Consider the following 288,358-nt stretch of genomic DNA (forward strand, 5'->3'; position numbering starts at 1 on the left):
GGGGCGCAGTGGAGGTGAGTGTGTGGGGGTGGGGGGTGGAAGTTTGTGGGGACAGTGGAGGTGAGTGTGTGGGTGGGAGTGGGGGTGGGTGGAAGTTTGTGGGGGCAGTGGAGGTGAGTGTGTGGGTGGGGGTGGGTGGAAGTTTGTGGGGGCAGTGGAGGTGAGTGTGGGGGTGGGGATGGGTGGAAGTTTGTGGGGGCAGTGGAGGTGAGTTTGGGGGTGGGGATGGGTGGAAGTTTGTGGGGGCAGTGGAGGTGAGTGTGGGGGTGGGTGGAAGTTTGTGGGGGCAGTGGAGGCGAGTGTGTGGGTGGAAGTTTGTGGGGGCAGTGGAGGTGAGTGTGTGGGTGGGGGTGGGCGTGGGTGGAAGTTTGTGGGGGGCAGTGGAGGTGAGTGTAGGGGTGGGGGTGTGTGGGTGGAAGTTTGTGGGGGCAGTGGAGGTGAGTGTGTGTGTGGGGGGGGGTGTGGAAGTTTGTAGGGGTAGTGGAGGTGAGTGTGTGGGTGGGGGTGGGTGGAAGTTTGTGCGGGCTGTGCAGGTGAGTGTGTGGGGGTGGGGGGGATGGAAGTTTGTGGGGGCAGTGGAGGTGAGTGTGAGTTGGGGGTGTGTGTGGGTGGAAGTTTGTGGGGGCAGTGGAGGTGAATGTGTGTGTGGGGGTGGGTGGAAGTTTGTGGGGGCAATGGAGGTGAGTGTGTGGGTGGGGGTGTGTGTGGGTGGAAGTTTGTGGGGGCAGTGGAGGTAAGTGTGTGGGTGTGTTTGGGTGGAAGTTTGTGGGGGCAGTAGAGGTGAGTGTGTGGGTGGGGGTGTGTATGGGTGGAAGTTTGTGGGGGCAGTGGAGGTGAGTGTGGGGGTGGGGGTGGGTGGAAGTTTGTGGGGGCAGTGGAGGTGAGTGTGTGGGTGGGGGTGGGTGGAAGTTTGTGGGGGCAGTGGAGGTGAGTGTGTGGGTGGGGGTGGGTGGAAGTTTGTGGGGGCAGTGGAGGTGAGTGGGTGGGGGTGGGTGGAAGTTTGTGGGGGGCAGTGGAGGTGAGTGTGTGGGCTGGGGGTGGGTGGAAGTTTGTGGGGGCAATGGAGGTGAGTGTGTGGGTGGGGGTGTGTGTGGGTGGAAGTTTGTGGGGGCAGTGAAGGTAAGTGTGTGGGTGTGTGTGGGTGGAAGTTTGTGGGGGCAGTAGAGGTGAGTGTGTGGGTGGGGGTGTGTGTGGGTGGAAGTTTGTGGGGGGCAGTGGAGGTGAGTGTGTGGGTGGGGGTGTGTGTGGGTGGAAGTTTGTGGGGGCAGTGGAGGTGAATGTGGGGGTGGGGGTGGGTGGAAGTTTGTGGGGGCAGTGGAGGTGAGTGTGTGGGTGGGGGTGGGTGGAAGTTTGTGGGGGCAGTGGAGGTGAGTGTGTGGGTGGGGGTGGGTGGAAGTTTGTGGGGGCAGTGGAGGTGAGTGTGGGGGTGGGGGTGGGTGGAAGTTTGTGGGGGCAGTGGAGGTGAGTGTGGGGGTGGGGGTGGGTGGAAGTTTGTGGGGGCAGTGGAGGTGAGTGTGACTGTGTGTGTTGGGGCAGTCAGGAGGCCGGGGGTCCCGTCCTCCGCGTGAGCTGGAGCTGCCTGAGCAGGGCTGAGCTGAGGGGAGAGGAGCAGCCCAGGGAGCCGCGCGGGGGGCAGAGCAGCAGCAGCCGTGTGGGGGCAGAGTGGGGCTGGGGCTGGAGCCCTCTCTGGGTGGGTGTCCAGGTGCGGGGAGCAGCTGGGCAGAGTGAGGGGGTCCCTGGGCAGCGGGCCCAGCTCAGGGAGACCCCACCAGTCAAGAGGCCTTGCAGGCCGCACTGGGAGGGGTATTGTAACCCCTGGGGGGGGGAGGGGCCCTGCCACATAGACCCTGAGGGCGTGTGGCCACCGCCAGAGCAAGTGTCCGACCCGCGGCGTCCCTGCAGCACAGCCAGGGCCTGGCCAGGGGCCTGGGACGTGTGAGGGACAGACTGTGAACTGCCCTGACATTCCAGCCACAGCTGTTTGGGGTCCCCCGTGCCACAGAGCGGGGTGACGGCTTTTCCTTTCACCTTCCCCAGTTTCTCCTTGTTTTTAATGACTTGCTGTTTAATAACTTGTGTTTGCTTTGAACTATATGCGATGATCAATGGGTCAGGGAAGCGTCCGGAGCAGAGAGAGTACCCCGGAGTGGAGACACCCGAGCCCTGTCCTAAGTGCAACAACCAGATTGGGGGTCGAGCCCCAGGAATCCTGGGCCCAGCCTTGTCTGGGTTACGAGGACTCTGCCACACGAGAGTAGAAGGGGTGTCCTGGAGTCAGGCGGGCCTCTGGGTGAAGGGAGTGGGAGCGAGGACTCAGATCCTTTTGCCAGCCAATTCCACAGGGGTAGTGTATGAGCCAGGAAAGGTCCCCACGATAGCGGGACCATTCCCCCGCTTACATAGGCCTGGACACAGAATGCCTTTAGCTGTGGATTGCACTGCAGATCTGATTGGCTGTAAATCCTGGATACTTCTGGCAACATGAGACCGCATGAACTCGTCCTTTCCTATGGTCTGGCTCTGGTGAGGTAAGACTAAAAGGTCTTTTCACGGTTGGACCAGGACAGACTCTGGGGAGTGCATTATTCTCCTCAACACTTCCATTGCCCTGACAGCAAGATCCCAGGTGAATGTGTGGGTTACTCTCCCTGGCAGGGTCAGGTTTTCTGTTCAGTTTTTAATGACTGAATGCTTTTCTCTTCTTTGTAACCTAGGCACATGGTTGGACTCCAATCGCAGAGCGGAAGCAGAAAATAGTCACCATTCCCCGGAGATGCCCAGCTAAAGAGGGAACTTTTCAGTAAGAGCTCCCTGCTGGTTCACACATGCATGTAGACAGCGTCCATGCGGGTGTCTGTCAGTGAGGTTTCTCTGTCTGTTCTGTCAAATGTTTGCCTACTTGTTTTCTGGCTGGTGCCGGCTGAAAGGATTTCGTATCCGAGGAAGGACGTATCCTCCTGGTTAGCAAACAAACAAAGCAGCACATTTCATGTCCAGATTATATTTAGTCGTAAATCGACATTGTGATGGTTCCCCACCAAGGAAAGTTACCCCGTCTTTAGGAAAATGACTGAAGTACGAATGCCAAACACAATTCCAATAGAGGATTCAAAGCAAGGTTTTCTGCATGGTGATTAAAGGCTTTAATTTAAATCAGTCCACCCTGAGGTGAGCAATTAAGAGTTGTTAACTTCACTGAAGGCAGTTGAGGTCTAGGCCCTTGGTTCTGTCTGAATGGAAATTCGTTCCATTTACTAATCCGGTTTCAGGAGCATTGTGTGGGGTGCAAGGAGAGGCCAGTGCCATGAGGAGAGATGGCTTTGGATGTAAAGGTCGCCGGCAGCACCTGTAACACCTCCCCCCCAACGTGCCCTCGCTTGTCCTGGCTCTGGAGCTGCGGCTGGAGCGGGGCTCGGGTCAAACCCTTTGGCGCTGAAGCCCAGTGTTGACATCTCGCTCTCGGGGGCCCAGACTGACCCAGCCACAATCCCCGCGCGGGCGGGGGGGCGAGCTCTGTCTCCCGTGGCTGTGGGGAGCGTCTCGGGGAGAAGCGGATGCTTGCATTGGGATTTTACACAAAGACCTTTCAGAAGAGCCCTAGACTGTGTCTGAGCTGGCTCGGATGAGGCAGCAAGGGGCAACGCAGCCTGAGCCAGTGAAACTGCCAATCCCCCAGGGAGCAGTGGAAGCAGGTCCAAGCCGTAGCAAAGAGCGGTTCCTGCCGGGAGACGAGAAGCAGGCAGATTGCAGCTCTGTGGGACAGAGAGTGTCTGTTTGTTCTGTATGTGGACAGCACCTGGCACAATGGGGCTGGTCCCTGAGTGGGGCCTATACACAATGCTAATAAAACAAGGGGATTTGTTGGATTACTGGCGAGCTCTGAATCCCCTGAGTGCAAAGGTGGCAGGTGACCGGGCAAGCCCTGGACAGACGGGATGTGCCCAGCCAGGGCAGCATGTGCAGGATGGGGAAGGGGAAAGGCCATTGGGAGTGTTTCCGCAGAAGCAAAGAAATCGGGGAACCAGCCCAACCATGGCGGAGTGAGGCTGTTCCCTGGGCTAGATCTCCACAGACAGCAGTCATGGGCAGGCTGGGAGGGATGGCCTGGATTCACTTTGGATTGGCTCCAGTGTAAATGAGACGAGAATTGTCCCAGAAGGGCCCAGGTACAAGAGTGACAGACACTGTAGGTGGAGCCTGTGAATAAAAAAAATTAGGTGCATTATAAAACAGTAGTAAAATAATCCCCTTTCTCCCCTTCTCCTGATGGGTGACCCCAAGTCTGACCTTGTACCTGTCTATGGGGCATCATCACTGAATGGGGGAGCTGTTAACGAGGCACCTCAGGGATTGGCTGTAGCCCCCTCACTATTCAACTTTGTAATTAACCATCTGGAAGTAAATATAAAATCACTGCTGATAAAGTCTGTGGCTAGCACAGCTTGGAGGAGTGGTAAATAATGCTAATGACGGGGAGTTGTACAGAGCAGCCTGGATAGTTTGGTAAACTGGGATTAGTAAAACAAATGCAGTTTAATACAGCCAAAAGCCAGGCCTTATAGCTGGGAACTGAGGCTGGTGGCCACACCTAGAGCCTAGGGAACCGTAGCCTGGAAAGCAGGGACTATGAAAAGGATTTAGGGTCATAAAGGACAAACAGCTGAACCTGAGCTTCTGTGAGCTGCTTTCAGGTTAAGCCTGCAGCTTTGGGTAAGTAATTCAGACCCTGGGTCTGTGTTGGAGCAGACGGGCGTGTCTGGCTCAACAAGACAGGGTTCTGGGGTCCTGAGCTGCCAGGGCAGGAAAGCAGGGGCAGAAGTAGTCTTGGCACATCGGTTGGCAGCTCCCAAGGGGCTTTCTGTGATCCAACCCGTCACAAGGGACAAAACACTCCAATCCCTCCTGGTGGGAGGAGCCAGGTTTGCTCTTCAAATTCTGTCGTTGGTGAATGTCCCACAACAGCATTTCTAATGGGAAGCTGGCTGCAGAACAATGAAACTGCTGAGAGCTCCTATGCAGGTGGGGTGGGAATTCAGCCTCTGTGTTCTGTCAGTGCAGCTAGAGCAATAGGAAAACCTCACCAGTCACTGTAGCAACTGTCTATTCCAAAGTACTATAGGAGCATTTTAAGTGTAGACAGCCTGAGAGTGAGACCATATCTACCTCCAGTTGGCACTAGGGATACGCCAGCACTGAGACTACAGCAATGACAACAATTCAATGTTTCCGGAGTTGGCACGGAGATTCAAATCTACGTGGGAAGGCCCCAAGGGATTTCTAGTCCAGCACCTTAACCCCTCAGCCACAGCTACCTGATGGCCACTGGCTTCCCTACACTATGATTCTCTTCTCAGTGAATTATCACTTCACATTGTTTGCTCAGACCAGCCTCCCCGGCCCACTCACTGCTGTGCGGGGCTGTAAGTGTGTCCATTGCTGGACAGCAGGAATTCCTGCCCATTTTCCTTCCGGATGGAGCAGGATTGGAGTGTGTTTGTGTTAATGACATTGCTGTAGATTGTTGTTCGTTCCCCATCTTGACAATTCAGACAGTCCCTTTCCCATTCAGATCTCCAGCATTTGTTCCAATAGCTGGGGTCCGGTTTTCTCTGGGGCACTGACATGTTTCAGGGGGTTGGCGAGTGAACTCAGCCTTGCATTCCATCCTTGATGGGGCGGGACAAGGGTGGTCAGTTTTGTTGGGCCAGCAAGTTGGCAACCCTAGATCCAGGGGAAACAAACACCCAACGAGGCTGGCCAGGGGCAGGACATCAGCTTGGAGGGGAGGGGTGGGGGTGGCAGTGACATCACAAAGGCCTGTTGCAGGAAGTCGGCCTATTGGGCAAAGGTGGTGGGGAGGGGGTGACCTCACAGAGAGACCCTGACATCAGCCGGGCAGGACAGAGGTGCAGGGCCAGGCCAGTCTCTGAGACCCCCCCGGCTTTGCTGCCGCAAATCTCCTTCGCGAGGTCTCTCCTCGAGGACTGAGAGAGAATTAGGATTCACGGATGTGAGCATGGGGAGGAACCTCTGTGGAGTTTTCTCCTTTCCTACCACTGATTGTGCCGAAAACAAACTTCCCTTTTCCAAGGTAAGAGGCCCAGAGAGGTTTGGAACCTGTTCAGTCTGATCCCCCTGGTGCAGGCAGCATTCTAGGCCCAGAAAACACTGGCTTAAGGTGGCCGAATTTGATTTCCTGCCTAGGACTTTGACGCTTAGAATCCCTGGGGACATTGGGGTTTATCCTTTTTGGTTTCCCTTTTCCTCTTTCCTCCCTCCTTTCTCCTCTTCTCTTGCTTTTTTCCCCCTTTCCCCGGCTTCCCTCCCTCTACCAAGAAGGGGGTGTGTGTGGAGTGTGGAGTGTGGATGGGGTGGGGGGTGCTCTCATTGCGGGAGGTCCTCACAAAGAGGTGAGGCTGGATCTGAGAGTGATCCCCTCTGATGGTGACCTGGGCCGTCCTTTGGGACATCTGGTGAGACCTCTCAGCCTTCCGCCCCTCAGAGTCTCAGTGCTGATTGGCCAGGCAGGGGGCTATCGCCAGCGAGGAGACGTGGGTCCTTTTGGCCTCTTTTCAAATCAGGCAAATAAGTCACAACCAATCCAATGTATGGGATTAATCTTGCTGCTTCTCGCCATTAATTGTCTCTTAGCAGATCAGGATTTCCTCTAGTGGTCGAGGTCTTCTAAAATACTTGCTGAATAATTCCTATGAACCACTGTTGGTCTGTAGCTCACTTGAGAGCACTTTATTCTGATCAGTCACTGTATGAAATTCAAGATGTCTCAGATAGGTTGAAAGTCAGGAGCAGTGTTTCCTCACATTTTTTATGTCCGTGTGCGGAATGAATTTTGTGATGTGCACCAATATGTGCAATTTTGTTATGTGACACATCACCTGTATATTGCTGCACATCACAAAATTCATTCTGTACATGGACGGTGTGTGGCAGGGGTGAGGCTGAAGGGTTCAGAGTGTGGGAGGGGGCTGAAGTGGGGCGGAGGTTTGGGGTGTGGGCTCTGGGGTGGGGCTGGGAATGAGGGGCTCAGGGCTAGGGGAGAGGGTTGGGGTGCAGGGGGCTGAGGGCTCCGGCTGGAGGTGTGGGCACTGCGGTGGGGCTAGGAATGAGGGGCTCAGGGCCAGGGCAGAGGGTTGTGGTGCAGGGGGGTGAGGGCTCCGGCTGGGGGTGTGGGCTCTGGGGTGGGGATGGGAATGAGGGGCTTAGGGCTAGGGCAGAGGGTTGGGGTGCAGGGGGGTGAGGGCTCTGGCTGGGGGTGCAGGCTCTGGGGTGGGGCTGGGAATGAGGGGCTCAGGGCTGGAGCTGAGGGTTGGGGTGCAGGGGGCTCAGGGCTCCAGCTGGGGGTGTGGGCTCTGGGGTGGGGCTGGGAATGAGGGGCTCAGGGCTAGGGCAGAGGGTTAGGGTTCAGGGGGGTGAGGGCTCCGGCTGGGGGTGTGGGCTCTGGGGTGGGGCTGGGAATGAGTGGCTCAGGGCTAGGGCAGAGGGTTGGGGTGCGGGGGGGGAAAGGGGTCTGGCTGGGGGTGTGGGCTCTGGGATGGGGCTGGGAATGAGGGGCTCAGGGCTAGGGCAGAGGGTTGGGGTGTAGGGGGCTGAGGGCTCTGGCTGGGGGTGTGGGCTCTGGGATGGGGCTGGGAATGAGGGGTTTGGGGAGCAGGTTGCCCCAGGGAGAGAGGACTCCCCCCAGCCCTCTCTCACCACAGCAGCTCAGGGCCAGGTGAGAGAGCACCTGTCTCCTGGCCGCAGCAGCTCTGGTGGGGCTGGGCTGGGGCTGGGGCTGGGGGAGGGGACAGGATTTATTTTTCCTAAGTCAAAACGGGGAAGGGAAGGAGTTATGCTTCTAATTTTCTAAATGTAACCAAAGCCTATTTCATGCCGTTACAGGATGAGTTTTGCTAATAGCAGATCTCACTGACTAAAAATCCAACACAAACGGTGACTCAATGGGAATGATGTCATAAAAGGATGACATATCCCCTCTGGCTTGGGTAACAAATGAAGTAGCTGCCCATTGGTTCTCAGACAACCAATCAGAAAGTATGTTTTCTCTGTCTGCACTGAGGTTATAAAAGGCTGCAGGCTCAGACAGGGTCAGCATACTACTGTGGTGATTTCAAGAGGTGGCATAGCCAAGCCACACTTTGTCAGGCCAGTCATAATCAGGCCAGACCAGGAAGAAATCAAAGAAGGCAAAATAAGAGAGAGAAAACCAAGTGAACAGAGCCAGGAACAGAAGGAAAGAGAGTCAGGCAAGCCAAGCAAAGAAAGACACAGGCAAGTGGAGCCAAGCAAGGAAACATCCACTGAAGCCAAGCAAGTCAAGAAAAAAGCTAGGCAGGCCAATTCCTGAGTAAAGACTCAGGTAAACCAAGCAGAGAAAACAAAAGAAAGCCAAGACAGTCAAGCCAAGTGTTGCTGGAACACTAGAAGTCTGCCACATGTCTGAGACTGAGTCTGAGTCTGAGTCTGAGTCTGAGCACTCTGGTGAGACCTCAACCGCAAAAGACCCTAAGGCCAAAATCACCCGTTCTTCCCGGGCTGGGCTGCAGTTCTCTGTCAGTCGCATAGACAGATTGCTCCGCAAAGGACAATTTGCAGACCGTATTGGAGCTGAAGCCCCAGAATATATGGCCGCGGTGCTTCAATAAGTGACTCATGAGATTGTGGCTATTGCTGGGGAAGTCGCTGCACGCAGCAAGAAGCGTCGGATTTCCCCACGGCACTTGCAGCTGGCCATTCACAGCGACTCAGAGCTCAAGAAACTGCTGGGAGGTGTCACCATCTCTCAGGGCGGAGTCCTGCACTTAAATCAGCCTGTGGTTTGACCTTCCAAGAAGAGGAATGGCAGGAGAGCCATCAAGAGAAGGATTGCCCCTGCTCCTGTCCCTGTTAAGTGAGAACAGAGCAAAGGGGAGACTGCCACCCCAGATTTGGGGGAAATGACATTCACTTGATTGCAAGGCTCTTTTCAAATGCATCAGTCTGGTCTAATAAAAGCAGTTAAAATGCCTGGTCTTCTTTTGTGAATTAATTTCCTCTTTTACTATCCTACAATTTTAAGGGATCATTCAGTTGGTCAGGTAGCTGCATTGATAATATGGTAGAAAAGCCTAGAAAGATAGAACTCAATCATTTCATTAAGAAATTTACATCAGAAATTGTCTAAATGGTGTCAAGTATCAGAGGGGTAGCCGTGTTAGTCTGGATCTGTAAAAAGCGACAAAGAGTCCTGTGGCACCTTATAGACCATTAGCATATTTTCATAAAATCATATAGAGTGCAACATCACACAATGGATTTGGCCTGATGTGAGGGGTTCTCTCCAGATGCGCAGACGGTGCAGTACGACTGCTAGCCGTCGTTGTCATCTCCTGGGTGCTCCTGGCCGACCTCGGTGAGGTTGGTCAGGAGCGCCTGGGCAGACATGGGTGCTCCTGGCAGACCTCGGTGAGGTCGGTCAGGGGCGCCTGGACATAAATGGGAGTGACTCCAGGTCATTGGCAGGTGTTAGTAATGGGAGAGGCAGGTGTTAGTAATGGGAGATTCGATTATTAGAAATGTAGATAGCTGGGTCTGTGATGACCGGGAGAACCGTATGGTGACTTGCCTGCCTGGTGCGAAGGTTGCGGATCTCTCGAGGCATCTAGATAGACTTATGTGTAGTGCTGGGGAGGAGCCGGTGGTCGTGGTACATGTAGGTACCAATGACATAGGGAAGGGTAGGAGAGATGTCCTGGAAGCCAAATTTAGGCTGCTAGGGAAGAGACTGAAATCCAGGACCTCTATGGTGGCATTTTCAGAAATGCTCCCAGTTCCACGCGCAGGGCCAGGTAGGCAGGCAGAGCTTCAGAGTCTCAATGCGTGGATGAGACGATGGTGTAGAGAGGAGGGGTTCACGTTCATTAGGAACTGGGGAAACTTCTGGGATGGGAGGAGCCTATACAGGAGAGATGGGCTCCACCTAAACCAAAGTGGAACCAGACTGCTGGCACTAAACATTAAAAAGGTTGTAGAGCAGTTTTTAAACTAGGAGATGGGGGAAAGCCGACTGCTGCAGAGGAGCGTGTGGATCGGACACAGACTTCTCTTAGGGGAGAGTCTGATATTAGAGAATCTCTAGGTTATAGTCAGGAGCAGAGGACTGAAAAGTATAATGTAAGGGCCGGATCAGATGATAAACAGCCACATAAAAAAGAATCTGGCACATCAGAAAAAGGCAGGCTAATAAACAGGGACAAGTTTTTAAAGTGCTTGTACACAAATGCCAGAAGTCTAAATAATAAGATGGGTGAACTAGAGTGCCTTGTGATAAAGGAGGATATAGATATAATAGGCATCACAGAAACCTGGTGGACTGAGAGCAATCAATGGGACACAATCATTCCGGGGTACAAAATATATCGGAAGGACAGAACAGGCCGTGCAGGGGGAGGAGTGGCACTATATGTTAAAGAAAGTGTAGATTCAAATGAAGTAAAAATCTTAAGCGAATCCACAGGTTCCATAGAGTCTCTATGGATAGAAATTTCATGCTCTAGTAAAAATATAACATTAGGGATCTATTATCGACCACCTGACCAGGACAGTAATAGTGATGATGAAATGCTAAGGGAAATTAGAGAGGCTATCAAAATTAAGAACCCAATAATAGTGGGGGATTTCAATTATCCCCATATTGACTGGGAACATTTCACTTCAGGACGAAATGCAGAGATAAAATTTCTCGATACTTTAAATGACTGCTTCATGGAGCAGCTGGTACGGGAACCCACAAGGGGAGAGGCGACTCTAGATTTAATCCTGAGTGGAGCGCAGGAGCTGGTCCAAGAGGTAACTATAGCGGGACCGCTTGGAAATAGTGACCATAATACAATAGCATTCAACATCCCTGTGGTGGGAAGAACACCTCAACTGCCCAGCACTGTGGCCTTTAATTTCAAAAGGGGGAACTATACAAAAATGAGGGGGTTAGTTAGACAAAAGTTAAAAGGTTCAGTGACTAAAGTGAAATCCCTGCAAGTTGCCTGGGCCCTTTTTAAAGACACCATAATAGAGGCTCAACTTCAATGTATACCCCAAATTAAGAAAAACAGTAAAAGAACTAAAAAAGAGCCACCGTGGCTTAACAACCATGTAAAAGAAGCAGTGAGAGATAAAAAGACTTCCTTTAAAAAGTGGAAGTCAAATCCTAGTGAGGCAAATAGAAAGGAGCACAAACACTGCCAACTTAAGTGCAAGAGTGTAATAAGAAAAGCCAAAGAGGAGTTTGAAGAACGGCTAGCCAAAAACTCCAAAGGTAATAACAAAATGTTTTTTAAGTACATCAGAAGCAGGAAGCCTGCTAAACAACCAGTGGGGCCCCTTGACGATGAAAATACAAAAGGAGCGCTTAAAGATGATAAAGTCATTGCGGAGAAACTAAATGGATTCTTTGCTTCAGTCTTCACGGCTGAGGATGTTAGGGAGATTCCCAAACCTGAGCTGGCTTTTGTAGGTGACAAATCTGAGGAACTGTCACAGATTGAAGTATCACTAGAGGAGGTTTTGGAATTAATTGATAAACTCAACATTAACAAGTCACCGGGACCAGATGGCATTCACCCAAGAGTTCTGAAAGAACTCAAATGTGAAGTTGCGGAACTATTAACTAAGGTTTGTAACCTGTCCTTTAAATCGGCTTGGGTACCCAATGACTGGAAGTTAGCTAATGTAACGCCAATATTTAAAAAGGGCTCTAGGGGTGATCCCGGCAATTACAGACCGGTAAGTCTAACGTCGGTACTGGGCAAATTAGTTGAAACAATAGTAAAGAACAAAATTGTCAGACACATAGAAAAACATAAACTCTTGAGCAATAGTCAACATGGTTTCTGTAAAGGGAAATCGTGTCTTACTAATCTATTAGAGTTCTTTGAAGGGGTCAACAAACATGTGGACAAGGGGGATCCGGTGGACATAGTGTACTTAGATTTCCAGAAAGCCTTTGACAAGGTCCCTCACCAAAGGCTCTTACGTAAATTAAGCTGTCATGGGATAAAAGGGAAGGTCCTTTCATGGATTGAGAACTGGTTAAAGGACAGGGAACAAAGGGTAGGAATTAATGGTAAATTCTCAGAATGGAGAGGGGTAACTAGTGGTGTTCCCCAAGGGTCAGTCCTAGGACCTATCCTATTCAATTTATTCATAAATGATCTGGAGAAAGGGGTAAACAGTGAGGTGGCAAAGTTTGCAGATGATACTAAACTACTCAAGATAGTTAAGACCAAAGCAGATTGTGAAGAACTTCAAAAAGATCTCACAAAACTAAGTGATTGGGCAACAAAATGGCAAATGAAATTTAATGTGGATAAATGTAAAGTAATGCACATTGGAAAAAATAACCCCAACTATACATACAACATGATGGGGGCTAATTTAGCTACAACGAGTCAGGAAAAAGATCTTGGCGTCATCGTGGATAGTTCTCTAAAGATGTCCACGCAGTGTGCAGAGGCGGTCAAAAAAGCAAACAGGATGTTAGGAATCATTAAAAAGGGGATAGAGAATAAGACTGAGAATATATTATTGCCCTTATATAAATCCATGGTTCGCCCACATCTCGAATACTGTGTACAGATGTGGTCTCCTCACCTCAAAAAAGATATTCTAGCACTAGAAAAGGTTCAGAAAAGAGCAACTAAAATGATTAAGGGTTTAGAGAGGGTCCCATATGAGGAAAGATTAAAGAGGCTAGGACTCTTCAGTTTGGAAAAGAGAAGACTAAGGGGGGACATGATAGAGGTATATAAAATCATGAGTGATGTTGAGAAAGTGGATAAGGAAAAGTTATTTACTTATTCCCATAATACAAGAACTAGGGGTCACCAAAAGAAATTAATAGGCAGCAGGTTTAAAACAAATAAAAGGAAGTTCTTCTTCACGCAGCGCACAGTCAACTTGTGGAACTCCTTACCTGAGGAGGTTGTGAAGGCTAGGACTATAACAATGTTTAAAAGGGGACTGGATAAATTCATGGTGGCTAAGTCCATAAATGGCTATTAGCCAGGATGGGTAAGAATGGTGTCCCTAGCCTCTGTTCGTCAGAGGATGGAGATGGATGGCAGGAGAGAGATCACTTGATCATTGCCTGTTAGGTTCACTCCCTCTGGGGCACCTGGCATTGGCCACTGTCGGTAGACAGATACTGGGCTAGATGGACCTTTGGTCTGACCCAGTACGGCCTTTCTTATGTTCTTATGTTCTTATGTTCTTATTCTCTTCTTTAAGTTTTGTCTCATGGAGATTCAGTCCTGCCTGGAATATCATGCGAGCTGGAGGCTTCTGCCTCAGGCTGCTCTCCCAGCCGGCAGCACCGCACGGTCGCACCTACCCCAGCCTACCCCTTGCTCCCATGACTCATGAAGCCTGGACAGTAGTAAGGAGCAGTTCAACTATAGGCTGAGCAAGTGCAGAATGGTGGTAGAATGTGCCTTTGGACGTTTAAAGGCTCTCTGGTGCTGTTTGCTAACTAGGCTGTTTGCGATTAGAAGAGCACAGCAAGGCGCGCTGCACATCACAGAGGCTTTGAAAACTAGTTTCATTACTGGCCAGGCTATGGTGTGACAGTTGTGTATGTTTCTCCTTGATGCGAACCCGCCCCCTTTGTTAATTTTAATTCCCGGTAAGCCAACCCTGTAAGCCATGTCATCAGTCGCTCCTCCCTCTCTGAGAGCAATGGCAGACAATCGTTTTGCACTCATGTTCTTATGTTCTGATGTTCTCATGCTTTTTTTCCGTGCAGATGCCATACCACGGCAAGTGTGCAGCCCACTCAGCTCAGCCGCCGCTGTTGTGTCCTGGGTGCTGCTGGCAGCAGACGGTGCAGTAGGACTGCAAACTGTCATCATCAAACGACCGCTTCCGCTGCCACTCTGCTCTCCTGCTCTGGCAGCAGATGGTGCAGTAGGGCTGCAAACCATCATCATCAAACGACCGCTTCCGCTGCCACTCTGCTCTCCTGCAGACACCATACCACATGGCAGATCACCGTGGCAGTTTTGAGCACTGTAAACACCACGCGCATTAGCCTGCAGTATATGCAGCATCAGAAACTTCAAAAGCTGGCGAGGAGGCGACGGCAACGCGGTGACGAGAGTGATGAGGACATGGACACAGACTTCTCTCAAAGCACATGCCCTGGCAATTTGGACATCGTGGTGGTAATGGGGCAGGTTCATGCCGTGGAACGCCGATTCTGGGCCTGGGAAACAAGCACAGACTGGTGGGACCGCATAGTGTTGCAGGTCTGGGATGATTCCCAGTGGCTGCGAAACTTTCGCATGCGTAAGGGCACTTTCATGGAACTTTGTGACTTGCTTTCCCCTGCCCTGAAGCACAAGAATACCAAGATGAGAGCAGCCCTCACAGTTGAGAAGCAAGTGGCGATAGCCCTCTGGAAGCTTGCAATGCCAGACAGCTACCGGTCAGTTGTGAATCAATTTGGAATGGGAAAATCTACTGTGGGAGCTGCTGTGATCCAAGTAGCCAACGCGATCACTGAGCTGCTGCTATCAAGGGTAGTGACTCTGGGAAATGTGCAGGTCATAGTGGATGGCTTTGATGCAATGGGATTCCCTAACTGTGGTGTGTTGATAGATGGAACGCATATCCCTATCTTGGGACCGGAGCACCTTGGCAGCCAGTACATAAACCACAAGGGGTACTTTTCAATGGTGCTGCAAGCACTGGTGGATCACAAGGGATGTTTCAGCAACATTAACATGGGATGGCCGGGAAAGGTACATGATGCTCGCATCTTTAGGAACTCTGGTCTGTGTGAACGGCTGCAGCAAGGGACTTACTTTCCAGACCAGAAAATAACCATTGGGGATGTTGAAATGCCTATAGTTATCCTTGGGGACCCAGCCTACCCCTTAATGCCATGGCTCATGAAGCCATACACAGGCATCCTGGACAGTAGTCAGGAGCTGTTCAACTATAGGCTGAGCAAGTGCAGAATGGTGGTAGAATGTGCATTTGAACATTTAAAAGTGCGCTGGTGCAGTTTACTGACTCAGTTAGACCTCAGCTAAACCAATATTCCCATATTGCAGACCTCACTGTCTGAAGAAGAACCTCACTTCTTCAGACTTGCATCTGAAGAAGTGAGGTTCTTACCCACGAAAGCTTATGCTCCCAATACTTCTGTTAGTCTTAAAGGTGCCACAGGACCCTCTGTTGCTTTTTACAGATTCAGACTAACACGGCTACCCCTCTGATACTTGAATATTCCCATAGTTATTACTGCTTGCTGTGTGCGCCACAATATCTGTGAGAGTAAGGGGGAGATGTTTATGGCGGGGTGGGAGGTTGAGGCAAATCGCCTGGCCGCTGATTACGCGCAGCCAGACACCAGGGCGGTTAGAAGAGCACAGCAGGGCGCGCTGCGCATCAGAGAAGCTTTGAAAACCAGTTTCATGACTGGCCAGGCTATGGTGTGACAGTTCTGTTTGTTTCTCCTTGATGAAAACCCGCCCCCTTGGTTCACTCTACTTCCCTTAAGCCAACCGCCCTCCCCTCCCCCCTTTGATCACTGCTTGCAGAGGCAATAAAGTCATTGTTGTTTCAAATTCATGCATTCTTTATTAATTTGTCACACAAATAGGGGGATAACTGCCAAGGTAGCCCGGGAGGGGTGGGGGAGGAGGAAAGCACCATGTGGGGTGTTGGAGGAGGGGAGGAGGGAAGGACAAGGCCACACTGCACTTCAAAACTTATTGAATGCCAGTTTTCTGTTGCTTGGGCAGTCCTCTGGGGTGGAGTGGTTGGGTGCCCGGAGGCCCCCCCACCACGTTCTTGGGCATCTGGGTGAGGAGGCTATGGAACTTGGGTAGGAGGGCGGTTGGTTACACAGGGGCTGCAGCCGCGGTCTGTGCTCCTGCTGCCTTTCCTGCACCTCAACAATACACCGGAGCATATGAGTTTGATCCTCCAGTAGCCTCAGCATTGCTTCCTGCCTCCTCTCATCACGCTGATGCCACCTATCAGCTTGATCCTGTCACCTCTCCTCTTGCTCCTGCCACCTGTCCTCTTGCGCATCCCTCCTGTCCTTGCGTTCATTTTCTGCTTTCCTGGACTCTGACATTGTTTGCCTCAACGCATTCTGCTGGGCTCTTTCAGTGTGGGAGGACTGCATGAGCTCAGAGAACATTTCATCGTGAGTGCATTTTTTTTTGCCTTCTAATCTTCGCTAGCCTCTGGGACAGAGATGATGGGGGAGCGTTGAAACATTTGCAGCTGCGGGAGGAAAAAAAGGGAGAGTAGTATTTAAAAAGACACATTTTAGAGAACAATGTGTACTCTTTCACGGTGAACCAAGCTGTTAACATTACATAGCACGTGTGCTTTCTTTACAAGGTCGCATTTTACCTCTTATATTGAGTGCCTGCCAGTTTGGTGTGAGAGATCACACATGCAGGGCCGGCAGGCAACAGAATTCGGCTTGCAGGCAGCCATGGTAAGCCACAGTCTTTTGGCTTCTTTAACCTTCATAACATGTGGGAATGGTTTCAAACAGCAGCGCCCTCATTTCCCATACCAAGCACCCGTTGGGTTGGCCATTTAAAATGGGTTGGCCATTTAAAAGGAGGGACTGCGGTTTTCGGGTTAACGTGCAGCACAAACCGAACTAAACCCCACACACACACCCAATTCTCTGGGATGATCGCTTCATCCCTCCCCCCACCACGTGGCTAACAGTGGGGATGATTTCTGTTCAGCCACAGGCAAACAGCCCAGCAGGAATGGCCACCTCTGAATGTCCCCTTAATAAAATTCCCCTATTTCAACCAGATGACCATGAATGATATCACTCTCCTGAGGATAACACAGAGAGATAAAGAACGGATGTTGCTTGAATGCCAGCAAACATCGGGACCATACGCTGCAATGCTTTGTTATGCAATGATTCCAGACTACGTGCTACTGGCCTGGCGTTGTAAAGTGTCCTACCATGGAAAACGGAATAAGGCAGTCCTCCCCAGAAACCTTCTGCAAAGGCTTTCAGAGTAGCTCCAGGACAGCTTTATTGAGATGTCCCTGGAGGATTTTTGCTCCATCCCCAGACACATTAACAGACTTTTCCAGTAGCTGTACTGGCCGCGAATGCATCCCAAGTCTTCAGGGCAAATTAATCATTAAACACGCTTGCTTTTAAACCATGTATTATATTTACAAAGGTACACTCACCAGAGGTCCCTTCTCCGCCTTCAAGGTTCGGGAGCCCGCCTTGGGTGGGTTGGGAGGGTACTGGCTCCAGGGTGATAAACAGTTCCTGGCTGTTGGAGAAAACAGTTTCTCCGCTTGCTTGCTGTGCGCTATCTTCAACCTCCTCCTCCTCCTCATCTTCCTCGTCCCGAAAATCCACATCCCTGTTGCCTGAGAATCCATTGACGGAGTCCATGCACAGGGGTGGGGTAGTTGTAGGGGCACCCCCTAAAATGGCATGCAGCTCATCATAGAAGCGGCATGTCTGAGGCTCTGACCCGGAGTGGCGTTTTGCCTCTCTGGTTCTTTGGTAGGCTTGCCGGCTTCTCCTTGGAGAGGGATTTTGATCAGTTAACGTTTCAGTGGACAAAGGCTCAAAGATCTGTTGACAAATAAGAACAAAAGAATGGCTATACTTTGTGTCAGACCATAGGTCTATCTAGCCCAGTATCCTGTCTTCCGACAGTGGCCAATGCCAAGTGCCCCAGTGGGAATGAACAGAATAGGTAATGATCAAGTGATCCATCCCCTGTCGCCCATTCCCAGCTTCTTGCAAAAGAGGCTAGGGACACCATCCCTGCCCATCCTGCCTAATAGCCATTGATGGACCTCTCCTCCATGAATTTTTCTAGTTCTTTTTTGAAACCTCTTATAGTCTTGGCCTTCACAACATCCTCTGGCAAGGAGTTCCACAGGTTGACTGTGCGTTGTGTGAAGAAATACTTCCTTTTGTTTGTTTTAAACCTGCTGCCTATTAATTTCATTTGGTAACCCCTAGTTCTTGTGTATGAGAAGGAGTAATTTATTTACTTTCTCCACAACAGTCATGATTTTATAGACCTCTATCATATCCCCCCTTAGTCATCTCTTTTCCAAGCTGAAAAGTCCAAGTCTTATTAATCTCTCCTCAAATGGCAGCCATTTCATATCCCTAATCATTTTTGTTGCCCTTTTCTGAACCTTTTCCAATTCCAATATAACTTTTTTGAGATGGGGCAACCACATCTGCACGCAATATTCAAGATGTGAGCGTACCATGGATTTATGTAGCGGCAATATGATATTTTCTGTCTTATTATCTATCCCTTTCTTAATGATTCCCAACATTCTGTTCGCTCTTTTGACTGTCGCTGCACATTGAGTGGATATTTTCAGAGAACTACCTACAATGACTCCAAGATCTCTTTCTTGAGTGGTAACAGCTAATTTAGACCCCATCATTTTATATGTATAGTTGAGATTATGTTTTCCAGTGTGCATTACCTTGCATTTATCAACACTGAATTTCATCTATCATTTTGTTGCCCAGTCACCCAGTTTTGAGAGATCCTTTTGTAGCTTTTTGCAGTCTGCCTGGGATTTAATTATCTTGAGTAGTTTTGTATCATCTGCAAATTTTTCCACCTCACTGTTTACCCCTTTTTCCAGGTGAGGGATCTTGTCAAAGCTTTCTGAAAATCTAAGTACACTATATCCACTGGATCCCCCTTGTCCACATGCTTGTTGATCCCCTCAAAGAATTCTAGTAGATTGCTGAGGCATGATTTCCCTTTACAAAAACCATGTTGACTATTTCCCAACAAATTATGTTCATCTATCTGTCTGACAATTTTGTTCTTTACTATAGCTTCAGCCAGTTTGCCTGATACAGAAGTCAGGCTTACCAGCCTGTAACTGCCGGCGTCAACTCTGGAGCCCTTTTTAATAATTGGTGTCACATTAGCTATCCTCCAGTCCTTTGGTACAGAAGCTGATTTAAATGATAGGTTACAGACTACAGTTAGTAGTCCTGCAATTTCACATTTGAGTTCCTTCAGAACTCTCGGGCGAATACCATCTGGTCCTGGTGACTTATTACTGTTTAGTTTATCAATTTGTTCGAAAACCTCTTTTAATGACACCTCAATCTGGGACAGTTCCTCAGATTTGTCACCTAAAAAGAATGGCTCCGGTTTGGGAATCTCCCTCACATCCTCAACCGTGAAGACCGATGCAAAGAATTCATTTAGTTTCTCCGCAGTGGCCTTATCGTCCTTGAGTGCTCCTTTAGCATCTCGATCGTCCAGTGGCCCCACTGGTTGTTTAGCAGCTTCCTGCTTCTGATGTACTTAAAAAAAATGTTGCTATTACTTTTTGAGTCTTTGGCTAGCTGTTCTTCACATTCTTTTTTGGTCTTCCTAATTATATTTTTACACTTCATTTGCTAGAGTGTATGCTCCTTTCTATTTTCCTCAATAAGATTTAACTTCCACTTTTTAAAGGATGCCTTTTTGCCTCTCACTGCTTCTCTTACTTTGTTGTTTAGCCACGGTGACTCTTTTTTGGTTCTCTTACTATGTTTTTTAATTTGGGGTATACATTTAAGTTGAGCCTCTTTTATGGTGTCTTTAAAAAGTTTCCATGCAGCTTGCAGGGATTTCACTTTTGGTGCTGTACCTTTTAATTTCTGTTTCACTAACTTCCTCATTTTTGTGTAGTTCCCCTTTCTGAAATTAGATGCTGCAGTGTTGGGCTGCTGTGGTGTTTTCAAGGGCCGCCCAGAGGATTCAGAGGGCCTGGGGTCTTCGGTGGCGGGGGGCCCCTGCTGCCGAATTGCCGCCGAAGACCCGGTGCTTCGGCGGCGGGTCCCGGGGCGGAAGGATCCCCCCACCACCAAATTGCCGCCAAAGACCCGGAGTGGAAGAAGCTCTGGGGGCCCGGGCCCCGCGAGAGTTTTCTGGGGCCCCCGGAGCAAGTGAAGGACCCTGCTCCAGGGGCCCCGAAAAACTCTCGTGGGGGCCCCTGCAGGGCCCAGGGCCTGGGGCAAATTGCCCCACTTGCCCCCCCCTCTGGGCGGCCCTGGTGTTTTCCCCGCCACAGGGATGTTACATTTAATTATATTATGCAAAAAGAACAGGAGTACTTGTGGCACCTTAGAGACTAACACATTTATTTCAGCATAAGCTTTCGTGGGCTACAGCTCACTTCTTCAGATGCATAGAGTGGAACACACAGACAGAAGATATTTATACATACAGAGAACATGAAAAGGTGGAAGTACACATACCAATTGTTAGAGGCCAATCAATTGAGATGAGCTATCAGTAGCAGCAGAAGAAAAAACTTTGAAGTGATAATCGAGATGACCCATAGAAGGTGTGAGGAGAAGTTAACATGGGGGGGAAAAAATTCAATTAGTGTAATGACCCAACCATTCCCAGTCTCTGTTTAGGCCTAAGTTAATCGTGTCTAATTTGCATATTAATTCGAGTTCAGCAGTCTCTTTTTGGAGTCTGTTTTTGAAGTTTTTTTGTTGCAAAACTGACACCTTCAAGCCTGTCACTGAGTGATTAGAGAGGTTGAAGTGTTCTCCCACTGGTTTTTGAATGTTAGGATTCCTGATGTCAGATTTGTGTCCATTTATTCTTTTGCATAGAGACTGTCCAGTTTGGCCAATGTACATGGCAGAGGGGCATTGCTGGCACATGATGGCATAGATCACGTTGATATATAAACCTGGAAATCCTGGACGCCCCATCATCTCAAGCATTGGCACCTTAACAGCAGGATTGTCTGGCTATGTGGACTCTCTCCTCAGGCCCTACACTACCAGCACTCCCAGCTATCTTCGAGACACCACTGACTTCCTGAGGAAACTACAATCCATCGGTGATCTTCCAGAAAACACCATCCTGGCCACTATGGATGTAGAAACCCTCTACACCAACATTCCACACAAAGATGGACTACAAGCCATCAGGAATAGCATCCCCGATACCATCATGGCAAACCTGGTGACTGAACTTTGTGACCTTGTCCTCACCCACAACTATTTCACATTTGGAGACAATATATACCTTCAAGTCAGCGGCACTGCTATGGGTACCCGCATGGCCTCACAGTATGCCAGCATCTTTATGGCTGACTTAGAACAACGCTTCCTTAGCTCTCGTTCCCTAACGCCCCTATTCTACTTGCGCTACATTGATGATATCTTCATCATCTGGACCCATGGAAAAGAAGCCCTCGATGAATTCCATCATGATTTTAACAATTTCCATCCCACCATCAACCTCAGCCTAGACCAATCCACACAAGCGGTCCATTTCCTAGACACTACTGTGCTAATAAGCAATGGTCACATAAACACCACCCTATACCGGAAACCCACTGACCGCTATACTTACCTACATGCCTCCAGCTTCCATCCAGGACACACCACACGATCCATTGTCTACAGCCAAGCTCTAAGATACAACCACATTTGCTCCAATCTCTCAGACAGAGATAAACACCTACAAGATCTCTATCAAGCATTCTTAAAACTACAATACCCACCTGCTGAAGTGAAAAAACAGATTGACAGAGCCAGAAGAGTACCCAGAAGCCACCTACTACAGGACAGGCCCAACAAAGAAAATAACAGAACACCACTAGCTGTCACCTTCAGCCCCCAACTGAAACCTCTCCAGCGCATCATCAAAGATCTACAACCTATCCTGAAAGATGATCCCTCACTCTCACAGATCTTGGGAGACAGACCAGTCCTTGCTTACAGACAGCCTCCCAACCTTAAGCAAATACTCACCAGCAACCGCACACCATACAACAAAAACACTAACCCAGGAACCTATCCTTGCAACAAAGCCCGATGCCAGCTCTGTCCACATATCTATTCAAGTGACATCATCATAGGACCTAACCACGTCATCCACACCATCAGGGGCTCATTCACCTGCACATCTACCAACGTGATATATGCCATCATGTGCCAGCAATGCCCCTCTGCCATGTACATTGGCCAAATCGGACAGTCTCTATGCAAAAGAATAAATGGACACAAATCTGACATCAGGAATCCTAACATTCAAAAACCAGTGGGAGAACACTTCAATCTCTCTTATCACTCAGTGACAGACTTGAAGGTGTCAGTTTTGCAACAAAAAAACTTCAAAAACAGACTCCAAAAAGAGACTGCTGAACTCGAATTAATATGCAAATTAGACACGATTAACTTAGGCCTAAACAGAGACTGGGAATGGTTGGGTCATTACACTAATTGAATTTCCCCCCCCCCATGTTAACTTCTCCTCACACCTTCTATGGGTCATCTCGATTATCACTTCAAAGTTTTTTCTTCTGCTGCTACAGATAGCTCATCTCAATTGATTGGCCTCTTACAATTGGTATGCGTACTTCCACCTTTTCATGTTCTCTGTATGTATAAATATCTTCTGTCTGTGTGTTCCACTCTATGCATCTGAAGAAGTGAGCTGTAGCCCACGAAAGCTTATGCTGAAATAAATGTGTTAGTCTCTAAGGTGCCACAAGTACTCCTGTTCTTTTTGCGGATACAGACTAACACGGCTGCTACTTTGTAACCTGTAATTATATTATGGTCACTATTACCAAGCGGTCCAGCTATATTCACCTCTTGGACCTGATTCTGTGCTCCACTTAGGACTAAATCAAGAATTGCCTCTCCTCTTGTGGGTTCCAGGACTAGCTGCTCCAAGAAGCAGTCATTTAGGTATCAAGAAACTTTATCTCTGCATCCTGTCCTGATGTGATATGTACAGTCAATATGGGGATAGTTGAAATCCCCCATTATTATTGAGTTTAATCTCCCTGACCATTTCGCAGTCACTATCACCATCCTGGTCAGGTGGTAGGCAGTATATCCCTACTGCTATATTCTTTAGAGCATGGAATTACTATCGATAGAGATTCTATGGTACAGTTTGGTTCATTTAAGATTTTTACTTCATTTGATTCTATGCTTTCTCTCACATATAGTGCCACTCCCCCACCAGCACGACCTGTTCTGTCTTTCTGATATATTTTGTACCCTGGTATTACTGTGTCCCATTGATTATCGTCATTCCACCAAGTTTCTGTGATGCCCATTATATCAATATCCTCATTTACTACGAGGCACTCTAGTCAACCCATCTTATTATTTAGACTTCTAGCATTGGTATATAAGCACTTTAAAAATGTGTCACTTTTTAGCTGTCTGCCATTACATGATGTAATTGAATGAGACTTTTGTTCATTTGACTGTTTCTCATCAGATCCTACTGTATTTTATCATCTTCCATACTCTCCTCCTTACTAGGACATAGATAATCTCCATTAGTAGATCTTCCCCTAAAGGATGTCTCTGTCCGAACCACGTGCTCCTCTGCACCTGTTGGCTTTCCCACAGCCCCAAGTTTAAAAACTGCTCTACGACCTTTTTAATTTTAGGGCCAGCAATCTGGTTCCATTTTGGTTTAGGTGGAGCCATCCTTCCTGTATAGGCTCCCCCTTTCCCAAAAGTTTCCCCAGTTCCTAATAAATCTAAACCCCCTCCTCCCTCATCCACGCATTGAGACCCTGCAGTTCTGCCTGTCTAACTGGCCCTGCATGTAGAACTGGAAGCATTTCAGAGAATGCGACCATGGAGGTCCTGGACTTCAATCTCTTTCCTAGCAGCCTAAATTTAGCCTCCAGGACCTCTCTCCTATCCTTCCCTATGTCATTGGTACCTACATGTACCACAACCACCGGCTCCTCCCCAGCACTACACATAAGTCTATCTAGATGTCTTGAGAGATCCGCAACCTTTGCACCAGGCAGGCAAGTCACCATGTGGTTCTCCCGGTCATCACAAACCCAGCTATCTATGTTTCTAATGATCGAATTACCCATTACTAATACCTGTCTCTTTCTAATAGCTGGAGTTCCATCTCCTGGAGAGGTATCCTCAGTGCGAGAGGATACCACAACATCATCTAGGGGACTGTTTCCCTCTGCTCTAGCTGGATGTTCTCCTTCCCTGAGACTTTCATCCTCTTCAACAGCACAGAGGTTGCCAGACCGGGGATGGGACCGTTCTACTGTATCCCGGAAAGTCTCATCTATGTACCTCTCTGTCTCCCTTAGCTCTTCCAGCTCAGCCACCCAGGTCTCCAAAGCCCATACATAGTCTCTGAGGGCTAGGAGCTCCTTGCACCGAATACACACATACGGCACCTGCCCACAGGGCAGGTAATCATACATGCTGCATTGGGTGCAATAAACTGGGTAACCCTCACTCTGTTGCTGGACTTCTGCCTGAATTCTCTTTTTACTCCTGCAGCTGGTTCCTTTGTTGTTGTTTTGTTTTTATCAGGGGGTGTTTTTTGCTTAAGTTTAAAGAAGTTTACAGAATATTAAGTGTATGTAGCCCCCCCACACACTCCCCCTGGAGATCTCCTTCACAAAACTCCCCTGTTAGCCGCTCCTGTTCGCTAGCTCCCAATGGTTTTTCCTGCATCACCCTCACCCAGGGAGTGGTGCCTGCCCTGGTCACTAATGGTTTTTACTAGGCAGAAGATCATAACTTTTCCCCTGAGGGGCAGTTGTATCCTCCCCTCTTCCAGCCTCCCCTCCCCATTAGATCTGGCTTTTCACCCCCTCCCTGCCACCAAAGAATCAAAATTGAGCCCCAGTTATGTGCTAAACATTTATTCTGCCACCAGGAGCTTGAGTCAAACCCTTCCTCCCATTCCCAGCCTCTCAGCCCAAGCCCTGGAATATGCATCCTTCCGAGGACATGCCCAAGTGAGACGTAATGACAGTGACTTGGTGCACTACAGAACGCAGTAAGAAGAGCATGGCATGGATTTTATTAACACTATTGTGCTGCTTGGGAATGATTTTTGTGACTATACAAATTGGCGACTTCTTTCTCTGTCACTGTAATCAGCAGTGAAAGTTGCTAGATTTGTTACTGGTCCCTTTGACACTTATTTCCTCACTAGGGAAACCAAAAAGTCACTAAATCTAGTGAAAAAATTGCTAAGTTGGCAACACTGTAGATCAGTGATAAAGACATTAAATAGCATTGGGTCAAAAACAGATCCCTGTGGGTCTCACTGGAAATGGTTCCATTAGATGACAATTCCCCATTTACAATTATTTTTGGAGATCTATCACTTAGCCAGATTTTAGTCCATTTAATGTGGGCCACATTGGTTTTGTATAGTGCCAGTTTTTTAATTAGAGTGTCATGCAGCAGTAAGAGAAGATGGGTGCGGTAATATCTTTTATTGGATCAACTTTTGTTGATGAGAGAGAGATAAGCTTTGGAGCCACACAGAGCTCTTCTTCAAGTCTGGGAAAGGTACATGATAGCATCACAGTTAAATGCAAAGTGGAACAGCTTGTTCAGCATAAGTAGTTAGCACATACCCATTAACACCTCTGCTGTCATAGTACAAAAAGAGGGTTACAGATTGTTGTAATAAACCATAAATCCAGTGTTTCTGTTCAGTCCATGATTTTTAGTGTTTATGAGTCATTAAAGGAGAAGGAGAATTTAAGCTCTTTTGAAAGTGTTGTGCAGGTTTCCTTTGAGGATGAGGACTGACAGGTCAGATATAGAGTGATCACTTTGTGAAAAGTGTTCACCCACAGGTGATAGGGCGTTTATCATTTTGAGTTCATTCGAGAGCCTAGTGTCTGGTTTCACCCACATAGTTGTTACTGGGGCATTTAGTGCACTGGCTGAGGTACACCACATGTTGTGACTGGCATGTTTGATTCATGGACCTTGAAAGGTTTGTGTCACAGGATCCTCAGGGTGCAGCCTGAGACTGTGGGACTGCTGTGTCCCCCTGAAGTCTCACCAGCCTGAGCTGTCTCTCATAATGCCTTGCTAATGACCAGCAGCAAACCCCTCCAGGAGCTGTCATCACTCAGCACAACAGCATGTGGAGCCCCACACCCAGCTGGATTGCATGAATTCTCCCAGAGCCACTCATGAATCACACAGGGAAAGGCACCAGCCAAATCCCCCCAGCTCCCAGGACTGTACCCCAGGAATGTACCATCTTGCGCTGCTCAAGACGAGCAATGCAAATTTATTAATTGGTTCACCACTTCATCAGTGGCAAGTGGATATACACCAGCCTTTGCAAACCTGAGCAGATTACCAAACACTTCAAGCAAACTCACTGGTAAAGATAAACAGTAAAACAAATTTATGGACTATAAAAGATAGATTTTAAGTTATTATAAGTGGTAGGAAAAAAGTCAGAGTTAGTTACCAAAATAAAATAAAATAAAATATAAGCATGCCATCTAAACTCTCAATCCTATTAGACTGGGCAACATTTAGATTAACCGGTTTTTCTCACCCCACTGGATATTGCAGTTCATAGTACACAGATTTCACCCTTGAAATCTGGGCCAGTCCCCTCAGTTGGAGTCTTCAGAGTGTCCTTGTTGCTTGCAGCGTAGGTGGGTGAAGGAGAAAGGTGAATCATGGGCCTGCTCTGTTCTGTTTTATACCCTCAATCCCGGGTGCTTGGGGAACACACACGTCCAGGCATGTCTAGGGCATTGCTGAGTCTCCAGGCAAGGTTGAGCAATTCCCCTGGTGTGGCCTTATGCAGGTGAGTCATTGAATTGGAGCTTCCTTGCTGGACAATGGCTGTTGATGGTTGTTTGACACCTGCCCGGGCATTGGTTACTTTCCTTGCTGTTGCCTCTGGGGAGCTAATATCTGGCTGATTCCCCAACTTACAGCATGTTTTAGTGACCACCATACAACACAATTCTCATAACTTCATATGCATTGATGATATACATATATGGATAGAGAAATGACTTTCAGCAGATCATAACCGTTCCCCTGATACCTCACATGGCCTGCTTTATATGCAATATCACCATTATATACAGATGAGGAATATGGGGGTTACAAGATGCTCCCCCAAGGTATAGTATGTCACAGTGTGTTGTCGGGGGTGTTGATTATTGTAGCAGTGGAGATGTGTCTGCAGGTTTTGCATCTGTTGTTGTGGCAGGGTCTGGTGCCACTTTGAGTTGGTGTGTCCTGGTCTGTTGGGAGCTTGCTCTGATGATGAGCTTGGAGACGTTGAGGGGTTGTTTGAAGGCCAGAAGAGGGGTTTCAGGAAAGATTTCTGGTCCCCACTGTATGAGTTGTAGTTGTTTGATGGTATGCCATATGGGTTCCAGTATGGGGTGGCAAGTGACAACTAGGTGTGTGCAGTCAGAGCTTTCACTCACAGGATACATGATGAGGACCCCATCCAGAAAGAAATCTTTCCTGAACTCCCACCTTTTATTTAGCTGTTCACCTTTCCCAGACCTGAAGCAGAGCTCTGTGTGGCCTGTCTCTCTCATCAACGAAAGTTGGTCCAATAAAAAATCACCCACCTTCTCTTTCTAATATCCTGGGACAGACACGATTCCAACTACACTGCATACATGCAGCAGTAAGTCATATGCCTTACAGAAGTGTACTTATATTCTGTTAACACAGTTATCATTAGCATTATTTGTGATCTCATCAATACCCTCTGTGTACTGCTGTATCGCCACACAGCTTTTCATCATTATTTTTCAAGGTCCACATTTCTCCACCCTCCAAGCCCCTTGTCTTATTTGGCTCCTGGCATTGTCAGTTTCTCTCCTCCTTTCTGCATCTTTATAGCACCCTTCCTTTAGCCTACTGGTGTTTCTCTCTGCCAATCTAGTGCTCTGCTTTCCCCTCCATTTCCATCTATCTTAGGTATTCCGATAGCCCCCATTATGGTAGTGTTTGACCACCTCACAATCTTTAAAATATTTACCCTCCTACATCCCTGTGAGTCAGAGTAGTGCTATTATCCCCATGAGGCAGCTGGGGGAACTGAGGCACAGGGATCTATGGGAGAGCAGAGAACCAAACGCAGATCTCCAGAGTCATTGGCTAGCACCAGAACCACTGGACCATCCTTCTTCTCTGGAAATATTCCCCCACTTGTCCTCCCATTTCCAGTAACAGCCCCAAGACTCCCTTCCTTCTCCACTAGTTTTGTCTTCTGCCTAATATTGCCTCCCAGTGTGCCCCTTCCTGTCTCTGTCTGAACCTCCCTCCCCTATTACTCCTTCTGCAGCATCTGTCACCTCACTCCCTCCTGGGCCTGATCGACAATAGCAAACTAGAATCAGGTTCAGTCCTTCACAAAGACACAGCCACACCCGGCGCAGCAGTGATGGAAGCTGTAGTGTAGAGAAGTCTTTAGATGATGTGATGGAAAAAATGTGTGAGTCCTGTCTACATTGCAGTATGCAATAGTGGGTCCCTTGGTGTGGTGGTGTGTGGACAAGGGGCACGCCCTTGCCCAGGCCTAAGGGCAGAAGTGTGGGAGAAGGGATCTCTCTGGACCCAATCTGATGGAGGAAAGGGAACTGCGCACTACGCCCATGTTTGATCTTTTCCCATTTGTGGTGGGATTCCCGCCAGAAGAGGAAGCAGGGCTTCTCCAGGGCACTACCTTTGAAAAGCAGGCCTAGGGCTCAGCCAGCTTCATTTGGGAGCTGGCCTGGCTGGCTCAGCAGTGGGGGAAGGGCAGGGGATTTCCCCCAGAATATTAGGTTCTCAGTGTGACTCCTTGGCATGCCTTGCAAGACAGAAGATGGAGTGCTAAAGTGGTTGACCAGGCCAGCTGTCACTGTGAGAAGGCTATGGGGAGAGTCCATCTTCCTGCCCCTAAAGGCCTACAGGATAAGTCTTGGGGTGACCCCGCGACAGAGATGGGAGTAATTTGGGGCAACACAAATGGGGCAGACAGGAAGCCGAGAGGGTAAGTGCAGCAGCAGTTAGGGGGGTAGTTAGGAGACCAGAGGGCACTAGGACAGAGTTGCCACCTGTCCTGATTTTTTTACACGATAGTCCCTGTATTCAAGATATTGTCCCACTACCAAGGAGAGCTCAGCTCTAGAAAAAGAGAGACCCTCTGTTGACTGGATTTTATACCTTGGCCGGGGGAACCAGTCTGAGGTTCGTCTCCCCACCCCGTGTCTATCAACGGGTTTGTTCACCCCAAAGAAAATTGACAAGGGATAAAGTACAAAACAGGAAATGGATTTATTAACAGGTCAACAATTAAACAAGTAGGTAAAACGCGGATAAGTGAACACATGTAAGCATATCAAATAAACACTAAAGGACTCCCAAATGGAACAGGAAAGGGGCTAAACACAAGACTAGGAAGGCTATAATATAGCTTAAAGCCCTGACCCAAGATCGATCCCCAGGTTAGGATTGCATACGGACATATGTTGCTCCTTTACCATACTCTTGCAGCTTGATGGGTAGCTCACACCGACACAACTGGCTGGGCTCCGGATCCAGGTGAGACTGGCAGGTACTAGAAACAGGACCTCAGGACAGTAAGATGACCACTCTGTCTTCTTCTCGTAGATCTTCTTTCCATGCGTCGTCGTGGGTGGATGTCAGTTGAACAATCAGAACAGCAGATGACGGGCCATCCTATGTGTGCAAGGTAAGAAACCCTCCCGACAACTCTGACGTGTCCTAGGCCTACCTATCAAGTAGACAGCAGCACTAGCAATTCCCTAGAACAGCAGCACACTCTGCCTCCAGGATGGGCAGCCCCGCCTGACTGGTGAACTGGCTTTATATACTGTCCCAGTAGCTGGGCAGACTCTCAGTCAGATGACCTGCCAGTTTCCCGCCTTTGGGTGGAAAAAAGCGTCAAAACCAAAAGGGGTGGGGATCCAACATGAATTCCAGGTTGTTGGAAATCCAAGAAGGCATATGGGGCAAATGTGAAAAATCCTCTTGCCCAAAGTGCCCTGGGAAAGATGGGCAGAGTGGGAAGCCAGGAGCTCTTGAGTTCTAGTGCTAGCTCATTTGCCAGCTGCTATTATTTCAGTCTGTTGCACAACCCTTCTTTTTGAGGTCTTGTTCATAGTCATCTGTAGAAGGCCAGCAAAAGTGTCATTCCCTTCCTTCACAAACATTGCTTTTGGTAGAGCTAGAACGCAGATCTCTGAAAGGGTGGATCAACTCTCAGCCATGCTGCCTTTCAGAAAGGCTGCCCGCCTGTCTGCAACCACTAGACCAAATTCCCCTTGCAGGGCCAGGCACAGAACCCAGAAATCCCAATACCCAGGGCCGTCCTTAGGCATACGCAGCACACGCAGCTGTGTAGGGCACCATGAAATTTGGAGCACCAAATTGCTCCAAATTTCATGGTGCCCTAGGCAGCTGCGTGCCCCGGCGACCAGCCCTATCCCTTGGCCAGCCCCCCTGCAAGGGGCAGGGTCGTCCCTAGGGGAGTGTGGGGCCCCAGACAACTCCCTCTGCCCTGCCTCTTACCCTTCCCCCCTGCTCCGCCCCCGGCCTGCCCCCATTCCACCTCTTCCCCCAGCAACCCCGCACTCACTGGCAGCTGTGGGAAGCAGAGTAACTCAGCCCCAGCCCCACTCTACTCTGCCAGCTCCCAGCCACGGCGCTCCGCTTCCCGCCGCTGGTGAGTGTGGGGAAAGGATCGCCCCCCACACTCACCAGCGATGGGAAGTGGAAAGACGCGGCCCCAGCCCACTCCACTTCCCTTGCCCCGGCCTCAGCCATGTCACTCGGGTTGGGGAAAGGACTGCCCCCAGCTCTCACCGGCGAGGGGAAGCGGAGCGCCGCGGCTGGGAACTGGCGGAGTAGAGTGGGCTGGGGCCGGGCTGCTCTGCTTCCCGCTGCTGCCGGTGAGTGAGGGGGGATCCCTTCCCCCAAGTCCCCTCTCCCAAGCGACATGGCTGGGGCCGGGGCGAGAGAAACAGAGCGGGCTGCTCCCGGCCCCCTGCTAATCCCTGTGGGGAAATAGAGCAGGGTGGCCTTCTTTCCGATAACCAAGATCCTGGGCCTGAAGACCCTGAAACATCTCCCCTAGAAATCTGCCATACTGAGGACTTTCGTGGGTAATGGGGTAGGCCTAAAAGCCTGAACCAAACTGCTCAAATCAGTTTGTGAGGCTAGGCCCAGTCAAAAGCAGCAACAGAGGAGGGAATGGGAGAATAACCCCCCCCCCTGCAGTAGTACTAATGAAATATGTTCATAACTGATGAAATATGATAACCGCAAGCTACGGAAATAACGTAAGAAGCTACGGAAATAACGTAAGATGCTCAATATTAAGAAATTGTTTTGCAGACAGTTAATCATCCTTGCTGCTATAACTATTTGCAAAATTTTCCATAGCCCAGCTATCTGCAAACTAGCCCCCCCTTAAGCCTTTGCTGAAATCCCCCGGAAAATGACATAGTCCAAGTCTTAAGAAATGTACCCAAGCTAGGGCTGAGCACCACCCCTGTGGAAACCAGCAAGCGCCCTTCTACCCAAACAAACACCCACTCCTCGGAAATTAGGTCAGAGGGTAGGGAGGGGGTGAGAAGATTGACCCCTACCCCTGCTTCCTAGCTCGTGATCAGCTCATGTGCAACCCCTGCTCAGCTTGTGATTTGCCCCCAATGATTTAATTCATGACGTATTGTTTGTACCCTGCTTGTGGTTTAATGGAATAAAAGCAGCCTGTGAGCTGCTGCTCGGGGTGTGTTGGTCTCCGGACTACACCCCAGTGCACTGGTTTGTATGTCAATAAACTGGCCTCAGGCATGAGTCTTTGAACTAAAATGACTGTGTGGGGGTCTTTGACCACGACAATTTGGGGGCTCGTCCGGGATCACTCGACTTCCCACCGGACCGGAGGACCGTGGACCGCTCTCACACCGATCCCAGGCGCCAGGTAAGAGACCCTTGTCTCTATTTGGGCTTCGGTGGGGAGCTGCCCATAGGCTCTGGGTTCAGGTAAGGGCGCGCTGTGATCCGAACCTTTTAAGGTTAGACTCATTTGCCTGACACCTGTTCGTTTTGTGTGTGTCTGTTCTGTAACTTGTCTGTTTAAATTCTTGCATCATGCTGCTCTCTCTCTATCATTGTTTCCTTAGGCTATAAGCTAGGGGGTGGGGCGTAGGTGACTGTCTGTTTTGTGGTGCGTACACGAGGTCTTAGACCCACCGGTTTCCTTGGAACAGCCTCGGTGAAATTACTGGGACATCCGTCTGGCAGTTAAACACTTTTAGAGTGCCAGCCCAGAATAAAAACAAGTTTCGGATGACAGGAGATTATTCAGGCAGGAACAGAGGCTGAATAGGCTGGGTGATCTCTCTGGGACATAAAGGAAACCACCACTGACTCAAGAAATGGGTGGCCCGAGGACTAGAGGTAAACAACTAAGAGGGTTTCTAATCTTAATAAGAACAAGAAGTACGCCAAAACTGTGCTTTTTTTAAGCTTTCTATATTGTTGCTTGCTTAGCTTTGTGGCATTATCCCTCTGGGCAGTGGTGACCTCAGAGGGAGGGGAAGGACCGGCTGTCTGTGCACCCCGGGAAAGTGGACCCCATAGTGAGTAGGGGCGTGATCCACCGGACCTATAAGACGCGGGTGGACCCCTTAAGTGAGGTGGGGTATAATCCCCTGAGTGGAAGGGGGGCGGAATCCACTGCCTGGACCCTAACAGGAGTTGGGGCGTGATCCAGGAAGTCCCAGTGCAGCCGAAGGGGCCGGAGTAGCTCCCACTAGCAATAGGCTGGTGGACCACACTAGCAATAGGCTGTGTGAATTTATGAGACCTGCGGCTCGGGGATTGGCAGGACTCCCACTAGCAATAGGCTGGTGGCTGGGTAGGACTGTTATAGCAAAGATCCCGGTTTAGGTGTGGTATGATTGAAGTCGTAAGGTGGTTCCGGGACCGGCTGTGGGCGGGGTAAGGGACCGTGAATCGGAGACCCCCGCTCTAGTAGGTCCCCACCCTTTTCTACCCGTTAAGTGACAATTGTGTCCCTTCTCACTCGGAGAGAGAGAAGGCCCCGGGAAACCGTCCACGTACTCCTAGGCAGTGGAGCAACCCATCCCGTTCTCTTGAAGGCGGGCCGGTGCTCTCTGCTGGGGGAGAGGTGTACGGGGACCACCTCCTTGCTCGGAGAGCGGGGAGGCCCCAAGGAATCCGTCCGTGTACTCCTAGGTAGCAGAGTATCCCATCCCGTTCTCTTGAAGGCGGGCCGGTGCTCTCTACTGGGGGAGAGGTGTACGGTGACCAAAGCTTTCCTAACTTTTGTGTGATTGGCCTACGACCAAACCCTTTCCCCAAATCTTCCTCTGGAGCATGGAGCGAGCTCCCTCCCCTTGCTGTGTTTGAAGGGGGGCCCCTGGAAATCGTTTGCCAAAACCTGGGGCAATCGGGCATCCTACCCCGTTCCCCTAAAGGGCGGATTGGTAACTCATTGCCGAACAGGGTGCATGCGAGGACCTCCCTTATAAATCCTTCCTATTGGTGTGTGAATGTTGAAAGGAGTGGACCTCGCCCAGAGAAACGGAGGTTGGGTGGACCTCACCTAGAGAAACGGAGGTTGAAAAAGAAAAAGATAGAAAACCAAAAAAAAAAAAAATGCTAATTGCAGTGTTCTAATTTGTGTAATATAGATTTTAGTGTTGTTTAACTATTCTTCCAGCATGATAGCAAGTGTTTTAGTGTTGTTGTGTTGTTTAACTACTCTTTAAGTATAATAGTAATTGCTTTGTTAAATAATTAATCCTCTTCTACAAGGAGGGTTGGTAAAAACAGCCCACCCTCCTTGCTGAATTGATAGTAAAACAATGCCTGTGCCCATAAGAAAAAAGGATTGGGCCCAAACCGGCAGGCAACCGCAGTTTGAGGAAGTTAAGAGGGGGGGGGTTGAGGGGTTAACTCTGTAGTTGCTGGTGGAAATTAAGTAATTGCAGGGTTGGCTTCTTGCTTTTTTCCTTTCATAATAGTAATTGCTTAAATAATGATGTGACGTTGTGCAGTCTATATGATTTTATAAAAACTTAATAATAAGTCAATATAATGTAACTGGAATAGTTTTAAAAAAATATAGTAATAAGTGAATATAACGTGACTGGGATATGCTTTATGCAAAGGGTCTCTTGTAAGGTATCATTACAGAGCCTATAATCTACTGAGTATAGTCATCTGATTTGTACCACTCTTGTATCTAAAACTAGAAATATAAAATGTATCTCTCTATCAGTGTTATAGAGGGCAAACAATTTATGAGTTTGCCCTGCATGGGCTTGTGCAGGGTAAAATGGATTTATTTGGGTTTAGACCCCATTGGGATTTGGGCATCTGAGTGCTAGAGACAAGCACACTACTGTGAGCTGTTTTCAGGTAAACTTGCAGCTTTGGGACAAGTGATTCAAACCCTGGGTCTGTGTTAGAGCAGACTGGAGTGTCTAGCTCGGCAAGACAGGGTGCTGGAGTCCTGGGCTGGCAGGGAAAGCAGGAGCAGAAGTAGTCTTGGTACATTGGGTGGCAGCTCCCAAGGGGGGTTTCTGTAATCCAACCCGTCACAAATGGCATAAGCGGTAAAACTATGAATAAATGTTAAAAAAAAAAAGAAATTCTTGGTTTCTTTGCAGCCATTCCTTTGGGAGTGTCTGTAAGTAATCCAGGCAAAAGGATATTAAGGTAAAATCATTTGACTATATAAAAAAAAAGGTTAGTTAAATTTGTTAAGAAACGCTCCTGGTGTGCATAATTTTTTTGTTTATAAGTTTAAGATGTTTTCTAGTGTTGTTTAATTTTGGTATTTAGCATTTGATCCTTAAAGTAACTTAATGCTTTACAAAATTTAAAGTGTTTAAAATAAAGACCAAAGTTGTGGCTGCAGCAAAATAGTCAAAGCCAAAAGAATAAAAAAATTTTAAATCTGTTTTGGTAACAAATAGCAAGTAAAGGCTAATATCAACTAAAAAGCCACAAATAGAAATCTTGAAGTGTTGCTGGGTACATCTTATACCCTGATCACCTTTGGCGCTCCCTGGACGGTTGCACCTCAGGTGCTCTGGCCCTATTTGCTCGCGTGCATCACCGGATGACTGTGCACCGTTGATTGCTGCAGTTAAATAAAACTTTTCCTCTGTGGCCCAGCACTACTGCCAGTGACGTGATGATTGGGCAAACAGCACTTTTCTCTCTTTAAAAACTTTTTCTAAATATTTGAATTAATTTTATTCAAATGTTTAAATGTTATAATTGTAAGTATGTGTTGGTCCCTCTTTAAAAACTCTTTCTAAATATTTGGATTAATTTATTCAGGTGTTTGAGTGTTGCAGGCATTTGCTTTTTTTACGGGAAAATACATTACTATGTGTTAGTTTTGGTAGTGTGTTTTCTTGTGGAGGAAGGGCAAATGCAGGATCTTGGACGGAGGTTTTGCGGCAGTTTTTGCATTGGTAAAGTATGTAATGCATGGGCTGTTGTGGAGCTTTTGCTTAAGGATTTTGTATCACGGTCTGGCATATCTGAACTGATTATAAAAGAGCTATGTGCAGCTTCACAGATCCAGTATGTGTGCAGCTTCACAGATCCAGTATGTGTGCAGCTTCACAGATCCAGTATGTGTGCGGCTTCACAGATCCAGTATGTGTGCGGCTTCACAGATCCAGTATGTGTGCGGCTTCACAGATCCAGTATGGCCAAATGCCCTTTGAAGGCCACTCCCAATCAAAGAACCAAATTCAGCCCTCATAAAATTTTTTACCAGGGCACCCAATGCAGCTACCAACAGTGCCCTGCTGGCCTAGCTCAAATAAACAGTCATTTAATAAATTACACAATAGTCAGGCACTAACGGAATGTGTTAGGTCTTTTTATATACAGCAGTCCTGCCACTCGCTGAAACCAGAGACTGGGTCTGCATAAGGGTCCATCAGCAAAGAACTGCCCTCGCCCCATGCTAAGGGACTCTTGTCCGCTGACAAATCCATTAAGCCTTCGGACCTTGCTAAGAAAACAGCTTCTCCACCTGAGGCCATAATAAAGCCTCCAACCAAGCAAGGTGATTGTGCTGGTAACCCCTCCCTTGCAGCCTCATTGCCGGACAGCTAAGTGAACTGAGACTACGAAATCTTGAAGAATAGCTTGCGGAAGCTAGCCAAAACTACCTGAAAATGAAACTTTTAATATTTCTCAGCCTCTCCTCCTTAACGAACTTGGGGTGGGGAGGGAAAAAGTAATCTTGGCCAATCAGTAGCCTCCGGTTTGGCCTGTGTCGTGTTGCAGTGTATTCCGGCTCTATATGGTTGCCCATTGTTGAAGTCCCCGCTCCCCAGCTACTCCCCCTCGTATCTTCTCCAATTCCCATATAAAACTGTCTGGCCGTAGCCTCAGGGAAATTCAAGTCTCGGAACAACAAATGTGGTATAGCACATCCTACCGATGGAATTGTTGTTTACAGTGGTGAATTGTGCTAAATGCTACTATAAGAACCACCACTTTCTCATTTCCCTCTCTGCTTTCCAAATAACTACCCAGTACCCTGATTGTTCTCAGAGAGCGGCCATTCAACTGGCCCAGCTTGTGCAGTGGGAAAGTTTTTATTGGGGAAAGGGAGGCGTAGTAGAAGGAATCTTACATAACCTAACTAGAGTAGCCGCTATTTGAACAATAAACAAAGCCCAAAACCATAAGAAACGCCTGGAAAATTTGGAAAAAGCATCAGGCCTCCTTACTGAGGCAAAATTAATAAACACCCTTGCCTTAGCAGGAAAGGACGCTGTCTGGGATTCAGCTTGTAGTCAAATGCAGGATTTCTTTAACGGTCCCTTTTAAATCAGCGGTGGCCTGAAACCCTTACCACTACTGTGGGAGTGCCACCCAAGCTGTGGAAGTGGAGAAATACGTGAACATTGTCAAAATAAAGCTGTGACTCTGTTGCATGTACCTTCCAAGCTTCGGAACCGGTAAATGGCACCTGGGCTCCAGTGCACTTACTTGTGCCAAAACCCTGGGCGAATTGTCTATGAGACTGGGTTATCCACCGGCAGGTATGGGAAGTTAAACCACCCCATGAACCTAGCCATTTCATCACCACTCCCTATGATTTCGCTGCTCAACATATCTGGGTGGGTATCGGAACCTTGTGGTCATTATGGCCCTTGGAACCCCCACAGCTATTTTGCCTCCGCAAATTGCATCCTGGGGAAATGATCAATGTATTGGACATGGCCTGTTGGGAAGGAGAAGCAATTGGAAAGGACCCAGAGGGAAAATTATTGTTTAGCAAAAAGGATGGGTGTGCCCTGCCATCTCAGCCCCAAATCCCCATTCCATACAATCTTAACTTAACCACTGCACAAGGCAGCCGCTTTATTACCTGGCCTGGTATGCCCCAAATCTATGTGTCTCTCAACCCAGCCATCCCTCTTACTTTTAATTGGACTCCTCTCCTCTCTAACCGTTTCTTAAATTTAACCTCTATTTAACCTCCTCTCCAACCTATCTCGCTTTCAAGCCCAAATACATGTAATAGAAGTAAAATATAACAAAACAGTTAAAGCCTTTCAGGCCATTTATAGATTAGGTGCCTTATGTTCTTATCATGATATTGCGTGTTTTGTCTCTAAAGAATTGGCTCAGCTTGCACCCATCCTTTCCACTTCTATAGTTGTAAAGATTTTGCTTGGTATTATTTTAGCTGCTTGTTGTGGATTGTTAATTGCCTTTTTGTGCTGCTTATGTAGAGTTTGTCCTATATCCCAGCCTCAGCCACAACCACCCCTCAGGGCCCTGTTCTTTTCCACCGATGTTAATAATCTTTCAGACCCAACTGTTGACCACCTTAGTATAAACTCGGAGTCTGAGTATTGCCCAATGACCTCCATTCTGAATAAGGATAGTGATGCCTATATGGCATCAGAGGAGGGAGATTGTGGGGAAATAGAGCAGGGTGGCCTTCTTTCCGATAACCAAGATCCTGGGCCTGAAGACCCTGAAACATCTCCCCTAGAAATCTGCCATACTGAGGACTTTCGTGGGTAATGGGGTAGGCCTAAAAGCCTGAACCAAACTGCTCAAATCAGTTTGTGAGGCTATGCCCAGTCAAAAGCAGCAACAGAGGAGGGAATGGGAGAATAAACACCCCCCCCCCGCAGTAGTACTAATGAAATATGTTCATAACTGATGAAATATGATAACCGCAAGCTACGGAAATAACGTAAGAAGCTACGGAAATAACGTAAGATGCTCGATATTAAGAAATTGTTTTGCAGACAGTTAATCATCCTTGCTGCTATAACTATTTGCAAAATTTTCCATAGCCCAGCTATCTGCAAACTAGCCCCCCCTTAAGCCTTTGCTGAAATCCCCCGGAAAATGACATAGTCCAAGTCTTAAGAAATGTACCCAAACTAGGGCCGAGCACCACCCCTGCGGAAACCAGCAAGCGCCCTTCTACCCAAACAAACACCCACTCCTCGGAAATTAGGTCAGAGGGTAGGGAGGGGGTGAGAAGATTGACCCCAACCCCTGCTTCCTAGCTCGTGATCAGCTCATGTGCAACCCCTGCTTGTGATTTGCCCCCAATGATTTAATTCATGACGTATTGTTTGTACCCTGCTTGTGGTTTAATGGAATAAAAGCAGCCTGTGAGCTGCTGCTCGGGGTGTGTTGGTCTCCGGACTACACCCCAGTGCACTGGTTTGTATGTCAATAAACTGGCCTCAGGCATGAGTCTTTGAACTAAAATGACTGCGTGGGGGTCTTTGACCACGACATCCCCTGGGCCACTCTGGGCCTGTGGGGCCCCCCAAAGCTCCTGCCTCCCAGACCCTGGGGGGGGGAGGCCTGGGGCCCCACACAGCCCCCTCAAATGACTAGGGACGGCCCTGCCAATACCCAACATTCTACTGTTGTCTAGCAAATATGTGTCACCATTGGCAAAAGACACTCCCCCATCCCCAGCAGTTGGGGTGCAGAGAAAGTGACAGCCTGATTCCACAACCCCCATGTGACAAAGTGGGGTTTTCCCCCTTGTTATGTTGCATGTAAGGCTTACTGTCCTGTATGAACACTGTGTGTACCTCAGTTTCCCTGTGTGTTGCACCAATGCCTAGGTGGTGGGAATTGGGTGTGTGACTATTGCTGAGGCCCTTGGGGCAGGTGAGACTGCTCCAGCTGTCTGCATGTAAGCTATGGGGTGGCCTTCGTAACCTGAGAACCAGGAGGGGGATGCGACCAGGTGACACTTTGCCGGGGAAGTAGGACAAAGAGCAGAGGAGGAGCAACAGGCATGTCAGAGGCCAGGCAGCAGGGTTCAGGGCAGTCTACCATGGGGGGCTCAAGGAGTGGGGAGTCCAGGGCATCTGGGGTTCTCCTAAGATGGACTTGGCTGAAAATCACTGATTTCTGTACTAAGAAGTTCTGTACTATGTTGTGTTCCTGTGGACTAATAAACCTTCTGTTTTACTCGCTGGCTGAGTGCGGAGTTGGGGTGCAGGGTCCTTTGGCTTCCTCAGAAGCCCTGCCCAGCCCAGGCGGACTCGCTGCGGGAAGCACATGGTGAAACAGGGATGCTGAATGCTCTGAGGTCAGACCCAGGAAGGCCAAAGCCGGATAGGCTCCTGCCCTGCAGACACTGTGCTCAGAGCGAGGAGGCCTGCTAAACCAGAGTCCTGACTGGCTTCATTCGGAGCAGTTCCAGAACATCGCCCCGTAACTCCCTGTAACTCAAGGGGACCAAGTCTGTGCTGTGAACCTAACAGCTTGGCTTCAAGCCCTGCCAAGGTCTAGGTGAGGAAATAGCAGTAGGTGGCGCTCTTTTGCAGGCAGTCTGGTCACGCCTGGGGGGGGGGTGGGGATGTGCCAGAGCTGGAGCAGCTGGGACGTAGGGGAGGTGGGGCGCCGGTCCCAGGCAATGGGGCGAAGGGCCGGTCAGGGTGCGGGACGCTGAGCCCAGGCAGAGGTGAAGGAAGCCGGAAGGGCGCCGTTCCCGGCGCTGGGGGCGGAGATTGGGGGCCGGTCTGTGTTCCACCCCTGGCAGGGGGGGCGGCCGGCCGGCTGGCTACGCACGGGGGCGGGCCGGCCTGGGCCCCTCCCCCGGCGGGGCGGTGCGGCGCTCCCCTCTCCCGGAGCCGGCCCGGCGCGGAGCATGGGGTTGGCGGCTGCCGGGGCGCCGGCGGGCTGGGGAGGTCCCGGCCTGGGGGCTGGAGGGGGCTGCGCCGAGCGCTCCGCGGCCAGGCCCGGCCGGTAGGGCAGCCCCACTCCCGCCCCCCGCGGCTATGGCCGAGCCCGAGCCCCCCGCGGCGGCCCGGCGCTGGCGAGACGCCGCCCTGCGCGCACGGAAGCTGCGGAGCAACCTGCGGCAGCTGAGCCTGGGCCCCCGCGAGGAGCCGGAGCCCGCCGGGCCGCCCGTGCTTCGCCGCCCGCCGCTGCCCGCTGGGCCGGGCGAGCCGGTGGCGCTGAGCCTGAGCGGGCGCGGCCTGGAGGAGCTGCCCGAGGGGCTGGGCGCCGCGCTGGGCGGCCTGCGCGTCCTCAGCCTGCGCAGGAACCGCCTGTCCCGGCTTCCCCCCGCGCTGCGCCACCTGGGCCGCCTGGCCGAGCTCGACCTCAGCCACAACCGGCTCGGCGGCCTGGGGGACGGCGAGGCGCTGGCGCCGCTGCGGGAGCTGCGCAAGCTGAGCCTGAGCCACAACCAGCTGGGCGCGGACGGCGCGGCGCTGCCCGGGCGGCTGGGCGCGCTGCGGCAGCTGGAGGAGCTGGACCTGAGCTTCAACCGCCTGCGCCGCCTGCCCGAGGCGCTGGGCCGCCTGCAGCGGCTGCGCTCGCTGGACGTGGACCACAACCAGCTGCCCGCCTTCCCGGCGCCGCTGCTGGAGCTGGGCGCGCTGGAGGAGCTGGACTGCTCTGGCAACCGGCAGCTGCGCGTCCTGCCCGAGGGCATCGCTGCCTTGCGCTGCCTTAAGATCCTGTGGCTGAGCGGCACGGGGCTGGGCACCCTGCCCGAGGGACTGTGCCAGCTGGGCGCCCTGGAGAGCCTCATGCTGGACGGGAACCAACTGCGGGTCCTGCCCCCCGGCTTCGGCCGCCTGCAGCGCCTCAAGATGCTGAACCTCTCCTCCAACTTGCTGGGTGAGTTCCCCGAGGCCGTGCTTGCCCTGCCCAGCCTGGAGGAGCTCTACCTGAGCCGCAACCAGCTCCCCCTGCTGCCTGCCCGCCTCTGCCAGCTGCATCAGCTCCGCACCCTCTGGTTGGACAACAACCGCATCCGCTACCTGCCCGACTCCATTGTGCAGCTCCACAGCCTGGAGGAACTCGTGCTGCAGGGCAACCAGATCGCCATCCTGCCCGAGGGCTTTGGGCAGCTCTCCCGGGTCACCCTCTGGAAGATCAAGGACAACCCGCTCATCCAGCCCCCTTACGAGGTTTGCATGAAGGGCATCCCCTACATTGCCGCTTACCAGCAGGAGTTGGCACACTCCCAACCTGCTCTCAAGCCCCGCCTCAAGCTGGTCCTCATGGGCCTGAAGGATGCTGGCAAGACCCTGCTGAGAAGGTGCCTGATGGAGGAGGAGAGGCAGAGAGACTCTACCCTGGCTGCAGCTGGCAAAGATGCTGGGAGAACCCAGCAGCAACGAGACATCACCCTGGGCCTGATTCCCGACGGTGTTGCGAAAATACAGCTAGGACATAGCGCCATTACTGAGCCCCGAGATGCTTCGTCTGCAAAAGGCTCCTCGCTAGGATATGCCTCCATTGAGCAGCAGGACCCACTGCTGTCCCCGTCCCTTAAAGTTGCTGGGAAAATCAAGTTAGAGCACCAGGACGGCTGCCTGTCTCCATCCCCAAAAGTTAATGGGGAAGCCCAGATAGGACACTTCCCCATGCTGCTGGAGCGAGACGCCCCCCTGACACCATTGGTTGCAGGACTTCCAGGCACCAGCCAGGGCATCGAGGTGACGGACTGGACGGCAGATGTAGAGAGGGGTCTGACCTTCATTGTATATGAGCTGGCGGGTGACCCTAGCTACGATGTGATCCAATCCTTCTTCCTTTCGCCAGGAGCCCTGTATGTGCTGGTGGTGAACCTGAGTGCCTACACCCCACATTGCTTCTACTCTGCAGTGGGCTACTTCCTGCACTGGCTAGGTGCCAAAGTGCCCCATGCTGTAGTGTGCATGGTGGGCACCCATGCTGACCTGTGTGCTGAGCGGGAACTGGAGGAGAAGTGCCTGGACATCCACCACCAAATTGCCCTGCAGGAGAAGCGGGATGCTGAGGGACTCCAGAGTTTGGCCCAGCAGGTGGACAATGCCCTAGGACAGGACTTTGACCTGCGTTGCTCCAGCCCCCACACTGCCTTCTATGGGGTTTCAGACAAGAACCTGCGGCGCAAGAAGGCCCAGTTCCAGTATCTGCTCAACCACCGGCCGCAGATCCTCTCGCCGGTGCTGCCCATCAGCTGCCAGGACCACTACCAGGTGCGCCGCCTGCGGGACAAGCTTCTGTCAGTAGCTGAGCATCGGGACATCTTCCCAAACCTGCACCGGGTGCTACCCAAGTCCTGGCAGGTGCTGGAAGAGCTGCACTTCCAGCCGCAGGCTCAGCAACTGTGGCTCAGCTGGTGGGATTCAGCGCGGCTGGGCTTGCAGGCAGGCCTGACCGAGGATCGACTCCAGAGCGCCCTGTCCTATCTGCATGAAAGTGGCAAGCTGCTGTACTTCGAGGAGCATCTGACTCTGCGGGAGTATGTATTTCACAATCTGCCCAGGCTCATTGACATCCTCAATGTCTTCTGCCAGCAGGACACCACGGTGCTGCTCCAGAAACTGCTCAGTGACACCCATATAGATGAACTGAGAACCACCCAGCTCCACCACTACGTGGAAGGGTTCCTGCTGCATGGGCTCCTTCCTGCCCATGTTATCCGCCTGCTTCTTAAGCCCCATATCCAGAGCCGGGAGGACCTGCAGCTTATCCTGGAGCTGCTGGAGAAAATGGGGCTCTGCTACTGCATCAATAAGCCCAAATGCAAACCCCTGAATGGGGCCACTGCCTGGTACAAGTTCCCCTGCTATGTGAAGAACGAGGTGCCCCATGCAGAGGCATGGATTAATGGTACAAACCTGAGTGGACAGTCTCTTGTCATTGAACAGTTGCAGATTGAATACACCTTCCCCTTCATTTTCCCACCTGGGTTATTTGCACGCTACAGTGTCCAGATTAACAGCCATGTGGTTCAGCGGTCTGATGGCAAATATCAGATTTATGCCTACAGGGGGAAGGTGCCTGTGGTGGTGAGTTACAGGCCTGCTAGGAGTACTCTGCAACCAGATACTCTGTCTATTGCTAGTCACGCATCTCTACCAAATATATGGACAGCCTGGCAAGCTATTACCCCCTTAGTGGAAGAATTGAATGTACTGCTTCAAGAATGGCCAGGTCTGTACTACACTGTGCACATCCTCTGTTCCAAGTGCCTTAAAAGAGGATTGCTGAACCCCTACGCTTTTCCAGGTAAGGGGTGATTCAGATTGGCTTTAGTAGCCTTTACGTGGTTTAAATATCACTCATTCTTCCAGAGCACTGGTTTTCAAAGCTGTTTGGTTTTGTGGGTAACTTTTTGGGGGATACTTCTCTTCCCAGCCAAATTCCATCCCTTCCCTACAACTACAGTACATAGTTACATGGGAGAACATTAGTATGGCCTGAAGGAGACAGGATCAAAATAAACTTAATCTGCTGCATGGTCATATTCCCTTTGTCCCCCCTTTTCTAGCTATGTGATCTATTTTTGTCCCTCAGGGTAGGGTCTTCACATAGAGTAAGACTTAACCCCCAAGTTGCCTGCACTCCCCACTCTGCATTTTTCTGTTCACATTTTATTGCTTACTCAAAAAAACAAAAAAGGAAGCTATGAAGCAGCTACTCTGAATGCAAAGAAGGTTTTTATTTAATTTTTTTGTCTAAAAAAAGCCTTCAGAAAACCTCAAATTCCTGTCTAGATCTAGAAGGAATAATCACTTCCTGAATACTGAAGGGTGCTTCATTATCCGGGTCTCAGACCTCAGTTTGAGAGCTATTGTTTGGAGAATAACTCTGAAACATTTTTTAAAACAAATTTTCGTCGATGCTTTAAGTATATGTGAAACTTTAAAGCCGGTGTTTGAAAGAGGTGGTAGTTATCACAATAGTACATGTTTAGGTAATGGAAATTTTCCGATGGCCTCTGGTTTGGATTCTGTTCAATTTAGTATGTATGCAGATGCTGCTATCTCACTTTATAAAACTGTTGCCACTTTTGCTGCTACAGCCTCAAAGAGAACCAGAAAAGGATGCGTTAGCAATCAGTGCCTATCAAATCAAAATAAACTCTCGACCTTAAGCAATGCTCTGAGCTTTCTACCCCCGCCCCCCCAATGAAAGTACTTTGAAATATATTTTATTTATAAAGATTTTTAATTGGAAAGGAGGTGGAATAGTACTTAAACTGAGGATAGTAGGACTCCTGCTTCAGCTCATGTGGTATAATGTGAACAATTTAAATATTTCTTAAGCTCTTTAAAGCAGAGAGCTGCTAGTTGTGCCCCAGCCTATGTCCTGGCTCAGTCAATTACGTCTCCGCCTCAGTGTATTAAGTTATGTAAGTGACTGAAGGGGGAGCGTGAGCTTCCATTTCTGTCAGCCATTGGTAGCTATTGAAATATGGGGTGCATACCTGGACTTCTCTTTTGTGGACACACAATACAGTTTTCCTTGACTGCTGACCAATCTGGTGTTTACGCTAAATGGAATTAATTAAAAGCAAAGCAAAAAAATTAACTGCAAAGAAAATAAGTAAAATGCACAAATAACAGCAATAAGCACTGCATGTGCCTGCTTCTCCGTCTGGTGGGTGTTTGCTAACCCCTCCCTCCCCATGATCCATCCTGGTCCCTGATTCGGCCAGCAGTGATCATTCCTAGGCTGTAACTGTAGCGTTGATAAATGGAGAACTCCACTTCCAGCGCTTATCAGGTGAACTAAATGCATCTAAAAATCGAGTACAAAGGAAAATCTCTCTCTTTCTCTCAACATTGGCAAAAGCTGTTCTACTAACCTGAGTGAGAGGCATAACATAATCCCCACTCAGACCTAAAAAATCCCTTTTCCTCTTTGTGTTTAGTCTCCTGAAATTATTGTACTCTGATTTTTCCCGACTTCTTTTTTTTTGGGTAGCTGTGTGAAAGAGTACATGAATTGAAATCTCAGTTGGAATCTGTATCTATATGCAAGAAATTCCCATCAGTAGTACTGATAAATTGTGCGTTACTCTTTTGTGTGAATGTTTTGACTAGTTAAAAGGATGCTTGGAATGGCTCCTATATGTTCATAGAATCTATTACAACTCTAAGAAGATTAGATCAGTGCTTCTCAAAGTCAGGCTGCGCTTGTTCGGGGAAAGCCCTTGGCGGTCCGAGCCGGTTTGTTTACCTGCCGCGTTCGCAGGTTCGGCCAATCTCGGCTCCCACTGGCCACAGTTCGCCATCCCAGGCCAATGGGGGCGGTGGGAAGCGGCGGCCAGCACATCCCTCGGCCCGCGTTGCTTCCCGCCGCCCCCATTGGCCTGGAGTGGCGAACCGCGGCCAGTAGTAGCCGTGATCGGCCGAACCTGTGGACGCGGCAGGTAAACAAATCGGCCCGGACCGCCAGGGGCTTTCCCTGAACAAGCGGGGGCCCGACTTTGAGAAGCACTGGATTAGATATTGTAATTGGAATACTTTCTACTTCTTTGAAAACTTTAACAGAATCAGTCTTCATTTTGAAATAGATTAAAAATATTTGAAATTTGTATCCTATTAACCAGAAAGACTGAGAGATATGTCAGCTTGTTGTTCAGTTAAGAATTATTACAAGGCAAAAGAGTTTTATACACTCTGTAGGTTAAAATGTAATTTTGGACACCCAAGAAAACACTATGTCCAGTTTTTCAAAATTGCCCAAAGCCAGGATCCAGGGTTATCTGATGTTCAAAAAGGCTGTGCACCCATCAGGTCCCGTTGACTCAAAGCTTCTACTTTTGTTTGTTTGTTTTTAAAGTTGCTCTCTGCATTTTACTAAAGAGGTTGAAATGTTCTTCTTTTTTATGATTGTGCTGTAGACAAAATTCAAGTATTGTTTTAATCAAAGTCAGCTGCATTGCTGTAGTGCATCTGGTGAAGACACTGCAATGGGAGAGAGCTCTCCCCTTGGCATAAACTCTGCCTCCATGGGAGGCAGTAGCTATGTTGGTCGGAGAAGCTCTCCTGCTGACACAGCACTGTCCACCACAGTGCTTAGGTTGGTGTAACTTCCATCTCTTGGGGGTGTGGATTATACCAAAGTAAGCTGTAGTGGAGACCAAGCCTTAGTTTGTGTCATTTGGGGGGGTTACTTAGTTTTAATTCTCTGATGTCTGACAAAGGTTAACAATCTGTTTGCTTTTGGAGAGTACTTGTTCCATTGTTCTCAGACAGTCTCTCAAAATCAAATCAGAAATAAGATGTTAAATCAAAGTGGGGAAGTCTTGTGCTGGTCTCGGTTGAATCTCAGCCAGCTAGCATTCATCCCAGCTGCAGTTTATGTGGGATACTTCTACATATTTTGGGGTGAGTTTCCAAACCCTTAATGAGGGTTTAAGTGGCATGGAGGAGCCTATGGGGAATCTCTAAGTTTCACTACTGGAAAGTAGACTGCGTTTGTGCATATTGAGCTGACGTTTCAAGTCCGCATTAATATGGCCCAAGACTGTCTCAGATTGGCAGTTATATCAGGTGCAGAGAACTGGTCAAACATGGTAGTGGTGGGACAGAAGTGGCCAAATTTTCATGGAGGGGGGAAAAAACCTAGGTAGGATACAGAAAGCAAAGAATAGGATGAAATGGTCAACTTTCATCATGGCCAAAGGCTTCTTCTGGATACTGTGTGCAGTATTGGTCATCTAATCTTGAAAAGGCTATTGTAGAACTGGAAGAGCTCAGAGAAGAGGGGTGAGAATGAATAAGGGCCTGGAAAAACTTTCCTATGAAGAGAGATTGAAAAGACTGGGATTGTTCTTAGACAAATGAATGAGAAGGGGACAGGATAAATGTACCTACAATAATGAATTGTCTTCTAGAAAAGGTAAATCAGGAACTTCTGCTCTTCCTGTCTCCGATCACAAGGGGAGGTGCCATGAGATTAAAAGGTGGGAAATTCAAAACTGACAAAAAGGAAATAGTTTTTCATGCAATCTGTGAGCTCACTGCCACCTGAAGTCATCTGGAATTGCCAGGCTGGATGAGACACATGTTTTCCAAGGTGCTAAGTGGCTAGGACAAGGGTAGGCAACCTATGGCATGCGTGCCGAAGGCGGCACGTGAGCTGATTTTCAGTGGCATTCACACTGTCCGGGTCCTGGCCACCGGTCCGGGGGGCTCTGCATTTTAATTTAATTTTAAATGCAGCTTAAACATGTTTTAAAAACCTTATTTACTTTACATACAATAAAGTTTAGTTATATATTATAGACTTATAGAAAGAGACCTTCTAAAAACGTTAAAATGTATTACTGGCACGCGAAACCTTAAGTTAGAGTGAATAAATGAAGACTCGGCACACCACTTCTGAAAGGTTGCCGACCCCTGGGCTAGGAGCTCCTGCTGTTCAGGTGGGTGAAGGGGAGAACGTCGTTCTCAGTGGGAGCTGCTGGACGCTGAGCTCTTCTGAAGATTTAGCACCAGCTGACTCATGTTGAAGTTCACTTTGAAAATTGGAGTTGGAAACCACAATATCAGGTGTCAACGTGCTCTCCTTTATTTATAATTAAATTCTAGGCTGCTGTTTTTCATAGACCCAGTTGCTGTGTAGCAACATCTCATTTAATAGAGATTGAGTCTAGCATCTGGCAGCATTTACATAGCCTGCCATGGGAGCTGGGTTTCTTTTTTCTTGCCTTATTTTAAAGGTAGCTGCTGTAGCTGTTTTGTTCTAGACTTAAATTCTTCTAAAGGATGATGTTTGTCTTATTGGAGCAAGAGGTCAATCTCATCTAAATCTGTGGGGCAAGGCTTACTTTTATATAACCACTGGGTGTTTAAAGGTTAGACTGTGGAAAGTCACAGATCAAGCTGAATCAGTTCTGTTGAGTTGGGTTAAGAGGATAGAAGATTAGCTGTAAAATGTAAGTAAACTGTAAAACTCTAAAACTCTAGCGCTGTTTGTTCAGTGTATCCAGGTTTTCCCTACTATTCAATGTTGGGTTTGGATAATGTAGTTTGCTATAAATAATGGGATCCAAACTACTCTGTTTTCCCCAAAGACTTAAATCAAATCTACAGGAAAAAGGCCAAAATGCCCACCTCAAACTGTACATACATACTATGAATTTCGTGTTTTGTTGAGGATGCCCAGCACCTGGGATGGCTGATGTATTTTTGTTCTATATTTAGTAAATCTAAATGAAATATTACAAAGAGGAGAAAATTGGGCAAGCCCACTTACTCTATGGGAGAGATTGTCAGAAACGCAGAGATCAGTTAGGTCCCCAGCTTTTGCAGGATGGATTGATTTAAATCAGCAAGCAGAAAAGCTTGATTTAGATCATTGATTTTAATCATGTTTTGCATTTGTACATTTTATTTTTTTCTAAAGAAAGGTTGATTCTCCTTGGTTACCATTAAAACACGTTATTTGCAACTAAATATAATCTTTACACTACATTTGGTGGTTCTTTTTGCTGATCAGGAGGATATGTTATATCTATCCACATTTATTTAAGCAAATAAATAGCCTAACTTACTATGATTCATCTTAGTGTTTATATTTTTATGTTAGAAAATGGTGAATGATGCATTTCTTATTTACTAGATTAATGTTTTTATTTATAATTTGTCAAGCCCTCTTTGGATGGAAAATAAAATTCAATTAAAAATACACAACTAGCATTTTATTTTTTTGTTAAATAAAACTACTCCAAAGTGCTAGATACATAAGGGAAAAAAACTGGATCAAAACATGTTTTGCATTTAAAACTAGCTGATTTATTAAGCAAGGGAAATATCTGTAGCTAATTAATTGAACTAATTTTTTCTGATCCCCATGTCCTTCAAGATTTTAGAGCTAGTAGAATTTATCCTCCTATAGTTTATTCAGATTACCTGCTTTTTCAACTCCAAGTTGGTTTCTTAACTTTGAATGAACTAGTAGTCATTGAACTGAACTAGCTGAATAAACTGAAATGAAGCAAATATTCTCTCTGCACTTGCAGAAGAGGCTACTGCTGTCAAAAGCTGGTTTAGCACTTCAGCAAGCTCTGGTTCTAGGCAGTGATGAGCTGCCAAAATATTAACAACCGGTTCCCTCCTCCTCACCCCACAAGGGGGTCGTGCCCCTCCCCCTGGGACTCCTGCCCCATCCAACCCCCCACGTTCCTTGACACCCTACCCCCGGGACCCCTGCCCCATCCACCCCCCTTCCCTGTCCCCTAACTGCCCCCTGCTGCCCCATCCAACCCCTCCTCTCATTCCTGATGGCCCTCCGGGACCCCTGCCCCATCCAACCACCCCTTCTCCCTGTCCCCTGACCACCCCCAGAACCCCTGCCCCTGACTGCCCCCCACCGCCCCTTCCAACACCCCTGCTCCTTTGTGACTGCCCCCCCCAGGACCCTTGCCCCCATTCAATTCCCCTGTTCCCTGCCCTCTGACTGCCCTGAGTCCCGACCCTAATCCACCCCCCCGCCCTCTATCCAACACTTCCTCCCTGCTCCCTGCCCCCCTTACCGCGCCGCCCGGAGTCGGGGGCCGCGCCGCCCGGAGTCGGGGGCTGTCCCAGAGTTTAAATTAAAAAATTAGATTTTTGATTGAAATCAGATTTTTTTTAATTTAAAAAAATCAGTATTCACCCTGACAGCTTGCACTGAAAGTCATTGGGAGGAAAAACTACCGTTTGCCACCTCTTCTCAGGATTGAGGACCAAATTATCCATGTTAAAGGCGTCTCTGTTAAGCTGCCACCACAGGGAATGGAAAATGCAGAGAAACTTGCTGCACATGTTGGCAGAAATTTACAAGTTATTTGTAAAAATACCGATACTTTTTAGAAAGTGACCCATGGGTTAAAGTTACTGTGCCAAGCACATCATTGATTCCTTGATACAGTGGAACCTCAGAGTTACGAACACTTCGGGAATGAAGGTTGTTTGTAGCTCTGAAATGTTCGTAACTCTGAACAAAACGTTATGGGTGTTCTTTCAAATGTTTACAACTGATCATTGACTTAATACAGCTTTGGAACTTTCCTATGCGAAGAAAAATGCTTTTTTTAACCATCTTAATTTAAATGAAATAAGCACAGAAACAGCTTCCTTACCTTTTCCATTTTTTTAAACTTTCCCTTTATTTTTGTAGTAGTTTATATTCAACACAGAACAGTACTGTGTTTGCTTTTTTTTATTTGACTCTGCTGCTGCTGACTGCATACTACCAGTTCCAAATGAAGTGTGTGGTTGACTGCTCAGTTCGTAACTCTGAGGTTCTATTGCAGTGGTGGGCAACCTGCGGCCTGTCAGGGTAATCCACTGGCGGGCCGCGAGACAGTTTGTTTACATTGACTGTCTGCAGGCATGGCTGCCTGCAGCTCCCACTGTCTGCGGTTTGCCGTTCCTGGCCAATGGGAGCTGCGGGAAGCAGCGCGGGCTGCAGGGACATGCTGGCTGCCGGTTCCTGCAGCTCCCATTGGCAGGGAATGGTGAACCGCGGACACTGGGAGCTGCGGGTGGCCGTGCCTGCGGACGGTCAATGTAAACAGACTGTCTCGCGGCCCGCCAGCGGATTACCCTGACGGGCTGCAGGTTGCTCACCATTGTTCTACTGTATTGTTTTTTTCTTCTTCGAGTGCTTGCTCATGTCCGTCCCATGTTAGGTGTGCGCACTCTCATGTGTATGGTGGTCGGAGATTTTTCCCTTAGCAGTATTGGTAGGGCCGGCTCTTGCGCCCTCTGGAGTCCTGCGCTCATGCGCTGGTATATGGAGCGCTGCCGGCCCCGCGCCCTCTCAGTTCCTTCTTACCACCAGTGATGGTGGCTGGAGCACTCCTTGCTCTTGCAAGTGCCCTTAGCGTTGTTTCTCGACTCTCAATTGTTTTCCTGTAAATAGTTGAATAGTTAGTTATCTGTTGTTTGACCTGCCCCCCCTGCTGTTGGAGCAAGAAGAAACTGAGAGGGTGTGGGGCCGATGGCGCCCCATATACTGGCACATGAGTGTGGGACTCCAGATAGTGCCAGAGCCAGCCCTATGGATATTGCTAAGGGAAAAACCTCCTGCTGCTATGCATGTGGGCACGCGCACACCTAGCATGGAATGGACATGAGCAACACATCTCGAAGAACAACCGTTACCGAAAGGTAGGTAACCGTCTTTGATAAAATGTTACTAAAGCAGTAGGAAACTTGCCAACATATTAGAAGTTCCCAGTGCAACAATTATTACATATTTAAGCTGTTTGGAGTTTCTGATAAGCTTAATACTATATACTAATGTTGATTATTGATTGGGTAAAAATTTTGTAACAACTGTGTAGAAAAGCAGTAGTTCAATTAAACTTTTCTTTAAAGGAAAGAAGATTGGTAGGCTGGAAATGTGGCCTATCCTTTTTCACGTTGGCGCAGAGTCTGTGCCTTTTTAATGCAAATAACACTTGATTTTTTTTTTTTTTTTAATTTTTAAAAATAAATGCTGTAAAACCCTTATTTCTCTCTCCTCCTTCCCGCCCCTTTTCTTAAAATGTTTGGGTAGCCCCAAACTCACAAATAACACTTCAGTAAGTAGTCAGCATGTCTGCGTGCGATGAAAGCAAATTGTCAAGGGACAATATTATAAATTACAGTTAGGAAAAAAGTTTTTAAACAATAAGGAAAGATTACAATTATTGTACTTCGTTAAGGAATCCTGGGTAAACAATATAAAATGGGTTTATTAATTCAGCAAAGTTTCCCTTAATCAGCTGGTGTCTTGGTGCCAGCGTGGCAGCACATTGCTTGAAGACAGTCATCTCTTGCTGTAGGCCCTTATGATGATTCCCCAGCTCAGCAACGAGAGTGTAATACTGTGTTCAGTTGAATGGATCTTTCAGTTTGGTTAGTGAAGCAAAACAGAATTCTGTGCCTTTATTGCATTACTTTTTAGACTTGCTGAAATTTGTTTGTGCAGGAAGTGACCTGTAAAAGGGATGCACTGCTTTGAATTGGTCTTTGTTTTGTATTATATAAATGTTAATTAACAGCCACTTTTCTGAGTTTGTTTATTTTGTTGATGTAAAGCTCATGTAGATTTTTGCTTTATGGATTAGATTGACTGCATTCATATTAAGGCTCGTTTCTGCTGTGTTTCATCACCTCTGCTAATGAGTCTTGTGAACTGGTTGGAGACACTGTTCTGTAGTGATCTCCTCCATCTCTGACCAGGTGTATCAGAATCTTGTATTGTCTGCTTCGTTTAAAAACTTGATAACTTGTAGTTCTAGTGGCGTTAACTTACATTGTTAGGATACAATTCAGTAGGCTTAGTGTGATTAGACTCTTATGTCTTCATTATGCGTGCCATTGACAGCAGTATGAGTGGAATTGCATTTAAGACTGGATGCTTTTTCTAAAAGGATCTGCTGTAGGAATTATTTTGGGAAAGGTGTGTGCCCTGTGTTTATGCAGGAAGTCACAATGGTCCCTTCTGGCCATGGAATCTATGAATAATCTGCTCGTGCAGAGCAAGAGTAACTTGTAAAGTAAGCTAGAGAGAAAAGGTTCAAATTTCTTTAAACATCACTGGTTTTGTGAAAATTTCTTTGAAGAGATGTTTCAGAGTAGCAGCCGTGTTAGTCTGTATCCGCAAAAAGAACAGGAGTACTTGTGGCACCTTAGAGACTAACAAATTTATTAGAGCATAAGCTTTCGTGGGCTACAACCCACCTCTTCGGATGCTTCGTGGGCTACAACCCACCTCTTCGGATGCATCCGAAGAAGTGGGTTGTAGCCCACGAAAGCTTATGCTCTAATAAATTTGTTAGTCTCTAAGGTGCCACAAGTACTCCTGTTCTTTTTGAAGAGATGTTTGTTTTTAGCATTAAAGATGATAACCTTGTATGTATCTCTTACAGCGGAAAATACTGTTAATAGACAATCTAGTGATCAGAATCATTGAGGAGAGTTACTTTAAATAGTGGGAGCAAAAGGAGAGGGAGAAGTGTGAGGGGAAAAAGAGACTAGAGAGAGTGAAGAGAGTGGTGAGGTGACGTGAGGAACACACAGTTGGTCAAATGACCTTGTATGGCAGCGACTCATTGGTATTGGAAATCCAATTCTCGCTGCCTATCCAAGCAAGAGCTGCTTTCCACCTAAGCCAAGACACATTGGGAACTGATCTGAGCTAGGTGTAAATCCACTTTCTGCTGTTTGTCAGATCTGAGCTTAGAAAGATGTTGAAATGCACTTAAGAAGCAGTGTGGCTTTGTGGATTTGAGCACCAGGTTGGGCATTGGATGCTCTCAAGTTCTAATCTGCCAGAGATATGTAGCCTTCATCTGTGTCTGATTCCCCATCTGTAAAGTGGGGAAGATCATTCTTACCTACCTCCCTGGAGGATAATCTAATGCATGTTTGTATGGTGCTTTGCAAATGTAAACCGCTGTGCAACAGTATGGACAATACAGGTCTAACCTTCAGGCAGTGTCTTATGCTCTGCAGTCTCCTTGATGCTGGAGTATTAAGCAGGTATCTGCTTACAGTAGCTTGGCCTGTACTCTAGTCAGGAACTCTGGTTAATGACAGCACAGACTAATTGGCTGTCACTTACCTCCCTCATGGCTCATTGCTGGGAAAAATTAAGAGAGCGTATTCAATGAAACAAGTTCTTGGTCATGTTCGAAGGCTAGAAAAACACTAAAGTAGGATTTTTTATTTGATATTTCTGTTAAGATTGGAGTCTGAATGCAGGAAAAAACTATATTTGTCTAATGAAAATAGCTTTTTGGATTAAATATAAGAAAATTACTTATTCCCCCCCTCCCCCCCCGAGAGAATTAAGAGAACTAGCTGAAGTCAAATAGCCATTTGAATGGGCTGTTGGCCCAGGTGAGCTTACAGGACACCGATTAAGGGCTATGCTATTTTCAGTCTGTCTTTGTCATCTGATTACAGAAAGGAGAGAGAGATCCTACCAAAAGCAGGGTGGATAAAAATCAATGATTAAAAAAAAAATTGGATTTTTTGATAGGTTTTTTTCCCCTCAAAAGCATTTTATATAAAGATAGTTTTAATTAAGATACATTATAGCTCAAAGATATCTCATCATGGAATAGGGATTATAAATTCTAATTCTATAGTATGAGACAATATTCATAGATTCATAGATTCTAGGACTGGAAGGGACCTCGAGAGGTCATTGAGTCCAGTCCCCTGCCCTCATGGCAGGTCCAAATACTGTCTAGACCATCCCTGATAGACATTTATCTAACCTACTCTTAAATATCTCCAGAGATGGAGATTCTACAACCTCCCTAGGCAATTTATTCCAGTGTTTAACCACCCTGACACTTAGGAACTTTTTTCTAATGTCCAATCTAAACCTCCCTTGCTGCAGTTTAAGCCCATTGCTTCTTGTTCTATCCTTAGGGGCTAAGATGAACAAGTTTTCTCCCTCCTCCTTATGACACCCTTTTAGATACCTGAAAACTGCTATCATGTCCCCCATATATTCATGTAATGTGTAAGAAAAATTTTGTAAATGAGTTCCAATAGTTCATGGATTAGGGACCCAATTTTATGGGGTTTCAGGGGCTTCTGTATAGATTATGTAGGTTAATCTTTCTATCTACCAAATGGTATTCAGTGCTCAGTCTAGAAGGTACCATCAGAGATGCTTAGTTTTGCAGTACTCAAACTGGATTTGTGTCTCTAGAGATAACATGCTTGTTAACAGCAAAAATGTTTTTAAATAAATAAATAATCAATATATAGAGGTGAGAAAGAACAGACCTCAACCCTATTGTCCCTCTGCAAATTTGTGTACACAGAGTCAATCCCTTACCCTTCTCTAAAAGTGAAAAGTTTCAAAAAGTTCAATGAATAGAATATTGTTGGGGGCGGAATAGATCTGGACGAGGAGAAGAAGTCTGGAGATAAATGTGAGAAGGGAGGGACAGGCAGTAGAAACAAAAGTGAAAGTGTTTGAGCAGCATATTCCAGAAGTCTTGAGGTCTTTCTGAGTGTAGCCTTCATTGATTTGAGATCTAGCATACCATTCTCTCACTAGAAGGGAAACCTATAATGGCAGCAGGCTGTAAAAGAGACCCAGTTTGGGAATAAGAACCATTCAAGAAATATGTTTGATTATGATGTTTTAAAGAAATTCACACCAGTGAACTGGTGGAAGTCTCTTAAGCACTTGGATTCAGGGACTGTTGAAGTGATAATCTCATTTTTAACAGCAGTAGCTTCTTCTGCTGGTGTAGAAAGAATATTTTCTTCCTTTGGACTAATTCATTCCAAATTGAGAAATCGTTTGTGACCTGAAAAAGCAGGAAAGCTTGTTTTTCTTTTCCAGATTATGAACAAACAGGGAAATGAAGGTAAAGGCAACTGAGTTAGCTGCAGAAGCCAATATTTTAAATTTCTCATGTTGACCTGGCTGACAGTTGATTTATTTATTTATTTATTAAAATTTCATTTAACTATTTTAGTTAAAAACAATTTTAACAAAAACAAACCTGATTTTAAAAAACTTGAATGTTTAACTGAATTCAAAAATTCATATGCTTGTTTTGTTAAAATATTGTTTGCTGTTGAAGAAAAAAATCCAGAATACGTAACATTGTTGTTTTAGTTAAATAAAACAATTTAAGTGTCTGTCTAGTGATGTTCTCCTCCTAATACAGCATGGCAAGAAAATCCTCCAAATATTAATGACAGTTCACCTCCCAATGACTTCATAAATATCTGCTTCAATTACCTTTGGTAAATGAAATAACCAAATACTCATTCATTTTCTGATATAGCTGTAAAACTCATCTGAAAAGTTTTCAAAATAAATCACTTAAAAATGTATAGTGTGTACCTTCTAAAAATGAAACATACATCTATCTCTGAGTTGTGAAGAATATGCATTAAGGTTATAACAACCAACAAGAATGCACTTTTATGTAGAAAACCATGATTAAATTGAGGCTTCCTGATTAGTGATTTAAATCAATTTGATTTAAATTAAATCCACCCTGACAAAAAGTTTAATGGATTCTTAAAAATATCATGTAAATGTACAAGCAAACCAACCACCGTGGTACCTTGGGGTTTGCGACTAGGTATGAATATTTCTCTTTTTAAGAAAATGATGTAACTGGTTTGAAGCACTTCAGACCATAGTGCATTTCACTATAAACAAAGGACCTGATTTTAATTTAAGGAGAGAGTCAGTCATTGGAATTTGATGGGATTGTAATATGGCAGATTAATGTGAATTTGCCAATGATCCTTCTTTGATTTAGAGGAGATTAAAGAGAATTGAATAAAACAGAGCTGATTCCTAGTTAATGCCTCCAATAAGAAATTAATGATCCAAAACATAGTCTTTAGCTTTACAACAAAGAGTAGGTGGAGAATTTCTAACAGAATGGGCATTTGGAAATGGGATATGGGAGACAACTCATGTCCTGCCTTCAGAAGGACTCCTGAAGTTGTTAAAGGTAGGGCATGCAAACCAGGATGCAATCACCATGATGCTTTAGGCTGATCAAGATGAAGGCAAGAACGGTGGGAATACAGGTGGGTCAATGAGCATACAGTGCTGCCATGTGTGTGAATTAGATTTTATTTTCTGTAGCTGAGCAGTAGTCTCTCTCCAGTGGGGTTATGTCCAATCAGACTCCGAGGGTGGCTGGCTGAGTTTCCATTGTATGGTAATTCTACATTGTGCCAGGAGTGCAAATCTTTTCTTGTATTTGTCTCTCGGATTGGTGATGAGACTGTAGTGGGGACATGCTCTTGGAATGAAAGGCTTGTTCAAACTTCCACACCTGTTTGTTTACTGTGCATTTCTAAAATGTTTGTGAACATGAGGAGACTTGGCATCCTTCAAAGGACTACCTTGAAGTACCACTAAGACCTAGCATTGGCACATACCTACTGCATCTGGTGCTGCTTGCTTTTTGAGGACTGGACTAAAACGTTATGTAGCTTACATTTCAGGGGTGTTGGGTGATGGGGGCACCTCAGCTGTGTGTCATATAAAGATACATACCCCAAAACTTTGGATTTCATAATTCCTTGACTCCACAGGCCAACTGTGAAAATGCAGTAGACTTAGGATCACAGCTCACAGATGTGGAAATGCTACCTAAAGCCCATCAGATACACTGCAGGTAAAATGCAGACTACGATTGGTACGCAAGGCTGGCCAGAGAGTGGCAGAGCCCCAAGGTTGTTCAGATGGTATTCTGCACATTTCTAGACTATTTAGGGTATAAGTGTAACCTTAACTTCAGACAGCCATTACAAAGCTGAAAGTCTGTTGACAGCTCCAGACTTCTCTAAAGCCTTAAGTAAATTATGATAATTAAGTTGGAGCTCAGGTTGTGAGTTTGACGAGGTGTTTCTTTTGGTCTGGAAGCAGACTTCATACGGTGTATTGTTACGTCTATTTGGAACTTTTTTTGTTAAGTAGGAGCTCTCACTATGCACACCAGTGAGCTGATAGTGCAAGTGTGAACATCTTCTCATTGTGAATTGATGAGGCTTCATAGATTTGATGCTAGGAGGGCATTATGATCATCTGGTCTGACCTTCTGCATAGCACAAGGCATGGAGTTTCACTTGGTGACTTCTGCATTAAGGCCAATAACTCCTGGGTGAGCTACAGAGTTTTTCTGAAAAAGCAACCAAATTTGATTGAGGTCCTAAGTGATAGAGAATCCGCCACATCTTTGGTAGATTGTTCCAGTGGTTAATTACTCTCACTGTGGAAAACAAACAAGTCAGTTTGAATTTGTCTAGCTTCAGCTTGCAGCCATTTGGATGTAATGCTGGCCTCACAATGTTCATTAATTCAGATAACTTGGCACTGTTGATTTAGTTTGAAGTAAATTGTTCAGTTCAGATGATGCAGTGCTTTGACAAAGCTCTACTTAATGGGATTTCACTATTAACTCACCCTATTATAGTACATCTGTCTAAACTTGCTTTGTAACTACCATCATGTAGCTTCTTGGTACCATTCACAAGATGGCACTTTCTAAGTTGCTGTCTGTTATAACTAAATGACCGTGCCGTGGATGAGGGACCCAAAGCTATCCTGACTTTTTTCCTTTCTTATTTTATTAAGAGGTTTCAGATTCCCACCAACTAAACTGTGTAATAGGAAGGAAATAATTATCAAGAACCACCATGGTGGGAGGGAGCCAAGGGGAAATTCCAGGAATATAAAAATTGCTTTGATTATAAAATTCATGCCAAATGTAACTAACACAAACTGGACATTGGGGGCATGTGAGCATTATTCTTATATAATTTCTCTTTAGGACTTTCACCGTGTAACTGGCAAGAGTCTGACTATTAAGGGAAACGTGGGCCTGAGCCAGTGTTTTAGACTTTCTATGCAGCCATGAGCCTTTGAACTCTGCAAATGCCAGGTCCCCATAGCTTGGGCTCCTGGGTGTTTGCAGGGACAGTCAGTTCCAAACAAACATTGCTACGAGAGCTGCAGACCTGAAATGTAGTCTGTCACAGCTCTGACGCTGCAGAGCCTTCTCCTGTGTCCCCCAGCGCAGAGAAGGGATAGCTCAGTGGTTTGAGCATTGGCCTGCTAAACCCAGGGTTGCGAGTTCAATCCTTGAGGGGGCCATTTAGGGATCTGGGGCAAAAATCTGACTGGGGATTGGTCCTGCTTTGAGCAGGGGGTTGGACTAGATGACCTCCTGAGGTCCCTTTCAACCCTGATAGTCTGATTCTATGATTCCCCCCTCCCCATTCCCATTTCTCATTTCCTCCTCCTTAGCAGGCCCAAATATACCTGCAATTCATGCCCTCAGTCCCACCCCTTACGGTCATGTTCCATTTTGGAGGGTCGTGAGCCTAGGGTCTTCGTTCCACCTCTTTTGTATCCTATGGGAAGGCTGAGGATTGAGGTCGTGCTACGGTCAGGGACAGACATTTCTTTGGCTTTTTAGTGTTTTATACCTTCCCCCCCAATCCGCCATTGTCCCTCCCGACTGGTTGCTTGACCTTGCCTCTAGAGAAGAGCCAGGCAGCCTTCCAGTGTATGCTCAAATATTAAACTCCTACCATACCCTGTAACACTTTAGTTCCATCTCTTATCTCTCTTCACCCCCATCTGCTTGTGGGCAGATGTAACACACAGTGTCTTTGTCCTTTGTTTACACATATTAGTACAAGATATAAGAGTATCAAAAAGTCAAACCCAAAATTCTATCTCAGGCTGACAAACAAGCCTAGATACTAACACTGCCCAGCACGAGGTGGCCTGGAGATACAGATAATAAGTGGGGAAATCTTCCTGCTTTCCCCTGTCACAGTTGAGCTGAGTGAGCACACTAGGAGAATGGTTTCAGAGTGGTAGCCGTGTTAGTCTGTATCAGCAAAAAGAATGAGGAGTCCTTGTGGCACCTTAGAGACTAACAAATTTAGGAGAATGTAACTGGGCTTAGGTGAATGGCGATGGGGGGAGACAGTTCGCCATGTGAGAACCAAATCTTCTATCCTGGTGCGTCCATGGTGCAGCCTTTTGGAGTTGAGTGCGGCAGATAGATTCTGCACCCAGATGCCTACCACCAACCCAGACCCAGAACACTGGTAATTTAGAGTGATTGTTGTACATGTTTACAAACCATTGACAGATTGCATGGTGGTTAATTGGTGTCAAACTATGGAGAGCCTTAAACTGTTAAAATATGAGAGGAGTCTGACAGATATGGCAGCTTCCTTCAGTGTTCTTGAAATACCCTGTTGTGTTAAGTTTATGTATTATTGTGGGCCCGGATTGCATATAACTTCTCTAAGGGGGAGATGTGACAAATGACCATATTGAAAATGTGCCAGATGAGTATGGACTTCGGGACAATAAGTATTAAGAGGATTCTCCATAGGAATTCCCCAGGAAAGTTAATGCAAATTCCCCCACTCCGGATATGTAAAAACCAAGCCTTTTGAAGCTCTGCTCTGAGGAGAGAGCCATTTTCTGCTGATCACTTGTCACACAATGCCAAGATCAAATTGTTCTGCCCAGCCTCGGTTCTGGTTCTGGATCGCAGATGGATGTGAACTTTGTAACCACGGGGAAAACCCACTTATGGTTGTGAGAGACTACAACATAGGGCACTGGTAGGTTTCAGTTTAGTGTGACCTCTGGTAAGCTTTTTAGCATGCATGTAGGTTCTTTTACAATTAAAATGTGTTTTCTGTGTAGTGTTTTCACCTTAAGAATATGTGTGCTTGCTCAGAAGGAGCTGTGTAGTAACTTTTAACTGCAGGCAATATAGTGTTTATGGTCCTCCGAGGGAAACCCAGTTTTGTTTAGGCCAGGGGTCTCAAACTCCTGGCCTGCGGGTCATCTGCGGCCCGCGAGCCTCCCCAGTGTGGCCTGCAGGGCTCCCAGCAGTTTTGGGGCCCGGTCTCTCCCTTGGCCCCACCTGCCGCCCCCGGGCGCTCCCCCTCAGGGGCCCCGGCAGCGCAGCGGAGCTGAGCGGCATCTGCCTGCTCGCTCCAGTGGCTGCCGGCCCCTCCCTGCGGTCCAGGGACGGAGATGGGCTGTGCCTCCATGTGCTGCCCCCCGTCCTAATCGCCCCTGTGGCCAATGGGATGCTGTGGGGGCAGTGCCTGGAGGCCACCCGCCCCACCTTGGAGTCCCAGGTAAGCACCGCACCCCTGACCCCCTCCCAGAGCCTGCAGCCCCTTCCCCTTCCCATACACCCCCTCCCACCCCCAAACTCCCTCCCAGAGCCTGCGCCCCAGAGCCCAACCTCTCACCCCTTCTGCACCCAAACTCCCTCCCAGAGCCTTCACCCCAATCCCCTACCCCAGACCTCCTCCCCCACCCAAACTCTGTCCAAGAGCCTTAGGTGGGGGGTGGAGTTTTTGGGGGGTGGGTTCTGGGCGACATGAGTGACATTGGCCCGCTGGGAGGATTTGAGGACTGGCACTGGACCTAAGGTAAATTGAGTTTGAGACCCCTGGTTTAGGCATTCTGACTTGCTGGGGATATCAGTGTAGATCAGGGAGCTGTGCAGCCTTAAAACCCCCAGTGGGGAGGGGGAGAGATGTGGGTCTCCCCACGGCAGAGGTGACGGCTGGCAGCTGGGAGGCTAGAGTGGGTGCCCTTGGTGGACCGTGGAGTGGGAATACAGGGGCAGTTGCCCTAACCTGTAACAGAGTCCTTCTCTCGTTCTCCCTCCTCACTGTGTGCCTGAGGTCTGGTGCCTACCCCACACAAGGCCTGAGCGGAAAAAGGGCCAACGGGTTGCCCTGGGAGGAGAAGACCTAGTGGATGATGAAACCCAACGGGCCAGGGGCAGGCGGAGCAAGTATAAAACCTGGAAGTGTAAGCAAGCTGGGGCTGCAGGGAGGAGATCTGCAGTCGTTCCATAGAGAGCAGGGAGTCGGCTAGATACAAGGAGGTCTGGGGAGAGTAACCCCTGGGATCCTACTTTGTACTATAGACTCTGGCAAGAACCCGAGTGGGGTGAAGTAGCCACAGGGAGCAGAGGAAACTCCAGTGGTGACCTGCAGGGAGGCCCAGAAGATAGGGAAGAAAGGTAGGAAAGAGTCTAGGGAAACAGCAACAAGGTTAGAGCTTGAGCAGATGGTGGTTTCTGGGTTTAGGGTTCCTGGGCTGGAACCTGGAGAAATGGGTGGGCCTGGGAAAGTGGCACAGACTGGCCAGTGGGTTGGAAGACTGTCTGAGTCTGCAGATATTGCTTGGCCAGTGGGCCTTTGTTATCCTGAAAGGGGGGGTGTAGTGACCTGGCTAGAAGGCAGTGTCACAGAGAGTAACCTGCGTGCATAGAGAGAGACGGACCACAGGGCGAGCAACCGAAGGAGGGGGCATAATCCCCATAATCTGGGGAGAGCTAATCCCCAGATGAGTCACACGGAGGTGCCCCAGGGGCAAATACTAAACCCCATGAGAGTGCCATTGTCTCTTGTGAATGATCCCATGTTGGTCTCTAGGTTATTCTTTAATGTAGCAAGTGATCAGTCAAAGATAGGAGTCAGATGATCACTACTGCACAAAGAGGTCACGGTCTGGAGAACCCAGTTTTTTATAGGAAGTACAGGATGATGTGTGGGAAATTTCAGTGACTTAATCTGAAGTGGGATTATACTTGCATACCCTGGTGAGCTGTGTTGCCTTTAGATTAAATATACCGCTCCAGGAAAGCTTCTAATTGGGAATGAAGGACAACTGGTCCAACCTGAACTAGCTTGAAGGATGAAATAGTTGTCTGGAAAAGTTTGCGTGTTACAGCAGGAAGCAAGAGCGTAATGTTCCATTTGAATTCCCTCTCCAAGCTGCATTGTGGTTTTCTCCATCTTACAGTGATGGAGTTTTAAAGCAGAGCAGCAGTGAAAGCTGAAGTACTGGACCACGGCATTCGGTGGCAAATATCCAAAGACAAGAGGCTGCAGAAAGCACCAGGACTAGTTAAAAAACATTCTAGAAGTGGACAGGTTTTCATGTCTCTCTCTTTTTTTTTTTTATTGCAAATCTCTGTTTTCCTTTAGCACAAGCTGAAGTTGTCCAGCTGAGAGAGATTTGAGACTCATTTCAGAAGCAGCATATATTCTAGCCACAGAAAACACCTAGAGAAACCCAGTCCATTGGGATACAGGTGGCTACAGTAGGAAAATGATGTAAAAGAACAAAACCACATTGCTGCTTCTGAGATTGTGTATTCTGATGGGTGCAGTATTTTGACACTTGGCAGCTGAATGTAGTTTGGGAAAGCACTAAAAGATAGCAACATCCTCTAGTAGCAAGCAATAACTAATTTCTGTCAGTGTGGGGGGGGAGAGGAGGAAGGGGTACAAGGGCTTCAGCTTATACCAGTGCTTGCGTTAGCATGGTACTGAGTTGTGTGGCAGTGCTGCTTTACTTTTAGAAGTGCTGGCATTCAAAGAATCATTAAACTAGAGTCTACCCTGCCTCCCACCAGGGGAATTTAAGGATCTTTAAAGAGCACTTAGAAAGAAATACCCTGGTGCCTTTGCCAACAGTTCATCTTCCAGTACCACAGGTTCTCAGGTCCAAGGTTCTGGGAGTGTTCGTACTGTGTGAAGGCAGAATAGCAACTATTTGCCTTCACGTTTTCTCTCGCTGCCAGACTCAAACTCCTGGGAAACCTGAGGAGATACATAGGAGTAGTAAAATACTGTATAAAATCAAATAGCCTTGTTTTAGTACAATAGGAACACACTCAAGCACCAGTCCAGGCTCCAATTCAGTTTGTGTCTTTCATCCACTAATTACTTCATTTAATGTATGAACATTATGTGAATTATTCTAATTTGCAGGATTGGCTATGAACCATCTGAGAGTTGGGAAAGCACTTGGCCCAGACATAGTGTTCATCTGGGAGTGACTTGGATTCTCAGTGTTTTAATGCTTGTGATTAATGGAAGCACTTCTGAATACAGGCTTCTTGAATCTTGTAGCTTAACAGTTACCTTATGGATCCCTGAGTGTTGGGAGTTCTCCATCTACTCCTGTGCTGTGTCTGTGTCTGAAGAACTTGTTCAGATCCGTGCTTTGGTCACCTGGGTACTTATGAGAATAGAGCGAACCTTTCAGGAGTTGGAGTAGTTTTAGCTGTTCTTGCTCACAGCAGCTATTGCTGGAAGGAGTGGGGGAGAGGTCACTAATGGCTCAGGGTGTGCCTCACTATGTATTTGTGGTTCCTTTGCAGTTGTGGGGAGCAGGCAAAGGGATTGAGAGAGACAGAGCTGAGAGAGGGAAGGAAATGGACAAAGTTGCAAAGGGAGAAAGACAGGGAGGTATGAAGGGCAGAAGTATGGACCAGAGTAGCCAGGAGTCTCTTCTCCTGCCCCTGAACTCCTGGGTGGCTGTTTTGGCTTTGTGCTGCCAGTCTCTGAGCTGCAGTGGTAGCAGAGATTAGACTGAGGGAATGATTTGTGGGGTTATTTTCTGGATGGGTGAGGAGGGATCGTTTGAATCTTGTGAATGAGGCAAATATAAACCTCTTTCAGATCAGTTCTGGTCTGTCTCTCCCTATGTATGAATGGAAACGTGTGAGGTTGTTAAACTCCTCCTCTTCCCTGCCTTGTATCACCAGTTGGAGTTCTGATCCAGTATGCCAAGCTGAACCACTTCTAGGCTGATGGATGATCTTACTTTGGTGAAACCTTGGAACACCATGCAGAAATAATCAGTGTATGATAAAAATGTATTTCGGGGGCCCTTGATTTTCAGTTCTGAAATAGGACTGTGTATTGAGCTCCAGGGAGTTGACTTTTCAACCTTATGATTCAGTTTTTTAGCCTATTTTCTGACTCTAGCAGTGCATGAGGAGAACAGCATTTGTGTTGTAATGGTGGTTCATCACTACTATATCCTTGCGGATAGGTAATGTGTGTGTATTGCAGCGTGTCTGGTGACAGGGGTATGTTAGATGCGGCAGATATTCTCACCAGAGAATTTCAATCAAGTCCTAGATCAAGAATTTGCGAACTTGTTGAATGGCCCCATTGACTTAGCATATTCAGACTACGTTAGAACTTTGTGGCAAGAACTGTGTGTTTCCTAAGTGCTACGGCTGTTTGGAAAATCAGCATAGATGTGACTGGAGGGAGATTCTGAGCCTTAGAGTTCCAGAAAAGGGAGATTCTTGATGAGCATCTTTGCCTGACCTCCTCTTTCCCCCCCCACCAAACCTGGCTTTGTGCATGGCTGAAGTGAAAGAACTTGCAGCTAGGGCGGCTCAGTACTGCAGGCTGTGCCTTCTTCGATACTGCCTTGCAGTGCAGGTTGTAGAGCGGTTGCTAGGGCGCCAAGCAATCTCTGATGAAAAGACGAAAGAGAAGGAGAAAACTCAGGAGTGAGAGAACGATTTCTTTAGATCAGTAATTGTTACAGAAAACACAGGTAGATACAGAAACACAGTTATTTTACAATAAAGAATTGTCTCAGCTCTTTCATGCCGCTTCTGTTCTAGCAGTTACTTTAGCTTTTTCACAACCACCATATAAAAAGGGAAAATAGTAATGCAAGACGTGGCCATTCTAAAGCCTATTGGGTCAAATTAATTTCTGGTTTAAATCTACTGATGGGCTGAAATTGGCTCTCATGTCTTTATAAAAACTGATGTTTTGCAAACATTATCCTTATTTGTACTTGTTCTCTTAACTAACTACGTCAAGGAAGCTGTGCTTGTGCGGGCAAAACATTCATTGCATATATGGTCCATTGCTGCTGGGTATGGACTTCAAAGGGCGCTGTGCCCATACACGCACTGAAGGATTTGGCCCTGAATTATTTTGTATATTTGATTAACTAAAATTTGGAAGTCTTCCTGTGGGAGAATAAAAAGTACATTTTTTTCTTTTTCTTCCAGAAATCTACCTAGAGCCCTTTCTTCTTTTGAAGATGCCTGTTATTCTTAACTTTTTCCTTGGCCTTTATAAAGTAAACTACTTGTTCCTCCCCCAGCAGAAGGCTGCCTTCTGGAGAGCCTAATGCATTATGTTTAGTTTCTCTGCAGACACTTGGAATATATCTAACATTAAGAACATTTTGCCAAACAAGGCAAGATCATGCAAGTGTTAGAAATTGAAACACAGCACTGTGATAAAGTTCTTTAGGCTGAAGAAGTAATGTTGAATAAACAGCCTTTGGTCAGAGCAGACATTTGCTGCTTTCGTTGTTCGTGTGATCTTTGATTTAGTGTTGTCTATTTGTCCTTTTAATGGAATAAATCAGTGTTGGGACAGAACGTTATCTCTTTGCATAACTCAAGTGTTCAGCATAGCACTGTTGAGGACTGGAGCATTGGCTTCGAAAAGCTTTACGTACTGTGGTAAACGTGAAGTGGAGTTGTCTGTACATTAGTTTCTCTCACTTTTAAAATACCCACACTCTCACCCCCGATGATGGATGCCAGGCCCCTCTCCCCAGCCTACATGCAGCTCTGGCAGCAGCAATACTGCAAGCGTTCCCTTCCTCCTGCGCCAAGGTGCCTGATGTGGGAGAACTCCCTCTAGAGCCTGTTATTACATGCTTTACATTAGTGCCATAGCTTCATAGATGTTCAGGTCAGAAGGGACCATTGTGATCATTATCTAGTCTGCATAGCACAGGCCAGAGAATCTTACCCAGGGATTCCTGCACCCTGGTCCCCACCAGGTTTGTGGTCCTATTGTGCCAGGCCCTCTACACACATGATCCTTTGCCTGAGAGTTTACAGTCTAGAGCAGTGGTTTTCAAACTGCAGGAATGTAAGGCACTGGGTCGTGGCAGCTCTGGTCAGCACCGCCGACCGGGCCCATTAAAAGTCCTGTTGGCGGTGCTGCAGAGCCAAGGCAGGTTCGTCCCTACCTGTTCCGGCGCCGCGCTGCACCCCGGAAGCGGCCAGCAGGTCCAGCTCCTAGGCCGGGGGTGGCCACGGGGCTCCACGCGCTGCCCCCACCCTGAGCACTGGCTCCGCACTCCCATTGACCAGAGCTGAGGGGGGCAGTGCCTGCGGGTGAGAGCCGCACAGAGCCACTTGCGTGCCTCCGCCTAGGAGAGGACCTGCTGCTGGCCGCATCTGGGGTGCGGCGCAGTCTGCGGTGCCAGGACAGGCAGGAAGCCTGCCTCTGCACCTTCGCTGCACCGCTGACTGGGAGCTGTCAGAGGTAAGCCTGTGCCCCAATCCCCTGCCCCAGCCCTGAGGCCCCCCCAAACTTGGAGCCCCTTCCTGCACCCCAAACCCCTCATCCCCAGCCCCACCCCAGAACCTGCACCGCCCCAGCCCAGAGCCCTGACCCCCTCCTGCACCCCAACCCCCTGCCCAAGCCCTCATCCCCAGTGCCGTTGGGTCACGGGCATCAACAATTTTCTTCAACTGGGTCGCCAGGAAAAAAGTTTGAAAGCCACTGGTCTAGAGGGCAGTTGGTTCTCCTTGGCTGCTCTTGACCCTGTCCTGTTGAGAATGCTGATGAGAATGTTGGGTGTTGGTGATAGGTTTTGGAAGCTTGTTGAGACCACAAACTCATTTCACATCGGCTGTCCGTCAGCAGCTGGATGGTGGCAGCAAGGTCATTACTAACTTGGGTAACTACACTGGCGTTCCGGAGGTGATGGGCTCTGTAATCCATTACCAATATGCTGGACCACCCACTGCTCCAGTGTGGCACCTAGCTCACATTCTTCACTACAGTCTTTAGACTCTTAAAAAAGAGGAGGGATCCAGAATCTATCTAGGGGATGTTCACCCAGCAAAAAAAACCCAGACCACCTGCGGCAGTGAGTCTCAGAGCCTGGGCTGACTTGGGCTCGCAGATCTCATGGTATGGAGCTAAAAACAGCAGTGTAGAAGTTCTGGCTCGGGCTGGAGCCTGGGCTCTGAGACTCTTCCCCTTCTGGGTTTCAGAGCCCGGGCTCCAGCCTGAGCCAAAACTTCTACACTGGTAGTTTTAGGCCTGTAGACTCGGTGCAATGGTTTGTTTAGTATAGACATACAGTGCAGCCAGACCCTTTACAGGGTAACAGAGTACTGGGTTGTACGTGGGTCTGCTCTTTGGAACACATCAGCACACAGAATCCCCTCTGAGCTTTCATGTAGACACTTGGATTGAGAATTGTCTGGAAAATTGTGGCTTAGATATCTGAGAACATGAACTTGTGTTTTTATTTTAGTCTCTGTTCTGCTTTATCCTTAGTTGTGTAATGCCGGAGTCCGTTACTACTCCTCAGTACCAAAAGATTTAAAACTCCTGTAATCAGAAATTATTTTAAAAAAATAAAGCGTTGCCTTACTTGGAACACTGCCCTCTCAGTCATGTAGTTAAAGAGAGCGTAGGCTGGCAGGCAGAGGCAGAGTGAGATCACTGGGGGAAAAGGTTACTATGCTTAGTACCTGGGCAAGCAGTGATGTAGTTATAAAACGTGTTATTAGCATAGGCATTGCCATCCCAGGTCAGATTTGAGGTCCATCTAGTCCTGTATCTAATGGGCCAAACGCATCAAAGAAGAGTGCAAAGGACCTGTCGATGCATGTGGGAATTAGGTGTCTTGGCTTTTCAAAATCTTCCCCTTAATAACCTGCCCATAGGAAGGGGTGGGTTGTTCCTAACCCGTCAGGTCGTGGCTGGCTCATGCTCTGAAGCATGAGGGCTTATATCTCTGTTTATTAAAATCCTGTCTAAAATAACATGGATAGTCTCATGAATTCCTTCCAGTGGGCGTTCCCATGAGTTTGGCAACATTGAATTTCATCTGACGTGCTGGCTGTTCACCTGCTGTGGTTAGGTCCCTCTGAAGTTCTTTGCAGTCTTACTAACCTAGAAAAACAACAAGGAGTCTGGTGGCACCTTAAAGACTAACAGATTTATTTGGGCATAAGCTTTCGTGGGTAAAAACCTCACTTCTTCGGATGCATAGAGTGAAAGTTACAGATGCCTGCCTGCATCTGTAACTTTCACTCTATGCATCCGAAGAAGTGAGGTTTTTACCCACGAGAGCTTATGCCCAAATAAATCTGTTAGTCTTTAAGGTGCCACCAGACTCCTTGTCGTTTTTGTAGATACAGACTAACACGGCTACCCCCTGATACCTTACTAACCTAGGTAATTGTCATCTGCAAACTTTGTCACATCCTTGCTTACACCTCTTTTTAAGATCATTACTATATTAAATGATTCCTGTTGACCATTTGATCACTTATTCCTACTTCCGATTTTCTCCCTGGGGCTGTTTCTGTTCAGTGACATTACTTTGCCTCTTAGCCCATGACTACTTGGTTTCTAGTAGTGGTACTGCTTTCCTTTGCAGTGGCTGGCTGGTTAGACCCTATCTTAGCCTGTCCATCTAGCTGTTTTATCATTTTAATTTGATTATTTCCACCGGTTTACTGGATCATGAAGTAAGATTAACTGGCCTATAATTCCTAGGGTCGTCCACAGAGTCTCCTACACAGATAGCAAATGTTGTCCCTTCCTGCGTATTTTTGTTGGTAGCTTAGCCCCTTTGTTAAGATTGTTCAGAATTCTTTGAACAGACTCCCCAGGACCGGGTGGCAATTAATCAGCTTGTTCAATCCCCTCTCTACATGTCAGTCTGACAGTATTTTATCAATACTGCTTGCAAAGAGTTGGCCCAGGTTCGGTATGTCTGTAACCTTCCTGTGGTGAAGACAGATTCAGAGATCTCATTCAGCCCCTTTGCAGTGGCCCGACCCCCTCAACTGCTCCTGTCACTCTGCAGTGGTCCAGCAGGCCCACAGTGCTTTCACAGGCTCCTGCTTCTGATACACTGATAGCATTGCTTGTTCATTTTTATGCCTTTGGCTCTTGGCTCTTCAAACTCTGAGTCTCCTAATTTCCATCTGACAGTTTACCTGCCTTTGCTAAGGCTTTTTTTCTTGACTTAATTTGGTCTGGATTTCTAGTTTCTGGAGGATTTTTGTTTGTGTCATAATCTTTTGATTCTAACCATTTAATCCTATTAGGGTTTTCCCCTTGCCTTTCAGTTTCCTCTCTTTGCTTAGGGTGTGCATACCTTCTGGGACTTGATCCCAGCATGCGTAGGGAGCCTCAGTGCTGAATCTAATGTCTGACACTAGGTGGTTTGACTTTTTTCTTTTTCTGTATTCACATCCTGCTTTCTAAAGTGTCATGTCTCTAATACCCAGTCAATAAACTGGGAGTTTCATGAGTTAGCCCAGGGGTCGGCAACGTTCGGCACGCGGCTCACCAGGGTAAGCACCCTGGCGGGCCGGGCCAGTTTTATTTACCTGCTGATGCGGCAGGTTCGGCCGATCGCGGCCCCCACTGGCCGCGGTTCGCCGGGCCAATGGGGGCGGCGGGAAGCGGCACGGGCGAGCGATGTGCTGGCCGTGGCTTCTCACCACCCCCATTGGCCCGGGACGGCGAACCGCGGCCAGTGGGGGCCGCAATCGGCCGAACCTGCCGCGTCAGCAGGTAAATAAAACTGGCCCGGCCCGCCAGGGTGCTTACCCTGGCGAGCCGCGTGCCGAACGTTGCCGACCCCTGAGTTAGCCCGTGTGCGGATTTTAATGATGATGTGTGTGAAAGGAGAAAGGAAGAACCTAACTCTATATAGCCAGCCAGACTAATTCTGACTGACTTCCATATGTCTGGTTGGGAAGGAATTTCTCCCCCGCCTCCCCGGTCACATTGGCAGTGATCTTAGGGGGGCGGGGGGGTTCGCCTTCCTCTGCAGCATAGATTGTCACTTGCCAGGCTGAACTGGGTACAACTCATTTAATCCTTTCCCTGGCGTTGTTGGGGCTTCAAGCATTGGTGACACCTTGGTCTCTTCTGTTCTCTGCTCATGGCACAGTTATGGGCTCTAGTCAGGGGTGAAAGTAACTTAAAGGACTTACCGGTACTCTGGAGTCCTCGGGAGGGGGAGGGGCCTCAACCAGAAGAGGCGTGGTCTCTTAACGGAAGAGGTGGGGCCTTTAAATCCCCCGGGCACTTTAAATCGCCATCGGAGGGGGCCCTGGCCTGGCGGAGCTTTAAAGGGCCCGGGGCTCTGCTGCAGTAGCCCTGCCAGAGCCCCGCCACCACTACCCCAGGGCTCCGACAGGCTCCGGGGATGATTTAAAGGGTCTGGGGTGGTAGCGGCTACCGGAGCCCCGGACCTTTTAAATCGTCCCTGGAGCCCTGCTGCCGGAGCCCTGGGGAGGCAGTGGCGGGGCTCCGGCGGCTATTTTAAGGGCCAGGGTGGTAGCGGCAGCTGGAGCCCTGGACCCTTTAAATCGTCCCTGGACCCCTGCTGCCGGAGCCCTGGGGAGGCAGTGGCGGGGCTCCGGCGGCTATTTTAAGGGCCAGGGTAGTAGCGGCAGCTGGAGCCCCGGACCCTTTAAATAGCTGCGGGAGCCCCGCCGCCGCTACCCCAGGGCTCTGGGGTTGATTTAAAGGGCCCGGGGTGGTAGCTGCGGCAGGCGACCTGAGCCCTTTAAATCACCGCCCGAGCCCCGCTGCCGCTTTCCTAGGGCTCCGGCAGCAGGGCTCTGGCAGCAATTTAAAGGGCCCGGGGCTCCAGCCACTGCTGGGAGCCCCAGGCCCTTTAAATTGCCGCCAGGGGAAGCCAGTCCACCCCGGTATGGCGCACCGGCTCTTGCCAGCTAGGCAGCCCATTTTATCCGGGTAACTTCACATGAGCATTGTGTTCTCTTCCATTTCCACCTGCTGGCAGGACTGTTGTATTTGCTCTCTGGGCTGCCACAGAGAGATTTAACGCAGGGGTTCTCAAACTGGGGGTCGGGACCCCTCAGGGGGTCACGAGCTGTCAGCCTCCACCCCAAACCCCGCTTTGCTTCCAGCATATATAATGGTGTTAAATATAAAAAAGTGTTTTTAATTTATAAGGGGGTCGCACTCAGAGGCTTGCTATGTGGAAAGGGTCACCAGTACAAAAGTTTGAGAACCACTGATTTAACGAGCAAGGAATTCTGCAGCGTAAGAGGAGAGACTCCTTGATTTAGTTCCGAATAGCCAACAGGAGTGAGTTCTGAAAGTCTATGTGATTGATCCACTACATAACACTGTCCCTGAATAATTCAGCTGCTTATCACCTTCCCAGGGTAATAGTCCTCTGCACTGGCACTTGGACGCTAAACCTCAAAGGAGGGGGAGGCTTTTAAAATGAGGAAGATAGAAACAGCTTGAAGGGAGAAGTTGGCAAGCAGAAATCCATACAATCAGCAGGGAGGCATTTTAAGAATACTGTGTTGGTGCTAAAGGGGAATGGGTAAAAGAAGCAAATCCAAACATGCCAGAATGAAAGTGCATGACTTTATTTAGCTACAAAAATGTCTCTCCTGTCTAAATGATGCTAATAAAACAGGCAGGCAAAACGTAAATCGAGGTTAAGAGACAGTTTGAAGAACAAATCATAGAGCTATAAAGACAAGCTAAGTTTTTTGAATAAATCCAAGAATCCCACAGGAGAGATGGGGACCCTTAAGCCAGGAGGGTGAAAGGGGCACAATGAGAAGATAAGGAGCTAAATGATTTTTTGGCATCAGATTTCACCTGCCTTGGAGGCTGATGAATTATTTACTGCTCTCAAGGTTATTCTTCTGGTAATGAGGTAGGAGACAGAGATCTTAAAGCAGAAAAAAATTTTTTTTGCATTAAGTGACCCAGAACAGATGGCCTTTATCTGAGAATTAATTCTGGAGGAACTAAAGAGCAAAGTAGCTTAGCTACTGTCTAAAATTATATAACTTATTGATGTAAAAACAGCTTCTGTTTCAGAGGACTGAAAAGTGGCCATAACTTTTAGGTTTTGTTGGGTTTTTTTTTAATAAGTCAAAAGTAAGTAAGATGTTACCTTGTAACGTCAAAGTAATAAAGAATAATGCAGGAAATATGAAAATGCCATTCTAAATGACTGCTACGTAATTGGCCTGACTACGGAGCTTGGTTTTAGTCACCTCCTCTTAAAAGAGACATCAGAAAAGGAAACGTCTAGAGAAGGACAATGGATTGATTGGAAACATTGGGGTTTAGGGATTCAGCACAAAAAGGGATTTAAAAGATTAGGTCTGTTCCCTTTTGGAAAGGGGACAAATAGGAGGAGATATTTTATAAGCTTTTCAAAATAAATGCTAGTATTAGAGAACTAATGAAATGAAGCGATTTACCCTTTCTTTCAATACAAGACCAGCAGCTTGTTTGTGAAATTAAAAGGCAACAAGTAAAAGAAGGAAATGCTTTTAAACAAAAGATACCAGGCCAGATTTTTAAAAGGGCTACTCTGTCTGGGAACTGCCTGGTACTGAGCTCTTGTGGAAATCTGCCACCTTAGCCCGTCTGTGAGGGGAGCAGGGCCACTCACTCCACTGTATAGCAGTAGTAGTGCACGGCTGATAGTGGAGTCTCACTGGTGTGAACAGGAGAGTTGCCCCATCTGGACTAAATCCTGTCCTGCATCATGATGTGGTACATCTAGTGTAACCCCATGTATTTCAGTGGTTATACTCTGCATCGACAACCATGTCACTGAGAGGAGAATGTGGGTGGATGTCTCAATTTGCACAGTCACAAAATGGGATGGTGATAGTTGCCTGTTCTTGGGAGTCAAGTATCAGGGGGTAGCCGTGTTAGTCTGTATCTACAAAAACAACAAGGAGTCTGGTGGCACCTTAAAAACTAACAGATTTATTTGGGCATAAGCTTTCGTGGGTAAAAACCTCACTTCTTCGGATGCATAGAGTGAAAGTTACAGATGCAGGCATTATATACTGACACATGGAGAGCAGGGAGTTACTTCGCAAGTGGAGAACCGGTGTTGACAGGGCCAATTCAATCAGGGTGGATGTCGTCCACTCCCAATAATAGATGAGGAGGTGTCAATTCCAGGAGAGGAAAAGCTGCTTCTGTAATGAGCCAGCCACTCCCAGTCCCTATTCAAGCCCAGATTAATGGTGTTAAATTTGCAAATGAATTTTAGTTCTGCTGTTTCTCTTTGAAGTCTGTTTCTGAAGTTTTTTTGTTCAATGATAGTGACTTTTAAATCTGTAATAGAATGACCAGGGAGATTGAAGTGTTCACTTACTGGCTTATGTATGTTACCATTCCTGATGTCCGATTTGTGTCCATTTATTCTTTTGCGGAGGGACTGTCCGGTTTGGCCAATGTACATGGCAGAGGGGCATTGCTGGCACATGATGGCATATATAACATTAGTGGATGTGTAGGTGAATGAGCCCTTGATGGTGTGGCTGATGTGGTTGGGTCCTCTGATGGTGTCGCCAGAGTAGATATGGGGACAGAGTAGGCAACGAGGTTTGCTACAGGGATTGGTTCCTGGGTTGGTGTTTCTGTGGTGTGGTGTGTAGTTGCTGGTGAGTATTTGCTTCAGGTTGGGGGGTTGTCTGTAAGCGAGGACTGGCCTGCCTCCCAAGGTCCGTGAGAGTGAGGGATCATTTTCCATGATAGGTTGTAGATCGTGGATAATGCGCTGGAGAGGTTTTAGCTGGGGGCTGTATGTGATGGCCAGTGGTGTTCTGTTATTGTCCTTGTTGGGCCTGTCCTGTAGTAGGTGATTTCTGGGTACCTGTCTTGCTCTGTCAATCTGTTTCCTCACTTCCCCAGGTGGGTATTGTAGTTTTACGAATGCTTGATAAAGATCTTGTAGGTGTTTGTCTCTGTCTGAGGGGTTGGAGCAAATTCGGTTGTATCTTAGGGCTTGGCTGTAGACAATGGATCGTGTGATGTGTCTTGGATGGAAGCTGGAGGCATGTAGGTACGTATAGCGGTCAGTAGGTTTCCGGTATAGGGTGGTGTTTATGTGACCATCACTTATTTGCACTGTAGTGTCCAGGAAGTGGATCTCTTGTGTGGACTGGTCCAGGCTGAGGTTGATGATGGGGTGGAAATTGTTGAAGTCCAGGTGGAATTCTTCAAGGGCCTCCTTTCCGTGGGTCCATATGATGAAGATGTCATCAATGTAGTGCAAGTAGAGGAGGTGCACTAGGGGACGAGAGCTGAGGAAGCGTTGTTCTAAGTCAGCCATAAAAATGTTGGCATACTGTGGGGCCATGCGGGTACCCATAGCAGTGCCACTGACTTGAAGGTATAAATTGTCCCCAAATCTGAAGTGGTTGTGGGTGAGGACAAAGTCACAAAGCTCAGCCACCAGGCGTGCTGTGGCCTCATCAGGGATACTGTTCCTGACAGCTTGTAGTCCATCCTCATGTGGAATATTGGTGTAAAGTGCTTCTACATCCATGGTGGCCAGGATGGTGTTTTCAGGAAGAACACCAATGCATTGTAGTTTCCTCAGGAAGTTGGTGGTGTCTCGAAGATAGCTGGGAGTGCTGGTAGCGTAGGGTCTGAGGAGAGAGTCCAAATAGCCAGATAATCCTGCTGTAAGAGTGCCAATGCCTGAGATGATGGAGCGTCCAGGGTTTCCGGGTTTATGGATCTTGGGTAGCAGATAGAATACCCCTGGTCGGGGTTCTGGGGGTGTGTCCATGTAGATTTGTTCCCGTACTGTAGCTGGGATTTCTTGAGCAGATGGTGTAGTTTCTTTTGGTATTCCTCAGTGGGATCAGAGGATAGTGGCCTGTAGAATGTGGTCTTGGAGAGTTGCCTGGCAGCCTCCTGTTCATAATCCGACCTGTTCGTTATGACTACAGCATCTCCTTTGTCAGCCCCTTTGATGATAATGTCAGAGTTGTTTCTGAGGCTGTGGATGGCATTGCGTTCTGTACGGCTGAGGTTATGGGACAAGTGATGTTGTTTGTCCACAATTTCAGCCTGTGCACGTCTGCGGAAGCACTCTATGTAGAGGTCCAGTCTGTCATTTCGACCGTCAGGAGGAGTCCACACAGAGTTCTTCTTCTTGTAGTGTTGGTAGGAGAGTTCCTGTGGGTCAGTGCACTGTTCAGTGGTGTGTTGAAAATATTCCTTGAGTCGGAGACGACGAAAGTAGGCTTCCAGATCACCGCAGAACTGTATCGTGTCCGTGGGGATGGTGGGACAGAAAGAGAGTCCCCGAGATAGGACAGACTCTTCTGCTGGGCTAAGTGTGTGGTTGGAAAGATTGACAATGTTATTAGATGAGTTGAGGGTACCATTGTTGTAGCCCCCTGTAATTGGCCGTAATTGGCAGGTAGGAGTTTAGATAGCTTACTGTCCTTTTTCCTCTGTAGAGAAGTGAAGTGTGCATTGTAAATGGCTTGTCTCATTTTTGTAAAGTCCAGCCACGTGGAAGTTTGTGTGGAAGGTTGGTATTGTATGAGAGTCTCCAGTTCTGAGAGCTCATTCTTGATCTTCTCCTGTCTGCTGTACAGGATGCTGATCAGGTGGTTCCTCAGTTTCTTTGAGAGTGTGGCACAGTCTCTCACCATAGTCCGTGTAGTATGTTGATTGCAATGTTCTTGGCAGTGTGTGTGTACAGTCCAACAGAATACATTCCACAGAGTGCTGTGTGGGTAAAGGGGTACTGCAGAGCCAGCTTCCATCTAGAAAAGAGAAAGCGACCTAGGAAAAAAGTGCAGGAGAGACTGTAGGCTTGACATAAGCATGGTACAGGAGTTCGGAAGGGACACGGAGCAAGATTCACCTCTCTGATTCTCTGCTGGCCCATCAGTGTAAGTAAGAGCAGCTTAGGGTATGTCTATACTGCGCGCTCTTTTCAGAGGAATGGAGACATGGGCAGCAGCTGGAGCCCCCCTTTGGGGAGGCTAGCCCCCGGCTCCACCCCTTCCGCCCATGCCCTTCCCATGGCTGGAGCCCTGAGACCCTTTTATCCCTAGCCCCGAGCTCTCCCCGCCCCCCCACGCCCGGAAGAGCAACCTCGCCTTTGGCTGGAGGAGCCCCGGACCAGCCTCAGCCCTGAGCCTGCCTCCCCCCTCCCCCCGAGGAGCCCAAGCCTCCCCCCTGCCCGGAGTCGCTCGGGGCTGGCCGAAGCCGTGCTGTGCCTCCCCTCCCCGGACCCAACCCACCCTGTTAGAAGATGCTTTTGATATGCCCCATGCAGGTTGCAGGGTGGCTGAGGAGGCACACACTGCCTCTTTAGCTGCCCTGGAACCTGCATGGGCAATAATAAAGCAAAAACTTCACTGCCAAACCCCGTAACTTGGGGTCCGGCAGCTGTGGCAGCACTCGGGGAGGCAGAGCCTCCCCATGCCTATTATACCTGCCGCCCATGAATGTATAGTACATACATTACATCCCTCTCCCCCTTTCCCCCCCCCCCCGAGTATAAATAGCAGTGTAGATGGTGAGGCACTGCTTAGGCAAGTAAAGACCCTTACAATATATGTAAGTACCCACAGGACTCTCTACTCGCCCAAGCCTTGCCTCCTCATCTACACTGGTATTTTTAGCAGTGTAGTGTCCTGCTGCTGGATTCTTTCCTCACTGCAGGGAAAGGCTCCTGCAATGGGGAGCTGCTGGAGCCTTTCACTGACATACGTAGCTATGCAACACAGGATGGATGTAGCCTGTTTCTCACTGCGGTGTGTAGCTATGCATACTCTACATGCTGCAGCAAGAGATTTTCAGCATAGATGTAGCCTTAGAGGCTGTGAAGTGGTGTGGTGTAATGTGGGCATGCCCTACCCAATCCCTATGCTGGGTTGGGAGAGGGGCAGCTGGCATAGAAGCCAGCTGTGCCCTACACTTGGACGAATTCTGTACATTTTTAATTCAGCTTGTTGGGAACAGTTATGGAGAGATGCCTCATTCTCTGCATATGCTGATTACTGTACAGGAGTGCCTTGTCTTGTCATAGATCTCTCTTTAAACCTGACTTGTCAAGGGACCCATGCTGCTATGCCCCACCCTCTCCACTTTAGAGGGGGGACCTTAATTCAGTACATTTAAGCTGAGGCAAAAGGGGTTCCTTTTGCACTGAAATTTGCCTGTTGAGAAGGTTCTGAGCAAGTGAAGAAGGCGAGTTAGAATTCCATTCTGTTTCTGTCGGGGTTGAGGTCCTGATCCAGCATGTTCCTTCTCTCTCTAAGTTGTTGGAGAACCAGACACTTGGCATGTAAACTTTTCAGGATAGGCTCTTGTTGTCACATGTCTACCCATGCACAATTCTGCTGCAGCAGAAATAACTAGAGAGTGCGCTACTCAGGTGTGGGGTTGCTGAGTAACTAGTTGAAATGTCAGAAGACTGGATAGAAAAATTGAAGGCATGCATTCAGGCTGAGTCATTCAACAGTAGGTTCTGTTGCTGCAGGTGCAAATAGGAAACTGGGAAACTGACTAGACAAAGTGATAACAAATGCACAAAATAAACTCAGTTTTTTTTCTCTACTCTTTCAGTTAAATGGTCATTTTAGGTGTCACTTCTAAAAAAATTAGACAGAAATCTGACTTCTACATTGATTCTGTTGTGTCTTTTTAAGTTGGGCAAAAAGATCAACTGATAATGAGGGGAAAGAATTTTCTCACTGTTATCAAGCAGACTGGCTGCTTATCCTATTGCCTAGTCTGTACAATCTTAATATATTTAGTTAAGACCCCAAATATAGCTTTATGATGGACCAAAATAGCTTTAAAGTGACATACATAATATACACCTCTACCTCAATATAACGCTGTCCTCAGGAGCCAAAAATTCTTACTGAGTTATAGGTGAAACCGCGTTATATCGAACTTGCTTTGATCCGCCAGAGTGCGCATCCCCGCCCCTCCGGAGCACTGCTTTACCGTGTTATAGCCGAATTCATGTTCTATCGGGTTGCATTATATCGGGGTAGAGGTGTAGGTATGTAAATTAGAGAAAAGTGAACACAATGCTATTCAGTTAAGCCAGGGCATAATGTGAATTTTAGGAAAAACCCAGTCTGATGGATCAATTGCTTATTAAACACATTTAAGCTTTGGAATGACCCTGCAGCCAAGGCCATTGCTATAGAGCCAAGTTATCTTAACTCAGGGAGCAGTTTATTTAGTCACAGGAAAAACTGTTCAAGTGTGCGTGTGTGTGCTCACCCACTCTGCTGAAAGCCAGGTAATTAAAAATTAAGGCAACATCACTGTGGAGAGAGAAAAGATTCTGACAAGCAAATTAATGAGAAACTGTTAGGCTTAAACTTAAGTATTCTGGTTTGTGTCATAGCCTTAGTGTGCCTTAAATGTGTGTAGGTAAAATAAATACATCGGAGCATTGTCACGCCGTCTGGAGTGGCTCACGACTGTGAGTGCCTATCTCCTGGCAGGCTGTCAAAAGCACGGCAGAGACCCCAAACTGGTGGTTGTGTTCTATAATTAGATTTCACTAAGCCAGTAATAGATGTGAGCTCCTAAAGTACCAGCATAGTCTTCTAGTGGAGCCTTAGACTGGATTGTCTATCTTGCCACCCAGGCAAGCTGGACTATGTGATCAGCGGTCACTTACACCAAAAATCACGAATATTCCAGGTTCCCAGTTCCAGGAGACCGGTCAGTTCCCAGGTCAATTTGCATCCTAGATCGCACGCAAAAGCCAATGCTGGTACTTAGTAAACTAACTAAAGGGTTGTTAGCTAAGAAAAAGGAATGAGAGTTATTGAGAGGTTAAATCAGGTAAAATTATATGTACAGGTGAGTCAGTCTATAATTCCAAATGGTAGCAGAGATACAGTAATCTGCCAGTTTCCCAAAAGTCTCTCAGGGCTACCCAGAATAACTCTGGGGATATCCATAATCTTGTTCAGTTATTCTGCCCTGTTAGTATCCAAACAGTCCAGAGATGAAGAATTTAGATGAACTATCTTTTGTTCATCATTTTTACAGTGCAGATATTTGTAATCAAAAGTAAATATAAAGTGAACACTGTACACTTCATATTCTGTGTTGTACAGTAACTCCTCGCTTAACGTTCCTGAAAAATGCGACTTTATGCAAAACGTTGTTAAGCGAATCCAATTTCCCCATAAGAATTAATGTAAATAGGTGGGGGATAGGTTCCAGGGAAATTTTTTTCGCCAGACAGAAGACGTTATATACATATACAGTATACGTTTTAAACAATTTTAAACAAACAGTTTAATATTGTACACAGCAATGAATATTGTGAAGCTTGGTTGAGGTGGTGGAGTAAGAGGGTGGAATATTTCCCAGGGAATGCCTTGCTGCTAAATGATGAACTAGCACTCGTCTGAGCCCACAAGGGTTAATCCGCTGTTGTTAATGTAGCCTCACACTCTACAAGGCAGCATGGACTAATGCAGGAGGGAGGAAACACAATAGATGCAGGGCAGTAGTTGCAAACACTTCCCTGCAAAAACTGAACATGATGAGCCCACGCTATCCAGCTTGAGCGCACCCCTTCCTCCTCCTGACAGCACATGCATGGCTGCACAGGTGCTGACTTTCCAAAGTGCGGGGGGTGCGTGCATATGAGAGAGAGAGAGATGTGCATTGCCCCTTGAGGTACGCTGACCCAACTTCAACTACGTTGCCCTTTTAAGCAGATCAGACAGGAAGCAACAGCTTCCAGCAAGCCCACTCCTTTCTGTCCCTGAGCCCTGTCCCCCTCCTCCACTTTGTGGAGAGGGGGTACAGAGCAGGGGGGGGCAGGAGCAGGTTGACATCCTGATATCAGCACCCCTCTCGCCCCCTCCCCCAGCAAGCAGGAAGCTCCAGGGAGCAGCTCTAAGGCAGAGGGCAGGGCAGGAGCAACACAGCAGTGGGGGGAGGGCCGCCTGAACTGCTTCTGGGCAGCTGCCGAGCCACATACCTTACAGCAGGGGTAGGCAACCTATGGCACGCGTGCCGAAGGTGGCACGCGAGCTGATTTTCAGTGGCACTCACGCTGCCCGGGTCCTGGCCGCCGGTCTGGGGGGCTCTGCATTTTAATTTAATTTTAAATGAAGCTTCTTAAACATTTTAAAAACCGTATTTACTTTATATACAACAATAGTTTAGTTATATATTATAAACTATTAAATTAAAAGAGACCTTCTAAAAACATTAAAATGTATTACTAGCATGCGAAACCTTAAATGAGAGTGAATAAATGAAGACTCGGCACACCACTTCTGAAAGGTTGCCGACCCCTGCCTTACAGGGAATTAGGGGAGCTGATGGGGGGTATATATTTGGACAAAACGTGTCCAAACCCAGTTGCCAAGAGTCAAGTTAGATGGCGAGCTGCTGACCCTGACTAACCCCTCTGCCTAGACCATGGCAAATAGTGTTGGTTAATTCAACTCATAATAATACAATAGCATTTTGTAACACAGACCATTTTCCACTAGTGGTAACTGTTGCAGCATTCCTACGGTCCCAAAGAAAGGCTAGGTACATGCACTAAGACATGAAGAGTGTTGTCTGGGGATTATGCATTGTTTGGAAAACCTGGATTCATTGTTTAACGTGAGTTAAGTATTTGGATTGGCTGCATGCAGAATTGTCCAACATGCAGGTGGCGGGTGTGTGTTTTGTGTTTTGTCTTTGGTGGGTGACTAAGTAGCAGTGTCGTGTGAGTCTGTCAGCTCATTCTCATGGGTTGGCCTTGGTTCTGATTCTTTGTCTTGGCAGACTCAGAGCTAATGGTGTCTAGGGTAGGGAAATAACCAAAATGCAGATTCTCGGCAAGGTTACTCTGTTATTGCCTGTTTCTATTTGGCGATGATTGTTTTCGCTGAGCCGGCTAGATTAGACTGTTTTTAATGCCTCTACAGTGCCCTTTTAACTTCAGCTAACATGGTTCTAAAATGTTAATGAATTCCATTATTGCACAACCAAGTGATGAAAAATGGATTGTAATGCAGCACTCTCCACTGTGCCAGCCGCAGGGATCTGTTTACGGCTGGACTGGTTGGTACACTGGATTCGCTTAACAACGTTTTGCATAAAGTCGCATTTTTCAGGAACGTTAAGCGAGGAGTTACTGTACAACACAGAATATAAAGTGTACAGTGTTCACTTTATATTTACTTTTGATTACAAATATCTGCACTGTAAAAATGATGAACAAAAGATAGTTCATCTAAATTCTTCATCTCTGGACTGTTTGGATATTAACAGGGCAGAATAACTGAACAAGATTATGGATATCCCCAGAGTTATTCTGGGTAGCCCTGAGAGACTTTTGGGAAACTGGCAGATTACTGTATCTCTGCTACCATTTGGAATTATAGACTGACTCAGCTGATGGGGGGTGGGGGGAGTGCTGCCGGCACCCCCTGGTTCTAATCCCCACAAGGAGAGGCTGCTCTTCCAGAGAATCCTGCAAGCAGTGGACAAAGCAGGCAGCTGCCAAACAACGTTATAAGGGAACATTGTGCAACTTTAAACTCGCTTGTTCCCTAATAGATCAGCAACATGACAACATTAACTGGGACAACACTAAGTGAGGAGTTACTGGAATTGAAAATCAATATATTTGAAAATGTAGACAACCTGGAGCACTCAAAGGCTTAACTCCCCATCCCCCCAGAAAAGCACCATCCATTATTTGTATTGCTGTAGCACCGAGGAGCCCCAGGCATGGACCGGGATCCCATTGCACTAGATGCTGCACAAACGGAGCAGAAATATGATCCCTGCCCTGAAGAGCTTAAAATCTGTCTCTTCCAGTGGTCCCCAAACTGTAGGGGTGCGTGGTGGGTCCCAGGCCAGCCCCCGCAAGGGACAGGGAGGGAGTGCCACCTAGACCCCCTCTGCCCTCCTTCCCTCTCCACCCCCAGGCCAGCTCTGCCTCTAGCCCCAGCTCCTCCTTCGGCCCAAGTGCCTTTGGTCAGTAATGGAGCGGGGGATGGACAGATTCCATTACTGGTAAGGGGGGGCGCTGAAAGGAAAAGTTTGGGCCCCACTGGTGTATTCACTACAGCCAGGTCTCCCAGTCATCTCTCTGACACAGTTGTGTACCCCAAGGGACAGTGTGTCATTTCCTGTAACACCTGGTTTCATAGACCGATGCCAATGTAAGTATATTGAACTTACTGCTCCACCCTCGGTGACTGGCCTTCTCCCCCTCGGGGCACTCACTCCCTTGTCTCTTTCCTCCTGTCTCTGCTTGCCGCTTTCCATCAGTCACCTGTGGGATTTTCAGCTCTCCTGATTTTTCCATCTGTTTAACTTAGGGTGACCAGACGTCCTGATTTTATCGGGACTGTCCCGATATTTCCTTGTTTGTCCCGCACATCGGTCGGGACACTGGACAAACAAGGAAATGTTCCGGAGCCCGGAAGTGCTCGCGCCCCCCCCCACCCCCGCCCCGACTCCGCCCCCTCCTCCCCCCATTGGCTCCCTCCCCGAATCCCCGCCTCTTCCCCAGGCTCACCATTCCTCCTCCCTCCACAAGCGCTGGAGGGAGGCCCCGGAGACGCAGGGGAAGCGCGGGGCCGGGGTGAGTGAGAGTCCGGCCTGGCCCCAGTGCAGGCAGGACTCAGTCGGGCAGTACCTGGAGGGAGAGTAGGGGGGCGGCCCGCAGGGCCAGGCAGTGGCTGTTCTCCTCACCTAGGCAGCGGGACTCGGGAGCAGCCGCTGCTGCAGCTCCCACTGCCGCGGGGGGAGGAAGCGGCCAATGGCCAAGCTCGGCGGCTGCGCCTCTGGTGCCGGGGCCCGAACCCCCCGAGCCCGGGCCTGCTGCGGGGACCCAGCAGCGCGCACACTGTGCCCAGCCCCTGGCCAGTCGCGTCTGGGCTGCTGCCCAGCTGGTGCTATCCCGCGGCGGCCCCAGAGTGGAGGCATCAGGCCCCAGCTCCCCCATCCCGCTCGGGTCCCGCAGGGGAACGAACGGGGCTGGGCTGCCGATGCCGCCGCCCCGGGATTGCACCAGCTGGGCAGCCAGCCAGCCCAGACGTGACTGGCCAGGGGCTGAGCGCAGCGTGTGCGCTGCTGGGTCCCCACAGCAGGCCCGGGCTCAGGGGGTTCGGGCCCCGGCGCCAGAGGCGCAGCCGCCGAGCTTGGCCATCGGCCGCTTCCTCCCCCCGCGGCAGTGGGAGCTGCAGCAGCGGCTGCTCCCGAGTCCCGCTGCCCAGGGGGGGAGAACAGCTGCCACCTGGCCCCGCGGGCCGCCCCCCTACTCTCCCTACCGCCCGACTGAATCCTGCCAGCTCGGGGCCAGGTCGGACTCTCACTCACCCCGGCCCCGCGCTTCCCCAGCGTCTCCTGGGCCTCCCTCCAGTGCTTGTGGAGGAAGGGTGTTTTTTGTTTTTGTTTTTTGCCCCCCCCCCCCCCCCGCGTCCCGATATTTGACTTGGGTGATCTGGTCACCCTAGTTTAACTCCCCTGCCACCTTATGCTGTGTGCTTCTTCCTCTCCAGTCATTCCCCTTTCCCCCTTGTTCCCTTCAGTCTTTCACCCCCAAATCTGGTTACCTCACAGTCATGCATTTCCTTGTGCCAGCAACTTGCTCTTCTTCAGGGGGGGGCCTGCAGGAGCTGCCCTGCTTGGGAGGAGGTGAATACAAGGGGGGGATGGGCAAAGGTTGGGATGCTCGCAGGATGGGGGAGAGGCCTAAGGACCCACTCTGCTGGGCTAGGAGACCCAAAGAGCCACTGCAGCCTTTGGGTGTGGGCTGCCTTGCTCAGAACAGTTCATGCAGGTGGCTTGGGGGCACGGGCCTAGCATAGTAGTGCCCCAGCAGGGAGCACTGCAGTCTGTGCTTACCTACAGCTGTGGGAGGGAAGCACACAGGGAGCGGTCCAAGGGGGTGTTGGGCAGCCTAGCCTGAGCCGGAATTGCATGATTCTGCTAGCCTGCTAGAGGTATCTTAAAAAGACACAGCTTTAATATCCATTAAATCTCCTAGAAACTAACACAAGCTCTTGTGGCTCACTGAGCCATCTTTGCGTAAAAGAAACGGCTGAGCTAAAACCGTTCTCAGCCGCGCTGCAAAGGAGTTGGAACTCCTGGATTTTCACTGAGGTTGGGGGCAGTTCTCATCTCTGGTCGGTCTGTGTGATTGGAAGGAATGAATGCGGATCATGGAATGGAGACGTGCAGCATGTGTTGGAGAGGCGCGTGCTCTAGATGTAGCTAATTCCACACACCAGCAGGAACTGGCTTTAATAGACTGGGTTTTAGCGAAGATGTGCTAGGAGAGAATATTGTCTGGAGCATCACAGATTTCAAGACTAAACCCGGCGTCTACATCCGAACTCCCTTCGTGAGGGAGGGTATTGCCCTAGGAATTTCCAAAGCAATCATGGCTGATACTGACTGTGTGGGAATAGCATGTTTTTGCCTTTGCAATCTTAATCTGGAGATAGTGTCCCTTGGAGGTGGGATCCAGAATATTCAGGGTGGGGGGCAGTCCAGCAGCAAAGAGTGAGGTAAGGAAAGTTGCATGACTTGAAGACCCCCAGTACAGATATGATCCTGTAACTTTGTGTAAAGTAGTGGGTCTGTGGAAACCACACACGCTCTGATACTGCTCTCAGAGGGGCTCTTAGTGAACCTGAGCACCATGGGAGACTGTATTGGCATCCAAGGGCATTAGCTAATGGTAACGTTCAGCTGGGGAGACTCTTGAGTTTTACAATCAGAATTGTTAGTTTTCATTATGGGCAGTCTGTTTCCCTCTCATGTGTGAAAAATATTCTTACAAGCCAATTACATATATTGTGTGTGTTGCATTTCATAAACACCCTTATTGCATTTTCAGGTTTTTACCTCCTTTCTTTTGTCTTGGGGGATGGGACAGGTGTGCAGTTTTTGTTTTTGTTTCCTCCCTCTTGCCCCTCCCCCGCAATTGGGGATGATTACAACCCCTTCCCCTGCACCAAACTCTGGAAAGTGAACTGCTGAGTCTGGGGACAGCACATAAATGCTCTTAACACTTAATGTTTCATGAGAAATGTGAAATAGCAAAGTAAACCTACTGGCAGTGCAGATAGCTGCATTTGGGTTAGTAAAAAGAAATTAAGTAGTGTTAGGGGGCTTATTTCTTCACCCTCTCACTTTTCTGGTCCTTCTTGCATGAACAGAGAGCAACAATACCCGAAGTCCAAAGGTGCAAACAATTCAATGTTTATTGGGGTGAACTTTCAGCAAGCATGATTCCAGTTTTCTTCCTTAGTGTCCCCTTTCCAGCTTTGACACCACAAAGCCTTGCCTATGTCCCTGTTCCCATTCCCTGTTCCCATTCCCCCCCCTTAGCAAAACATGATCCCAGTTCCCCCACCCCCTGTTCCCATTCCCCCCTTACTTTCTAATTAACTGCAAACTATATAGTAAAACTTAAGTTTTGCTTAGCTATACCTTAACCAATCATTTTACTAAAATTTTACTAACCAATCCTAACAAACTGTAACACGGTTATTTAACCAATTATATCCCACCACCTTAATTGGTTTACACCCAACAAAATTAATTATACAGCAAACAAAAACAATCACAAAACCATACAAAGACCATGCAAATAAACATACAAAACAATACAAAAGCAAGGATTTCACATCCCAGCTATTAATAAGTTCTTGCCAAACAGAATGCCATTAAACTAAATTTCCTTTTAAATCTTCTAGGCTCTTCCTTTTCTCTGGAGGTGATAGGAATACAATTTTGTCCTGATATTTTTAACAGCCCAATAGCACCTTATTTCAGTGTGACTGGTTTGGAATGTGAGGATGTGACTGTTCACTTCCCAGCTTATGGCTGCCTCTGCTGCTTAGCCAAAGGCCTTACTTAGCCTAAAAACAAAGCCTCAGGCCTGGTCTACACTACGAGTTTAGGTCGACTTTAGCCGCGTTAAATCGAATTAAGCCTGGACACGTTCACACAACGAAGCCCTTTCTTTCGACTTAAAGGGCCCTTTAAACCGGTTTCTTTACACCACCTCTGACGAGTGGATTAGCGATAAAATCGGCCTTAGGGGGTCGGAATTGGGTTAGTGTGGACGGAATTCGACGTTATTGGCCTCCGGGAGCTATCCCACAGTGCTTCATTGTGACCGCTCTGGACAGCACTCTCAACTCAGATGCACTGGCCAGGTAGACAGGAAAAGCCCCGCGAACGTTTGAATTTCATTTCCTGTTTGCTCAGCGTGGAGAGCACAGGTGACCACGCAGAGCTCATCAGCACAGGTAACCGTGATGGAGTCCCAGGACAAAAAGGCCCTTACACAGACAGAGAGTGATTTTAATTCTTTCTTTTATACCTCTATAACTAACTAAGTAATAACAATACACGTAAATTCTTAAAGTCTAGGCCTTTACAAACAGGCCTAAATATCTATATCCTAACAAGTAGATGTCTGTTACACTTCATGAAACAAGTGGCTCATACAGAGAAATATCAGGTTTGGCTGGTACTGGTCGCGTGATGCACAGGTAACGTAGACCTTCGTTACCACCACTGTATCGTGAGCGAAGTGGTCTGGGGACAGGGCGGAATCGCCAAGACTTGTTTTGCCCAGATTGAGTTGAAAGTCTGAGTGCCAGCGAGGAGGAGAGGCCTCAGGTGCCCAGCTGCCAGCTCAGATGACTCATGAATCCGGTGTGGAGAGCACTGCCACCTTTTGGGGTTTCTTTGCGCTGACCTGACTTAATAGCTCAATGCAGGCTTGGGGAATACTTTTAAATGTTGTCTTAAAGGTGAAAATTGTCTTTCTGAAAAAGCATTTTTGTCTGCATTGCTCATCACTCAGAGCAGGGCAGCTAAAGCCATCCCCACACTGCACTGCATAACATGAGCACCCGATACCAGCCCCAGTTAGAGGGAGACTGCTTTTCTTTTCCGCCATTTTCTTGTTTTGTTACTGGAAGATAGAGAAGAATTTCTTTTTCATCATCCTAACCTCTCCTGAAGGAAGGTAAATTACTATCCAGTTAAGACGTGGTTTGTTATAACTTAATTAAAATCTTGGATTCAAATGAGAACATCTAAGCTAAGTATGCAGAATGCTTTCCCATGTAATAGCAAAGTAATACAAGGTTTGCTCTGAGTTCTGGGCGCAATCTGAGGGCTAGTCTACACTGGCAACACTAAAGAAACACTAAAAAAACCACCTCCACGAGAGAGCAGCTTCCAGCGCTGGTGCACTGTTTACACTGGTGCTTTACAGTGCAGAAACTTGCTGCGCACAGGGGTGTGTTTTTTCACACCCCTGACTGAGAAAGTTGCAGCGCTGTAAATTGCCAGTGTAGACAAGCCCTGAGAGATTGCTGTTGTGGTTGTTTGGAGGACTTTCCACCGTGCTTTGCAAGTGTGAATAATGGAGAGCTTTCTCTGTAATTAAACAATGAGAGAATACAGTGTTTATGGAGTGCATTTAAAAAAAATCACATTGAGAGTCAGGACTAGTAGCATCTCTATATGCCATAGAAACAGATAAAGAATTAACCACTGCATCTTACGTGAACATATGGTTCTCCTAGTTACCTTTAAATAGGTGGCTTCTTATCACATAGCTTTCATTAGATGTTTACTCATCAAATTTTGTTCGTGAAAGTTAGTAGATGCAACCTAAGATCAGAATTAGTATTTTAAACATTTTCTCTAATTCAGCTGATTATTTTAGCACCAGTTTCAGCAGCTGATTCTAACATACAGTCATGCACATTTTCCTGAATTTCCTTAGTGTAAGGAGGGAGCATGGACTGTCCCAAATAATCCAGCTCAGGGATGCCCAGCATTGTGCCTGAGATTTCTCCAGTTTTAATGTTTGTGTTCCATTGCTCTTCAGGAGACTGGAAAAAACCTGCATTTACAGCTGTGAGGAATGCATAATCGACCAAAGCATAATGGATTGCATGCAAACCGCTGGGATCTGGCGATAAGGGGGAGAGAGCGAGATCAGTGATTTCAGGATTGGAGCCATTATCTTTGCAGCCCACCGAAAGTAGGGAAGGGGGGATGTTTAATTCCTAGCAAGAATGGAAAGGCCTTTAATTCACTCAGCAGCAACAGAGGCTATGCACTCAGCCCACCCCAAGGGGGTGAGTGGGGGAAGGGTGCATACTTTCTGAATGAAGGGCAGGGGGAGGGCTTTGTCAGCGTGGCTGAGAACACAGACTGCTGAGGTGGAGAGTTAAACTTTGTTCTTGGCCTCTAGGGGCATGGCTACACTTGCAGATGTAGAGCGCTGTGAGACCGCAGCAGGGAAAGCGCTGCCGTGTGTTCACATGGTCAGTTGCAAGCGCACTGGCGTGGCCACATTTGCAGCACTTGCAGCGACATTGGGAGCGGTGCACTATGGGCAGCTATCCCACAGAGCACCTCTTCCCATTCTGGTGCTGTGGCTTATGGGAAGGGGGAAGAGGGTGCGGGGCATTCTGGGTCCTGTCCCAATGCCCCGTGATGCATCGCTTCGCATCCCAGCAATTCCTGTGCTTCCGTCCACATTTGGCGCCATCTTTCAACATTTTTTGTACTGCGCGCTCTGTCTTCCCTTTCGGCCTGCGGGAATGAATCCTGAACTTGTGAGGAATATGCTGATGGGTCTCACCAGCACGTTACGAATTGCAGTCGAGTTACTCCTTAAGCTAGAAAGTGACAGTGAGGAGTCCGATTATGATGTTGACTCGCATCACGCATACGACATGAGATTACTTGTGGCATTCATGGACATGCTCACCATAGTCGAATGCTTTTGGGCTCGGGAAACAAGCACTGAGTAGTGGGATCACATCATCATGCAAGTCTGGGATGACGAGCAGTGGCTGCAGAACTTTCGGATGAGGAAAGCCACTTTCATGGCACTGTGTGCTGAGCTCGCCGCCACCCTGCAGCACAAGGACACGAGATTGAGAGCTGCTCTGCCAGTGGAGAAGTGGGTGGCTATTGTGATCTGGAAGCTGGCAACTCCAGACAGCTACCAATCGGTCACTAACCAGTTTGGAGTGTGAAAGTCGACAGTTGGAATCGTGTTGATGCAAGTTTGCAGAGCCATTAATCGCATCCTGCTCAGAAGAACTGTGCCTCTGGGCAATGTGCGTGACGTGGCTGGCTTTGCACAAATGGGTTTCCCTAAATGTGGAGGGGCAATAGATGGGACGCATATTGCAATTCTGGCACCAGCCCACCTAGCCTCCGAGTACATAAATTGGAAGGGGTATTTCTTGATGGTTCTCCAGGCGCTTGTGGATCACTGTGGGTGTTTCATGGACATTAACGCAGGCTGGTCCGGAAAGGTGCATGACGCACGCATCTTTCGGAACACTGGCCTGTTCAGGAAGCTGCAAGCTGGGACTTTCTTCCCAGACCAGAAGATCACCGTAGGGGAAGTTGAAATGCCCATTGTGATCCTTGGAGACCCCGCTTACTCTTTAATGCCATGGCTCATGAAACCCTACACAGGGAGCCTTGACAGCAGCAAGGAGCAGTTCAGAAACAGGCTGAGTCGGTGCAGAATGACTGTGGAGTGTGCTTTTGGCTGTTTAAAGGGCCGCTGGCGCTGTCTGTATGGGAAGCTGGACCTGGCCGATGACAGCATCTCCACGGCTATAGCCGTGTGCCATACCCTCCATAACATTTGTGAAGGGAAGGGTGAAAGCTTCACTCAGGCATGGACCACGGAAGTTCAACATCTGGAGACTGAATATGAACAGCCAGAGACCAGGGCTATTAGAGGGGCCCAGTGTGGGGCTGTAAGGATTAGGGATGCCTTTAGGGAGCAATTTGATGCTGAAAGCCATCAGTAATGTTTAGTGCCCTGAACAGGAGTGAAGTGCAGTGGTTCCAATGCTAGTAGGCATCTGTGTTTGCTACGTATGATGCACTGACTTGCAGTGCCTGTTGCTTTCCTGGGCTATGGTATCTTTTACTTAATGCAATAAAGAATGTTTTCAAAGCCAAAAAATTCATTTATTGAAATGAAACACAACTGCTGGGGAAACAGAAAGGGCATGGCACATCTGTGCTGTGTGGGAGGAGGGAAGGGGGCGGGGTGGGGAACGGGACAATCACAGATTTGCGCATGTCCTGTTATCATACTCAGCCTTCCTGTCTGGAGTGCCGTGCAATGAGTGCTGCACTTCAGGCTGGCTAAAATGCATGGTGATGGGGGTTGAGTGCAGTGGGTAAGGGTCGTAGTTTACAGGGCTGGGTGGTGAAGCTACAGGTATTGGAGGCAGCTGGTGGCAATAAGAACCCGGATGTTGGGGGAAGTGTTTTGGGACAAGGGCTGCAGGGGGGGCGGGTGTGGATCTGCTCCGTCTGCAGTGCTATGAGAACCTGGATCGAGTCCGCTTGGCACTCCATGATGCTTAGCAGCCTCTCCGTGCTTTGGTGCTGGCAATCCGCAATCTGCTGGTGGACCCTCCTTTCAGTCTCCCGCCACTCCTGCACTTTTTGATTTTCATTAAGGAACCTCTTTGGTTCTTCGCGGACGCTTCCTGATTCTTTGGAGTCTTTCGGCTGTTGATAACAAGGACAGCTGGGATCTGAAGATTGCATCTGTAAAGCCAAAATGCAACACTTAACAGAGGCAGACTTGTTCACACTAGACAGAGCAATGATTCGGCCGTACTTAAAGACAAATACTGTGTACGCAATAGCAGAAATTGCCAGTCCCAAAGCGAGCGCACATAACCCACAGGAGCCCCAAAATGGTGAGTAAGCACAGGGGCAAGCGGGACTGATTGTTTCAATTTGTACTGTCCTCTGGGGTTCTGTGCCTTGGGTGGAGAGCCAACAGCTGCAGGGGGCCTCTGTACTGAACACTGTCCCCACATTTTCCACAGGATGAGTTCGTCCTGGAAGATATCTTGCTGCTGAGGGTGACCTGGGTTAGTTAAACAGAAATTAAAAGGTACAGTGACTAGAGTGAAATCCCTGCAAGCTGCATAGACACTTTTCAAAGTCACCAGAATAGAGGCCCAACTTAAATGTATACCCCAAATTAAAAACACAGTAAAAGAACTAAAAAAGAGCCACCGTGGTTTAACAACCATGTAAAAGAAGCAGTGAGAGATAAAAAGGCATCTTTTAAAAAGTGGAAGTCAAATCCTAGTGAGGTAAATAAGAGCATAAACACTGCCAAATTAAGTGTAAAAATGTAATAAGAAAAGCCAAAAAGGAGTTTGAAGAACAGATAGCCAAAAACTCAAAAAAACCATTTTTTAAGTACGTCAGAATCAGGAAGCCTGCTAAACAACCAGTGGGGCCCCTGGACGATTGAGATACAAAAGGAGCACTTAAAGACGATAACGTCATTGCGGAGAAACTAAATGAATTCTTTGCTTCAGTCTTCACGGCTGAGGATGTTAGGGAGATTCCCAAATGTAAGTTGTCCTTTGTAGGTGACAAATCTGAGGAATTGTCACAGATTGAAGTGTGTCATTAGAGGAGGTTTTGGAATTAATTGATAAACTTAACAGTAACAAGTCACCGGAACCAGATGGCATTCACTCAAGAGTTCTGAAAGAACTCAAATGTGAAATTGCGGAACTATTAACTCTGGTTTGTAACCTGTCCTTTTAAATCAGCTTCTGTACCCAATGACTGGAAGATAGCTAATGTAACGCCAATATTTAAAAAGGGCTCTAGAGGTGATGCGGCAATTACAGACCGGTAAGTCTAACGTCAGTACCGGGCAAATTAGTTGAAACAATAGTAAAGAATAAAATTGTCAGACACATAGAAGAACATAAATTGTTGGGCAAAAGTCAACATGGTTTCTGTAAAGGGAAATCGTGTCTTACTAATCTATTAGAGTTCTTTGAAGGGGTCAACAAACATGTGGACAAGGGGGATCCAGTGGACATAGTGTACTTAGATTTCCAAAAAGCCTTTGACAAAGTCCCTCACCAAAGGCTCTTACGTAAATTAAGCTGTCATGGGATATGAGGGAAGATCCTTTCATGGATTGAGAACTGGTTAAAAGACAGGGAACAAAGGGTAGGAATAAATGGTAAATTTTCAGAATGGAGAGGTAACTAGTGGTGTTCCCCAAGGGTCAGTCCTAGGACAAATCCTATTCAACTTATTCATAAATGATCTGGAGAAAGGGGTAAACAGTGAGGTGGCAAAGTTTGCAGACGATATTAAACTGCTCAAGATAGTTAAGACCAAAGCAGACTGAAGAATTTCAAAAAGATCTCACAAAACTAAGTGATTGGGCAACAAAATGGCAAATGAAATTTAATGTGGATAAATGTAAAATAATGTATATTGGAAAAAATAACCCCAACTGTACATACAATATGATGGGAGCTAATTTAGCTACAACTAATCAGGAAAGAGATCTTGGAGTCATCGTGGATAGTTCTCTGAAGATGTCCATGCAGTGTACAGCGGCAGTCAAAAAAGCAAACAGGATGTTAAGAATCATTAAAAAGGGGCTAGAGAATAAGATGGAGAATATCTTATTGCCCTTGTATAAATCCGTGGTACGCCCAGATCTTGAATACTGCGTACAGATGTGGTCTCCTAATCTCAAAAAAGATATACTGGCATTAGAAAAGGTTCAGAGAAGGGCAACTAAAATGATTAGGGGTTTGGAGAGGGTCCCATATGAGGAGAGATTAAAGAGGCTAGGACTTTTCATCTTGGAAAAGAGGCGACTAAGGGGGGATATGATAGAGGTATATAAAATCATGAGTGGTGTGGAGAAAGTGAATAAGGAAAATTTATTTACTTGTTCCCATAATATAAGAACTAGGGGCCACCAAATGAAATTAATGGGCAGCAGGTTTAAAACAAATAAAAGGAAGTTCTTCTTCACACAGCACACAGTCAACCTGTGGAACTCCTTGCCTGAGGAGGTTCTGAAGGCTAGGACTATAACAGGGTTTAAAAGAGAACTAGATAAATTCTAATGGACTAGTTAAGTCCATTAATGGCTATTAGCCAGGATGGGTAAGGAATGGTGTCCCTAGCCTCTGTTTGTCAGAGGGTGGAGATGGATGGCAGGAGAGAGATCACTTGATCATTACCTGTTAGGTTCACTCCCTCTGGGGCACCTGGTGTTGGCCGCTGTCAGCAGACCGGATACTGGGCTGGATGGACCTTTGGCTATACTGGGTCAGACCATTCTTACGTTCTTATGGAAGGAAGGGAGGGTCTTCTACTACAATGTGGGTTCCGTCCTGGCCCTTACGCAGTTTGCCTGTGTGCAGCAATATTCCCCCCGCCCATCATGGCACAGTGGCGTGGACATGTTAGCCTTACTGGGACAAGGAGCACAGTAGCTCTGCCAAGGAACTTGCGCAAGTGGATTGTCCAGCTTCTGCCTTTGAAGAGATCACTGAGGCCGATTACCGCGATGTGAGAGAGCACATCAACGCCCTATTCTGCATCTAGGCATGCACGCAGCCCTAACCCTTCTTTCTGCAACCCTCCTCGCCCCAAGAGTCCACACTGAACAACTACTTTCCCAAAATAAAAGCCACTTTCCGGGCACCTCCTCTGCTGCTTGTTCTTCCCCAAGCACCGTCCGCTGCGACTGGCTACCTTCCTCCTGGCTTGAAAACAGCTCCTGGATGCATGCATCTAGGGATGCCGGGCCGTCCTCTGGCTCTGGGCCCCCCTCCTCCTCAGCACCCTCGCTCTTGCTTTCCTCCTCCTGCCTTGTTGAACTGTGGGCTGCTACGGCCTCTGAAGTGTCCATGGTGCTCTTCGAAGTAGAGGTGGGGTCGCCCCCAAGTATCGCATCCACCTCTTTGTAGAAATGGCAGGTCGTGGGGGCAGCACCGGAGCGGCGGTTTGCCTCCCGCCCTTTGTGGTAGGCATTCCGCAGCTCCTTCACTTGAACCCTGCACTGCTGTGCATCCCGGTCACGGCCCCTTTCCATCATGTCCTTTGATATCTGCCCGAAGGTATCGTAATTCCTGCGGCTGGAGCGCAGCTGGGACTGGACAGCTTCCTCCCTCCAAACACTGATGAAGTCCAGCACCTCGCGCATTGCTCCACACTGGGGATTGCCTGGTGCGTGGAGGCATGGTCACCTGGAAAGATGCGCTGAGAGCACGCCACGCCTGGCTGAGCAAACAGGAAGGGGAATTTCAGAATTCCCAGAGAATTTAAAGGGCGGGTCTGATGATTGGTCACCTGAGGGCAGGGCAGTAGAGTTCAAAGTGATGACCAGAGTGGCTAGAACAGGGATTGTGGGACACTTCTGGAGGCCGATCAGAGCGCATGAATAGACCAGGGCATCCACACTGGCACCGCGGCACTCCAGCTGGGGCGCAGCAAGCTTTATGCTTCTTGTGGAGGTGAATTACCAGAGGGTGCTCCAGACGTGGAGTCCAGGCACTGTACGTGCCTTGCAGGTGTGGACACCTCAGGAGTTAGGGCACCCGGGACTGATTTAATGCACTCTAACTTGCAAGTGTAGCCAAGACCTAGGTTTCACTCTTAGTCTGGAGATGGGGACTGACCTTTTGAATGCAGTTTAGACTCTGCTCTACCTGAATGTGGTAATAGCTGAGGGCTGACTCCAGCCCTGTATGAGGGTGGTGTGACTGGGGCTATACTTCTGGAGGTGTCCCAGGGAATGCAGGCCAACCCAGCCCATGTTCCTCCTGGGACTCCCAGCTCAGGCACTGCAGAGGGAGCCCCACCAGTTTGTGAATGTGCACCCCTCCTGCCCCTGCCACGTTCTGCTGGCTTTGCTGTTTGGTAGGGCATGTCCTCTCACCGTGCTCTCCTCCATGAGGCTAAAGCTGTCTTGTGCAGTGTGTGGGATCCCCACCTGCATTCTGCCACGCCCTTGTGCTGGGTGTGTTCTGGAGAAAACTTGGCTGGCGTTGCTGTTCTGTTTAATGCAGTACAGGCATAGGTGAGAATCTCCCATTCATGTGTCATTAGAAGATGCCTCCGAAAATGTGGTCAGTAGTGCTGGGGCATGATGTTTTTTTAAATGAATTTTAGCACTTGACTCAGACTCTTCTCTATCTCCCTATCCCAATTCGCAGAAAAATAACTTGCCAGTTGACCATTTAAAGACTTCATGGTTTTCTGTGTAAAAGGAATATGGGTGACTGCATTCTGCCTACCTAAATTACTCATGCAGTTTCAGTAGGACATGTTATTCTACTCGTCCTGTTCTGGGTGCTCCACACTGGAGGTGGCTGCATTTCCGTATTAGGTTATATAGAATCATAGAATATCAGGGTTGGAAGGGACCTCAGGAGGTATCTAGTCCAACCCCCTGCTCAAAGCAGGACCAATCCCCAACTAAATCATCCCCACCAGGGCTTTGTCAAGCCTGACCTTAAAAACCTCTAAGGAAGGAGATTCCACCAACTCTCTAGGTAACCCACTCCAGTGCTTCACCACCCTCCTAGTGAAAAAGTTTTTCCTAATATCCAACCTAAACTTCCCCCACTGCAACTTGAGACCATTACTCCTTGTTCGGTCGTCTGCTACCACTGAGAAGAGTCTAGATCCATCCTCTTTGGAACCCCCTTTCAGGTAGTTGAAAGCAGCTATCAAATCCCCCCTCATTCTTCTCTTCTGCAGACTAAACAATCCCAGTTCCCTCAGCCTTTCCTCATAAATCATGTAAAAAGCATGCTTTTTACAGATCCAGACTAACACGGCTACCCCCGATACTCATAAATCATGTGCTCCAGCCCCCTAATCATTTTTGTTGCTCTCTGCTGGACTCTTTCCAATTTTTCCACATCCTTCTTGTAGTGTGGGGCCCAAAACTGGACACACTACTCCAGGTGAGGCCTCACCAATGCTGAATAGAGGGTAATGATCACGTCCCTCAATCTGCTGGCAATGCCCCTACTTATACAGCCCAAAATGCCGTTAGTCTTCGTGGCCACAAGGGCACCCTGTTGACTCATATCCAGCTTCTTGTCCACTGTAACCCCTAGGTCCTTTTCTGCAGAACTGCTGCCTAGCCATTCGGTCCCTAGTCTGTAGCAGTGCATGGGATTCTTCCATCCTAAGTGCAGAATTCTGCACTTGTCCTTGTTGAACCTCATCAGGTTTCTTTTGGCCTAATCCTCTAACTTGTCTAGGTCCCTCTGTATCCTATCCCTACCCTCCAGCGTGTCTACCACTCCTCCCATATTAAATGATCCTTCTGTGTACTAATGAATCTGCAAAGCAGGGTGGATAAAAATCAATGTTTAAAAACAAATTAAATCATATTTTTTTATTTTTGTTTAAATTATAATATGTTTAAACACAATTATTTTTAAAGAAAAAATGAAATCTGAATTTAAAACAAAATTAAAGCTGAATTTATTATAATGTCTTAAAACATTTAAATAAAAAATAAACTTTGCTGAATCCGTGAGCCTCTGTCAGAAACTTGAGTTAAAAGGCTGCTTTTCTATATAATGAGAGAATTGGGGGAAAACATCTAACTTTGGAGGTCAAGCTTTATAAATATGGCAAAAAAGGTCATGTGCTGTGTTAAGGGTTTGATCCTGTGGCGGGGGACCCAGGGGCTGTGCTCTTCGGAGCAAGAGACTGGAAAAGTCATCACAGGTATTGGGACCTGGCTTCTGACTCCAGGAAACAGTCATATATCTCCTCAGAATCATCCGCTGAGCCCACCTGGGTGGTCTCGTACTCCTGTTTTATAGCTTCTCCCCACCTGAGCTCTGATTTTCTCAGTTCTGAAATTATGAATATTTATGACTCCACCCATCATTCACCATTTTCTGACCTACTAAAAATGTACAGTTAATAAGAATCTGAAAATGTTAAGCTATATAATTGCTTAAATAAATATATGTAGTTGTAGTGGACGCTCCTAGGTGGCAAAAAGATGTACCAAATCTAGTGTAAAGGCTCTATTTAGATCAACTAATGACAATGCACCATTCTTTAGACAATAACTGAAATACAAATGGAGAAGTTGATTTTAAATTGAAGCTTTTCACTTGGTGATTTAAATCAGTCCACCCAAAGTGCTTTCGGATAATTTTGAATGGAAGGCACTGTATAAAGGAGAGACCACTGTACTACTTACAAACTAAAAATATTAAGGAAAATTCAAGACGTGATTGTGTCAGTCAGTAATACCTGTAAAGTCAATTGTACAGCTTGCTAGAAAACGGACCCCAAACTTGTCAGCACTTAATAATCATCCAGCTCCTTTTAGCTATTATGGGCTGGTCACGTTCTTACATTTTGAGGGGTTTTTTGTTCCAGAGAGTTGGGGGTAGTTTGGCATTGTGGGCTGCAGTTAAATCAGTCTGTTGTGTGTTAGGGAAAGTGAGAACCATTTTAGGTCTGAATAGAATAGTGCTCTTTTAGGCATGTATAGTTTCCGGTAGCATGAAAGAAACACACTTTAGACTTGCATCTTGTGAAGAGGGCGTCTGTGGTAAGAATAGAAAAATCCTCAGTGTTCTTCTCTTAGCTTCTGGCAGTTCTCCAGATGTTCTGGAAAAGTACTGTTCATGCTGGCATTCCAGCCATGCAGTGTTCAAACTGTATCACCTTTTTGCGCAATAATGCAGTTGTCTCATCCTAGAGCAAGGAGGTAATAGTCCTTCCCCAGGTGGCTAAGAAAAGATCACACCTACCATGCTATAGTAAGAGAGAGATAGGGTAAATTTTTCAAAAGTCCCATCTCTGAGACGACTGGAGAGCCGAACTGTCTGCCTTTTAATGTGATCCTGGCCCTTAAAACACGTGCTTTTGAAAACTTTACCCATAGACAAATTGGAGGGAATTCTGAGAAGAGCAACAAGAGTAAGTTGGGCTGCAGGGAATGTGTGGTGAGTGAGGGATTGCAAGGACCAAATATGAAGACACAGGGTGGAAATGTAGGATTACTACTTGTTCTGGCATTACATAGGCAAGTTAATTCTTTCAGGCTGGCATTCGGGATGTCTTCTCTCAACTGGAGAGTGTTCTGTGCCTCGTTTCACAGATCGTCATGTGTCTGGTTTTGAGTTATTGTGACCCTGGATTAGCATCACCCGATTTAATAGCGGCACGTGTGCTGTGGAAACGGCAAAGGGAAATGTAGGATGCACATCTTTCCAGAGTAGGCACCATGATGCTGGCGTTCAGCACTAACATGGTGCTGCGTGTGCATGCTCTGGAGATGGCAGCTTTGAGCTTAGTGCCGAATGCACATGAACCAGCTGTGCTGCTCTTCCTGTGCCTCTGGCACTGGGAAAGCAGGACTAGCCAGAGCTCTGTAGTGTTGGCGCCAGGAGTAGTGCTGCAGTGCATGGTGGTACAGAGAGCAGTGAGGGGGATAAATAATAACATTGGGGCTCTTAACAGAGTTGGGAATTTTGTATTGAAAGCTTTTGTTCAAAAAAGGCCTGCATGTGATCAATTATTGATGATGTTGCAATTTTCCTCCATATTTCATAGAATCATAGAAGATTAGGGTTGGAAGGGACCTCAGGAGGTCATCTAGTCCAACCCCCTGCTCAGAGCAGGACCAATTCCCAACTAAATCATCCCAGCCAGGGCTTTGTCAAGCCGGGCCTTAAAAACCTCTAAGGATGGAGATTCCACCACCTCCCTAGGTAACCCATTCCAGTGCTTCACCACCTTCTGAATGAAATAGTGTTTTCTAATATCCAATCTAGACCTCCGCCACTGCAACTTGAGACCATTGCTCCTTGTTCTGTCATCTGCCACCACTGAGAACAGCCTCGCTCCATCCTCTTTGGAACCCCCCTTCAGGTTGTTGAAGGCTGCTATCAAATCCCCCCTCACTCTTCTCTTCTGCAGACTAAATAACCCCAGTTCCCTCAGCCTCTCCTTGTAAGTCATGTGCCCCAGCCCTCTAATCGTTTTCGTTGCCCTCCGCTGGACTCTCTCCAATTTGTCCACATCCCTTCTGTAGTGGGGGGGCCCAAAACTGGACGCAATACTCCAGGTGTGGCCTCACCAGTGCCGAATAGAGGGGAATAATCACTTCCCTCGATCTGCTGGCAATGCTCCTACTAGTACAGCCCAATATGCTGTTGGCCTTCTTGACAACGAGGGCACACTGCTGACTCATGTCCAGCTTCTCGTCCACTGTAATCCCCAGGTCCTTTTCTGCAGAATTGCTGCTTAGCCAGTCGGTCCCCAGCCTGCAGCGGTGCATGGGATTCTTCCTTCCTAAGTGCAGGACGCTGCTCTTGTCCTTGTTGAACTTCATCATTTTTACCAAAACTTTTACCCAAATCATTATAAAAACTCTTTGTTCACCAAAAACTGTTTTCTTACAGAGATTTGGATTTTTAGTAAACAAAACTTTTGTAAAAATTCACAATATTGTGCAAAATTTAATGAAAAATAGAAAATGGGTCTGTTTTGACCCTAGGGAAATGAGACCAATGTCAAAACCGCAGATCTTTGAGTGATTGTTCATGTCCATTCCAAGCAGGTGTGTGCGTGCCGTGTGCACGCCAGCTGGAAGATTTTCCCTTAGCAGCATCCATAGGGTCGGCCTGGGCGCCCCCTGGAGTGGCGCCTCCATGGCGTCCAATATAGGAGCCTGCCGACCCTCCACCCCCTCAGTTCCTTCTTACCGCCGGTGACGGCTGGCTGGAACTTTGCTGCGCTTTTGGAGCAAGCTTAGCAGTGTCTCAGTTCGTGTATATAGTTCTGATTCTCATAGTTTTATAATTAGTATTAGTTATAAGTTAGCTGTTGGGGGGTTCCCCCCCCCAACTTAACCCCTCTCCCCTCCTGGGGCATGCCCCAGGGTTTAAACTCTGCGGTCGGTGGGAAGTTTATGCCGAAGAATGACCCGCACTCTTCCTGCTTGAGGTGCCTCGGAGAGAGCCACCAGAGAGATTGGTGCCGTATCTGCAAAGGGCTGCGTCCCAGGACTCTCAAAGATAGAGAGCAGAGACTTAGAGTTCTCCTGATGGAGGCGGCCCTGTGGCCACACGCGGACCCCGAACCCGCCGACCCGGGACCTAGCACCTCGTCCTCGGTGCGCAGCGCTCCGGCACTGCTAGGAAGAGAGGAGGCCCAGTCTAAGGACTCCAGGCCCCGGCACCGGAGAGACTCGGGACATAGGAAGTCGGCCTCCATGCGGCACCGCTCATCATCCCCGGTGCCCGCGAAAAAGAAGAGGCCGGTGAGGGGTCACCCCACCAGGACCTTAAAAGACCGGCGGCGTCCACAAGTGTGGTGAGACAAGCTGCGCCACTGGCGACTCCTCCCATGGTCGTGCTGACTCCTGCCCCTGTTGGGGTCCAGTCGAGTCCGGAGCGGTCCAGGTCCCCGGACCATTGTGAGGATGTGCGCCTCCCATCGACGTTCGAGGCGGCTTCGGACCTGATGAGCCTACCAGTGCCGGCCTCCCTGTGCAGGAGGGAAGAGCCGCCAGTAGCTGCCCGACTCCCGATCCAATCAAGGGGCAAGCCGACCATGATGGCGCCACAGTCCCCACCTTGCGGTGTTCTAGCACCGCCGGCGCAGAGGGAAGTGCCTCCCCGGCCTCGCGGCACTGCTCGCCAGCGACTGTGGGTACTGCCTCGCCTTGGTCTTCATACTCGGAGACCTCGGAGTCGGAGGGGGAATCCTATCACTCCAGCAGATCAAGGAGCAGGAGGTCAGCTTCACAGAGAAGTCAGCAACCTTACCCGGCGCCGTAGCAGCAGCATTGGCAGCCGCCTTCCCAGTGGCCTTTCTGGACTCTCTGGGCTTATCATCAGACCCAGGGGCAGGTGCACGGTCTATGCTCCAGGTCCGTGTCGGTCTCCGTGATGTCGGTAGCTCCGGTGCAATTGCCTCTACCAGCGGCACTGCCATCCGAGAGGGGTGTGCCACCTATTCAACAGGACCCGGCACCGCCTCGTCCGACACCGGCACCGATGGGGGCTATGTCTTCGCCGCTGCAGGCACCGCCCAGCACTCCTCGTCGTTCGGCGTCGACCCCGGTACCGGTCGCGGTGCCACCCCCTCCGTCTGCACCGGCAACGCAACCCGAGTACTGTGTGCCGCGGGACCCTGTAGGAGCTGAGGGTAGCGAGGAAGGTCGTCTGCCAGCGGCTTCCTCCTCTTCCTCGCTGGACGAAGCGGTTGCGGGTACTTCGACGGCACCGGCTCTGGAGGACAACCGGGTGCTTCAGCAACTGCTCAGACGAGCCGCCCAGAGCCTGGCTATTCAGGCTGAGGAGCTCGAGGTGGATGTTGACCCGGTAGTGGACATCCTAACTCCCTCGGGCCCATCTAGGGTCGCTTTACCGTTAATCAAGATGATAGTAGACACTTTCCCGCACCCTATGGCAGACCCCGGCCTCTCTGGCCCCTACGGCCAAAAGGACAGAGAGACGTTACTTTGTACCCTCCAAGAGCCATGAGCACCTGCATGTCCACCCTCCCCCAGACTCTCTGGTCATCGACGCGGCCAACCGAAGGGAGAGTCAGGGGTCCCAGGGGTCTACTCCAAAGAATCGAGAGGCCAAGAAGCTAGACCTCTTTGGTAGGAAGGCCTACTCAAAGAGGGGCCTGCAACTGCGCATAGCCAACCAACAGGCTATAGTGAGCCGGTATGGACACAACACATGCTCGGCCTTGTCCAAGTTTGCTGAACTACTTCCCCAGGAATCGCAAACAGAATTCTCCACTCTGATGGTGCGGTCGAGGATGACCTACCAGTCAGGACCTTGGATCCTACCAACCTTACCTTCTCGACCCGTCTATCCCCCTTCTACCATGCTTGGTCCCGAATCATGTCGGACCACTGGGTGCTTCGCATGGTAGAGAGGGGATATTCTATCCAATTCTCCTCCCTACCGCCCCACCAGCCCCCCCCTCCCCGTCCCTCTTCAGGGATCCCTCTCATGAGCAACTTCTAATTCAGAAAGTTCAGTCCCTCCTCGCTGTAGGGCAGTGGAGGAAGTTCCTGAGGAGCTCAGGGGCAGGAGGTTCTATTCACGGTATTTCCTAATACCGAATGCGAAAGGGGGCCTCAGACCCATTCTGGACTTGCGGCATCTGAACAAGTTTGTGAAGAAACTCAAGTTCCGTATGGTCTCTGTCCTCCATCATTCCCTCCATGGATCCAGGAGACTGGTACGCCGCCCTCGACTTGAAGGACGTGTACTTCCATATCGTGATAATCCCTCAACACAGACGTTACCTCAGCTTTGTGGTGGGCAACACCCATCTTCAGTTTGCAGTCCTGCCGTTTGGTCTGTCGACGGCCCCCAGGGTCTTCACAAAGTGCATGGCAGTTGTGGCAGCCTTCCTGTGCAAGCACCAAATTCAGGTGTTTCCCTACCTCGACGACTGGCTCATCAAGGGCCGTTCCAAGGTACAAGTGGAGGCTCAGGTGGTCTTTATCAGACAGACCTTCCTCGAGCTTGGCCTCCTGCTAAACGAGGCCAAGTCTACCCTGTCCAGCGGATAGAGTTCATAGGGGCAGTCCTGGACTCGACTCAAGCCAGAGCGTACCTTGCAGAGTCCAGGTTCTGGTCCATGTGTCCGACGACATTCTCGGTCTCAGGTGTTTTCCAACCACTACAGCAAGGAACTGCCTGAAGTTGCTGGGGCACATGGCTGCGAGCACCTATGTGGTGAGTCACGCCAGGCTCAGGCTGCGCCCTCTCCAGTCCTGGTGACCGTGTACCGACCAACCAGGGATGCGCTGGACTCTGTGGTGACGCTGCCCCGTGCGGTGCTAGACTCCCTCCGGTGGTGGCTCGACCCGCAGGAGGTTTGTGCGGGAGTGCCCTTCGCCAGCCCTCAGCCCTCCCTATCCTTGGTAACCGACGCGTCTGACCTGGGGTGGGGGGCGCACCTGGGGGATCTCGGGACCCAGGGCCTTTGGTTCTCGGAGGACCTCACCTTGCACATCAACATCAGGGAGCTGCAGGCGGCGCATCTTGCCTGCCAGACTTTCAAATCCCGCTTGGCAGGCAGGTGTGTTGCGGTTCTCTCAGACAATAGCTCAGCAATGTTCTGTATCAACAAACGGGGGTGCACGCTCCTTGCCCCTGTGCCGGGAAGCCCTCGCGCTATGGGACTTTTGCATAGAGCATCAATTCACCTGTTGGCGTCTTACCTTCCGGGGGTGCAGAACGGCCTCAGTCGATCGTTTCACGGTCACGAGTGGTCTCTCTGCTAGGATGTGGTACATTCAATCTTCTGTCTCTGGGGCTCTCCCCAGATAGACCTGTTCGCCATGCGGGACAACAGGAAGTGTCAATGGTTCTGCTCCCTCATGGGGTGCAGTCCGGGGTCACTCGCGGATGCCTTCCTCCTCTCGTGAGAGGGGGGCCTGCTTTATGCTTTCCCACCGATCGCGATGGTCCACCGGGTACTCCTGAAGATTCGCAGGGATCGCGCTCAAGTCATACTGATAACACCAGCATTGGTTCACGTTGCTGCTGCAGATGTCCGTACAGCCGCCCATCGCGTTGCCCCTGCTCCCTGACCTGATCACCCAGGATCGAGGCCGCCTCCGGCACCTGAACCTGGAGTCACTCCACCTCACAGCCTGGATGCTCCGTGGCTGGACCCGGTAGAAATGGGATGCTCCCATCAAGTTAGGCAAGTCCTCCTTGGTAGCAGGAAACCCTCTACCAGGGCCACGTACATGGCCAAGTGGAAACGTTTTTCCATCTGGGCAGGGCAGCAGGGACAGGCTCCGTTGCTCACCTCAGTCCCGCTCATACTAGATTACTTCATCTAAAGCAGCAGGGACTTTCACTCTTCTCGGTTCAGGTCCACCTGGCCGCCATCTCCGCGTTTCACCCGGGGCTGATGGTTTCTTGCTCTTCGCAAACCCACTGGTCAGTTGCTTCCTCAAAGGCCTGGACAGACTCTTCCCGCATACGCATGAGCCTGTCCTGGCCTGGGACCTTAATTTGGTTCTCTCTGCCCTCACGGGCCCCCCCTTTGAGCCCTTGGCTACGTGCTCACTGCTGTATCTCTCCTATAAGGTCGCGTTCCTCGTGGCTATCACCTCAGCTAGGAGGGTCTCAGAGCTCAGAGCCCTAACATCTGAGCCTCCCTACACTGTCTTTCATAAGGACAAGGTCCAACTCAAGCCACACACGGCGTTCCTTCCTAAGGTGGTCTCCCAATTCCACATGGGCCAGGATGTTTTTCTCCCTTTGTTTTTATCCTAAGCCACACTCTTCCAGCAGAGAGCGTAGACTGCACTCCCTGGACGTTCGCAGGGCCCTGGCGTTCTATATCGAAAGAACCAAGCCGTTCAGGAAATCAGTCCAACTCTTTGTGGCTGAGGCCGACAGGATGAAGGGACTCCCTGTCTCGTCACAGCGTATCTCCTCATGGATCATATCCTGCATCCGTGAGTGCTACGATCGGGCGAAGGTGCTTGCCCCGCTGATTACAGCCCACCCCACCAGGGCGCAGGCCTCTTCTGCGGTGTTCCTGGCTCAGGTCCCGACCCAGGAGATATGCAGGGTGGCCACATGGTCCTCAATTCATACGTTCACATCGCACTACGCCATCACGCATCAGGCCAGAGATGACGCAGCCTTCGGTCGTGCAGTGCTTCAATCTGTAGCGAACTCTGACCCCACCGCCTGAACTCCGGCTTGGGAGTCACCTGCTTGGAATGGACATGAACAATCACTCGAAGAAGAAAAAATGGTTACTCACCTTCTCGTAACTTGTTCTTTGAGATGTGTTGTTCATGTCCATTCCAATACCCACCCTCCTACCCCTTTGTCGGAGTGCCGGCAAGAAGGAACTGAGGGGGTAGAGGGTCGGCAGGCTCCTATATTGGACGCCATGGAGGCGCCACTCCAGGGGGTGCCCAGGCCGACCCTACGGATGCTGCTAAGGGAAAATCTTCCGGCTGGCGTGCACGCTTGGAATGGACATGAACAGCAGTTACCAGAAGGCGAGTAACCGTGTTTTTTCCAGGACAGATTGTGGTTTTTTTCAACCAGCTCTAGTTCTTAACTTTCTGTTCTGTTCTTTCCCCGGTTTTTTTTGGTTTTGCTTTTATTTCAATCCTAGTAGCAGTGAAAATGGAAGTACAATAACTGACCCCTTTGGCTGGCGGGGTGGCTTTGTGGTTAGTTGGTAGCATCCCGGGTGTGTTGTAGCCCTTTGGGTCTTGTAGACTCCTCCGTGGTGGGTTGCCCAAGTAGCTCACACATAGCCAGCTAGAAGTAAGAGATGCAGAAAAGGGGGCAGATGCCCCCTTGATTTAATGGCTTAGTCAGATACAACAGAAGGGGCGAAGTAGAGCTTAAATCTCCCCGAGGCTGTAGCCCCATAGCGGGTACAGAGCTGAGTCAGTGCTTGGGGGTACCCTTCTAGCGCATCCCTGGTAATTACCTCTAAGTACAGATCTGTAAGTCCTCCTGGGTAGAGTCACACATAGTGGGTGCCCTATGTCTCCTGCTTGTGGTTGCTTATCATGTATGCTGCAGGCCCCTGCTAGCTGCAGCCTGGCTCTCTGCTTCCCAGCCAGTGTCCCTAGCCCAGCTTGTAGGATGCTGCCTGCTGTGCTGGATTGCAAGCGCGAGTGCGGGTTCTGCTGAGGGAGGGGAAGGAAAGCCAGCGTGCTTAGCTGATGTGCTGCACTGTCATGTATCTCTACGTAGCAAAGGGCAGATGAACACCCGAATGCTGCCAATAAAATAGGTTAGTAACCATGTTAATAATGTAAAGTTTGGTACCAGTGGGTTTAGGACAGTTGCTGCTCTGGTGCTTGGCACTGGTGCCCTGGAGTGATGGCTAACGCTCGCCCTCCAGCAGAGTTGTCATGGAGGAGTGCTGTGGCATGACTGTTCAGTGATGCAGTTAGGGTTGCCAACTTTCCAACTGCACAAAACCGAACAACCTTGTCCTGCCTCCTGCCCTGCCCCTTTTCTGAGGCCCAGTCCCCCTCCCTCTGTCGCTCACTCTCCCCCACCCTCACTCACTTTCACTGTGCTGGGGCAGCGGGGTGGGATACGGTAGGGAGTGCGGGGTCCAGCTAGGGTTGTAGGCTCTGGGGTGGGGCCGGGATGAGGGTTTTGGGGTGCAGGAGGGGCCTCTGGGCTGGGGCCAAGGGGTTTGGCATGAGGGTGGGGGCTCAGGGCTGGGGTAGAGGGGTGCAGAGTGTGGGAGGGGGCTCAGGGCTGGGACAGGGGTTTGGGGTGTGGGGCCTCGGAGGGAGTTGGGGTGCGGGAGGGGGTTCTGACCTGGGGCAGGGGGGTTGGGATGCTGGCTCCAGCCGGGCAGTGCTTACCTCAGGCTGCTCCCGGAAGCAACCAGCATGTGCGGCCCCGGCAGAGGCACGGCCAGGCAGCTCTGCACGGTGCATGCTGCCAGCGCCCACAGTTCCCTTTGGTCGCAGTTCCAGGCCAATGGGAGCTGCGGAGCCGGTGTTCAGGGTGGGGGCAGTGCGCGGAACCTCCCCGGCTGCCCCCGAGCCTAGGAGCCGGACATGCCGTCGGCTTCCGGGAGCCACGTGAAGTCAAGCAGACAGGGAGCCTGTCTTAGCCCCGCTGCGCTGCCAACTGGACTTTTAACGGCCCGGTCAGTGGTGCTAACCAGAGCTGCAAGGGTCCCTTTTCGACCAGGTGTTCTGGTTGAAAACCAGATGCCTGGCAACCCTAGATGCAGTCATAGAGGGGCAAACACACCCATGCACCTGGCTGGGACGAGCACTGTGCTCTGGGGTGGTACTGCTAGCGGCACAGCTGGTACCTTGGGCTCGTGGCTGGCACAAGGCCCCTGAGCAGGAGACTTAAAGGGAATTGGAGAGCAAATCACAGCACCATTCCTGTCTTGATTCCCTACCTTACAATATGTTCCAGAACCTTGAGGAAAGAGGGGCTGGGAACTGAAACCACACAGGGCTCGCTCGCATAGACGCCTCCTTCCTGCCGTCAGCTTGTGTGTTCCCCGGGGAAGTCATTACACCAGTCCCAGTGATGATAGCAATTGCCCTACACTGGTTAATGCAAGCCCTGGCGTGCGTACGCGCGTGTGGACACATGAGAGAGAACATTAAACAGGTTGGGGGCTCTTTTAATGTTTGCATAGGCAGGAGAGGGTGTCTGATAGGTAAGTACTTGGGTACACATCTTTCAGCTCTTGGTGTCTTGCACTCTAGGGCTTGCAAAGCAAAGGAGGCATTGCTTTTTAAACGGTTTGTTTTTTTAAACCTTTTCTGTCCACGCACACACTCTTACTGATGTAGGTGCTCAGGGTTTTTTTTTTTTTTTTTTTTAGAGGGGCTTTTCAGTTCAGTCCTTTGTTATAAAATATATAATGCTGAGAGACACAGCTCCTGTCGTACTCTGCGTTCTCAAAACAGCATCATGACATTTTTAAACATTGTATTGCTTTAACTATTTTGATTACGTGCGTGCAAATGGACCGGTGATTGTGTGTGCTTCTTGTGACAGACAAGTACCTTCCTTGACGTGCTTTATTCACAGCAATCCGTTGGGAATGATGCTAGGAAGTCCCAGCCTTGGGCTGCCTCATGTTAGAGGAAGAACCAGTGCTCTGTCTGAGGTGTTGGGAATCAAACAGTTCAATGGTAGAGCTTTCTTTCTGCTGTTTGTGTTCATGCTGACTTCTTTTAAGAGTCTTTGAATCAGGACTGTTGCACGCAATGTACCAATATGTCTGTTTGGTGCATATTTGCTGCTGTTGCTAGTCTGCTTGTGGTACTTGTTTTAGGTCTCTGTTTACCATGCAGTTGCACTAAGTCAGTGGTCTCCAACCTTTTTATGCCCAAGATCACTTTTTGAATTTAAGGGCAACCCAGGATCTGCCCCACCCCTTCCCCAAAGCCCCGTCCCACTTGCTCTCCCCCACCCTCACTCACTTTCACCAGGCTGGGGTAGGGGGTTGGGGCTCGGGAGGGGGTGCGGACTCTGGGCTGGGGCTGAGGGGTTCACAGTGTGGGAGGAGGCTCTGGGCTGAGCCTGGAGCAGGGGGTTGGGGTGCAGGAGGGGGCTCCGGGCTGGGGCACAGTGTTGGGGTGCAGGAGGGAGTACAGGGTGAGCTCTGGGGGAGGGGTCAGGGGTGGGGCTTGGAGTGCAGGAGGGGGTATGCGGTGCTGGGCTCCGGGAGGGGGCTGGGGGTTGGGGTGTGGCCTCCGGCCAGGCAGCACTTACCTCCGGCGGCTCCTGGTCCGTGGTGCAGTGTGGCTGTCAGTGTGGACAGACTGCAGCGCTTTCCCTACTGCGCTCTCCGAAGGCTGGTTTAACTCAAAGCTCTCTACATCTGCAAGTGCAGCCATGCCCGAAGTATACAGCCTCGGGACTTTAGTCATAGTGATCCTTCCATTGGAGAGACCAGGCACCTCATGCAGCCGGGAGCAGCTCTGCCCAGTACCCACAAGTTACTGTGACATTCCATTTGTGCTCAGAAATTCAGTTAGTTCAGTAGTGTAACTGTGAGCACGAAGTCACTGCTGTCTGAAACCCCTCTTTTTAAAAAAAGGAGCAAGTGTCTAGGTTCCCATTATGGAAAGCTTTAAAAATTGTCTGCAATTCTATAGTCATGCTCCGAAGTGCAAATAACTGACCTGCTTTTCAGAAGTGCTAAGCATCCAGCAGCGCTCATTGAGGTCAATGGGATTACTCGTGTGTCTGCCGGACTGGGGCCTCAATGAACAAGACTAGCAGTGGATAGGAGGAAGGAAATGGGATCACTGAGGCACAGACAGACATGGCAAAGTATTTTCTGTGGGGGGGAAAAAGGGGGAATTCTAGGTAACCTGGAAGGATCTGGAAGAGGTGTGGATGTGGGAAATAGGAAAAGAGAGTGATGGGGGAGGAGGGGGTTTGCAATAATTAGAGACCAGTAGGAAGAAGCAAAGGCAAAGCAATTAACCCCTTTTAAGGATTTCAGTGGTTACAAAAATTGATTTCTACAAATTTATGACCTTTTTGCCATCTTCAGTGTTCTCAATCAAAAAGAGGCAAAATATGTCAAGGATCATTTCTGTTAAATGCTAAATGCAATTGCATTTGAACTGACAGCTTGTGCTGCACCATTCATGGAATAGTAACAAGAAAAGGTCCAGTTTTCGTAATGGAAATATTGCCAAAAGTAATCACATTATAAACTGCCATATGTAAATGTAATAGTGTACTGTATCAAAGTGTGGTATTCCATGTACGGAATACTTAACAGCACTTAGGAGAGATCGCTTGACAGCAGAATATGTTTAAGAAAGAAGTGCGTGAATTAGACTTATTCCTAAGGGAATGAAATGATTGTTTCTCTAAAGATGCTACTAACGCCCGATAAGTTGATGTCTTTGATTACAGAATCTTTCAACCAATGGCTTGCTAGCCTATTTGGGGATTTCGGTTTCAGAACTAGTGGCAGAATTAACAGTTATAGCCAGTTCTACATGCAGTTTCCATGCAGTATACTGTATGCAGGTGCATAACATTGTGGGGGGGTGGCTGTGTGTATGTGATGTATATAATATAAATCTATGTGGCTGAAAAATGTGTTTAAAAATAGTCTTACTATAAACTCCTGAGTTGCATTGCTTTCAGATGCCATTTTGTTCTATATGGAAACTAAATGTCTGCAATTTTATTTACTCATAGACTCATAGACTTAAGGTCAGAAGGGACCATTATGATCATCTAGTCTGACCTCCTGCACAACGCAGGCCACAGAATCTCACCCACCCACTCCTGTAACAAACCCCTAACCTATGTCTGAGTTATTGAAGTCCTCAAATCATGGTTTAAAGACCTCAAGGTGCAGAGAATTCTCCAGCAAGTGACCTGTGCCCCATGCTGCAGAGGAAGGCGAAAAATCTTCAGGACCTCTGCCAATCTTTCCTGGAGGAAAATTCCTTCCCGACCCCAAATATGGCGATCAGCTAAACCCTGAGCATGTGGGCAAGACTCACCAGCCAGCACCCAGGAAAGAATTCTCTGTAGCAACTCAGATCCCACCCCATCTAACATCCTATCACAGACCATTGGGCCTAATTACCTGCTAATAATCAAAGATCAATTAATTACCAAAATTAGGCTATCCCATCATACCATCCCCTCCATAAACTTATCAAGCTTAGTCTTGAAGCCAGATATGTCTTTTGCCCCCACTGCTTCCCTTGGAAGGCTGTTCCAGAACTTCACTCCTCTGATGGTTAGAAACCTTCGTCTAATTTCAAGTCTAAACTTCCTAGTGTCCAGTTTATATCCATTTGTTCTTGTGTCCACATTAGTACTGAGCTTAAATAATTCCTCTCCCTCCCTGGTATTTATCCCTCTGATATATTTATAGAGAGCAATCATATCTCCCCCCAGCCTTCTTTTGGTTAAGCTGAACAAGCCACGCTCTTTCAGTCTATTTGACTTCATATTTTTTCTTTCTGCCACAGAAATTCACCTGAAAGTAGAACAGCTGTTTGTGAACTCTCAACCCATATATTATGCATGATATCACTATGTGGGTTGGAGCTGGAGCAAGCAGGCAGGGCTCTGATGTGGAAGGCCTTAATGACTTACTGATTTGTTTTCAGTATGCTGCTCACATCTCTAACACTGGGACTGGGTACAGCCATCATTTCTGTTTACTTTTTAGCAGCTGACTGCCTTTTCCGGTGATAAACTGATTGAAATAATTGGCTAGCATGAGGTGGATTTTTCTACTAGTGGGAGGTTTGTCTCTGAATAGGACAGTTCTTATTTTATCTTTACCTCCTCCCGTGCTTATGTTTGCATGGTTATAATGCTGTGCAGTGGGGGGATTCTCTGGGTTTTGTGCGCACTGTAATTTCTGTTAACACATGTGGAAGTTGATCTTGCATATTTGGGGGGTGGGGCTGTAAAAATCAACTCTTGTAGGCACGCTTCTACAACTGATGATAAGAAAACATAAATTTACATGGAACAACTACTTGTGTAGAATAGCACTCTTTGACCGATGTGAGCACATCCCACATCCTCTCCACATACATAGCTATAGAAACTTAAACCGGGTTAAGTGGAGTTAAAATCCAGGGTATTTGCTGGGAGGAGTAGTTCAGAAGTACTCCTCAAGTTGCCAAGATGAGAAAGGCATTCCACAGATTTCTAGCTTAAAACAACTTTTATGTGCATTTCTATCATGTCCTTCCCCACCCTGGTTCTCTGGGCCCTGCTCTGATTAATATCTTGGCATGCACTGTGCTGTGACGCACATCGGTCACCAAGTTCTGGCAGAGCCTTGGCTGCAGGGAGTAGGTGAAGGGCACTATTGTGCAGTTCCACAAATATTTTACATCCTATGAAATGATGCCAGCTCTAGAAAACTGTACAGTTTTGCTGGGAAGAGACCTCCATGTTAGGAGGAATTCGTTGACTGCCTCCATGCATTTCCAGAATTTGGTTGATATCACCTCATCAGAGTTGTCACTCACAGCAGGAACCAGCGGTCTGGCTTTAATGTGCTGAGTGCTTTGCTAACCTGGCTGTAAGGTGCCTGAAGTTAGATTTTTTTTTTTTTTTTTTTTTAATACAACCCCAGTTGGTGGTTGAGTCTAAAGGATGATAAGTGATGGCTTATCTCCTTTACTCCTAGAGTGCTGATGCCCTAAAAGCAAGATTCAAATCCATGCCACACAAATGCTTCAGTAACCAATGAAATTTTACAAAAACTGATTTCTACTCATTGAAGAACAAATCCTTCAGTTCAGTATTTTCCATGTTTACTCACAACCAAATATTACATAAATGATCTGGAGAAAGGGGTAAAAAGTGAGGTAGCAAAGTTTGCAGATGATACTAAACTGCTCAAGATAGTTAAGACCAAAGCAGACTGTGAAAAACTTCAAAAAGATCTCACAAAACTAAGTGATTGGGCAACAAAATGGCAAATGAAATTTAATGTGGATAAATGTAAAGTAATGCACATTGGGGAAAAATAACCCCAACTGTACATACAATATGATGGGGGCTAATTTAGCTACAACTGATCAGGAAAAAGATCTTGGAGTCATCGTGGATAGTTCTCTGAAGATGTCCACACAGTGTGCAGCGGCAGTCAAAAAAGCAAACAGGATGTTGGGAATCATTAAAAAGGGGCTAGAGAATAAGACGGAGAATATCTTAGTGCCCTTGTATAAATCCGTGGTATGTTCACATCTTGAATACTGCGTACAGATGTGGTCTCCTCATCTCAAAAAAGATATACTGGCATTAGAAAAGGTTCAGAAAAGGGCAACTAAAATGATTAAGGGTTTGGAACGGGTCCCATATGAGGAGAGATTAAAGAGGCCAGGACTTTTCATCTTGGAAAAGAGGAGACTAAGGGGGGATATGATAGAGCAGGGGTCGGCAACCTTTCAGAAGTGGTGTGCCAAGTCTTCATTTATTCACTTTAATATAAGGTTTCACGTGCCAGTAATACATTTTAATGTTTTTTTAGAAGGTCTCTCTCTATAAGTCTATATATTATATAACTAAACTATTTTTGTATTGTAAAATAAACAAGGTTTTCAAAATGTTTAAAAGCTTCATTTAAAATTAAATTAAAATGTTGATCTGATGCCACCGGCCCGCTCAGCCCACTGCTGGTCTGGGGTTCTATTCACCTAGGCCGGCAGCGGGCTGAGTGGGTCCTGCGCCCAGGACCCCGGCTGGCAAGGGTCCGGCAGCCAGAACCCCAGACTGGTAGCCAGAACCCCAGACCGGCTGCTGGCTGTGCGGGGCCGGCGGCCTGGACCTCAGACCAGCAATGGGCTGAGCGGCTCAGCCCACTGCCGCTCAGGGGTTCCATCCACCGGCTCCTGCCAGCTGGGATCCCGGCTGCCAGACCCACTCAGCCCGCTGCCGGTCTAGGGTCCCGGCCCTGCCCACATACAGTGGGTACCTACCTTCTCTCTGATTCTGGCCCATTTTCTTCCCCTCTCTCTGCACTGAGCTGAGGGTGGGAGTGCACTGAGCACAGGGCTGGGAGGTGAAGGAGCAGGCTGGGGGTTGGGGTGTAGGGTCTGGCCAGGAGCTAGAATGAGGGAGGGGGCTCAGGGTTGGGGCAGGAGGTTTGGATGTGGAGCGCTTACCTGGGCAGCTCCCATTTGGTGCGAGGGGTGCAGGTGGGAATGTGGGGGGGTGCAGGAGCTCCCATTTGGTGCTCAGGGTGGGGGTGGGTATGTGGGGGGTGCATGGGGTGTGGGGGGCTGGGTATGTGGGGGGGGTGCAAGAGTCAGGGCAGAGGGCTGGGTGTGTGTGAGTGGGGTACAGGGCTCAGGACAGGGGCCTGGGGTGTGTGCGGGGCGCAGGGCTCAGGACGGGAGGCTGGGATCTCAGGGCAGAGGGCTGGGTGTGTGTGTGGGGGGCTCAGGGCAGAGGGCTGGGGGTGTGGGCTGGGATCGTGGGGTGCTCATGGCAGGGGGCTGGAGGGGATATGCTCCTATTCCACCTCTCCCTGCCCCAAGGCCCTGCCTCCGCCGGGAGCAGCGAACACGCTGACTCCACTCCTTCCCCACCCCCTCCCTTGCAAGGGCCATCAGCTGATTGGCAGGGAGGGAGGGACGGAGAGGAGGAAGAGGGACAGGAACCCAGCACACTGCGGGAAGAGGCAGGGGAGCCATCAGGACCAAGCTTCTGCCCCCTGCCCTGGCGGGGAGGGGCGGAGGGCAGAGAAGAGCGGGGCCAGGCTGGGCAGGATTTTTAATGGCACGCTGCTGCCTGCTGGGACATTAAAAATCAGCTCGTGTGCTGTCTTTGGCGTGTGTGCCATAGGTTGCCGACCCCTGTGATAGTGGTATATATAAAATCATGAGTGATGTGGAGAAAGTGAATACTTGCTCCCATAATATAAGAACTAGGGGCCACCAAATGAAATCAGTGGGCAGCAGGTTTAAAACAAATAAAAGGAAGTTCTTCTTCACACAGTGCACAGTCAACCTGTGGAACTCCTTGCCTGAGGAGGTTGTGAAGGCTAGGACTATAACAGCGTTTAAAAGAGAACTGGATAAATTCATGGTGGTTAAGTCCATTAATGGCTATTAGCCAGGATGGGTGTCGGAGAAACACCCGGGGTTTCTGCTTCCACATGGGTAAGGAATGGTGTCCCTAGCCTCTGTTTGTCAGAGGGTGGAGATGAATGGCAGGAGAGAGATCACTTGATCATTGCCTGTTAGGTTCACTCCCTCTGGGGCACCTGGCATTGGCCACTGTGGGTAGACAGGATACTGGGCGAGATGGACCTTGGGTCTGACCCGGTACGGCCGTTCTTATGTACTCCAGGGAAGAGCAGGCAGCATTGGCTTTCTTGTGTAGAATCTATGCAAGTCTCACTCTTGTGCACAGCATTGTGAGGAGCGTATTAAAAATGCATAACCACCAGTGCAAAGGGAGTTCTCCTATGGGATGTTTGGAGGAACAAGCTTGCCTGCATAGAGACAGTCATTGAGGGTACGTCTGCACTGCACTGAGGCACAGAATCTCAGAGCTCTAGTGATTTGGGCTTGTGAGGCTTGGGCTGCGCTGTCAGCGGGAGAGCGTCTCCAACCGCCATTGCTGATGCTGCTCGCAGAGGTGGATTTATTATGACGACGGTGGAGCTGCACTGCTGTAGCACTTCTAGCATAGACTAGCCCTGAGATGCAAATCTTTTATAAGCAGCACCTGTCATGCTAGCCTTCCATGATCTCTGCTCTGATGAAACCTAAGATTCAAGTAGTCCAGACAGGAAAGAGTCTTGTGAGCATGAATCACACTTACCTCCCCATTCGCACCTCCTGAAAAGCCTTTGACCTTTTCCCAGGGAGGTCTTAAAAGTGCTGAGTAAGCTTTACCCAGAAGTCCTTTAATCCTACTGCAGAGTTCATTCTATTTACATCTGGCAGCTGCTTGCATTCATGCTGATGCTTCTTTCAAAGAACAGCCCCCTTGTACGGTGACAGATCTCTGCAGCACAGAGGTAGGTCCAAAGCCACTGCACGCCATGCTGTAACATGGGCTTACAGCTAGACAGCACTAGTGACTTCTCCCCAACCCAACACTTATTTGCAAGATGCAAAAGCGGGGGGGAAGGGGATTTTGTGTTCAAGAACAATGATCTCAGTGAAGTGCTGTGCATGGTCATGGCTTTGTTTTCAGTCACTTAGAACTCTTTAAGGACTTCTTCAAACCACTTGGACTCTTGCCCTCATTAGCGACTACATTAAATACACAGTCTAAGCCAGAGGTGGGCAAACTACGGCCTGAGGGCCGCATCCGCCCCTTCAGATGTTTTAATCCGTCCCTCAAGTTCTCACCAGGGTGCGGGGTTGGGGGCTTGCCCCGTTCCACGTGTGCCATGGCTCCCGGAAGCAGCGGCATGTCCCCCCTCCGGCTCCTATGCGTAGGGGCAGCCAAGCACCACCCCCACAGCTCCCATTCGCCGGGAACCATGGCCAATGGGAGCTGCAGGGGCGGTGCCTGAAATCACATGAAACATGAAATTACCAACTTTATTTTTGTGTATGGCTTTAATAAGATTTTTTTTTCTTTACACTGTGCTGTTAAACAGCCTCTTCTCACAGCCGCTAACCTGGTCAGAAAAGCATAAAGAACAATATAAGCTGCTAGGGTGTATAAAATTACTCATCCTAGCTCTTTAGGTTATTCTCCAAATACAGGAATATTTCCATGTTTATTGCTTGACTTGATCTGGTGCAAATCTCACAGGAAGCTTCTGCACACTGGCATGATATCAGCACTTGTCTGGTCATTGGTGTGGTGACTCCAATGCTTACCTCCTGTGTCCTGTTCATTGTCTTTAGCTAGGAGCAGCCACACTAAGGATTCTGGGACCTGGCCTCTCCAGTACATCCCATTCTCTGGGGCTGTTCTTGGGGTCCAAGCCTTAATGAGGTATGTAATGTGTAAATGGAGAGCTCAGAATGGGAGGAAAAGTGCTTCTCTAGTGCCATCTTCTTGCAGGGCTTTGGGGCGGGGGGCGAGAGAAAGAAAATGAGATGTGATGCCAGCGCTGCAGATCTTGCAGTCTGTGTCAAACACAGGAAATCAACAACAGGTAGTGGTGGGGGAGGGTCCGGAGGAGGGGGGGGGAACACAAGAGTTGGAACAAGCAAAGGTAGCATTGGCTGCATTATACTGTAAAAAATGCTCCTGAATTCTGATATTTGAAGAGCTGCAGTTTAAGGTGGGATGAGGGCGGCATGCTCTAACGCAGGAGTCAGCAACCTTTCAGAAGTGGTGTGCCGAGTCTTCATTTATTCACTCTGATTTAAGGTTTCGCGTGCCAGTCATACATTTTAATGTTTTTAGGAGGTCTGTTTCTATAAGTCTATAATATAGAACTAAACTATTGTTGTATGTAAAGTAAATAAGGTTTTTAAAATGTTTAAGAAGCTTCATTTAAAATTCAATTAAAATGTAGAGCCCCCCGGACCGGTGGCCAGGACCCGGGCAGTGTGAGTGCCACTGAAAATCAGATCGCGTGCTGCCTTTGGCACACGTGCCATTGCCTACCCCTGCTCTAACGGGGCAAGGGGGGAGAGGAGTGTGGAGGGTAGGAGTACGGGCAAAGGGGGGTTGTTCCAGACCTAGGGATCAGCATGTATAAAGCACAGAGGTGAATGTGGGTGGAGGAGCAGGAGAGCAGTGGGCAGAGGGAGGGATGGGATGGGATATAGGCAGGCAGAGGTGTGCAGAACAGTAAGTGGGGATGAGGTGGAACTTCATGCTGTTTTGGGGGGCCCATTGGCGTGTGCATGTGCACACGTGTGACATAGTTAGTGCGTCTGGAGGGTGACACTCCTCTAGCTGCAGAACGCTGTGTGGAGTGAAGAAAGGAGTCTGTGAGCTGTCCTGGCAAAAGAACCAGTGTGTCCCACATAGGCTTAGGCAATGGGTCTCCCTCTGTGCTTTGTGGGCTGCTCTCTCTCATTTTGAAGGCAGAAGAACTGGAGTTCCGAGTGCAGCATGCATTTGCCATGAAATCCTTTTGAAAGCTGTTCATTAGGATAGTATCAGAGGGGTAGCTGTGTTAGTCTGGATCTGTAAAAAGCAACAGAGAGTCCTATGGCAGTTTTAAGACTAACAGATTAGGATAATGTTGCTGCTGCTGAAGAGTAAAGGTTTTAAAACTGCCAACTTCTTTAAGCCATTTAATGGTGGTAGAAGAATATCATGTAAAGGGCAGCGTCTTACCTTGGCTTATCTGCTATTGCAAAATTAGAACAGCCCTGTACTATAAGTGTTAGCTGTTGAAGTTGTGTAGTGGTGGTTTGATGCTGGACATTAGCTGTTTGCAAGCCAGCTGTCATAGTGTAACCTGAATTCTGACTTCAGAAGAGTCCATATAATAGTTAGAAATAAGTGTGTCTGTTTTCCTGTGTGTTCTAAACAAAGCTACCGCTGTGTAGTACAGGTTTTAAGGCAAGCCATTTTCTAAGGTCAAATTTTTCCACCCTGGGTGCCTAAATGTAGGTTCCTGAATCCATATTTAGGCACCCCAATAGAGACTGCCAAATGGAGGCTTCTGGCTGGCTGGCTCACTTGTCAGGATGCAGTAATTTAATGTTCTTGTCAATACACAATTTTCATTGTTGCAACATGTTTTCCTCTTAGCCTTGGCCAATCAGAGGTTTATGTGGCATTTTATGGGTATCTTATTTGGCGCTGTGATATGCACTCTGCAGAAGGATGGCATAGCAGTTACAATGGGTCTAACCTTTTTTGTTTTTCATTTCTTTCCCTTAAGTTAGAAAAAGATAGCTTTCTTTGAGAGGGTAGCAAGCCTTGTGGATAGGGGGAAGCAGTAGACATGGTATATCTTGCCTTTAGGGAGGTGGTGAGCAGCCCTCAGTGGTGAAAGAACAGCTTAAGGACTATTTAGAAAAGCTGGACATGTACAAGTCCGTGGATCCAGATCTAATGCATCCGAGGGTGCTAAAGGAGTTGGCTGATGTGATTACAGAGCCATTGGCCATTATCTTTGAAAACTCGTGGCAATCGGGGGAGGTCCCGGATGATGGGAAAAAGGCAAATATAGTGCCCATCTTTTAAAAAGGGAAGAAGGAGAATCCGGGGAACTACAGACTGGCCAGCCTCACCTCAGTCCCTGGAAAAATCATGGAGCAGGTCCTCAAGGAATCCATTTTGAAGCACTTGGAGGAGAGGAAGGTGATGAGGAACAGTTAACATGGATTCACCAAGGGCAAGTCATGCCTGACCAACCTGATTGCCTTCTATGATGAGATAACTGGCTCTGTGGATATGGGGAAAGCGGTAGACGTGATATATCTTGACTTTAGCAAAGCTTTTGATATGGTCTCTGACGGTATTCCACAGGGATAGCTCAGTGGTTTGAGCATTGGCCTGCTAAACCCAGGGTTGTGAGTTCAATCCTTGAGGGGGCCATTTAGGGATCTGGGGCAAAAATCTCCCTGGGGATTGGTCCTGCTTTGAGCAGGGGGTTGGACTAGATGACCTCCTGAGATCCCGTCCAACCCTGATATTCTATGATTCTTGCCAGCAAGTTAAAAAAGTATGGACTGGATGAATGGACTATACGGTGGATAGAAAACTGGCTAGATCGCCGGGCTCAATGGGTAGTGATCAACGGCTCAATATCTAGTTGGCAGCTGTCAAGGCTGCTTCCCCACTCTGAACTTTAGGGCACAAATATGGGGGCCTGCATGAAAACTTCTAAGCTTAACTACCAGCTTAGATCTGGTCCGCTGCCACCACTCCCAAAGTGCTAATTCCCTTCCCTGGGTAGCCTTGAGAGACTCTTCACCAATTCCCTGGTGAATACAGATCCAAACCCCTTGGATCTTAAAACAAGGAGAAATTAACCATCCCCCCTCCTTTCTCCCACCAACTCCTGGTGGATCAAGATCCAACCCCCTTGGATCTAAAAACAAGGAAAAATCAATCAGGTTCTTAAAAAGAAGGCTTTTAATTAAAGAAAAAGGTAAAAATCATCTCTGTAAAATCAGGATGGGAAATAACTTTACAGGGTAATCAAACTTAAAGAGCCCAGACGACTCCCCTCTAGCCTTAGGTTCAAAGTTACAGCAAACAGAGATAAACACTCTAGCAAAAAGGTACATTTACAAGTTGAGAAAACAAAAATAAAAACTAACCCGCCTTGCCTGGCTGTTTACTTACAAGTTTGAAATATGAGAGACTTGTTCAGAAAGATTTGGAGAGCCTGGATTGATGTCTGGTCCCTCTCAGTCCCAAGAGCGAACCACCACCAAAACAAAGAGCACAAACAAAAGCCTTCCCCCCACCAAGATTTGAAAGTATCTTGTCTCCTTATTGGTCCTTTGGGTCAGATGTCAGCCAGGTTACCTGAGCTTCTTAACCCTTTACAGGTAAAAGGATTTTGGAGTCTCTGGCCAGGAGGGATTTTATAGTACTGTACACAGGAGGGCTGTTACCCTTCCCTTTATAGTTATGACAGCAGCTGGTATCAAACGGAGTGCCCCAGGGGTCGGTCCTGGCTCCGGTTTTGTTCCACATCTTCATTAATGGTCTAGATGATGGGATGGATTGCACCCTCAGCAAGTTCACAGATGACACTAAGCTGGAATGGGTTACCTAGGGAGGTGGTGGAATCTCTATCCTTAGAGGTTTTTAAGGCCCGGCTTGACGAAGCCCTGGCTGGGATGATTTAGTTCGTGTTGGTCCTGCTTTGAGCAGGAGGTTGGACTAAATGACCTCCTGAGGTCTCTTCCAACCCTAATCTATGATTTTGTAAATCTTTTAATACTGTCTGGCATGACCTTCTCATAAACAAACTAGGGAAATACAACCTAGATGGAGCTACTATAAGGTGGGTGCAAAACTGGTTGGAAAATGATTCCTAGAGAGTATTTATCAGTGGTTCACAGTCATGCTGGAAGGGCATATCGAGTGGGGTCCCGCAGGGATCAGTTCTGTGTCCAGTTCAGTTCAATATCTTCATCAATGATTTAGATAATGGGATAGAGAGTACACTTATAAAGTTTGCGGACGATACCAAGCTGGGAGGATAGGACTGGACAAACTGGAGAAATGGTCTCAAGTAAATAGGATGAAATTCAATAAGGACAAATGCAAAGTACTCCATTTAGGAAGGAACAATAGTTGCACGCATACAAAATGGGAAATGACTGCCTAGGAAGGAGTACTGCGGAAAAGGATCTGGGGGTCATAGTGGATCACAAGCTAAATGAGAGTCAACAATGTAACACTGTTGCCAAAAAAGCGAACATCATTCTGGGATGTGTTAGCAGGAGTGTTGTAAACAAGACATGAGAAGTAATTCTTCCGTTCTACTCTGCTCTGATTAGGCCTCAAATGGAGTATTATGTCCAGTTCTGGGCTCCACATTTCAGGAAGGATGTGAACAAATTGGAGAGAGTCCAGAGAATAGCGACAAAACTTATTAAAGGTCTAGAAAACATGATCTATGAGGGTAGATTGAAAAAAATGGGTTTGTTTAATCTGGAAAAAGGAAGATTGGGAGGGGACATGATGATAGTTTTCAAGTATGTAAAATATTGTTACAAGGAGGAAGTAGAAAAATTGTTTTTCTTAACCTCTGAGGATAGGACAAGAAGCAAATGGTCTTAAATTGCAGCAAGGGAGGTTTAGGCTGGGCATTAGGAAAAACATCCTAACTGTCAGGGTGGTTAAACACTGGAATAAATTGCCCAGGGAGGTTGTGGAATTTCTGTCATTGGAGATTTTTAAGAGCAGGTTAGACAAACACCTGTCAGGAATAGTCTAGATCAGGGGTGGGCAAACTTTTTGGCCTGAGGGCCACATCTGGGAATAGAAATTGTATGGCGGGCCATGGATGCTCACAAAATTGTGATTGGGGTGCGGGAGAGGGTGAGGGCTCTGATTGGGGGTGCGGGCTCCGGGGTGGGACCAGAAATGAGGAGTTCAGGGTGTGAGAGGGAGTTCCAGGCTTGGCCGGGGCGGTGGGGGGGGGTGGAGGCTCGGGCTGGGGATGAGGAGTTTGGGGTGTAGGAGGGTGCCCCGGGCTGGGACCAAGTGGTTCAGAGGGCAGAAAGGGGATCAGGGCTGGGGCAGGGGGATGGGATGCGGGAAGGGGTGCAGGCTCTGTGGGTGGGGCTGGGGATGAGAGGTTTGTGGTGCAGGAGGGTGCTCCGGGCTGGGATTGAGGGGTTTGGAGGGCAGGAGGGGGATCAGGACTGGGGTTGAGGGGTTTGGAGGGCAGGAGGGGGATCAGGACTGGGGTTGGGGTGTGGGGGGAGGCTCAGGGGTGCAGGCTCTGGGTGGCACTTACCTCAAGCGACTCACGGAAGCAGCAGCATGTCCCTTCTCCGACGCCTATGCAGAGGTGTGGCCAGGCGGCTCTGCACACTGCCGCATATGCATCGTAGGCACCGCCCCTGCAGCTCCCATTGGCCGCAGTTCCCAGCCAATGGGAGCTGCGCGTGCAGCGCTTGGGGTGGGGGCAGTGTGCAGAGTGGAGCCCCCTGGCTGCCCCTATGCGTAGGAGCCGGAGGGGGGCCAGGCAGCTGCTTCCCCTGGCCCTGCTCCCCGGCTGGAGCGCCGGAGGGGGGCCATGCCCCAGACCCCGGGTGTTCCCCAGGGGAACTCGAGGGCTGGATGTGACCCGTGGGCCGTAGTTTGCCCACCCCGATCTAGAGAATACTTAGTCCTGCCAGGAGTGCAGGGGACTGGACTAGATGACCTCTCGAGGTCCCTTCCAGTTCTAAGATTCTATGATTCTAAGTTGCAGGTATACAATCCCGAGTGAATTAAAGGAGTGGTGCTTGCCTGCAAGCTTTTTGTCAGGCTATTCACCAAGACCAAAAATTCTTAGTTAGTCCATATGGCAACACAGAAAACATGTTAAATTTATGACATGCCATTTTATTGCTTGTCAAATTGAATAGCATCAACTTCAGCAATTTAAATTTTTTAACATCCTACACTGTAGTTCCGGTTCATCAGGTAATGGGCTAAATCTGTAACAAGCAACATCTTTTAACCCATAGAGCGCTAGTATTTTCCAGACTGCCACCTATATAAATGGTTCTAGGGTCTGCAGTATATAGGACTGCAGTCTCCCACCAGCTTTCGCATGAACAGAGAAAACCGTTGCAGTGAGAGTTGTATTTCTGGGGCATACACTCAACAGTAACCGTAGGGATTCAGCTGCATGAGGCACACTAATGACAATGGGACTAATAGGCCTCATTATGCAGGGTATTAAAACTGTATTCCTAAATTTGTAACCATCAGAATCACATCGGCATTTATAGCATTCAAAATGTCTCCCTTTCTCCTGCTCCTTTGTTGTGTGTATTACTTACTGCGAGAATCTCCTCCGTGTGGTCTGTTCCCAGCAATTGTTTATGCTGTGCACAGGGCTGCACAGGGGGGAGGTCAGTGCCCTGACCAGAAGGGCTGGCAGTCTAAAAGCATGAGCAAAGACAGTACAGGCCATACACAGAGGGGGTGTGGCTGTGCTAATTTGCGTGCAGGAGTGGCTGGGTTTTTAGAAGTTTCCTGAAAGGTGAGTTGGAGGGCTGTTAGTGGCTGTTGTTCCAGAGGCTGTTCCAGGCACAGGGAGATGTAAGGAGAGCATCAGATGGGGGTGGGTCAAGGAGATGACTGGGGTTAGGGTGCCAAAGTGCACAAGATGTGGGTTCTGTCTCCAGGGCTGCCTTAGGATTGCAGTGTGATAACCGCTGTGTACCTCAGTGTCCCTTCTGTGAAATGCAAAACAATAAGGAGGCTCATTTCATTAATGCTGCCAAAACAGTAGTACTGGGTGTGAAGTACTGCACATCGTAGGCATGGGCTTTGAAGTGCCACACTCGTTCAGTCACCTAAGTAGCAGTAGTGGAGATTAAGGCACTTCTAGGGCTGCGTTCAGCGCTAGGAATGTGTGACTGTCGACCTTCAGTGTGATGGCTCACTAGCTTTCTCGGTGGTCTCTGGTCCATCTGTGGGTCTTCATTTTAAAGGAGTTGGGACAGAAAATTCTTCTTTGAGATGTTTTGTCTGTGTGGATCCTGCTCATGGTGTGCATACATCTTGTAAGTTCAAGGGATTTGCACACTGGAGGTGCACGTGCACCTTGAGTGGGATCCGCACAGGCAAAACATCTCAAAGAACTACAGTTACAGTAAAGCAAGTAACCATTCTTTGTACCACATCAACTCAGCAGAACCCACTCAAACCTCTCCCAAATAGATATCTGCTGCTTCTACAATATGCTGGGGGTGGTAAGGAAATGCCAAGCAGTATACTAATTATTAGGACTGTCGATTACTAGCAGTTAACTCACGCGATTAACTGAAAAAAATTAATCGTGATTTAAAAAATTAATCATGATTAATCGCACTGTTAAATAGAATACAAGTTGAAATTTATTAAATATTTTGGATCTTTTTCTGCATTTTCATAGATATTGTATTCTGTGTTGTAACTGAAATCAAAGTGTGTATTTTTGATTACAAATATTTGCACTGTAAAAATGATAAACGAAATATCATAAATATCTTGTAATGCCAGCTTCAACAGTGCCATGTGAACACCTGTTCTCACTTTCAGGTGATGTTGTAAACAAGAAGTGGGCAGCATTATCTTCTGCAAATGTAAACAAACTTGTTTGAATGATTGGCTGAACAAGAAGTAGGACTGGGTGGACTTGCAGGCTCTACATTTTTACATTGTTTTATTTTTGAATGAAGGTTTTTTTGTACATAATTCTACATTTGTAAGTTCAACTTTCATGAAGAGATTGCACTACAGTACTTGTATTAAGTGAATTGAAAAATACTATTTCTTTTGTTTTTTTTACAGTGCAAATACTTGTATTAAAACAAATATAAAGTGAGCACTGTACACTTTGTATTCTGTGTTGTAATTGAAATAAATATATTTGAAAATAGAAAACATCCAAAAATATTTAAATGGTATTCTATTTTGTTTAACAGTGCAATTGATCGCGATTAATTTTTTTAATCGCTTGACAGCCCTACTAATTATAAATGAAAATGAAACTTTTTCTTGGAAATATACTATTTGCACAAATGCATGGGTCTAGTGGAACAGCAAGCAGTGCATGCGTGGATTGATATATGTCTTATGTCAAAGCTGAAAATGAGTTCAGTGGTTTCATAGTCAGTTTTCATTTATATCACAGACACTGCTGTGCAATTGTGTGTGATTCAGTTTCCGCTTGAGAGGCTTGGGGCCAGGACAGCAGTGATAATGCATGGCAAAGTCCAGGTGCGTTAGCAGAGTTCTATGATGGTAGCCTTGTGTATTACGTGCTTGTGTATTACCCATTTTCTGTTTGCGAAGAGGAACATTTTCAAAAGCACCTAAATCCCATTTGCAAAAGTGATTTTGGCTTTCAGTGAGACTTAAGCTCCTAAATGCCTAAGTTGCATTTTAAAATGGGATGTAAGCTTCTAAGTCACTTGTGTGCTTTTGAAAACGTTACCTAAATCTCCTGTTACCTCTGCTCCTGTTAAGAAATTTAATTAATTTCTAGAAATTGATCATTTTAATTTTTATAAAGAATCTAATTAATCCTCACTGTTAAAGACAGCATTTTACTCAACAATTTTTAGGGTCAAAGCTCTCTATATATTAATGTTAAGAGGAAAGCTGTTCTGAGAATAGAAAAATATTTTGGTGAATGTTTTATGTATGTGCTGGTTGCGGTATGACTCTTAGGAGGGGAAGTTTCCAATAAAGAGTGTGTGACATGCTGCTGAAAGAATGCACCATCAAAATACAGAGTGATTGGCTAAACATTTCAGCCAGCAAAAGCCTGGATTTCTTTTTTCTTGTGCTTTGAGAGGGGAGGGGCATGTTCACGCTAAGTGACCCTCTCCTGACACTGCTGCCCCACAAAGCATGTCTAATCCGTCACCAAGTGACAGGAAATTTATGCCACAGAACAGGAAGATGGAGTATTTTCCTTTCTTAGGTGGGTTTATATTTATATAACTCTTGGCACCAAACAACTAGCCAAGTGGCAGACTCGGAACTGGAACGAGGGAGAGGGGAAAACCCTCATGGAAACGAATGAGAACAGAATAATCCCTCCAGGAAGAGGGGGCTGCTCAGACTGTGTAGGATTTTATGATTAAAAAACCCCAAATAAACGGGCATGCCAGTGGTCTGGTTTTACTGAATAGTAGCATGGTAAGTTACTTCGTCCCATCCCACCTGTCCTGCTTCCTACAGAAAGATGTCCAACTTAAAGAACACCACAAAGTAACTCTAAACAGAAATGGTAAGGAATTGAAATACTAAAGAGTTACACTCGAGTGGTGTCCTAAAATTATTTTAACATTAAATAGACCTTAAAAGTTCTTTGTCAGCAAAGAATTTGTGTCAAGCCTCCATTTTGGTATGACACAAACTTCCATTTTGGTTCAACACAAGCAGTCTTTCTCAACAGAGACGGGCTCTCATCAGAAAGACATACAAACAAAAAGGAAAGTAGTGCTTTGGTGGAAAAGCAGCAAAGTATGCTGTCGGATGTGAGTGTGTCCAGTCGGTATGGGGGGATATGGGGGAAAAATAAACTATAAATTAGTTAATAGTATAGGTGTGTAGTCTTTAAAAAATGAGTGTGTGAAGGTAGAGAGAATCGCTGCTGATGGGAGCACCGTAAGGGTGATATTTTGCATACACAATAATGAACATAACTGCTATTCTGCTGCTGATGATGTTGAAATCACACAATAGCCATTGGTCACAAGTGCTGGAGAGGGTAACTACTTCTTCAAGTGCTTGCTCATGTCGATTCCATTTTAGGTGTGTGCCCATGTGCACAGTTGTTGGAGATTTCTGCCTTAGTGGTATCCGTAGGGCCGGCTGTGGCGCCCTGTGGAGTGATGCACTCATGTGGCGGTATATCAAGTGCCGCCAGCCCTACGCCCTCTCAGTTCCTTTTTATCACCTGTGACGGTTGGTTGGCGCACCTGGTCTTGCATCGCAAGAGCATTAGTGGTTCTTCACGGTTCAGTTCGTTCTCCTTCGGTATTTAGTCAGTGGTTACTTAGCTGTTAAGTGTTTTAGTAGTAGTTTAGTACTTTGTTCCAGAGCGGAGCATGCCCCATTCCCCAGGCTTCAAACCATCTTCTGAGTGCAGCTGGCCGATGCCCATCAGTGACCCTCACGATAGCTGTTTAAAGTGTCTGGGGGAATCCCATTGAAAAGACAAGTGCCAGATCTGCAAAAACTTTCGTCCCCGGACTCAAAAAGAGCAGGACATTCGATTGAAAGCCCTCCTCATGGAGGCTGCTCTGCGACCAGCACTGGAGCCCTCGCACACAGACTCCATGCCTGGTACTTCGGCTTGCAGTGCACCGCCGGCACCGTTCCCCCTCACTGGTACCAAAGAAGCGGTCTAAGTCGACTGGTCTGTAGTACCGCACAAGAAGGGAACTTTGGGCAAAGGACCTGTGTTAGGCCTTGTGTCCGCCACGGAGACTCTCCGGGGTATTGCTGTGGTCGGACCCCCTAGCCCAGCCAGGGACCCAACTCTGACTCGGGGGAGCGGCAGGGGGTCCCAGCCCGTCACAAGACTATCCGCACTGAAAGCAGGCCCGGCGTCCAAAGAACAGTTAGGCCAACCAGCACCACAAGCACCTGGCTGCATGGTGGATCCTGCCAAGACACTGGTACCTACAATCTGGCCTGTTATTGGACCAACCCCCTAAGGCAATGGAGTGTCCCTGGACCGCAGGTATTGTTCCCCTTCACCGCAGCCCAGGATTCCAGCACCGCAGTCTTGGTCTCCGGTCAGGAGGCCCATTTCTCTGACTCCACAGCCCCCACCGACAAGGCATGGGGCTGCAGAGTCGCAACGCCAATCCCCGTACTCATGGTACCGTCAATCCTCCCACCAGAGATCGCCAAGATGCCAATCACCATAGCCTCACAAGTCTCCCAGGCGTCGATCCCCTACAGTACGGGACCACTCCTGGTTGCGGCACCAGTCACCGGGGCCCCGGTACCGTTGTGCGGGCAGGTGCCGGTCCTCGCCTTCTCCGCACTGGTTACCGAGGTGGGTCAGTCGACAGACTCAGGTTTCGACAGCCCTGCCTTGGTCACAAGAAGGGCAGTGGTCAGAGTCGGAGGGCCGGTTCGGCCCTTCCCCAGTAAAGGGCGAATTGCCTCCCAGATGGGAACTTGTCAAAGTGCCTGCGGCACTGGCATGGGGTCAAGGGCAATGGCCCACCCAGTGGCAATACTGGAACCTGTGGAACAGGGGTGGGCAAACTTTTTGGCCCAAGGGCCACATCTGGGTGGGGAAATTGCATGCAGGGCCATGCATGTAGGGCTGGGGCAGGGGGTTGGGGTGCGGGAGGGAGTGCGGTGTGCAGGAAGGGGCTCAGGGCAAGGAGTTGGGGCAGAGGAGGGGTGCAAGGTGTAGAAGGGGGCTCAGGGAAGGGGGCAGGGATGCAGGAGGGGTGCAAGGTGTAGAAGGGGGCTCAGGGAAGGGGGTAGGGGTGCAGGAGGGGTGCAAGGTGTAGAAGGGGGCTCAGGGAAGGGAGTAGGGGTGCAGGAGGGGTGCACAGTGTGGGAGGAGGCTCAGGGCAGTGGTGTAGGGAGGGGTGCGAGGTGCAGCAGGGGGCTCAGGGCAGGGGGTTGGGGTGCAGGAGGGGTGTGGGGTGCAGCAGGGGGCTCAGGGCAGGGGTGCAGGGAGGAATGCAGGGTGTGGCAGGGGGCTCAGGGCAGGGAGTTGGGGTGCAGGAGGGGGGTGCAGAGTGCGGGAGGGGGCTCAGGGAAGGGAGTTGGGGGGGCGGGGTGTAGGAGGGGTTTGGGCTCCGACCCGGCACCGCTTACCTGGAGCGGCTCCGGGGTGGCAGCAGTGCGCACCGGGGCCAGGGCAGGCTCCCGGTCCCGCGCTGCTCCAGGAAGTGGCCGGTACCACGTCCCTGCGGCCCCTAGGGCAGGGGAGGGCAGAGGGCTCTGCACGCCACCCTTGCCTGTGAGTACCTCCCCTGAAGCTCCCATTGGCCACGGTTCCCCATTCCCGGCCAATGGGAGCTTCAGGGGAGGTACCCACAGGCAAGAGCAGTGGTGATTCCTCTGTCCCCTCTCCCCCAGGGGCCACAGGGACGTGGTGCCGGCTGCTTCTGGCAGCGGCGCGGGGGCCCGCTGCTCCATGGGGATGGCAGTCCCGTGGGCCGGATCCTACCATGGGGTGTACCTGTTATGCCGGCACCGTACTCCCACCGCTCCTCCCAGGCTGCATCGGACAACCTACCGCCAGTGCAGCTGGAACCGGAACCGGAGTCGGAGCGTGGTGCCAGGTCCGATGCGGGAGCTTCGCAGCAGTCTCTGGCGGCCGCAGAGCGGTCCCCAATTGAGCAAGGGGATGCTCCCCACCCTCCAGCGGTGCAGATGTCCTCATCATCCCTGGATGAGGCGGTGGCAGGGCCCTCGCAAACCAATAGCCTCCCGATGATTTCAGTGAACACCAAGCCCTGCTCAAGAGGGTGGCTGCCAACCTGAATTTGGAGGTCAAGGAGCTAGCTGAGGAGTCCGATGACTTCTTCAGTGTCATCCCCTCCTCCGCCCCAGCCCAGGTCACATGGTCCGTCCACCCAGGGGTCCTAAAGATCGCCATGTCTGTATGTCAGACGCCATCTTCCATTCCGCCCACATCTAAGAAGTTGGAAAAGAAGTACTATGCCCCTGCAAAAGGGTTTGAATACCTGTACATGCACCCTCCTGCGGGGTCCCTGGTCATGTCCGCCATCAATGAGAGGGATAGGCGAGTGGTAGTCCCAAAAATAAAGACGCCAAGAGGCTGGACTTACTTGGCAGAAAGATATATTCAACAACCAGCCTCCAATTTAGGGTCTCTAACCATCAGGCCCTACTCGGCAGGTACAATTTAAACCTGTGGGACTCCATCAGCAAGTTCAAGAAGAACATCCCACAGGATCGGGCGCAGGAGTTCACCACTCTGGTGGAAGAGGGCAAGGCTGTGGCCAGAGGTGCCCTCCAGATGGCCTGGGATGCCATGGACTCTGTGTCCAGGATGGTCCCCTCTGCAGTAACCATGAGGCGCAGCTCCTGGTTACAGACCTCCAGGCTGTCCCTGGAGATGCAGTCCACCCTCCAGGACAGGGGCGGGCAAACTTTTTGGCCTGAGGGCCGCATCGGGTTTCGTAAATTGTATGGAGGGCCGGTGAGGGGAGGGGGTCATGGCCCGGTCCCCACTACTATCTGCTCCCCCCGCGGGATTCCTGCCCCATCCACACCCCCGTTCCCTGTCCCCTGACTGCCCCCGGACTCCCGCTGGCCCATCCAACCCCCTTCCCCCTCATTCCTGATGGCCCCCCTGGGACACCTGCCCCATCCAACCACCCCTTCTCCCTGTCCCCGGAACCCCGCCCCTGACTGCCCCTCGCCGGCCCATCCAACCCCTCCTCTTTCCTGACTGCCCCCATTCAACTCCCTGTTCCCCCCCCGACCCCTATCCACACCCCCGCCCCCTGACCACCACCCCGAACTCCCCTGCCCTTTATCCACCCCTCCTGCTCCCTGCCCCCTTACCGCGCTGCCTGGAGCACCGGTGCTGGAGCCGGGCCACACCGCCGCCGGCACCACCGCGCAGCACAGAGACCGGGTCAGGCCCGGCTCTGCAGCTGCGCTGCCCCAAGAGCTCGCAGCCCCGCCGCCCAAAGCATTGCGCCGTTGTGGAGCGAGCGAGCTGAGGCTGCGGGGAAGGGGGAACAGCAGGGGAGGGGCCGGGGGCTAGCCTCCCGGGCCAGGAGCTTGGGGGCCGGGCAGGACGGTCCCACGGGCCAGATGTGGCCCACGGGCCGTAGTTTGCCCACATCTGCTCCAGGACCTCCCTTTCGGGGGAACGGGGCTATTCTCAGAGCTCACTGATGCAAGGCTCCATGGCCTTAAGGAGTCCCAGGCCACCCTCCACACCTTGGGTCTCCATACTCCATGGCTAAACGTGCAGGAGCAGCAGTGCTTGGCCAAGGTCCAGCAAGTCCTGTTGGGAAGTAGAAAGCCCTCCACCAGAGTGACCTACCTGGTCAAATGGATGCGGTTCACCTACTGGACCATGGATAAAGGTGTCCATCCCGAGTGAGCTTTGCTGCAGCTCATTCTAGACTACCTCCTGCATCTCAAGCTCCAGGGCTTGTCCCTCTCATCAATCAATGTCCATTCAGTGGCTATCAGGCTTCCACACGCCGTTTGAGGAAAGGTCGGTTTTCACTCAAGATATCATGGCCAGATTCCTCAAGGGCCTGGAGCACCTCTACCCACATGTCAAGGATCCGGTTCCTCTGTGGGACTTGAATCTGGTGCTGTCACAACTCATGGGTCCCAACCTTCGAGCCTCTGGCTTCTTGCTCTCTCCTTCTCCTCTCCTGGAAGGTCGCATTCCTGGTCACTGTGACATCAGCCCGCTGAGTATCTGAGATTCAGGTGCTCACCTCAGAACCGCCTTTCACAGTCTTTTACAAGGACGTGGTCCAGCTCAGACCGCACCCGGCGTTCCTTCCCAAGGTAGTCTCTGTTTTATTCGAGCCAGGACATTTACTTACCAGGCTTCTTTCCAAAGCACAAGTCGGAAGAGGAGCACAGACTGCATGCCATGGATGTTAGGAGGGCTCTGGCCTTCTACATCGACAGGACCAAGCCATTCCGTGAGTCGACACAATTGTTTGTTGCTGTGGCCGACAGGATGAAGGGTTGCTCTGTATCCGCTCAAAGGATTTCCTCCTGGATTACTGCCTACATTCGCTTCTGCTATGATCAGGCAAAGGTGCTGCCCCAGCGATCGTCACCGCCCACTCTACAAGGGCGCAAGCCTCTTCGGCAGCCTTTATGGCCCAAGTGCCTATCCAGGACAGCTGTAGAGCAGCCACCTGGTTGTCCGTCCATATCTTTACGTCCCACTATGCACTTACCCAGCAGGCCTGGGACGATGTTGACTTTGGTAGGGCAGTACTGCAAGCCACTAAGCTGCGAACTCTGAGCCCAGCTCTGTGGATACTGCTTGTGAGTCACCTAGAATGGAAACGACATGAGCAAGCACTCGAAGAAGGAAAAAATGGTTACCTACCTTTTCGTAACTGTTGTTCTTGGAGATGTGTTGCTCACGTCCATTCCATGACCCGCCTCTGCCCCTCTGTCGGAGTTGCCGGCAAGAAGGAAGTGAGAGGGCATAGGGCCAGCAGCACCTGATATACCGCCGCATGAGCATGGCACTTCAGAGGGTGCCACAGCCAGCCGTACGGGTACTGCTAAGGCCGAAATCTCTGACTGCACGTGGGCATGCACACACCTACAGTGGAATGGACGTGAGCAACACATCTCGAAGAAGAACGGTTACGAAAAGATATGTAACCGTTTTTTGTCAGTTTTCCCTGTGACTGGTAGAGTCCTAGCCTGCTGTATGAGCTGTAACTGCGATTCACACTTCAATCTAAGGCCTGGTCTACACTGCCAAGTTTTTTTGCCAAAAGGCAGCTTTTGGCGCTGAAACAGCAGAGGTGTACCCATTGCAAAGGCACTTTTTGTGATGAAACTCCTCAGTTGCAGCAGTGTAGTAAAATCACCTCGAGGAGAGGGTCAGGCTTTTTGCACCGAGGCTTTAGTGCCGGAGTGCCAGTGTAAACACCTTGATTGCTTTTATTGCTGCAGTTGGCCTCTGGAGGTGTCCCACAATACCTGCAATGACCACTCTCCTCATTGTTTTGAACTCAGCAGGCATGCGCCCCTCCCCTTTCAAAGCTCTGTTCTGACAGCCGGTGTGCTGTGCTGCTCTGCAACGGGAAACAAAACATTAACATGGGTGGATGTGTGTGAGAGAGAGTGAGAAGGCGAGCGCCTCTCTGCTGTGCAGAGCCCGGGGGGGTGGTGGTGCCTGATGTCGGGGTTCCCCCGCCTCAGGACTGGTTGCTTCTGGCAGGGCAGCTGTCTGAACTTACAAGGCAGCATGCTGACACACTCTACCCCCCGCCCCCCACGCATGCTCCCTGTCTCTCTCACTTCAGTTGAAAAGCAGCTGGCAATCTAGTAGGAGGCCCATGGAACAATGGGATTGAGAAACCTGCATCATGTGATGCTCTACCTGCCCCATGAGGCATTGCAAACCCTTCACAAGCCCCCCACGGCCAGTTGCACAGTGGGATAGCTACCACAGTGCACTGCTCTCTGTCGATGCGAGAGCTGTTAGAGTGGATGCACTCCAGTGACACAAGGAGCACAGGGTGGACATGCAACAGAGGTTGAATTAAAGCACTTTAATAAAAGTGATATAACTTTTGGTGAAAAAATTTGCCAGTGTAGACATAGCCTAAGTATAATCAAAGAGAGGCTTAATATGTCTTGCTGTTAAATTACAGAGTCTGTCTCCCTCTGGGATTGTAGCAGAGGTTTTGTGGGCTCTCTTGTATGGAGCTGGGTGTGGGGCAGGAAGGGGCTGATGATGCAAGGCTTTTATCCTTAAGGACAGACTTCCTCTGGCAAGAATTAAAAAGGCCCTTGCGCCTTTTATCAACACTAACGTTAACTCATTCATGTCAGTGAGGTTTGTGACTGTGGAGTACAGGCACTTTATTACTTAGAATGGTGTCTTTTTTTTTCTGCTGTAATAGATATTTGTATCTTTAATGCAAATATTCCTGCTTGACACGGTTTTCTAGTGATCTGGCTGTGAACTCAATCTGTTGCAGTTTGTGCTGGTACAAAACACAGTTTTGGCATCATTGTGTATCAGTTCCAATGAGAAAAGACATTGAAGACAATTGTTTAAAGAGAATTCTGTTTCCCAGAGGTGCTAAGGGAGTCAGTGTAGGTACCAATTTTTACTTAACTGTAGTCTCCATTCAGAAAGTCCATCCTTAAGGGTTGTTAATATGGGAGAGTTACTTTTCAAACCAACAGGTTGAAAATTGGTCCTGAAGCTCAAGCACAGGGAGCAGTCATTCTGTGCTCAGCTGTGCTCTTCTTCGAGTGACCGCCCCGATTGTATTCCACAGAAGGTTATGCACATGCGCCCAAAGCCAGAACTTTTCAAAGTAGAAGTGTCCGTTGGGCCGTGCGTGCGCCCTTGTACTGCCTTATAGTTTTGACTGAGGGGACAAAGGATGGGGCAGATGAACCACGCCCTCAGTTCCTTCTCCCTGCCGCATGGACTGAGTCGCAGCTTCTTCTGTTCTCTTGTCCCTTGTGACACACTTTCCAAACTTAGTGAAAAAGACTGCTTTATTCTTGTATGTAGGTAGCATTTTATTGTTTTTGTAGTAGTTTTTCATGTTAGTAGTAGTTTTCTTAGGATTTAAAGACTTCTGGATGTCACTTTGGTGGTTTTCCCACTAAACTGCCCCCCAGCACCCACATCTGGGTACTGGATTATGCCGAAGATACTGGGGTTCACGATCTGTGCCTCCTGCCCTCACTCATTTTTGATCAGCAATGAGCACCAGCGCTGTCTGTACTGCTTGGGGGAAGCCCACATTGTGTCCCAGTGCAATATCTGCCTCTTGTATCTGGAAGCCTTGAGAAGCACCTCATGGATCCTGGCCAGAAACCCCCATGTACATCAGCTTAAGCAATCCAGGAGTGCACATCCTATCACGGAGCTCCAGTCCAGTTCCGCCAGTACCAGCACTATGGACCCTGTGCTAGGTCTAGACATGAGGCAAGGAAGCATGTGCATAAGCATGGCAGTAAGTCTTCCTCAAGGCCCAAGAAAGATGATGCATAATCCATGAGTTCCAGCCATGGAGAAGTGGTGCAATCCAAGGTCCACAAACACGACAAAAAGTCGCACCACACACCGGATCTGCTGGCCCTGGCTCCTGAGCAGCATACCCGTTTTGCACCAGTTCACCCGAAGTCCTGTGAATCGCCAGTTCCGAGGCAGCTTCCCATTGTGGTTCCCTCCATGGACTGTGTGCTGTTGACACAAATCTGCCCCTGAACCTCATGAATTGTTTCATGGACTCATAAACTGTTTGCCCTGGACAAGGTGAGGTCTCCATGGGCATCTTTGCTAATGCGGGAATGCTTGTCCGCAGTGTTAGATGTTCTCTCGAGTAGAAGGAAGGAATCCATGAGGCGATTCTATCAAGGCAACTGGAAATGTTTCACCTTCTGGGACCAAGAGAAGGGCCTTCCCCATAGGCCATAAGTCCATATTTTCTTGGACTATCTTGTGTCTCTGAAAGAGTTGGGGCTTGCTCCGAGCTCCATCAAGGTGCATGTAGTGGCCACGAGCGCTTTCCGCTCTCTTTTGAGTAGGGGGTTGGACTAGATGACCTCCTGAGGTCCCTTCCAACCCTGATATTCTATGATTCTATGCTTGTTGACCCCCTCAAAGAATTCTAGTAGATTGGTGAGGCATGATTTCCCTTTACAAAAACCATGTTGACTATTTCCCAACAAATTATGTTCATCTATGTGTCACAATTTTGTTCTTTACTATAGCTTCAACCAGTTTCCCTGGTACTGAAGTCAGGCTTACCGGCCTGCAATTGCCAGCGTCACCTCTGGAGACCTTTTTAAAAATTGGCATCACATTAGCTATCCTCCAGTCATTTGGTACAGAAGCTGATTTAAATGATAGGTTACAGACTACAGTTAATAGTCCTGCAATTTCACATTTGAGTTCCTTCAGAACTCTTGGGTGAATACCATCTGGTCCTGGTGGCTTATTACTGTTTAGTTTATCAATTTGTTCCAAAACCTCCTCTAATGACACCTCAATCTGGGACAGTTCCTCAGATTTGTCACCTAAAAAGAATGGCCCCGGTTTGGGAATCTCCCTCACATCCTCAACCGTGAAGACTGATGCAAAGAATTCATTTAGTTTCTCCGCAATGGCCTTATCATCCTTGAGTGCTCCTTTAGCATCTCGATCGTCCAGTGGCCCCACTGGTTGTTTAGCAGGCTTCCTGCTTCTGATGTACTTAAAAATTTTTTACTATTACTTTTTGAGTCTTTGGCTAGCTGTTCTTCAAATTCTTTTTTGGCCTTCCTAATTATATTTTTACACTTCATTTGCCAGAGTTTATGCTCCTTTCAATTTTCCTCAGTAGGATTTAACTTCCACTTTTTAAAGGATGCCATTTTGCTTCTCACTGCTTCTTACTTTGTTGTTTAGCCACAGTGGCACTTTTTTGGTTCTCTTACTATGTTTTTTTAATTTGGGGTATACATTTAAGTTGAGCGTCTATTATGGTGTCTTTAAAAATTTTCCATGCAGTTTGCAGGGATTTCATTTTTGGTGCTGTACCTTTTAATTTCTGTTTCATTAACCTCCTTGTTTTTGTGTAGTCCCCCTTTCTGAAATTAAATGCTGCAGTGTTGGGCCGCTGTGGTGTTTTCCCAGCCACAGGGATTTTAAATTTAATTATATTATGGTCACTATTACCAAGCAGTCCAGCTATATTCACCTCTTGGACCTGATCCTGTGCTCCACTTAGGACTAAATCAAAAATTGCCTCTTCTCTTGTGGGTTCCAGGACTAGCTGCTCCAAGAAGCAGTCATTTAAGGTATCAAGAAACTTTATCTCTGCATCCTGTCCTGAGGTGACATGTACCCAGTCAATATGGGGATAGTTGAAATCCCCCATTATTATTGAATTTTTACCCCCTGCCTGCACACAGCCCCTAGCTACCCCTCTCCCTGCACCCCGAGCTACCCCCCTGCCCTCACATAGCCCCTAGTTACCCCCTCTCTGCACCCTGAGCTACCCCCTGCCTGCACACAGCCCCTAGTTACCCCTCTCCCTGCACTCTGAGCTACCCCCTGCCTGCACACAGCCCCTAGCTACCCCCTCCCTGCACCCTGAGCTACCCCCTGCCCGCACACAGCCCCTAGCTACCCCCTCCCTGCACCCTGAGCTACCCCCTGCCCGCACACAGCCCCTAGTTTCCCTCTCCCTGCACCCTGAGCTAACCCCCTGCCCGAACACAGCCCCTAGTTTCCCTCTCCCTGCACCCTGAGCTACCCCCCTGCCCGAACACAGCCCCTAGTTACCCCTCTCCCTGCACCCTGAGCTACCCCCTGTCTGCACACAGCCCCTAGTTACCCCCTCTCTGCACCCTGTGCTACCCCCCTGCCCATGCACAGCCCCTAATACTCCTCTCCCTGCACCCTGTGCTACCCCCCTGCCCTCACATAGCCCCTAGTTACCCCCTCTCTGCACCCTGTGCTACCCCTTGCTTGCACACAGCCCCTAGCTACCTACTGCCTGCCCTGAGCTACCCCCTGTCTGCACATAGCCCCTAGCTACCCTCTCCCTGCACCCTGACCTCCCCCTACCTGCACACAGCCCCTAGCTATCCCCTCCCTGCACCCTGAGCTACCCCCCTGCCTGCACATAGTCCCTAGCTACCCTCTCTGCACCCTGACCTACCCCCTGCCTGCACACAACCCCTAGTATTCCTCTCTCTGCACCCTGACCTACCCCCTGCCTGCACACAGCCCCTAGTACTCCTTTCCCTGCACCCTGAGCTACCCCCCTGTCCTCACACAGCCCCTAGTTACCCCTCTCTCTGCACCCTGAGCTACCCCCTGCCTGCACACAGCCCCTAGTTACCTACTGCCTGGCCTGAGCTACCCCCCTGCCTGCACACGGCCCCTAGCTACCCTCTCCCTGCACCCTGAGCTATCCCCCTGCCTGCACACAGCCCCTAGTACTCCTCTCCCTGCACCCTGAGCTACCCCCTGCCTGCACACAGCCCCTAGCTACCCCCTCCCTGCACCCTGAGCTACCCCCTGCCCGAACACAGCCCCTAGCTACCCTCTCTCTGCACCCTGACCTACCCCCTGCCTGCACACAGCCCCTAGCTACCTGGCTGTTTTCAAACTTTTTGAGCTAAGCCCCCTTTTCAGTTATAATTTTTGGTTGCGGCCCCTCCCTTCCCCCAACCCAGACAGGCTGGGTGGCCTGCTGAGTTGAGTCAGGGGTGTATTTGGTGCTCCCTCCCTGGACCCCCCCCCCCCCATGCGGAGGTGGCTCGAGCCCCGCTGGCCCCTGCCCCTCCAAAATAGAAGTCAAACTACGCCTATGCTCTCTCTTCCCCCCCCCCCCCGCCCCTCCCGTTGGGCCCTGGAGATTTTATAGCATGTCGAGGGGGTCCTCTGAGAGAGAGGTTGAGAACTCCTGCTCTATACCTGACCTGATTTCCTGATGGCTTTGAGAACATCTACACTCTGTGTTAGAGCTTGTACTACTACTAACAGCATTGCAGCTGCCCTGGTCCTGGAAAATGGGTCTGGAATTGTGTAGTGTAGGTGCACTTTAGTATGTTGTTCTAGTTTATATCCTGGTTAACCTGGGACTTTTCATTCATGTAATTGACGGCACGTTTTTGTAATTAACTTCTAATTTCAAATACAAATAATATTCTTCTATTCCAGGAAAGTGAGTGGGCCTTAAAAGCAACTAACATTTTTGAAGATAAAATATGGTTGAGAGACTTACGTAAATACTGTATTAACTCAAATGTAACTGGTCACTATACAGACTATCAGGGAAACATTTGAACTAGTGGCTATTCATTAGGATGATCGAGGAGAAGGGAGGAGTCCCAATAGATCATATCAAACCCAGGGTGCACATGTGCGCTTTCTGCTGCTCTCGGCTGGCCAGGCTGCGTTTTTCAAGCAATGAACTGAAATTTACAAGAATCCTGCTTTGGTTGTTTTTTAAAGACCAAGTATTTGCTCACCAAAATGGAGAAGATAACCACAACGGGGGGGGGGGGGGGGGGAAGCGGCATTTGGATACTCCTGAAATAACAGCGCAAAATTTCACAGTGCTTATTATGGGGTCACTACCAGTGCAGTTGGTCTGTTTGGCTTTTATGGGGGGGGTATCTTTTGTAATAGGATTTTTTTTTTAAACTTAACAGTAAGATTTATCAGCAGAATGCTTTGAATAAATTGATTCTTGGGACCAGACAGCTTGGGGTTGGTAATGGGAACATGTCAGCACATGGTTACTGCTTAGCAAATGAGAATAGTTCATAACATCATGTGGACAATGTCAGTGTCACAGTCCAGAGCAACTGCACCTGTATTCCCCCTCTGTGGTCCAACCAGGCACCCACTCTAGGCTCCTGGCTCCTCAACAGGATGGAGAAAAAAATCAATGCTTGTTTTTTTTTTTAATTTAAATTATTTGTTTTTAATCTGTTTTGAAATAAAATCTGAATTTAATACAAAATTTGTTAAGGCCTAAACTACTTATACACTCTTAAAACATTTAAATTAAAAAATTACTGCTGAATTCATGAGTTTCTATCAAAATCTGTGACTTAAAGGCCACTTGTCTATATAAAGAATCAGAAAAAAATCTGACTTTTGAGGTCAAGCTTTATAAATATGGCACAGTAGATCATGTTGTGTGATACTGTGTGTGACAGACCCAGACCAGTGGGGTACAGGAGTCTGGTAGAGGGCAAATATACTGGTCACTGGATGAGTAGTTTTCTGTTCCCTGAGTGACCAGAGCAGGAGCTGCACTAGAGTAATCAGGAACCTGCTAGAACCAGTTAAGGCAGGCAGGCTAATTAGGACACCTGGAGCCAATTAAGAAGAAGCTGCTAGAATCAATTAAGGCAGGCTAATCAGGGCACCTGGGTTTTAAAAAGGAGCTCACTTCAGTTTGTGGTGCGAGTGTGAGGAGCTGGGAGCAAGAGGCGCAAGGAGCTGAGAGTGAGAGGGTGTGCTGCTGGAGGACTGAGGAGCACAAGCGTTATCAGACAGCAGGAGGAAGGTCCTGTGGTGAGCATAAGGAAGGTGTTTGGAGGAGGCCATGGGGAAGTAGCCCAGGGAGTTGTAGCTGTCATGCAGCTGTTACAGGAGGCACTATAGACAGCTGTAGTCCACAGGGCCCTGGGCTGGAACCCGGAGTAGAGGGCGAGCCCGGGTTCCCCCCAATCCTCCCAATTGACCTGGACTGTGGGTTCTTCCAGAGGGGAAGGTCTCTGGGCTGTTCCCCAACCCACATGGTGAATCTCTGAGGCAAGAAAATCTGCCAATAAGCGCAGGACCCACCAAGATAGAGGAGGAACTTTGTCACATGTGTTAATTGCTTTTTTTTTAGTAAAAATGAATTTGGTACGCCGTTTTGTGTGTATAATTAAAATTCCAGTTACCATGTTACTTCAGCTTGACCCAAATCATGAGCAAAAAGGTAATTATCTGGTAAATAAACAATATATCATTCACCATTTTCTAACATACTAAAATGTATGATTAGTAAGAATCTGGAAATATGAAGCTATATAATTGCTTAAATAAATGTATATAGTTGTAGTGGACCCTCCTAGGTAGCAAAAAGATGCACCAAATCTAGTGTAAAGGCTTTATTGTAAATCAGCATGTTTTAATGGCTAGATCAAGTAATGAGAATGCACCGTTTTTTAGAAACTGAAGTACAAATGGAAAGTTGATTAACATCAATGATTTCAATTGAGGCTTTCCAGTTGGGTATTTAAATCACCTTGATTTAAATTAATCCACCCTGCTCTCCTGCCATCACCTCTCTTACACAGAGACCTGCCTCTTTCTGCCTCCGGACTGGGGTTTTTCCAGGCTGCACAGTTCCCTGCCTATACTGTGAATTCTCCAGCAAGTCAGACTACCTAAGCAAGCCTGCTTTGCTTTCTCCTCGCAGGCTATCAAGGCGTAATTGCCCACAGTTAAGTTACAACACAGCTCTTTCTAAGGAAGCACATTTATGCTTAAGATGAAAGTGGAGTAATCCCTGGCATATTAGAAAATACCGGTTTGTGGCTTTGCAGCACAGTCGTTATTTCTGCCTTCTCAGTCTGTGTAGGCTCTTTGCATATCTCAGTGCTTTCAAATGATGAGTCATCCTGCCAACTCTGCCACTGTGAGGTTCTGTCTGGACACAACAGCCTGTCTGCCTTGGGACCCTGCCAGTCTAAACCTTGTCTTGCAGGTAGCCATCAGCAAATCCCAGTTCTCGAGTCCCTCAGATGTCTCCCTGCAGTGTCCCTTTCACTGGACAGTCACAGAAATTGTTTGCTGCCTCCAAGGAAACAGAGCACACATCAGCCTGTTAGGTTAGCTGACGACTCAGGCTTTCATTCAGAATGGCAGTACTGAGCTGGTTTGGTAATAAAACTAATAAATTTATTAACAAGGAACAGAGATTTAAGTGATATTAAGCAAGACAAAAAGAGATAGGTCTGGTTACAAACACTAAACCAGCTTTCTAGTGACTGAAACTTAATCTTAGCAAGTTACAATCTTTATCTGAGCAATTTTCTTATTTACCTCATGTTACCAGCATCTCCAGCCCTCCAGGTCAGAGGATCCAACGTTCACAGAATCAGGGAGTGCTGTTCCCTTTGTTCCCTAAGCGATGAGTAACTTATTCTCTGCCTCAAGAGCCAGAAACTCTCTGACCCCCAGCCTGATAGCTTGTTGGCTTTGTTTACCTATATGTAAATATACAGTGAAACCCTGCTATAACGCGATGGTTGGGGTCCAAAAAATTTGATCGGGGGTCGCGGTATAGCGGGGTTACAAAAATTTACCATTTCAAGCCGGTCAGTTTCAAGCCAGTCAATTTCTCTTGGGCAGAAAACGACTTGCGTTTGCGAACTGCTCATAACAGTAACTGAAAGGGTGCAGCTCCAGCAGCGGGGGCTCTCAGCCATGCAGCGAGAGGGGGAAACACTTGGGGAGAGCAGGGGAGACGTGCAAGGGGCAGAGGAAGAGCGAGGAGCAGCTGGGGAGGAGAATGGCTCCGGACGCTTTATTTTTATTTATTTTTTTTGCTTGAGGCGGCCGGAGCCACCTTATGATCGTGTTATATCCGAATTCGCATTATCGTGGGGCGTGTCATAGCGGGATTTCACTGTACTTTCATTGTTCTCTGCCAGTAACTAAGCCAAGAGGGGTGAGGTAATATTTTTTTATTGGACCAATTTCTGTTGGTGAAAGAAGCAAGCGTTCAAGCTACACAGAGCTCTTCTTCTTCGAGTGATTGCTCATGTGTATTCCACAATAGGTGTGCGTGCTCGCCACGTGCACCGGTGCCAGTTTTCCCCCTAGCAGTACTGTGACGGTGTACCCCATAAGGCTTTATGGGGAGGGGGTGCTTATAAATGTATGTATGACATAACTGGAATATGTTTTGTGCTGCCTGTGCCAGGTAACATATCTCCGTAAAGGTTATGGTCTACTATATCTATTCATCCTATTTGTACATATATATATCATTTTCTACTTGAGGTTAAGAATATGGGCTGTATGCTTGCTTGGTTTCTAAGTAAGCTTTGGGAGGCATTTGGTCAGCTTCTTTAGGAAGGAATTCGCCAGGTTAAGTACCTGATCAGGAAACACTTGGGGAACAATGCATCTTGGAATGCTCCAATCCACATGTGTCCACATGGTATCTTGCATGTCTCCAGGAAGACTTCTTATGTGGATTGGAGCATTCCAAGATGCATTGTTCCCCAAGTGTTTCCTGATCAGGTACTTAACCTGGCGAATTCCTTCCTAAAGAAGCTGACCAAATGCCTCCCAAAGCTTACTTAGAAACCAAGCAAGCATACAGCCCATATTCTTAACCTCAAGTAGAAAATGATATATATATGTACAAATAGGATGAATAGATATAGTAGACCATAACCTTTACGGAGATATGTTACCTGGCACAGGCAGCACAAAACATATTCCAGTTATGTCATACATACATTTATAAGCACCCCCTCCCCATAAAGCCTTATGGGGTACACCGTCACAAGTACCTGTAGGGGAGCGCCCCTACCGACCCCTAGAGTGTTGCCTCCATGGCGCGCTATAAGGGGAGCTGCGCACTCCCCCCCACCCTCAGTTCCTTCTTGCCACCAGTGAAGGTGCTTTGGAACTGCCCTGCTCCAGCTTTGCTGTAGCTCATCCCCAAAACTGCTTGTTCGTTCAGTGTATGGTACCTGTAGTTAGTTAGTTTAGTTTAGCTAGAGTGCCTGGGCCTGTCTCGTGCCCCGGGTTTTAAGTCGTGTGACACTTGTAGGCAATCTATGCCAGTGAGTGATCCGCACGCGGACTGTTTACGCTGTTTGGGGGAAATCCATCTCAGCGATCGCTGCAAGATTTGCAAGTCATTTAAGCCTCGAGAGAAAGGGACATTAGGCTCCGGGCTATTCTGATGGAGTCAGCGCTGATCCCGGCTCCGGCGCACCGCTCCGAGTCAGCACCAGGCACCGCAGTGTTGGTATGCGGCGACCCTTCGGCGCCATCGACTAGTCGGCACTGCTCCCCATCCACGGGGCACGCCAAGAAGGCTAGGAAGAGGCCTTCTTTGCCGCGGCACCGGAGTAAACCTGGGACAGAGGCTAGACCCATGTTGGGCAGTCCTTGGTCCCCACTGGCCTCTAGGCCTCCGACTCAAGTCGAGTGGAGTAGCCCAGCCCATTTGGAGCAGGCCTCCCCGGATGCCCTCCACACCAGAGGCCCTTCAGGCGGCCCGGGATGTTATGTCTATGCCGGTACCAGGAGCACCCCCAATGTCGGCGCTCCGCCTTGAGGAGCGAACACCGATGGGACCGAGGCAGACGACGCTAAAGGTCCTCATCTCGGAGGGGCTATCGCAACCGGTCATGGCACAAATGTTGACATTGTTCCAGTTCGTCGTCCCGCTCCAGGATCCCACCACAGCACCGCCTCTGCAGCCCCGGGCGTCGATCACCAGCGTCTCGCCGTCGCGGGTCCGCCCGCCAGAGCCGATCGCGGAGCATCTGTTACAGATGGTACCGGTCCTCCGTGTTGGGATCGCGGTCCCATGGTTGGCATCGCTCCCGGCGGCGCCGCCGCTCCTCCCGGTCCAGGGACAGCGGCAGGTCGTATGTCAGCCCTTCATAGTCTTCCATCGATGGGCCAGGCCAGCCAGGCCGAACAGCCGGCTCCACTGGTGCCACAGCAGGTGCAGTGGCAGGTGCAGTGGCACTGGGCCCTGTGGCTGGCCCAATGGTACCAGTGGGCACCGTGGCCCCCAACGCAGCCCCCGGTGGGGGCTCGCTCGGTGGCCAGAGCCTCAGAAGGACCATCAGCCTCCCTCTCCAGAACTCTGAGGAAGGAGTTGGTGGGACGTACATCCTCGGCACCGTGCCCGGAGACCGACCAAGTACCGCACCGGCCTCCTCACCCTCCCCGGATGAGGCAATTACGGCTTCTCCTCCCTCCGTCCTGCAGGAGGACTTTAGGGCCCACCAAGAACTCTTAAAAAGGGTGGTATCAAGCCTTCACCTCCAAGCAGAGGAGGTGGAGGAGCCCTCGGACTCCCTGTGTAATGTACTGTCCGTCTTGGCACCGGGCAGGGTGGCCTTGCCTCTCCATGACGGGGTGGCGAAAATTTCAAATGCCCTGTGGCAAACCCCGGCCTCATTGGCCCCCATCTCTGAGAGAGTGGAATGCAAGTATTTTGTACCCGCCAAGGGGCATGAATACTTATACACCCACCCTGCTCCTAACTCCCTGGTGGTCGAGTCGGACAACCACAGCGAACGGCAGAGCCAACCAGCCCCTACCCCAAAAAATAAAGATTCAAGGAGGCTGGACTCATGTGGAAGAAAAATTTCTTCGTCCTCGAGCTTCCAGTTATGGGTGGCGAACTACCAGGCTCTCCTGGGCCGGTACGAGTTCAGTCAGTGGCGCTCCCTGCCTAAGTTCGAGGACTCCCTCCAGGAGCATGACAGGAAGGAGTTCAAAGCACTGGTGGAGGAGGCCACAGCGGCTGCCAGGGCAACCCTGCAGGCAGTTTTGGATGCAGTGGACACGGCCACGCAGTCCATGGCCTCCGCGGTGTCTATGAGAAGGGCTCCTGCTCTCTGGGCTGTCCAGCGACGCGCAGACCTCCCTGTAGGACCTTCCATTTGACGGCAAAGCTCTGTTTGTGGAACAAACGGATACAAAGCTGCATGGCCTGAAAGACTCCAGCACGACTCTCCAGACTCTGGGTCTCTATGTTCCAGCTCTGGCTAAACCTAAGTTCAAGCTGCAGCAGACTCCCGCTCAGGCCACCCACTCAAAATACGAGACCGCTTATAAGAAGTCGCGGGACTATAAGAGGTGCCCACAGAGGCAGTCTTCTCCCCCAGCCTGGGTCCTCCAAGGGCAAGCAAGCGGGGAAAAGGCAGTTTTGATGGGATGCCTGGGGGCGCCCTGCCACTTCTCATCAGGGATCCACCCTCATTCCCTTCTTCAATCGGTTGTGTGCTTTCCTCCCGGAGTGGTCGCGGCTGCCTTCGGACCGATGGGTCCTCAACACCATCTCCTGGGGCTACACCCTCCAGTTTACTGCCACCTCACCCAACTACCCTCTGCCCCCGTCCCTGCTGGGGGACCCCTCACACGAGGCTCTGCTCGAGCAGGAGGTGGGGCGGCGGAAGCAGTACCGGGGGAGTTCAAAGGCAAGGGCTACTACTCCCGCTATTTCCTTATCCCAAAGGCCAAAGGGGGGCTCAGGCCCATCTTGGACCTGCAAGGCCTGAACCAGTATATGGTGAAGGTCAAGTTCTGCATGGTCTCCCTGGCCTCCATCATCCCCTCCCTGGAACCCCGGGACTGGTACGCCGCCCTTGATCTGTACTTCCACATTCATATATTCGAGGGGCACAGATGCTTCCTCTGTTTCACGGTAGGGCAGGAACACTACCAATTTACGGTCCTCCCATTTGGCCTGTCCCCTGCCCCCAGGGTATTCATGAAATGTATGTCGGTGATGGAGACCTACCTCAGGTGGTGGGGGGTCCAGATCTTCCCTATCTGGATGACTGGTTGGTCAAGGGCAGCTCCCTGTCGCAGGATCACGTGGCGCTCCTTCTGTCCATGTGCACCACTTTGCGCCTGTTGGTAAACAACACCAAGTCCATGTTAGTCCTGGTACAACGCATAGAGTTTATCTTGGCAGTCCTGGACGCCTCGTTGGCCAGAGCCTCCCTCCCACCGTACAGGTTTGATACTCTGAAGGGGCTCATTGACACGGTCACAAGTTTTCTGGTGACAACAGCCAGAGTGTGCCTCCAGCTCTTGGGTCCCATATCAGTGTGCACGTATGTGGTCCGTCACGCCAGACTCAGGATGAGGCCCCTCCAGCTCTGGTTGGCCTCGGAGTTCTCCCAGGCCAGGATGGACAAAGTCCTCACGGTGCCTGAGCCAGTGATCACCTCCCTACGATGGTCCTCCCCAAGAAACATGCTCCAAGGGGTCCCATTCAGGGGCAGGGCCCCGTCGCTGGAACTGGTGTCTGACGCGTCGGACCTGGGATGGGGTGCCCATGTGGGGAACGTTCAGACCCAAGGTCTGTGGTCGGCTCAGGATCTGACCCTCCACATAAACGTCAAGGGGCTCAGGGCGGTACGGCTGGCGTGCATAGCCTTCCGCTCGCACCTGGAGGGCCGGGTGGTCAGGGTATTTACGGACAACATGGCTTCGATGTTCTACATCAACAGGCAAGGCAGGGCCCGATCTTCTGCCCTCTGCCGCGAAGCCTTCATGCTGTGGGACTTTTGTATAGCCTACGACATTTCCATACAGGCCTTCCATCTGCCGGGTGCCCGGAACGCGTGGGCGGATTGCTTGAGCAGGGACTTCTCCTCTCAGCTCGAGTGGTCTCTCCACCCAGAGGTGGTGCACAGACTTTTCCAAGTGTGGGGAACTCCCCAGGTGGACCTGTTTGGGACTCGGCAGAACCATCGTTGTCCCCGGTTCTGCTCCTGGGGGGGCTGGGACGGGGCACTATCTCCAGTGCCTTCCTCCTGTCCTGGTCAAGCCAGTTTCTCTATGCCTTTCCCCCATTCCCACTGATCGGCCAGGTCCTGGAAAAGATAAAGACGGACAAGGCCAGGGCCCTCCTGATTGCGCCAGCATGGCCCAGGCAGCATTGGTACGGGGCCCTCATGGCCCTGGCGGTCGCCCCGCCATGGCCGTTGCCATCCCTCCTGGACCTGCTCTCCTAGGACCAGGGCCGCCTCCTCCACCCCAACCTAGCGGCACTCCACCTCACGGCGTGGCTGCTCAATGGTTAGGTAGGGAGGAAAGGACGTGCTTGGAAGGGGTTCAGCGCGTCCTCCTAGAAAGCAGGCGGCCCTCCACGCACCGAGCCTACTTGGCAAAGTTGGTCTCGGTTATCCAGATGGGCGGATGAGTGGGTCATTTTCCAGATGGGTGGCCGCCCTGATCCAGCTTATTCTGGACTACCTCCTTAACCGTAGAGCCCAGGGTCTCGCGCCCTCATTAGTCAAGGTACACCTGGCGGCCATATTGGCCTTCCATCCACCGGTGCAGGGCCACACGGTATTCTCCCATGCTATGATTGTCCGATTCCTTAAGGGGTTGGATCGTCTCTTCCTGTATGTTAGGCCCCCAGTCCCGCAGTGGGACCTAAACCTGGTGTTGGCCCGTCAAACAGGGGCTCTGTGAGAACTGCTAGCCACATGCTCCAGGTCACACCTCTCGTGGAAGGTGGCCTTCCTGGTTGCGATCACGTCAGCTAGGCGGGTTTCAGAACTCAGGACCCTGACCTCCGAGCCCCCGTATACAGTGTTTCATAAAATAAGGTCCAGCTCCGCTCACACCCTTCATTCCTCCCGAAGGTGGTCTCCGCCTATGACATGGGTCAGGACATTTTTCTGCCGGTCCTCTGTCCCAAGCCCCATGCGTCCAGTGAGGAGCACCGCCTCCACACGCTGGATGTGAGACGGGCTCTGGGTTTTTACCTGGAGCGGACCAGGCCGTTCAGAAAGTCCTCGCAACTGTTCATCGCCTTGACCGAGCACATGAAAGGCCGGCCGATCTCCACTCAGCGGCTCTCCAACGGGATCACCTCGTGCATCCGTACCTGTTAGGACCTGGCGGGAATCCCTCCGCCACCTATTGTGAAGGCACGTTCGACTAGGGCACAGGCCTCGTCCGTCGGCTGCCTTTTTGGCCCATGTCCCCATTCTGGACATTTGTAATGCTGCCATGTGGTCTTCAGTTCACATGTTCACCTCGCATTATGCGATTGTCTCCCAGACCAGGGAGGATGCCGGGTTTGGCAGGGCTGTGCTCCGTCCCGAGAGTTTGTGAACTCCTTCCTACCTCCAACAGATATAGCTTAGAATCACCTATTGTGGAATACACATGAGCAATCTTCCGTAACTGGTGTTCTTCGAGATGTGTTGCTCATGTCTATTTCACATCCCACTCTCCTTTCCCTCTGTCGGAGTTGTCTGGCAAGAAGGAACTGAGGGTGGGGGGAGTGTGCAGCGCCCCTTATACCATGCCATGGAGGTGCCACTCCAGGGGTCGCTGGGGCGCTCCCCTACGGGTACTGCTAGGGGAAAAACTTCCGACACCGGTGCACCTGGCGAGCACGCACACCTATTGTGCAATAGACATGAGCAACACATCTCGAAGAACACCAGTTACAGAAAAGGTAACTGTCTTTTCCTCAGGTCACGCCAGTCAGAGAGGTGAATCCAGACTCCTTTGTCAGGCTTGGTGTACGCGCTGCCTCCCAAACATAGTCTAAGGACGTATTTCCAGCCCACCCACAAGCTCTTGAATACCACCTGTACATACCTCACGCAGTGACTTCTGGGACCAGTGTGTTACCGGTTTACATGTGATACCTGACATGACAACAGATAGTTGGGGATAGTGAGTGCGTTGGGCCTGACAAGTTACAGTATGGTGGGCTCTCTGCCAGCTGGCACTGAGCGGCTCTGAGGGTCACAAGCGTTGCACACAACACACATTCAAGCCAATAAAAGAAACTACTCAACAAGCTGAGAGCTCTCCCTGAACTCCAGCAAGGGTTCTGGCTGGTGATTAGTCCCTCAGACCCCACCGAAAGATTTTTCTGTGGTTACAAGCACATAACCACTTGGCCCAGAACAAGCACCGCAGGAATCTGAGGTCACTTCTTTATACCATTTGGACCTTTGATCTTGTCCTCGTGTAACAGCTGATCAGCAGCCAATGGACCCTTCCTAAGGGCGAAGATTCAGAAGGCTGAGTTCTTGCATAGCCGTAAAGGGTCTGTGTGCATACACCTCTCCCTAGAGATTTCACTTCACTTTGAAAGTTCCTTCTAGCTTGGCCTTTTGTTTCAAGTAGCCCTTTCACGCTCTTAATGTTTCCCAGGGTTTACATCAGTCATGTCTCCCTAGAGATGTTATATCCCAGGGTGGCCAAACTGCGGCTTGGGAGCTGCATATGGCTCTTTTCCAGTTAAAGTGCGGCTCGCCGAGGGCCCCTCCCTCCCATTCTCTGCCTACCAGACTGGGGAGGGAGAGCTCAGGGGTGGTGGGGCTAGGGCTAACTTCTGCCCAGCAGGGAGGGGTGTCTCAGGGCTTCAGTCCCAAGACCCTCCTTCCCACAGAGCTGAAGCCCTGAGCCCTGGCAGGGGTGTCCTGGCTCTCCAACTTCTGAAGATTGTCGTATGTGGCTCAGAGGGTCAGTAAGTTTGGCCACCCCTGTTATGTACAAACCCATAAAAACACGGACATTTTTAATACAACGAACTCCTAAGATACTTGAACCCAATGCAGTTAGGTTTGTCCAGGATATGGCAGGAAATTGCCATCTTGGTCCATCAGTACTTCATATCTGATCTAGGTCAGTAGTAACTTGCTTGGTACAGTCTGACAGGTGGTCTTGTAAAATGAGCTGGTAGTCCCAGTCCTGTTGCTGGTGTACAGTTGTCTGACTTACACACACACACACACACACACACACACACACACACACACACACACACACACACACACACACACACACACACACACACACACACACCCCCTCAGCATTGGGGACAGTTGGCATCTTTGTCTGCAGTCTAAGCAAACCGGCAAAGTGTTTAGTGGACGCTGATATACCTTATCACTGGTAGAACTGTCACCTCCACATCACAGTGGAGACATTTTCAAGTGGGATGGGTACTTGCACTGCAGATGTCTGCAGGATATCTCTATAGCGCTCTCAGTCTAACATCTCTCATTACTGTGCAGCTGTTAATGGGGTATTGCATCTGTGGCCTGCAAGCTGTGACAATAGTGGTGCTTTGGATAATCATTACTGGGTGAGGGAAACCTGAATTAGTCATGACTATTCTGAAATATTTAATGCCAAGTTTTACCCTGGGCTGTGAATCGGACTTTTGTTGGTCAGGAGCAATGCCCAGGAAGAGAACACTACAGTAGGATGGCATGATGTGAACTTTTAGACTTGAAATGACTCAACTATCACTCCTAGTTTAGAGAGGTTACAATGAGAGCTGTGCTGTGAGAAGGCTACTTGCACAAGCTAAAGACTAAGGTGAGGCTTAGAAAATAAGTAAGAGTTCTCTTCTAATGGAGCTGGGGAAACCTCCAGAGATTTGACTTTTTATTCTATTTCTGATTTAGCCTTCCTGTCTCTCCCCCTCCCATCCCCCATTCCCAGCCTCTTGTTCTTAACCGGACATTAAGAGAGCCTGCTGTGGGCTCTTCTTGTTCTCTCTCTTCTCACTTGAATGATCATCAATGTCTGTGGTATTGTTTAATGGGCTGGTTACAAATGGTGAAACCCAGCTCACTGTCCCAGAGGCTGCTCCCAGAGATGGGAGTAGAGGGGTTAAACCCGGGGTTCCCAAAAACTTCCATACCACAGACCACATCTCTTGGCCAACTGCCCTCCCATTCACCATGGCATGGGCTGCTGCTGCTAGCAATCGGGTCAGGTTCCACAGGTGTCGGCAGCTGTTGCTTACATGGAAAAGTAAAATGAGGGACATTATTTAATGTATTTTTAGCTGTTTTTAACATGATTTAGCAGCTGAAATTGATTTTATACAGTCGATTGCGTATGTCCACACTAAGCGTATTAAGTCGGCGGAGTGCGTCCTCACTACCATGGCTAGCATTGACTTACGGAGCGGTGCACTGTGGGTAGCTATCCCACAGTTCCCGCAGTCTCCGCTGCCCATTGGAAATCTGGGTTAAGCTCCCAATGCCTGATGGGGCAAAAACATTGTTGCGGGTGGTTTTGGGTACATGTTGTCAGTCATCCCTCCCTCCGTGAAAGCAACGGCAGACAATTGTTTCACGCCAGACACCAGGGCGATTAAAAGAGCACAGCAAGGCGCACTGCGCATCAGAGAGGCTTTGAAAACCAGTTTCATGACTGTCCAGGCTTCGGTGTGACAGTTGTGTGTGTTTCTCCTTGATGCAAACCCGCCCCTTTGTTGATTTTAATTCCCTGTAAGCCAATCACCCTCCCCCCTTCAAAATAAAGTAACTATTGTTTTGAAACCATGCATTCTTTCTTTATTAATTAAAAAAAAATGAGATAACGGACAAGGTAGCCTGGGTGGGGTACAGGAGGAGGGAAGGACAAGGCCACATTGCGTATTGTAGCCTCACTAAAAGTCAAACTGTTTGAATGACAGCCTTCTGTTGCTTGGGCCATCCTCTGCAGTGGAGTGGCTGGGTGCCCGCAGCCTCCCCCCCTGCGTTCTTGGGCGTCTGGGTGAGGAGGCTATGGAACATGGGGAGGAGGGGAGGCGGTTATACAGTGGATGCAGCGGGGGTCTGTGCTCTTGTTGGTGTTCCTGCAGCTCCAACAGACGCTTCATCATGTCCGTTTGCTCCCCCATTAGCCTCAGCATTGCGTCCTGCCTCCGCTCTTCATGCTCACTTAATTCTTTCCTGGCCTCTGCCACTGAATTGCCTCCATGCATTAAGCTGTGCCCTATTAGTGCGGGAGGACTGCATGAGCTTGGAAAACATGTCATCATGATTGTGGTTTTTTCGCCTTCTAATCTGCGATAACTTCAGGGACGGAGATGATAGGGGGAGCATAGAAACATTCTACGCTCTACGATTCTGGGGGGACTGCGTGGTCACTTGTGCTGCTGAGTTCGCCACGCTGACCAAACAGGAAATGAAATTCAAAAGTTTTCCTGTGCACCTGGCTAGTGCATCGGAGTTAAAAGTGCTGTCAAGAGCGGTCACAATGGAGCACTCTGGGATAGCTCCTGGAGGCCAATACCGTTGATTTGTGTCCGCACTACCCCAAATTCGACCCAACAAAGTCGATTTTAGCGCCACTCCCCTCGCCGGGGAGGAGTACAGAATTCGATTTTAAGAGCCCTTTAGGTCGATGGAACAGGATTGGTTGTGTGGACGCATTCATTTTTAAATTGACCTAACGTGGCTAAATTCTACCTAACCCTGTAGTGTAGACCAGGCCTGAGAGTAAAGGGACATTGCTACGACAGCTCTTTATTCCAGGATCAAACACTCAGGGCTTGGTCCATTTGTTTCTTCACTTATGTCCTCTTCACATGACTGTAGCTGACGCAGGGCCCTCCCTTGACTTCTCTGATTTTGGGTGTCAGTAACTGGCTAATCAGGAGTAACTTTTTATCAAACAAATGAACTTGCCTGACTCATGGCATAGTTGCTGAAGTGAGCCCTGGCATATGGGTCAGCTGTAGCAATGCACCACCACTGCCACTCAGCAGGCAGCTGCAGAATGCTCTTGTATTTGCTCTGCTTAATTCCATAAGGGCCAATGCAGAAGATGGGCACGCTGTGCAAAAGGTCAAAATAAGAGGCCAACATTCTGCCGTGGAATGCGCACCCCTGGAACTCCCATCGACTGCATGGAGAGTTGTGCAGGAGCTTCTGAGAGCAGGATTTGACACAAAGCATTTTGCTCTAAATGGGAGCATAGGCCACGTACTCCAGCCAGCAAACAAAGAGCCAGCAGCCTGGTGCAGCATGAATCTCTGAGCTACAGAGCAGCAGCCCCTGGGAAAGTTGCATCCCAGAATCTAAATTTTTAATGATGCTCAAATTTGGTCACTTCTGATTAATGCAAAGGAATAGTCTCTCCACTGGGTAGTCCTAGAATCCCTCTAGCTAGATTTGTACTGACTTATTCCATGGTAGGGTATCAGAGGGGTAGCCGTGTTACCTCTGAAGAATCTGAAGAAGTGAGGTTCTTACCCACGAAAGCTTATGCTCCCAATACTTCTGTTAGTCTTAAAGGTGCCACAGGACCCTCTGTTGCTTATGGTAGGGTAATCTCTCGGGTGGGGGAGGGTGCCTATCACTGTACTGCATAGACACAAATAATAGGGGGATGTCTATAGCTGTCTCCACTGATCTGCCAGCTGCCTTACTGACACCTACAATTCATATTGTGTATGCAGAGCTTTGTTGGAAGGTGAATTTCAGATCCCATCTGCCCTTGAGTCCTAATTAGGAACACCTACTCTGCAGTCCTTGCCTCATTAGACTCTAGAGACCCACTCCAATTTGCAATGTCTAGCTAAAGATCTTTTGAGTCAGTCTGTGGTGATCAGGTTAGGGGAGCCGGGAGTAATGGCAGATGTTGTCTTTGTCTGGAGCAACGTTCTTCCAGCTATAATCACCACCAGGGTTATGCAGATGAGAATTTTGTTGGGTTGAAAAATAAAATTCCTTATAGAACATTTTGTGACATTGGTCTTAGATGTCTCCCTTATGGGTCTTTGTGAAATGAGCTGTCTTGTGAATATGGCTGTGATGCTCAATGTGTGTCTCTCTCTCTCTCTCTCTCTCTCTCCTCTCAGGAGAATTGCTGAGTCAGCCTAGACCAGAGGGAGTGACGGAGATAATCTGCCCCAGGAATGGCAGCGAGCGAGTCAATGTCGCCTTGGTTTACCCCCCAACCCCGACACTCATCAGCCCTTGTTCCAAGTGAGCTCTGAGAGACGCACGGACCCCCAATTTCAGTACACGCCAAAAACCCTACATAAGACAAGCCCTCGCTAAGCATTTTTGAAAACTAGCTGCCACAGAGCCCAGGGACTGTTCTAATTATTAGTGGGATGTGGACATCCCCTTCTCAGAATAAAGGTACAGTAAAGCAAAATTCTCCTCCGTTTGTTTTGCTGAATGAAGGAAATGTTTGACTAACTGGTGATTCTTCTTTGAGTGCTGGTCCGTGTGCATATTCCATGTGTGGGTACACAGGCACACCATGCTCCCACGCCCAGAGAATTTAATAAGCAGTGTCTGTTGGCGCAGTAGTTCTCCTCGTGTTCAAAGTTGAGGGTATCAGAGGCAGTGTGCGTAGACGCCACCTCAGTTCCTTCTAACCACCATGTGGCCTGAGTCCGAATTCAGTGTTCTCTCCTTTTTCAGCTTTTCAGAAAACCTGTAAATAAAATGGTTGGCGAATAATTATTCTTTTTAGCTTAGTACAGTTATAGTTCTAGTGTAGTTTGTTTCCCTAGACCAAGGACTTCTTCCCCATGGTCTGGGACTATGCCCAGAGTCCCAGGCTTCAAAAACTCCATCTCCCGCCCTAGGTCCTTTTCCATCAGTGACGAATAGCAATGCTCCCTCTACTGACATGCATATTTTGTCTCTTGTTTCCACTGAGAAATCACAAAGCCCGTCAGCTTTGCCTTAGGAATGCTTGATGAAGAAGGCCATGAGGCCCCTCTCCAATCCAGCTAGGGAGACATATGTGTACTTCAGCCTCAACAAATGAGCAGCGCCCTTATGAGCATATGCTTAGGAGTGGAGCCCTCCAAGACTTCCCACGAAAGTAAGGGGCACTCATGGGCACGAGGACAGACTCCGTCAGTGACTGTCCATAAGAGATGTGCTCCTTCCCCGAGCCCATTGAGGTCAGGCAAACCCTTACATGTCCTAAAGAACCAGTTCTGACAGACCAAAACAAAAACCCACAACAATTTAAAAAACCAAAAAAACAAACCACACACAACACTGGCTTGAGGGTAAAGCATGTAGGAAGAAGAAGAATGCACTGGTGATTCTGGAATTGAAGCATAAAGACAGCCGTCTGCTGGTCCTGTCCACAACAGTCCAGACTCTTTGGTACTGACTTACCTGCCCAAAGAACTCATCACGCTCAGGAATGCACCTATACCGTCGGTGCCGACCATCCGAACCTCCCGTGCATATATTCATATTCAGACCTACAAGGCACCAGAGGATACTTTTCTCCCCTTCCACAGTCTCCCCTCTTCTCTGGCCCAGCCCTCCTGAGGGACATTACTACACCAGAAGACGATAGTATGTTGTTGTCCCAGGAACCATCTCACTTACAATCATCAGGCAGCATTGACAGCTGCTGCCAGCTCCGCCATTCCAACAGGAGCAGTTTTCAGATTCAGATGAATTTGATGAGCTGGCTCCTTCTTCATCCCCCCCAGAGAGAGCCAAGCCCAAACAGGCAATCCAGGACTTACAGTTGCTACCTTTATAGTCATGACTTTCTTAGGGACTGACGGTTTCCCATGCCACGGGGTCCCCCTCAAACACAGTTGGCCCCTCTTTCAGGCCTTATTGGGGACTGTAGGATCCTGATAGCAGATGCCTGGGACTCACCCAGGAGACTTTTCACTCTTCTCCTTCTCACCCACAACCAGATTCATTGGTATATGAGAAGGAGGAGGATGTCGAACCAGAACCACAGGTACAGACAGTTCCAATGGGAATCTCCTCTTCCCCATCCCCGCTGGACAATCATCAGCAATACCATGACTTGTGCAAAGAGTGGCTAATTGTCTGTAGATACCTCTGGAGGAAACCCAAGGCCCACACCAACTGGTTGGACATTCTGCAGCCTCAGGGCCCAAGTAAGGTGGTCCTCCCAGTTAATGAGGCTGTATTGGAACTAGTAAGATTGGCACACCCCATCATCCTGTACTCCCACACCTCTGAGGGCCAACAGGCGCTTTTTGGTCCCACCAAAGGGAGCCAAATTTTTATTTTCCCACCCTGCTCCAGACTCTCTGCTGGTACAGGTTGCTACCGAGAGGACTAGGTCACTATACCTAAGGACCATCCCGTCAGACAAAGGCTTCAGGAGACTGGACCTCCTGGGGAGAAAGGTCGTCTTTGTGGGCTTGCAATTCCGCATCGCCAAAGTACAGCTTCAACAACTTCTCTAGGCTGGTGGCCTTTCAGGACAAACTTTCCCCTGGTGACAGAGCCCAATTCCTCTCCTTACTAGAGGAGGGCAAGTTGGTGGCAAAAATGGCTGTTCAGGCTGCAGTTGATGCAGTGGATCGAGCATCAACAAGCTTGGCCACTGGTATTGTTGTGAGGAGGGATTCTTGGTTGCAATCCTCGGAATTTCCCAGGGAAGTGCAGAATACTATCCAAGATCTTCCCTTTGACAAGTTGAACTTCTTCAATGAGAAAATTGATGACTCTCTTTATTCGTTAAAGGACTTGATGTCTGACCTTTGCTCCTTGGGGATCTGCTCACCAGTCCCGATAAGGAAGCACTAAAGGCAGACCACCTCCTCCTCCTCATGCTTTCTACTACCAGCATCCTGCTGAGCCTCCATGCAAGCAACAGACGACTGAGAGGCCCTGCTTTTAAGTCCCCTCTATCACCTCAACCACAACCCATTCCCAGCCCACTGCTAGGAGCCACTTTTGGCATCTTAGTTGAGACCTATGTGCCATCTCTGATGCCACCTATCCTTTTTTTCCATCACCTTTGGGGGCCATTTTACTCTTTTCGCCTGGAACTGGGAGCTAATCATGACAGTTGGGTCTTGGAGATTATCCATCAGGGATACTCCATAGAGTTCCTCCCCTTCCCTCTGCACAAGCCCCCTTCCCGGTCCCTCTTTGGGGACCAGTCTCACTAGATGACCCTTCAACAGGAAGTGGAATCCCTATTATACCGATGGGCAATAGAACACGTCCTGCCTCAGTATCAAGGAAGAGGGTTCCAGTGTCCATATTTCCTAGTCCCCAAAAACACTGAGGATGGAGACCCAATCTGGATCTTTAGCACCTCAACATCTTCATTTGAAAGTCAAAATTCAGGATGGTTACGTTGGCATCAATAGTCTCCTCTCAAAGAGGTAATATGGGTTGCAGCTCTCAACATGGATGCATATTTTCATATAGACATTCACCCTTCCCACAGGAGGCTCATACAGTTCATGGTGGGTCAGGAGCACTTCTAATTCCGAGTCCTCCCCTTTGGACTAGTGGTAGCACCCAAAGTGTTTACAAAAGTTTTTTCTGTGGTGGCAGCACTGATGAGATGTCAGGGCCATACAGTTTTTCTGTATCTGGATGACTGGCTCCTGTTAGGACCTTCTCGATGGGAGATCACGTCAGCTATTCAATTCCTCATTCAGCTTCTCACAGCACTGGGGGTTTGCGTGAACAGAGAAAAATCCATTTTATCCCTCATGAAGCTGACAAAATGTGTTGGGGCAACAATGGACTCTTTCTGCAAGAGCCTTCCTCCCCGCAGAAAGGTTTCAAATGATGTGCAACCAGTTTTATTTGATTTCCCGCAGACCAAAGACTACAGTGAGAATGTGCATATCACTGCTAGGCCATGTGGCAGCATGTTCTAATGTGACACACTTTGCCAGACTTCATCTGTGTTGCCTACAGGCCTGGCTCAGCTCAGTCTACTCACCCAACAAGGACCACATCAACTCCAAGGTTCCCACCAGGATCGTGGCCTCCTTCGTTTGATGGTCAAAACCTAAAAAGGTACCCTTCTCTACTCCCACTCCCTGTGTCACCATCCATGAAAGTGGTGGTGTGGCCATCGCTTCGGCCAGGAGGGTCAACAAACTGGGAGCCCTCATGGCAGATCCTCCCTTTACAGTATTTCAGAAGGACAAGGTTTCACCCTGAATTTCTTCCCAGGCTAGTCTCTGAATTTTACCTTAACCAGCGTATTCACTTACCCGTCTCTTTTCCCAAACCCCACACTTCTCCCAAAGAGAAGAGACTTCATTCCCTTGACGTCCAGCATTCGCTGGCTTTTTACCTGCAAAGAACCAAAACCCATCAGAAAGTCACCAAGACACTCTATCATGATACCTGCGAGATCCCAAGGTCAAGCTATTGTGACGGGATTCCTGGGGTGCAGCCTGGGACTTGTGGGACCACTGTGCCCGCTGAACTCTCTCCAGCCTGAGCTGTAGAATCATAGAATCATAGAATATCAGGGTTGGAAGGGACCTCAGGAGGTCATCTAGTCCAACCCCCAGCTCAAAGCAGGACCAATTCCCAACTAAATCATCCCAGCCAGGGCTTTGTCAAGCCGGGCCTTAAAAACCTCTAAGGAAGGAGATTCCACCACCTCCCTAGGTAACGCATTCCAGTGCTTCACCACCCTCCTAGTGAAATAGTGTTTCCTAATATCCAACCTAGACCTCCCCCACTGCAACTTGAGACCATTGCTCCTTGTTCTGTCATCTGCCACCACTGAGAACAGCCGAGCTCCATCCTCTTTGGAACCCCCCCTCAGGTAGTTGAAAGCAGCTATCAAATCCCCCCTCATTCTTCTCTTCTGGAGACTAAACAATCCCAGTTCCCTCAGCCTCTCCTCATAAGTCATGTGCTCCAGACCCCTAATCATTTTTGTTGCCCTCCGCTGGACTCTTTCCAATTTTTCCACATCCTTCTTGTAGTGTGGGGCCCAAAACTAGACACAGTACTCCAGATGAGGCCTCACCAATGTCGAATAAAGGGGAACGATCACGTCCCTCGATCTGCTGGCAATGCCCCTACTTATACAGCCCAAAATGCCATTAGCCTTCTTGGCAACAAGAGCACACTGTTGACTCATATCCAGCTTCTCGTCCACTGTGACCCCTAGGTCCTTTTTTGCAGAACTGCTACCTAGCCATTCGGTCCCTAGTCTATAGCTGTGCTTGGGATTCTTCCGTCCTAAGTGTAGGACTCTGCACTTGTCCTTGTTGAACCTCATCAGGTTTTTTTTTTTTTTTTTTTTTTTTTTGGCCCAATCCTCTAATTTGTCTAGGTCCCTCTGTATCCGATCCCTACCCTCTAGTGTATCTACCACGCCTCCCAGTTTAGTGTCATCTGCAAACTTGCTGAGAGTGCAGTCCACACTATCCTCCAGATCATTAATAAAGACAGTAAACAAAACCGGCCCCAGGACCGACCCCTGGGGCACTCTGCTCGAAACCGGCTGCCAGCTAGACATGAAGCCATTGATCACTACCCGTTGAGCCCGACGATCTAGCCAGCTTTCTATCCACCTTACAGTCCATTCATCCAGCCCATACTTCTTTAACTTGGCGGCAAGAATACTGTGGGAGACCGTATCAAAAGCTTTGCTAAAGTCAAGGAATAACACATCCACTGCTTTCCCCTCATCCACAGAGCCAGTTATCTCATCATAGAAGGCAATTAGGTTAGTCAGGCACGACTTCCCCTTGGTGAATCCATGCTGACTGTTCCTGATCACTTTCTTCTCCTCTAAGTGTTTCATAATTGATTCCTTGAGGACCTGCTCCATGATTTTTCCAGGGACTGAGGTGAGGCTGACTGGCCTGTAGTTCCCCGGATCCTCCTCCTTCCCTTTTTTAAAGATGGACACTACATTAGCCTTTTTCCAGTCATCTGGGACCTCCCCCGATCGCCATGAGTTTTCAAATATAATGGCTAATGGCTCTGCAATCTCATCCGCCAACTCCTTTAGCACCCTCGGATGCAGCGCATCCGGCCCCATGGACTTGTGCAAATCCAGTTTTTCTGAATAGTCCCGAACCACTTATTTCTCCACAGAGGGCTGGTCACCTTCTCCCCATACTGTGCTGCCCAGTGCAGCAGGCTGGGAGCTGACCTTGTTCGTGAAGACAGAGGCAAAAAAATCATTGAGTACATTAGCTTTTTCCACATCCTCGGTCACTAGGTTGCCTCCATCATTCAGTAAGGGGCCCACACTTTCCTTGACCACCTTCTTGTTGCTAACATACCTGAAGAAAGCCTTCTTGTTACTCTTAACATCTCTTGCTAGCTGCAACTCCAAGTGTGATTTGGCCTTCCTGATTTCACTCCTGCATGCCTGAGCAATATTTTTATACTCCTCCCTGGTCATTTGTCCAATCTTCCACTTCTTGTAAGCTTCTTTTTTGCGTTTAAGATCAGCAAGGATTTCACTGTTTAGCCAAGCTGGTCGCCTGCCATATTTACTATTCTTTCTACACATCGGGATGGTTTGTTCCTGCAACCGCAATAAGGATTCTTTAAAATACAGCCAGCTCTCCTGGACCCCTTTGCCCTTCATAAAAAGCAACAGAGGGTCCTGTGGCACCTTTAAGACTAACAAAAGTATTGGAGCATAAGCTTTCCTGGGTAAAAACCTCACTTCTTCAGATGCAAGAAGTGAGGTTTTTACCCACGAAAGCTTATGCTCCAATACTTCTGTTAGTCTTAAAGGTGCCACAGGACCCTCTGTTGCTTTTTACAGATTCAGACTAACACGGCTACCCCTCTGATATTTGCCCTTCATGTTATTCTCCCAGGGGATCCTGCCCATCTGTTCCCTGAGGGAGTCAAAGTCTGCTTTTCTGAAGTCCAGGGTCCGTATTCTGCTGCTCTCCTTTCTTCCTTGCGTCAGGATCCTGAACTCGACCATCTCATGGTCACTGCCTCCCAGGTTCCCATCCACTTTTGCTTCCCCTACTAATTCTTCCCTGTTTGTGAGCAGCAGGTCAAGAAAAGCTCTGCCCCTAGTTGGTTCCTCCAGCACTTGCTCCAGGAAATTGTCCCCTACACTTTCCAAAAACTTCCTGGATTGTCTGTGCACCGCTGTATTGCTCTCCCAGCAGATATCAGGGTGATTAAAGTCTCCCATGAGAACCAGGGCCTGCGATCTAGCAACTTCTGCTAGTTGCCAGAAGAAAGCCTCGTCCACCTCATCCCCCTGGTCTGGTGGTCTATAGCAGACTCCGACCACGACATCACCCTTGTTGCTCACACTTCTCAACTTTATCCAGAGACTCTCAGGTTTTTCTGCAGTTTCATACCAGAGCTCTGAGCAGTCATACTTCTCTCTTACATACAATGCAACTCCCCCACCTTTTCTGCCCTGCCTGTCCTTCCTGAACAGTTTATATCCATCCATGACAGTACTCCAGTCATGTGAGTTATCCCACCAAGTCTCTGTTATTCCAATCGCATCATAGTTCCCTGACTGTGCCAGGACTTCCAGTTTTCCCTGCTTGTTTCCCAGGCTTCTTGCATTTGTGTATAGGCACTTAATATAACTCGCTGATCATCCTGCTTTCTCAGTATGAGGCAGGAGTCCTCCCCTCTTGCGCTCTCCTGCTTGTGCTTCCTCCCGGTATCCCACTTCCCCACTTACCTCAGGGCTTTGGTCTCCTTCCCCCGGTGAACCTAGTTTAAAGCCCTCCTCACTAGGTTAGCCAGCCTGCTGGCGAAGATGCTCTTCCCTCTCTTCGTTAGGTGGAGCCCGTCCCTGCCCAGCACTCCTCCTTCTTGGAACACCATCCCATGGTCGAAGAATCCAAAGCCTTCTCTCCGACACCACCTGCGTAGCCATTCGTTGACTTCCACGATTCGACGGTCTCTACCCAGGCCTTTTCCTTGCACAGGGAGGATGGACGAGAACACCACTTCTCTCACAATATCTCTCATAATGCCTTGCTAATGACCAGCAGCAAACCCCTCCAGGAGCTGTTATCACTCAGCACAACAGCATGTGGAGCCCCACACCCAGCTAGATTGCATGAATGCTCCCAGAGCCACTCATGAATCACACAGGGAAAGGCACCAGCCAAATCCCCCCAGCTCCCAGCACTGTACCCCAGGAATGTACCATCTTGTGCTGCTCAAGACGAGCAATGCAAATTTATTAATTGGTTCACCACTTCATGAATGGAAAGTGGATATACACCAGCCTCTGTCAAACCTGAGCAGATTTGCCACACACTTCATACAACCTCACTGGTAAAGATAAACAGTTAAAACATTTATTGACTACAAAAGATAGATTTTAAGTGATTATAAGTGATAGGCAAAAAGTCAGAGTTAGTTACCAAAAGAAATGAAATATAAGCACGCAGTCTAAACTCTCAACCCTATTAGACGGGAAAACATCTAGATTAAGCAGATTTTCTCACCCCACTGGATATTGCAGTCCTTAATATACAGGTTTGTTCCTTAAACCTGGGCCAATATCCTCTGTTGGAGTCTTGTCTTCTCAGTGTCTTGGTTGCTTGCAGCATAGGTAGGGGCAGGAGAAGAGGCCAAACATATGGCCCCTCTGTCTGTTTTATACCCTCAGTCTGTGTGCTTGGAAAACACAAGTCCAGGCATTGCTGAGTCTCCAGGCAAGGTTGAGCGATTCCCCTGGTGTGGCCTCATGCAGGTGAGTCATTGAATTGTAGCTCCCTTGCTGGACAATGGTTGTTGATGGTTGTTTGACACCCACCCAGGCGCTGGTTATTTTCCATGCTGTTGTCTGGGGAGCTAATATCTGGCTGATTCCCCAATTTACAGCATGTTTTAGTGACCACCATACAACACAATTCTCATAACTTCACATGCATTGATGATGTACATCTATGGATAGAGAAATGACTTTCAGCAGATCATAGCCTTTCCCCTGATACCTTACAAGGCCTGCTTTATATGTAAGATCGCGATTATATAAAAATGAGGACTATGGGGGTTAAAGCACACTCCTCCAAGGTGTGGAATGTCACAGCTATATCGTCTCAAAGGATTTCTAAGTGGGTTTCTGGCTGCATTATCAAGTGCTACATGCTAGCTCACATTCCGCCTCCCGGAGGCATAATAGCACACTCCCCGAGAGCACATGATAGCATCCCTGCAGGAAGTCTCAACACAGGACATATGCAGAGCAGCGACTTGGAGCTCCAGACACATATTTGCTATACATTGCGCACTAGTCCGGGCCTCTGCTGCAAATGCAGCAGTGGGATCTGCAGTAGTGCACACATCTTTGTTGCTGGCTTCCTTGCCTTCACCTCCAGCCTGAGCACTGCTTGGCAATCACCCATGCGTGGACTACATGTAGGGACCAGCTCTTGAAGAAATGGAGGTTGCTGACTGTAATGGGAAGTTCTTTGAGTTGTGTGGTCCTTCTGTGTATTCCACGGCCCGCCCTCCGTCCCCTCTGGTTAAATTCGCAGAAAGAGGAACTGAGGGGGCATCGACCCACACTTCCTCTTGTACCCTTGCTCGGGAGCATAAGGAGATCTGTGCGTGTGCGGGCCAGCTGACACTCCTTGTTAAAATCTGTGGACTCGGGCGCATGGCGCACATGCCTGCCCATGTGTGGAATACAGATAGGGACCACACATCTCAAAGAACTCCCAGTTACAGGAAGTATCCTTTATTTTTGTTCTTCTGGCTACACATGACTTGATCATAGAATCATAGAATATCAGGGTTGGAAGGGACCTCAGGAGGTCATCTAGTCCAACCCCCTGCTCAAAGCAGATAGAAAGGTCCAGGTTTTAAAATGGTGTCTTCGCTTCTCTGGATGCAAGCTTCTGCTATGGCAGAGGTTCCCAAACCTTTTGCTGAGTCCCTCTTCAGAGATTCATGTCCCATGTGTTCCCCCTTGTGGGGAGGGGTGCGCTCTATAATGGTAGGAGACAAAGGTGTGCAAAGAATGTCAGCTGGATACGTGGCCAGCTGTTCTCATCTTGGGCACCAGCCTTGGTGTTCTTTCCTGCTTTTAGATCCTCACTGGTTTCGTTCACTATCTGACACTAGTTCTGAGCACAGTTTGCCCTGGCCTCCCTGCAATGGGCCAACTGTGATTAACCAGCTTGGGAGAGGGGGGAAGCTGTGTTGAGTTGTGTGTTTTCAAACACAGCTCTGTCTGTAGACCTTGCATCTCCTGAAGCTCCTGAACCACAGCTGCACACCTCTCCTTTTGTTTGTTTGACACTGTTTTAGATCTCAGAAGCAAATACATTTCTACCCACAAACTAAACAGTTTGAGATGGAACACAAACACTGTAAGGCTTGTCTGCCCTAGGTAGCACCTAACACTAGTGCCCCTATCCCGTAGTAGTTGTGGTGGTGACTCATTTGCCAGCAAACCCATGACAAAAGAAACCCTGTCTGTTCTGAAAAAGGGCCATTTTATTTAGACTGAGTACTCACCATATTTGGCATCTGGAAGAAAACAGAATGTGTATTAATCTGTTCATCATGAACACTATAAGCCATGAAAGACTGCTGCTACATGACGGTTTCTTTGTCCTTCTTTCCTTCAGATGAATGGTAATGCTAGTGCTAAAGGTTTTATATCGGGCGGCGTGTGAAACTGCGGTGTGGCTGAAGGATCTGTAGTGCTACTGTCTCTCTTGGGTTTGGAGTTCTGCCTTTACAATGAGACCAGACTTTGGAACTCTGAACTATTTGAAGTGGGAACACAGCTAAGTGTGTCTCTCCTGAGATACCCTTGAGAACTTAAGTGTACAGTGCAATCTGAAGGTCACTGATGACCAGATGTGACGTGAAACAATAGTCTTGCAGCAATCAGATGGCAGCATTATTGGCTGGAGATGAAACACTGGGATTGAAATTTTGTGGACCCTTTGATTACCTGCTGTGCACCCATTTGGACCTGTTGATGAATGTAAAAATGTTCTCAGTGCTGTTTCATTCAGATGTAACTGAAGAAAAGTCAGTTGAGACTTGCTGTTGTGGAGCTTCATGGAGTTGTTTCCTTACAGGTGAGTGTTTGGGGTTGCATCAGTCATGTTTTTCAGTGGGGTTTGGCAGCGTGCATGTAGCTATCGTATCTCTTTAAAAGCAGACCAGTAGAGCAGGCCAGTGGGGTCTGGCTCTTCTTCACCATAGCAATCTATGGCACAAATGTTCCTCCGATAATTTGGTGGAGGGGTGGACTGGGGCAGCTTGTTAATAGAGAGAGTTTCACATGGGATGAATTCCAGTATCAAAATTACTGTCCCAGACAGTTAACTGCAGATGCATTTTTTAACGATGAGGTTGTAAATGTACGTGAACCTAACTCGCTCGCTGGTGGGTTTCACGTATCGAAGGTTGAGATGGAATAAGAGGACAGTCCAGCTCTGGGCTGGCATGTGCTAGGTTATAGTTGACACATGATGCTCGGTCTGTAGCAGGTTGAGTTTAGGAGCAACTGAACTGCAGCTAACCAATCTGTTACGTGTTTTAAGTCCCCGACGTGCTGGTGGTGTCTCTCATTTGCACAAACCCATACGCCGCCTGTACCTATCCTGCTTTCTGTGGCGTTTGTAAGAGGAATAGTTTGTAAACCTTCTTTAAATCTCAGCCAGATCTGTTACTTTGAATCCTCTCCTAAATTCATGATGGTGTAGAGCTAGGACATTATCCTAACCCTTCCCATTCAAATGACACTCACTGGTACAGGGCTGGAAAGATACCCCTGCCCCTCTCTGTTCCACCTGCTTTCTTGCAAGATGGATCCTTCATTCACTACTGCTCCCCATCAAACACCTAGTGCTGGCTGGACATTCCATCCAAAAGGACTGGTTTGGTGGGATCGGAATGTGCTGCGTAAACAGGCTGATTCCACCAGCACTTGTGCTGGAAACCAGGCAGGCAGACTGGCCACCGGGGCTCCCTTGTTCTCCGCAGCTCACCTGGTGGGCTTCCCAGACAGTCAGCTCCTTGTGCTACTGCAGAGCAGGTGATTCCAGGGGAGCACGTTTTGTTTTGGAAACATTGAAGTGGTCCCACTGTGGGAATGTGTCAGTATTTCCAAAGCAAAAAATTTAGGAATTTCATCCCCACAAAACATTCAAGTTTTGTGGCTTTTTGTCCTGATTCAGGATGATATTTTCCCTCAAACTCAATTTTTTTTGCAGAACAGAAATCCCATCTCCTGGCTGGCATTACAAAACTGCTTTTATGAGCACCAGTGTTCTCTGGCTCTAAGCCCAAGCTCATTACATGACTGGCTGCAGCTGAGTTACTATCTACAGTGTCCTTCTAAGAGACCAGCACTCTTCCCCCCCACCTCCAAGTCATGTCTGTGCCACATGCAGGCTCAGTTAATATTGATGCCACACCCTGTTACAATGAATGCAGTGTTTATCCCCCCACCCCCACCCCACCCTGCAGTGAATACTGGCCATCCAATCCTCCACACTGCTAACACTGGCCACCCTCTCCCAGTGATTGCTGACTTCCCCTGTCTTCTCTGTCCCTGCAAGGACTGGAGCTGCCAGGAGACTGGCTGGGGTGGCAGGAGACCGGAGGAAGCTGCTGGGCGGCACATTGTTCATGGATGGAAGGGGGCAGCTCTCTTTCTTCCCTCCCAGTTCTCTCCTTGCTTCTGGGAGGGGAGGGCAGAGCTGAAGCAGGAGCCACCTTGTCCCATCCAGGGGAAGCCAAGTCAGTGGGGGTGGGGCACAGCTCCAGGGCAGAAGAAGGCTTTAGTTGGTTAGGTCATTCTCTGTATGTGCTGGACCCTTCCAGACCCCTAAAGGGCCATCCCAGGAGGCGGGGTAGACTGACCACTAGGTACTATTACCCCATCACAGAAGGGTACGGGAGCCATCTTACATGGGCTAACATGGGGGAGAACGCCACCACAGGAGGCTTGATATGACTGATTCCTCTCCCTCCAAAGGACCCTGTCAGTCACCTTTTAAGGCAGACAACTCTTGCGCTTCTTACTGCTCCTCTCCTCCTCCTCCTCAAAGTGCAGATGTGTTGAGAAAAGCAACTGAAAAAGCGCCACGTATTGGTCAGACACATGTGCCCAGACTTCAGTTGCAAATAAGTGCTTTACCTCTGGGGGAGAGTAGCGGGGCGGAGACTCACCCAGTGGCGCCTCCTGCTGGTTTATCCGGGAATTAGCTTCGGAGCGCCCTCTGCCAGTGTCTCGCCGTCACTGGCCCCCATGTCCCTCCCGGACCCCGGTGCCCTTTTATCTGGGGTGCTACCCGTGCAGGCAATACCCCACAGATCTGGGTCTCCCCTCCCCCGAGGAACCCCCACCCTCTATCCCCACCTTACCTCAGCCTATGGGCTACTGCCAATCACCATCTAGCCCCCTTTCATTGGGGCCGACTGCAGTCTGTATAAGCCAGTCATCATAGGCAAGGGAGGTTTTGACCTGCTGCCTTTCCCTGCAACCCAGTACCTCCAGGGGCCTTCTACAAGGCCTTGCAGCCTAGGGAGTTGCTGGCCTGGAGCTCCCCAGCTCCTCTGGCCTTTCCCCCAGCTCTGCTTCACTCCAGTACCCTTTAGCACTCAGGCAGCTAGGGAATGCTTGCTCCTGGCCCACTGCCCTCTTATAAGGGCCAGCTGGGCCCTGATTGGGGCGTGGCCACAGCTGAGGCTGCTAGGCCAATAGGCCTAGCTGATTGGCTCACCCGGCCACAGCCCTGTTTACCCAGGAGTGGGGCAGCGGTCCCACTACAGAGAGCGAGCTGGGTTCTCTTCCAGCTTGTGCATCACACACACTGGTCTAACTCTTCCGATTGCGGGTCTCTGGTGCTGACGATGGCTTACCAGGCAGAGCTTTCCTCTGGGTGTGCTGTCAGATATGACGCTTTGCTACCCACATGGATGTTTCCTGTGGAGAAGGATGTGTGAGTAAGAAAAAGGGGTGGGGGAACTTGGTGGGAATAGGAGAGAGTGAACATAATAGGAGCTGGGGACTGAGGCCAGGAGCTGGGAATGAACAGAAGCTGGTAATGGGTGACCGGGGCTGGATCACTTGATGATTTCCTGTTCTGTTCATTCCCTCTGGGGCACCTGGCATTGGCCGCTGTTGGAAGACAGGAGACTGGGCTAGATGGACCTTTGGTCTGACCCAGTACGGCCGTTCTTTTGTTAGGACAGGGAACCACTCTGCATAGTGCAGAGTCTGAGGGATTGGGAGCGTCGCCCTAAACCAGAGTGCTCTGTCTCCCTTGTGCTAACGGTGGTGCTTTCCATGGTTTTGTTTTGGAGCATTTTAGGCTCATCCTGGCCTATCAAACAGAGATCACTTGGGGTCGGTGACCCCTGAAATAACCGGATACCAGAAAGAGCAGTTCAGCACTATCGAGATGCAGACTTGCTGTGAGAGCTGAGCGGGGGTTGTCGCTAGGAAGCTACTTGGAGAAGAAAAATGTAGGCTGACCTCAACCCTTTGTCTCTGATCAAATAGTCAGTGAGCCGTCTGGGCACTGGAGACCACCTCACTTCTCAGCACTAATGTAAAATGCACCGATAGCATGTGTGGGCAGGGGAGTGCTGGCCTTGTAGGCCGCTCCAGGCAGCTTGATTGAAGAGGTTTTTTTATAGTAGTAAAAATGATTTCTCTGTAGCATCTAATGTGCTGATCCCGAAGGTAAAGCTGCTAAGCTGCACCCCTCAAGCTGCTGGTTAAACGCTTCTGTGCTGGGGAAGGGAACCGAGATGTTGTGATTCTCCACTGAAGTCAAAAAACCTCAGTTGCAAGGGCTTCCTGAGGTGCTCCCGCAGAGACGACAGCCGAATCAGCATGCCATGGAACGCGTGAAGGGCAGGGACCTCGGCACACCACACGGAGTTACTCCTGAATGCTGTGCCCCCAAAATAAAAATTCTGCACACAATATTTTAAAATTCTGCAAAAATCTGCATATTTGTCAAAATAACACAATATAATCACACTATTTTCAATTCTTGCTGCAAAGTATTTTGAAATAAATTACCAAAATAATTGAAAATGATGTGATTATATTGGCAAATAAAATATGCAGAATTTTGCAGAATTTTAAAACTTGATTTTTTGGCGCAGAATGTTTAAATTTTGGTTTAGAATTCCCTCAAGAGTACCAGATTCTGTGTGGAGCAATCAGGTTGTGGGCAGCCCGGTGTGGGGGAGGGGATCTGGCTGCACAGGGGCTTGGTTGGGGGTTCTGGGTGCAGGGGAGTCCAGGTGAAGGTAGTTGGGGCTCAGCAGGGGGATCTGGCTGCTGGAGGAGTGGATCTTGGTGGGGTGGGGGTCAGAATGCAGCTGTGCAGCTGGTTGGGACTGAGTGGTGTGGGGCTCCCAAAGCATGGGGTGAGTCTCTGTAGGGTGGGGCTTTGGATGTGGGGGGCTCAGTGGGGGTGTTCTGGGTGTGGGGAAGTCTGGGTACTGGGGGCTCCTGATGCAGGGGTGAGGCTCAGCATGGTGGGAATTCTGTGGGAGGTTGCAAGGGGCTCCCGATGCAGGGGGGCTTCGTGGGGGGGGTTCTGGGTGCAGGGGGGAGGGATCCAGATGCATGGGGGTTGGGTGGACAGGGGGAGCAGCTCCCTGTACAGGGACCCTTCCCCCGTGGCTGAGGAGCGATGGGGCCAGGAAATGGCGGGAGAATCACTGTACGGGGAGTTGCTCCCCTGTCTGCCCAATGCCCGTGCATCTGGACTCTTCCCCCCCCACCTCCTGCAGTGACTTGCCTCTCCCCTGGCTGCTCCAGGTTCCCAAGCACATGCGCCTGCACTGCCAGGGAGGAGTGAGAGAGTGTCACGGAGTCACCGGGCGATGCTCTGGAACTGCTCCATATGAAGCCAGTCAGGACTCTGGGGGAGCCTCCTCTCTCTGAGCAGACTGTCTCCAGGGCAAGAAGCTTGCACAGCTTCCACCTTCCTGGGTCTGACCTCGAAGCATTCAGCATCCCCTTCCACACGGTGCACTTCCCACAGCGAGTCCGCACAGGCGGGGCTCCTGGGGCAGCCAGAGGGTCCTGCACCCCAACTCCGCAGTCAGCCGTGACTCTCAGCCAGCCGGGAAAACAGAAGGTTTATTAGTCGACAGGAACACAGCATAGAACAGAACTTGTTAGCACAGAAGTCAGTGACTTTCATCCAAGTCCATCTTCGGGGGAGGGGAGCCCAGAGCCAGGGCTCTGGCCCTCCCCCAAGCCACCTGAGACTGACTCGCTTCCAGCTGCCTGGCCCCTACCCTGCCTGTTGCTCCTCCTCCTCCGGCCTTTGTCTCACTTCCCTGGTCAAGAGTCATCTGATCGCATCCCCCTCCTGGGTCTCCTTGGCATCCGTGCAGGCAGCTGGAGCAGCCCCCGCAAAATTCACACACCCTTATTCCCATCACCTAGACATTGGTGCAATACACAGGGAAACTGAGGCACACACAGCATTCATGCAAAACAGTAAGACTCACATACAACATAACAAGGGGAAATCCCCACTTCGTCGCAGTGAGCACTGGTAAAGCGTCTCTTTGCTTCCCCGCAGAAATTATTTTTCTGCAAGGAAGCAAAGAGAATCAGCAGGGGGACGTGTTTCTGTGCGTGCGCAGTGGCGCAGAATCCCCCCAGGAGTACTGAGTGCCCCTGTGGCTGAGAGCTTGAGAAATGTTACAGAACCACAAGGCACACGTTAAAATGGGAAGGCCTTGCCTCCTTTTCAGGAATAGTTTGGTGTTTGCTCCCATGAACTGTGCCACAGCTGGTGCTGGTCAGGTTTGGATGAATACTGAATCATCAGCTCTCCGGACGTCCTCTAATTAAACCTGAGGTTGAGCTGCGAAGACCTGTACATCCCCAAATCGGGAACACAGACGCTCACAGATGGAGCTCTGGATTGGACCAATCTCTAGTCATGACCAGTTGAAGCCCTACAAGCCAGAGTCAGCGGGGAGTGTGTAGCTGGCTTCTTTTCTTTCTTAACTTGTTTACAGTTAAAATAATGTATAGTTAGCTAAAGCTGCAGCTCCTCCTTCTTTACAATATCTTAACTATTTGAGTGATGTGATCAGCACTAGCTAGTGTGTATTAGGTGTTGGCAAAACCTTTCCAGCATGAGAGGGTTGGGAATGCTAGTCTGGGCTAAGAACTCCCTAGCTCTGGTTTTGGGGAAAACCTCCAAATCCTCTGGCTCAATAAAAAGCAGGTTCCTCCAGGAGCAGAATGGCTTGGGGACAGGGCACCACAGTCATGGTCTACTTAGCTCTATCATAAAACCCACCAGTGAACTAAATTCACCTACAAATGTTGGGGGAGTGGGAGGACACAGATGTTCAAAGGGGCGTAGAGACAAAGCCAGCCTTACAGGTGGCATGTTCTCCAGCTGTTGGAGCTCAGTGTCACTGCTTGGAGGGGGCAGGAGAGGCACAGAATGCCCACATGGATACAGGCTTTGTTTGTGCCCAGAGCTGGGGCTGGATAAATAGCAAGGATCTCCCATCATTTCCCACATTTGGAAACATTCTCCTGTTCTCTTCACTGCCACTGATGTGTCTCTCTCTTTATTTTCCCCAGAGGAAGAAACTAGTGATTTGTTGCTGTGATAAGTGAGGAAAAGAAAACTCCAGACTGGAATCTCTTTCCCAGCTGGAGGACCATTTCCTGATAACTCAGCGTGATCTATGGACACACTAACAAGAAGAGTTCAGATGTTTTCAAGGAATAAATGCCGTGGCTTGGTAAAGCAGAACTGAGTAAATGTTTTACACCTGAACCTCAGAATCATGATCATCCTCCAAGGAAGAGCTGCTTGACAAACGAACAGTGTGAACGGCTTCTCAGGGATTCTGTTTGCTGTACACAAATAGCCATAATGTCGGGATTGATGGCAGTATTTAGAGCACTCCAGTTTGGTTCTATTTCATGTGGAAGCGGGATCACTCATCTGAAGTTCACTGCTGTTCAGTAACTAGTGTAGAACAATGTGGTTTATCTTTATTTTTGTAATGTGCAAAACCATTTAATTTTCTACACAGTTTAAAGCTTCTAGCATTAGTGACCACTGAGTGCAATATTCTGCTTGGGAGCCCTGCCAAATAGCCCTTGGGTTCTTGGTTTGTTGTCAATATGTTCAAGTATCTATCACTGTTCTTTTGTGCCTCACACACCGTGTTAGCTCACCAAGTACACTCCAGGCTATCGCTGTTGAGCAGCTCACAGGAGCGGCTGCTTCTGGGGACATTCTCCCCTCTCCACGGTGAGGATATGCTGCCTGATGTTCATCATCCCTGTCTCTCTCCACTTCCAAGAAACCCAAAAGAACTCCCCAGCCTGAGGCAGAACAAGGTGGTGGCAGCCAGAAGATGCTAGTTTGGGAATACCCTCACTTCCAAGTGCCATGCTTCAGCACAGCACAATGGCAAGGAGCAGGGGGACTAGGCATTCAGTGAAAATAATCTGTTGCTAATCCCAGGCCAAGCACCAGTGAGACTGGTGTCGCTGAGCTCATAATGGAGACCAGGGAAAGGTGGGCAGGGAAACATACATTTTCAGCCTGTATGCACACCCCTCGCTGTCATCCTATGCTTGGGAGTTAATGAACTGTCGCAATCAAGCAGGGTTTTTAAACCACTCGGGTGTCATGTACCATGGGTCCTTGGCAGGAGGGCAGGGCACTCTGCTATTTGAGAATATGTTCTGAGGGTGTAGAGCGCACTGGCTGTATCGGAGAAGAATTTACTTCAATTAGTGGGGAATTCAACTCCTTTTAAGTAGGAGGATAAATTCCCAGCAGCCAACATTCTCAACCAGAGAGCACAATATTGTGCTCACTAACCTGTTTCCAGTCTCCAGGTTGCTGGCTGATCTGTGTTCTACAGAAATAGCACAGTTCAGAAGGGCAAACCAATAAATCATTTGCCCTTGGGGCAACAATGGGAGGCAGATAGCACCATTATTCCTTGGGGGGTGACCAGTAGCATCTTATATTGCATTTAAAAGCAGAATCCCAGTCCTGAAGAGGTGGTTCCAGTTAAATGAAGCTCAAATGCAGCAGTCACTCTGCTTGCTTACTTTGTGTGTTGACAGAAAATGTGCATAACTCTATGTACGTAATCAGTGAGAGCATGGAAAGGTGGGAACTCGGTCAGTGGATATTACTTTACATGTCTTGTATAGTGAGAAATCTGGAGTATTCTTGCAGTACTGGATTGTTGCTGGACCACGTACATCCCTGTTGTATCTGCATTTGACATCTTTGGAGTTCTTACCAGAGAGGAGTTTGGCTCCATAGCTCCAGTTTCTGCTGACTGCTTAGCCTAAGGCCAGAGTTGGGCTGACTAGTCCCTTTTCAACGTGCATTGTTCTCTCCAGGTTCGGCCTTTGCTAAACGCTTTAGGACTCAGTTTTAAATCTGAATACAGCTGAAGTCTAAGAATTAATTGGGGTTAACCAGGCGTGTCTGTACTGCAGTCTCTGAAGGCAGCTCGGGGTTTGTGTAACAGGAGTCAGAACGGAAGGAGATGGTTTCCCTTGGGCAGTCCCCCTGTAAGGTGTTTTGGTAACTGTAAACCTTGAAAGTAAAGGCAGGTGTATGTTCAGCTTCTCTGGGGGCAGTGAGCATGCTTGGTCCCTGCTATAGCGCTTCTGGTCAATGGGGGTCATACCAGGGTGAATTATTTTTTGTTGTTGATACCTAAAGCTGCCAAAGTGGCAAAGCCTGTGCCCAGGTGTGACAGGCGCTGGGCTGGCAGGGTGCAGGAAATGTGTGAGACTGGCTGAAGAAACAAACAGTTGGAAATGCTCCTTTGCTGGGCAGGACCATTAACCCTCTGTGCAGGAAGCTCCTTTCTGTCTCATCGCCTGGGAGTTTTGCAGCCAGACTTCCCGGGAGCTCAGCTATTGAGACCCTAGGCTGGATCCTGTTGGGACAGCATCATTGGAAGAACCGTGTCAGGCTCTTCAGGAAAAGGCCAAAGTTCTACTCCAGTAAGCACAAGAGCAACGATTCTGCCCAGGCAAGCCGCCTCCCCGCCCCCAACCCCCAGGCCAGAAACTGCCCCTTGAGGCTGTTCTGTCTTCTACTTGTGCCTCTTGTGGCAGAAAAGCCATTTCCCAGGTTTGTGTCAAGGCACTGCCCAAGTGTTTTTCCTTCCTAAAAGGTTCACTTGCTTATGTTGGACCTGTCCTTGTGATTTGCACTCTTGCAAGAACAGCAAGTGGTGTTGGTGTACAGCTGATGCTGCAGCTACAGTTATCCATTAATCTCCATAACTGGGTAGAAATTTACAAATTATCCTTGCCAAAAAGATTGAAAATAAATCTGATCTTAACTTAAATGACTGGGAAGAGATGCCTTGTTTCAACTCAGCTCAGAATTTCCACCACTTCCCCCCCCCCCCCCCCAAAATTGATTTCTGGCTTTGAAGACCCAGGGCCTAGTTGTATTTTTGAACTATGAACATAGAAGATTGATGCACACCCTGCATAATTGGGATTTGGTGGTGGAGCTGAGTACTAATTACTGTCGTAAAATACAAATTCAGACAGATCATATAACTGTAAACACTTGTTCTGTAACACCACGTGTGCCCCTCCAGAGCTCCCATAGTCCCTGTTCCCATATCTAAACACTAGAGAACATATAAACTCCACTTCTTTTTGTTGCTGTTTCTCCAAATGGCACTCACTCACAGTAAGTGTAGAGAGAGTGACTACACGTACAATGTCTAAAACCTGAGCTCTACTGAAGGAGATATCAGCACCACAAAGGATGGGCGGGATAGATTAATCAGCGATGAGGTGCTCAGGCAGAGGCGACTGGTAACTGCTGATAGTGGCAGGGCACAATTTAAAGGTTCTGGTGTCATGCAGCAGAGCTCAGGGCAGATACTCAAGAGACAAAGGAGTTTTGATTTCTAGAGCTACTTTTGATGTCATAATTTGCAAAACTACGTAATAGCAGATGGAGACATTTCTAAAACAGAGCTACACATGAAGCAGTTCTGGATTGTACTGGCATATTATCAGTTTGAAGCAGTTCTCAACCAGGGGTGCATGTACCCTTGGGGGTATGCAGATGTCTTCCAGGGGGTACATCAGCTCATCTAGATATTACTGACAGAACAAGGAGTAATGGTCTCAAGTTGCAGTGGGGGAGGTCTAGGTTGGATATTAGGAAAAACTATTTCACTGGGGGGGGGTGAAGCACTGGAATGGGTTACCTAGGGAGGTGGTGGAATCTCCTTCCTTAGAGGTTTTTAAGGTCAGGCTTGACAAAGCCCTGGCTGGGATGATTTAGTTGGGGATTGGTCCTGCTTTGAGCAGAGGGTTGGACTAAATGACCTCCTGAGGTCCCTTCCAACCCTGATATTCTATGATTCTATTTATTTGCCTAGTTTTACGGCAGGCTATGTAAAAAGCACTAGCGAAGTCATAGATTCTAGGACTGGAAGGGACCTCGAGAGGTCATCGAGACCAGTCCCCTGCCCTCATGGCAGGACCAAATACTGTCTATACCATCCCTGATAGACAACTGAAATTTCATACAGACAATTACTTGTTTATACTGCTCTATGTACTATATTGGTGTTTCTCAACCTGGGGGTGGTGGGATGGTTTGGGGGGTTGCAAGTGCCGGGCTGGCATTAGGGGGTGGCAAGCAGGAGCCCCGCGAAGCCGAGAGACATGCTGAAGCCTGAGTCCTGCTGCCCATGGCTGAAAGGGGTTCAGTCGTCTGGAAAGATTGAGAGCCGCTGATTTGAAGAACAGATATTTGCAGACAATCCTTTGATATGATCTTTGAGCTCTTGTAATAATATCAGCCCCCAATAATTATGTCAGGAGTCTGTTCTAATTTAACCGTATCAAATTATTTTCCCTCTCCACTTGAATCCGTTCTCTCTTGTGGGTTTACAAGGAGACCTTAGCTCTCTTGGGCGTCACAAGTACCAGAAATCTTTTGCTAACCCTCCTGGTGGCTGTGATGTCTCCTCTGGCAGCTGACTCTTCAGGTATCTGTAGTATCACAGAATGCTGAATATAGGGCATCATTCGCAAACCTGGAAGAACAGATTTCATGGCAGGAGAATAGTGGTTTGAAAGAATGTTTGGAAAGTAAATGGAGCACAGAAATCTGTTTTAATCTCCTGTGCCTAGGCCAATTAGCAGTGATGTTCAAGTCCCAGCTCACCACAGACTCTTGCCCAAGGTCACACAGTCACTTACATCTCTGGGCCCAGTGGCATCTCCCTCACTGGTATTGTAAGACACTCAGAGACGACAGCAGGCGGGGACACACCGATACCTTGGTATCTAGACGGATTACAGCTTGGGAGCCAATGATGCGTCACATCAGGAGGGGAGGTGTATACGTCCCGTTGCTCCCAGCTCAGGGAAGAGCCTGTCCCATGCTCTGCACTCCCTGGCCTGGTTCTGCAGTGGCTGCAGCCTTCCCCTGACCCTGCAGCTCCAGTTCCTGGCAGTTTCATCCTTTAAAGGGGCAGCCAGGCCTCCAGCCCAGCGTGAAGTGGGGGTGGCACATGCTGCTTTTCTCCCACCAGCAGGAGATCAGGTGGGCTGTCAAATACAGGTCAGTTGCTCCTAGTTCGCTATCAGACTTTTACAAGGATTAATGTATAAACAGCAAAATTATGTAGGAGAAATGGGTAACTAAATGATACTGACCGACCTAGGGAGACATTTGTGCTGAGATCACAGACTTGGAAAGCAATGCTCAGGTAATAATACAGAGGTGTTTCTGGTTCTAGAAACCTGTTCTTGCCACCTGTGGGCCCCTGGGATAGCCCTGTGTGCCTCTGATTCCCCAAACCCCGGTGCCCTGGCGTGATGACCTCTCTCGTAGTCTTTTAACCTTTGTTTCCCTCTTGGGAACGGAAGGAACAGTAGCATTATTTCCGCTTCCTGTTTCTCACTCCCTACGTTAGTGTCAATCCCAGGCACTAAATGGCTAGAAGAGCAATGGCATCAGCTATAAAAATCTGGGCAGGAAAAAGGTAACGTTTAGACAAACCACGAGCTCCAGGTGCCTAGAAAGGTACCTCCACTCTCCACTGGGCTTTGGGCATTTGTTAGCCAGTCTGGGTCCAGATACCAGGCTTGAAATTAGCCAGCTAGATTAGATTAGTAAATTCTGTCCTGGTGCAGCCGGCGCTGAGGCAGAGCTCTGGTTAAAGCAGGAACACACCTGTATGGGAGAACATGCTGCATGTTATGTACTCCTGGATAATACCAAAAACCTCCCGGTCACACAGACCGGATGCTCACCTTTTGAGGGGCTCTGCCCAATGGCAGCAAAGAGGGAGCTTCTGGTATCTGACTGAATTTGTAATGAAAATCGATTAATCCATTAAGATAATTCACATCAATTGATAATGCCCTGCCATGGCTTTTTGGAACTGCCACTTTCAACCCCTCGGGTTCCAGGCCTAAAGATGTTTCTCTCATGGTGGGAGAGATGTGGTTAAGGCACAGCAAGGGGTACACACATGCTGCCAGTTCCTAGGCAGCTGTTCTCTGTAAGTGGGAAGCAGGATGTAGATGGGGAACAGTGCACATCTCTTCTTGCTGTTAGTAGTGATCTGGGGCTGTTAGCAGGTAAGAGTGGGATTGCTTAGAGACCCTGCCCCTATGGGCCCCTCCCTGTCTGGATTTGCTTTCAGAGAGAGGTTTCTGTCATGGCAAGGATGGGTCCTCGCTATGCATAGTGGGAATTCCCCTCTAGGGATTTGATTTCCTTTGTGCTAAGGATTGACGAGTGACACGCAACGGGGGCGGACACCTGGCTACCATACAGGACCTTCAGGATGGAGGAAGACCAGCCCCAAAGGGATCTCTGGGGAAGGATGGACAGATGAACATTCTTGCAGCCCAGAATCAGTGGCTGGTTTTGCCCCCTTTGCTCTCCCCACGTCAGGAGTAAGAGGCTAAATGTTCTTCTGAGGCACAGCAGAGGGTGTGGGCAGGCAATCCTCATGGCATCCCACACTGTCCTGCTGGGAGGGACCTGCAGCCAGAGGGTGCTTCCCTCTCCCTGCCCCCAGCCTCCTGGTAAACATGATTCCCAGACCAAGCTTTCTGCTGCCTCCACTTGGATTTATGAATAAAAAATTTCCATGGTAACCGTGACACATGGTGCAGTAATTTTCAACATCTCTGCAAAAATATTATCTTCCAGCTCTTCCAAGCAGCTGTTTGAGTCACCTGGGACATTTCATGTATGTTTGTATATTTTGCTTCCAGGTGCTGGATTGAGAGCCTATCCCAGGGGTAGGCAACCTATGGCATGTGTGCCAAAGGCAGCACGCGAGCTGATTTTCAGTGGCACTCACACTGCCCGGGTCCTGGCTACTGGTCTGGGGGGCTCTGCATTTTAATTTAATTTTAAATGAAGCTTCTTAAACATTTAAAAAACCTTATTTACTTTACATACAACAATAGTTTAGTTCTATATTAGACTTATAGAAAGAGACCTTCTAAAAACGTTAAAATGTATGACTGGCACGCGAAACCTCAAATCAGAGTGAATAAATGAAGACTCGGCACACCACTTCTGAAAGGTTGCCGACCCCTGGCCTATCCGTTCACTGAACAAGCACAGCCCAGTCAGTGGGCATTTGCCAGTCAACGTACATGCTGATTTGCTTCAACCTACTGTGGAGCTACCTGCCAAGGGCAGGTCAGTGCTCAGTCTAACTGGCTACTTCACCTCTGTGGAAGCCCGTCCAGCAGGAACTGGATGGAGACACGAACTCATTTCATAGGCCAGAAAGCAGACGTCAAATGTAAGAACGTCTGGTCACTACCAGGGCCTACGAGAGGGGGAGGAAGCCGGTACAAATTACCAGGGCCCGGCGGAAGTGGGGCCGGGGCCTGGCTTCCCCGGCTTCCCCCACCTTCTTGTCGGTCCTGTTTAGCCGGTCCGCCCTTGCTGGGGGGCCTAAAAAAATTCCAGGCTCGGCTTCCCCGCCCTCTCATCGGCCCTGTTTAGCCAGTCCGCCCTTGCTGGGGGGCCCGAAAATTTTTTTTCACTGGGGCCCGAATCTGCTCTCGGCGGCCCTGGTCACTACCAATCTATGTTGAAAGGCTTCAGCTAACATTGCAAGACTGCAGCTTGGCTTTCAGTGATACCGTGATGGGATGTTGCTGTGAAGACGTCTATCACTCCCTTGAAAGTTCATGGCAGCTCCAAAGATGTGGTGCATCAAAAGAAGAACTTTTCTGCTGTGATTATACCAGACTTCAGCTAACTAGTCTGCTGGCCCCAGCACTGATATGGCTTCAGAAGCTAGCTCAGGACTCGGGGGCCCCACAGGTCCCGCCTGTTTTGCAAGGACAAATTGAAAATGTATGGGGCAACTCTTGCAGCAACGGTTCCTAATAGGATTATCTTACCCTTCACCACCCTCCATTGAGCACTGTTGTGAATGGACACTGTGGCTTAACCTTGAATTCAGTTTTCCCTACTAAACTCTCTTATTCCATTAAAAAAAAAAAAAAAGTCTGCTCCTGCTAGCTGCATATGGAGACATCTTTTCACTCTGTGAGTTATGCGCTTAGCTAAACAGTGCACTACTCCACCCTGAGTAAGGTGACAAAACGGAGGGGACTAACGTTGCTTAGCTAAAACGGAGCTTTAGGGAAGTGCTCCGGGAAGTGAGGAGAAAGTACCCCAGAGTGGTACCCTAAGTATCCAAGACAAGACTGGAGGGTCGAGCCTCCCAGGAATCCTGGGACCAGCCTTGTTCGGGGTTACGAGGACTCCGCTGCATGGGAGAGTGGAAGGAGAGTCCTTGACATCAGGCAGGCTCTGGGTGAAGAGAGTGGAAGCGCAAAGCCCAGAAATGGTGGTGGAGGGAAGGCTGCTCACCGTAAAGGCCCTTATCTGATCACATCTTACTGTCCGCTCACATCTCATATGTTGGAAGGTCTTTGTCTGGTATCTCCTCCCACTCGTGGCCTCATGTTCCTCTCTCACGTCCTTTCCTTTCTATGCCACAATCTCTACCTCATTTCTTGCAAAGCCACTTCTGAAGGGAAGCTATTTCCCTGCCAGATTTCAATTTCCTGATCTCAGCCATTGGAGTGCTAGAGCTGTTCAAAGAGAGGTTGGGAAACTGTTTTATTGTTAGCGTTAATCTCACACCCCCAAATGGACAATCCAGTTTTCTCAAACTTGCAGGAAAGCTAATAGTTTTGGAAAGTTATAAGTAGCTGAAAGCGATGGGTTGGGATCGACATGGGGATGTTACCTGTTCTAGAGTTGTCATTGCTGCTGCTTCTGCTAGAACAGACACTTTGGCAAGTCTCCATTTATACTGGAGGCTTTCCCTACCACTCTACCACAGTGATCATTACTGCCAATAACCTGGCCTTTTATATAGTGTCACACATCTGGACATTTCACCAGGCCAGTCCTCCTTGAGTCCATCACTACTCGTACACATGCCTCCCAGCCACCACGTCTATTGTGCCTCATTGTCTCAACACTCTTCTGGGCAAGCCAGGACAGCAGCTGTGCTGCCGGCTCCTCCCACTGCCCATGGGCTAGGAAGCTTGGCAGAGTGGAACCAGTATCTGGCTGTTGTCTTGAAGGATTAATTGACCAGCCTCCCAGAGCTCCCGTTCACTCTGAAATGTGATGTGCTCCCCAGAGACACCATGTGTTCCCCAGAACAGTAAGTGAACTGGCTGGCCGAGCTATGCAAACACCTGTCCATCTCCTGTGCCGCCAGCCAGTGTCACTCGCTGAAATGTTCCACAGCACTTGGGTGGATCCCTCCCTCAGCTGGGGCTGGAGGCACCTTGGTGGCTTTCTCTGCCAGCAGCAGTTCCAGAGAATGGAGCTGTGGTGAGGCCAGACCCTGGAATGGACGACTCCCAAGCTCACCGGGTGTGATGGAGCCAAGTCATGAGCCTGGTCTGTCAGCTTATGTGCCAGCTTCCCACAGTGCAGTAAAGGACCTGCAGCGTGTTCTTATCCACCTGATTTCCACACCCTTTCGCCTGCAGGCTGTTTGTTCCCTGTGTCTCCAGTGACACCTACTGCGTTAACAGGCACTAACAAACAGCAGGTTTTACTCACTAGCAGACCTGCTTTTAATTGTCTTTTGTGCTCCGAATCCTCCCCAAGAGCCAGGCAATTCCCTTCCAAATCTGTGTCAGCTTGATAACAAAGATGCAGGCCCTGCTGTAGTGGGTCACTGTCATCCTCTGGGGCATCTAGGCGATGGCGGCTCTATGTATATAACTTTGGTTAGGTTTGCAAAGGTTGGGGGGGGTGGGATCCCAGCTGACTTCCCAATCCAGCCCATTTACTCCTGAGGGCATTCTGCACCAAAAAATAAAAATTCTGCACCAAAAAAATTAAAATTCTGTGCACATTTTAAAATTCTGCAAATTGTATTTGTCAAATAAATGTGGCAGCTCCAGCATGGCATTGGGGGGTACAGGCCACTGGCTGCACACAGGTGGGAGATCATTGTACAGCTCCTCCTCCTGGGACCCAGACTCACACAGTACAAGGACTGGGCCTGCCCCAGAAACACCCCAGGGCCCTGCCCCTCCAGGCCAGGTGCACCAGTGTGTGGCAGGCTCAGCAAGGCAGGATCCAAGTGTGGAGGGGCTTAGTGTGAGGGAATCCAGGTGTGGGTTCAGAGAGTTCTGTGTGGGGCAATCTGGGTGCGGGCGGCTCAGTGGGGGATCTGGATGCACAGGGGCTTGTTGGGGGATTCTGGGTGCAATGGTAATGGGACTCTGCAGGGGGGATCCAGGTGAAGGTGGTTGGGGCTCAGTAGGGTTGGATGTGGAGGAGATAGAGCTCTGCAGGGGGGTCTGGGTGTGGGGGACTCAGTGGGGGGTCCAGATGCTGGGGGAGTGGGTCTCAATGGGGTGGGGATCCAGGTACAACTGGTTGTGGCTCGGTGGAGTAGGGATCCGGATGTGGGTGGCTCGTCTCTGTGGTCCAGGTGCAGGGGGAGTGGGCTCATTGTGGGGTTCTGAGTGCAGGGGGGTGAGGCTTGGTGGGAGGGTCTGTGTATGAGGGGGTCTGGATGCACAGGGGTTGGGCGGATAGGGGAGCAGCTCCCGGTACAGGTATCCCTCCCTCTGCAGCTGAGGAATGATGGGTGCAGGAAGCAGGAGGGGGATTGCAGAGCTTCCTGCAGCTGGGGAAGAAATCTGGGGGTGGGTCTGACCCCGCCCCGGGTGCCAGGAAGGGGAAGGGGAAGAGGAAGTCACATCCTCCCCAGCCTGGCTCGCCCAACAGTTATTTACCTCTCTGCTTGCTGCCCTGGGCAACCAAAACATACTGCTGGGAAGGGTCGCATGATCACTCTTGTGGCTTCCCTTTGCTTCCCTGTCAGAAAGTCATTTTTCTGCAGGGAATAAAAGAAATCTGTGGGGGATATAAATTCTGCACATGCGCAGTGGCTGGCCACAATAGTACCTATTGTACTAACTCTTCCTGGAAGTTGCAAAGGTATGGCTTGCTGTGGGGCGGTCTGCCTGGCCTGCAGCCCCAGCTGTGAGGCACAGCTGCCACCATGAATCCACTAGGAGTCCTGGTCCAGCTTGGCCAGCTCCCTCCCCCACCCAGGGACGGCACACACCCTGCCCCATGCTTCGGACGGGGTTCACTCTGTTGGCATCACTCCTTCCTGTGCTGCCATAAACTTCCCCGGCCTGGCAGGACGCGGCAGAGCACAGACACTGCTGTGTCTGACGCAGACCAGAGTGCTACCCACACATTGGTGACACTGCAGCCCTACAGTGAAGAGGGAGGGAAGAGCTGCACTCCCTATGACAGGCACGGGGAAGACAAGCCCACCTCCTCACCCCTTGCTCTGGGATGGTCTGGAAAAGAAGCAGTGAACCCCCCTCCGCTGGCCAGCCAGTCCCAGAAGCGGCGCTTACAGGCTGGTGTGCATGCCCACCTTGTGCCCAGAACCCAGCCAGAGCCGCCAATGGTTCCTCCACACTGTACCTGTGGCTGGCACTGGCATGCGCCTGATGGAGCTGCTCCACAAGGGGGTTCTCAGCCCCTTCCCTAGCACTAGTGTGGGAAGGGGCATTAAGTAGCAGCTGCGAGTGATTTCCTGAGCAGTGTCTCCGTCTCTGTCTGCTGCAGGGCACTTCCCACCCAGCCTTCCCACACTCACATCACAATGCCTGCCAACAGCCCAGCTAGCCTGGGTCTCAGCAGTGTGACAAAAGCAGTCACGCCCTTCCCCCAGTGACAGCCCATCGGCACACACTATCTGTCTCAGGCTGTAGCGATGCCATCTCCTGACCACTGTACTAGACTCCCATGCCTTTTAGTGTTCCCCTCTCATCTCTACTAAGGTTCCCGAATCTCAGCCAGTTCACCTCCCCATGGACAGCCATCACTCTTCCCTCAGTACCAGCATGCGGCCCAGCCAGTCCCCCATTGCTCCAGACCAGTCACACAGGGAAACACAGCGACCCAAGAAAAGGGACAGTAAAACTGTCCCTAGCTCTGTGGGGTTTCTGTCCCCCTCCGGCCAGCCAGGATGTTGCCCCTTTCATCCCTCCCCACTTTGCAAAGGGCAGCCCCTCCACTCCCCAGGATCCCCTCCCTGACAATTCGCTCCACCAACCTGCACCCAAAGAGTGGGGGGGGGGGATTTTGTCTCGGGCTGTTGCCAGCTCCTGGGGGGAGGGGGAGGCTCCCGGGACCTGTCTGCCCCGTGGGGCTGCTCCTCTTGCTGGCCTGTGAGTGGAGGATCTTCCCTTGGCAGAGCAGTTCTCACACCTGCAGTGCTGAGGCCCACCCTGACAGAGGGGCTGAGCACCCACATGAAGTGAGCCCAGCTCATCATTACCATGGAGACCCGTGAGATCATAAGCTATTGCATTGTTACCAACAGGCTTCAGGGTCCTTTCTCTACTGCACCCCTCAGGGCAGGGCTGGGGCCGCCCACGGCAGTGATGCAGGAGAGATGGGACTCTAGAGGAGAAGAGATGAATGCCCCAGTTGCTGTCCCCTGTGGAGGGAGTCCCTAGGGAGAGGGCAGCAGGAAGGGGGCAAAACTCCCATCTCCCCCATACCAATCCCAGGAGTAGCAGGACAAGGTGGTTTGTCAGTCCAGATGTGCTGCCTGCTGGGCGTGAGCGAGGTGAGAGCTGAGCCCAGACTGGGAGCGAGGAATGCCTGTGTTCTCCTGCTCTGGCTCTAGGCAAGCGCCTCCAGCAGGCTTGCCACCCCTTGGGCTCCCTTTGTGTATGTGCGCGGAACGCTGGGAAGTGCTAAGTGCAGCGAATGGCTTGGTGCCCGGCCAGCTCCATCCTGTGCCGCCCTCACATTCTTTGCCTTTGTTGCTGCACAGTGGGCAGGCAGCCAGCTGGGGTGAGGAGCCTAAAGCAGCACAAGGGGAGCAGCTGCCTCTCCCTGCTCTTCACAGAACTCTTTGGAGTTGATGGCTAGCCTTGGAGATTTCCAAGACTCCTGACCAAGTCAGCTGCTGCCTCCCAGAGCAGTGGGATGTGCTTGCTCACATGACAACATGCCCCAGTTTGTTGTGGGCCATTACACAAGGGAGATCTGGTAACATTTCTTCTAGTCACAATGTTCTCTTTAGGGTCCCTATGTGGTGCAATGCAGAGGGACAGGATACAGCACTTCCAGGGTCTCTGACAAACATGATCTCCAAGTGCAAGCTTGCCAACCTGTGAAACTACATCTACTCCATGTCTCCCTGGGATACTGGAAGAAAATGGGAATGAAGCCATCAGCCCTTCGGAAACTCCAACTAGTAAAGGAGACTGCAACACATCTCCTTGTCAGCACAGGTTTCAGCCATCATCTGACCTATCCTCTGCTTCTACACTGGCTCCCCATAGAATAGTGAGGCAAACTGAAAATCTTGGTCACTATCTTCAAGCTGTTCCATGGCGTATCTAAAAGAGTCTAAAGGTGCGGGATGCAGGCTGCAGTTGACAGCTCTGCTGCTCAGGCACCATGCTACTCTTCAGTAGGGTAATACTGCAAGAGACAGAGCTTTCTCAGGTGCCAGTCTGAGATGGTGGAATGAACTCCTCCAGGTGATAAGAACCTTCACAAACCTCCTCACTTTCCACTCCAAGTACCAGGTGCACGGTGCCACCCTGCCTTCTCTAATGCAAACACAGAGCAGCAGTGTAAACAAAACAAAACCTTCCAAAATCACGCCCTACATTGTACACAGAATTCTGTCCCTGGGAAGGTGATGAAAGAAAACCCCACTCAGTAGAGATGTTAATCATTGGCATAATGCACAACTGGAAGGCATTCAGATATTACAGTGATGAAAGCAGGATAAGAACCAATATGGGATAGAATAGAACTGCAGACAAACTGTCCTGAATGTGACCCTGTTCGCAGGGACTGTCTGCTAGTACTGCCTGGGATATGACTTCCTGTTCAAATATCTCTTTGCTTTGAAGCTTGAAAGAGCTGTACAGTATCATTAATGGTCCCTCCTGGGCAGAGCGTGCCAACCTTCCTCAAGTAATCCTACTGATTTCAGTGAAAATACTCATGAGTAGTATATAACTCAATGGGTGATGTCCTGCCTTCATTGAAGTCAATGGCAATACTCCCCCAAAAATAAAGGTGTTAGACCCTTTGACCATGTCTAGCACCTTAAGCTGGTTGTGCCAGTCTTGTTCCGAATCTCACTTTGGAGTAAGGGAATACTCAGCGTAAGCAGCGTGGCAGTCAGGTTAGATATCTGTATGTGAACAGAGCACTGTTAAAAACCAGGATGTAAAACCATGCTAAGCGGAGTGCCATGTCTAGCTTGCCAATATTCTAAACCAGTGCTGTGAATGGGGCACTGAACAACACTCCATGTGGGGAAGGCTGGTGCTTTCAAACGAAGGTAGGCAACTAAATCCATATGTAGCCACCTGACTAGAAGGAGTCTAATTGGGTGGTGAGTACATGTGACTTGCATTGAAGGCCAGAGGAGTCGGCTATTCTCAGCAACTCTCATCACTTTGGTTTAGGTACCTAACTTAAACATTGAGTTTTGAAGATGAGCCCTGTGTTAACTCAAGAACATAAGAGCGGCCACACTGGGTCAGACCAATGGTCCATCTAGCCCAGTATCCTGTCTTCTGACAGTGGCCAGTGCCAGACACTTCAAAGGGAATGAACAGAGCAGGGCAATTTATTGAGTGATCCATCCCGTCGTCCAGTCCCAGCGTCTAGCAGCCAGAAGCTTAGGGACACCCAGAGCATGGGGTCGCATCCCTGACCATCTTCTCTAATAGCCATTGATAGACCTACCCTCCACGAGCTTATCTAGTTCTTTTTTGAACTCATTTATAGTTTTGGCTGTCACAACTTCCCCTGGCAACAAGTTCCACAGGTTGACTGTGCGTTGTGTGTAGAAGTACTTCCTTGTGTTTATTTTAAACCTACTGCCTATTAATTTCATTGGGTGACCCCTGATTCTTGTGTTATGTGAAAAGAGGTAAATGACACTTCCTTATTCACTTTCTCCACACCAGTCAAGATTCTATAGACCGCTATCCCCCCTTAGTCATCTCTTGTCTGAGCTGAACAGTCTTCTTAATCTCTCTTCATACAGAAGCTGTTCCATACCCCTCATCCAATTCTAATGTGTCTTATTTGAGATGAGGTGACCAGAACTGCACACTGTATTCAAGATGTGGGGGTACCAGGGATTTATACAGTGGCTTTATGATATTTTCTGTCTTATTATCTATCCCTTTCCTAATGGCTGCTAACATTCTGTTAGCTTTTTTGACTGCCGCTGCACATTAAGCAGATGTTTTCAGAGAACTATCCACAGTGACACAAAGATCTCTTTCTTGTATGGTAACAGCTAATTTAGATCCCATCATTTTAGATGTATAATTGGAATTGTATTTTCCAATGTGCATTACTTAACACTGAATTTCATCTGCCATTTTCTTGCCTGTCACCCAGTTTTGTGAGGTCCCTTTGTAACTCTTTGCAGTCTGCTTTGGACTTAACTATCTTGGGTAATTTTGTATTGTCTGCAAACTTTTACACCTCACAGTTCCCCCCTTTTTCCAGATCTTTTATGTATCTCTTGAACAGCACTGGTCCCAGTACAGACCCCTGGGGTTCTGGGGGACACGACTATTTACCTCTCTCCATTGTGAAAACTGGCCATCTGTTCCTACACTTTGTTTCCTATCTTTTAATCATGGGAGGACCTTCCCTCTTATCCTACAACTACTTACTTTGCTTAAGAGCCTTTGGTGTAGGACCTTGTCAAAGGCTTTCTGAAAGTCCAAGTACACCATATCCACTAGATCACCCTTCTCCACATGTTTTTTTGGCCCCCTCAAAGAATTCTAACAGATTGGTGAGGCATGATTTCCCTTTAAAAAAGCCATGTTGACTCTTCTCCAATGTAACATGTTCGTCTGTGTGTCTGATAATTCTGTTCTTTTACTATAGTTTCAACCAATTTGCCAGGTACTGAAGTTAAGTTTCCCAGCCTGTAACTGCCAGCATCACCTTTAGAGACTTCTTTAAAAATCGGCATGACATTAACTATCTGCCAGTCATTTGGTACAGATATAGATTTAACCAATAGGTTACAAACCACAGTTAGCAGTTCTGCAATTTCACATTTGAGTTCCTTCAGAACTCTTGGGTGATACCATCTGGTCCTGGTGATTTATTACTGTTGAATTTATCATTTTGTTCCAAAACCTCCTCTATCGACACCTCAATCTGGGACAGTTCCTCAGATCTGTCACCTAAAAATAATGGCTCAGGGGTGGGAATCTCCCTCACATCCTCTGCAGTGAAAACTGATGCAAAAAATTCATGTAGCTTCTCCACAATGGCCTTGTCTTCCTTGAATGCTCCTTTAGCACCTCGATCGTCCAGTGGGCCTCCCACAACCCCCGCCACTGATTATTTGGCGGGCTTCCTGCTGCTGATGTACTTTAAAAAATGTTGCTGTTAGCTGTTGTGTCTTTGGCTAGTTGCTTGCCAAATTCTTTTTTGGCCTGCCTAATTATGCTTTTACATTTCACTTGCCAGAGTTTGTCCTTTTCTATTTTCCTCAGTAGGATTTGACTTCCATTTTCAAAGGATGCCTTTTTGTCTCTAATGGTCTCTTTTACTCTCTTGTTTAGCCATGGTGGCCTTCTTCTTCTTCTTTTTTGGTCCTCTTACTTTTTTTTATTTGGGGTATACATACAATTTGAGCCTCTATTATGGTGTTTTTAAAAAGTTTCCAGGCAGCTTGCAGGCATTTCACTCTTGTGACTGTTCTTTTTAATTTCCACTTAACAAGCCACCTAATTTTTTTTGTAGTTCCCCCTTTAGAAGTTAAATGCTATTGTGGTGGGTTTCTTTTGTATTTCCCCCCTTAAAGGATATTAAATGTAATTACATTATGTTTGCTATTACCAAGCAGTTCAACTATAAATAAATAAATTAATGGAGATATCCCATCTCCTAGAACTGGAAGGGACCTTGAAAGGTCATTGAGTCCAGCCCCCTGCCTTCACTAGCAGGACCAAGTACTGATTTTGCCCCAGATCCCTAAGTGGCCCCCTCAAGGATTGAACTCACAACCCTGGGTTTAGCAGGCCAATGCTCAAACCACTGAGCTATCCCTCCCCCCAAACTATATTTACCAATTGGACCAGATCCTGTGCATCTTTTAGGACTAAATCAAGAATTGCCTCTCGCCTTGTGGGTTCCAGGACTGGCTGCTCCAAGAAGCAGTCACCAATGGTGTCTAGAAATGTTATCTTTGCATCCCATCCTGGGGTGTCAGTCCAGTCAATATGGACATAGTTGAAATCCCCCATTATTATTGCATTTTCTGTTTTTGTAGCTTTTCTTATCTCCCTGAGCATTTCACAATCACCATCACCCTCCTGGGAGGTGGTCAATAGTATATTCCTACTGCTGTACTCTTATTGCTCAAGCATGGAGTTTCTATCCATAGAGATTCTATGGCACTGTTTGATTCATTTCAGATTTTTACTGGATTTTACACAGTGCTGTCTTTCAGATGTAGTGCTGCTCCCCTACCAATGTGACCTACTTTGTAATTTCTGTGTATTTTGTAACCTGGTATTACTGTGTCCCATTGATTATCATCATCCCACCAAGTTTCTGTGATGCCTATTGTCAAGCTGTCTAGAGTGACTAGACATGAGTACCAACCTCAGGACAGACTACTACAAACCAGGGCACAAACTCCAAACTGTGTGTTCTCTACTTAGATTGCACCAACCAAGTATCAAATCCTCAAGCACTGTAACAGGCTTAACATGGAGTCACAGACAGTCCTTTTTAGATCATTAATGCTTCTTTTCTGTTTGGGGAGTTACACAGTTAGAGAGGTTTTCAATGCAAATACTCAATATAACTTTATACCATGGGCTACAGATGTTATAAGTGAGATCAATATATGCAGCATCCTACAAGCATTTCATCAAGTCTAAACACTAAACACATTCTTACAAACTCAACATCTGTTTGACAATGCTAACACACAGGTGAGCCAGACTGGTTTCCAGTCCCGCATTGTCAGTGTTCAGTGAGGTCTAGCAGTCTTGGCATGAGCCGGCACCTGGTGTGCCAGCGTCACACCTATTATATCAGTATCCTCATTTAATACCAGGCATGCAAATTCACCCATCATGGTCTTTAGACTTGTTGCATTTGTATACAATTGATTATAAAATTTGTGAGTATTTAGTTGTCTTCCATCATGTGATGTAATTGAATGGGACTCTTGTTTCACTGTTTCTCTTCAGTTCCTACCTGTGCTTTATCAACTTCTAGCCTCTCCTCTTTACTAGGATATAGAGTATCCCCTTTAATAAACTTCCCCTAAGGGATGTGTCTGTCCAAACCATGTGTGCCTCTGCATGTGTTGGCTTTTAGTTTAAAAACTCCTCTACAACCTTTGTAATTGTACATGCCAGCAATAGAATTCTGTTTTGGTAGAGCCCATCCTTTCTGTATAGGCTTCTCCTGTCCCCAAAGGTTCTACAGTTCCTAATCAACCTAAACCCCTCCTCCCTCCACCATTTATTTCATCCATGCAGTGAGACCCTGCAGTTCTGCCTGTCTAACTGTGTGCGTGAAGGCTGCTCTCTCCAGATGCCAATATTACACACTTATGAAAATAGGCATTTAAAAGTAGCATATTTATATAGCACTAAGCTGGTGACAGAGATGAGCAATAATCACTCAGATTAACAAACCCCTAACGGAACCTGAACGGAACACTATAAAAACCATCTGGAGTGAGCTAGGAAATCTCAACAAATGCCTCAGATTGGCTGTGCGAAAATAACTGCAGCTTTCTCACAAAGTCCCACACAACCATCCACAGACTTCTTGCTGCCAGAGCCGTGGCAGTGACACCAAGTGCTGACTGTGGCCCTTCAGAAATACGGAAGGCTAAAAATCAATAATAGCTATGAAACAGTGTGAAGCTTTTATAAAATGCTCCACTTAGCAACTGACCCCAGACAGCTGCCATTTTGGTTTCTGGGAAGCATAAAAGGGAGTTACTGTGGCAACTGGACTTCAGTTTGTTTGTTGTCCAGCTGCATGTTGTCCAGCTGCATGGTTTCAAGGCCAAGGGACAGCTCCTCCATGTTGTCATGGCATTGGAGTTTGTCTCTCTAGTGGTGGGCTAGTGCGAAAGGCCCTGCGGCTGGATTAGGATGTTGGTTGGAGATTGGGAAAGGGGCTGTCAGAGTCTTACAGTCCACATCCGGCTGGTGCCTCTCCTGTCAGAAACTCTTCTCATGCTGCAACATACCTCACTATGGAATCAGCAAAGTCATGATATGCCCCAGTGCAGGTACCATTGGTATAGCTAGGCCTTGTGATGTCATAATTGCACTGGTTCTCCAGTCCTCCAAGTTAATCCTCCAAGAGAAAACAGGAAAAGAGAAACCTGACTGTTATAAAGTTACTTTTTTGTTTTAAAGATCTGCTCTAGTTCAAAAGGAATTATTTGGGGGCAGGTCTCTGCCTGTGCTATGCAGGGGGTCAGAGTAGTGGTCCCTTCTGGCCTTGGAATCTGTACCTCAGAAGGAAGTGTGGGGTGTGGGGTGTGTGGTGTGTGAGTGAGAGAGAGAGAGAGAACAAATGGTTCTCTCGGTGTTCAGTTCTTACCAGGGCTGCGTGACCCCGACGGGTTCATAAACTATCTGTAGTTTGAGCCACATGGGCTGGTGTTTGCTTCAGAGGTCAGACTCCAGAAAGGCCTCTCCAAATGACCCTGTCCTCCAACAAACGCTGGGGTCCTCGCTCACATTCCTACGATGAGGAGCCACAGGGCAGCTGGGGGGGAGAGGTTTGTCGGCTCCCCAGCTCTGCGAATGACCTGATTTCATAGTCACCAGCTGGTCCAAGTGTTGGCTGAGCTCACCAAGGCTCTGGCCCTCATCGGCATGTCAGACACACGTTTGGCCCAGCTTTAGTTTGGGAATCCTCAAACCATTGCTCTGGCTTGTAGCTTCCCCACTGTGTTTCACAGGCTGTTCTAAATTATGCAGGGAGGTGAGTGGGGAAGCCTAGTGTGTCCAGAGAAGTTGTTGCCTTGGATAATGGGAGGCGATATGGAAGCCAAAAAGGCACAGTACTTTGTACCCCACAATTGCTGTTTGTTTGAGTCTATACATGGGAGTGAGCACTCTGTTCTCACAGGCTGTAACCCAGAGAGTATCTGCATGGGGCTATTTGATACTTCTCTAATCTGACAGGATCAGGTTTACTCTTTGAGACCCCTAACCCCTTCCAGAGACACCTTGAAAAGTACATGACATCTTCAGTAAAGGAGGCCTCTGGAATCTAAATTGCAAGGCAGTAGCCCAGAAATGCAGATCTGGGGCGACTGGGCATGGGGCCTCACCCAGGTTGAGATCCGAGGAGTTTTTAATGGGTGCAGTCATTTCATAACATTTGGTCAGGGCTGGGTTGCATAGGAATCTCCAGTAGCTGAAAGTTAGCTCAGTCCATTGGGACGAGTAGTCGGTTCCCGAAAGTTAAGAAAAATGCATATCATTAATTTTGCCAGCACATAACAGGAGCCAGAACCGTAAACACCTTGCCAGGGGCATAAAATACAATAATGTCATTGGCCATGTTCTTATCTTTATATAAGACATTCTTATTTGGGTGCACCACCTCAATGGCCCCTCCTAGGGCTGCCGATGGGCCTATGGCAAATACTGGGGCAGAGGCAGGTGTTCACTTTCCAGCTGCTACAATTAGTGGTAATGAGCAGGATGGGCAACTGGTGTGTTTACCCACAATCGAGACTGCGAGCTCGGCTTGGACCCATTCCATAATAACGCATGTGAATGGGTTCAAAGCGGTGAACCGAGGGAGGTCACCAATTCTGGAGGGTGCATGGCATCCCAGGTGAAGGTGGTGTCATGTAGTGACATTGCATTGTGGTGCATGATGGGACAGCTTAGCACAGGGAACAGGGGCAAGGGAATAAGTGTGTCCCCAGCAGCCCTGTATGTGCGTTTGCCGTGTGGAGCTGTGTAGGGGCTCAGCCCTCCTGCTTCCACCCGCCCTCTCTATGGACAGCAGGGGATGGTGCTGTTCGACCGCCCCTGCAGGGGGGCGGAGGGGCAAGGTTCCCTTTTCCCCTGGAGGGCTGGAAGCAGCAGGCTCCCCCCTTCCCCGCTCTGTCCCTAGAGGAGGAGGGACAGTTCTCCCTGCAGGAAGGAGGAGGCTGGTAGGAGACTGCCCATGGGACAATTCCTCTCTGCCATCTGGTGCTTCCCCATCCTGGTGGGACAGGCCTGGAACCCCACGGACTCCCAGCTGGCACCAGCGCCCCCGGTGGCCCCACTGATTGCTCGTTAGAGCAGCCTGTGAGAGGCAGGAAGGGCCAAGCTCCCCCCAAACCCAGGGGAGGTAGTGGAGTGGAGCCCTTGGGGCACTGCCCTCCCCAGTGATGAAATTACAGGTGGTTGAGTGCTCTGAGCATGGAGGCCTGTTTCGCTCTGTGAGAGCCCTTTTGTCACCACACAGTGGATGAGCTGGGCTTTGCCGTGGAGCGTCTGCTTCATGCTGTATCTCAGCCAGCCCTTCTCCATCACCAGCACTGTCTGAGCCGCGGCTGGGCCTGACACTAGTCGCCGGTGCCAGCCCTGAGCCATCCCAATCACAAGTCAGGCCCGCAAATCCCAGGGGTTTTAACAATACCAACTGTGGGGTGTGTCTCCTGGCTGCCTGGTGCTGCAGCCTGCAGGGGTCTTGGTGTCAAGCTTTTCTTCACAATCACAAGGGCTAAAACCTTTTTTTGGAAGCTGAAATCTGGAATTAAAAAAATAAATTAAATTAAATTATGGAGATATACCTATCTCATAGAACTGGAAGGGACTCTAAAAGGTCATCAAGTCCAGCCCCCTGCCTTCACTAGCAGGACCAAGTACTGATTTTGCCCTAGATCCCTAAGTGGCTCCCTCAAGGATTGAACTCACAACCCTGGGTTTAGCAGGCCAATGCTTAAACCAAATTCTTATGTGTGCTCCAGGAGCTGGGCCTTTAAGAAAAACACCAACTATTGCAAGACTTACAATAAGCTCAGGAGAGTTGGCAACAGTGGAATGCATAGTTTACAGTCTGCCTCTTACAGCTAGGGCTCTGTCTGAGTGGCAGTGGGAGCGTGACTACCATTTTTGGGTAGTGGCTGTCTGTGAGCCCAGCTGTCTGTTCATCCAGCCTAGGGGAGTCAATATATGTGTGAATTCTTTTTTCTCCTGAAGCAGTTCCAGGTAGGGTGTATTGCAATTGCCCCACATAGAGGCTAGCTCAGTTATTCTTATGCTGCTAATACAGCGGTATTTGCTCTTGTTCCTGCAGTGAAGGCGAATTATCGTGGGTACCTGATCCCTTTGTCAGTAGCTCGGCTTTGCTATGAGTGTTCTACTTTGGCTAGGCAGGTGCAGTAACAAAATGAATCCCTCATTTGCCAGTTTTGACATCACCTTAATGATCATGTAGGCTGAAAATGCCCTAGAATGGATTAAACATAGGGCAGGCTGAGTATAGTTATTTCTGGGATATACCCTTTTCAGTCTGGTCATCACATGCGGGCAGTCACCAAACTCAGCATTGCTAAAAGTCTTCCTGTGTCTAGTGAAGCAGTGTGGCCTCCCTCCAGCACAGAGGGGTTAACCCCCCCTGGGGGGTTCAGCTCACCCTACTCCCTCGCAGGAAGTGCTGTGCAAGGAAGGCAGTATAAGGGCAAGGCCCTGCCACTCAGTTGGGGCTGGACCAGAGAAGGCGGCAGACCTCCATTCCAGGAAGCTGAGCCCTCAGCTGAGCCCGCAACCAGCAGCAGGGAGGAAAGGTGACCTGCTGCTCCAGGAGCCGGACAACCCCGGAGAGAAACAAGCGGAAGGGTTGCCTGGCTGTGAGGCTGAGAGCCAGGTCCCAGCGGGGATGGAGCAGCACCTGCCGGAGCTGGTAGGAAGTAGCCCAGGGAAACAAGGTTTAGGTCCGGTGGTGCTGCCAGGATGCAAGGCCGCAATCACACTAGGGTGAACACCCGTCCCTAATTAGGTGGAACAGTCCCAGAATGTACATTTCAAGTCCCAGTCCCAGGCTGAATGACTCTGGGACAACATTTGTCCCGGATTCCCTGTGGCACTGATCCATGCCTGCCTGAGGCTCAAGGGCAGCACCAGCCTCTTCCGGGGGGCAGGCTGAGGTGGGCCTTAGCCCCGCCCTTGCCACAAGGCCCCGCCTCCTGCTTCTCTTCCCCCCCAAGGCCCCGCCCTCGTCAGATGGAGGGTCCAGGGCTTCCCACAATGATCCGGCTCCCTGGGCAGCTCTTACCACTGCCCAGCTCCGGCTTCTGGTCTGTCCAAGGGGCAGGGCCTCATGGGGAGAGGAGGAGCAAGAATGGGGCCAAGATGGGGTAGGGCTCCTGCATGTGTCCTATTTTTGCATTTTGAAAAGATGGTCCCCCTAGACTGCATGTTTTCCCACTCACCCTGTGGTAGGGTCACACACCACTTCTAGGGCCCCAGGCTGGGACCTGGTGGAGCAGGGTGGATCCAGGTCCACCTACCTCCAGCCCCATACACAGGTCTGGGTGTGCTCTAACCTTTAGGCCAGTGTCTGGAAATGCTACCTGTTTGTTTGTTCAGCCCTCATTTTAGGAAGCCTGAGCCATCAACTCTTATTGGCTGCTCCAGCCAGGAGGCCGGAGCCCATGAATGTTTAAGTGCTCAGCCCTCACCCTAGGAGGCCAACGATATAGACTGTCCGTTAACATGCTGAATCTGCATGCGGTAGCTTGAACTATCATTTGTGGGCTGTCAACCGCTTCATCTGGCGGGTGTCCCGAACCCCCATGCCACCACAGGGGGCGCCCTGGCCCGGAGACACAGCAAGCTTATATTGTGTTAGTCTTCTCTCTTGTTAGACTGAGCATCTTCCACATGGATTCTAGGCAGCTTTAATGCCTACTGGGGGTTTGCTCACCCTAAGCCATGGTCACTCTTTTTCCTCCCCCAGGAGGTGCCGTCACTGATTTTTATCCCAGATGTCACCAGTTTCCAAGAGTTTTGTCCTGAAAAGGTAAGGTGGTTTCTATTGACGTCAGTGGGAAGAGGGGCTGGCTTCAGGCATTTATCTGTAGCATTAGCACCCAATACTGCAAAGTATGGCTGTGACCATGGTCACTGGAGGGGCCACACTGAGAATGCTCAATCAGGGCAAACTGAAAAGAATAGGGTAGATGCTTCCCAAAACTGGTGGTTTAGTCCAATAATTAGAGCCACCAAGTCAGTAACAAAACAGCTTCTGCAATACCTTACTGGTTACCAAGAAGCTAAAATACAGTTCCCCTTAAGCAATCCATCCTTTGGCTCCCAACCATACAACCAAGTCTAATATGGTGAGGATTACATAAAATCTTATTCACTAATATAAAGTTCTACCAATCCCAAGAGATTGGGTGCATTCCCCACCACCAGGTCAATGTATATTTCAGATCTTACCCAAATACACACTTACAGCCAAGTCTTATGAACTAAACTAAGATTTATTAAAAAAGAAAAGAGTTACTATGGTTAACAGATCATTATACATACAGATATGAATAAAGTTCTTAGGTCAGTTTCATAGTAGAAATGGTGAGCTGCTGATTTGCAAAAGTCCTTCCAGAATCAATTCATTCGGTTATAGTTCAATAGGTCAGTGGTTCTCAACCTTTCCAGACTACTGTACCCCTTTCAGAAGTCTGATTTCTCTTGCGTACCCCAAGATTCACCTCACTTAAATATGTCGTGGAAAAAGTCACCCACGCATCATTTTGATCAGAGCCTCAAGCCTGAGGCCCGTTTATTGCAATGCATACCAACGCGTTGGGAGTAGCAGTTAGAAACCACTCCCCCAATTGGAGTACACTTTGCCTTTTTAAAGCCGAAAACTGCAAACATATTACACGTTACATGTCATTTATTAGAATAGGGGAGTTAGGGTCTTTCCATTCTTTCCCGGCACCCCTGTTGCAATCTTCCCAGAATAGGGTGCAAATTGAGTGGAGGGCTTCTTGGTGATTTCCGATACTGGCATTATCTTGCCTTATTTGGGGTGCCGATTACTTAAATGTTCCAGGCAGGGTACAATTACACAATGGGGGTACATGCAATACATACACAAAAGCATGATTAATTGATTTAGCTCTTTACTGGATGCTTATTACTTCACACAAGCGGTTATTATATTTCACCAGCCATAAACACACACGCTATTATTGCAGTCGCCGGGACTTTTCATCCTCCTCCTCCTCAACCCCCCCCTCCTCTGGTCATAACCCTTGACTGTCCCTGTCAGGAAGCACAACACTTAGCTTGGTTCAGGCTTGTGGCCTGCAGGGCAGGCCTATGTCGATTTAAGGCTTAAACTAATAGGCTGGCTAGATTTTTTCCACAAATGCTACTTACCTACAAAATCAGACATAAAAATACAAAAGTGTCACAGCACACTGTTACTGAAAAATTGCTTACTTTTACCATATAATTATAAAATAAATCAATTGGAATATAAATACTGTACTTACATTTCAGTGTATGGTATATAGAGCAGTATAAACAACTCATTGTCTGTATGAAATTTTCATTTGTTCTGACTTCGCTATTGCTTTTTAATGTAGCCTGTTGTAAAAATAGGCAACTATCTAGATGAATTGATGTACCCCCTGGAAGACCTGTGTACGCCCAGGGTATGTGTAACCCTGGTTGAGAACCACTGCAAGTGCTCAAACTCTTCCATGAGAATTAGCGGGATAATCTCTAGGTGGACTGGAGATCTCAGTCTTGTGACTTAAACTGCCACGACAAAGTTCAAGCAGATCTGAGATGGTAAAGATCAAGCCCTAGAGTTCTTTTACAGTTCTCTAGCAGGCTGTGATAGCCTCTTGACAGCAGACACCACAGCAGGTATCTCTTGGATGAAGAGTAAGTAATATACATTATTGCTTTGAAGTAAATCTCTGTTTCTTAGGCACACATCGGTAACTAGCTGCATTCATTAGCATAAGGTAATTAACCATTCAAGCAGTTCATAAACAGTTTACAATGATATTATTACACCCAAGTTTCATCTAAAGTTAACATTCCTTTTTGATCTCTGAATCAATAGAATATAGTAACAGACATTACAGATAGGAACTGAAGTTTAGCATCTACAAGCTAATTGGATCACATTGTTAATCTTCTAACAAGATATAGGTAAACACAGACAAATACAACTGGTACCTATTCTTAATGCTCTAACAATACAGGTTTATTTAACGTGGCTTTGATAACTATCCACAAGGAATAGCCCTAATTACCATTTCAATAGTTTTCCATGTTCTTAAAGGTTGATTTATGGGTCATTTAGCCTGCTGGTTGCTTAACCGTGGCTCAGTGTCACAATGGCTCACCTGCCATGAATGTGCCTTAGCCATGAGAATGATTCCTGGAGCTGCTGGAGCTCAGCATTTTTGAACATCAGCTCACTCTTACTTAGCAGTCTAAGGCCACGTCTACATGTACAGCGTTGCAGTGGCACAGCTGTACCGATGCAGCTGCACTGCCGGAGCGCGTCTGGTGAAGATGCTCTATGCTGACAGGATAAAAGAACACCTCCGTGAGCAGTAGACGCTATGTCAGCGGGAGAAGATCTCCTGCCGACATAGCGTTGTGCACACCAGCACTTATGTCGGTGTAACTTTTGTCGCTTGGGGGGTGGAATATTCACACCCCTGAGTGACATAAGTTCTGCCGACATAGACTGTAGTGTAGACATAGACAAATAAATCCAGATTTAGGCTAACTTTAGACACCCAAGTGTGGAAGTGGCAATGGGAAGAGTTTGTAGGTATGTGTGCCCGGTGACAGGTTCATGGGTGGAGATGGAGCAATGCTTCTTGCATTCTCTGGCTTTCTGGGCAGGGCTAGCAGACTCTCACTAACGTGTAACCATGTTTTTCTAAGAAAAGGGATTAGAATAGTCACACTTCCTTCTGTCCATCCCTTTCTCCCTGCCCGTCTTCATACTCCTCAGCCAAATTGCTTTCATTTTCTTTGAGCACCTTGCATCAGAAAGGAATGATAAATGTGTTGATTGGAGAAAACTCACTTGCCATTATGGACCTGATCCAAAGCCCATGGAAATGAATGAAAAGTCTCCTATAGACTTCCATAGGCTTGGATCAGGCCCTACAAGAGGGACTTATGGGACAAACTGATAGCAGTTGTCTCTGGGATGGGATAACTCCAATGGAAACCTGCCATTTTACTTACTCATTACATTAAATCTATGCAGTAGAAATAGGCGTGTGTCCTTAGCATGGACCATTAATACAGGGAAATCCAATGGCCTGTGCTATGCAGGAGGTCAGACTAGATGATCATAGTGGTCCCTTCTGGCCTTAAAAATCTTGACCATTACAAGCTCTCTGCTGCTCATGGAAGGTCACCAGGCCTGCTCTGGGGTCATCCTTCAGGCCCATCTTAGCTAAGGTAAGGGACCTCAATGAGCAGCCTAGCTCTGGACCTGGTGGGTACCCTGCTGGCGCAGACCTTGGCCCAGGGATGCCCACCAGCCCTCACATAGCTCCATCAGCTGCTGTGTGACCTGCCTGATGGCACTGGGGAAATATCTGGTACCCCATCCCCCTAGCTCTGCTCCCATTTCCAGGACACTGAAGAGAGTCACTGACTCCCACAGCTACTCCTTGCAAGCCCTACAGTGCAGGCAGGCAGCAGCCATTGTCCCTTTGTAGAAAAGGATGTTAATTTCCACTTTTCTTCCTTCTGGGATGAGGTGTGGACATCCTACCCCCCCTCAAAACTGGTTTGGTTGGAGCTTTGGGTGGCTGCTTATTTTATCTTAACCAATTTGCCAAGAACAAGGAGTACTTGTGGCACCTTAGAGACTAACAAATTTATTAGACCATAAGCTTTCGTGGGCTGCAGCCCACTTCTTCGGATGTAGCCCAGGAAAGCTTATGCTCAAATAAATTTGTTAGTCTCTAAGGTGCCACAAGTACTCCTGTTCTTTTTGCGGATACAGACTAACACGGCTGCTACTCTGAAACCTGTCATTATTCCTCTAGGTGAATAGTTGGCCTGATTATGCTCTCCCGTGCACTGTGAAGCCAATGGACTTGTGTAACGCTCAGTCGTCGGCAGGCAAGATCGAACCGGGGACCCTCTGGAGCTTAGTGCGTGAGCGTCTACAGCATGAGCTAAAATCCAACTGGCTGTTAGCTAAGGCTGTAGAGCAGACTCATTTTCTCTCTCTCTCTAAGTGGTCTCGGTGCCACTAGATGGGACACACCACCACACCCAGAAGGTTACACTTGCACCAAGAGGGCTGGGCCCAGAACCCTTCATTCCAAACCGCTCACTGGGGCCAAATCCAGCCTGTGGGTGAGTCACTGCAAATCCAGTGTCCTGAGGCAGAGCTGCACCCACTTACATCAGGGCTCACTTTGGCCAGCACCCATTGCTAGGGGAAGGTTCCTCCTTCTAGTACCAGAGGCCACTCTTTGTTTTACAGACGATGGGCAATCTGTTCACCTCCTGGTTCTGAGCTCCAGCTATTGTTTCCCTTGTTGCACAATAGTGTCTAGTATGATTTCCTGTTCACCTTCCACGAGCCACTGCAGATATTTTTGGCAGGACAGTTGTTTGAGAAAGTTATAGATGGAAACAACCCCCCACATCCTACACACCCACCGGCTGTTTGGCCTGAGCCTTGTAGCCTAAAAATAACCCCTGACTCTTGGGGAGCTAAAGCGTAATTAAGAGCTGGAGACTGTGGCGATTGTTTCCATTCGCAAAGCTTTTCTGGCTGAAATGTGCTTGGCAGGTTTTCATGTATTTGTTTTGCAAAGGAGTAGGACAGCCACTGCTTCCATGACAACCACAACAACCAAGGCTGGGCTGCAGCCATTCAAGGCTGCAGTGGTGAGTGCCAGGGGAGCAGGTGGCTGGGCTCCTTGGCACTCTCCTGGGCTGTCTCAGCTGAACAGGGGATGCCAATATCTTCAGGAGCTGAAGGACACGTTGGGTTTGGGGTTGACACATCCGTCAAGTGGCTACCAGAAGGAGGACAGGGCACACACTCGCCGCTACCTTGCAAAGTCAATTCCTACCTGCAGAGGTAAGGCAGCTAGGGCTTGTTTAAGGTGGTCTGAGTTGACACTAAGGAATGGTAAATTTCTGGGGAAGCTTCCTGCAGTGAGAGTTGAGGCTGTGGAATAGTTTCCCAAAGGCAGATATATCATATCCTTTGAGGATATGAGGTCTCTTCAGCTGTGCTTTCTGCTTCAGGCTAAGGGTAAAATGTGCAGGAATTTTACATTTTAAGGCTCATAGCGCTTACCTGAGCTTAGAGACCTCAGTGTATCGGACACATGTGGAAACAACGGGCTAGCGCAAAAGTAGGGCAGAGACATTCAGCCACGTCCAGCCCAAGAGCAATCAGGCTGTGTCATGGCACCTCTGTAAAATCCAAACTTGGCTGGGGAACATATGAAATGAGGAGAAATAAAAGCGCCTATCTTCCCCACGAACGCAGTGAGGCCTGCACAGTCCCCACGCAGCACAGGACTTTCATGTGCTTCTTTGCAATATGTTTCCAGTCTACCAAAATATTGAGTTGCGAAATCATGAGAAATGAATGAGTGCAAAAAGGCAGCACAGAGTTTAGTGAAAGTTTTTCGCTCCTCTCCAGTTAGTCTGTATCATACTAAGGAACATGCATGCCTGTCGTATATTCAGATACTTAGCCTGCAAACACTTACAAAGACAATGGGACTGTTCATGGGCTTATATGTCTGCAGGATCAGGGCTTTCAGGAAAAAAATAAGTACATATCCAAGTATGTTGAGGGCAAAAGTTAAGCAAGATTTAAAGAGGGATTGGACACTTATGTGGCTGACAAGAATACACAGCATCCTAATAGTAAAAACAGTTTTAGAAGGGAGAAAGAACTTCATGCTTCAGGGCTCAAGCCAATCTTTAGCTACTCGAGCCCTGGATGAGACCCTAACAGGGAAGTTCTTGCATCTTCCTCTGAACCGTCTGGTCAGAGACAGGACACTGGGCTGGACGTACATCGGGTCCGATCCAGTCTGACAGTTCCTATGTCCAAAGTGTTACAGGAGAACCTCAGAGTTACGAACACCAGAGTTACGAACTGGCCAGTCAACCACACACCTCATTTGGAACTGAAAGTATGCAATCAGGCAGTAGCAGAGACAAAAAAAAGCAAATACAATGAAGTACTGCGGTCAACATAAACTACTAAAAAAAGGGAAAGCAGCATTTTTCTTCTGCATAGTAAAGTTTCAGAGCTGTGTTAAGTCAATGTTCTGTTGTAAACTTTTGAAAGAACACCCATAACATTGTGTTCAGAGTTACAAACATTTCAGAGTTATGAACAACCTCCAGTCCCGAGGTGTTCACAACTCTGAGATTCTACTGTAGTATGCTTTTATTGGTCCTCTGCTTAGAGAAATCCTAACTGACACTTGATCCGTTCAAACATTAGCAGACATTTGCTGCACAGAATGTAAATAGCCTTGTACTCTGTGCTACAGACTGTGTCAAAATCCAGGTTACGTTGTCTCTCCCTTTTACAGATATTTGTATTGGCACCCTGAGGCCACACAGAGAAAAGCTGGTGGGCGATCACAAGTAAGTGGTTTCAGAATAGCAGCCGTGTTAGTCTGTATCAGCAAAAAGAACAGGAGTACTTGTGGCACCTTAGAGAGTAACACATTTATTTGAGCATAAGCTTTCGTGGGTTTCAGCTATGCATTTTTCATGATGCTCTGTTTTTTCCACCAACAACTCATACATTCAGACAAACTACATGTATCTTGTTTTAATGCCTCACAAGAGATGAGTGAATACTGCAACAAAAGTCCACAAATATTTGTTCAATTTTTAATGGAAATTGCTTGGACTTTGATCATCACCTGTCCTGTGATAAGAAATCATGGGATAAGAGGGAAGGTTCTCTCATGGATTGGTAAATGGTTCAAAGATAGGAAACAAAGGGTAGTTTTCAGAATGGAGAGAAGTAAATAGTGGTGTCCCCCAGGGGTCTGTTCTGGGACCAGTCCTATTCAACATAGTCATAAATGATCTGGGAAAAGGGGTAAACAGTGAGGTGGCAAAATTTGAAGATGATACAAAACTACTCAAGATAGTTAAGTCCCAGGCAGACTGTGAAGAGCTACAAAAGGATCTCTCAAAACTGGGTGACTGGGCAACAAAATGATAGATGAAATTCAGTGTTGATAAATGCAAGGTAATGCATACTGAAAAACATAATCTCAACTATACATATAAAATGATGGGGTCTAAATTAGCTGTTACCACTCAAGAAAGAGATCTTGGAGTCATTGTAGGTAGTTCTCTGAAAATATCCACTCAATGTGCAGCGGCAGTCAAAAAAGCAAACCGAATGTTGGGAATCATTAAGAAAGGGACAGATAATAAGATAGAAAATATCATATTGCTGCTATATAAATCCATGGTCACCCATGTCTTGAATACTGCATGCAGATGGTCGCCCCATCTCAAAAAAGATATATTGGAATTGGAAAAGGTTCAGAAAAGGGCAACAAAAATGATTAGGGGTATGGAATGGCTTCCGTATGAGGAGCAATTAATAAGACTTGGACTTTTCAGCTTGGAAAAGAGATGACTAAGGGGGGATATTATAGAGGTCTATAAAATCATGACTGGTGTGGAGAAAGTAAATAAGCAAATGTTATTTACTCCTCCTCATAACACACGAACTAGGGGTCACCAAATGAAATTAATAGGCAGCAGGTTTAAAACAAACAAAAGGAAGGATTTCTTCACACAACGCACAGTCATCCTGTGGAACTCTTTGCCAGACGATGTTGTGAAGGCCAAGACTATAACAGGGTTCAAAAAAGAACTAGATAAGTTCATGGAGGATAGGTCTATCAGTGGCTATTAGCCAGGATGGGCAGGGATGGTGTCCCTAGCCTCTGTTTGCCAGAAGCTGGGAATGGGCGACAGGGGATGGATCACTTGATGATTCCCTGTTCTGTTCATTCCCTCTGGGGCACCTGGCATTGGCCACTGTCGGAAGACAGGATACTGGGCTAGATGGACGCTTGGTCTGACATAGTATGGCCATTCTTATGCTCTTATGTTGACCTTTTGTATTTTTTTGTATTTGCTTTTTCTATTAATATTCTAGCAAACCCTAGCAGAAATGTTAATTGCAACTGTTCACACTAGAAACCTGATCATATGAGTTATGCTCATCCAACCAGGGAACAGAAATATACCATGTGTCCAATAACACTTGGAACTTCAAGTTTTGAGTATCAAATACTCGCAATAAACCACTTTTAAACAAAAAGCAAACCAAGAATTAGTCACAGTTACATGATGTAGGAGAAATATGTATCATGGGCCTAAATGTCCATGCCTCTTACTTTCTTTATGGACTGATTATTCCATAATTGTCCATTATGGTTGTGGGATTTTTGCACCTTCCTCTGAGTAGCTGATATCAGCAACCGTTAGCTGGACTAAATGGACTATTGTTTTGATCCAGTCTGGCAATTCCTCTCTTCCTCAAATCACTCAGTATGTGAGTTTTTCCCTTCTAATTCTTCTCTCTTCCTGCACAATTCTAAAAGCAGAAAGTTATCAGCTCCTTTGTCAAATTATATGTTACAAATGATTTGCTCTGCTCTGCTTCTGCCAAATGCATTTCTCTTGTTCTGAAGGGTGCTGCCAGCGTAGCCAGAGCGCCACAGCCAGCACAGGGCAAGCTAGATCCTACAAAGGAAAAACGTGCTACAGGTGAGTAAGACATTGTGTCTTGGTAGAGGAAGCTATTTATGCCTCTCTTTGGAAAATATTGTAATCAATGCTGTGCAGTGCGGCATAGGTGCTATGGGCAGCGAGCACTCAGGCTGGAAAACCAGCTAAGGCAAAGCCATAGATTAGTGAGTGGTATAATCAGGTGCTCAGTAAGCCACAGCTAAACACATTGGGCTCTTCCCTTACTTGAGTGCCCTTTCTTGAATAGTACCTATGGCAGCCATTTGTATGACACTATCGTCTGTGTTTGTCTAGAGGGAGACAAGCAGGCTGTCTTCCTCACTGCAGAATGTGAGCATGATCATACTAGCTCGCATGCTAGGCAAGCTCTCTGCCATTTGAGCAACTCCCTCTCTGCCATTGGCTTGCCGACCACTGCTGTCAGGGCATCAGGGGAGCCAATGGGCTGGGATTCAGCCAGTGCTTAGGTGGGACTGGAAGTCGAGTAGAACCAAAGCCAGTGTAAGGCTGAGGTCTGCAGGAGTGAGCTAGTCTCACCCATGGATCCCTGAACTATGCTCATTTAACAGTCAGGGCCCCCTGTGTCACACACGCTCCCCGTCATTGTACAGCACTAGGGGAGCTGTGGATGAAGAGTGCTAAGTATTCTTGTTTTATCGTTCAGTGCCCAGAAGCTACCACCTTTCCTGTGTAGTTTATATGGAAGGAGAGCACAGGAGCTTTACTGTGGATGTGCATCCCTTCTTGTTCTAGTAAGAGCAAGGTCTCTCTAGCCCATCATTGTCAAAAACATTTAACTACGTATTTCCCAAATACATCATCATTGCCTCTTGGATTGGTTAACAGAAGGAGAGACCACCCAGAAACATCAGCAAGAACGTGCAGCTCCCCAAAGTGGTGTAGGCTCGACTGCTCCAGCCTGCAACGCTAACAGTAATACATCTGCCAGCGCCAGGAATGCTACTGCTGCCAGCAAAGACAGTGGCTCCAAAACCTCAGCTCCCAGGTCGTCTATCTGCACCCTGTTGTAACAGTCTGTTCACTGCTTGTGGAGATAGAACTCACTCAGCGTCTTCGATTGTGCCCCTTAGAGAGCATGGGAATGGAGAGACGATGATCATAGCGGTATGTGTTATGATTTTTAAAGTAAGGTGAAAGGGAGGCCTAAGAAGCAAAACATCATCTGCCTAGAAGCGAAGGTTCTCAGTTATGGGCCTTCCGTAATCATGGACTCTATTCTGAATGTCAGTCTCAGCTTCACGGCAGCCTGCTCTGGAACAAGTTAGTGCTGCCATGTGCCCTTCTAGAATGTAGCGAGTGGCTAAGCTGAAACCTCAGGAAATACAAAGCACATGCCACACTCGTAGCACAACCTTAACTCTGCCTCCTGGAGCTGGCAATAACCACTGAGAATGATTCAGTAAAGGGGGTGCCATAATAAGGAGGCATGAGGAAGGACTGAGAGAACGGGCTATTGTGTTGTGTTCCACAGCTTTGAGTTGCAGCATTTATTTGCATCCTCTCCAGCTGTGTTTGCTAGGTGCACCTGTATTGAATAGTGGAGGGGTTAGTTGGTGCAGCTGGACAGAGGTGTGACTTATATGATGAAAGGGGCATGTGTACCTTGAGGGATCAAGCGTGCCCCATTTCAGTTCTGAGTTCTGTAGGTTGTGTCAGTAGAAGTGCACAAGTTTGTCTTGCCATGGGGATTGTCTGCAGCCTGGTGCCATGTGTGATGAGTTCTCTGGGGCCTACTGAGGGGTGAATGAAGGTGTCAAGGCTGTATCCCCACTTTGAACTTTAGGGTACAAATGTAGGGGCCTGCATGAGGACTTTTAAGCTTAACTACCAGCTTAGTTCTGGTCCGCTGCCACCATTCCCTACCCTGGGAAGCTTTTAGAAAACCTCTCACCAATTCCCTGGTGAATACAGATCCGAACTCCTTGGATCTTAAACAAGGAGAAATTGACCCTTCCCCCCTCCTTCCTTTCACCAACTCCTGGTGAATACAGATCCAAACCCCCTTGGATCTTAAAACAAGGAGAAATTGACCCTTCCCCCCTCCTTCCTTTCACCAATTCCTGGTGAATACAGATCCAAACCCCCTTGGATCTTAAAACAAGGAGAAATCAATCAGGTTCTTAAAAAGAAGGCTTTTAATTAAAGAAAAAGGTAAAAATCATCTCTGTAAAATCAGTATGGAAAATAACTTTACAGGGTAATCAAACTTAAAGAGCTCAGAGGACCCCCCTCTGTCTTAGGTTCAAAGTATAGCAAACAAAGATAAACACTCTAGTAAAAGGTACATTTACAAGTTGAGAAAACAAAGTAAATCTAAGACGCCTTGCCTGGCTTTTACTTACAATTTTGAAATAAGAGAGACGTGTTTAGAAAGATGGGGAGAACCTGGATTGATGTCTGGTCCCTCTCAGTCCCAAGAGCGAACAACCCCTTAAAACAAAGAGCACACACAAAAGCCTTTCACCCCCCCCCCCGCCCCAAGATTTGAAAGTATCTTGTTCCCTTATTGGTCCTTTGGGTCAGGTGTCAGCCAGGTTACCCGAGCTTCTTAACCCTTTACAGGTAAAAGGATTTTGGAGTCTCTGACCAGGAGGGATTTTAGTACTGTACACAGGAGAGCTGTTACCCTTCCCTTTATAGTTATGACACGCCCCCCAAATCACAGATAGTGTTGGACGTTCGGTTCCACACTGGCTGTGATTTCTTCCTGGAGTTCTAGGAGAAAACAGAGTTAACAAGACACATGTACCTTTAGACATACTACTGATTATATAAAAACTAACAATATGTTTCATTACAAGAACAATTGTTAACCAGTTAACTCTGGGAAACTTTCCCGGGAGAGTGCATCAGCCACTTTGTTAGAAGCTCCCGAAATGTGTTGTATTTCAAAATCAAAATCTTGGAGAGCTAAACTCCACCAAAGAAGTTTTTTGTTATTTCCCTTGGCGGTATGAAGCCACTGTAGCGCAGCATGGTCTGTTTGTAGTTGGAACCGCCGTCCCCAAACATATGGGCGTAGCTTTTCCAGCGCATACACAATGGCGTAGCATTCCTTTTCGCTGATTGACTAGTGGCTTTCCCTCTCAGACAGTTTCTTGCTGAGAAACACGACAGGATGGAATTCTTGATCCGGTCCTTCCTGCATTAAAACTGCTCCCACGCCTCGCTCGGACGCATCTGTGGTTACTAGGAACGGTTTGTCAAAGTCTGGGGCCCTTAGCACAGGGTCAGACATGAGTGTTGCCTTAAGCTGGTTAAAGGCCTTTTGACACTCATCAGTCCACTGAACTGCATTTGGCTGTTTCTTTCTGGTTAGGTCTGTCAGCGGGGCGGCGATTTGACTGTAGTGTGGTACAAATCGCCTATAATATCCGGCCAAGCCTAAGAAGGATTGGACCTGTTTCTTTGACTTTGGAACCGGCCACTTTTGGATAGCATCCACTTTGGCCTGTAGGGGATTTATAGTTCCTTGACCCACCTGGTGCCCCAGGTACGTCACTCTGTTTTGGCCTATTTAACACTTTTTAGCCTTAACAGTTAGTCCTGCCTGCCGGATGCGCTCGAAGACTTTTTCCAGGTGCTCCAGGTGTTCTGTCCATGAATCAGAAAAAATGGCCACATCATCGAGGTAGGCAACTGCAGATTCTCCCAATCCCGCTAGGAGACCATCTACAAGTCTTTGGAAGGTGGCGGGTGCATTTCGCAACCCGAAAGGAAGTACATTGAATTCATACACCCCTGCCTGGGTGACGAAGGCTGACCTTTCCTTAGCGGGTTCATCTAGTGGTACTTGCCAGTACCCTTTGGTTAAGTCTAAAGTAGAGATGAATTGGGCATGTCCCAATTTTTCCAGTAGCTCATCTGTGCGTGGCATTGGATAGTTGTCAGGACGAGTTACAGCATTTAGCTTATGGTAGTCCACGCAAAAGCGTATTTCCCCATCTGGTTTGGGAACTAGAACCACTGGAGATGCCCATGCACTGGTAGAGGGGCGGATTATACCCATCTGTAGCATGTCCTGGATCTCCCTTTGTATAGCAGTTTGGGCATGAGGTGACTCCCGGTAGGGTGGGGTTCTAATTGGGTGAGCATTACCTGTGTCAATGGAGTGGTATGCCCGTTCGGTCCGTCCTGGAGTGGCTGAGAAAATCGGTGCAAAGCTTGTGCACAGCTCCTTGATCTGCTGTCGCTGCAGACGTCCCAGGGTCGTGGAGAGGTTCACCTCTTCCACGCCACCATTCCTTTTTCCTTCGTAGTAGACACCTGCAGGCCACTCCGCGTCATCTGTTTCCTGGGCTGTAAACTGGCATAAGAACATAAGAACATAAGAAAGGCCGTACTGGGTCAGACCAAAGGTCCATCAAGCCCAGTATCTGTCTACCGACAGTGGCCAATGCCAGGTGCCCCAGAGGGAGTGAACCTAACAGGCAATGATCAAGTGATCTCTCTCCTGCCATCCATCTCCATCCTCTGACGAACAGAGGCTAGGGACACCATTCTTACCCATCCTGGCTAATAGCCATTTATGGACTTAGCCACCATGAATTTATCCAGTCCCCTTTTAAACATTGTTATAGTCCTAGCCTTCACAACCTCCTCAGGTAAGGAGTTCCACAAGTTGACTGTGCGCTGCGTGAAGAAGAACTTCCTTTTATTTGTTTTAAACCTGCTGCCTATTAATTTCATTTGGTGACCCCTAGTTCTTGTATTATGGGAATAAGTAAATAACTTTTCCTTATCCACTTTCTCAACATCACTCATGATTTTATATACCTCTATCATGTCCCCCCTTAGTCTTCTCTTTTCCAAACTGAAGAGTCCTAGCCTCTTTAATCTTTCCTCATATGGGACCCTCTCTAAACCCTTAATCATTTTAGTTGCTCTTTTCTGAACCTTTTCTAGTGCTAGAATATCTTTTTTGAGGTGAGGAGACCACATCTGTACACAGTATTCGAGATGTGGGCGAACCATGGATTTATATAAGGGCAATAATATATTCTCAGTCTTATTCTCTATCCCCTTTTTAATGATTCCTAACATCCTGTTTGCTTTTTTGACCGCCTCTGCACACTGCGTGGACATCTTTAGAGAACTATCCACGATGACGCCAAGATCTTTTTCCTGACTCGTTGTAGCTAAATTAGCCCCCATCATGTTGTATGTATAGTTGGGGTTATTTTTTCCAATGTGCATTACTTTACATTTATCCACATTAAATTTCATTTGCCATTTTGTTGCCCAATCACTTAGTTTTGTGAGATCTTTTTGAAGTTCTTCACAATCTGCTTTGGTCTTAACTATCTTGAGTAGTTTAGTATCATCTGCAAACTTTGCCACCTCACTGTTTACCCCTTTCTCCAGATCATTTATGAATAAATTGAATAGGATAGGTCCTAGGACTGACCCTTGGGGAACACCACTAGTTACCCCTCTCCATTCTGAGAATTTACCATTAATTCCTACCCTTTGTTCCCTGTCCTTTAACCAGTTCTCAATCCATGAAAGGACCTTCCCTTTTATCCCATGACAGCTTAATTTACGTAAGAGCCTTTGGTGAGGGACCTTGTCAAAGGCTTTCTGGAAATCTAAGTACACTATGTCCACCGGATCCCCCTTGTCCACATGTTTGTTGACCCCTTCAAAGAACTCTAATAGATTAGTAAGACACGATTTCCCTTTACAGAAACCATGTTGACTATTGCTCAAGAGTTTATGTTTTTCTATGTGTCTGACAATTTTGTTCTTTACTATTGTTTCAACTAATTTGCCCGGTACCGACGTTAGACTTACCGGTCTGTAATTGCCGGGATCACCCCTAGAGCCCTTTTTAAATATTGGCGTTACATTAGCAAACTTCCAGTCATTGGGTACCGAAGCCGATTTAAAGGACAGGTTACAAACCTTAGTTAATAGTTCCGCAACTTCACATTTGAGTTCTTTCAGAACTCTTGGGTGAATGCCATCTGGTCCCGGTGACTTGTTAATGTTGAGTTTATCAATTAATTCCAAAACCTCCTCTAGTGATACTTCAATCTGTGACAGTTCCTCAGATTTGTCACCTACAAAAGCCAGCTCAGGTTTGGGAATCTCCCTAACATCCTCAGCCGTGAAGACTGAAGCAAAGAATCCATTTAGTTTCTCCGCAATGACTTTATCATCTTTAAGTGCTCCTTTTGTATTTTCATCGTCAAGGGGCCCCACTGGTTGTTTAGCAGGCTTCCTGTTTCTGATGTACTTAAAAAACATTTTGTTATTACCTTTGGAGTTTTTGGCTAGCCGTTCTTCAAACTCCTCTTTGGCTTTTCTTATTACACTCTTGCACTTAAGTTGGCAGTGTTTGTGCTCCTTTCTATTTGCCTCACTAGGATTTGACTTCCACTTTTTAAAGGAAGTCTTTTTATCTCTGTCAAGGCTGTATCCCCACTTTGAACTTTAGGGTACAAATGTAGGGGCCTGCATGAAAACTTCTAAGCTTATCTACCAGCTTAGCTCTGGTCCGCTGCCACCATCTTAAGAATTCCCTCCCTGGGAAGCCTTGAGAAACCTTTCACCAATTCCCTGGTGAATACAGATCCAAACTCCTTGGATCTTAAACAAGGAGAAATTGACCCTTCCCCCCTCCTTCCTTTCACCAACTCCTGGTGAATACAGATCCAAACCCCCTTTGGATCTTAAAACAAGGAGAAATCAATCAGGTTCTTAAAAAGAAGGCTTTTAATTAAAGAAAAAGGTAAAAATTATCTCTGTAAAATCAGTATGGAAAATAACTTTACAGGGTAATCAAACTTAAAGAGCTCAGAGGAATCCCCTCTGTCTTAGGTTCAAAGTATAGCAAACAAGATAAGCACTCTGGTAAAAGGTACATTTACAAGTTGAGAAAACAAAGTAAATCTAAGACGCCTTGCCTGGCTTTTACTTACAATTTTGAAATAAGAGAGACTTGTTTAGAAAGATGGGGAGAACCTGGATTGATGTCTGGTCCCTCTCAGTCCCAAGAGCGAACAACCCCTTAAACAAAGGACACACACAAAAGCCTTTCCCCCCCCCAAGATTTGAAAGTATCTTGTCCCCTTATTGGTCCTTTGGGTCAGGTGTCAGCCAGGTTACCCGAGCTTCTTAACCCTTTACAGGTAAAAGGATTTGGAGTCTCTGGCTAGGAGGGATTCCATAGCACTGTACACAGGAGAGCTGTCACCCTTCCCTTTATAGTTATGACACACCCCCCAAATCACAGATAGTGTTGGACGTTTGGTTCCACACTGGCTGTGATTTCTTTCCTGGAGAAAACAGAGTTAATAAGACACATGTACCTTTAGACATACTACTGATTATGTAAAAACTAACAATCCCGGGAGAGTGCATCAGCCACTTTGTTAGAAGCTCCCGAAATGTGTTGTATTTTAAAATCAAAATTTTGGAGAGCTAAACTCCACCGAAGAAGTTTTTTGTTATTTCCCTTGGCGGTATGAAGCCACTGTAGCGCAGCATGGTCTGTTTGTAGTTGGAAACGCCGTCCCCAAACATATGGGCGTAACTTTTCCAGCGCGTACAAAATGGCGTAGCATTCCTTTTCGCTGATTGACCAGTGGCTTTCCCTCTCAGACAGTTTCTTGCTGAGAAACACGACAGGATGGAATTCTTGATCCGGTCCTTCCTGCATTAAAACTGCTCCCACGCCTCGCTCGGAAGCATCTGTGGTTACTAGGAACGGTTTGTTAAAGTCTGGGGCCCTTAGCACAGGGTCAGACATGAGTGTTGCCTTAAGCTGGTTAAAGGCCTTTTGACACTTATCAGTCCACTGAACTGCATTTGGCTGTTTCTTTCTGGTTAGGTCTGTCAGCGGGGCGGCGATTTGACTGTAGTGTGGTACAAATCGCCTATAATATCCGGCCAAGCCTAAGAAGGATTGGACCTGTTTCTTTGACTTTGGAACCGGCCACTTTTGGATAGCATCCACTTTGGCCTGTAGGGGATTTATAGTTCCTTGACCCACCTTGTGTCCCAGGTACGCCACTCTGTTTTGGCCTATTTGACACTTTTTAGCCTTAACAGTTAGTCCTGCCTGCCGGATGCGCTCGAAGACTTTTTTCAGGTGCTCCAGGTGTTCTGTCCATGAATCAGAAAAAATGGCCACATCATCGAGATAGGCAACGGCAGATTCTCCCAATCCCGCTAAGAGACCATCTACAAGTCTTTGGAAGGTGGCGGGTGCATTTCGCAACCCGAAAGGGAGTACATTGAATTCATACACCCCTGCCTGGGTGACGAAGGCGGACCTTTCCTTAGCGGGTTTATCTAGTGGTACTTGCCAGTACCCCTTGGTTAAGTCTAAAGTAGAGATGAATTGGGCATGTCCCAATTTCTCCAATAGCTCATCTGTGCGTGGCATTGGATAGTTGTCAGGACGAGTTACAGCATTTAGCTTACGGTAGTCCACCCAAAAGCGTATTTCCCCATCTGGTTTGGGAACTAGAACCACTGGAGATGCCCATGCACTGGTAGAGGGGTGGATTATACCCATCTGGAGCATGTCCTGGATCTCCCTTTGTATAGCCGCTTGGGCATGAGGTGACTCCCGGTAGGGTGGGGTTCTAATTGGGTGAGCATTACCTGTGTCAATGGAGTGGTATGCCCGTTCGGTCCGTCCTGGAGTGGCTGAGAAAATCGGTGCAAAGCTTGTGCACAGCTCCTTTATCTGCTGTCGCTGCAGACGTCCCAGGGTCGTGGAGAGGTTCACCTCTTCCACGCCACCATTCCTTTTTCCTTCATAGTAGACACCTGCAGGCCACTCTGCGTTATCAGTTTCCTGGGCTGTAAACTGGCAAACGTTTAATTCTCTAGAATAAAAGGGCTTAAGAGAATTAACATGGTATACCTTAGGCTTTATGTTGGAGGTGGGGGAGGCTATGAGATAGTTAACAGCTCCTAGGCGCTCCTGGACCGTGAATGGTCCTTCCCACGACGCTTCCATTTTATGGGCCTGGAGCGCCTTTAAGACCATGACTTGGTCTCCTACTTTGAAGGACCGTTCTCTGGAATGTTTATCATACCAGGCCTTTTGCTCTTCCTGAGCATCCTTTAGGTTTTCTTTAGCAAGGGCTAAAGAGTGTCGGAGGGTGTTTTGTAGGTTGCTTACAAAGTCTAGAATTTTAGTTCCTGGAGAAGGCGTAAACCCCTCCCATTGCTGCTTCACCAACTGTAATGGCCCCTTAACCTCGCGGCCATACACAAGTTCAAATGGTGAAAACCCTAAACTGGGATGTGGTACAGCCCTGTAGGCAAAAAGCAACTGCTGCAACACTAGGTCCCAATCATTGGAGTGTTCATTTACGAATTTACGTATCATGGCCCCCAAAGTTCCATTAAACCTCTCCACCAGACCATTGGTTTGATGGTGATGAGGGGTGGCAACCAAGTGATTCACCCCATGAGCTTCCCACAGGTTTTTCATGTTCCCTGCCAGGAAATTAGTTCCCGAATCTGTAAGGATGTCGGAGGGCCAACCTACCCTGGCAAAAATGTCTGCTAATGCCTGGCACACACTTTTAGCCTTGGTGTTGCTTAAGGGTACAGCTTCCGGCCATCGGGTAGCAAAATCCATGAAAGTCAGTACGTACTGCTTTCCTCTGGGTGTCTTCTTTGGGAAAGGACCCAGAATATCCACAGCTACTTGCTGAAATAGGACCTCAATTATGAGTAGTGGCTGGAGAGGGGCTTTAACCTGGTCTTGGGGCTTTCCCACTCGTTGGCACACCTCACAAGACCGGACATAATTAGCAACGTCCTTGCCCATTCCCTCCCAGTGGAAGGACTTCCCCAACCGGTCTTTGGTTCTGTTCACCCCAGAATGGCCACTGGGATGATCATGGGCTAAGCTCAAGAGTTTTACCCGATACTTAGTGGGAACTACCAGCTGTCTTTGAGGATGCCAGTCTTCCTGGTGCCCACCAGAAAGAGTCTCCTTGTATAAAAGTCCTTTTTCTACAACAAACCGGGATCGGTTAGAAGAGCTGAGAGGCGGTGGGGTGCTCTGTGCCGCCGCCCAAGCTTTTTGAAGGCTGTCATCTGCTTCCTGCTCGGCCTGGAACTGTTCCCTTGATGCTGGAGACATCAGTTCCTCCTTGGACTGTGGACTGGGGCTTGGTCCCTCTGGAAGTGATGCAGGTGCTGGGGCTTTTTCCATTGACTGTGAACCGCTGTCCGCTGGTGCACTATGTGGTATTTCAGGCTCTGGCTGAGCCTCTTGGGTAGGGTTATCTGCTGCTTCTGCCAGTTTAGGCTCGCTGGTGCCCTCTGGCATTGGAGTTGTAGACGGGGTTGCAGGCGCTGGACTCAGTGCTGGCAATGGTTCTGGTGCTGGTTGCGTTGCCAGTTCCGGTTCTGGGACTGGCTTTGGCTGGGTCTCTGGGATTGGATCCACTACAGCTGTTGCAGTCGTTGGCAGGGGATCCGGTTCCACCACCTGTGTTTGGGTCTCCGGTAACACAGACGGGGCCCTGGTGGACGGCTCAGGAACAGGGATGGGGGTGAAAGCTTGCTTAGCCTGGCTGCGGGTGACTATTCCCACCCTCTTGGCTAGCTTCACATGGTTAGCCAAGTCTTCCCCCAGTAGCATGGGAATGGGATAATTGTCATAGACTGCAAAAGTCCACATTCCTGACCAGCCCTTGTACTGGACATGCAACTGGGCTGTAGGCAAGGTTACAGACTGTGACACGAAGGGTTGAATTGTCACTGTAGCCTCAGGGTTGATGAGTTTGGGGTCCACTAGGGATTGGTGGATAGTTGACACTTGTGCCCCAGTGTCCCTCCAAGCGATAACCTTCTTTCCGCCCACTCTCAAGGTTTCCCTTCGCTCCGAGGGTATGAGAGAGGCATCTGGGTCTGGGGTTCTTTGGTGTGATTGGGGTGTAATGAACTGTAATCGGTTGGGGTTCTTGGGGCAGTGAGCCTTTATATGCCCCAGTTCATTACATTTAAAACATCGCCCTGCTAAGGTATCACCGGGGCGATGTTGGTTGATGGAGACTGGTGTGGTGGGGTGAGAAGGCGTCTGGGGTTTCCCTTGGGATGTGGGTGGGGTCTTGGGTTGTCCCCGGTGATAAGGTTTTGTTTCGGCTTGCCCCTTCTGATATTCGCTCCAACTGCTACTAGCTTTTTTCTTTTCTGTCACCTCCACCCATTTGGCTCCAATCTCCCCCGCCTCGGTTACAGTTTTGGGCTTCCCATCTAGGATGTACCTTTCTATTTCCTCAGGAACACCCTCTAAAAACTGCTCCATTTTTACTAGGGAAAGCAGATCTTCCAGAGATTTAACATTTGCTCCTGATACCCAGGCATCACAATTTTTGTCAATGTGGTAGGCATGCCGGGTAAATGACACATCTGGTTTCCACCTTAGGGCTCTGAACCGCCGACGGGCATGCTCGGGTGTTAGCCCCATTCTGAGTCTGGCCTTGTTTTTAAAAAGTTCATAACTGTTCATGTGTTCCTTAGGCATTTCAGCCGCCACTTCTGCTAAGGGTCCACTGAGCTGCGGCCTCAGCTCTACCATGTACTGGGTTGGAGGGATGTCGTATCCAAGGCAGGCCCTTTCAAAATTTTCTAAGAAGGCCTCAGTATCATCGCCTGCCTTGTAGGTGGGGAATTTCCTGGGATGGGAAGTGGTACCTGGAGAGGAGTTGTTAGGATGGTCTGATGCACCCTGCCTAGTCCTTGCTGCTTCCAGTTCCATCTCTCTTTTATGGGCCTCCTGTTTGGCTTTTTCTTCTCTTTCATGGGCCTCCTGTTTGGCTTTTTCCTCTCTTTCATGGGCCTCCTGTTTGGCTTTTTCCTCGAGTTTTTTAATTTCAAGCAGTCTTTGATGTTTTCTTTCATTTTCTTCTGCTTCTAGTTTGGCCAGTTCTATTTTGTTAGCTGCTTCTTTGGTAGTCATTTTCCTGTTTTCTTGTGCTGGGTCACACCCTCTGCAGTTGACTGAAACTGGGATGTATTTAGCTCAGGCTCCTGCTGAGTGCTGCTGAGTTAACAGAGACTTTCTAACTAGCTACTTCCGAGGATGTAAAAAGAAAAAAAAAACAATTCAGATTGTAAATTACCTTTACCAGATCAAAGTTTGCTCACTTATTGAACCGTTCTCTTAACAAAGGACCTTGTTAAAAAAACTTAACACCTCTGCCTACAGGCAAGGAGAGATAAGATATGCATCTACCTTCAGCTCTGCTCTCCAAGCAGCTAGAAGGAAAAAAAAATCTCTTACTGGCTTTTGGGTTTAAAACGATCCCACCGCTGTGCCACCATGTCAAGGCTGTATCCCCACTTTGAACTTTAGGGTACAAATGTAGGGGCCTGCATGAAAACTTCTAAGCTTATCTACCAGCTTAGCTCTGGTCCGCTGCCACCATCTTAAGAATTCCCTCCCTGGGAAGCCTTGAGAAACCTTTCACCAATTCCCTGGTGAATACAGATCCAAACTCCTTGGATCTTAAACAAGGAGAAATTGACCCTTCCCCCCTCCTTCCTTTCACCAACTCCTGGTGAATACAGATCCAAACCCCCTTTGGATCTTAAAACAAGGAGAAATCAATCAGGTTCTTAAAAAGAAGGCTTTTAATTAAAGAAAAAGGTAAAAATTATCTCTGTAAAATCAGTATGGAAAATAACTTTACAGGGTAATCAAACTTAAAGAGCTCAGAGGAATCCCCTCTGTCTTAGGTTCAAAGTATAGCAAACAAGATAAGCACTCTGGTAAAAGATACATTTACAAGTTGAGAAAACAAAGTAAATCTAAGACGCCTTGCCTGGCTTTTACTTACAATTTTGAAATAAGAGAGACTTGTTTAGAAAGATGGGGAGAACCTGGATTGATGTCTGGTCCCTCTCAGTCCCAAGAGCGAACAACCCCTTAAACAAAGGACACACACAAAAGCCTTCCCCCCCCCAAGATTTGAAAGTATCTTGTCCCCTTATTGGTCCTTGGGGTCAGGTGTCAGCCAGGTTACCCGAGCTTCTTAACCCTTTACAGGTAAAAGGATTTGGAGTCTCTGGCTAGGAGGGATTCCATAGCACTGTACACAGGAGAGCTGTCACCCTTCCCTTTATAGTTATGACAATCTCTCACTGCTTCTTTTACATGGTTGTTAAGCCACGGTGGCTCTTTTTTAGTTCTTTTACTGTTTTTCTTAATTTGGGGTATACATTGAAGTTGAGCCTCTATTATGGTGTCTTTAAAAAGGGCCCACGCAACTTGCAGGGATTTCACTTTAGTCACTGTACCTTTTAACTTTTGTCTAACTAACCCCCTCATTTTTGTATAGTTCCCCCTTTTGAAATTAAAGGCCACAGTGTTGGGCAGTTGAGGTGTTCTTCCCACCACAGGGATGTTGAATGCTATTGTATTATGGTCACTATTTCCAAGCGGTCCCGCTATAGTTACCTCTTGGACCAGCTCCTGCGCTCCACTCAGGATTAAATCTAGAGTCGCCTCTCCCCTTGTGGGTTCCCGTACCAGCTGCTCCATGAAGCAGTCATTTAAAGTATCGAGAAATTTTATCTCTGCATTTCGTCCTGAAGTGAAATGTTCCCAGTCAATATGGGGATAATTGAAATCCCCCACTATTATTGGGTTCTTAATTTTGATAGCCTCTCTAATTTCCCTTAGCATTTCATCATCACTATTACTGTCCTGGTCAGGTGGTCGATAATAGATCCCTAATGTTATATTTTTACTAGAGCATGAAATTTCTATCCATAGAGACTCTATGGAACCTGTGGATTCGCTTAAGATTTTTACTTCATTTGAATCTACACTTTCTTTAACATATAGTGCCACTCCTCCCCCTGCACGGCCTGTTCTGTCCTTCCGATATATTTTGTACCCCGGAATGATTGTGTCCCATTGATTGCTCTCAGTCCACCAGGTTTCTGTGATGCCTATTATATCTATATCCTCCTTTATCACAAGGCACTCTAGTTCACCCATCTTATTATTTAGACTTCTGGCATTTGTGTACAAGCACTTTAAAAACTTGTCCCTGTTTATTAGCCTGCCTTTTTCTGATGTGCCAGATTCTTTTTTATGTGGCTGTTTATCATCTGATCTGGCCCTTACATTATACTTTTCAGTCCTCTGCTCCTGACTATAACCTGGAGATTCTCTATCATCAGACTCTCCCCTAAGAGAAGTCTGTGTCCGATCCACACGCTCCTCTGCAGCAGTCGGCTTTCTTTTTCTCGGCAAACGTTTAATTTTCTGGAATAAAAGGGCTTAAGAGAATTAACATGGTATACCTTAGGCTTTATGTTGGAGGTGGGGGAGGCTATGAGATAGTTAACAGCTCCTAGGTGCTCCTGGACCGTGAATGGTCCTTCCCACGACGCTTCCATTTTATGGGCCTGGAGCGCCTTTAAGACCATGACTTGGTCTCCTACTTTGAAGGACCGTTCTCTGGAATGTTTATCATACCAGGCCTTTTGCTCTTCCTGAGCATCCTTTAGGTTTTCTTTAGCAAGGGCTAAAGAGTGTCGGAGGGTGTTTTGTAGGTTGCTTACAAAGTCTAGAATGTTAGTTCCTGGAGAAGGCGTAAACCCCTCCCATTGCTGCTTCACCAACTGTAATGGCCCCTTAACCTCGCGGCCATACACAAGTTCAAATGGTGAAAACCCTAAACTGGGATGTGGTACAGCCCTGTAGGCAAAAAGCAACTGCTGCAACACTAGGTCCCAATCATTGGAGTGTTCATTTACGAATTTACGTATCATGGCCCCCAAAGTTCCATTAAACCTCTCCACCAGACCATTGGTTTGATGGTGATGAGGGGTGGCAACCAAGTGATTCACCCCATGAGCTTCCCACAGGTTTTTCATGTTCCCTGCCAGGAAATTAGTTCCCGAATCTGTAAGGATGTCGGAGGGCCACCCTACCCTGGCAAAAATGTCTGCTAATGCCTGGCACACACTTTTAGCCCTGGTGTTGCTTAAGGGTACAGCTTCCGGCCATCGGGTAGCAAAATCCATGAAAGTCAGTACGTACTGCTTTCCTCTGGCTGTCTTCTTTGGGAAAGGACCCAGAATATCCACAGCTACTCACTGAAATGGGACCTCAGTTATGGGTAGTGGCTGGAGAGGGGCTTTAACCTGGTCTTGGGGCTTTCCCACTCGTTGGCACACCTCACAAGACCGGACATAATTAGCAACATCCTTGCCCATTCCCTCCCAGTGGAAGGACTTCCCCAACCGGTCTTTGGTTCTGTTCACCCCAGAATGGCCACTGGGATGATCATGGGCTAAGCTCAAGAGCTTTACCCGATACTTAGTGGGAACTACCAACTGTCTTTGAGGATGCCAGTCTTTCTGGTGCCCACCAGAAAGAGTCTCCTTGTATAAAAGTCCTTGTTCTACAACAAACCGGGATCGGTTAGAAGAGCTGAGAGGCGGTGGGGTGCTCCGTGCCGCCGCCCAAGCTTTCTGAAGGCTGTCATCTGCTTCCTGCTCGGCCTGGAACTGTTCCCTTGATGCTGGAGACATCAGTTCCTCCTTGGACTGTGGACTGGGGCTTGGTCCCTCTGGAAGCGATGCAGGGACTGGGCCTGTTTCCATTGACTGTGAACCGCTGTCCGCTGGTGCACTATGTGGTATTTCAGGCTCTGGCTGAGCCGCTTGGGTAGGGTTATCTGCTGCTTCCGCCAGTTCAGACTCGCTGGCATTGGAGTTGTAGACGGGTTTGCAAGCGCTGGACTCAGTGCTGGCAATGGTTCTGGTGCTGGCTGCGTTGCCAGTTCCGGTTCTGGGACTGGCTTTGGCTGGGTCTCTGGGATTGGATCCACTACAGCTGTTGCAGTCGTTGGCAGGGGATCCGGTTCCACCACCTTTGTTTGGGTCTCTGGTAACACAGATGGGGCCCTGGTGGACGGCTCAGGAACAGGGATGGGGGTGAAAGCTTGCTTAGCCTGGCTGCGGGTGACTATTCCCACCCTCTTGGCTAGCTTCACATGGCTGGCCAAGTCTTCCCCCAGCAGCATGGGAATGGGATAATTGTCATAGACTGCAAAAGTCCATATTCCTGACCAGCCCTTGTACTGGACATGCAACTTGGCTGTAGGCAAGGTTACAGACTGTGACACAAAGGGTTGAATTGTCACTGTAGCCTCAGGGTTGATGAGTTTGGGGTCCACTAGGGATTGGTGGATAGTTGACACTTGTGCCCCAGTGTCCCTCCAAGCGATAACCTTCTTTCCGCCCACTCTCAAGGTTTCCCTTCGCTCCGAGGGTATGAGAGAGGCATCTGGGTCTGGGGATCTTTGGTGTGATTGGGGTGTAATGAACTGTAATCGGTTGGGGTTCTTGGGGCAGTGAGCCTTTATATGCCCCAGTTCATTACATTTAAAACATCGCCCTGCTAAGGTATCACCGGGGCGATGTTGGTTGATGGAGACTGGTGTGGTGGGGTGAGAAGGCGTCTGGGGTTTCCCTTGGGATGTGGGTGGGGCCTTGGGTTGTCCCCGGTGATAAGGTTTTGTTTCGGCTTGCCCCTTCTGATATTCGCTCCAACTGCTACTAGCTTTTTTCTTTTCTGTCACCTCCACCCATTTGGCTCCAATCTCCCCCGCCTCGGTTACAGTTTTGGGCTTCCTATCTAGGATGTACCTTTCTATTTCCTCAGGAACACCCTCTAAAAACTGCTCCTTTTTTACTAGGGAAAGCAGATCTTCCAGAGATTTAACATTTGCTCCTGATACCCAGGCATCACAATTTTTGTCAATGTGGTAGGCATGCCGGGTAAATGACACATCTGGTTTCCACCTTAGGGCTCTGAACCGCCGACGGGCATGCTTGGGTGTTAGCCCCATTCTGAGTCTGGCCTTGTTTTTAAAAAGTTCATAACTGTTCATGTGTTCCTTAGGCATTTCAGCCGCCACCTCTGCTAAGGGTCCACTGAGCTGCGGCCTCAGCTCTACCATGTACTGGTCTGCAGCGATGCTGTATCCAAGGCAGGCCCTTTCAAAATTTTCTAAGAAGGCCTCAGTATCATCGCCTGCCTTGTAGGTGGGGAATTTTCTGGGATGGGAAGTGGTACCTGGAGAGGGGTTGTTGGGATGGGCTGTTGTATCCGGCTTAGCCTTTGCTACTTCCAGTTCATGCTTCCTTTCTTTTTCTCTGTCCTCCATCTCTTTTTCTTTCAGCTCCATCTCTTTTTTTTTCAGCTCCATCTCTTTTTCTTTCAGCTCCATCTCTCTCTTGTGGGCCTCCTCTTTGGCTTTCTCTTCTCTGTCTCTCAGCTCTATCTCTCTCTTGTGGGCCCCCTCTTTGGCTTTCTCTTCTCTGTCTCTCAGCTCTATCTCTTTTTCTTTCAGCTCCATAGCTCTTTTGTGGGCCTCCTCTTTAGCTTTTTCTTCTTTGGTAGTTATTTTCCTGTTTTCTTGTGCTGGGTCACACCCCTCTGCAGTTGACTGAAACTGGGATGTACTCAGCTCTGGCTGCTGCTGAGTTAACAGAGACTTTCTAACTAGCTATTCACGAGGATGTAAAAAGAAAAAAAAACAATTCAGCTTGTAAATTGCCTTTACCAGTCAAAGTTTGCTCACTTTGAACCCTTCTCTTAACAAAGCCCCTTGTTAAAAAAACTTAACACCTCTGCCTTCAGGCAAGGAGAGATAAGATATGCATCTACCTTCAGATCTGCTTTCTAAGCAGCTAGAAGGAAAAAAAAATCGTACTGGCTTTTGGGTTTAAAACGATCTCCACCGCTGTGCCACCATGTCAAGGCTGTATCCCCACTTTGAACTTTAGGGTACAAATGTAGGGGCCTGCATGAGGACTTTTAAGCTTAACTACCAGCTTAGTTCTGGTCCGCTGCCACCATTCCCTACCCTGGGAAGCTTTTAGAAAACCTCTCACCAATTCCCTGGTGAATACAGATCCAAACTCCTTGGATCTTAAACAAGGAGAAATTGACCCTTCCCCCCTCCTTCCTTTCACCAACTCCTGGTGAATACAGATCCAAACCCCCTTGGATCTTAAAACAAGGAGAAATCAATCAGGTTCTTAAAAAGAAGGCTTTTAATTAAAGAAAAAGGTAAAAATCATCTCTGTAAAATCAGTATGGAAAATAACTTTACAGGGTAATCAAACTTAAAGAGCTCAGAGGACCCCCCTCTGTCTTAAGTTCAAAGTATAGCAAACAAAGATAAACACTCTAGTAAAAGGTACATTTACAAGTTGAGAAAACAAAGTAAATCTAAGACGCCTTGCCTGGCTTTTACTTACAATTTTGAAATAAGAGAGACTTGTTTAGAAAGATGGGGAGAACCTGGATTGATGTCTGGTCCCTCTCAGTCCCAAGAGCGAACAACCCCTTAAAACAAAGAGCACACACAAAAGCCTTCCCCCCCCCCAAGATTTCAAAGTATCTTGTCCCCTTATTGGTCCTTTGGGTCAGGTGTCAGCCAGGTTACCCGAGCTTCTTAACCCTTTACAGGTAAAAGGATTTTGGAGTCTCTGACCAGGAGGGATTTTAGTACTGTACACAGGGGAGCTGTTACCCTTCCCTTTATAGTTATGACAGAAGGCAATAACTCAGAAGGCATCCTGAGGGCAAGGGTGAAGGGGTGGTAACATTTTGCAAGTCTGTGGAGTGGGCTGAGTGTGTGAGTGTAGGCCAGGTGTGGGGAGCTCCTCTTCACTATGCATGACCTAAACCCAGGTTGTGCCTCAGCAAATAGAAGGCCTCCGACTGTCCTACAGTGCCCATGTGCTCTGTCCCTGAAGTGTTCTGTGGCAGGGACAGTCTTTTTGCTCTGTGTGCAGAACCCAGCACAATGGGATCCTGGCTCTGACCGGGGCTCCCAGGCACTATACAACTAGTTACTAACCTGTAAGAGCAGTGTGCCGGGGTGTGTGCTACTGGGGTGTTGAGGCATTGTGCAAAGAGCGCACAGTTCAGGTTGCATTATGGGGATGGTGTGTTCCTTAACTCTTCATTTCCTAGTTGTCAGAGGCCTGCGTGTAGCTGAACTCCGCATTCTGGAAGGCCTGAGGCACACTGGGCAACCTTAACTCTGCGTTAATGACATTTGGGGAAGTTTCCTTGCTTTTTAAAAAGTTTCTCAGCACCCCATGTACACAGTCCAGCTCTCCCCCTCCGTGGCCTCTGGCTCCTTGGCAATGATTGCTCCAGCCCTAGAATGCACAGGCTGCATGTTAGCGCCTTCACTGCTCCTGAGTCCCCTCCTTGTCTCTCAGTTCTTTGCCTGTCCAGCACAGCCCGCTCCTCGCTCCCCAGCCTTCTGCTCACATAGGGGTGGGCACTGGTGGTGGCCCTGCAGGCTGAGAAGCTGGGGAGAGGACATAGGAATAGTGCAGGGACTGGCATGGACTCAACGGGGGGACATTTTTGAAGAGGGTAGAAATGGAGAGTCATGGATGTAGGTGATTTTGGGGGGCCACCCCCTTATATTTCCCATTGCACAGCTGACCCACTTCCACACACACACCCCCACACATACTCTCCTGCACTGCCCTGACCTCCCCTTTCCCCTAGAAGCAGCAGCATTCTGGGAAGCCTGGAGCCCCTTCCCCAGAGGTCACATGGGGAAGGACAGGAGTTCTGGGTTCCTTCCCCCAGCAGGAAACAGTGGAGGGAAGGGGAACCCTGGAGCCCTCCCCTTCGGCTTGGTGCAGCAGCCATGGAAACTAATTGTGGGGGCTAGGGGTATTTGTAGGTGAGGGGGAGGGGCACAAATGGTTCCACTACCCTCCCCCCTCCCCCCCCGAATGTCACTGGAGGGACGGTGCCCAACTTTCCTTCTCTTTGTGGTTTTGCTCTGTTTTCTGAGCTCCCAGGGAGCAAATGTCTCTTGGAGGATGAGCCCCTGTTCAGTGAGAGATTGTGGAAGAATAGTTTTTGGAAACCCAGTTCTTCATCAATGCTCTAGTCACAAGAACAGTGTTTAGGGGTCCCTTCTGCTGATAGGGGTCGTTGTCCAGGGCTGCACTGGTCCCTCAGAGCTCAGTAGCTGTGTCAGAGCACAGCCCTAAGAGGCAAAGGTTGGCCAAGGGGTAGAACTCCCACCATGACCCTCCCAACTTGCACAGCCTCTCCCATTCCCCGCCTCCCCCTACTGCTCCAACCTCCCCCATACTCCCCCATCACTGCCACGACAGACAAAAACTCCTCCTCCTCCTCCACCACACGCACACCCTGCCAGCTCCACTCTCCTTCTTACCGCTCTGTGACCCTGGTGAACTTGGAGGGGCCATGGGATGGAGGTGTAGCTGTGAGGGGGGCATGTACCAGCTGGAGGCAGGAAAGAGCAGGAGTAGGGTGATGTGGAGTGCCTAGCCCAGATCTGAACTACCAGGTGTTCAGATTTGTGGCATCCCTTCCCCTAGTGCAGTGGTTCTCAAACTGTGGGTTGGAACCCCAAAGTGGGTAATGGGGTTGCCAGGGCTGACTTAGACTTGCTGGGGCCTGGGGCCAAAGCCAGAGCCCAAGGGCTTCAGCCCTGGGCGGCAAGGCTCAGGTTACAGGCCCCCTGTCTGGGGCTGAAGCCCTTGGGCTTTGGCTTTGGCTCCCCCCCTTGGGGTGGCAGGGCTTGGGCAGGCTCAGGCTTTGGTCCTCCTTCCTGGGGTCCTGTAGTAATTTTTGTTGTCAGAAGGGGGTCATGGTGCAATGAAGTTTGAGAACCCCTGCCCTAGTGTATGGGAAAGGACTCTTCTCAGCCATCAAAGTCATATGAGGTTTAGCGAGGTGTGAAGTTGCCAGTTCATCTCATTAAAATATTCTCAGCTGAAGGAGAATGCCCATGGAGATGAATGCAGCCTGGAACAATGGCTCTGAGAGGTATGAACAGCTTCATTCATCTCAGAGTGTGTTTTCATCCCTCCTTCTGTGGTGCCAGTACTTGTGGGCTTGTTCTGTGCACTGAGCCTGCCTGTTCTCAGCTGCCAGGTATGCCTGTGTACTGAGTCATGCTCTAGATCTGCCCATTTCCAGCTCTCTGCCCATCTCTGCAGTGTGTGCCTCTGCCATGCACCAAGCGTGGCTGTTTTCAGCTCCCCAGCCCATCTCAGCACTTGTGAGCATGTGCCATGAACTGAATGTGCTCATTCCCAGCCTTCTAGCCCAGTCGCTGCACTCTACACTTGGTGTATGCACTGATCATGCCTGTTCTCAGCTTCCCACCTGGTCTCAGCAGTGTGTGTCTGTGCCATATGTTAAGTATACTTTTTTCCTGTGCCTGACGCAGACCTGGTCCATTGTGCCTAGTGCTGCCTGGCAGGAGTCCAGTGAGCCTATCCTGGCTGGTGCCATTTTAAATGTGGCAACTAGGCTCTCCCATATTATCCTGACCCCACATCCTCACCCAGCAGGGTTTCATAACTTGGGCTGAGGTGTACATGGCATTGGGGGTGTATTTGTGGGGTGCTGAACTTCCTCAGAATTCAACACACCACTGACACCTCCAAAGCAAACTCCACTGTGGTCCTGGACACCAAGCAGAAAAGCAGGGTGAGAGCACTAATGCACACCCCATGGCAGGCACTGGAGTAGAGAATTTGAACTTGTCTTTGGGTTCTAAGGGCAGTGCTTGTCCCCATAAGCCACCTAGTGAATACATTATTTAGTGTGTGTCGCTCTGGAGTGCTGGAGGAAGCAATAGCTGACACAGAGGCAAACTGTTTGTAAGTAGAGGTCCTTATGAACAGCTGATCTCAAGGTCACTCCAGTAGTATACATTTTATGAGAGCCAGAATCCTAATTTCTCCCCTAGCACTGCACAATATAATAATAATAAACAAGCTATAAGAATCTGAAAATAATAAAAACAGCAAATCTGGGGGGGCTATGTCTCACACCAGTAGAGCAAATGACCCCAAAATCGTACCAGAAGGTCTACTCCAGACTCTGGTGCAGCATGTCAATTTTAAAAGTAATTTACATCAGTGGTTCTCAAAGCTGGTCCGCCGCTTGTTCAGGGAAAGCCCCTGGCGGGCCGGGCCGGTTTGTTTACCTGCCGCATCCGCAGGCTTGGCCGATCACGGCTCCCACTGGCCGCGGTTCCCCGCTCCAGGCCAATGGGGACAGCGGGAAGAGCGGCCAGCACATCCCTCGGCCCGCGCTGCTTCCACAAGGGTCATCTAGTCTAACCCCCTATCAAGATGCAGGGTTTGTTGTGGCTAAACCACCCAAGTCAGGTGGGTATCCAGCTTCCTTTTGAAAACCTCCAGTGAAGGCACTTGTACGACTTCCCTAGGCGTCTGTTCCATTGTCCTACTGTTCTTACAGTTAGGAAGTTTTTCCTGAGATTTCATCTAAATCTGCTGTGTGGTAGTTTGAACCAGTGGTTCTCAACCTATTTACCGTTGTGGGCTGCACTCAATACTACCTGTATGGCCCTGAGGATGTCACATGGGCCACAGCTGTGTGCTGATTGGGCTGCAAGCAGCTGGCAGCCCACAGTTTGAGAACCACCCGCCCCATTGCCTCTTGTCCTGCCCTCTGTGGCAAGAGAGAACAACTTTTCTCCATCTTTTTTATGGCAGCCTTTCAAGTCTCTGAAGACCACTATCATGTCCCCCCTTAATCTCCTTGATTTCAGTGCAGCTAGTTACAAGTTGCTCACTTTGAGGAGGCCTGTATCTCTGGAACCCTTTAATAAAAAGGTTCCCAGTTTGCAACACACAATCTCCTGTTGTGACATACCAGTTTTCAAGATAATCTCCCTATGCATGTGGATTTTACAGCATGTTGATTATTAAAATCTGCCTTTTACTGGGTGCCCTCGAGGAATTCTTTGAACAAATGACCCCAACTTGCACCACTTAGTGTGTGCCTAGCCATAAAGTGGCACAGCGATGTTATGGTGGGGCAATAACACCACCGCAGTTAAGACTGCACCAGGAATTCCATTCACATAGTGCAGAACGTCTACAGAGTTGTGTTTTGGGTTAAAGTATCATTTTTAATTGTTAATGTAGTTTGTACATGGCTTGATTTTTTTATTGCTATTTGTGGGGGGAACTCTCATTTGACATTTGCTAGGACTGGTTTTAAAAGAGCCATGTGACTAACTTTTTTTCTAGTGTCTGACATTTCCTTCAGACTCCTTTTACCAAAGAACTTCAGCTCTTTAGGAGTGGAATTGATTGGTGTGATTCCTTGGTTTGTGTACATTGGATAAATGATTGTAGAAAGTTGAAATTTGTTTTCTATGTTTATTTTTCATGCTTAATATATGTCACTATTTTGATTTGAAGACTGTGTCCTGGCACTGCATTAGTCAATGTGGACCTTCCCCCGATTCTTACAACAGGGATCTCTCTTATGGTGCTTTTCCTGATGCACTGCAACCCCGTTGAGCATACTGACATTAATGAGTTACAGCTATTTGCTTCTCTTTGCTCACACAGTCCCATTATTCAGGAGAAGGTTGAGGAGAATGTAGCCGGATTACATTAGCCTAACGCTGCTGCTGGTTATTCGAGTCTCTCATCTTCCCATTAATTTCAAGAATGTTATTTTCTTGACAAAACTTCTAAAGTAAAATCTGAGGATGCATGTGGATTTTAGAACCCTTTGAAATATCAGTGCTTAAACCAGAAGTTTGTTCACAGGGCAAAACTCCCAGAAGACCTCCTGCAAAACACGGGAAAGAGCACCTACTGTGCACAAGGCACACACTCTGAAAGTTACCAAGGACAGACTTGGACTCACAGTACACAGCTGCTACAGCGTGTCACCTTGAGCCTCCAGTTACTCTAGTATCAGGCTGCTTGCAAACACTCTGGGTATGTCTACACTACGGGATTACTCTGAATTTACAGAATTCGATTTTTGGCAACCGACTGTATAAAGTCGAGTGCATGTGGCCACACTAAGCACATTAATTCGGCGGTGTGTGTCCATGTACCGAGGCTAGCATTGACTTTCGGAGCGTTGCACTGTGGGTAGCTATCCCATAGCTATCCCATAGTTCCCGCAGTCTCCCCCACCCATTGGAATTCTGGGTTGAGATCACAATGCCTGATGGGGCAAAAAACATTGTCGCTGGTGGTTCTGGGTACATTCGCTCCCTCCCTCCGTGAAAGCAATGGCAAACAACCGTTTTGCGCCTTTTTTCCTGGGTGAACTGTGCAGACGCCATATCACGGCAAGCATGGAGCCCGCTCAGCTCAAGACAGCAGTCATGAACATTGTAAACACCTCACGCATTATCGTGCAGTTTATGCAGAACCAGGACCTGAAAAACCAGGCGAGGAGGAGGCGGCTACGGCAGCGCGGCGACGAGAGTGATGAGGACATGGACACAGAATTCTATCAAACCACGGGCCCCAGCGCTTTGGAGATCATGCTGTTAATGGGGCAGGTTATAGCCGTGGAACGCCGATTCTGGGCCCGGGAAACAAGCACAGACTGGTGGGACCGCATAGTGTTGCAGGTGTGGGACGATTCCCAGTGGCTGTGAAACTTTTGCATGCATAAGGGCACTTTCATGGAACTTTGTGACTTGCTTTCCCCTGCCCTGAAGTGCCAGAATACCAGGATGAGAGCAGCCCTCACAGTTGAGAAGCGAGTGGCGATAGCCCTGTGGAAGCTTGCAACGCCAGACAGCTACCGGTCAGTCAGGAATCAATGTGGAGTGGGCAAATCTACTGTGGGGGCTGCTGTGATGCAAGTAGCCAAAGCAATCACTGACCTTCTGCTACCAAAGGTAGTGACTCTGGAAAATGTGCAAGTCATAGTGGATGGCTTTGCTGCATAGGGATTCCCTAACTGTGGTGGGGCGATAGATGGAACCCATATCCCTATCTTGGCACCGTAGCACCAGGGCAGCCAGTACATAAACCGCAAGGGGTACTTTTCAATGGTGCTGCAAGCACTGGTGGATCAAAAGGGACGTTTCACCAACATCAATGTGGGATGGCCGGGAAGGGTTCATGATGCTCGCGTCTTCAGGAACACTAATCTGTTTAAACGGCTGCAGCAAGGGATTTACTTCCCAGACCAGAAAATAACCGTTAGGGATGTTGAAATGCCTATAGTTATCCTTGGGGACCCAGCCTACCCCTTAATGCCATGGCTCACGAAGCCATACACAGGCAGCCTGGACAGTAGTCAGGAGCTGTTAAACTACAGGCTGAGCAAGTGCAGAATGGTGGTAGAATGTGCTTTTGGATGTTTAAAGGGTCACTGGCGCACTTTACTGACTCGCTCAGACCTCAGCCAAACCAATATTCCTATTGTTATTGCTGTTTGCTGTGTGCTCCACAATCTCTGTGAGAGTAAGGGGGAGACCTTTATGGCGGGGTGGGAGGTTGAGGCAAATCTGATTACGCGCAGCCAGACACCAGGGCGATTAGAAGAGCACACCAGGAAGTGCTGTGCATCAGAGAAGCTTTGAAAACCAGTTTCATGACTGGCCATGCTACGGTGTGAAAGTTCTGTTTGTTTCTCCTTGATGAAAACCCGCCCCCTTGATTGACTCATTCCCTGCAAGCAACCCACCCTCCCCCCCTTCGATTACAGCTTGCTTTCAAAGGAAATAAAGTCACTATCGTTTAAAAATCATGTATTCTTTATTAATTGATTATAAACATAGGGTGAGAACTGACAAGGTAGCCCGGGTGGGGTTGGGGAGGAGGGAAGGAAAAGGCCACTTCAAAAGTTCAAAATAATGACAGCCTTTTGCTTGGGCTGTCCACTGGGGTGGAGTGGCAGGGTGCACGGAGCCTCCCCCCTCCCCCCCCCCGCGTTCTTATACGTCTGGGTGAGGAGGCTGTGGAACTTGGGGATGGGGGAGGGTGGTTATACAGGGGCTGCAGCGGCACTCTGTGATCCTGCTGCCGTTCCTGAAGCTCCACCAGACGCCGGAGCATGTCTGTTTGATCCCGCAGCAGCCCCAGCGTTGCATCCCGCCACCTCTCCTCACGTTCGTCCCTCCTCTCCTCACGCTCGTCCCTCCTCTCCTCACGTTCACTGGCAGCTTTCCTGTACTGTGATACTGTGTCCTTCCACTCATTCAGATAAGCTCTTTCATTGCAACTTGATTCCATGATCTCAGAGAACATTTCATCTCGCGTCTGTTTTTTTCGCCGCCTTATCTGAGATAGCCTTCGGGACGGAGGAGGGAGGCTTGAAAAATTTGCAGCTGCGGGAGGGAAAAAAGGGAGAGAAGTATTTAAAAAGATACATTTTACAGAACAATGCTTATACTCTTTCACGGTGAACAACACTATTCACATTACATAGCACATGTGTTTTCGGTACAAGGTCGCATTTTGCATCTTAATATTGAATGCCTGTGGCTTTGGTATTAGAGATCACAGACGCAGGTCCGGGTAACAGAATTCGGCTTGCATGCAGCCATGGTAAGCCATTGTCTTTCGGCTTCTGCAACCTTCATAAAAGCAGCGCCCTCCTTTCCCACATACCAAGCAAAGCCCGTTGAGTGCTGTGGTTTTCCTGTTAACGTGCAGCAGCAGAAACCAAACTAACCCCTCCCCCACCCAATTCTCTGGGATGATCGCTTTACCCCTCCCCCCACTGCGTGGCTGGTATCAGGGAAGATACCTGCTAGCCAAACGCGAAAAGCTCAGCGCCAATGCCCCCCCCCCACCACCACTTGGCTAACTGCAGGGAAGGATTTCTTTTCAGCCACAGGCAAACAGCCCAGTAGGAACGGCCACCTCTGTCCCCTTAATTAAATTCCCGTATTTCAACCAGGTTACCATGAACGATATCACTCTCCTGAGGATAACACAGCAAGAGAAAGAATGGATGTTGCTTGAATGCCAGCAAACACCAGAACCATACGCTGCCAGGCTTTGTCATGCAATGATACCAGATTACTTGCTACTAGCATGGCGTGGTAAAGTGTCCTACCATGGAGGACAGAATAATGCTGCACTGCCCAGAAACCTTCTGCAAAGGCTTTTGGAGTATCTCCAGGAAAGCTTCATGGAGATGTCCCTGGAGGATTTCCGCTCCATCCCCAGACATGTTAACAGACTTTTCCAGTAGCTGTACTGGCCGAGAATGCATCCCAAGTCCGCAGGGCAAATTAATCATTAAAAAACGCTTGCTTTTAAACCATGTTTTATATTTACAAAGGTATACTCACCAGAGGTCCCTTCCATGGCTTCATTGTCTGGGATACTGCCTTGGGAGGGTTGGGAGGGTACTTCAGTCAGGCTGAGAAAAAGATCCTGGCTGTTGGGGAGAATGGAGTGCTGTGTGCTCTCCGCAAGCTCGTCGTCCTCCTCCTCCTCCTCATCTTCTCCATCCGCAGAATCCTTAGGCATGGCTGAGAGTACTCCCTCCTTGGAATCGACAGTCAGGGGTGGGGTAGTGGTGGCAGCCCCCCCCAAGAATTGCATGCAGCTCAGCGTAGAAGTGGCATTTCTGCGGCTCTGCCCCGGACCTTCCGTTTGCTTCTTTGGTTTTCTGGTACGCTTGTCTGAGTTCCTTAACTTTCACACGGCACTGTAGTGAGTCCTTATTGTGGCCTCTCTCCATCATGCCCTTGGAGATTTTTTCAAATTTTTTGGCATTTCGTCTTTTGGAACGTAATTCTGCTAGCACGGAATCCTCTCCCCATACAGAGATCAGATCCAGTACCTCCTGTACGGTCCATGCTGGTGCTCTTTTTCGATTCTCGGACTGCATGGTTACCTCTGCTGATGAGCTCTGTGTGGTCACCTGTGCTCTTCACGCTGGGCAAACAGGAAATGAAATTCAAAAGTTTGCAGGGCTTTTCCTGTCTACCTGGCCAGTGCATCCGAGTTCAGATTGCTGTCCAGAGCCGTCACAATGGTGCACAGTGGGATAGCTCCTGGAGGCCAATACTGTCGAACTGTGTCCACACTAACCCTAATTCGAAATGGCAATGTCGATTTTGGCGCTACTCCCGTTGGGGAGGAGTACAGAAATCGATTTTAAGAGCCCTTTATGTCGAAGTAAATGGCTTTGTTGTGTGGATGGGTGCAGGGTTAATTCGATTTAACGCTGCTAAATTCGACCTAAACTCGTAGTGTAGACCAGACCTCTCTCTTGCAACAGAGACCAATTCTTTCTGCATGTACACATGCTGCTCTCTTGGGCTCCTCTGTTCCCCTGAAAAATAGGCTTTGAGGCACCCTTAAAATAACCTGCCTATCACCCCTTTAATCTACTCTTCTTGGGGTCTGGGTCTCTAGGGTAGCTAAGGAAACACTTGAAGGACACTGATATAACCTTCCAATAAAGTGGTTGACACAGGCAGTATTCCTTCCAAAACAAAGTATCTTTTTATTGATGTAACTAATAATCCTTGTTACAATATAATCTAAAATCGTGAATTAGACACAAATCCTTTATTGCAAGTTAAAGAGCACTCAAACCACAATAGCATACAGTTTCAATGATTCTAAGTGATGCACTCAATTGCAGATGCCCAGTCTGCAATAGATCGCTAACAGCAGTTCTGAAAGTGAAGTTTTACATAGGTAAAATACAATCCCCCCCCCCCCACACAAGACACATACTAATACTATTCAGCACTATATTTATGCTATACTATAATTAAAAACTTAGCAGGCTTAGACTCTCTGTTGATTTCGTTGTCTGCTGTTTTTGCTTGCTTTGCTGCTGCTTGCTTCTACTGTCACCATCAGCTCTGGTCAGTCAGGTCCACTCCTCTATCTGCGGTCAGGTCTCTCAGCAGCTTCTAACTTCTTTCCAGCAGCTCTTCTCGCTGGCTCCTGTTTTCCTAGAGAGTCTAGAGCAGGGGCGGGCAAAATTTTTGACCTGAGGGCTGCATCGGGTTTCAAAAATTGTATGGAGGGCCGGTTAGGGGAGGCTGTGCCTCCCCAAACAGACAGGCTTGGCCTGGCCCGGGCCCCCTATCCCCCTCCTGCTTCTCGCCCCGATGGCCCCGCTCAGGACCCCTGCCCCATCTACCCCCCCTGCTCCCTGACCGCCCCTGGAACCCCCACCCCTGACTGCTCCCCGCCACCCCATCCAACCGCTCCTCTCATTCCTGACTGCCCCTCGGGACCCCTGCACCCATTCAACCCCCCCCCCCGTTCCCCGCCCTCTGACGGCCCCGACCCCTATCCACACCCCTGCCCCCTGACCACCACCCCGAACTCCCCTGCCCTCTATCCAACCCTCCCTGCTCCCTGCCCCCTTACCACCTGGAGCACCGGTGGCTGGCAGCGCTATAGCTGTGCCGCCCACCTGGAGCCAGCCACGCCACCACGCAGTGCAGACTGGGTCAGGCTGGGCTCTGCAGCTGCCCTTCCTGGCTGCCCAGAGCATTGTGCCGGCGGCACGACGCGCTGAGGCTGTGGGGAAGGGGGAACAGCATGGGAGGGGCCGGGGGTGAGCCTCCCAGGGCAGAAGCTCAGGGGCTGGGCAGGAGGGTCCCACGGGCCAGATGTGGCCCGCGAGCCATAGTTTGCCCACCTCTGGTCTAGAGAACATGGCTGCATTAGCACAGCCTGCCCTCTCCTTGGCCACAGCAAGTGAAGATGACAGTGAGGTGCAACATGTCTCCCCCAGCAGGGAGAGATTCTGAGGGGACATGGGCTTGTCCTGCAGGCTCCCCTCTTGCGCTGAAAAGAGGGGGTATGTCTAACTGCAATGTAAGCCCAGGGTTAGTGGAATGAGAGTCTGCAAATCCTGGGTTTGAGACCCCAGGGTTTGAGCATCTAGACTGACTGGCAACCCTACGTTAAGGATTTTCTAAACCAGGGCTCCAGCATTCACATTGGACTTGAAAATCTTGATGGTGTCTCCTCCCCCCCCCCCATTACAGGAAGTTTGAGTAGCCTGCCAACACAGCTTGCTGAGCAGTCATTTTTGGCTATGCGTGCCCAGCAATCAGAGCCAGCAATATTGAGGAGGTGTCATTTGAAGAACTTCTCTTGCTTGAGCTTTCACTCCTGTTTCAGGAAACGGTCAGAGCTTCCATGACATGATGGTGGACATTCCAGCAGCATTTTCTGACCACCAAAGGCACCTGGCAGAGCAGCAGGAGGAGAACACAGACAGACTCAAACGGGCTGACGCTGCTCATGACACTCAGTACAGCCTCTGAGGCCCCCGAAGTAGGCTGCATCTGCCCTATGGGGCTACACCTAGCTATACAGGTATAGTCTCTGTACTATAGACATACCCTTCCTTGCAACCTCACTGCTGGAGAAACACAGGCACAACACACATTCTTAGCAGGCACTTCGAGACCTGACAAACTTGTACCCGCATTGTGTAAAGTTCTGCATTTAGCTGCCTCTCTTATCATGGGCTCACAGCAGTGTTGCAAAAGATGTTGCATATGAGGGGATGAGAGCAGGAACTCAAATCCCACATTCCAGGTGCAGTTCAGGAGCTACCTGAAGCTGGTGGAGATGTCAATGTCATCAGTTCCCTCTCTCTGGCCCAGGCTGACCTTGACACCTTTCAGGATCAGGATGACACAGGCCTAATGGTATCATGGTGGCTTGCAGGCTCCCAAGCAGTAGTGCAAGTAGGGTGGTACCCTCCACTATGCAGTACCAACAAGAGATTTTTAGTGGGTACGGAGTACTGGAAAGACTTGGGGCTAGCACCCCTCTCCAGAGGGGTGGGGTGGGGCTGCGCTCTGCTTCTTAAAGGAGCAGAATGCAGCTAGAGAGGGCATTCATTCTTTATATGGCCTTTGTTTAAGTTTGTTAGCATATGTATTGTGTTGTTAAGTTGGTCAGGAGCCCTCAAGAAGGGAGGGGTGTGGGGGGACAGAAGGTATTTAAACAGTGTTTTTTATTCTGTTTCTCCCCATTGGTCTGAATTATCCCTGAGATTCATACTGCATCACATCAAGTCCAAATCATTAGAGAAATGCCTCTGCTTGCACTGACCAGAGGATATTTGGATTCTGATGTCAGGCCAGTTCTGCAGCCTTACAGGAACCACGTGTTGTCCACAGTGTACATAGAATTCTTCTTTGAAGCGAAACTAGTCTAACATGCATTTTGTTAACTGGAACTGGAGCAGCAAAACAAAGAAAACAAATGCCTCATTTTCCAGCTTTATGGATGAGAGAACTATAAGTGAAGATTATAATGCCAGACACTGATGGCCTTAAACCAGCTGCCTCAGGAATCTGCCAAGAACTTTGCTGAAAATATGTTCTTCATCTTAGCAACAGAGCTAAGACTTATCACACATCTGCCCACCTTTATTTGAATGACACTCCTTCTGATCTAACAGCTCAGGCATTGTCAGTTTCATCCAGAACAATTTACAAACTTGGAACCTAATCCTGTAAAACCTTAATCACTTGATCAATCCCATTGAAGACAATGGGACTGTTTGCATGACTGTGGACCACTTTTGTGGTAAGAGTTTCAGGAGTCTCTTTTGTTCCTATAAAGGAAGTTGAATCTCCCATTGAAAGGGGGGAGGGACAGCTCAGTGGTTTGAGCATTGGCCTGCTTAAACCCAGGGTTGTGAGTTCAATCCTTGAGGGGGCCACTTAGGGATCTGGGGCAAAATTGGTATTTGGTCCTGCTAGTAAAGGCAGGGGGCTGGACTCAATGACCTTTCAGGGTCCCTTCCAGCTCTATGAGATAGGTATATCTCCATATATATATTAATGTTTGGGTACAATACCATTATGCAGTTTAGGATACAGTTCTACTTAAAATTTGTCTTTTAATAAGTCATACATATGCTGAAATGGCTCCTCACCCAACTCCCATATTCCATATAAACAGACAAATACTACATATTTGGGGGGAAACTGAGTAGTTAAGCATGTTGATGTTTGTATACACAAACACCCATTTATTTCATCACTGTACTGGAAAATATAGCTGAACTTAATTTTCTATGGAATTTGAAGAAAGTTTAACAGCCCCAATTGTTTTCAGTGTTAATCAGTGTGTGTCTGAAAAAATTACATGCCTTCTAAGAGAAAAGAATCAGTTCACACTTACTGGAAAAAAAAATCCTTCCAACTGGTGTTCAAAAGAGTGCTACAAGACACATACATACCACGAGCAGAGGGTGGAGAGGAGACCCTCCCACATTATGACCAGCAAAAAATAATAATAAATAATAATAATAACAACAACAAAATCTCAAAGAGGCAGAGGTTCACAGATTTGCAAACCTAAAACCTGTGTTATGCTTTAAACCACCTCAGAACATAGTCGGTTTATGAACATTAAAAAGTTAACTGCAAAGGAACACTGAAGCCCATTAACCTGAATGTGTGCCAGCCAGTGCCCTCCCTGACTAAAGGTGCAGTCACACCTGAACAGCTACAAATTAACCTTGCCCTTTTAGGCTAAACAGAGTCATGTCACTGGCTCCATCTCTGTTGTTACATAACAGAGAACAAAACTCCAGTGGGGCACGGTGCTGGCACATAGGGTCTCAGGTACGTGGTGTGATTTTTCAGAATCTCTTTTGGGAATAGTCATGTATGTGAAATAGCTGGTCCTTATGATTATGCTATTTCTATGCATGTATATTCATCTTGGTATCTGAAGTTATAAATATTAGCTATGTGTAGTACTACATGTTTGCTCCTCTGGTAATGCCCACAAGGTATTCAGCCAGCACATGAAGGGACAAGTCAAGTTGAATGGCCCATTAAGGAACACTTAGCTCATAATGGACCCTGGAAAATGCCTGTCTACACTTGACTTTTTGTGAACGTTCTAACTCGAATATGGGTGGGGGTGATGGACATGTAACTCCAAACACCATCTTTCACAGTGAGAACAGATTTCCCTTTACTTGGCACTTTTGGCAGAAGATAAAAGGCCCTGGCCTTGAAACATCTCCATTTTGCCTCTTTCCCCAGCCTCTGGACTATGAACATATACTAATGGGAGCATTCTAACCAAGGGACTGAGGACTGTAAGGTAATCTGGAGCCTTCATATTTCCTTGATCCTTTGTAGATGGATTTATGAGTTGGATATGGTACAGAGACTGTTCTAGCCTCATTGATTGCTGATTTCTCCCTTGCCTTGCAATGGACAAAGATCAGATGTCTGCTGACTTTCTCACATGAGTCAGCAGCCTTTGATACTCTTGCTTGGGTGTTTTTTTCTTTCCTCTCCAAATGTCAAAGCCTGTTCTTATTGAACTCAATAGCAAAACTCCTTTTGATTTCAATGGGAACAGGAGCTGGCCCCAAGAGATCAGAGAATGTGATTTTGATCAATTGTTTATCTGTCCAGAGACAGTTCTCATGCACGTTCTGCCAGGCTGATTTTGATTGTCCCTCCTGTATGTCATGCTGAGGAAAATAATAAAACAATTTGGGCTGTAGTTCTATCAAGATGTACATGGCACACACAGTTCTATGCCTCTTTTCCATCAAACCCAAATGGTGCAGCATCTTTGTTTTCCTAGTGTCTTGTGGAGAGCAATACGTAGATAAAGGTAAGCTGGCAGAAGCTTAGTTTGGACATAAGGGAGTGTCAAGGCTGTATCCCCACTTTGAACTTTAGGGTACAAATGTAGGGGCCTGCATGAGGACTTCTAAGCTTAACTACCAGCTTAGTTCTGGTCCGCTGCCACCATTCCCTACCCTGGGAAGCTTTTAGAAACCTTTCACCAATTCCCTGGTGAATACAGATCCAAACTCCTTGGATCTTAAACAAGGAGAAATTGACCCTTCCCCCCTCCTTCCTTTCACCAATTCCTGGTGAATACAGATCCAAACCCCCTTGGATCTTAAGACAAGGAGAAATCAATCAGGTTCTTAAAAAGAAGGCTTTTAATTAAAGAAAAAGGTAAAAATCATCTCTGTAAAATCAGTATGGAAAATAACTTTACAGGGTAATCAAACTTAAAGAGCTCAAAGGACCCCCCTCTGTCTTAGGTTCAAAGTATAGCAAACAAAGATAAACACTCTAGTAAAAGGTACATTTACAAGTTGAGAAAACAAAGTAAATCTAAGACGCCTTGCCTGGCTTTTACTTACAATTTTGAAAATAAGAGAGACTTGTTTAGAAAGATGGGGAGAACCTGGATTGATGTCTGGTCCCTCTCAGTCCCAAGAGCGAACAACCCCTTAAAACAAAGAGCACACACAAAAGCCTCCCCCCCCCCCCAAGATTTGAAAGTATCTTGTCCCCTTATTGGTCCTCTGGGTCAGGTGTCAGCCAGGTTACCCGAGCTTCTTAACCCTTTACAGGTAAAAGGATTTTGGAGTCTCTGACCAGGAGGGATTTTAGTACTGTACACAGGAGAGCTGTTACCCTTCCCTTTATAGTTATGACAGGGAGGCACTGATAGTGTGTTAAGGGAAAGTGGGGTGATTGTCCTTCCTATCCTTTCATTTAAGTAGTTTTCAATTTGGGGTGCTGCTGGATCCTCAATGACACCAGGGGCCCAAAGCATCATTTTACAACTGCAGCTGTTTAACATTTTAGACAGGTAAGGGGGGTGTCGGAGGGGATGGGGAGAGCATGGGGGCTCCAGGCTGGGGGCAGGGAAGAGAGGAGTCACATGGAGGGTCACGTGGGGAGGTCACGTGCCCCCCCGTCACTCCCATGAGTGCAGTACCAGCAAGAAATTATTTCTACTTGCACCACTGCTCCCAAGAGATGGTGAGGGTGGCAGCTATAATAGTAAAGGGCTCTTCTTCCAGTCTCCCTGTCCACCTGAGTGACTCCCAAATAATGTCCAAGAAGTGTGGGGGGCACCCTCATTCATTAACACAAACCAAACAAACACATTTCAGTTATACACATTCCCTCCCATGTCTAAAATCATTCAGTTGATTGTCATGCCAAACCTGGACTCTACCAGGAGCTCAGAAGCCCCTCAGCACTGTTCTTCTAACCTAAACAATTCAGTTTGTACCCATCTGTTTGTCTCCACCTTTTCCTATCTTTCATAAACAATTATTTGTAATAGACAGAGTTGGACTTTTAATAGGCAGAGCAACAGTTATTCCCCCTCTTTATGAACCAAATCTGATGAGATGTTGGTTCATAAATTCCAATTATAAAACAAAAGCCTTCTTTTATTCTCTGTATTTAACAAAAAGGTAGTTATATTTTAAGGTTTACAAATATTGTGTCTCAAAATTGGGATTTCCCTTGTTTGTGTAGATATACAGAACTTAGTTCCTTCAGATGTGAAAAAAAGCTAAGAATTTATAACTCATAAACCCCAAACCCCTCTTATTTATACTTAAGCTGTTTAGGCCTGGTCTTCTCTAGAAAATTAAGTTGGTTTAACTACATCTATCAGGGGTGTGAAAGTTTCACATCTCTGAGCAGTGACCTAACCCCTGGTGTGGACAGTGCTAGGTCAATGGAAGAATTCTTCCACCAACCTAGCTATCGCCTTTTGGGGGGTGGATTACCTCTGCTGCCAGGAGAACCCCTCCCATCAGTATAGGTACACTGCCGCTGTGGCGTTTTAAGTGTAGACAGGTTTCAGAGTAGCAGCCATGTTAGTCTGTATCCGCAAAAATAACAGGAGTACTTGTAGCACCTTAGAGACTAACAAATTTATTAGAGCATAAGCTTTCGTGGGCTACAACCCACTTCTTCGGATGCATCTCCCCATATGCATCCGAAGAAGTGGGTTGTAGCCCACGAAAGCTTATGCTCTAATAAATTTGTTAGTCTCTAAGGTGCCACAAGTACTCCTGTTATTTTTAAGTGTAGACAGGCCCTTAGAAACATACCAGCTCTTTACCATTTCTTTGGGTCAATGCCAGAATGGGTAAGATTGGAGGGGGGGGGACACAACCCTTCCCCTCTTTTGGTGCTTTCAGGTGTCTCCAGCTTCACTTTGACACAAGCTGTGAAAGTTCTATGCACAGGGGGTTAAACGTGCTTAGTTCGGGGCCAGAGCTACACGATAAGCTTACATCGGTATCAGGATGTTGCTCAGGAGTGTGAAAACCCCCTAGGCAATGCAGGTAACCGACCTAACCCCTGGAGGCGGAGTAACAATGCCCGCGGGAAAAGCTCCCCCCTTGGCCTGAAGTGCTACCCTGGGCCGCTGCCCGGCCCCGGATACAATCCCGGCGGGTAGCCCCGCACCGGGCGGTGTGACACGTAACTCACTCTCCGTGGGGCAGCAGCGGCCCCCGGGCTGATTTACCCGCCACGCGCGGCGCCGGCTGGCCGCTCAGACGCTGCACCGCTCCCGAGGGGCCGCAGGTCGTTCCCGGCTCGCCCGGCCGGGCCCTAGCCTGGCTGCGGCGAGTGCCGGGGAGCGCCGGAGAAAGCCCGGGGGGCGGCGGTGAAAGGGCCACAGGGCAGAGCCGCCAGCGCCCACTGCTCCCCAAGGGGCCGGCGGGCACCGGCCGGGGCGCGACCCGCTGGTGGGGCAGTGCCCAGGGTCTCGCCAGGAACTGCCAGGCACCCACCCGGAGAGGCGGGGCTGCGTGGCGACGTCACCGCCGGGCTCCCCTGCCTGCCCGCGGCCACGAGGGAGCGGTTGCTCCGCCTCTTCCTGGCGCCGAGAGAGGCGGGGCGCCGGCGTCGGGCGAGCGGGGGGCGATGGAGGAGCAGAAGGAGAACCGGCCGCAGGGAGCCCACAATGAGGCGGTGGCGCGCGCGGAGCGACCCGCCCCCGCCCCGGTCAGTGCCTGCCCCTCCCCTTCCCCCTCCCCGGGCGAATCGCCCACGCGCGGGGAGCCCTCGTGACCGCCTGACCCAACGGTCCTAACCGCCGTCACGCGTGACTGGCCGCAGCAGCCATAGCCCCCGTTCAGTGGGGGTGGGGTCTCCCCTGTTCACACCGCGGGAGCCCTGCGGCGTCACGCCGTGTGTGTGCGGGGTGTGGGGGGGTACTTTTCTGCTCTCACGCTGTGTGTGTTGTGGGTGTGCCTGCGCGCCTGCCTGGGACATAAGGTCTCCTCCCATGATGCACTGCGTGTGTACCCCATGGTCTTCCCGTCCTGCCAAACAGGTCTGAGGTCCCGGCTGCCGGCCCTGTTCAGCCCGCTCACTGCCTGGGGTTCCATCCAGCAGTTCCTGCCAGCCGGGATCCCAGCCGCCGGCCCCGCTCAGCCTGCTGCCGGCCTGGGGTTCTATTCACCCAGGCCGGCAGGAGGCTGAGCAGGGCTGGCGGCCGAGATCCCAGCTGGCAAGGGGCTGACCGCTGGAACCCCAGACAGCAGGCTGAACGGGGCTGGCGGCCAGGACTCCTGCCAGCCGGGGTCCCAGCCACCAGCTCCGCTCACCCTCCTTCCGGCCTGGGTGAACGGAACCCCAGGACGGTGAATGGAACCCCAGACCGTTCACTCAGGCCGGCAGGAGGCTGAGCGGAGCCGCCGGCTGGGACCCCAGCTGGCAGCGGGCTAAGTGGACTGAGCGGGGCTGGCGGCTGGGACCCCGGCTGGCAGTGGGCTGAACAGGCCCGGTGGCCGGGACCCCGTCTGGGATTCCGTCCGCCGGCTCCTACCAGCCGGGGTCCCGGCCGCCGGCCCACTCGGCCCGCTGCCGGCTGAGTGAATGGAACCCCAGGCCAGCAGCGGGCTCAGTGGCGGCCGGGACCTGCAGCCTGTCATTAAAAAAAAAAAAAGGGCTCGTGTGCCACCGTTGGCACGTGTGCTGTAGGTTGATGACCCTTGTTCTAGTGTATACTGTGTGTACTGTACTTTATGGTAATTTTCACTATACGCGATTTTCCTCTTACGTGCTGACCTTAGAACCTAACCCCTGCATAAGATGTGACTCCATTGTATTCATTTTTGAAAGTTTATAATAAGCGATGCTCCGGGGGGAAGCAGGGGGTGGGGCACAAGGTGGAAGTTTTGCCTAGGGCGCAAATTATCCTTGCACCGGCCCTGTTCTAGTTAAGTGATAATGCCAGTCTTTTGCTATGTTTTTGTGGAGCAGTTAACTATGATAATGAGCTTAGTCTAGACAATGATTACAGGGATGTAGCTATAGTGCCAGAGCTATGCCAACATAACCCCGTAGTGTGGATGCAGACTCCAGTAATGGAAGGGGTTTTTCTATCGCTGTAGAAACACCACCTCCCCAGGTGATGGTCGCTACGGTAATAGAAGTGTTCTTCCATTGACCTAGCTGTGTCTGCATGGGGCTTAGGTCAGGATAGTTACGATGCTCAGGAGGCTGTGGATTTTTCATACCCCTGAGTGCTGTAGCTATGTCAACCTAAGTTTTTAAGTGTAGGCTAGGCCTTAAAACCTTTCCAAAGCTAACCTGGGAAAGGGCACTTATACCAGAATAAGTAAAAAGTACGAGGAGTACTTGTGGCACTTTAGAGACTAACAAATTTATTTGGGCATAAGCTTTCGTGGGCTAAAACCCACTTCATCCGATGCATGCAGTGGAAAATACAGTAGGAAGATAGATATACACACACACACACACACACACACACAAAGAACATGAAAAAATGGGGGTTGCCATGCCAGTGCTAACAAGAGTAATCAATTAAAGTGGGCTATTATCAGCAGGAGAAAAAAAACTTTTGTAGTGATAATCAGGATGGCTCATTTCAAACAGTTGACAAGAAGGTGTGAGTAACAGGAGAGGGAAAATTAGCATGGGGAAATAGTTTTTAGTTTGTGTAATGACCCATCCACTCCCAAACTGGACAGTCTCTACGCAAAAGAATAAATGGACACAAATCAGACGTCAAGAATTATAACATTCAAAAACCAGTCGGAGAACACTTCAACCTCCCTGGACACTCAATTACAGACCTAAAAGTCGCAATTCTTAAAAAAAAAAAAACTTCAAAAACAGACCCCAACGAGAAACTGCAGAACTGGAATTAATTTGCAAACTGACACCATTAAATTAGGCTTGAATAAAGACTGGGAGTGGATGCAATATGCCGCTTTATAGCTGGAAAGAGGGACCGCTCAGCCTCAGGTCTGGTGGGAGGGCTGCTCTGTTAAAAGTTGTTGGTGGGGGTGGGAGGGAGTGTCAGCAGGCTGTGAGCTGACAAGCAAAGCTGTAACTTGATGCCCAGAGAGAATGGGGAGGGGCCACTGAGGCTAAATCATGTCTACCTAGGGGCTTATGGGGAAAGCCATAAGTAATACAATGTCCTTGTAAGTATCGTAGGTTAAAAATAACAAATTCTCTAAGCTCTGTGTAGTGTTTGAGCAAAATGTGTCATATTTTGTTTTGCAGAAAATGCTCCTGTGTCACTGCATATTGTTACTGACTACAGGCCCCTGAAGGAGAACTTTTGTCAGGGTCCAAGTATAGTTGGACCTGCTATGTGACACGGTTGGCAATATGGGAGGTGTATCCCAAGAGACCTATTGCAGAGTGGTTGGATTAAGGGGTGTACTTGGGGAACTGGAAAAGTGTCTCAGAAGGCACAGTCTGCACTTGTTATATAGATCAACGTCCATTCTCTCTGATACTTGTTAAATTAGGCTAGTCTTGCTTTTTGAAGGAACTTGATGACAAGGGAATGTATTTAAATTAAAAAAAAATTCTGTACATAAGTGCCGTGTTATTAGCGACAGTCTTGGCTAAGGCAGAGACCTGCATGTATATTTAAAAAAATGCAAGAAAATATGGATATTGTTCCACAACAGTAGTCCCAAATCCTGCAGTTTACCCGATAGAGTTGTTACTAATGTGTTTTGGGCTGAGTCTTCTGCAGTAAATATTTTTATTTTTTTATCCAATCCCCCTGTTTTTTTCAACAGGCCCTAAGCCTGGCACATTCTTTCAGCTAAAACGTTTTATGCTTTCATTTCTGTATAAGATTGATTTACCTTTTGTATAATGCAACAGAGAGTCCTGTGTCACCTTTAAGACTAACAGATGTATTGGAGCATAAGCTTTCGTGGGTGAATACCCACTTCGTCGGATGCACCGACGAAGTGGGCATTCACCCACGAAAGCTTATGCTCCAATACATCTGTTAGTCTTAAAGGTGACACAGGACTCTCTGTTGTTTTTACAGATCCAGACTAATACGGCTACCTCTCTGATACTTTTCTATAATGTATTCAAACTTTGGTTCTGTGGTTGTTTAAAATGTCTTCTCTGTTAATCCCAATACTTGGCAGGCCACTGGCTTTCATTGAAGAGCAGTCACCTTGCTATTTAGAAACAATTTCATATTTTACATAAAGAAATCGATCAGTGAATGTCATTTTTATAATTGTGTATTTTTTAAGTGCTATCCATACTGTCCCAGGGCTTTGGGTTGTGAACTGACCTAAGTGAATTCCCCAGCCTATTCCTGAAGTGTCTGTTATCCAAGGAGATGATGGAGTTGGAGTGAAGTGGATGCCTTTGAAAACATGTTCTGTTTTAGACAATGTCTCAATAGGAAAGCACAGCTGCAGGGTATATGGAGATGCAATTGAGATTGGGCTGATGAACTGTTTTTGGCCAAGTTTGCAGTGATCTTAGCCATTTTTTACTAGAGCAGTAATATTATATGCATGAATGCTAACCGTCCAAAGTAAAATCAGAGAGTTGTCTCATGGTTTTACCTGAAACTCAAGGATAGTTTTGAGCACGGTCTGGAATCTGCCCTTTGGGAGATAGCTTTAGAAGATTTGTAATCCAGGACTGCTCCATAAACTCCACTGCTTACGCAGTGATGAAAGTGAACTTTTCAAGTTTGTCTTATGTCCAATGATGGGAAAGTCCTGATGCTGTCCTGAAAGCATATTGCATCTTTTGGGATGAATAATCTCTGATTAACTCTGTATATCCAGATATGGATATACACACCCAAATACCAGGTCTTCTCGGGTGGGCTGACACTACTGCCAGATGCTTGGTGAACAGTTTGGAGTGCGGTGAGTTCAAATGGTAGAATCCATTGCTGTTGGTGTTAGTCTCTTGCACAATGTGATGTATTTCTGATAAAATGGGTGGATTATAATATGGAAGGACACATCCTTCACATCAAAACTCTGCCAAGCCTCAAAGAGAAATGTGATCTGAGATAATGCACCAAGGTGTATACTTCACCTGCAGTGGGAATCAAAACACTTAGTTACATGAATTAAGTGCCAATGGAAGATGCTGGTCTTTCTGACAGCTCTGATGACTTATATCCTCTCTAGAATAGCATAGAAAATAGGATGGCAAGCTTACATATTACTCTGTCCTTGTGCTTGAGCTGGAAGAACCATTTGTAAATGAGGAGTGATGACCACCTAGATACAGTGATTTAAAGTGAGATGTGGTAGAATTAAATGTGAATTTGCAGCTCCTTTTCTGAAGAAGAATGACTATAAAGCTTAGTTGTCATATTGACTTTATACACTATTACACATTTGCCAACAAAAATCTTGGTCAAAATTGGTATAGAAACTCTTATTTTCCCTTATCCAGCTAAGCCTTTGACAGCTCATGTTTCTAGGAAGAGTGGCACTTTCATTACGCTTAAGTGTGACAAATGTCTGCTCCCACTTTCTTTCCCCATTGGTATGTCGTACTAGGGATGTAAATATTGTTTAAAAAGTTAACCGTTTAAACGATTAACATTATATTGTTTAACTGGTTAATCAATTAAAGGGAGAAGGGCTGGGGCTGCTCCGGCACGCCTGGGGCTGGGGGTTAATGGTTAGGGTGGGTTAATGGTAAGACTAATGCTTACTGTTTAACGTTTAATATTTTACATCCCTGTGTCATACCAAAAAACAATTTAAAATCCCAGCCTCTTCTTTTTCTACCATCTATATATTGTAAAGATATATGATGGAAAGGAGACAGAATGGCCTTTCAAAACTGATAGTTGGCATATTGATGTATTTTTAGCTATATAAACCAATACATACTATGCGTGAGGAAAATTGCATGATGCTACATTGAGGTTTGGTCATGGAGGTATGTGTCAGTTGTAATTACTTAACTTCCATTTTAGCTTTTTTAAACTAATTGCAGACTTTTTCTTCTAGGGCAAGCAGCGTTGTAGACTTGATGGCGAAGAAAATAATGGACAACATTGCACTTCCAGTTCAAGTGATTACAGTGACCCAGTTTACAAAGAAATTGCTGTGACCAATGGTTACATTAATAGAATGAGTAGAGATGAGCTCAGAGCTAAACTTGCAGAATTCAAACTTGAAACCAGGTAAGATTTAGTTATAAGCCTGTTAATCATTTCTGAGGACTGCCATGGCATTTTTTTGGTTCTTGTAAAGAGGAGGCTGTTATTTGATTGCCTTTAAAATTGCTGTAGTAAAGTAGGGGAAGTCTTCAGTAATCTGAATATTAATTTTAAAAATATTTATCTTAAGGTTTTCTATAATCCCATCTCCATAGTATCTAAGTGGTAAATTTAGCCTCTATTATCAGACAGCATTAAAAAAAAAATAGACTCTTGGTGAGACCTACATATAGTTGTGTATAGCACAATTTGCCTAATAACCCTTGTTCCCATAACACTGCTGTCCTAATCAGTGATGTTTATTCATAAACTAGGTAGAAAGATCATGTAAATTATACGGTTCTTAAGAAATGTTTTCTGTCATCTTTTCAAAGAAAAAGAACTGTACGAATTTTAAGGGTTCTAAAATAGTCTTTCAAAACATTCAGTGTTTAGAAAACTAATTTAAAATGTACTTGTTATGTATATTGTAATATTACCTAGGGATCCCATCCATAATAAGGCCCCATTGTACTAGGCTTTGAACAAACACAGAATAAGAAACAGCCCCTGCCATGAAGAGATTATAATCTAAATAGAGAAGATAAAGTGTTGCAGGGAGGCTATATAACATACAATCAAGTGAACAGTGTGATGTTTTGCTGGCATCCTGTTGGTTCTGTGCTGTGGGAGTGGGATGTTTGATTTTTTGTTTTGTTTTGATTTTTTTAAGTGAGGCTTTGCTGGAAGGGAATTAGCTAAACAGAGAGTGAAAGGGACAGGTGATAGAGGAACACAGAAGACAGGTGGAGTGAGGCTGAAGAGAAAGAAAGTTTAGAGTAAAAAGTGAAAAAAGCAACCAGACTGAAAAAATCATTACTGTCCAAAAGTCCCAGCTGCTTCTGCTTTTCTCTGCTCTTGTTGGCTGTGTTTCTGGGTGGCCCTCCCTCAACAGTTTTTGTTCCCCAGTCTTACATGGTTAGGGCCCATGGGCCTTGGAATGAGGAAGTCTCCCTACAGAGTTCAGAGTCCGGGAGTACTGGGAGGGAGAACACCAACTGGGGCTTGGTTCCCCTACCTCTTTCTCCCTAATGGTGCTATTGTGCCTACTTGCTTCTGCTGCTGCCAACAGATATTGTCTGGATATTATCTTTTAAATTGCACTCCATAAAGAGGATCTTTGAGGCTCTTGAAAAGTACAAAACATAAAGTATTCTTAATTTGGAAGGCAGGGAAACTGAAAAATGTTAATGATGGTATTATTAAATTTATTGCATTTCTGTTTTAAAGATCACCTTGTAAAGGAAATTTTTTTTAATTGATTTTTGTTCTTACTTTATGATAAAGGGTTGAAAGGATTTTTTTAAAGGGTTGTTTTCTGGTTGCTTACTACTTTTTGAAATACATGGAATGTAAAGTTTGTCTTTCCTGATTTTGCTGGAGGACGTCCAGCTGATTTCAGTGATACACCTCTACCCTGATATAACGCGACCCGATATAATACGAATTTGGATATAACGCAGTAAAGCAGCGCTCCGGGAGGGTGGGGCTGCGCACTCCGGTGGATCAAAGCAAGTTCGATATAACACGGTTTCACCTATAATGGGGTAAGATTTTTTGGCTCCTGAGGACAACGTTATATCGAGGTAGAGGTGTATTTACTGTGAGATCTAGCACTGTAATTAAAGGGGTGAAGGTACTGAATCTTTTAAAAGAAAAAAATTCCATTATCCAAAATAGTAATTAGTCATTCACGTTAAAAGTTGTTAATGAAAAAATCAAATTTTAAACTGTCTGACTAAAAAAACCCTTTCCTTCTGAAATAGTGAACTTTAAACTCTCTTGACTCTTGTGATTTCATCACTTCATTAGTTCTCCAGCCACTGTAGAGTCTTCCGGCTAAGATAAGATCTGAATTCCTAACTTAAAGAAAAAAGCAGGGGGAATAAACCCTTTATATTTTTTACATACATTGTAAACAATCAAAAAAAAAAGGGGGGGGGGGAAGAAAACACAAGCCTAATTATTTTCTTTTGCACATTATCTTTAAATCTCTGTTTAAATAGTGGTGGCTTATGTTATGTGGAACCAGTGATGCATGTCTGACATAACTGGCAGCAGGGTGTGTCAGCATTTCGAATATATACTTTCAATTTCAGTGGTCTTTTAAATTGGCTGCAAAATTTTTGACACTTAAGATCTGTATTGAAGTAACTACTCTGAAAAGTGATTTTCTGAAAATGGTGTCATTGGGTCTCAGTGGCTTCTAGCACAAAACTGTAGTCTTTTATTTCTTTCCTAACTGCCGGCCCTGCAAAACTAACGTGAAATTTAAAAGTCAAGCTGGGTTTTTTTCTGGCTTATGCATCACCAACAAAGATTCTACAATCAGAACAATCTGATGATGGTATACCAGCCCTTTCTGTTAGCTGTGTTGGCTCTACAGTGTGAGCAGGACTAGTGCGAAGTAAATACCTAAGTGTAATAATGTGGGAACACAGGTGACCCTACATACTGTTGTGGTTCAGGTAGTGGAAGGAAACTTAGTGAATCTGAAGAGAAAATATTCCCTTCATGCCCCCCTCCAAGAAGGCTATGCCGCAGTAATCTGGAAAAGCATTAGGCTACGACACCCGAAATGTTACTGTGGCTCCACCACTGTAGTATAGACACTTACTACAACAACGAAAGGGGTTCTTCCCTCACTGTAATAAATCCACCTCTCTAAGAGGTGATAGGTCAGCGGAAATCTAGATGTGTTTACACTAGGGGTTAGACTGGCTTAACTATGTGTTTCAGGGGTGTGCATTTTGCACACCCCTGAGCGGCATAGCTAGGTCGGCCTCAGTTTTAGGTGTAGACCAGCCCTGAGTCTTGCTACGTTTCTGACACTTAGAAATTTTAATATGATATTTAATTACAATGTATATGCTTTGCATACAGTTTTGAACTGTTGACTATGTAATGGTTATATGTGCCACGTGACCAAGTAGCATAAACTTTTAAGTAACACAGACAAGGTAACTGAAATGTTAAAAGGGGAAAAAGTTGGAAAGTTAGGAGTAGGGAGTCTTACCAAAAGGGAAGACAATGTTAAACTTTAAGGAACATTTTATGAATACTCCCCCCCAAAAACCAAACAAATGAAAAACCACAACTGCATACTAAATACAAAGAATAGTTGAATTGAGCAGAAAGGACACCTGAAGAGGTATATGGGAAATACTCAAAATTAAGTTTCGGGAAACAAAACAAATGTTTGTTTTTTGTTTTGTTTTTTTAATTTTGAGAAATACACTGGAGGTATTTGTCAGTGACAGTGGCTTCCCTTACCCCCTCAGTGTGGATGACCAGGGAAATACACAGAACAATAAACAGAAGAATATATACAACTTTAAAAATCAATAAGGTCTTTGGTATAAAGAGAAGGACATACGAGTCTAAAGTAAAAAGACTGGCTAACCTAGTGAGCAGGGCTTTAAACTAGGTTAGAAGGGGGCAGGTGACCGAAGCCCACAGGTAAGTCAAGACCTGGGAGAAGGTTTGGAATTTGTGTGGGGGAGCATGGGCTGTTACAGCAGGGATAAAGGAGAGACAAGACAGAACTGGGGGGGAATCAAATCAGTATCTTAGATGTCTGTACACTAATGCTAGAACTATGGGGAATAAGCAGGAAGAACTCAAAATGCTAGTAAATAAGCACAGCTATGACATAGTTGGCATCACAGAGACTGGTGGGATAATATGCATGACTGGAATATTGGTATAGAAGGGTACAGTTTGGTCAGGAAGGACAGGCAGGGAAGAAAAGGGAGGAGGTGTTGCCTTATATACTTAGACCGAGGTTGAGATGGAAATAGGAGACAGACTTGTTGAAAGTCTCTGGTAAGGATAAAAGGGGTAAAAAAACAAGGGTGATGTCATGGTAGGGATCTACTACGGACGGCCTAACCACCTACGATACTTGTTTCGCCCTTACCAGGAAAGCCGACAGGGACAACAGCACATATCACATGCTGAGCCTCAGCCAATCACTGATTTTACTGTTCAAGCTTTCTGATTGGCTCCCGGCCCCAGGCTCAGCCAATCAAAAACAAGTGGCAAGGCTACCCAGCAACAAACTACCCTGGCCGTGGAAGCCAATCAGACAAGAGACTGCAAGAGACCCCCTTCCAGCTCCATTAATTATAACGTGATCACAAAGTTATTTACAAGCAACTCGGTAAAAAGCAAGCCCAATTCTGCGTAGTATGTTGCTGGCATTCTGAGCAGTTGCCTGCCTCCCTGGCTGTCTGCCCAGCCTGTCTCCCAACATTGAACGCATTGCATCTGTGAATAGGGGCATATCCAACACATAAAGCTGCTACAGAGAAATTTACAAGAAGAAGAGGAGACCATCTGTCCAAACTTCCTTGGACACTTTTTTTAAGACTGCAAGAAGACTCCAGAGAAACCTGCAGCCCAGGCTTCAGAGAAGCCCCCAGCCAAAGAGTTCTGGAATGTCAAAGCACATGTGATTAGTCATCTATAATTCATTTAGTACAAAAATCTGGGTTATTGTGGTGAAAATAGTGTATCAAGCCTTGATTCAGGACCCAATCCCCCCTTTATACCGTTGATTCCTATGGGAAAAGCAGTTTTGACTTAAGTTTCGACTTACAACGCAATTCTGAGGAATGAATTGTGTCGTAAGTCCGAGATTCCCTGTACTACATCCCCGCCAGAGGGGTAGACTTCCTCTTCTCCCACCCGCCTCCTAATTCCTTGGTGGTCGACGCCACTAATGATCGCGGAAAACAACAACAGTTTAGATCAGTGGTCTCCAACCTTTTTATGCCCAAGATCACTTTTTGAATCTAAGGGCAACCCAGGATCTAACCCTCCCCTTCCCCAAAGCCCCGCCCCCTCCATTCCCCCCTCTTGGTCGCTCACTCTCCCCCACCCTCACTCACTTTCACCGGGCTGGGGCAGGGGGTTGGAGTTCGGGAGGAGGTGCAGGCTCTTGGCTGGGGCCAAGGGGTTCACAGTGTGGGAGGGGGCTCTGGGCTGAGCTTGGGGCAGGGGGTTGGGGTGCAGGAGTGGGTGAGGGGTGCAAGCTCTAGGAGGGAGTTTGGGTGCAGGAAGGTGCTCCGGGCTGGGGCACAGTGTTGGGGTGCAGGAGGGGGTACAGGGTGCTGGCTCTGGGAGGAGGGGCAGGGTGTTGGTGCAGGAGTGGGTATGGGGTGCTGGCTCTGGAAGGGGGCTGGGGCAGGGTGTTGGGGTGCAGGAGGGGGTACAGGGTGCTGGCTTTGGGAGGGGGTTCAAGGCTGGGGCTTTGGGTGCAGGAGGGGGTTCGGGGTGCTGGCTCCGGGAGGGGGCTCAGGGCAGGGGCTTGGGGTTCAAGAGGGGGTTTAGGGTGAAGTAGGGGGTTTGGGATGCTGGCTCTGGGAGGGGCTTGGGGTGCAGGAGGGGGTTCGGGGTGAAGAAGGGGGTATGAGGTGCTGGCTCCGGGAGAAGGCTCAGGGATGAAGATTGGGATGTGGCCTCCTGCCGGGCAGCACTTGCCTCTGGCAGCTCCTGGTCGGCGGCGGGCACAGTGAGGCCAAGGCAGGCTCCCTGCCTACCCCGGTCCCACACCACTCCCGGAAGGGGTCAACACGCCCCGATGGGGGAGGGCGGAGGGAGGGCACGTGGCTCCGTGTGCTGCCCCTCTCTGCAAGCACAATGGGAGCTGCGGAGGCGGTGCTTGCAGGCAGGAGCAGGCCACTTTTGGGAGCAGCATGGGGCCGGGGTAGGCAGGGAGTCTGCCTTAGCAGCAGCCACACTACACCGCCGGAGATTGCAATCAGCTGGGAGATCCTCTAGGACAGGGGTCGGCAACCTTTCAGAAGTGGTGTGCCGAGTCTTCATTTATTCATTCTGATTTAAGGTTTCGTGTGCCAGTCATACATTTTAACGTTTTTAGAAGGTCTCTTTTGATAAGTCTATAATATATAACTAAACTATTGTTGTATGTAAAGTAAATATGGTTTTTAAAATGTTTAAGAAGCTTCATTTAAAATTAAATTAAAATGCAGAGCCCCCCGGACCGGTGGCCAGGACCCGGGCAGTGTGAGTGCCACTGAAAATCAGCTCACGTGCTGCCTTTGGCACGCGTGCCATAGGTTGCCTACCCCTGCTCTAGGATCTACCAGTCGATCGTGATCGACCGGTTGGTGATCACGGGTTTAGATCGACCCCACAAGACAAGAAACACAAAACGCTCAACCTTTTCGGGCGAAAAGTTTACTCCTTGGCGACGCTACAGTTCAGAGTTGCCAACTATTCTGCTTTATTAGCTAAATATGGTTATGATAATTATGGTGAGCTCTTTCACTGAGGAGCTTCCAGAGGAGAAACAAACACATTTCAAGGCTATTCTAAATGAGGGGCAGCTCGTCGCTTGAACAGCCCTCCAAGTGTCCTTGGACGTAGCGGATACGACAGCTATGACCATGGCCACAGCCCTGGTATTGCATCGAGCATCCTGGTTACAATCCTTTGGCATACCTGAAGAACTCCAAACCAAAGCCGAGGACCTACTTTTTGACCGAGAGAAACTATTTTCAACCAAGACAGATGAGGTGCTCCACTCGATGAAAGTTTCTAGAGCCACTCTTCGCACTTTGAGGATCTACACTTCACCTGCGAAGAGAAGACAATACCAGCCTTATCAGAGGAACAGAGATTCCTCATCCAGCCGAAAGCAACAGAGGGAATACGAGAACCAAAGATGATAACGTTTGCAGCGATGGAGAGCATCTCAGTCTCAACCCTTGACATCTCAAACAGCTGCACCCAAACAACAATTTTGAAGTTTTAGTCGAGGGTCTGAACCAGGGGTCTCAAACTCAAATGACCACGAGGGCCACATGAGGACTAGTGCATTGACCCGAGGGCCGCATCACTGACACCCCCCCCTCGCTGCCTCTGGCCCCGCCCCACTCCACCCCTTCCATTAGGCCCCGCCCCTGCCCTGTCTCTTCCCACCCCTTCCCTGCCCCATTTGAACCCCTTCCCCGAAGTCCCCACCCCAACACTGCCCCCAGGGGGTGTAGAAAGGGTGCAGGGTGCGGCAAGGGGCTCAGGGCAGGGAGTGCAGGAGGGGTGTGGGATGTGGCAGGGGGCTCAGGGCAGGGAGTTGGGATGCAGAAGGGGTTCAGGGTGCGAGCTCCAGCCCAGTGCCTCTTACCTAGAGCGGCTCCGGGGTGGCAGCGGCGCGCACCGGGGCCAGGGCAGGCTCCCGGCCCCACACCGCTCCATTCCAGGAAGCAGCTGGAACCGTGTCCCTGCAGCCCCTGGGGGAGGGGGAGAGGCTCAGGGTTCCCTGCATGTGCTGTTCTTGCCGCTCCTCTAGGTACCTCCCGCAAAGCTCCCATTGGCCACGGTTCCCTGTTCCCGGCCAATGGGAGCTGCGGGGGGCGGTGCCTGGAAGGAGGCAATGCAGGAGCCCTCTGCCTCCTTCCCCCTCCCCCCCGGCCCGAAGGGGCGTGCTGCCAGCTGCTTCAGAGAGCGGCGCGGGGCCCGCAGCGCCACAGGGGGCAATCCCGCGTGTAGTTCTAGATACACATACTGGGTATGATACATCCAGCACTGCAAAAGGGGGACTGGTTTTCAGCCCTCGACCTCCAATATGCTTATTTTCAAATTCTATACACCTCTCTCACAGAGAATACCTGCGGTTCACAGTACGACAAGAAAACTTCCAGTACAGAGTACTACCATTCAGCATATCCACTGCACCAAGAGTTTTCTCCAAAACCTTAGTGGTAGTAGCAGCACATCTACGCAAACAAGGGATATTGATCTTCCCATACCTGGATGATTGACTTCTCAAAGGCCCAACTCGGCAAAGAACTGGACACAGTCCAGACAACGATCACGCTATTTTTTAGGGCTACAGCTAAATAAAAGAAAATCTACCCTAATCCCTGTTCAACAACTGGACTTCATTGGGGCACATCTCAATGCCATAGAGGCCAAAGCATCCCTATCACGGAACAGATTCACAACACTGACAAACCTTATCTCAGAGGTCAGAGTCAGCCCCCAAATACTGGCCTGTATAGGTCTGCAACTGCTAGGACACATGGCAGCCACAGCGTTTGTGGTACAACACGCAAGACAACTACATATGCGTTGCCTACATTGCTGGTTGAGCTCGATATACATACCCAGCAAGCACAGCCTACACAAATGATTTACAGTACCACCTTCGGTCTTGGACTCTCTACACTGGTGGACAAGACCAGAAAATGTATGCATGGGCATCCTATTCCAACAAGAACCCCACAAAATAGTCATCACCACAGACACCTCGCTGATAGGCTGGGGCGCCCACATGCATCAGCACACAGTTCAAGGCAAATGGTCTCCTGCGGAGGCCCACTTACACATCAACCTACTAGAGTTACGCATGGTACTCAATGCCTGCAGATATTTCCTACCACACATAAGGAACGAATCAATTCGCATAATAACCAACAATAGGTTTACATCAATCACCAAGGGGAGGGGAGGCTCGATCTCTTTCACTATGCACCGAAGCCATGAAACTGTGGAACTGGTGCATACGCCACAACATAAACATTTGGCCTCCTACCTTTCCGGCTGTCAGAACTCAATGGCGGACACGCTAAGCAGATACTTCTCTTGAGACCACGAATGGGAAGTGAACGAGGGAGTCCTGCAATCTATTTTCCACTGTTGGGGCTCTCTCCTCATCGACTTATTTGCATTCCCAATGAACCACAAATGCCCAATGTTCTGCTTGACAGTGGGGATGGGACCGTGATCACTGGGGGGCACCTCCCTCATCACATGGGGGACACATCTCATGTACGTGTTCCCACAGATCCCCTTGATATCTTGAGTAATACACAAGATACGAATAGACAAGGTCATCCTGAGAGTCCCGATGTGACCCAGACAAGCCAGGTACCCTTACTGATGCGCATGGCGATATGTGCTCCTCGAGCTCTCCCTCACTATCTGGACCTGTTGTCGGAGAACAACGATCGCACTCTTCACCCAAATCCGGATAAACTCCACCTACGAGTGTGGCTCCTGCATGGTTCCATCATGGCGATCTAACCTGTTCAGAACAAGGCTAAACAGCAGGAAATTGACATGCATAATACTTAATTTAAAAAGTGGAAAAGATTCTCCTCATGGTGTCAAGAGAAGTAATTGACGACCTCCACAACACCACTACCGATAGTGCTGGAATACCTGTTGGAGCTAAAATGCTCGATCAAAGTACATCTTGCAGCCATTATAGCATTCCATCATGATATCAAAGGGACCTCGATCTTCGCGCACTCTATTACTAAACACTCCCACACAGGCCTCCAGAACATTTACCCGGAGGTTCGCCAACCTACTCCAGCCTGGGATCTCAATCTGGTATTGAAATGCCTCACTAGACCACCATTTGAACCCTTAGCCATTTGTTCCCTACTGCATTTGTCCATGAAAGTGGCATTTCTGGTCGTTATTATTTTTGCCAGATGGGTGAATGAGATATGGGCCTCATGCAGATCCTCCCTACACAGTATTCTTCAAAGACAAGGTCACACTACAACCACACCCAGAATTTCTACCGAAGATAGCATCATCATTTCATATAAACCAACCAATTCATCTTCCCACATTCCATCCAAAACCACATGGGACTCCCAACAGAAACCGTCTTGCATACATTTAGACGTTAGATGTGCATTAGCTTTCTATTTGAAAAGGATTGAGCCTTTCCGAAAGTCCCCTAGACTTTTCATGTCTACTACTGAGCGTTTGAAAGGATGCACAGTTTCCATTCAGTGATTAGCTAAATGGATCTCCACATGCATTCAACAATGCTATCAAATTCAGAACATGGACCCTCCTACACACATCAGAGTAGGGTGACCAGATGTCCCGATTTTATAGAGACAGTCCCGATTTTTGGATCTTTTTCTTATACAGGCTCCTATTACCCCCTACCCCCGTCCCGATTTTTCACACTTGCTGTCTGGTCACTCTACATCAGAGCTTATTCCACATGCTCATTATCGACCTCGATAGCGTTCCTAAACAATGCACCTATAATTGAAATTTGTAGAGAATCCATTTGGGCCTCTGTCCACACATTCACTGATCAGTATGCAATCACTCAAGGCTCTGGATCCGATGCCATGGTTGGTCTAACCGTACTTACCTCTACAACACAAATGAACCTGAAGTCCCTCCCGCCCTCTATGGGGCACTGCTCTTCAGTCACCTGAAGTGGAGCACACACATGGACAGCACTCAAAGAAGAAGAGAAGGTTACTCACCTTGTACAGTAACTGAGGTTCTTCAAGATGTGTGTCCCTTGGGTGCTCCACTACCCACCTCCTCCCCTCTACTTCGGAGTTTGCAGTAAGGACTCCATGATAGAGAAGGAACTGGAGGGATCGAGTCGTGCGTGTGCGAGATGCAGCACCAATGGCACCGCGAGATACCTTTGGCACACATGTGGCCCGCGCGGACACTGCTACCGTAAATCTCCGATTGGTTCTGGGACGCACCGACATCTGAAGTGGAGCACCCACAGGGGGACACATCTCGAACTTCAACCATTCCATTTGTTGATTGTAATCATGGCCAAATGCCTTAATTGTACAGTTCATTTCCGCTCAAAGCAGTTTTTCCTTATATCTAGGAATCATTCATCTACCTCTTGATTTGTAACATGGCAGTTCTCAGCTAGCAACTCCCTGTACAATGGTTTTTAAAATAATTTTATTAGAAAATAAAATCTCTCTCCAGTTTTTAACCTTCTGCCATTGTAATCATTATCCAAATTGCCACCAACTTCAAGGGTGCAGGATCACAGCGTTAAGGTTTTTCAAAATACTGAAAAGTAAATCGTTCTACTTTAGGATCATTTAGCTGTTTTGAAGATAAAACTAGATTGCATAGTGACTTTGTGCATCATTTATGACTCTGTTTTGAATAAGCTGAAGCAGTAGATTTGGCTTCATTTCTGGAGTGATGAAGCAGTTAATATGAACAGAATTGGATTGGAATATGAGTTCTAATACCTTGTCTCATTCCTATACAGGGGAGTGAAAGATGTACTGAAAAAGAGGTTGAAGAACTACTATAAGAAGCAGAAACTAATGCAGAAGGAGCCCACTAATGGAGACAGTTACTATGATTACATCTGTGTTATTGACTTTGAAGCAACCTGTGAAGAGGACAATCAGCCTGAATTTACACATGAAATAATTGAATTTCCTATTGTTTTATTAAATACTCATACCCTAGAAATAGTAAGTGACCTATTTGCTTTGCCTCTTGTGCTCTTTGCTTCAAAAAGTAGGGACTGATCAGTTTTTAAATAGTTACAGAACTTGGAGTTTAAAGGGACACAGCTAACATACAGCCAGTTTTTCTTTATTTAAAAGAGAGCGCAGCGGGAATGATATTTGCTTCTGCATTTATTTTTGTTTTTAAAGACCAGATTTGAAGTTGACCATGTCCCTTAAACAATTATACTTTGCATTTTTATATCTGGGTAATATACTTACTCCTGGGTTCTTCTGCCCTTGTTTGGCTTCCCATTTTTTAAATGTCTGGTTTTCTCCAGGAGCCACGGAAACAGGAGAAACAAGTGCTCTCACATGCATAAAATAATTTTTTTCACGTAATCTTTTTTTTTTTTCCAGTTATGGTAATCTTAGAGCTAGTCTATATTAGAAAACTTGCACTATTGTAATTAAGTCAATTTAATATCAATCTAGTTGCACCAGTGCACATTTTCTAAAATGGATAAGGTCTTAATTGTATATTGTAAATAATCAGGTAGAAATGTGACTTAAGTAGATGTTGCTGTATCTTTGTGTATACCTGTGTCCAGTTCAACCAACAGTCATTTAGAGTAGAGTCCTCAAAATCTTCCCTATGTTGACAACATCCCTTAAGATCCTCTCCATCTTCAGAGAGACAAAACTAGAATAATACCTGGTGGTATATATGGTGGTCTAGATCCTCAGAGTGATGTTCACTTGGCTACCGGATAGGATTGTTTGTGGTTTAGTTAATAGTTCCTCATCTATAAAATGGGGATACTTAAAACAGATTAAGGGACTTGCTGAAGGCCTCACTGCCAATCAGAGCTAGGTTTAGGAGCCAGGAATTCTTGGCTTCCAGCTCTGAGCTCAGTTCATTACACCAACTCCAGGATAAGGCAGCATGTTCCTAAACATGGAGTTTTCTCCAGTTTGGCTTTCTTATAGTGCTGGTCAGAGATTAATCAGTAGTGTTATGTCTTCACTGCAGAGTTAACTCAGATAATCAGCACCCAGGTTAGCTTAGCCTGAGTATGAGCAGCAACACTGCAAAGCCACACCTTCATTCAAAGTTGTACCTTCATTAGTGCTGCACTAACTGGGGTCCCATTTTTCTTTATGCTGTAGTAAGTTGAGCTGCTCTGATTCTTTCCCAGTGAATTGTGGGAGAATTTTTTTCCTTCTGGGCACACAAGTAGGATTTGGGGAAGGCATTGGAGTATTAACCGCATTTTAGTGGTTTAGCCTGCATTCTCACTGCAAAGTGGGTGGGTTATGAGCCCAAGTGAAAGCCTCACTCCATCTTTAGCATGTTGAGCCAACCAGTTCAGGTTGAAAACGCCGTTAATCTTGAGTCAGAGGTCTTTGTGTGTGGATGGAAGCTGGATGAGGAGCAACACCTGAATAAGAGCCCCGGGTTCACTCTGCAGCGAAGGCAAATGTTCGTTACCCTGTTGGGACCTCAGTGCATAATCTCTAAAGCCTAGTCTGCACTTAAAACCTTTGCTGCTATAGCTACGTTGGTTACAGGTAATATTTTATTTATTTATTTAAACAACATAGCTACCAGTAAAACTAATATATATTCAATTATACTGGTATGAGCTCTCTTATGCTGAGAGAATTATATCCACACTGGAGAGTATTTTGGTATAGCTAACTGGTATAACTACACCAGCAAAACTGTCTAGGCTTGGTAAGGTCTACTTCATATGGCCCTACAGAAGTTAGTAGTAGCCAAAGATTAACTCTTGGGCTTTCCATTTGATGGAGTGCAAAAGAGAGAGGATCATGCAGTTAGCAACATGATGAAACCCAGCATATATGTGCACCTCAGCTGATAGATATATCAGGAAGCTTTAGGAACAGAGGTCATCCAACAATCAAATCATATCACATCAGAGTGCAGCCCATGGCTTCCCTGTAACTTCAGTTGATGAGGGAAAACAAGCAATTCCTAGTCATCTGTCAAAGATGACACATGGAAGCAAATATATTTATGTAGATTTTATTTTTGGTAAATGATTTTTACCTTGGAACCGTATATCACAAAATTTTTGTAGTCATTTAATTACATTATTGCAGTCCCATTTATTTGGTAAACTTCAAACGATGGACAATGGCTAATAAAGAGGGCTCAAATATAAATATTATCTGGCTGTTTGATAGTTAACCATTCTTTTCACACACAAGGCTAAAAATCCTATGAAACCTGACTTGTGATTGTACATTTCGCCATGTCGCTGTAAAATATTTGACTTTTTTATCCTCTCTTGTAGGAGGATACCTTTCAACAGTATGTGAAACCAGAGATTAATCCCCAGCTTTCAAACTTCTGCATCAATCTGACAGGAATCACTCAGGTAACATCTTCCATATCTGTGAGTCCAGACACAAGTATGAATGAAAAGGTTACGTTTTGTCAAGGTTTTTAGATTTAAGTTTCAGTGTATGGTTTTAGGGCTTACTTTCCTGATTTTATCCCTCCCTTCTCCTTCTCACCACTTAATTTGTTTCTGAATCAGTCCTTCAAGCAGCAAAGTTGGGAGCTCAGAGGAGAAGCACAGATTTATTCCAAGTCCAAATATATGCAAACCTGTGCAGATAGCCCAAGGATTACATGACTGTTAAGAATTAAATCTTTGCTCTTTTTGCTTGAAGATGGGTTTTTAAAAGAGTTATATTTAGGGGAATTGGAAATGTAGACTTACAACAATAATACATCTTTTAAAGTAAGTACAGTTTAAGGCCTAAAACCCTTGAAGTCCTTATTAGTTTTCTTAGGCCTTGTCTACACTGCCACTTTACAGCGCTGAAACTTTCTCGCTCAGTGGTGTGAAAAAACGCCCCCCTGAGCAATGCAAGTTTCAGCACTGTAAAGTGGCAGTGTAGACAGTGCACCGGCTGTTCCCCTTGCGGGGGTGGGGTTTTTTTACAGTGCTGGGAGAGCTCGCTCACAGCGCTGGTGCCATGACTAAATAGCCATGTTAAAGCGCTGTCGTGGCACATACCCTAAGTTTCCACCCATTCCAGGGCCTCTTCAGCACTTTTGTAATGCCGTTGCTGAAGAGCTTAGCCAAGAACTCATCAGATTTTGACTAGTTTGGATTAGTTTATGAATGATGTAATGAGCCACGTTTCTCCACTTTACAAACCAGCTTAAAACTACTATGGACTGTTCTCAGTGTAGATCAGGGGTGGGCAAACTTTTGGGCCGAGGGTCAGATCTGGGTGGGGAAATTGTATGCAGGGCAGGGGGTTGGGGTGCGGGAGGGAGTGCGGGGTGTGGGAGGGGATGCAGTGTGCAGGAAGGGGCTCAGGGCAAGGGATTGGGGCAGAGGAGGGGTTTGCCCACCCCTAGTTAGATGTTCAATCTGTCTTTGGTGCATAGACTGAGGTATTGTTTCTGATTTCTGTGTTCAGACCTCATGTGTGTACAGTAAATGTCTGATGAACATCAAAACTTGCTGCTTTCGTGGTTGTGTTTTGGTTTTTGAGAGAAGGGAGTTTTCTGGTATCTGTTTTTACTTCCACCAACAATAAAGATTGTGCATTAGTGATAATTCCTCTTTAATGGCTGGACATGGATCCTCTATAGCTGCCAGTTTCCTGCCTGCCCAAAGAATCTTAAATGGTTGCAAGATGACTGGTAGTGGTTTTAGTTTAGTTCTGGATTTTAATCTAAGTTCTGTCACTGGCTGACTACTTGATTTACTGCAGGTCACTTAGATCCTGATTTTTAGAAGTATTGAGATGTTGTTTTCAGTGTTGCAATGCCTAACTGATTTAGGAGCCTAAATTGACTGTCAATGGGATTTAGGCTCCTACATGTCTAAATCACTTTAAAAAAGATTTAGGCTGCTAAATCAACTAGCCATTTTAACAGTGAGTGCAGCAATGCCTCAGTATCTTTAAAAATCTTGGCTCTTAAGGTCTGATTTTCATTCCCACCCTCCCATAGGTTGTGTTAATTGGATCTTTGAATACTTACCACCTATGAAAATCAGGCTCTTAAGCTCTCTTTGTCTCTGAAACTGGGATAATGCGTAGCCACCTCAGAGGGGTTTTGTGATCCCCTCTTGTTTAAATGTTTTTAGTTCATTGGAAGTATGTAGTGTTAGTTCCTGTTTAACTGTAATGTCTTACACTACACATTTTCTTTTAGAAAACGTACCTGACTTTTGTTTTTATGTATTCTCAGGACCACGTAGACAAAGCTGATGCATTTCCTCAGGTTCTACAAAATGTTGTAGAGTGGATGAGACAGAGAGAGCTGGGAACCAAATATAGCTATACCATATTGACTGATGGGTATGTCTCGGAAAGCAGGGTGCAAATTTTATATAGTAATCTTTTAAATGCATTTTAAAACTGCAAAGCAATTCTTAGATTAATCTACTTTTTGTAACCGGTATTGCCAAAATTAGAATGTAACATTGGCCCTAAGAGCACACGAGAGTACTTTCTTTTTCATTTGGGCTATAGATCTGAAAATGAAATTGAGTAGGGCTTGAATCCACTAGGTGGCACCAATTATTTTCCAGCATTCTCCTGAGTCCAAAATGAAAGCTTTACACACTTTTCATATCCTTAATAAAATTAACAAATATGAGTGCAAAATATAACAGGCAGTATTGAGGTTGTGTAATTAGATTAAAAATCATGAAAATATGAAAGTTGACGTTCTAGAAGCAGTGTTAATGTTGGCTACATATTTCAGAGTGGTAGCTGTGTTAGTCTGTATCAGCTAAAAGAACGAGGAGTACTGTTGGCACCTTAGACACTAACATTTATTTGAGCATAAGCTTTCGTGGGTTAGTCTTTAAGGTGCCACAAGTACTCCTCGTTCTTTCTGTTGGCTACATAATACATCTTATGCTTTACATTACCATTACCTGTAATATGTGCTAATATTTAACCAGAAAGCAGGAAAAGAAAATGCTGTACTACAAGTTAGGAACAGTGGCCTAGTGAATAGAACACTGGAGTTAGGCTCAGGAGACCATCATTCAGTTCCTGGCTCTGCACGGAATGTTCTTATGCGAGTCAGTCTACCCTGTGCCTGAGCTTCCTAGCAGTGATATTTCCTTATTTCACAAGGATTTTGTGAGAATAAAATACATTAATAATTGTGAGGTGCTCAGATACAATGGTGATGAGGACTATGTAAGTATCTAGATAGATGTGCAATGTAGACAACATAACATTGGTCTTGGATTCTTCACTCTTGCATCTCATGGATTCACATATTTTAAGAACAGAAGGAACAATCTTGTCTGACCCAAATAGTGCAGGCCAGAGCATTACATCCAGTCAATTGTGTGTCTCTTTTTAACTGTGAAATTTTAACATTCTGTTAACTGCCTTTGCAATCTCCCCCCCTTTTTAAAAAAAATGAGATATAAGCAGGACAGGCAATTTTAAATGTTAAACTTTACATGATCTCAATGAGGCTTCATAGTGCACACCTTTGTGAGGTGAATGGTGTCTGTCATGGGGTTCACTCACTGCTGGGGGCGCCTCCTCCTGGCCATCCTTGGGATTAGCTCCGGTCAGGCATTGCACCTTCCTCCGGCAGGGGGGGTCTCATGTCCTCCTCTTATCCTGTGGCTCTCTCTCGCTCCAGGAATCGCAGCCGCCTCTTCTTGACTCAGCCTTCCGGCCATGTCACTATGTGGTTTCCCCTTCCAGGGAGGAGTGTAACAAAGACTTTCCTGGACCAAATTGTCCCAGGCAGTCCACTGTCCTCTTCCTGGTACTTGCCACATCCCCAGTGGCTGGTAGGGGAACCTGGGCTATCCAGTCAGCAGCCAAGTCTGCACTCCTATTCCTTGCTGCTATTCCCCTGAGCCTTCACCTACCTTCCTGGCTTTTCCCCTCTCTGGATTTGCCAGCCTCCCAACTGCCTCCACTCAGGGAGTGACTGCAGTCTACTTCCCTGCAGCTTCCTTTCTGCTGCCCGCTCCCTGGCTTTATAATGGCCTTACCTGTTCCTGTTCAGCTGAGCTTTCTTCCAATTAGTTCCCTGCTCCTTGGCTCCTCCTCCAGGTGCAGCCTGTGGAGTTAATTGGCCTGTCTGGCCATCTTAACCCCCTTTCAGTCCTGTGTGGGATGGACATGCCGTCACAGTGTCCAAGATGGCATGTTCTTATATTTGATGCTGCTGTTGTTTGCCTGGTAAACGTTTTCTGCTAGGCTGGAAGGCAACGGTATATCTTATGTCAGGGTTCAGCAACCTTTCAGAAGTGGTGTGCCGAGTCTTCATTTATTCACTCTAATTTAAGGTTTCGCGTGCCAGTAGTACATTTTAACGTTTTTAGAAGGTCTCTTTCTATAAGTCTATAATATATAACTAAACTATTGTTGTATGTAAAGTAAATATGGTTTTTAAAATGTTTAAGAAGCTTCATTTAAAATTAAATTAAAATGCAGAGCCCCCCGGACTGGTGGCCAGGACCCGGGCAGTGTGAGTGCCACTGAAAATCAGCTTGTGTGCCGCCTTTGGCACGCGTGCCATAGGTTGCCTACCCCTGTCTTATGTTGAGATTGCTGTATCATTGTGCCGGAAGAAGATAAAAAAATGTATTATATGAAAGCATGTAATTTAGAGAAAAGTGTAAAGAACCCTTTCTCATGGGGTCAGCAAAGCAATTTTCTCTGCCAGTGTCTTTTTCCTGTTCTGGATATAAAGGTAGCCTTAAAATATATTTAAGAATGCTAAGTTTCAGCGGGACACAATCTTTCTTTCCAAGTAAATTGTCCCAGTAGCAGCCTCTTCCCCTTCTAGGCCCCCCTGTGTTATCTTGGAAGAATATGCAATTATGTCACAGAGAGGGCTGAGCTTATTTTGGCTCTAAGATTTTAGTAGGTGCCAGTGTCTTGCTCAGCAGTTGACTTCTTTTCAGTCACTTAACATTATTTTTATCTCCAAACCAAGAACAGAAATGGAAACATAATGGAAGTTTTTTCACTAACTTTAAATGTAGTGTGTGCTGAGGAGGCTCCTACAACAGAATATTTACTTTTCATCCACAAATCTGACAGATTTAGAATTTATTTGGGGCACTGGGCCCTATTCTTGATTTAAAAAAATACTATGAGATCTTGAATGGTCACCTGTCATCAAATCAGTTTCATTACTTGATTCAGGAAAGTAACCTTTACAGAGTAAGCGTCAAATGTGTTCCTGAAGTGACTTTCACTCAAGGGGAGAAGATACAACAGGATTCCTTACCAGTCAGCTGTATAGGTAGAAAAACTCACCTTTTGGGTTGGATGTGCATGATGTTGGAAGGGTGACTGGCTTCAGAATGCAGAGTTGGAAATGCCTGGGGCCATGTCTACATCCTCCATGAGTGAGGATAAGGTCCTAAAAATAAGAGTGCTTGCTTTAATGTCTGGAGTTGACTGGAGACAGTAGCCAATAAGTCCCTCTCTTTTGCTGATATTTTTTATTATGAGTGATAAAAAATTTTTTATGCAATATGTTTTCCCTCCTGTCCATTGTCCCAAAGGAAAGACAAAGAACACTTGTGCTACAAGTTTGCTATGTTGAAAATGTTTCAAATGTCTCTTTTGCTCCCATTTAAGATTTCCTGTTAAAGTTTTGTCTTTACCTTTTCTTTCTCTCCTGCTTTTCCCCCCCAAGGTCTTGGGATATGAGTAAATTTCTGAATATCCAGTGCCGTATCAGCCGTATCAAATATCCCTCTTTTGCCAAAAAGTGGATCAACATTCGCAAATCCTATGGAAACTTCTACAAGGTTTGAATTGATTGCAGATTCTCTGGGGAAAATTCAGTCTAAAGTTGGAATAAGTAAAGTCTTGCACACATTTTTATGTCAATTATTTTTTATACTCTGCTGGGTCAAGCTTTAAGACCTTCCAGTTTGTATAATTTCAGTAGCATTTATTTAGGTTGCAGGGCCTTAACAAAATGCTAATTTTGAGCACCCACAGCCTCTGTTGAATTCTTGAAAATCAGACCACTGCTTAGGTGCTTAAATAAAGATTTAAGACTTTAACTTTAGTGTCCTATCTTTGAAAATCTTAGCTCATGTTTTCACTGTTGTAACTTGAAGCAATCTTTTGTACAATACTGGTGCTCCTGGAGCTGTGTAGCTCTACCACGCTGGAACTAGTTCACCCAGATGTGATCATGTTTAGCATTACTGTACCAATTACTGCTTTACGTCTTCAAAAACTGTACACTACAAAGAGTTACTCTCACAATTCCTATGTGAATTATAGTAGGTAAACAGCATTATCCCCATTTTCTGAGACACAGAATCACGGGGGGCATGGGGAGGAAAGAGAGATTGCAAGACTTGCCTAAAGTCGCAACAGATCATGCGGAGCTAGGATTAAAATCAGGAATACTTAACTCATTTACTACTAGACCATGCTGCTGCTTTTTATCCTGATGGGGCTTAAGCTGCTATACTTGATCCTTTGAGGCTCTAATGAGCTCTGAGTTTAGCAGCCTGGTTAGGCTGTTCAAATCAGAATAGGGCCTGGTTTACCATCTGATTCCATCATGGCAGTGAAACTACTGGATTACGTAAAAGCCACTGTAAATCAATTTTGGAATTAATTCATCATTTCCTCTAGATTTCCACACAGTTTCTTATCCAAAGAGGCTGCAGTGTTGAAGATCATTTCAAACTTTTTGATAACCTCTTCCAAACTCCTCTTGAATGTATCTAAAATAGTAGAAGGTAGTAGAGATGTTATAATTAATGTTATGTTAAAAGTGTAATGCGTGACTTACTTTAATTTTCTGGGAGACAATTGGATCTCGAATTTTACCTTTTTAATTGAACTGTGCATAGTAATACATCATTGTGAAATATCCCACAACTTGCATGTATGATTTTTTTTCCCTTTGAGGCACTTATCTATGTAACTGTCACTATCAGAGTTGTTTGTTGCCAGGTTTTGGCAAATACACAGAACACTGATATTGCTGGTGCTAAGTGGAAGGGCATCTATCTTCCAGTGCCCTGTACTTTGCAGGATTTTTTTTAAAGACCAAATTTCACATTTTAAAGAAAATTAAGAATATTATCAGAGAGTCCTGTGGCATATATTATGTATTTGCACTGCAGCAGTGTCATCTAGTAATTAGACAAGTGAAGGACTCGGAATCAGGACTCAGGGTCATCTGGGTTCTGGGGCTGGTGTGCCCTGTGCCTTGGACAAGTCACGTAAGCTTTGACTACACTAGGGAAATCTTTGCAAAAATTTCTCACCATTGCTAACACTGGTCACTTAACATTACTGATCACCCAAGTGTAGATGAGTCACCAGTGTTTTGAAAATCTTCCCTCATGGTGCTTCTAACTCCCTTGGGCATTTTTGAGAATGCTCCATGTCAGTAAGCTGCTGCTCTGAGCAGTGTCAGATAATACGGTGCTTGGAATACTGGTGGCAGTCTGTCTACTCACGGCTCCTACGGTTGCCAGCACTGGCAAAACTGAACTAGAGTTGGCAGTGGTGGGAAACTTTTGCAAAAATTTTCCCTAATCTAGACAAGACTCTTATCTCTGTGTGTCTGTATCCTCATCCGTAAAAGATGGATACTCCTTTGCTACGTCACAGAGATGTTCTGAGGTTTGATTGTTTGCAGAGTGCTTTGAGATATGAACCAAAAGTGGCACAGCAGTGCTAGGTAGTCATAGACCCACAGCAGTATGAGAACTTATGCAGGATAATGTAGAGTGTTTCATGCTGAGATTTTTTTTGTCTGATTTCTTTAACGTGGTTCATTTTCTTTGTCAGGTTCCCAGAAACCAGACCAAGCTAACAATCATGCTTGAAAAGCTGGGAATGAACTATGATGGGCGTCCTCATAGCGGACTTGATGACTCCAAGAACATTGCACGGATAGCTATACGTATGCTTCAGGATGGATGTGAGCTGCGTGTGAATGAGAGAATGCATGGTGGGCAGCTAATGAGTGTATCATCCTCTGCCCCAGTAGAGGGAGCCCCTGCTCCGCAGATGCCCCGTTTTAGAAACTAGGTGTCGAAACATGCTGTATTATGGACCAATATTGAAGACTTAAATTAGGAATTGTTAATACATCTTATCACGTGGCCATTTCAATGAACCAGTTCTGCAATGCAAAATCTAAAAGCACCTTAAACAACTATCTCTGTTAAAATAAATGGGGGAGCATATGAACTCTGTTAATTAAAACTTGTGCTACAGCACTTTTCATGCTGATAATATTTTTGTAAGTCATCTTGGCACCTTTTCATACAAGGTCAATGTATAGTATGCTGGCAGGATGTTGAGATTTCTTTTTGTGTGTGTGTAGAATAGTTAATTGAAAAATACAAAGTGTGGTTAGCCAGTGTGCCCTCTCCCTCCCCCAGCTCATAAGAAAGAGGATGGTTGTAGTAATGTTTAAAAAACAAATGTACTGCAATAGCTTTTAGCATCTTGATTACCCTTTGCATACATACAATGCACTTCCAGAAGAACTGTACAGTACCCTGACCAGACTGGCTTTATCTACTGTGCACATTTGATAGCAGCAGACAGCCTCCTCTTTTTATGTAAGATAGGAAAGGTGGGGGCATTCTTTACTGTTTTAGTTGCTTTAAAAGCATTGGAGAGGGGAGGGTCTTTTAAGGAATACAGTAGTCAGTTTCTGTCTCTTAAATAATTGAGTAGCATTGGGTGGCAAAAAACTGTATTGAATAAAAAGTTTTCATCCAGCTATTGGAATTAATTGATTTTTTTAATGTACATATAATCTGTCTGTAAAAAGGTTTTAGTATTCAGAATTTCATGTACTTCTAGGTAATGGGTCGATCCGCTTATTTCTTCTCTTCTCATTCCAAATCAAATTAAGTGTAACTGTTTAATCCATACCAGTCACCAGGACTCTAAAGAAAGGGTGAAGTAAAAATACTTACAATATTGAACATAATGTAGAGTATGGCTTGGTATACTTGTAGTGTCACTTGGATATTCTGTAAAAACTGTATGGCCAAAGAAATACCAACTGCATTTATGTAATGAACCATACCAAACAGTCGTGAAAATGTCAACCTTGATGTATTTTAAAGAAGCCTTATTGAGGGCGCAGGAACAAACCATCCCAATGTTCAGAAAGAATAGCAAATATGGCAGGCGACCAGCTTGGCTTAACAATGAAATCTTCGGTGAGCTTAAACTCAAAAAGGAAGCTTACAAGAAGTGGAAATTTGGACAGATGACTAGGGAGGAGTATAAAAATATTGCTAGAGCATGCAGGGGTGTAATCAGGAAGGCCAAGGCACGATTGGAGTTGTAGCTAGCAAGGGATGTGAAGGGTAATAAGAAGGGTTTCTACAGGTATGTTAGCAACAAGAAGAAGGTCAAGGAAAGTGTGGGACCCTTACTGAATGGGGGAGGCAACATAGTGACAGATGATGTGGAAAAAGTTGAAGTACTCCATGCTTTTTTTGCCTCGGTCTTCACAGACTAGGTCAGCTCCCAGACAGTTGCACTGGGCAACACAGTATGGGGAGGAGGTGAGCAGCCTTCAGTGGTGAAAGAACAGGTTAAGGACTATTTAGAAAAGCTGGACATGCACAAGTCCACGGGTCCAGATCTAATGCATCCAAGGGTGCTGAGGGAGTTGGCTGATGTGATTGCCGAGCCATTGGCCATTATCTTTGAAAATTCGTGGCGATCGTGGGAGGTCCCACAGTATTCTTGCAAGCAAGTTAAAGAAGAATGGATTGGCTGAATGGACTATAAGGTGGATAGAAGGCCTGCTAGATTGTCGGGCTCAACGGGTAGTGATCAATGGCTCGATGTCTAGTTGGTAGTTGGTGTCAAGCCAAGTGCCCCAGAGGTCGGTCCTGGGGCCGGTTTTGTTCAACATCTTAATTAATGATCTGGATGATGGGATGAATTGCACCCTCAGCAAGTTCACAGATGACACTAACCTGGGGAGAGAGGTAGATATGCTGGAGGGTAGGAATAGGGTCCAGAGTGACTTAGACAAATTGGAGGATTGGGCCAAAAGAAATCTGATGGGGTTCAACAAGGACAAGTGCAGAGTCCTGCACTTAGGAAGGAAGAATCCCATGCACTGCTACAGGCTGGGGACCGACTGGCTAAGCAGCAGTTCTGCAGAAAAGGACCTGGGGATTACAGTGGACGAGAAGCTGGATCTGAGTCAGAAGCTTGCCCTTGTTGCCAAGAAAGCCAACGTCATGTTGGGCTGTATTAGTAGGAGCATTGCCAGCAGATCGAGGGAAGTGATTATTCCCCTCTATTCGGCACTGGTGAGGCCACACCTGGAGTCTTGTGTCCAGTTTTGGTCCCCCCCACTACAGAAGGGTTGTGGACAAATTGGAGAGAGTCCAGCGGAGGGTAACAAAAATGATTAGGGGGCTGGGGCACATGACTTACGAGGAGAGGTGGAGGGAACTGGGGTTATTTAGTCTGCAGAAGAGACGAGTGAGGGGGGGGTTTGATAGCAGCCTTCAACTACTTTTAGGGGGTTTCCAAAGAGGATGGAGCTAGGCTGTTCTCAGTGGTGGCAGATGATAGAACAAGAAGCAATGGTCTCAAGTTGCAGTGGGGGAGGTCTAGGTTGGATATTAGGAAACACTATTCACTAGGAGGATGGTGAAGCACTGGAATGTGTTACCTAGGGAGGTGGTGGAATCTCCAACCTTAGAGGTTTTTAAGGCCCAGCTTGACAAAGGCCTGGCTGGGATGATTCAGTTGGTATTGGTCCTGCTTTGAGCAGGGGTTGGACTAGATGACCTCCTGAGGTCTCTTCCAACCCTAATATTCTATGATTCTATGATGTCAAAATCTGTTAGTGTAAAATTAAACTTCATTCCATTTGGGGCCTTGCTGATAATACAACTCCATTTTCCACTGATACTTAATGTATGTTTTAATTAGGCCAAGGCTTTCTTCTGTTTGTTTGGCTCGGTAGTTGCTCTGCACTTGAGTATTAATTGACTTGAAATTGTAATTTTTTGTCCTGAAAATCAAAACAATTCAATTTTTGTCATTCCAGAGTCAAAAAAGTCAGAGAAAGGAGCATTCAGGTAGTTTGTTCTCCCTCTGGCAAAAATACTTATCTGCCATCTATATTCATAGTGTGACAAAGTTCTGTCCTTGACTCCGTGGGTCCTGCGTTTCCTGACGGATTTTGCTAGCCTCAGAGGCTCACTGTGACCCTCCATGTAGCCCTTCTCTCTCTAGAGGCAAGGGTCACAGTCTACTGAGCCATTTTCATCATAAGCCAGCAAGGGAGGTAAGGAGAAACAACCCTCCCTCGCACAGTCTCTGTTGTCTCCCAGTATCAGTGATTAATCAGGGAGGGGAGGGAGGAGCCCAGACCCGCCCTCTACTCCGGGCTCCAGCCCAGGGACCCTAAAATTAGCAGCTATGGAAGCTGACTTTTTGGAAATAGGACGTGTACAATTCCCTGGGCTACTTCCCCACAGCAGCCCCCCACTCAATATCTTCTTCACAATTACCTCAGGGCCTCCTTCCTTGCACCTGATATGGATTCGTACTACTTCGTTCCTCCAACAGCACAGCTCCCTCCTATAGCTCCTGACACCCACCCCGCACTCACTAACTGAGAGGCTTTTAACTAGTTCCAGCCAGTCCTTGATTGGCTTCAGGTGTCCCAATCAATCTAGCTATCTCCACTACTTTCTAGAAGGATCTTAATTGGCCCCAGGTGTCTTGATTAACCTGGAGCAACTGACATTTGGTTACCATGGTACCAGGGATTTGTTTAGCCTGGGGCTAACATACCTGTTCCTCACTACTTTACTGTAGCCATCTGGCCTTGCCCCATCACATCTCCTCCCCCTCTGCTCAACACCATAGAGTTGGGCAACTTGGGACGCCAGGCAGTGTGCCCGTGACAGACCATCAGCATTGCCATGGTGGCATCCAGCCCTGTGCTGTATGCGGAACTGGAATGGTTGGAGGGATAAGAACCACCTGGTGACCCTTGCGTTCCTTTCCTTATTCCGCTGCATCCACTGGAGGGGTGCATGGTCCGTCACAAAAGTAAATCGCCGGCCTAAGAGGTAATAGTGCAGTGTCTCCATAGCCCATTTGACAGCAAGGCATTCTCTCTCAACTACTGTGTATTTCTGTTCTCTTGGGAGAAGCTTTCTGTTTAGGTAGAGGATCGGGTGTTCCTCTTCTCCCACCATTTGCGACAGAACTGCCCCCAACCCCACCTCGGAAGCATCTGTTTGTAAGATAAATTCCTTGTTAAAGTCCAGGGCTATGAGTATGGGGTCATTACAGAGGGCCGTCCGAAGGTCTATGAATGCCCCCTCTGCTGCATTGGTCCACTTCACCATGTCTGGACCTCGGGCCTTCACCAGGTCTGTTAGGGGACTTGCCATAGTGGTGAAATGGGGAATAAAACGTCGGTAGTAGCTTACCACGCCTAGGAATGCACGGACCTGCTTTCGGGTCAGCCGGGGCCAGTTTTCAATCGCCTCTAGCTTATTCGTTTGGGGCTTCACTATGCCCCTCCCTACAATATATCCCAGGTACCTAGCCTCTGCTAGCCCTATGGCGCATTTAGCGGGATTAGCAGTGAGGCCAGCCCGCCTTAAGGTGCGCAGTACTGCCTCAACTTTCTCCAAGTGGGTTCCCCAGTCTGGCGTATGGATGATGAAATCATCTAAGTATGCAGCTGCATAACTAGTTTGGGGGCGCAGCAGCTTATCCATGAGGCGCTGGAATGTGGCCGGGGCCCCATGTAGCCCAAAAGGGAGGACGGTGTACTGGAATAGCCCATCCGGGGTGGAGAACGCTGTCTTTCCTTTAGCTTCTTTGGTCAGGGGAATCTGCCAATACCCTTTTGTCAGATCCAGTGTAGTCAGGAATCGGGCACTACCCAGTCGGTCAACCAGTTCGTCGATGCGTGGTATGGGATATGCATGGAATTGGGATACTTCATTCAGTCGGCGAAAGTCATTACAGAATCTCATGGTACCGTCAGGTTTAGGCACTAGAACAATTGGACTGCACCCACTGACTGTAAGATTCTTCAATAACCCCTAATTCTAACATTTTCTTTACTTCGGCCTTGATTTCTTCTCTTTTGGCTGCTGGGATTCAGTAGGTTCTCAATGTTACCTTGGCTCCTGGGATCGTGCGGATACGGTGATAGGTCTCAGTCGTCCGCCCCAGTTTTGTAGAGAACACATCTCGGTTGCGAGTAATCATGTCGGCTGCCTCAATCTTTTGGATCGGCGTCAAGTCGGGTGATATCCTCACTTGCTCATGTAAGTTATCCTCCTGGGGAAGGGTCTCCTGGGTGACTAAGCACGCCTCTCGATCATGCCAAGGTTTTAGAAGATTGATGTGGTAAATTTGCTCCGGTTTCCTGCGGCCTGGCTGCCGCACCTTATAGTTTACCTCTCCCACGGCTTTGATCACTTCGTAGGGTCCCTGCCACTGGGCCAACAGCTTACTTTCTGCTGTGGGCACCAGGACCATCACTCGATCCCCTGGTTGGAACCGTCGAAGCTTTGCTTGGTGGTTATAATGGGTTTGTTGGGTTTCCTGTGCTTTCTCCAAGTGTTCACGTACAGTGGGTGTAACTCGGGCTATCCGATCCCTCATCTGCAGTACATGCTTGACTATGTTCCTTCCGGGATTTGGCTCCTCTTCCCAGGCTTCTCTGGCTATATCCAATATGCCCTGGGGGTGGCGCCCGTATAGTAGTTCGAATGGAGAGAAAGCTGTGGAGGCTTGTGGGACTTCCCAGATGGAGAACATGAGGTAAGGCAATAGGGTATCCCAATCTTTCCCATCCCGGCTCACCACTTTCCTGATCATGGCCTTGAGGGTCCTATTGAACCTTTCCACAAGGCCGTCTGTTTGTGGGTGGTATACAGAGGTCTGTAGGGCTTGTACATGGAGCAATGAACAGAGATCTTTCATCAACTTGGACACGAAAGGTGTCCCTTGATCAGTCAGTATCTCCTTGGGTAGCCCAACCCGGGAAAAGATCTGTACTAGCTCCTTAGCTATTGTCTTGGAAGCCGTGTTGCGTAGGAGGATGGCTTCTGGGTATCGGGTTGCATAGTCTAGTACAACAAGCACATGTTGGTGGCCCCTAGCTGTCTTCTCTAGGGGCCCAATCAGATCCATGGCTATGCGTTCAAATGGTACCTCTATTATTGGAAGAGGTATCAAAGGGGCCCGCAAGTGCGGGCGAGGGCTATGTGGCTGACACTCTGGACAAGAGGTGCAGTATCGCCGGACATCTTCATGTACTCCTGGCCAGAAGAACCTCCGCGGGATCCGTGCCTGGGTTTTCTCTACCCCTAGATGTCCTCCAAACAGGTGACTGTGGGCAAGGCTCAATATGGCTTTTTGGTGTTTTCGTGGCACCAGAAGTTGATGCATCTCCTGCTCCTGCATTTGCACCACGCGGTACAGGAGATCTTTTTTCACTATAAAGTAAGGTCCTGGACCCCGGACCTTCCCCTCCACTGGTATCCCATCTATCTCAGCCACCTCTTTCCTGACGTTATCATAACTAGGGTCCTCTGCCTGGTCCCGCCCGAAAGTCTCTCTCCCGGGACTAACCTGTCTGAGCTCCCAGGGGCCAGCTTCTGCTTCTTCCAACGGCTCACCACTGTCATGGCTGGGGCCAGCCTCTGGCTCACCTTCCACGGTGGTAGTTTCTCTGATGGCTGCTCGTGTCCCTCTGCCTACTAGGGCGGTCTTCTGGCCCTGGGTCAGGATCCGGGTTCCCAAGGCCTTCGCAGCCTTCCTCTCTTTTTTTGTCTTCCGGGCCTTTTGGGGGGCTGAGAATAGATCCTGAGAAATCTCAGCGAACATTGGGGGTTGACATTCCCCCGATGATGAGTCGCTGCCATCAGGGTCCCCACTTCCCTCCAGTCTCTCCGGGGGGAGTAAATTATCAAACCCTGGACAGTCCCTCCCAATGACTACAGGATATGGGAGTTTAGGAACCACGCCCACTGTCACCTCAATGGGGTTCCCCATAACCTCTATCTCCACTGGGATGGTGGGGTAATGGCTCACGGCCCCATGCACACACGTCACTGCTACACGTTTGGCTTGTAGCAGCTGGCTACTTTTTACCAGCTCACCCGATATAAGGGTAATAGCACTCCCCGAGTCCACAAGCGCTGTAGTCTCTGCTCCATTTATCTTCACCGGTCTGGTGTAGTTATGCGGGGCTAATGCAACGCCTGCAAGGTGGATAAGGGAGCATGGGATCTCTCAATCCCCCAAGTTGCATTGCATAGGCTCCTCAGTGCTGGGACACTGTGCTGCTATGTGTCCCCACTCCCCACATGCATAACATCTATAATTGTTTCTAATCACTCCCCTATCACGGAGGTTAGGGGGTTTAGTCCCAGGGTTCCCCCCACTCAGGCCAATCCCTTCCTTCTGGGGTCCCCGCTGGTTTTCAGCCTCCCCCCCCTTCCTCCACCTAGGACTCCCCAGGGGTTTGGCTGTCCCACCTTCCAGGGTTGGGGACGGGTGCTTGCTTCGAAAGGGGCCTTCCTTGGGTAGTCGGGTCAATTCCCTGGCTGTCATGCATCTTTCTACCAGCATGATCATCTCATCATAGGTGGATGGATCGTTCTGGCCTACCCATTTGCGGAGATCTGGTGGCAGTCCTCGCATGTAATGGTCCATGACCAGGGTTTCCAAAATCTCCGGGCTGCACACCTCGGGCTGTAACCATTTCCGCGCGAGGTGTATGAGGTCGAATAGCTGGGACCTCGGGGGTTTGTTCTCCTGGTACTTCCACTCCATGAACCTCTGGGCCAGTACTGCGGCCGTCACCCCTGATCATGCTAGGATCTCTGCCTTCAGTCGGGTATAGTTAGTGGCGTCCGTGGCAGGCAAGTCAAAGTGGGCCTTCTGGGCCTCTCCGCACAAAAAAGGGGCGAGAATGCTGGCCCACTGCTCCTGGGGCCACGTCTCACGCTGAGCAGTCCTTTTGAATGAGAGGAGATATGCCTGTACGTCAGGGGTCGGCAACGTTCGGCATGCGGCTCGCCAGGGTAAGCACCCTAGCGGGCCGGGCCAGTTTATTTACCTGCTGACGCGGCAGGTTCGGCCGATCGCGGCCCCCACTCGCCGCGGTTCGCCGTCCCGGGCCAATGGGGGTGGCGGGAAGCTGCGGCCAGCACATCCCTCGGCCCGCGCCACTTCCCGCCGCCCCCATTGGCCCGGGACGGCGAACCGCGGCGAGTGGGGGCCGCGATCGGCCGAACCTGCCGCGTCAGCAGGTAAATAAACTGGCCAGGCCCGCTAGGGTGCTTACCCTGGTGAGCCGCGTGCCGAACATTGCCGACCCCTGCTCTACGTCATCTTCTGACGTCATATTTGGAGACAACCAGTGGCCCTCAGGGTTCGCGTCCCATCTGACCCCCGGGCCTGGGTGGTGAGGATCTTCAGCTGGTCCACTACCTCTCACAAGAGGGCACGATCTTGGGTTGCCTGGCCCATTAATAATTGATTGGTTTCTTGCTGTAGCCACATGGACTCCTGTTGCGCCATTGCCTGAACCCGGGTGGCCTCCTGCTAGGCTGCAGTGGCTTGTACCAGAGCTCTTACCACCTCCTCCATTGTGATACAAACCAAACAAAAAAAAAAAAAAAAAAAAAACAAATCCAAAACCCCAGTACTCTTTTTTTTTTTTTAACCTCTTTCTTCCGCCATGCTGTGAATGATGATCCCACTCTTGACACCAGTTGTGACAAAGTTCTGTCTTTGACTCCGTGGGTCCTGCGTTTCCTGACAGATTTTGCTAGCCTCAGAGGCTCACTGTGACCCTCCACATAGCCCTTCTCTCTCTAGAGGCAAGGGTTACAGTCTACTGAGCCATTTTCATCATAAGCCAGCAAGGGAGGTAAGGAGAAACAACCCTCCCTCACACAGTCTCTGTTGTCTCCCAGTATCAGTGATTAATCAGGGAGGGGAGGGGGGAGCCCGGACCCGCCCTCTACTGCGGGCTCCAGCCCAGGGACCCTAAAATTAGCAGCTATGGAAGCTGACTTTTTGGAAATAGGATGTGTACAATTCCCTGGGCTACTTCCCCACAGCAGCCCTTCACTCAATATCTTCTTCACAATTACCTCAGGGCCTCCTTCCTTGCACCTGATATGGATTTGTACTACATTCCTCCAACAGCACAGCTCCCTCCTATAGTTCCTGACACCCACCTCGCACTGACTAACTGGGAGGCTTTTAACTAGTTCCAGCCAGTCCTTGATTGGCTTCAGGTGTTCCAATCAATCTAGCTATCTCCACTACTTTCTAGAAGGATCTTAATTGGCCCCAGGTGTCTTGATTAACCTGGAGCAACTGACATTTGGTTATCATGGTACCAGGGATTTGTTTAGCCTGGGGCTAACATACCTGTTCCTCGCTACTTTACTGTAGCCATCTGGCCTTGCCCCATCACAATAGCTTATTCACCTTGCAGAAAACAAGCTGCTGGTGCTTAATTGAAGGGTTGAGGGTGGTGAAGCACTGGAATGGGTTACCTAGGGAGGTGGTGGAATCTCGTTCCTTAGAGGTTTTTAAGGTCAGGCTTCACAAAGCCCTGGCTGGGATGATTTAGTTGGGAATTGGTCCTGCTTTGAGCAGGGGGTTGGACTAGATGACCTCCTGATGTCCCTTCCAACCCTGATAGTCTATGATATTCTATATTCTATGAATTCATAATTAGCCTTTCTTTGTTCAGAGATGATCACTGTCTAGCTGATGGGGAATTTTTTTCCACTCTTGATGAATTATCTTCATACTAAGTCAATATAAACCTGAAAATAAATACAGATTTTTTTTTAAATGTATGTAATAGAGATAAGAATCAATCTGATCTCAGGACTTTTCCTTTTTAGTGTGCAGGAGTAGAGCATCTTTGTTTTAAAGATCATGCATGTGTGTCATTATGGGTACTTTAGACATTAAACCGTAAGATGATTTTGATCAGTTTCGGTAAGTAATCATTTATTTTTACCTTATATAATATCGTTGGTCCTTTTGTCAATTTACATTATTCTTTTATGAAGCTTTTCAGTTTTACCATTCTAAAAATATCTGATTACAGCGAATGTACTTACCTCTTAAATAACTTATATAGCTAGTAAAAATAATGAACACATCGTGTTCATATATGACTTCATGTTCTGCCAGACTTTTGTACAACATGTTAATTATATATTTGATTTTCCAGGTACTAAACAAAGTGTCCTCTCTTTTTGGAAACATTTTGGTAAATAACTTTTTTTTTTACATGATGGATCATTGTGGTAAAGGTTTTTATGATGAAATCAAGCTGAGCCCAGCAAACATTTTCATCAAACATTGGCATCTCCCTAGATCTAGTTGCAGTCCCTTTATTTACCTATTTATTGTGTGGCAACCAGTCCAATGAGGTCCAGCCTAGTTACAGATTATACTATAGGTTTAATAAGTAAAGGACAGTTGCAACTTGATATCACTTATTTTAAGCACAGACCTGACGTTTTTGGCAAATACATTTTTGGCAAAGACATTTTGAAGTGAGGGACAAACATTAATGACCAGATTCTACTCTTGTGTACATTATTGGAAATCTGAAGTGGCTCTTTTTATATTCAGTTAATTAGTGAAATGAAAGGAGCCATGGTATAATTTATATTAGAAGCAGACCCTAAATTTTTGTTACTTTTCAATCATTTTGAAACAAGTGGTAATGTTTGTTAAATTACCCCTCAAGTGTATGAACTTTTAATAAAGCAGTTTGGAAACTCATAAAATAAGTTACTTAACTCACTCTTTAAAAATAAGCAATATCGGCATTCACTTCTTCGGTATTTCTAGTATTTTAACTATGTCACTTCATCAATTAGGGGGCTGGAGCACATGACTTATGAGGAGAGGCTGAGGGAACTGGGATTGTTTAGTCCAGTGCTTCTCAAAACCGGTCCGCCTCTTGTTCAGGGAAAGCCCCTGGCGGTCCGGGCCGGTTTGTTTACCGGCCGCATCCGCAGGTTCGGCCGATCGCAGCTCCCAGGAAGCGGCTGCCAGCACATCCCTCGGCCCGCACCACTTCCCGCAGCCCCCATTGGCCTGGAGCAGCGAACCGCAGCCAGTGGGAGCCACGATCGGCCGAACCTGCGGATGCAGCAGGTAAACAAACCGGCCCGGACCGCCAGGGGCTTTCCCTGAACAATCGGCGGCCCGACTTTGAGAAGCACTGGTTTAGTCTGCAGAAGAGAAGAATGGGGGGGGATTTGATAGCTGCTTTCAACTACCTGAAAGGGGGTTCCAAAGAGGATGGATCTAGACTGTTCTCAGTGGTACCAGGTGACAGAACAAGGAGTAATGGTCTCAAGTTGCAGTGGGGGAGGTTTAGGTTGGATATTAGGAAAAACTTTTTCACTAGGAGGGTGGTGAAGCACTGGAATGGGTTACCTAGGGAGGTGATGGAATCTCCTTCCTTAGAGGTTTTTAAGGTCAGGCTTGATAAAGCCCTGGCTAGGATGATTTAGTTGGGGATTGGTCCTGATTTGAGCAGGGGGTTGGACTTGATGACCTCCTGAGGTCCCTTCCAACCCTGATATTCTATGATTCTATGAATTGAAACAGGGTCTGCATTATGGCTAGTGAAACACTAATGTTCTGTATTTATTAGGATTTTTGCCTTTATATGAATAATCTTTTAAAATTCAGCTGGTATTGTCAGTTTGCTCTTTTCTGATGTATTACTGGCTCCTGGAAGATTGCTCTTCTGATAAAATTAAGTGACCATACTCTACAACTAATATGTTTCAAACAGAAACAAAAAAAAGTTACCAGCTTAATAGTGGCTTTTTTGTAATTATGGACTGAGATTTGTAGTCCAATAAAATTTTAGATTGGTAACAAATGTTCAATGATTGACAAATATTATTACACTTGAAAGGGGGAAAACAAATTTAAAGGACATTGGTACATTGACCTAGCTACGCACAGGAATGTACTTTATTGCCTGACTTTGTTATCTCATGCATGCCAACATCTGGGCATCTCTTTAGTTTATATTACTGTAATCTTCTGTGATGGGGAAGGGTTATTGGGAAGGTGGGAAGCTCCAATCCCACTTTGGTTGTATTACATCTCTGTCTGGATTCAGGCAGTCTCGTGTCATGCAGGAATTTCTGACCAGCCTGTTGCCTGATGATCCTCTCTTGAGAAAGCATGGCAGGAATCTGTCATTCTGCAGAATATCAACCTTATCCTATGCCTGTTGATGGGGAAATCTTCTATGGTTTTGTGTCAGGCACACCGTGGGTAGTTAGTAACTGTGAAACAGTTATGGTTATTAATTTTCTAGGATGTTCTAATGTTTATGCAAGGGTTATGTGTTGGGTGAGGGCTGTGGTTCTAGAGCTGTGTCACAAGTGCAGCTGCTAACATCCCAGTACTGACTAACTTGGGCTCCTCACCAGTTTAGATTCTCATACCACCTTCAATCTTTTTCTGAGTGGGATGCACTGTCAAGGCTACTATATAAGCCTCTGCATGCTTTTTTGTTGTTTGACTCTGCACCCCATACCTACTCCTCTGGTCCTGGTTTGGAACTGTCTCAAAGCATCTTCAAAGCATCCCTTTGGAGATGAACTTGGAGGATCGGCTGACTTGACCTCAGGTGCTTCCCTCACCTCAAATCCAGATGTTTTGGAAGGATATAATTCAGGGCCCTCTTCAGCTGTGCAAGTGGCCCTACATATTACATGAAAGCCCAGCACCTTTCCTTTCCTCAGCACTGTTTACCATTCCCAGCACCTATGACTCATCTGGTGCCAACACAACATTCTTTACCAGTGCCAATGCACTGCTTAAGTGACTTGGTTTAAGGCTCACCTTTAGTCAAACTGGGGAAGTTTTTGTGTAGACAAGGCCTGAAACACGTGAATTAATTCATCCACACAGATATGCAGCTATCTCTGGGTGAAAAGTAGCAACTGATGTGATGCTATACAGCTGCAGTGGACAGGCTGCGACTGTGCACATATCTTAGGGCAAAATGTTATCAATAACTCTTCCAGTGGACCCCTCAGAGGGAATGCTCTGGGCTGGCCATGCAGGTGAACACACCTGCTCCTCTGAAGAGTGCTGTGGAAGCCTCATGGGGTTAGAACTTCTGTTTTGTTTCTCATTTGAAACAGCAACACAGTGCCCCATAATGTCATCCCCGGGCATTCTTAGCTTTTAGCTCTGCCTTGCTAACGTGGCTTCCTGCAGCACTAGAGTAATCAGGAACCTGCTAGAACCAGTTCAGGCAGGCAGGCTAATTAGGACACCTGGAGCCAATTAAGAAGAAGCTGCTAGAATCAATTAAGGCAGGCTAATCAGGGCACCTGGGTTTTAAAAAGGAGCTCACTTCAGTTTGTGGTGCGAGTGTGAGGAGCTGGGAGCAAGAGGCACAAGGAGCTGAGAGTGAGAGGGTGTGCTGCTGGAGGAATGAGGAGCACAAGCGTTATCAGACACCAGGAGGAAGGTCCTGTGGTGAGAATAAGGAAGGTGTTTGGAGGAGGCCATGGGGAAGTAGCCCAGGGAGTTGTAGCTGTCCTGCAGCTGTTACAGGAGGCACTATAGACAGCTGCAGTCCACAGGGCCCTGGGCTGGAACCCGGAGTAGAGGGTGGGCCCGGGTTCCCCCCAAACCTCCCAATTGACCTGGACTGTGGGTTCTTCCAGAGGGGAAGGTCTCTGAGCTGTTCCCCAACCCACATGGTGAATCTCTGCGGCAAGAAAATCTGCCAATAAGCGCAGGACCCACCAAGATAGAGGAGGAACTTTGTCACAGCACGTAGAGAGTCTGTGAAGGATATATACTCTGGGGGTTCAGGCGTGTAGGCCACTCTTCCCATCTAAGCCATGCCTCACTGTTTATAACATTCAAAAACCAGTAGGAGAACACTTCAGTCTTCCTGGACACTCAATAACAGACTTAAAAGTGGCAATTCTTCAACAAAAAACCTTCAAAAACAGACTCCAACGAAAAGCTGCAGAACTGGAATTAATTTGTAAACTGGACACCATCAAATTAGGCCTGAATAAAGACTGGGAGTGCATGGATCACTACAAGAACTAATTTCCCTGTGCTGATACTCACACCTTCTTGTCAACTGTTTGAAATGGGTCACCTTGATTACATTGGCCTCATTAGCACTACAAAAGTGATTTTTTCGTCCCTTGGTATTCACCCCTTCTTATCAACTGTTGAGAATAGACCACTTCCACCTTAATTGAATTGGCTCATTAGCACTGACCCCCCACTTGGTAAGGCAACTCCCATCTTTTCATGTGCTGTGTATTTATACCTGCCTACTGTATTTTCCACTCCATGCATCCGATGAAGTGGGTTTTAGCCCACGAAAGCTTATGCCCAAATAAATTTGTTAGTCTCTAAGGTGCCAGAAGGACTCCTCGTTGTTTTTACTGTTTACACTGTTATTTATACCCATGCTGGCTGGGCATACAGTGTCTGTATTCTACATGCTGCTGGAAGTGTAGATGTACTCTATAAGCAATTAATAAATTAATTTTCTTTTCTCTCTTAACCTCACCTGTACTCTTGTTTTGAATTGTTAAACAGCTGTCATGTCATTAGGTGTCTGTACTCTGATAGTAATTAAAGTGCTTTATATATGTTTTAGAGATGGATAAAGGGATCCTTCGTCCAGGCTTTCACATAATATCCTGTATCCTAAGAACTTGTTTTCAGACACCTGAAATGTACCATCTTTTTTATTTTCTCAATAATTTTTAAATAATTATGAAATGTCTGTTTGAGGTATATTTAAGTTCTTACAATTTACTGAGGGGGATGATAGGAGAAACAAGAAGTAGTGATATTTAGTTAGCTGTACCAGGCAAGATAGGTAAGACTAGACATTATAATGGTTCATCTGGCCTTAAAATCTATTAATAGTCTTGGTGAATGTTGAGATAGCAACCTTGTAATACCTACAAACCTTTCGTACACAAAGAGAATGATTGCCATTGAGTCACCATACCCCACAGCATGGGACGTGTGTTTGTTTTAGCTTTTATTTCAGAGCGAGTTTGGGTGAAGCATGATCAAGTAATTTTGTATCCTAAAAAAAGGTATTAATACGATTGAAGAAAATAACTTAAATTGTGTATTTAGCATGCCCTACTCTGGTGCTAGGAGCCCTCAGAACTACCTAAATATGAACAGAAAATTAGACTAACAGTCTTTTTTGAGATTGCTGCTTCATTCTTTGGCAATGCTACATTTTCCCCTCATTATTTATATTGGCAACTGTTGACTCTTAGTAACAATGTGTTGCCAAGCATCAGTTTGGAGAGTGAGGCCCTGCTGTGAGAATAAGGTCTCTCTAGAATAGGTCAGCACAGGGTTATCAGGCCTCACTAAACAGGCAGACCCAAGGCATTTTCTTGCTGTGTGAGTATCAGGTGGATGAGGGCTAGCAGAAGAATTGCTCATTCTTATCCTGCATCTTCAGATCTCAGAGTAGTAAATTATTGTGACTATTCTGGTATCTGTAAAATCCTTCTGCTCTAGAATTTTCAACGTCCTTTGAGCTATTTGTCTCAATTCTTCTTCTAATCCACTTCTTCCCTGTGGATCTTCGTTACTATCAATTGTCTTTTTCTTTTTCATACTTTTCACTCAGCGTTTCAGATCTGATACAATTTTGACCCAACTGTATTATAACCAGGTTTTAAAGAAACCTCATTGGGACACGCACTGTCTTATGTGTTTGTATAGCACCTAGCACAGTGGGGCCCTGCTCTTTGGGCATGTCTACACAGGGATGTTACAGTGATGTAGCCTGTTTGCTCTAAAGTGCAATGACCTAACTGTAGCAAATTGAAGTGTATCCGCACTACTTCGTTATGGTATTTTCATGGTTGATCATGTGCACTCAGTTCTGTGTTAGTTCGAATTAACTGCTCAGCATTCTGGGTCAGACTAACAATCCAATGATTCTTTTCTTGGCATCCATTCATTTTGCCAGCATTATTTTCGAACTGATGTCAGGCAGCATAGTTGACCCCGGTGTTGAATATTGTGATCATGGCAGTCACTCATATGAACAGGATGATGCTCATGCATTTTGAGTCATGCAGGCAGATGGTGTTGGCTGCAGTTTCATAAGACTTATGAGACCATGATGACACAGCTATTGGAGGAGGAGGAGCAGGAAGATGAAATTGAGCAGTTACTTCTGTAGAGCACATACCTGGAGCAAATTTACTTAATAGGCAGCAGGTTTAAAACAAACAAAAGGAAGGATTTCTTCACACAACGCACAGGCAACCTGTGGAACTCCTTGCCAGAGGATGTTGTGAAGGCCAAGACTATAACAGGTTTCAAAAAAGAACTAGATAAATTCATGGAGGATAGGTCCATCAATGGCTGTTAGCCAGAAGCTGGGAATGGGCGATGGGATGGATCACTTGATGATTAGCTGTTCTGTTCATTCCCTCTGGGGCACCTGTCATTGGCCACTGTCGGAAGACAGTATACTGGGCTAGATGGACCTTTGATCTGACCCAGTATGGCCGTTCTTATGTAGTTTGTTTATCAGAATGTCATATGAGGCAATGTCAAAAGCTTTACTAAAATCAAGATATATCATGTCTACTGTTTCCCACTTATCCACTAGGCCAGCAACCCTGTCAAAGAAGTAAATTCGGTTGGTTTGACATGGTTTGTTTTTTGACAAATACATGCTGGCTATTCCTTATAACCCTATGCTTTAGGTGCTTAGGCATTGATTGTTGAATAATTTGTTCTAGTAATTTTCCAGATATCAAAGTTAGGTTGATTGGACTATAATTCCCCAGGTCCTGTTTGTTCCCGTTTTAAAGATACACACGATGTTTGTCCTTTTCCAGTGTTCTGGGACCTCACCTGTCCTCCATGAGTTCTCAAAGATGATTGCTAATGGTTTCGAGATTGCTTCAGCTAGTTTAAGTATCCTAGGATGAATTTCATCATCTGCTGCTGACTTGAATACATATCATTTACCCAAATATTTTAACTGTTCTTTCCCTAGTTTAGCTTGTTTTCCTTCCCTCTTGTTAATATTTATTGAGTTGAGTGTCTGACCACCATAAAACTTTTTAGTGAATAGTGAAGCAAATAGGCATTGAACGCCTCTGCCTTCTTGATGTCATCCATTATTAGATCTCCTTACCCACTAAGTAGAGGCCGTACACTTTCCTGTGTTTCTTGTTCCTCGTGTAATTTATTTATTATTGCCTTTTATGTCCTTTGCTACGTGTAACTCATTTTGTGCCTTAGCCTTTTTGATTTTGTCCCTACAAGTTGAGTGGAGTAGCCTGGCCCACTCCGAGCTGACCTTCCTGGACGCCAGTGGCCACATTCAGGTGCCCTCCACGCCGGAGGCCCTGCTGGCAGCTCAAGATGTTATGTCTCTACCGGTACTGGTAGCACCGCCATCGTCGGCTCCCCAGTCCAGAGGCAAGCCACCGCTCAGACCCCCACAGTCGCCGCCTGGACAGTGCCACTCACGATCGAGGGAAGGTTCCCGACGCTGTTCCCCGCTCAGTGACTACCCCGTGTGCAGTCCTCGCCGGTCCCCGTCGACCTCCACCAGGTTGTCTGGCTGGGTACTGACCGGCAGGGGTTCCAGGCACCGCTCCGCCTTGAGGAAACGTAGACCTCGTGAAGAGCGCGTGCCCCGCCGAGACCGGGACAGACGGCACCGGAGGTCATTATCTCCGAGGAGCTACCGTAGCCCTTCACGGTACGGACGTTGACGCTGTTCCCTTCTTCGTCTCGCTTGAGGTCCCCGCCGCGGCACTGCTCCCCCAGCCCCAGGCGTTGTTCGCCGGCACCCCGCTGTTGCAGATCCGCCCATCGGAGCCGTTTGCGGAGCAGCCGCTACAGACGGTACTCCTGCTCCTCCACACTGGGATCACAGTCTCACGTTTGGCACCGCTCCCAATGCTGCCACTCGTCCCGGGATAGCGGCTGATCGTATGCCAGCCCGGCCTCCCTTCAGAGTCGTCAGTCGATGGGCCAGACTAGTCAGGCTGGACAGCCCGCTCCGCAGGTGCTACAGCAAGTGCAGTGGCACCGGGCTCCCTGGCCGGCGCCATGGTACCGACTCAGCCCCTAGTGGTGGCTCGCTCCGTGGCCGACTATAAAAAGCGCCCACAAAGACAATCCCAGCCTGCGCCCCAGCCTGGGCCCTCTAAGGGCAAACAGTTGGGTAAGCGTCAGTTTTGATGGGACACCTGGGGGCGACTTACCAGTTCATACCAGGGGTCCACCCAAAATAGAACTTCCCTTCTCCAACCGGCTATGTTCTCACGAGAGCCTACTTGAGCAGGAGATGAGGTGGCTTCTTGGCTTAGGAGCAGTGGAGGTGGTGCCAGCAGAGTTCAGATGCAAGGAGTACTACTCCTGCTATTTCCTTATCCCGAAGGCCAAAGGGGGACTCAGGCCCATCCTGGACCTGCGAGGCCTGAAACAATACATGGTAAAGCTCAAGTTTCGCATGGTCTCTCTCTGGCCTCCATCATCCCCTCCCTGGACCTCGGGGACTGGTACGCCGCCCTCGATCTACAGAATGCATACTTCTGCATTCATATATTTGAGGGACACAGGCATTTCCTCCGCTTCACGGTTGGGCAGGAGCACTACCAGTTCTTCTTTGAGTGCTTGCTCATATCGATTCCAGTTAGGTGTGTGCGCGCCGCATGCACGGCTGTTGGAGAATTTTTACCCTAGCAACACCCGGTGGTTCAGCTGTGGAGCCCCCTGGAGTGGCGCCTTCATGACGCTGGATATATACCCCAGCCGACCCAGCACCCCCTCAGTTTCTTCTTACCGTCCGTGATGGTCATTGGAACTGTGGAGCTTGTCTTTGCTACTCTCCACTCTCCCTAGCGTTTTCCCTACAGTTTGTTAATAGTTTGTTGTTATAGTATTGTTATAGATTTTAATAGTGTAGTTCTAGTTATAGTATAGTAGTTTGTATTAGTGGGGGAGAAGGGCTTTTCCTCTCTTTCCCGTATTTGATTGGGCTCATGCCCAAAGCTCCGGGCTTTAAGCCCTGCGGATCCTGCTGCAAGCCCATGCCAATGAGCGACCCCCACGACTCTTGCCTGAAGTGTCTGGGGGAATCTCACCAGACGGAGAAGTGCAGGATTTGCAAGAGCTTTCGCGATGCCGCTCCCAACGCCGGTCGTCGTCCTCGAGACCCAGGTCCAGATCCAGGCACCGATCCAGGTCCCAACACCGATCTAGGTCCAGACACTGCTCCCCAGCATCGCGGCACCGTTCTTCTCCATCGCGGCACCAATCTCCAGCTTAGCGGTACCGATCAACTTCGTCTTGTCGACGTGTCTTGGCGCAGACCCACTTGGCACCACTGTGGCCATCGTGTTCCGCCTCTCACTCGTCAGGGTCTGACGCAGGATCACGCTTCTCAGACCACCACCACTTGGATCACGGCTGCCTGGGCTCAGGGGCAGATCAGTGGCAGGCGCAGGAACAGGCTCCCGCTCAAGGGTCCACCCAATGGCCCTTTTGGACACCCTGGGCATACCACCAGGCCCAAGGTGCTCCCTCTGGGGCTTCTCTCTTGGCACAGTCTGAGCCACGAGTGCCTGAGGCCTCTGCCAGCCATCCTGCTCCCAGAGGCATGGAGATGGTGGCATCGTTCTTACAGGTGCCAGCTCCTCTTCCTCCAACTCCAGCTCTCAGCTCGGACACTGAGGTCGTGGGACCGGAGCAGAGGGACACAGCTCAGCAAGAGGCCCCGTATGATCCTCTACCTCCTGTGGCATCCTCCTCATCTTCGCCCGATGAGGCTGTGGCAGGGACCGCTATATCGGGTCCCCCCATGATAGACCTCTGCGCCCACCAGGAACTCTTGCGAAGAGTGGCGCGGAATATGAACCTGCAAGCAGAGGAGGTAGTCGAGGTGGAGGACCCTGTGGTTGACATTTTGTCCGCCAAGGTGGCCTTACCACTTATCGGGACCATTCAAACCATGGCCAGTACAATCTGTCAAACACCCACTTCCATTCCCCCAACTACTAAGGGGGTGGGGCCATAGGCGGTGAGTTCCATACCCACGTGGTGCTCGGGCACCAGCAATATTCAGAACCCAGGGGCCGAGCTGCACCAATATTTGGGGCCGGGTCTCCCCCCTGGCCCCACCTGCCGCTCCCCCGAGCCTCCCCCAAGTGTCCTGTGGCCCCAACTTGCTGCCCCCCCCCCGCCTTCCTGGCCCCAGAGCAGAGCGTCTCTGTCCCCGGAGAGCGTCTCTGTCTTTGTCCCCTCCATGCTGCTTCCCTGCAGCAACTGCTGCCGCAGGGTCCTAGTGCCCCCCTCCTCCACTGCCCTTCCCCCTCAGACCCTTCCCTTTTCCAGCAGGACCCTCCAGCAGCACAGCCCCCCACCACCACCCACAGTCACTGCTCCTGCCCCATGCTAGGCAAGGAGGCAGCCCCATCCCTCACCCCCAGTGAGGCTACAGTCAGGGGCAACAGCAGGGGAGAGGCGCATGCAGCACCCCCTGGCACCCACCACGGGGGAGGCGAGGGAGAATCCTGGACCTGAGAGGGGCCCTAGAAGCACATGCAGTGACAGTGTGCTGCTGGGGGGGGCAGGAATGGGGGGTTCCTCCCCCAGAACTTGATGCTGCCGGCAGGGAAAGGGCTGTGGGGAGTCCTCTCTGGCTCCTGTCCCGGAGCAGCCTGCCTGCACCCCAAACTCATCCCCAGCCCTGCCCCACCCCAGAGCCCACACCCCCAGTCAGAGCTTTCACCCTCCCACCGCACCCTCTACCTTCTACCCTAGCCCTGAGCTCCTCCAGCACCCCAAACACCTTATCCCCAGTCCCAGCCAGAGCCCTCACCCCCCACACTCCTACTCTCGCCCTGAGCCCCTCCCACACCCCAGCCCCCCCATTGCCAGCCCTAGACAGAGCCCTCACCCCTACTCTCACCCTGAGCCCCTCCCACACTCCAAACCCCTCATCTGCAGCCACACCCCACAGCCCTCACTCCTGCACCCCATCCCTCTGCACCCCTCCCATCCCCAAACTCCCTCCCAGAGCCTGCACCCTGCACCCCAATCCCCTGCCCCAGCCTAGGGCCTGCACCCCAGACCTCCTCCCTCACCCAAACTCCCTCCCAGAGCCTTGGGCAGGTGGGGGGGCGGAGTTTGGGCAGGGGCGGGTTCTGGGCACCACCAAAATTTCTACAAAAATGCCACCCCTGGGTGGGGCAGAAGTATTTCGTCCCCTCCAAGGGATATGACTATCTGTACACTCACCCACAGCCGTGTTCACTGGTGGTGGCCTCAGTGAATGAGAAGGAGTGTCATGGTCAGCAAGCCCCGGCACCCAAATTGAAAGAGGCCAAGCGCCTCAATTTATTTGGGCGCAAAGTCTACTCCTCAGGGGGGCTCCAACTTTGGATTGCAAACCAGCAGGCTCTCCTGAGCCGATACAATTTTAACTCTTGGAACTCCATGATGAAGTTCAAGGAACTGGTTCCTCCGGAGTCCAGAGAAGAGTTTGGGGCTCTGGTAGAAGAGGGCAAAACGGTCGCACGAAACGCTTTGCAGGCCTCATTGGACACCGCGGACTCTGCTGCTCGGACCCTCTTCTCAGGGATAGCAATGAGGTGCATTTCTTGGCTGCAAGCTTCTAGTCTACCACCAGAGCGTCAGCAAACTTTGCAGGATATCCCCTTTGATGGAGAGGGCCTGTTCTCAAACAAGACAGACTCGAGGCTTCAAAGCCTCAAAGA

General features: G+C 48.2%; 2 protein-coding genes across 3 annotated transcripts; both read left to right on the forward strand.

Annotated features, from left to right (window-relative positions):
- Positions 1-40,176: 40,176 nt before the first annotated feature.
- On the forward strand, positions 40,177-170,804 carry MFHAS1 (multifunctional ROCO family signaling regulator 1). Of its 2 annotated transcripts, XR_010561446.1 has the most exons (4): positions 40,177-43,411; positions 152,870-153,155; positions 163,349-163,810; positions 170,326-170,804. XR_010561446.1 is itself a non-coding variant. In XM_065405175.1 (2 exons), exons 1-2 carry the CDS (start codon positions 40,177-40,179, stop codon positions 152,998-153,000), a joined length of 3,366 nt encoding a protein of 1,121 aa, XP_065261247.1. In that variant the 3' UTR covers positions 153,001-153,231. The 2 variants fall into 2 exon arrangements, 1 of the variants encoding a protein (XP_065261247.1); XM_065405175.1 differs by lacking the exons at positions 163,349-163,810; positions 170,326-170,804 and having other exon boundaries at positions 152,870-153,231.
- Positions 170,805-245,077: 74,273 nt separating this feature from the next.
- On the forward strand, positions 245,078-267,252 carry ERI1 (exoribonuclease 1). The gene is made up of 6 exons (XM_065405323.1): positions 245,078-245,193; positions 256,310-256,520; positions 258,818-258,901; positions 260,740-260,849; positions 264,187-264,301; positions 266,319-267,252. Exons 1-6 carry the CDS (start codon positions 245,141-245,143, stop codon positions 266,559-266,561), a joined length of 816 nt encoding a protein of 271 aa, XP_065261395.1. The 5' UTR covers positions 245,078-245,140; the 3' UTR covers positions 266,562-267,252.
- The last annotated feature ends 21,106 nt before the right edge of the window (positions 267,253-288,358 follow it).

This window comes from Emys orbicularis, chromosome 5 (genome assembly GCF_028017835.1).
Source record: "Emys orbicularis isolate rEmyOrb1 chromosome 5, rEmyOrb1.hap1, whole genome shotgun sequence".
NCBI classification, from domain to species: domain Eukaryota; kingdom Metazoa; phylum Chordata; order Testudines; family Emydidae; genus Emys; species Emys orbicularis.

Coding starts and splice junctions, on each gene's coding strand:
- MFHAS1 (XM_065405175.1), top strand. CDS start 40,177: ATGGCCGAGCCCGAGCCCCCCGCGGCGGCCCGGCGCTGGCGAGACGCC. Junction 43,412..152,869: donor GAACCCCTACGCTTTTCCAG/GTAAGGGGTGAT, acceptor CTCTCCTCTCAG/GAGAATTGCTGAGTCAGCCT.
- ERI1 (XM_065405323.1), top strand. CDS start 245,141: ATGAGTAGAGATGAGCTCAGAGCTAAACTTGCAGAATTCAAACTTGAA. Junction 256,521..258,817: donor ATACTCATACCCTAGAAATA/GTAAGTGACCTA, acceptor CCTCTCTTGTAG/GAGGATACCTTTCAACAGTA. Junction 260,850..264,186: donor TATACCATATTGACTGATGG/GTATGTCTCGGA, acceptor TTCCCCCCCAAG/GTCTTGGGATATGAGTAAAT.